The 288358-nt window shown below is 41.1% G+C and overlaps 11 protein-coding genes and 1 pseudogene across 14 annotated transcripts; 7 read left to right on the forward strand and 5 right to left on the reverse strand.

The window, feature by feature from the left end:
* Nucleotides 1-2702: 2702 nt before the first annotated feature.
* On the reverse strand, nucleotides 2703-12273 carry LOC308649835 (tripartite motif-containing protein 26-like; the record flags this gene model as incomplete). The annotated part of the gene is made up of 7 exons (XM_081295687.1): nucleotides 2703-3394; nucleotides 3831-3863; nucleotides 5619-5734; nucleotides 7539-7561; nucleotides 8289-8519; nucleotides 8725-8820; nucleotides 11833-12273. 7 exons carry the CDS (start codon nucleotides 12271-12273, stop codon nucleotides 2703-2705), a joined length of 1632 nt encoding a protein of 543 aa, XP_081151813.1.
* Nucleotides 12274-43748: 31475 nt separating this feature from the next.
* On the forward strand, nucleotides 43749-46713 carry LOC308649873 (uncharacterized protein). Its single transcript, XM_081295716.1, has 2 exons — nucleotides 43749-44032; nucleotides 46198-46713. Exons 1-2 carry the CDS (start codon nucleotides 43838-43840, stop codon nucleotides 46321-46323), a joined length of 321 nt encoding a protein of 106 aa, XP_081151842.1. The 5' UTR covers nucleotides 43749-43837; the 3' UTR covers nucleotides 46324-46713.
* Nucleotides 46714-53018: 6305 nt separating this feature from the next.
* Nucleotides 53019-84607, forward strand: LOC308649834 (tripartite motif-containing protein 26). 3 transcript variants are annotated; one of them, XM_081295685.1, is made up of 9 exons: nucleotides 54493-54609; nucleotides 71206-71247; nucleotides 72583-73069; nucleotides 73225-73320; nucleotides 74565-74795; nucleotides 78188-78210; nucleotides 78629-78744; nucleotides 78987-79019; nucleotides 79562-84607. In XM_081295685.1, the coding sequence occupies exons 3-9, from the start codon at nucleotides 72632-72634 to the stop codon at nucleotides 80239-80241; spliced, it is 1617 nt and encodes a 538-aa protein (XP_081151811.1). In that variant the 5' UTR covers nucleotides 54493-54609; nucleotides 71206-71247; nucleotides 72583-72631; the 3' UTR covers nucleotides 80242-84607. The 3 variants fall into 3 exon arrangements, with proteins under 3 accessions (XP_081151812.1, XP_081151810.1, XP_081151811.1); XM_081295686.1 differs by lacking the exons at nucleotides 54493-54609; nucleotides 71206-71247 and adding an exon at nucleotides 53019-53963; XM_081295684.1 differs by lacking the exon at nucleotides 71206-71247 and having other exon boundaries at nucleotides 54452-54609.
* Nucleotides 84608-97780: 13173 nt separating this feature from the next.
* On the reverse strand, nucleotides 97781-104984 carry TRIM15 (tripartite motif containing 15; the record flags this gene model as incomplete). Its single annotated transcript, XM_081295689.1, has 7 exons — nucleotides 97781-98602; nucleotides 99608-99640; nucleotides 99995-100110; nucleotides 101609-101631; nucleotides 102374-102604; nucleotides 104158-104253; nucleotides 104601-104984. The coding sequence occupies 7 exons, from the start codon at nucleotides 104982-104984 to the stop codon at nucleotides 98088-98090; spliced, it is 1398 nt and encodes a 465-aa protein (XP_081151815.1). The 3' UTR covers nucleotides 97781-98087.
* Nucleotides 104985-107224: 2240 nt separating this feature from the next.
* On the forward strand, nucleotides 107225-115483 carry TRIM10 (tripartite motif containing 10). The gene is made up of 7 exons (XM_081295688.1): nucleotides 107225-108216; nucleotides 109620-109715; nucleotides 110322-110552; nucleotides 111286-111308; nucleotides 111888-112003; nucleotides 113146-113178; nucleotides 114585-115483. Exons 1-7 carry the CDS (start codon nucleotides 107788-107790, stop codon nucleotides 115100-115102), a joined length of 1446 nt encoding a protein of 481 aa, XP_081151814.1. The 5' UTR covers nucleotides 107225-107787; the 3' UTR covers nucleotides 115103-115483.
* A 4669-nt stretch (nucleotides 115484-120152) lies between these two features.
* Nucleotides 120153-135964, reverse strand: TRIM40 (tripartite motif containing 40). The gene is made up of 4 exons (XM_081295711.1): nucleotides 135433-135964; nucleotides 123152-123247; nucleotides 122096-122118; nucleotides 120153-120995 (listed from the first exon to the last, which is right to left on the reverse strand). The coding sequence occupies exons 1-4, from the start codon at nucleotides 135775-135777 to the stop codon at nucleotides 120929-120931; spliced, it is 531 nt and encodes a 176-aa protein (XP_081151837.1). The 5' UTR covers nucleotides 135778-135964; the 3' UTR covers nucleotides 120153-120928.
* Nucleotides 135965-139388: 3424 nt separating this feature from the next.
* Nucleotides 139389-164601, forward strand: LOC308650357 (protein cornichon homolog 1-like; annotated as a pseudogene). Its single transcript has 2 exons — nucleotides 139389-139550; nucleotides 164150-164601. The product of its transcript is annotated as a protein cornichon homolog 1-like (transcript).
* Nucleotides 164602-166611: 2010 nt separating this feature from the next.
* Nucleotides 166612-178189, forward strand: TRIM31 (tripartite motif containing 31; the record flags this gene model as incomplete). The annotated part of the gene is made up of 8 exons (XM_081296413.1): nucleotides 166612-167025; nucleotides 167652-167747; nucleotides 168502-168732; nucleotides 170762-170784; nucleotides 171290-171405; nucleotides 173594-173668; nucleotides 175874-176074; nucleotides 177081-178189. 8 exons carry the CDS (start codon nucleotides 166612-166614, stop codon nucleotides 177605-177607), a joined length of 1683 nt encoding a protein of 560 aa, XP_081152539.1. The 3' UTR covers nucleotides 177608-178189.
* Nucleotides 178190-199788: 21599 nt separating this feature from the next.
* Nucleotides 199789-204920, forward strand: RNF39 (ring finger protein 39). Its single transcript, XM_081295690.1, has 4 exons — nucleotides 199789-200414; nucleotides 202004-202026; nucleotides 202256-202347; nucleotides 203712-204920. The coding sequence occupies exons 1-4, from the start codon at nucleotides 200052-200054 to the stop codon at nucleotides 204290-204292; spliced, it is 1059 nt and encodes a 352-aa protein (XP_081151816.1). The 5' UTR covers nucleotides 199789-200051; the 3' UTR covers nucleotides 204293-204920.
* Nucleotides 204921-206080: 1160 nt separating this feature from the next.
* PPP1R11 (protein phosphatase 1 regulatory inhibitor subunit 11) lies at nucleotides 206081-208363 on the reverse strand. Its single transcript, XM_081295710.1, has 3 exons — nucleotides 208100-208363; nucleotides 206908-207016; nucleotides 206081-206302 (listed from the first exon to the last, which is right to left on the reverse strand). The coding sequence occupies exons 1-3, from the start codon at nucleotides 208166-208168 to the stop codon at nucleotides 206100-206102; spliced, it is 381 nt and encodes a 126-aa protein (XP_081151836.1). The 5' UTR covers nucleotides 208169-208363; the 3' UTR covers nucleotides 206081-206099.
* Nucleotides 208364-211587: 3224 nt separating this feature from the next.
* POLR1H (RNA polymerase I subunit H) lies at nucleotides 211588-216114 on the reverse strand. The gene is made up of 5 exons (XM_081295714.1): nucleotides 216003-216114; nucleotides 215723-215878; nucleotides 215407-215507; nucleotides 214056-214165; nucleotides 211588-211809 (listed from the first exon to the last, which is right to left on the reverse strand). Exons 2-5 carry the CDS (start codon nucleotides 215856-215858, stop codon nucleotides 211785-211787), a joined length of 372 nt encoding a protein of 123 aa, XP_081151840.1. The 5' UTR covers nucleotides 215859-215878; nucleotides 216003-216114; the 3' UTR covers nucleotides 211588-211784.
* A 535-nt stretch (nucleotides 216115-216649) lies between these two features.
* On the forward strand, nucleotides 216650-222845 carry LOC308649856 (uncharacterized protein ZNRD1-AS1). Its single transcript, XM_081295704.1, has 3 exons — nucleotides 216650-216791; nucleotides 220673-220748; nucleotides 221099-222845. Exons 1-3 carry the CDS (start codon nucleotides 216694-216696, stop codon nucleotides 221852-221854), a joined length of 930 nt encoding a protein of 309 aa, XP_081151830.1. The 5' UTR covers nucleotides 216650-216693; the 3' UTR covers nucleotides 221855-222845.
* The last annotated feature ends 65513 nt before the right edge of the window (nucleotides 222846-288358 follow it).

A 288358-nucleotide genomic window follows, 5' to 3' on the forward strand; every position in this document is an offset into this window, starting at 1 on the left:
TTTGATTTTCTCCTCTATTCCTAGCCCTATTCCTTTCTGTAATTTTGAATATTCTAGAATATCATATAAGAGCAATTCCATAGTATGCAGTCTTGTATAGCATAATGATTTTAAAGTTCATCCAATGTGTTATACATATTAATATTTTGTTCATTTTTGTTGCTGAGTATTGATAAAATTCTAATTTACACATTGGTTTACCTATTGAGAAGTTGATAAACATGGATTATTTCCAGCTTGGGTAAATTATAAATAAAGTCACTATGAACATTTAAGTATAAGTCTGTCTGTATAGACATGTTTTCTCACCCTTTGGACAAATGCCCAAATGTGGATTATTAGGTTATTAGGTAAATATTTATGTCAGGAATTGAGATAATGTTTTACTGTTAACTGACTTGTGACATTTTTTCATTTCCAGCAGCAGCACATGACATTTCCAATGACTCCACGTCCTGTTAAGATGTGGTATTATCTCAGGTGTTTTTAATGTTCTCCATTCTAGTTGCTTCGTGGTGGTAAGTCATTGTGGTTTTTTTTTTTTTTTTTTTAAAGAGAGAGTGAGAGAGGGAGAGAAAGAAAGAGAGAGAGAGAATTTTAATATTTATTTTTTAGTTCTCGGCGGACACAACATCTTTGTTGGTATGTGGTGCTGAGGATCGAACCCGGGCCGCACGCATGCCAGGCGAGCGCGCTACCGCTTGAGCCACATCCCCAACCCAGTCATTGTGGTTTTAATTTGCATTTCTTTGATGATTACTGTTTGGTGAGCACCTTTCAGTGACTGGCATATCTTCTTTAGTGAACTGTTGTAATAATTAAAACCTGCATCTTTAACATTCCACAAATCTTAGGTAGTAACAATGCTTTTATAAAGCATTGTCTGTTTCATTATTTAGTTATAAGCATTCTTTATATATTCTGGGCATTTATATATATATAAATTTTTTCTTTCTATGGTTTGCATATTTTTCCATACCCATGTCTTAGTCTGTTTATGCAGCATTAAAAAAATAGACCAGGTAATTTATTTTTTTTAATTTTTTATTTATTACAGTTCTGGAGGTTGGAAAGTACAAGATCAAAATGCCAGCACTGGTGTCTATTTTTTGCTGCTCTCAGCTTCCACTGTCTGTTTCCATCTGTATTTCCCTGTTGTCTTGCTAAATTCTGACCCTGTTCATTTCTACTTATGCATATTTTGTTGCACATTTATCTCTAACCAAAATCATTGGAACATATTTTGCATCCTTAACTCATAAAATCTGTTCCCTTGGGTCCTGCAAATTAAATATGAACTGAAATGTAATAGAATATGCTAGTTAGAATTTGTGGCTATATGTTATATGAAAACCTCTGGTTGTAAATTGCTTTGTCCCTGCTATATCAAGAGTTTGACCATACAGTGTTGACAATCCACTTCTATTTGATTATATTGATGAATGTAGACATAGCATACAGTAATTTTTTTTATTTTTAAACAAAGCATTCTTATACAACTGAATTATCAGAGCTAATTTCTACATCCTGGTAGTAATGGCTTTATTAGAAGAGGAAGAAACACCCAAACGGTTGTTCTATCACTGGAACCATGCTCTTAGAATTCCAAGCCTCCAGAATCATAAGCCAAATAAACTTCTATTCTTTATAAATCACCTAGTCACCGTATTTTGTTACAGCAACAGGAAACAGACTAAGACACTCTCCATTTCTTGAAAGATGAAAAGTAGATTATACTCATATGTGTTGTGTTGTATTGACATTGTGATCATCCCAAGATCCTCTCAATTTCTGATGACTCCCACCTCCTCCTTCCTGTCACTGCAACTCCCTTCACTGACTAGTACTCAAGCTCTTGTGGAAGAACAGTAGCAACTCCAGAATTTATAAATGAGTGGACAAAGGTATCCCTCCCTCTTTGCACTCTACTTTCCCAATATGTTTAATTGGTTTCTCTTTTGCTAAAATTATCCAGATTTGTTTTCTGCTTTAAGCTATGACTATTAATTTATCTTTAAGCTAAATACTTATTTCTACCATCTCAAAACCCAGCTGACATAAGACATACTCCAAAGCAGTTATTTCCAAAAACTCAGGTATATTGAACTTCACATAATTCTCTCCCCCTTCTTATTATAAAATTTGAAAAAGACACTGTAAATAAATTAACAAATTTCCACTAATACATAATACACCTCACAATGTTTAATCATGAAATGCCTGATCAAGTATGATTTGCATCAAAATATTTACTGTTTTCCCAGCTGCTTAGGAAACTAGCATAAACAATAATGAGACAGGAAAGGCTCTTGAGAAATCCATATGGATGTTGTAAATAATTAGCATTAATAGTAAAGGTTGCAATTCCATGACCCAGGCATTTGTCCCATACATTTGTCTCGGTGGCAGACAAAGACAAGGACCAAATCAAAGACAATGGAAGAAATGATTAATAATAGCATACACTTTAATAAATACTTTAAAGCAATTATAATCTTTGCACTGCAGATCAAGTATTACCAGTTCCATTTTAGAAACAAAGTAGAGAGGGCAGAACACTCCTGAGGCTACCATACTGTTTCAGTCACCTAAGGGATTCAGAAATCCAGCAGGTCAGTCTAGCCAAAGTAGAAAATTGGGAATGATGTAGAGGAAAAAGAGATAAATGAAAAAACCAAGGACTGTGCCCAAGAGATTTCCTCTCAGGGTCTCAGTGTAAGTCTAGATCTCATGCAATTAAGCCACAGAAAAGGAAAAATTCTCCCAGTAAAGGAAGATGAGAATTCATAGATAAACTCTTGGGTTCTAGCATTTGTAAAGGTGACCTTCCCTCCATCATAATCCAAGGCAATGCCAATCTGCCTTGGACAGTAGGACAGTATCTGGAAAGGTTCAGAGTTTGTACATATAGAGACCCCTGCTGAAGATAGCTGTAGAGTCCAGAATCCCTCCTCAGGGGTGAATGCCAGGAACCCTCTTCTCACCACTGACTCTCTTGCCACCCCCAACAAGCAGAATTTTGGCCATATTCCATTTTCCTGAGACCATTCTTCCTCCAACTCTTCGCTCTCATTTCTGTATCCAGGAGAACTATATCCATCAGTGATTCCTATGAACCCACCAAGATAGCTACTGCCAAACACATCTCTGGCTCCACCTCTGTATTTCATTGCTTCTTCTTCCTCCTCTGCTCCCCACCAGATCCTATCCACTTTCACTTCCCAGTACACTTTGCCCCAGGTGAAGCCCTTACTGCCCAGCACACCAGGCTCAGGATCGAATCGCTGACCATGTTGGTATTTGTTCATCCACAAGCCAGTGAATATCATACTTTTCCCATTTGGAGACACTGAGAGGTAGCCATTGGCTGTCTGAGAATTCAGGACGATCCTCACTGTGGGAACAAGGGGAGACAGGTGTGGCATCCTAAAAGATATTGAAGGAGATCTTTCCCATGGGTTCAGGAGCCCTTCTGACATGGCCTCCTTTGGGGATCAGGGCCTCAGACCTTGTGCTCATACTTCCACTAGCTCCTCTATCTAGAAAGTGCAGGGAATGTGGGGAGAAAATTCAAGGGCACAGGCAGTGTGATAAAACCTCAGAAAAAGAGAGACTGTGATCATTATAGCTGGGGAAATCTTTCTTTAAATGTTTGTGAGTTTGAAATTTGGCAAGTCAGGTAAAGAATTTAGGTAGATTAGCCACCATGAAGTCCTATTTAAAGAGATGGGCCACAAGGAAAAGAGCTTCACAGGGAAACTGCAATTTGAGTTTGGAAAGTTCACTTTGAAGAAAAAAAAATCAGAAAATAATCCCTTCCAACTACTTACTTGTTTTATATTCCAGATCCCTCAACAATTTTCCTGGAAGGAACAAAAAGATAGTAAGAGATTCTGACACCACCTCTTTCTAAGTCAAATTCTGTTATTGTTGGTTAATACCACTTTAAAAGGTGAAAAGGAACCATGAAAACTCAAGTGAAATAGAGAAACCTTACCCAGAGTTGTACCTTCAAAAGTGGCTCACTCAAGTACCCATCCCAACATCTGCCTAAAGTACCTGGTGCTTCATTAAAGAGCACTTGGACCATATTCTCTATTGTTTAATGAGGTCCTCAACTGTGATACCTTAATCATTTTTTCTCTACTCTCAAATATAATTCTGAGATTCATTCTCCCAATATGTTTCTTTTAAATTTTTTATTAGTTTATTTTAATTATATGTAATATTAGGGTTCATTTTGGCATAATTACACAAGCATGGAATATAACTTGCTCTTGTTCAATCCCTAGGACTTCCCCTTTCCCTTGCCGCCTCTCCCTGTTCCCTTCCCTCTAGTCTTCTACTGATCTTTCTTCTACTTACTTAGTTCTTTTTCTTTCTTTCTTTCTTTCTTTTTTTTTTTTTAATGGTGCCTTGTGGATATATATGAAGGCCAATCTGTTTTTAAATTTTTTAAATTTCTAATTAAGGTAAAAGACACATGACATAAAATGTATCATCTTTACCATTTGTAAATTTTATGTTTCAGTAGTGTTAAGTATATTTACATTATCATGTAATCACTTTCTAGAACTTTTCCCATCTTGCAAAACTGACACTCTATAGCTATTAAATAACAACTTTTCATTTTCCTCTCCTCTGCATCTCCTGGCAATGACCATTTCACTTTCTGTTTCTATGAATTTGACTATGTTAGATATCTCATATAAGTGGAATTATATAGTATTTGTCCTTTATGTGACAGATTGTTCCACTTAACAAAATGGCCTCAAGTTTCATCCACATGTCTGAATTTCTTTCTGTTTGGCTTAATAATAGTCCAAGGTGTGTGTGTGTGTGTGTGTGTGTGTGTGTGTGTGTGTGTGTGTACACACACACACACACACACACACACACACACAGTTTTCTTATCCACCAATGGACCCTTGGGTTACTCCATTTCTTTGCTATTATGAATATGCACATAGATATGCAAATATCTATCTGTGATCCTGCTTTCAGTTCTTCTGGATATTTATCAAAATATGCAATGAATGTAGCATACAGAATTTTTTTTCTTTTGGGAAAAACAATCATACCATTTTCCTTGGCCTTCCAATGTTTTTCACGTTTTAGATAGTATTTTTTGAATCAACTCCAAGACCTATTAACTATCATTCTACCTTAGTCTAGGTATCATTTTTCAACTGTCATGGGAAAGATGTCCTGGTTTGGACTTAAATTCCCTCTCCAATATCCCTGCCTGGTATAAGTGACCTATACAAGAATAAGGAATGCTAAAAAGCTAAGGCCAAGTGGGGTGCAGTAGCGCATGCCTGTAATCCCAGTGACTTGGGAGGCTAAGGCATGAGGATTGTGAGTTCAAAGACAGCCTCAGCAGTTTAGCAAGGCACTTACCAACTCAATGAAACCCTATTTCTAAGTAAAATACAAAAAAGGGTTTAGGATGTGGCTCAGTGATTAAGCACCCCTGGGTTCAATCCTCAGTATCAAATAAATAAATAAATAAATAAATAAATAAATAAATAAATAGCTAAGGCCAGAATCAAAACCCAAGAAAACACTAAGAAAAAGTTTTCTAGGCTCAGAGCCCCTTTCTTCACCCATTCCATTACCATGGAATCCTCTCAGGCCTTTCTCTAAAGAAATAATTTTATCAGAAAATTCTTCTGCTCGCTTTTTGATTGCAGGACTGATGGGCTTTTCAATCCAGAACTTCTTCCGGGGATACCTAGAGAAAGTAGAATCATGGTGGAAACCACTGGAAGAAAGACATGTATGGCCACTGTCACCACATACAAGGCACACTAGTGACAGCACAATTAGTGAATGCTCCAAGGAGTCAATTCCAACATGAGAGTCAAAGGGTAAAATTTACAGAGTTCTGAAGAAGGGCCACAACCCAAGTGTTCTCTACCCATCAATATATCATTTATGTGTGATGTTAAGAAAAGAGAGCCATTTTCTACATTGGAGCTCTTTGAAACATGCTATTAATGTTACAACTTCTAAAGAAATTGCTTGAGGATATATACCAGATAAAGAAAATTAAAGTACCGATTTTAATTTCAGAAAATTTTAAAGCTTTTAATTGAAAACTAAGATAAATTGGCTGGACATGTAGCTCAGTGGTTGAGTGTCTGCATCTCATGCACAAGGCCCTGGGTTAGATCCTCAGGACCACCAAAACAAAAACAAAAAACAAAACCCCTAAATCATTAAAATTAAGATAAAGCTGGAAAGAGATACTTAAGTTAACTATAAATTGAAATAAATCTGAGGTTTTGATCTTACTATTATATAGGGTTGAATTCAAGGCAGAAAAATATTAAACAAGACAACAAAAGGTAGTTTACATTATCTAAGGATTATAATCCACAATTAAGATATAACTCTTCTTAAAGACCATACAGAAAAAAAATAGCAAAATATAAAATGAAGTGGGGTATGATGATGCACATCCAATCCCAATTACTCAAGAGGCTAAGGCAGGAGGTGAAAATTTTGAGGCCAGCATGGGCAACTTAGTCATACTTTCTTAAAATTTAAAAAAATAAAAAGTAATTCAGTGGTAGGTACAAGCGCCCTCTGGTGTCAGTTTCCAGTACTGAAAATTTTAAAAAGAAGAAAGAAAAGAAGCAAAACCAAAATTTACATTGCACATAAAAAAATCCAAAAAGTGGGAAAGTCTATTAATAGCAAATAACATATTTCAAAGCAAGAAGTATTACCCATTTTTGTCACCCTAGTTGCTTACATAATTACTTGTCTTTAATATGTTTAGTTTCCCCTGACAGGATCTGGTAACCTATCTCATTACCCTCCTTTCTAACCAATGTCTGGTCCACAGTATATGCTCAGTATATGTGAATAGTCCATTATGTCTCTGGAGATGAGCTGCGCATTAGCAAAATGCTCTACTCTGAATCTCTGCCTAAATCTTCTGTGTAAGTTTTGTTGTTGTTCTTGGCAGGGGATTGAACTCGGAGCCTCAAACTTACTAGGCAAACACTCTACCACCGAGCTACATCCCCAGCCTAGATGTTAAGTTTTTAACAGACATTTCCTCAGACTCAATGCCAGAGAGTCATCATCCTGTGACACATAGAAGTGTCCTCTTCCTACACTCAGAGCAAAGGAAGCCATCACGACCAAGCAAGGAGGATGATCTGATGGTGAAATGTGTTCTACAGAGTATGGAGGAAACTACAGCCAGAAGTTGCAGCTAAGAACTAGGGAGGAATTGAAAGGAAAAACAGAAACTGAGTTTTAGAAATGGACATAGATTCTAAATATTCTGTAATTCTCTTCTATAACCGCCTCCCATTTCATTTCTACCTCAGCCCACTCCCATCTTAACATGTTCTATGACAATAATTTTTCTATAACTGCCTCTCCAATTCCATGCAATGCATTTCAACTATGCTACCTGAAGAACTTTTCTCTAAGAAGTCCTCTTCTAGACCTTGTGAAATTTTAATAAATTAAAAGTAGAGAAGAGAAAACAAAGTGCTTTTTAAATAAGAAGCACTTACCTGTTTATTATGTCACTGGGGTCCTGGAAAAGAAGAGAACACAAACACTATCATGGAAAGAATGTCCTCAGGAGCCATCAGCAGTCCCTGTGGGACCCCTGGGGAGCAGGTTCACAACAGGACCATACAGGGAGTTAATGTGATGGGCTTGAAACTGCTCTACTCTCCACTGCAGAAGCAGTTTACAGGGATACATACTTCTCCCTCCTTTCCTCCCTTTTCAGTTCTACTTTCTTCCCACCAGGAAAACTTCCTTGATTAATAGATAATAGTCTATTAAGACTCTGTTATCTTCAGGTTAAGACTGAAATCTCAGCCTGTCTTGGTAGACCTCTATTCAGGTGGCCCCATCTTACCCACCTCTTCTTCCCTTCAATTTCTTTCTCACTTAAACTGACTCCTCTAGAAAAGTAGCTCCCTCACTCTGCCCCCTTCCTGTCTTCTTATCTATTTCCCTCTTCCTACCTTCCTCAGCACCTGCACCCACCTCCCACACAAGTTTATTATCACATTCATTTCTCTATGGCCAACCACTGCACCCACACCCCTTGCCAAGGGAGAGGGGACAGTACAGTTTCCTGCAATTTAGAGCTTATAATCCACTGGCTGGCTGATTAACTTGTTAAAGAACTCAATAAATCAGAATAAACCCTGTCTCTCCTCATTCCTCCTCCAAGTCTCTTACTAATGGAGAGGCAACACCATAGTTTGGGGCAAAATGATTTAGATACAATTTAGGTGGTCCCTCACCTGCAAAAGTTCCAGAGCTGGCTGCCGAACCTTCTTCTCTAATTCAGAAATCAGAGTCCCAAGCCGGACCACCTCCTCTGAGCCTTTAGTTATATGGCTGCTCCTCCCTTCTGTGAGCTCTTGCTCCATCCCCATCAGCAAGTCCAACAGGAACTGTTCCCTTTCTCTCAAGAACTGATGGCCCTGTTCAAACACTGTTACAATATCTTGCCTGTGGCCCTGGAATTTTGTCTACAGTAAATGTAGAAAGAGAATGATTTCTTCTGGGAGGTCGAAAACACTAGAACATGTGTAAGATCTTTAGGGATGAGTTCAGAACAGGAATCCCTTCAAACACCTCCCCGCTTCTTAATCCCCTCCAAAATCACACACACCCCTCTCCCACAGAACATTCTCCTTCTGTGTACACAGAACATTCCCTGGAGATTTCTCTTACAAGCAAGGCCTGAATCTCATCTTCTCCTGTAGACTGAAAATTCTGAATTCTATCCCTGTCTCCCTTCAGAATCTTCAGATGGTTTAGAATTTTACCCTATGGAAATAAACATGAATAATCTCACAATTAAGATGAAAATAACATATTGCAAGGCCCTGGGTTCAATCCCCAGTACCACCAAAAAAAAAAAAAAAAAAAGAAAAGAAAGAAGAAAATGACCTAAAAATAAAAGGGAGATGAAAAGTGATTCCATAGTAAAATCAGATAGCATTTGACCTTATATACTACAATCAAAAGCAATTTCTTAAAAGTAAAATAAAAGAATAATCTATTATTACAACTATTAAGACTTATGGTACAGTTTTTATTCATATTTACAGGGTTCTTTTCCACCAAAAAATGCAGAAAATTTAAATAAAAATCCATTAATAATATGAAAATAGAAGAAAATCAATATAAAAAGTGAAGGAAAGTATACATGCTGTTTTAGCCCATTTTCTATCACTATAACAAACTATCAAAGGCTGTGTTACTTTATAAAGAAAAGAGTTTCATTATCTCACAATTCTGAAGGTTCACGGGCAAAGCATTGGCATCATCCCAGCTCTGATAAAGACCTCATGGTGATGGCATCACAATGGCAGCAGCACATGTGAGAGATCAAATCACCACACAGAAAGCCAGAATTCAGTAAGAGGCTAGTTTAACAAGTTTAGCAAAATTAGGATCTATATCTTAAAAGTCCACCACCTCCCAATATTGCTACACTTGAGGACCAAGCTCCGAACACAAGAACCTTGGGGGACAAACTATATCATATCCTAACACCAAATTATGTAAAGAATGATTTAATTAGTTTTAAGTTTCCTGTGAGCCAGAGAGAAAAGGAAAATAATGAGTTGCATCATTTTTCTTTAATAGACAAGAGAAAATAGTCTGTCAGAGAAAATGATATTTTCCCTGAAATTAAATTCTGAATGAAAACTTATACTGAAGATTTACACTAGAAACACTATCTTCAAAAATATTTTTAAGATGATTACATGCTGAAGAACACACAATGTGAAGCTATATACTTAAGAGGGCTGATAATCTATATTGCTGATTGAGACCTGATACAAATGCCTCAAAAACCAACACATGCAGGTATTGGGATAGACTCATTAGCATAAAAGCTGTGGAAACTGGCAAGTGTGAATATGTCCCCCAAAGCTCATGTGTTGGAAACTTAACCCTGAAGGAGTGTGAAGAGATGGTACTTTTAAGAGGAAATTAGTCTTGAGGGCTCTGCTCTTGTGAATGAATTAATGCCATTTTTTACAGGAGCAGGTTTGCTGTCACTGGAATAAGTTCCTCATAAAAGGGTGAGTTTGGTCTTGCCCACCCTTTTTCCCCCTTGTGATGCTGATGCCTTTATTTTGTTTAATGCAGCAAGAAGACCCACACTAGACGCTGGTACCTTGATCTTGGCCCCCAGCTTCCAAAACCAATAGCCAATAAACTTCTGCTCATTATAAAATGCCTAGTTCATAGTATTTTGTTACAGCAGCACAAAGCAGACCAAGACAGAAACAATCAGTTTTATTATCCAAATTCAAGAATTGAGTCACCACCAGGTGTGGTGGTGCACACCTGTAATCACAGTGGCTCAGGAGGCTGAGGCAGGAGGATCACAAGTTCAAAGCCAGCCTCAGCAACTTAGTGAGGCCCTAAGTAACTTAAAAGACCCTGTCTCAAAATAAAAAGGATTTGGGATATAACTTAGTAGTTAAGCACCCTTTGGTTCAATCCCTGAGATATCTCTCTCTCTCTCTCTCTCTCTCTCTCTCTCTCTCTCTCTCTCTCTCTCTCTCTCTTTAGTACTGAGGATTGAACACAGGGGTCCTTAACCACTGAGTCAGATCCCCAACCCTTGTTTTTTAATTTTATTTTGAGACAGGATCTCGCCAAGTTGCTTAGGGCTTTGCTAAACTGCTGAGGCGCTTTGAACTCTGGAGCCTCCTGCCTCAACTTCCCAAGCTACTGGGATTACAGGTGTGTAATCTAGCCCAAGAACTCTCCATACTAAAATATTTGGACCATCATACCTGTTATAAGAGATGTTATTTAAAAAAAAAAGATAACAAGTATTGGCAAAAATGTAGAGAAAAGAGAATATTGATACATTGTTGGTCAGAATATAAATTGGTATAACCATTTCTTTAAAAAAAGTATAAAGGTTTCTCAAAAACTAAAAATAAAATTACTATATTATGTGGCCACCCACTTCTTCATATTTATCCAAAGGAAGTATAATCATAATCTCCAAGAGATATCTTCATTCCCATGTTCTCTGTGGCATTATTCACAAGAGCCAAGACATGGAATCAACCTAAGTGTCTACTTATGGATGAATGGATAAAGAAAATGTACCATATGCATACAATGAAATATTAATTAGCTTTAATAAAGAAGAAAATCCTGCCATTTATGATAACATGGATGGGCTTGAAGGACATTACACCCAGGGAAATAAGTCAGATCTGGAAAGCAAATATGATAATATTCCACTTGTACATGGAATCTAAAATAAATGGTCAAACTCTTAAGCAGAGAACAGAATGATAGTTACCAGAGGTAGGTGGAGGAAAAATGGGAAGTCAAAGGGAACAAAGAATTACAACAAGATATATAACTTCTGGAGATTTGTTAAATACCATAATGTCTAAAGCTAACAAAATTGTGTTGTCTACTTAAAATAACAAAATGGACAAATCACATGATAAGTGATCTTATCCAAACACATACACACACACACACACACACACACACACACACACACACAGAGACACACACACACACACATAAATAAATAAATAATCAATGATAATAAAGGGGACATAAATAACCTTTAGGAAGTGATCAAATATGTTTGTAGCCTTGATGTTGGTGATTTCTCAGATGTACACTTATCCCCAAACTTATTGATTTATGCACACTGAATATGTACAGCTTTCCACATGTCAATCATACCTCAATAAAGTGGTTTAAAAATTTGACCCTATCCTGAAGGAATGGTAGAACTTTCTTGGCTACAAGAACAGACCTGTGTTTCAACCAGATTCTTACCCGATAAGGCTGTGCAGCCTTCTCCAGAAGAACAGCAGCATGGTGCCTGTGCTCCCGAGACTCCCGACACATCACACACAGAATCTGCTGGTCATCTTTGCAGTAGTAATGCAGCTTCTCCAGATGTCGCCCACACAGCTTCTCTGCCCTTTGCTCAGGTGATCTTTCCTCTCTGGGTTGTCTCTCCTCATCTACTTTCATCCTCCAGATGTTCTCCACCAAACTGGCCATCTGCCATACATGGCGGATATTCTCTTTCTTAAAAGCTGTCTTGCAGAGAGAACAATATAATGGCTGCCTAGAAGATTCACAGACCTTAATGATGCAGTGATAGCAAAAGACATGACCACAGTCAATGGTCACTGGCTCTCTCAAGTAGTCAAGGCAGATGGAGCACAGCACCTCATCCTCCAGGTTTCTCAGAGGGGAGGCAGCAGCCATAATCACTATGCTCAGGACCTGCAGAGTTCCCTCTTGAGGTGGGGAATCACTTTCTAAGAAGACGAAGATAAAATGGAAGCTGTGGGTTTAATAAACATCAAAATGGAAATGTGAGAAAATGTTTTTTATTTTTTTATGTTCAGATTGTTCCCCACCTTTTTCTCAAAATCAAAAGCTCCTTCCAGAACACTAGTTAGGACAAGTTCTGGCCTGCAAACTTAGATGTTACACAGGCAGCTTGTTCTGGTGTAATATTTCAAAGGAGGCTCAGATACTAAGAAAGTCAAACTCTTACATGTAAAAGCTAAAAAAAAAGGAGTAAGAAGAGGGAGTGAATCTCATGAAAATACAAGGGAAACAAGCAGTATAGGAAGGGGAGATAATGAGAAACAAAATTGGCAGAATTATATTGTTTTTATTGTGTGCCTGTACAAATATGTAACAATGAATCCCACTATTATATATCATTCTAATAAGCCAGAAAACCCCATTTCTAAAAATAAAATAAAATTAATAAAACCTAGAAAATTACTGACCTATGAAATTCTATCAAGGTTCTAAAATCATGTCATTAGAACTCCAGAAGAGGAGAAAGAAATTGGTAAAGAAAAAAAATATTTAAAGAAGAATGGCTGAAATTTCCCAAATATGACATGACCTAAATTTATGTCAAGAAGTTTAGCAAATGCCAATTGACAATTTGGTCAATTGATAATTTCTAGGAAAAGCACCTGAGATACTTCAAAACCAAGCTGCTACAAACCAGAAACAAAACAAAAAAAATCTTGAAAGCAGACAGAAAAAAATGACATTACATCAAGGGGGAAATTATTCAAATGTTATTCTCTATTCAATCATATTTCTCATTAGACTCCACAGAGGTCAGAAAACATGGGAAAATTATAAACTACTGGGAGAGAAAAAAATGTAAATTCAGATTTGTGTACCAGCAAAAATATTCTTCAGGAATAAAAGCATTTTCAGGTGAAGAAAATATGTCACCAGCAAACCTGCCATAAAAGAACTGCTAATTGAAGTTCTTCAGGCTGTCAACAAATGATACCAAAAAGGGAAATCTGGAACTTGAGGAATGAAGGAAGAACAACAAAAGTGGTAAAAATTTGCATAAATTACCTATTTTATACCTAGGAAGTTCTTTAAAATATTAAGGACTATTGGAAGCAAAAAAAAATACAACATAAAATCATTGAGATGATGTTCACATATATAATATGAGATGTAATACAGAAGACAACTGTAGGAAAAGGGACCTATGTAGTTGTAGGGCTTCTACATTTTACTTAAAGTCATAAAGGCTGAAAGTATACTATGAAAAGTAACACAGAGACCATCTATTAAAAACCATCTATTATAAATACCAACAAGGAAATTAACTTGAAATACTAAAAAATTTTCAAATAAACCAAAAGAAAGCAGAAAAAGGGGAACAGAAAGAAAAAAAAAACAGGATGAAGAAGAAATAATAAAATGGTGGGTCTAAATTCAACAAGATCAATAGTTACATTTGAACTGGAGGTGTAGCTCAGTGATAACATGCTTAGTGTGGGAAGCCGTTCTCACATGTGATTGGGCACCTCCCTGATTGGGTGTGAGGCATTCTGGCTAAACTGTGTCGGAACTAATCCCCACCCTCTCTAGGTGCCAGAGCCCATCCATGTCGGGGTGTGACTAACCATTGACCCTGAAACCAATCACTGACCCTGACCTTGGAATGCTGTCCCCCTCGACCTTCATTGGATGGAATTTTCCCCTGAATTTCTTGTTCCCCAATAAAAGGCCACTCCCTGGCGTGCTCTCTCTGTCTCTCCTGCTAGTCTGTGTAAACCTTGGTGCCCCACCGGGTGGCTCTAGGCAGGAACCAGAGGGGAGAGCCGTCTCAGATCTGGTCAAAGAAAAAGTTAAATTGAGTTTTGTGTGTTTATTTTGATCTCACTTGTTAACTTCTATGCTGCCAACCTCTTGTATGAAGTTTGCGTGCTGGTCGCGAGGTGGAGCTTAGTATGTGCAAGACATGGATTCAATACCTAGCACTAATAATAATAACAATAATGATTATTGTTATCATTATGAATATCAACTATTAGAACATACCTATTAAAAGATGAAGGTTGTTAGATTAGTTTTTTTAAAAAAGACCAAACTATTTTCTATCTCCAGAAAATCCATATTAAACATAATGATATTATAAACTAAAAATTAAAATACTAGAAAATGATGTTACAATTTAGATTTATCCTTATAAATTGTACATCTAAAAAAAAGCTTAAAGCTGAAGTAGCTATATTTATAAAGTAAGCTTAGGACTGAGAAATCTTACCAAGGGTAAAAGTCTATTACCTTATGATAAAATGATCAATTTCCCACAGAAACATTGTTATCTCAAATGTGTATGCAATTAACAACAGAGCACCAAAACTCATGAAGCAAAAACTGATAGAACTGAACAGGGGATGTAGCCCAGTGACAGAATACTTGCCTCATATGCACAAGGTCAGACCAATAGTTCAATCACCAACACTGCAAACACACACACACAGAAAAAAAAAATCAGAATTGACTTAATCCAAAATAGATAAACCCAAAATTATCTTGGAGATTTCAACTCTTTTCCCTCAAAAATTGAGAAAAATCGGTAAAAAATCAATATAGATAAATTTATGAAGACCTAAACAACACTATCAGCTAACATAACCTAGACATTTACAAAATATTGTACCCAACAAAAGCAAAATACTTTTTCTTTTCAAAATCACCTGGAATAGTCACAGAAAAGGACCATATTCTGGACCATAAAATAAACCTTAAACAATCTTACAACAATTAAAATTATAGCAAGTATGTTCTTAAACCTTAATGGAATTAAACTAGAAATAAATAACAGAAAAATATTTAGAAAGTCCCCAAACATTTGTAAACAAGACACTTCTAAGTAAGTCATGAGTTGAAGAGAATCATGAAGGATGTTAGAAAGTGTTCTGAACTGAAGGAAATAAAAACACAACATATAAAAATTTGTGAGATGCAGCTAAATTACTATTAGCGGAAAACTTATAGTATTACAAACCACACTCAACAAAGAAAGGCCTTTAATCAATTAACTAAGCTTTCATTTGAGGAAAATGAAACAAGAAAAGCAAATTAAACCCCCAAAAGGTGAGAGGCAGAAAATAAATATAAAAGAATAAATTAATAAAAATCAAAAGCAGAAAAAAATAGAAAATTTCCAGGAAACTAAAAGGTTATTCTTTGAAAAGAGCAATAAAGTGACAAACCTCCAGCCAATATAACCAAGAAAAAATAAAAGCATAAAATTACAAAAGGAATGAAAAAGGAGACATTACTAAAGATCCTGTAGATATTAAAAGGATAATAATATTAAAAATAACATTTTGCCTGTATATTCAACAACTTAAATGAAATGAAAAAAAAATTCCTTTAAATATACAAACAACCAAGGATCAATCAAGAAAGAATAGCCTAAACAGTCCTATTATCCATTAAAGAAATCAGAAAGTATATTTAAAATTTTCCCACACAGAAAACTCCAGGCTCATATGAATTCACTAAGGAATTTTACCATGCAATTAAAGAAGAAATAACGTCAATTTTCCACAAACATTTCCCTACTTCTCTTGTGAGTCCATCCATACCCTGACACACAAAAATAGTACAAAGATAGTGCAAGAAAAGAAAACTACAGATGGCAATTCTTCATGAACATTTCTTAACAAAGTAATGGCAAATTGAATCCAAATATTTATCATGACCAAGTATAGTTTATCCAAAGAATGCAAGACTGGTTCAATCTTGTAAATGCAAAAATTGTAATTCACCACATCAACAACATAATTAAGAACAACAGTGTATGGTCATCCTAAGAAGTGCAGAAATAAGAAGTTTTTACACAGTTCCAATTCTATTTATGACTATGATTAAAAACTCATATAGTCAATTAAGAATAAAACACCCTCAAAATAATAAAAGGGAGAATCATCATCAAAAATAATGAAAAAATATATCTCACAGCATACTTAATAATGAAAGACTAAATGTTTTTTCCCCTAAAGTAAAGAAAAAGACAAGAGGGAGCTGGAGTTGTGGTTCAGTGGTGGAGCACCAGCCTAGCACATGTGAGACTCTGGGTTGGATCCTTAGCACCACATTTTAAAAAATAATAATAATAATAAAGTAAAGGCATTGTGTCCATATACAACTAAAAAAATTTTTTTTAAGAAAAAGACAAGAATGTTTATTTGTCCTTACCATTTCCTTTCAATCTCAAACTAAAAGTCCTAGTTATTGTGCTAAGGCAAGAAAAATAAAAGGCATACAGATTGGAAATATTCATTGGAAGTATTCATTTACAAATAATATAATTTAAAATTCTAAATATTCTACAAAAATAGTAATAAACAAGTTTAACAAAACCACTAAACACAGAATCAGTATTTTAAAAATTGTACTTTTCTATACAAAACAAGTGAAAGTTAGATATTGTAATTTTTAAAAACATCATCATTTACAATAGTAGCATAAAACATCAAATAGATAAATTTTATAAAATATGTAAAAAATTAATCAATAAAAATTTTAAAAATAAAAGTTTTAACATGTCTCAGTTGAAGTTCTGAAGAATGAGAATGTCCTCCCCTACCACCCCACACCTGGTCTCTAGATGTTTGCAAAACTGCCCTGAATAACCCTGGGAAGACATATACCTCCACATTCCTTATATAATAAGGCAATGGGGAAAAAAAATTATCTTAGTGATTGGTAATATATTCCCTTTGTAAACTGTCATCCTCCCAACATCCCTGAAAGTTAAAGCACCATCTCTATTTGTTACAAGATATAATCAAGTGAGATTGCAAAATTGTGAGAATTCAAAAGCCACTAGGGGTAGAAGCCAGAATCGATTCTCCAGTCTGGTCTGTTCCTTTCCACAATTTGCCTCTCAGCCCTGGAGAGGCAAAATAAGGGTGAGTTTGGGGGCTATTCTGTTCCTTAACTCTATCATTGCCACAATAAACTGGGAATTTTTGTTGTTGTTGTTGTTCTAATGGGCAGTTTTACTTGGCATGGTGAGTGCCTAAAAGTGGTTTGAAGGTGTCTTTTATATTTTTGTTTGGGTCTTTTGGAGCGAGTGACAACTGGCAATGGATCCTTCGGCTCTTTAGGTTAAACTATGGAAAAGGGCCCAGGAGGTACCGTAGTAGGGCTGTTCTTAGGACATGAGTTGGCCTAATCCAGCCCTGAAGCATGTCTCCCCCTCCACATCTCCCTAAAGGGGATAATATTAATAATCCCTGTTCTAAGAGGGCTGCAGAAAGGATTAAATGAGATCAGGTAAGTGAAGATCATTTTGCAAGGCAAAATGCCCTACAAAATGTTTTTTTTTACTTCCACCGCAATAAATCAGAGCAAATGTGTTGTTTTCAGCTGACATCCTGAGCCTCATGGGGATCCTTATTTTGCCCCCTGTATTTATTTCCCTTTGTCGGGGCCGCCACACTGCCCGCTCAGGCCTGGTCCGCCCTCCCTCGGCCAGCCTGAGACAGAGGGACAGCGTGCTCGGTACCAGGGCGATCAGGGACGGCCTGGGTCACTCACTCTGCAGAAGCCTCTGCGATCACTCCAGAGCCCTCCAGGACAGCCCGACCCTTCCTGCACCTCCGCGACCTCAAGCCCTTGGGTCCACCGTTTGGTCCCTCTATGAAGCCTCCACCCCATCATGCCAAGAACCGCAGCCGTTGCCCCGAGCCCCATGCCTCGGCCTTCCGGCCCCTCGCGCTCGGGTCGCCTCGGAGAAATGCAGGTTGGCTGCCTGCGCCAAGGGAATTAGTGGGTTAATATGTTTTCACAGTAATTGCGGTTTGTACCGTGTTGTGACGCTCAACAGTCCTGTGAAGGGGGACACAAAGGCGCTAGTAGTCCCGTTTTACAGATAAATTGAAGACAAGGCCAGTAACCCCGCCAACACCAACAAGCCAACATGGCGGAGCTCGAGAGGCCTCTGAGGGCTGTCAAGGGGAGCCCCACGGTTGCCCACGCCCCTGGCCAAGCCTGGGTTCCCGCACCAAGGGTCAATTGGAGTTAGATTCTGTGGCACAGGTTTTGTTTATCTGGTGTTAAGTGTTTCCTGCCTGTTGAGGGCCATGAACCTAGGTGGCAGCCGCTTCGCGGCTCCCCCGTCCTCCTCCGTGTCCCCGCCTTCCTTCGAAGTGCCCCGCCCCATCTCCACCTCCCTCGGCAGCCCTGGCGGCAGCCGGCTCGCCCAGTCCCAGGTGCCGCCTGCGAGCGGGATGGGGATCCACGCTGCCCAAGACGCCTCCTCCTGCACGGGCTGAGGCGAGAGAGGGCCTGGTTCCCGGCTGGCAGCCAGGACATGCACCTGAAGATGAGCAGGGCTGAGGTGAGGGGCGGGGCGAGGACGGAGGCTACCCTGTGCGCGCCAAACCAGCTCACCGAACAGGCTCACCGGCCCTCCTGGAGGGCGGGCCAGCCCTGTCCCAGGGTGAGCCCGGATCGCAGTCTGCAGTCACCACCTGAGCCGAGCTGCTTCTGACAGACTCTTGCCTCCTACAGCCAGCAGCCCTCTGCCAGGCACTGAGGGTCCCCCAAGCCTGCCACCACAGTAGCTGGTGCCCAGCAAACTTCCAGCTGATTGGCTCCTCTTCGGTGAACGCTCATTGGGCTGTTTCCCCGCCCTTTAAGACCACGGAGCTGCTCATTGGGGGACTCTTTTGGCTCCGCCCGTGCAACCCAGCCAATCTGCCTCAAGAGCGGGAAACTTGAAAATGACCTAAGCATTCTGGTTGAGTGTTCTGGCAGGAAGTGTGGAGGTGGCTGTTGGGCTCTAGAGGAATTCCTGGAGAGTTTGCCTGGTGCCAGGTGGGTGCAAAAAATAAAGTTCGTTCCTGCTTGACAAGTGGCTCTTGAATTGTGCCCAGCCAGACTACCGTATTTGGTGGCCTGTAGAGGGAACTACTGAGGGTAAGTGATAAGGTAAACTGCTCGCCTCTGAGGGTAGGGCGAGAGGATGGGTAGTCATTTTAAGATTCTTCTTTGGTTTTGTTTCGCTTTTAAGGTGCCTGTCCCTGGAGATGGGTGAGACGAAAAAAACAAACCGCTCACATCTGAGGATAAACTATTTGCGTCTGAGGAACAGATAGGGAGAAAGGACGGATGGACATTTCAGGAGGATAGAAAGGCTGATATAATGAATTTTTGTTCCATTTTTTGTTTCATTTGTCTCGGTTTTCATTTGCATTATCTTAGTGAGGGGTATCTTCGTTATGGAAATATGGAATTAAAAATTAGTAAAAAACAAACCGAAAAAATGTTAAGTAAATTGTTAGAGGAAGGAGGCACCCCAGTAAAATCAAGAACAGTTAGAGCATATGTTGAAGATTTAAAAAGGATAGAAAAGGAAAGCCCAGGAACTCTGCCAGTCGGCACATTACTGTTATGGACATTGGTACAATCTTGTTTACTCAGTCAAGGAGAAGACATTTTAGATCAAGTAAAAGAGGAGGCCTCTCGAGATAGTCAGAAAGGGGAAGAAAGTTTAGAGCAGAAAAAGCCATCAGGGGAGAATTTACAATAGGAGGCTGCTACTAACACCTTTCTATCACCAGAGGGTGTAAGTGTCCAACCAACAGCTCCGCCTATGGAGACAACATATGCTGGGAGGGCCCCAACCCCCATAGTTGATAGATGGGATCCTGAGACAGGACTTCAAAGATTTGCATGCCCTGTATTTGAGCAGGCAGGAGGGCAGCGAATTCACCATGCTTCAGATTTCAAAACAATGAAGCAGCTAAAAGAAGCTGTAACAAACTATGGTCCTCAAGCACCCTTCACTATAAGCATGGTCAAATCCATTACCAATTTGAACACAATGCCAGCAGATTGGACTAGTATGTGTAAAGCTGTGCTAAATGGAAGACAATACCTGTTATGGAAGGTTGCCAATGAGGAATTTTGCACGGAGACGGCTAACACGAAATGCAGCAGCCAGTTATCCTCAGAGAAATCTAGATATGTTGTTAGGAAAGGGACCTTATGAGGGTCAGCAACAACAAATTGCATATGATCCTGCCATATACTCACAAATTGCTGCAGATGCGGTTAGGGCATGGAAGACTTTACAAGGACATGGAGATTTACAAGGTCAGCTATCTAAGGTACTACAGAGAACTAATAAACCTTACGCTGAATTTGTAGATAGGCTTATTCAAACAGCTTCCAGAATTTGGGGGGATACAGAACAGGCAATGCCATTAATAAAACAACTGGCTTATGACCAAGCAAATCATTGCTGCAGAGAGGTCATTAGACCATGGAGACATGAAGATTTAAACACATATATTAAATTATGTAGAGACATTAATGAACAAGGGCAAGTCTTGGCAGCTGCAGTACAACAGGCTTTAGATGCCAGGCCAAAAACATGCTATAATTGTGAACAAACAGGACATTTTAAAAGGAATTGCCCCATAGGAGGAGGGTTTAACAAAACTAGGTATCAAAGGGGTAGAATACCAGGTATTTGCCCACGATGCCATAGAGGGAGACATTGGGCTAATGAATGCTGTTCTCAAACCACCATAGAGGGTACTCCGTTATCAAAAAACGGACAAGAACCAGGTGTTTACCCACGATATCATGGAGAAAGGCATCAGGCTCCATTGCCAAAAAACGGACTGGAGGGCCCAATGCTCCGGGGCCCAAAACCATAAATATACAGGGCAATGGAGGAACCCAGCAGCACCATCAAGGTAGTGCCCAGGACGCATTATCCATTAAATCCCTCACTAGACAAACCAGAGGGAGCGCAGGATTGGACATCTGTGCCTCCACCAGAGCAGTACTAACTCCAGAGATGTGAGTTCAAATCATTCCCACAGGGGTAAAAGGGCCTCTTCCCCAAGGAACAGTAGGCTTATTATTGGGACGCAGTTCTACTCTAAAAGGACTTGTGATAAGTCCTAGGGTAATTGATCCAAAAATCATGAAGGCGAAATAAAAATTATAGCCAGTTCTCCAAAGGGTATATCAGTAATTTCACTAGGAGATAGAATAGCACAGTTATTAATAATACCTAGCCTACATGATAAATTTTCCAGTCGTACTGTAGAAAGAGGTTCCAGGGGATTAGGCTCCACAGGTGTAGATTGGGCTATGCTTTCTTTAAATTTAGATTCTCGCCCCATGCTAAAACTAAATATTCAAGGACATGAATTTAATGGGCTACTGGATACAGGTGCAGACCTTAGCATCATATCTCGTCAAGAATGGCCAAAACATTGGCCGTTACAACAAGCCACTCAAACACTTCGAGGCCTAGGAGTGGCGACTAATCCCCATAGAAGTGCAATGGTATTAGATTGGAAGGATCCTGAAGGATGTAAGGGAACTATACAACCATATGTATTGGATAATCTTCCTATAAATTTATGGGGATGAGATGTCCTAGATCAATTAGGACTAGCATTAACAAATAACATCAATTCAAATGTGCCCACTATTATGTCTAGACAAGGTTTTAGGAAAGGGAAAAGATTGGAAGAAAAAGGACAAAGTATAGTGGCACCAATACAAATAGATCAAGAAATAGATAGACATGGATTGGGTTTTCAGGAGGGGTCACTGAGACAATAAAAATTACTTGGAAATCAGAAAGACCAGTATGAGTTCCTCAGTGGCCCCTGACTAAAGAAAAGATACAAGCAGCCCATGACCTGGTCAAACAACAATTAGTGGAGGGACATATACAAACTTCTGCATCTCCCCATAATACTCCCATTTTTATCATCAAAAAGAAATCTGGTAAATGGAGATTATTGCAAGATTTAAGAGCCATTAATAATGAGATGGTTATTATGGGACCTGCTCAATCGGGGATTCCCCAATTGTCTGCTTTTCCAAAAACCTGGTATGTTTTAGTTATAGATATTAAAGATTGGTTTTTTTTTTTCAATTCCAGTTCATCCTGAGGATAGTCCGCATTTTGCATTTACTATCCCTGCACTGAATCATGAAGGTCCTGATCAGAGATATGAGTGGAAAGTACTCCCTCAAGGGATGGCTAACAGCCCAACTATGTGTCAAATTTATGTTAACAAAGTAATCCAGCCACTTAGAAATCAAAATCCTGAACTACAAATATTTCACTATATGGATGATGTATTATTAGCACACAAAGATAAAAACACATTGCTAGAATGATATGCCACACTTACAAAATTATTAAAAAATTATAATCTAGAGATAGCAATAGATAAAGTACAATTAAATTTTCCAATTAATTATTTAGGAGTTCTATTATCCTCAACCATGGTCCATCCAGCAAAAATTCAAATACGAGTAGATAAACTCAAATCACTTAACGACTTTCAAAGTTATTAGGAGACATAAATTGCATAAGGCCTTATTTAGGCATACCAACAGGAGAGTTGGGACCTTTATTTGATATCCTAAAAGGTCCATCAGATCCAAATTCACCCCGAATGTTAACGCCTGAAGCAAGAAAGACATTAAAAATCATTGAAACATATATGGAAAATATGCATTTGGATAGAATTGATATAAGGTTGCTTTTATTATTTATTGTACTACCAACAAAAAATATTCCTACAGGAGTATTTTGGCAAGAAGGTCCATTATTGTGGATACATTTATCTTATTCTCCTAACACTATTCTTACTAGGTATCCTGAGGCTGTAGGGCAATTAATACTCAAAGGAATAAAAGCAGCAAAGGGAGTGTTTGGAATTTCTCCCAATAAAATTATTACTCCATATACTATGGATCTAATTGGGCAATAACCATGTGCAAATCTAATGTTTCATTTGGTAACCACTTACCATCTAATCCTTTGTTGTCTTTTTGGTCTTCGCATCCTGTGGTTTTTCCAAAAATGACAAGAAAAACCCCTATCATGAATGCTCCAAATATATTCACTGATGGGTCAAATAATGGTACAGCAGCAGTAGTTACCCCTGATCAAATTTTTACATTTTTAGTACCCAAACAATCAGCTCAAAAGATAGAGCTTAATGCAGTATTACAAGCTTTTGTGATGTTTAAAGATTCTGTATTTAATTTATTTTCTGATAGTCAGTATATAGTTAATGCTATAGTATCCCTTGAAGATGCTGGTAGGATTTCCCCTTCCTCTAGTGTTTTCTCCTTGCTTTCCACTATAAAAGTCTAATCTGGGACAGAAGAGATCCATTCTTTATGGGACATATCAGGGCACATACAGGATTGCCTGGAGTCCTTAGTTTGGGCAATGATTTAGCAGATAAAACTACACATGGCATACATATTTTCTCTACACTAGAAGAAGCTACAAATTTTCATAAAAGGTTCCATGTCAATGCTAATACTTTACAAAAGTGTTTTAAAATAACTAAGGAACAAGCTAGACAAATAATAAACAATGTCAAAATTGTGTGACCTTTTTACCACAAGTTAATCTTGGAGTCAATCTTAGAGGACTGATACTTAACCATATTTGGCAGATGGATGTCACACACTTCCCAGAATTTGGAAAATTAAAATATTTGCATGTTATAGTTGATACTTCTTCCGGATTTTTGATGGGCTCCCTTCATGCCGGAGAAAAAACTAAAAGTCAATTTGCTTTGGGAGGAAATGGACATATTAATGGATTCCTCTGCTTTGACCTGCTTGCATAACTTGCCTGGACTGTGTATCACTTGTATGCATTGTGAACTATCTGTTGATGCAGCAAATTGTGGTAGTGCTGGGGCATCTTTGCTGATGGTGTCATCGGTGGTACAATTTTTTCAAAAGGAGCCATCATTTGGCTTGGTGTAGTGGCATTTTGCAGCCCCCTCCCTTCTGCTTGTGATGGTCTAAAACTTGGGGGCCAACAGAGGTGAGGCAAAGAACCTCAGCCCCCCCACTGGCACCAAGGCCAAATTTGGGGGCCAACAGAGTTGAGGCAAAGAACCTCACCCCTCCAATGGCACCAAGGCCAAATTTGGGGGCCAATAGAGGTGAGGCAAAGATCCTCACCACCACCCCACACTGATGTAAAGGCCTATCCACAAGTATGGCTGTATGCTGGACTGGTAGTCAATGACGGGTAAGATCCAATTGCAATGGTACCAACCTAAGAAAGGAGGCTGATGCCTTGAGGTCAGCTCATCCGATGACGGGTAAGGACCATATGTAGATTTGGACAACCTAAGACAGGCACAGTCCCTAAGCTACATGCTCATTGTTTAATTACACAGAAGGGAGAGATGTTGAGAGCCAAGGCCAAGTCAGAATGACGCCTGGCATTTGCAGATACCTCCTCCGGGCGGGCTGAGGCAAGAGCGGGCCTGGTCCCCAGCCTGGCGGCCAGGACATGCACCTGAGGATGAGCAGGGAAATCACCCGGCTTGCTGAGGTGAGGGCCAGGACGGGGACAGAGGCGACCCTGTGCGCGCTGAGGCGGCTCACTGGCCCACCTGGAAGGCATCGAGCCCTGTCCTGGGGTGAGCCCAAGGGGGCTGCCAAGTGCAGTCTGCAGTCGCCACCTCAGCAGTGCTGCTCCCCAACAGACTCTTGCTGGCTGCAGCCTGCAGCCCTCTGCCAGGGCTTAGGGTCCAGCACGCCCACCTCCGCAGTAGCCAGTGGCCCCAGCAAACTTCCAGCTGATTGGCTCCTCTGCGGTGACGCTCATTGGGCTATTTTCCCACCCTTTCAGACCATGGAGCTGCTCATTGGGGGACTCTTTTGGCTCCGCCCATGCGACCCAGCCAATCTGCCTCAAGAGCGGGGAAAATTGAAAATGACCTAAGAGTTCAGGTTGAATGTTCTCACCAGAAGTGTGGGAGGTGGTGGTTGGGTTCTAGGGGAACTCCTGGAGAGCTCGCTGAGGTGTGGTGTGGGTGCTAAAAATGAAGGTCGTTCCTACTTGATAAGTGGCTCTTGAATTGTGCCCAGCCAGACTGCGGCATCTGCCATTCTCAACCATTATTTGCTTCTGCCTTTTTGAAAATTCCAAGTGCTTCTCTCCTACTCCCCTACCCACCAGCCCCCCCTCCACCAAACTTTTAGAGAGGTCATGAGACATTGGAGCCCCTCAGATTGGTGGAACTGCCCAAATCTAACACAAAGAAGGGAGAGCTATAGGGAAATGCAGTAAGAATAGAAAAGGAGACCTGTGCTCCAGCTTGTCATATTATAGAATGAGGTAGATATCTGGAAACAAGCCTCGTTTTCAAGCAGACATGAATCTAGAGAGCCTGGGATCTAATAGGGACACAAAAGCATAGTTGTCTGTCTCAAAGACAATTATATACATTGGTATCCTAGAATTTTTATTTATTTATTTATTCATTTTATTTTATTTTTTAGACAGGGTCTCTTGATAAGTTGCTAGGGCCTCACTAAATGCCTGAGGCTGTCTTTGAATCAATTCTCCTGCCTCAGCCTCCTGAGCCCCTGGTATTACAGGCATGAGCCACCAAGACCAGCTAATCCGAAAATTCTTGCCCCACATTTTCCTTAAGTACCAGTGGAATGGGATGAACCCTTCTGGGGCACACCGGAAGTGCCCTACCTCCTCCAGGTGCCACAGTCTGGCTGGGCACAAATAACTGGGAGGTCACAAGCCACTTGTAGATTCAAACAGGAACTAACGTTATTTCCGAATCATGCAAATGCCACCCACGCGACCCTCCAGGAACTCCAGGCGAGCTCAACTGGAACTCAATGGGATCTCCGCGAGAACTCAACCAGGAACTCAACCATCTGGCTCGCTGGCACCACCTCTCAACCACTCCCCCTGGCAAAACGCCAGGCACCATCCCAACTCGGCTGCAGCTCTCAACATCCAGGCATGCCTACAATTACCACCCAGTCAGTCCACTCACGCTAGGATGAATTTATTAGGTTACAGCTTTCTCAATCCAATTGTTTCACCTCCAAACATTCCTGCATTAACACATGGGTTTAGGGGAACACCTCATATCCAAAGCAAAACAGAAAACAATTCCATTTATATTAGCATCTAAATAAATCCTCAGAAATGAACCTAACCAAAGAGGTGAAGATATATACACTGAAAACTAAAATATATTGCTGAAATTAAGGAAGCTCTAAATATTTTTTTTAATCTTTTTATTTCATGGATAAGAAGACTTAACCTTGTTAAAATGTCAGTGATACCCAACATAATCTACAATTTCAATGCAATCTATCAAAATTTTCACAACCCTTTTCACAGAAATGAAAGAGCAGATCCTCAGATTTATATGGAATTGAAATGAACCCCAAATAGCAAAACAAACTTAAAAAACAAAACTAAAAATGTCACACTTCCCAACTTCAGATCTTATTTCAAAGCTACAGCTATAAAAATAATATGGTACTGGCATAAGGACAGACATTTAAATGAGTGAGGTAGAATACACAGCTGAGAATAAACTTGACACATATTGTCAAGTGATTTTCAACAAGAGTGACAAAGCCATTTACTGGGGGAAAGCACAAGTCTTTCCAAACAAATGATGCAGAGAGAACTGGATAAACACATATAAAAGAATTATATTGGATCTTAACTTTACATCAAAGCCCATTTGAGCTAAAATTATGAGCTAAAACTATAAAATACTTAAAATAAAACATTGGTGAAAATATATGGCATTGAATCTAACAACAATTTCTTGGGTATGACATCAAAGGCACAGGCAAAAAAAACGGGGAAAAAAACATAGATAAATTGAGCTTCATCAAAGTTAAGAACTTTTGTGTATCAAAGGACACTATTGAGAAATCAAAAAAGAAGTGTTAAAAAAAAGAAGTGTTTAGGTGGGAGAAAATATTTGTGGGTCATAAATCTGAGAAGAACTTAATATCCAGAATACATAAATAACTTCTATAACTCAACAACAAAAAGGCAGCACAGTCAAAAACAGGCAAAAGACTTTAATAGACATGTCTCTAAAGACATATAAATGGCCAATAATAATACGAAAGGATTTTCAACATAAAGGAATACAAATTAAAATCACAATGAAATACTTCTCTACACCTACTAAACTGATCAAAAATTTTTTTAAATGGGAAAATATCAAGTATTGGTAAGAATCTGGATAAATTAGAGCCCTCGTTCATTGTTGGTAGGAGCATAAAATTGGTGCAGCCACTTTTATACTCCTTAATCACTTTGCTAATTCCAATCGCTTTGGCAATTCTTTAAAAAGTTAATCATAGAACTTCCATGTAATCCAGCAATTGCCCCATAGGTCTATGTCCAAAAGACTCAAAAGCAGGGATTGAACACCAATGTTCATAGCAGTTTTATTCACAATAAGTAAAAAGTGTAAAGAACCCAAGTGTCCATCAACAAATGAATAAACAAACTCATTCATATGTATACATGAAATGGAAGGCTATTCAGACATACAAAGAATGGAATTTTAACACATGCTTCAACATGATAGACCTTACACCAAAGCCCATTTGAGCTAAAATAATGTCTCCTTGAAGAAATTATGCTCAGGGAAATAAGTCAGATGCAAAAGAACAAATATTGTAAAATTCCACTCACATGCATTCCCCAGAATAGGTATATTCACAGTCACAGGAAATAAAATAGAGATTGCCAGGCACTGGAAGCAGGAGAAAAAAGAGTTGTCATAAACAGAGTTATTGTTAGAGAAGATGAAAATATTTGGTGTATATATATATATATTGGTGATGGTTATGCAACATTGTGAATGTTAATGCCACTGAATTGTATGTATACTTACTCTTGGTTAATGATATACTTAATGATAAATCCAGTGTATTTTAACATTTAAAATGTAAAAAACAAAATGTATATGTATTTGGTCACTATATCACAATTTACTCCAAATCAAGAAATAAATAGAATTACTGAAACAAAATATGTTGGGTTCTATGTATGTTAGTACAAGCTCTAGCAAGCCCAAAGCACTCCGTAGTAATTTTTAAAGGAGCAAGGTTTTAGAATAAAGGTCAATAGTTAGAATTGAGGTTAATGCTGACTATGGTAGTCATTATTGTTCACAATTAATTTCTGGCTTTCCACTGTCCCTTTTGTGTGACCACGTGAGTTACTTTGGCCAACGAAATGTGAGCAAACCCTAGTGTATGTTGCTTCTGGACTGAAGCTTTAAGAGTCTCTCTCTCTCTCTCTCTGTATCTTTGTCTCTTTCTTTGCCATTACAGTCAACAAGATTCCAAATAATTAGCTGTTCTGTCATCCTAGATCCCAGTTTAACTACAAACTACAAAGTTGCAGCTGATCATGAATAAAGTATGAGTGAGAAATATACCTTTAGTCTTTCAGCTACTGATATTGGGGTGTTTCTACTGCAATAGGACCTAATTTATCCTGACCCTGAAATTACAGAAATCATAAAATCTACTTTTTTCTTCTTTCTTTTTCTTTTTTCTTTTTTTGTCTTTTTAGTTAACATGAAAATAGAATCGATTTTGATATAATTATAAAAGCATGGAATATATCTTGTTCTAATTCAGTCCCCAGTATCTCTAATTCCTTTCCTTTCCCCCACTCCCTTCTCCCTTCCCTCTATTGATCATTCTGTCATTTACCCATAGTTATTTTTTACAATAATTTCTTGTGGATGTACACAATGGTGAAATTCATTGTGATATATTCATATATGTTCATGGGAAAATTATGTCAGATTCATTCCACTGTCTTTTCTTTTCCTATCCCCTATCCCTTCCCTTCATTTCCCTTTGTCTACTCCACTGAACTTCTATTCTTTATGCCCCACCCCAATTGTAGGTTAGCTTCTACGTATCTGAGAAAACATTCAACCTTTGGTTTTTTGGGATTGGTTTATTTCACTTAGCAAGATAGTCTCCAGATCCATCCTTTATCAGCAAATGTCATAAAGTAATTCTTCTTAATGACTGAGTAATACTCCATTGTGGATCTATATCACATTTTCTTTATCCATTCATCTGTTGAAGGGTCTTTCTTTTACTTAAGAAAAGCTACTTTCTCATTGTTATAATCATTGTAGTGGCTTATTACAATGAAAAGATTAAAATTATCAGAAACAAAAGTTACATAGGGACGGGGGGATATAGCTCAGTTGATAGAGTACTTGCCTCGCATGCACTCTTCCTGAGTTTAATCCCTAGTACCACACACACAAAAAAAGGTACATAGGACAGAGTCTAGCACACCAGTTTACCACTTGTCCTCTCTGGATAGATTGATTGATAGATAATTGATTGATTGATTGATTGATTGATTGATCTAGCATTTTATTATCCCAACAATGATGTATGACAACACATAAGGAGTATTGCCAACCAAGAAGTCCACCTGAATCTTTGATTTCCGAGGTGTTTTGTTGTTGTAGTTTCATTGTTGTTGGTTTGTTTATTGTTGCTGTGACACTGGGAATTGAATCCAGGGGTGCTCTGCCAATTGACACAAATTTTGACCAGTGTCTAATCAAATGCATGGCTATCACACTCATTGGTAAAACTCTTAAATGGATTAGAGTCTTAGAGGAAGGTTTCAACTAAAAGATGATGCCTTGTAAATCCTTTCAATTCCATGAAATGCCTCAGGAAAAAGAGACTGGGAATGTAGCTCCTCCAGAGAAGCCTAATGGGCTCAGTCCCTGGAATTAAGCTTCACATTAGAGAAGGACATGAGATTGAGAAAGCAAAGAAATAGAGCAAATACTACGTATCTAGTAAAGAACTGTTGGTATGGTTATTGTCACATGGAAATTACGGAAATAAAATAGATTTAAAAAAAATTTACAAGTTTTTGAGAGTTACACATCAAAGGTCTACTAACCTAGATTTTAAAACAATAGTTTTGAGACTTACATTGACAGATGCAAAAGCTTCTAAGTCCCCAAGCGAGAAATATTCCCCCAAAGAACTGTGAACTTGCTAAAGGTCAGGTGTACCAAGCTAGTCAAAGAGCAGAACCAAGGCCTTGAAAAATAATGGACTAGGAAACCTCTCATAGAGATCAGAATTGGGACCTAACTGAGAAATATTCCCTATGCCCAGAGTAAGCCTAGAGGGATTTCAGATTGTGTAGCAATTGGTTCTTTATGGTACACTCTGGTCAGTTCTCCAGCTCTATATGTAGTCGTCAAGTTTTTTGTGCATTGACCCACATATTTCCCATCCCATGCCTCAGGATTCACATTTTTTCTCAAACAAGGACCCAATTTTACCATAACAGACATGGTAATATTGAGAATTCAACTGTCTCTATAGTTCAACTTATCTTGTCATTAAGCCCTGGACCTGGCCCTCAGTTTTATCTACCTTCCTGCTGCAAGAGATAAAGCCATGGGTTCAATCTCCAGCCCCTACTAATAAAAAAAAATATTTAGGTAACCTTAGAAAGAATAACTAACTATCTTGAGGAACTGTGGAGCTGGGATGGTGCTGCAGATGTTGCCAAGATGTCCTCTGACTTTTAAACTTAATCTTTGACCACTGATTTATTACCTTTAGTCTTATTACACTCTGTAGTACAATAATTGCTTACATATTCAGCCCTACAATTGTATTTTAAAAAATAATTCTATTTTGTCTTTATTTTCACATGATTTTTTACATTGTATCCACTGATATATTTCCTTCCTCTGGTACTTTATCCCAGTTTACTGATGCTGGAAAATTTAACAATTGCGTTCCTAACTATGGGGTGGCTATCATTGTTTCACCCATCACCAGGAATGAGGACAGCCAGCAAGTAATTCATATACTCCCAAATCCCATTTTACAGGTCATTTTTTTTTCTTGGCACTGGGGATTGAGCCCAGGGGCATTTTACCACTGAGCTACATCAATACATCAATAGCCATTTTATTTTATCATTTTATTTTATGTTTTATTTATTTTATTTTAGGCAGGGTTTCACTAAGTTATTTAGGGCCTAAATTGCTGAGACTGGCCTTGAAGTTGCAATCCTCCTCTCTCATCCTCCTAAATTGCTGGGATTACAGGCATACACCACCACACACAGGTTGAGATCACCTTCTGAGACCTCACTTTTGGTAGCCTGTTTCAAATTGAGTTCCCGGAGTAGCAGACTCTAAAGACAGGGATTAATGTGGAGGAAGTTGTTAGGGAGTACTTTCAGGATGTACATCTGGAAAAATTGGAAATTGGGCACAACAAAACTTCAACTATCTTGGACTGGGAATGTAGCTAAGTGGCAGAGCATTTGCCTAGTATACCCTAATGCTTAATTTGAATTGTCAATTTGATTGAATTAAGAAATGCTAAAGATTATCAGGATTATGAGTGTGTCAAGGAGGGTGGATCTAGGAATGACTGGCATGTGGGATAGCCAACTAAAATAGAGACCCTCCCTAAGTGTGTGCTGCACCATCCATTAGGATGATGGCTTGCATGTAATAAAAGTTTGAAGAACAGGGGCTGGGGTTGTGGCTCAGCAATCGAGGGCTCCCCTAGCACGTGCAAGGCGCTGGGTTCAATCTTCAGCACCACATAAAAATAAACAAATAAAATAAAGGTATTGTGTCCAACTACAACTAAAAAAAAAGTTTAAAAAAGTGGGAAGAACAAGAAAGCACCTTAAAAAAAACTAACTTGAGGAACTGTGGAGCTGGGATGGTGCTGCAGAGTCATCTTACACTGAGGCAAAGTCTAGGCCTTTAGAACTCAATACTGACCAATCATGACATGTAGGCTGCCCTTGGGAAGGGAACATAACAGAGCCAGGCAGCACTCTTTAGCAGAGGAAAATCTTTGGAGGGAGAGTATAAACTCTTGGTCACCAAGCCTAAGCAGCTAGACAAATAAATGCATAAATTTCATGGGGGAAAATTTTGAAAGAAATTCTCAACATAAAGTATAATGATCCAGCCTGTAGATATTAATCACCTTGGAATTGATCAATATATCTACATACAAAATGGCCACTGTGGCAAAGCTGGAGGTTATGCATAGCTCAATAAAAATGGACTTTGCCCCCAAAACTTCCAATACTGGTGAGCTCTCAACCTCTAAATCAACTCTTGGCTCCTGATACAGGATAACTCATGAGAGGGCCCAGCTAATTACCAGATGATAGGTTGATTCTATTAGATCTCTTCCTTTATGGAAGGATATCACTTAGACCATACAGAGATAGATGCTTTGAAGGGACAGGATTGATGGTTTGCTAAAGACTTACCAGAACCAAAGACTGCTATATTCACATGACATATATAACACAGCAAAAGTATACAAAATAAAATCAGCAAAGGAAATAGGTATACAAGGTGAAGTCCAAAGGAAACAAAAAGTTCAGGTTTTCAAGAGTCCTTTCCCAGTAAATTCACACAGAACATGCTTAATTCCTGAAGCAAAAATGTGTGACAATATATGTGAAGTGTTACCAATCAAGGAAACCTCATCTAAGCCTAGGAGGCTACATTTTTTATTTTCATTTATTTTTATTTTTATTCTCTCCAGAGAGAAAGCAGGTGTCCACACTAAAATACATGCATTGTTAGCCAGGCATGGTGGCACATGCCTGTAATCCCAGCTACTTAAAAGGCTGAGGCAGGAGGATCATAAATTTGAGGTCACCCTGGGCAAATTAGCAAGACTCTGTCTCGAATTTTTTATTAATTAATTTTTAAAGTTTAGGGATAGCCAGGCACAGTAGCACAAGCCTGTAATCCCAGTGGTTTAGGAGGCTGACACAGGAGGATTGTGATTTCAAAGCCAGCCTCATCAACTTCAAGGCACTAAGCAACTCAGTTAGACCCTGTCTCTAACAAAACTACAAAATAGGGTTGGGGATGTGGCTTAGTGGTTAAGCATCCCTGAGTTCAATCCCTGGTACCAAAAAAATAAATAAGTAAATAAATAAAAATAAAAGTTTAGGGATATAGCTCAGGGGTAGAACATTCATGGATTCAATCCGTAGTACCACCAAAAATAAATGAAGAAATAACAACAGCCAGAAAACATGCATTTGGAGTATAAACTGTCTAGAAAAAAAATGTGTGGCTCAAAATCCCACACATGTGTTTTAATCATCCCTCTATTCATTCTGTGGGTAAGTAAAGGATGCTCGCCTTAGGGTTTGGGATGGCCAAATATATGATGCTCAAAACTAGAGAGATTAATTCATTAGCAATTTATTAGCCATATATACTCATAACCCAGGGAAAAGGACACTGCACACCATTCAGGGACATTTTGGGGTTGCATTTGGTAACAGTAAATAACCAGTGGCTGTACAGGCAGACTTTATAGTATCAACATGGTAGGGTACTGTCAAGATACTCTCCTGAGGGAGTTTGTGATTTGCTTATTTAACTAATTTTTCAGGTTGTCAGGGAACTGAAGTCTACTACTCAGGGATAAAAAGGAACTGAGCCAGCCCCTTTTGATAACGAAGGTTGTTTAGTTAGAGGACTTTATTGCAAGATCAGGATGAGGAGGGAAACTTATGGTTAGGCCATTTGAGATCCTCCCAATTTTACCCGATGTGGAGTTTAATATTAAAAATAATATTAAACTTGCAATAATTTTATAAAATTAAGCACATAATTTTAGGCCTCATACTACAGCATACAAAATATTCTTATAAATCAGGACATTCAAAGAGCTCAATTCTCAGGAGCTGATCAAGGGCCAGTCATGAAAACAGGCTCTTTTTGGTAATAAGAAGGGTTTGGGCAACACAGATCTGCTCCAGGGTTGACACAGACCTGTAAACTTAAAGAATACTTTGTCGGTCACCATGGTGTTCCATAAAGAGTTACATTTTAAAGTGACATCTTTGGCAACCTAGGAAATGTGGAAATAGGTTTATGCCCATGGAATTCACTGATCTTAATGCAGGTCCCATCACCCAGAAGAAGTTGGGTTCATAAAATATTGTAGTGGTCTACTGAACTCTCTTAATAATAACTGGATGATAACTTGTGCTACAGTTTGAATGTGAGTCATGTCCCCCCAAGGCCCATGTGTTAATGAGTCTAATTCTGGTCTCATTAAACTAAAGTCAAGTTGTCAGCTGGGCTGTGTTCCTTCTGGAAGTTCAGGAATCTGTTCCGTTGCCTTTTCTAGTATCTAGAGGCTACCTGTATTTCTTGGCTCATGGCCCACTTCCTCCATCTTCAAAGTCAACAATATCGCATCTCTCAGATGCTTCTTCCATCCATCTCTCTCCCCGCCACCACCTCCCTCCCTCTAAAGTCAGGAAAGGTTCTCTGTTTCTAAAGACTCATGTGATTAAATTGGACATGCCAGAATAATCCACAATGATTTCACTATTTCAAGTTCCTTAATCTCAGTTATCTGCAAAGTCCCTTTTCACATGTAAAGTGACATATCCTGGAAAATCCTTTTGTTCCAGGCACTCTATACCACTCGTTTGTCACAACTGTGACCAAATAAATGATGAAAAATTATTTCACTGGAAAACATTGGAGACTCTTTGTAAAAGTAGTTGCATGGTAAATTGTAAAAATAGGAAATTTTTATTACATATTTGATTTTCTAAAACGTTTAGGATTATTGAAGTATTAAATACACATTTGGAGGCTCTTGAAGAGATAGAAGTAGGCTTAAAAGCAATGTTTTGTTATGTGTAAAAATGTCTTGCTTGTTCAAGTGTGAGGTCCCAGCAGCACTCCAAGAATGTGCATCAGGAAGATTGAGTGCTGCCCAGAAATCTGAAAGGTAAGAGAAGAGGGTAGCAATCAATAGTAGTTAAAATGAATTAAATGTCTACTTGACTTCTCTGTTTGGATGTCTAGTAAACATTTCAAAATTAACATTTTCAAAATCAGATTCTGAATCTTCTCCAGTCTGCACTCCACATACCCCACAGTGTTCTAAAAACCTGGGCATCTTTCTTGTTTCCCATCTTCTCTACATGACATCAAATAGTGTTGGTTTTATTTTTTCATTTTTTTCCAAAACCTGACCATGTCCCACAACTCCCATCATTATTTGCCTGGTTTGTTTCATAGGCCCCAACCCTGGTGTTATGGTTTAGATATGAGGGTGTCCCCAAAAAACTCATGTGTGAAACAATGCAAGAATTTTCAGAGTTGAAATGATTCGATTATGAGAGGCATGATCTAATCTGTGAATTGATCCACTGATGGATTAACTGGGAGGTAACTGTAGACAGGTAGAGTGTGACTGGAGTAAGTGGGTCACTGGGGTGTGTGATTCTGGGGTTTATATTTTGTCCTTGGTGAGCAGAACTCTTTTTCTCTCTGCTTTCTTGTTGGCATGTTCTGAGATGCTTTTTTCCCACCATACCCTTCCACCATGATATTCTGCCTCGTCTCAGACTTGGAGCTATGGAGTCAGCCAACAATGGACTGAATCTCTGAAACCATGAGCCAAATAAACTTTTCTTTCTTTATGTTGTTTTTATCAGGTCTTTTGGTCACAGCAATGCAAAAGCTGACTAAAATGCCCTGCTTCCCTGGTTCCATTTTCAATAGAGTAGCCATAGAAATTAAAACATAAATTAAAGTCAATAGTTGGAGCCTTTGTTCAAAATTTTCAATGACCTCCATCTTACAGCAGAACGAAGTCCTTAGAATGGCTGGCCTGGTCTTCCCCAATCTGATCCACTCATCTCTGACCTCATGAACTCACATCCTACACTCCACCTCTTCTTTTCTCTGATGCAGGCATACTGGCCTCCCTACAGTTCCTTATATATGCCAGGCATGTTCCTGCCTCAGAGCCTTTTTTGTAAGCCCTTCTCTTTGCCTAAAACACATTTCTCTCAGGTATTCTTAAAGCTGACCCCCTCATATCTTTCAGGTCTTTTCTCTGTGAGGCCTTCCCTAATCTCCCTACTAAAAATTGTGATATCTACTCCCTATCTTACTTCATTCAGGCTGCTATAATGAAAATACCATACTGGGAAGGTTAGACAGCAAATATTTATTTTTCACCATATTGGAGGCTGGGAAGTCTGAGACAAGGTGCTAGTGCATTTAAGTTACAGTGAAGGGTCTCTTTGAGGTTGTAAGTAGCCAACTTCTTACTGTGTCCTCAATGGCATAAGACAAGAGCACTCCCTGAGATCTCTTTTATAAGAACACTAATACCATTTATTAGTGTTTCACTATCATAAGATAATGACCTCTCAAGGGTCCCACCTCCAAAAGCCATCACACTGGGGGATAAGCTTCATTATTTTTTTTAGAAAGAGTGAGAGAGTGAGAGAGAGAATATTTTAATATTTATTTTTTAGTTCTCGGTGGACACAACATCTTTGTTTGTATGTGGTGCTGAGGATCGAACCTGGGCCGCACGCATGCCAGGCGAACGCGCTACCACTTGAGCCACATCCCCAGCCCAGATAAGCTTCAATATACAAGTTTTAGAAGAATATTAACAGTCAGTACATAGCAGCAAAACTTGAAAATACATAGAAAATACTGTAGGAAGTGGGCACAGTGGTGCATCCCTGTAATCCAGCTACTTGGGAGGTAAGGCAGGAAGATCCACAAGTTTGAGGCCGACCTGGGCAGTATAGCAAGAACTTTTCTCGAAATAAAAAATAAAAAGGTCTGGGGATGTGGCTCATCCCCCTGGGGTCAATCCCCAGTATCACCAAAAAAAGAATAAAAAAGGTTTATTTGTTTCTGTACTGCAAAACAGCAACAACAACAATTTTTAAATAATAATAATAATAATGTAAGATATTACCTTTGTGATTTCAGGACAGGATAGGACTTATCAAATTAAACTCATAGTCTAAAATATAAAGATTGATAAATTTAAATACTTCAGAATGAAAAACTTTTCTTCAAGAGATACCATAGGGAGAAAAGACAAGTCTGAAATGCTAAGAAGTTATTTGCAAAAAATATAAGCAATGAAACATTAGGTCCCAAATACATGAAAAACAAATACTTCCCATACATCTATAAGGAAAATAAAAATAGCCCAATGGGAAAAAGTATTTAAAACATAAAGAACAGTACAAAGAAAGAGGAAGACAGATGGCTAAAAGGAAAGGAAGTAAAGATAAATGTTCAACTTCACTAATAATCAGAAATAAGAAAAATAATCAGAAAAAAGCAAATTAAAACCAAAAGGAGACATTTCACACACATCAGAAAGGTAAAATGGCTAACATCAACAATACCAAGTAAAAGTGCTGCTATGATTTAGATGTTGTCTCCATGGGTTTGTGTGTTAAAGGTTTTGTTTTCGGTGTGGCAGTGTTGAGGTTCTGGGAACTCTAAGAGAGTAAGAGGTCATTGGAGGTACTATCTTCAGGAGAGATATAGTAGTTTTGGGGGGACCCCAATTAATTCTCATGATAATGAGTTGTTATAAAAAAAAACTAAGATCATGGCTGGGGATATGGCTCAGTTGGTAGAGTGCTTACCTCGAATGCACAAGGCCCTGGGTTCAATCCCAGCACCACAAAAACAATGAACAAACAACAACAACAAAAGAGTAATCCCAGCAGCTCTGGAGGCTGAGGCAGGAGGATCTTGAGTTCAAAGCCATCCTCAGCAACTTCAAGGGACTAAGCAACTCAGTGAGACCCTGTCTCTAAATAAAATACAAAATAGGGCTAGGGATGTGGCTCAGTGGTTGAGTGCCCCTGAGTTCAATCCGCAGTACCAAAAAAAAAAAAAAGAGTAGGATCAGTCCCTTGCTCTGGCCTCTTGTCTTATGTGATGTCTCCTCCTTCCACTTTTGTGGTGCCATCTACTGTGAGCCTTCATTAAAGCTGAGCAAAACCTGGCACCATGTCCTTGAACCTCCAGAACTGTGTGGGGAAAAAAAGCAAACACCTCTTTTCAATATGAAGTAATCAACCTCAGGTATTTCATTATAATAGCAGAAAACAAGCTAATATAGTTGCAGATGTGACTTAATGGAAACTTTGTCTTCCCCTAGAGGAAGTATAAATTATACAACTCCTGGAAAATAGTCTCCTCTTACCAAGTAATACTATATATATACATATATTGTAAAGCTTTAATTCCATACCTAGTTACATACTCTAAAATGTCTTATAGGTATGTGTCAGGGTACGTGTGTGAGAGTCTTTGTAGCATAATTGATCATAATAGGGAAAAGATGAAGACCAATCAAATTCCAGGAATAGTATTGAAAGAGTAAAAGAAATTGAAGTTAAAATGTAAAGGACCGGGTATTGTAAAGTTTCTAAGCTGCAAAGCCTGAGTTAAAATGTAAAGGACCAGGCATTGTTAAGTTTCTAAGCTACACTCAAAGCCTGAAATTCCTGTAGCTGTTAGGACAATTCCCGAGACTGCCCATTAGATATGTGTCGAAATCCCACCTGACCACTTAGTTGCTTAATAACTTGGACCCAGTGCAGCTCAGCAAGTAGGCACCTCAGGGCCTAAACCAATCAGTTTGAATGTCCACCCCGCTTTAGGACTGACCTATCACCCCCGCCCGACCTGTTCCCGCCAATGAATGTGCAAATTATGTTTGAGAGTTGTTGTTCGATTTTCCCGAGCCTCATGCTGATTTGCTCTGATGTATGCAAAGCCCCCACCCTCCCCAAAAAATGTACTTAAGCACTGCTCAACCCCTGCTCGGGGCTCTGGGCCGCTCTTCCTTCTTGAGTGAGCACAGAGCCCCAGTGCGCTGGATCTTCAATAAACCCCCTTTTGCTGTTGCATGAGTCGGTCTCTTGGTGGTCTCTTCCTCCGTCGTTCGCCGGTCCCTTACAGTATAAGAAGAAAAAATGTATGGGCTGGGGTTGTGGCTCAGCGGTGAAGTGCTCGCCTAGAACGCGTAAGGCACTGGGTTCGATACTCAGCACCACATAAAATAAAACAAAGATATTGTGTCCACCTATAACTAAAAAATAAATATTAAAAAATATTCAGGGCTGGGGATGTGGCTCAAGCAGTAGCGCTCTTGCCTGGCATGAGTGCAACCAGGGGTTTGATCCTCAGCACCACATACAAACAAAGATGTTGTGTCCGCCAAAAACTAACTAAATAAATATTTTTTAAAAAAATATTCATATTTGAAACACTACACAGCAGTAAAAATGAATGAGCCAGAGCCACGTGCATGAAAATGATGAATCTCAAAAACAAAGACAAGTCACAGAAGACGACGTACATACAGTATGGTGCTATGTGTATATAGTTCAGAAATAGGCAAACCCAGAAAATGTCCTGTTTAGGAATATATACATGTATAAAAGAAGTACAAAGAAAAGCTAGTGAATGATTGTTATAAAAAATGCAGACATCTACACATAAGATTTCCAAGTTTTGCTATAAACAGGGGGCAGAGAAATGGGGGAGCAGTTGGAACAAAAATCCTTTAAAAATTTATGATATCAAGGAGTTTATTTTATTTTGTTTTTAATGGGAGAAATTTATAACATGTTTGTATGTTCATGAGAATAATTCATGTGTAGTAAAATAAAACTGCTTACGCAGGATATGAAGTATTTATGTGTGACTATTTGGTCTGAGAAAACAAGAGGGGATAGAATCTTGCCTTGTTAGGTAGGATGCAACAGTGGCTCACTGGATGGTAGAGATGCCATGGTGATTCTGTGAAGGCAGAACTTGCTGGAAATCTACCCTCTTTGGTGCAGGCAAAAGCTGTTTGTACCGGGAACTCTCCAGCGTGAAACCTCTTCAGAAGTGGTACCTAATTAACAGCCACTGGCTGCTGGGTGTTGCTGATTATGCACTGCAGATGCTGGATGCTATGGAATTTTCGGGTGCTGCAGGAGCAAGTGCTAGAAGAGCTATGCACATGCTGCAGAAACCTGGCAAAGAGCTGACCACACCAAGAAAGCAAAATCTTTTTTTCTTTTCCCTTCAATGACTCTCCAGTGCCCTCTACTGGCAAAGCTTCAGGGCCAGCTGGCAAAGAAAACACTTAAAGGGCTCAGGACCATTTTTGTAGTCAAAGGCAGTAAATCCATACCGACACTATGGGATGTGGAGGAATCAGGCCAATAATACTTGCACCTTCTATCAAAATTAGCACCACTAAAAAAGGGATGGAGGCCATATGTCTCTACATGTGATTCAATGGGTACACTGCACTGTTTATGAACTATTCTTGTCTTAAAAAAAAATTGAGCCCAAATTTGAGAAAATCTCTTGATTTCCCAGTTACAAGATATACAGGGGTTAAGGGAATAAGTTAGTCAACACCATGAGGAAGTAACCAGCCAAATCCAGAATGTGGACCATTCTACAGGATAATGAACTGGTTTCTCCAACAAATCAACAACATGACAGTAAAGGAAGGATGAGGATTAAAAAAACATAAAAATACAATGCAATGTGTTTTCAAAATAAAATTTTTAAAAAGTTTAAAGCAGGATATCTCCAACTGTGGTTTGAAAATGATTTGTCCCTTCCCAAACTCCAAAACTCATATTGGCATTTAATCTCATTGTGAGGTATGAAGAGGATGGACACTCAAATCAATTGACTATTGTGTTTAGATGTGGAACCTTTGGGAAGTGCTTAGAATTAGATAAGGTCAGAAAGATTTTAGAAATATTGCTCAGTGCCGCAGTCTGGCTGGGCACAAAATCACGAGCCACTCAAGCAGGAACAAACTTTATTTCTGAAATTCCCGCCAATGCCACGCACACTCCCAGGTAATATGCCAAACCACACACGTGGCGTTCTCCCGGGCCACACTACACCAACCGGAAGGTCCCTTCTCCGTAAATCCCTCCTACCGCATTTCCCCAACCAATGGGAACTCTCTGGGAGTCCCGCTATAGCTCCAAAGTAGCAGGCAGAGGCGGACAGCAGGGTTCTAATATCCAATTGAATTCAAATCTTAACATAATCATATCATCTCAATGGCTTGCTGGCATCACCTTTCAACCAAAAATGCCATGCATCATTCCTACTTGGCTATGGCTCTTAGCAGCTCAGAGTAAGAGAAACTCTTCAATAAACTCTTATTGAAGGGATAGGAAAAGAGAAAGGGGACATTCTTCATCAACGTGTCTCTCTTGCACTCCAGTTTTATTGGGGATCCCAGTGAAATTTCTAGAGAGTCCTGCCCAGGTCCACCTCTTGACTATTGACTGACAGCAGAGTGTCATCAGACTTCCAAGACCCCACTGCTATGGCAACTCTAGGTCACCTTGGCCCTCGCTGACTTGTTCTAATTGGATTCTTAACCATACATTCTTACAGATTTTATGGTTAGGAGAAACTATATTCATCTTCCAGAATCTTGTCTGTAAAAAGGGTCACAAAAGTCACTACTTTCAAAGTAACTTGGTTCCCTCTTATCAACATTATTTTCTGCCTGCATTTTCTTACAGATAACAGGTAGTTTGCTAAGAAATGTGACATATCCTGTCCCCTTAGGCCAGGCAGGGCTATAGACAAATTACTTTTTGGTAAAGAAAGCATGTGGGGGTCAGCACAGTGGGCCCATTTTATACAATTATTCTCTTAATCTCGTTCCCACCATCTTCATTTGTCTATCCCGTAATATTAACAGGGGTACTGTAAAGGTAAAATTTCTAAGCTGATTCTAAGCTGCAAAAGTCTGAGTTAAAGTGTAAAAGACTAGGGCATTGTAGAGCTTCTAGATTACAAGGCCTGGGCTAAAAGGTAAAAGTCTATTGTTACAATTCCTCTGCTATCCCCGGAATCTGTAATCTCTGTAAAGTTGTTAGGACAATGCGGGAACTGCCCAGTAAATATCTCCATTGATTCCCTGGTTGTTTAATAGCTAAGGGCTCCAGGTAGCATGGCACGTAAGCATATAGGCCCCAGAACCAATCAGTTTAAATGTGTACCCCATTTCGAAGTGACCAATCACCCCTGCCCAAGCTGTTCCCGCCAATGAATGGACTAATCATGTCTCAGAATTGTTCAATTTTCCCGCGCCTCATGATGATTTGTTCTGATGTATGCAAAGCCCACCGCCCTCTCCAAAAAGTGTACTTAAGCTCTGCTTGACCTCTGCTCTGGGCTCTGGGCTGCTCTCCCTTCTTGAGTGAGCATGGAGCCCCAGCGCGCTGGAACGGATCCCTAATAAATCCCCCTTGCCATTGCATGGAGCTAGTCTCATGTGGTCTCTTTCTCCGACGCTTCGCTGGACCCTTACATTTGGTGCATTGGCCGGGAACTGCGCATCGCCGGACAGGGAGACCCAACGAACTGCTTCGGGGGTAAGTAAGGCGCCTTTCTCTCTCTTTCTCTCTCTCTCTCCCCTCCTTCTTCTCCTTTTCTCCCCCTTGTTCTTTCGCAATCGCTCAGGTGCGATCGCGCAGGTTCGGTCTCTGGCGGCTCAATGGTGGGCATAAGTCCCCAGAGGGCATAAGCTCTCAGAGCCTCGGGTGGGGTTGGCAGTGTGTGTGTGTGGCTGTCAGTGGAGAGCATAAGCTCCCCCTGGCGGTGGCAGGCAGACGTGTCTAGGAGCCACAGCCCACCCCTCCAAAGGACGCTTTGGAGGGTTCGGGGGGGGGGGGACAGGAGTGCCCCCCCCCATTGAAGCCAGATTTAAAGTTAGGTAGTCAGTGTAGTTAGGTAAATCGGGTCTAATACCGAGTAAAATCTAAAATGGAGGCCATGCTGGGAATGACTCAGGGAAAACACAGGACAACTCATGGAATGTTAATGAAGTCCCAAAAAGGCCCTAGGCCAAAGTCCACCTCAAAGAAGTGTTAATGAATAGCCCCCAGCAAACTTAAAGATAGCCCATCACAAAGAAGTGTCCCACCCCTCGGGCCTTTCAACCTACATTCCATCCCCAAAACTATAAGAAGGGGAAACAACCGCACTTCCACGGATTCCACCTCTTGGGTCCCCTTCTTCCTCCGGGAGAAGTCTTTTCTGCTGTCCTTTAATAAACTTCTAATTTCTACTCTGACCTTGCCTCGGTGTGCTTCTTTGGTGTTATTCTTCAACATCGGGGAAGCAAGGACTCGTCACCGGTCAACAGCGGTATCACCATCAGGTAGAGGGGCGGATGAACCCTTGTCAGTGTATTTTGCTGCCAACCCATCTGGTTTTGCCGGCAACTCTTTCTGTTGAATTCACTGTCTGTCTTTAATTTTTGCTTCTGAATTTGTGTTAAACGTTCGTTTACTGTGTGTCCGTGTTTGCGTCACGTTTGTGTTGTCTCCCTGCGCTTCAGAGTGGCCCACCCTCGGAGTTGAATGGCCCCCAGGAGAGTCCCTCCCGTTTCAGCCGGGCCGCATGGCCATCTAGATTATGGCTTCTAACCTTTCAGGACCTCTGGGAATCTCTTCCTGCATGGGTGAGGTCCGCGCAGTTCGCTGGGAGGATCCCACCCGGCGGTATGGCGGATCTGTCCTGTCCCTGTCCCACCTGTCCTCTCCGCCCCCTGGCCGTCTCCCCTCCCGGGAGGGGAGAGGGGTGCTCCAGCGGGCGCGGTGGACGGGCGGATGGAATCGGGGGTGAGGTCAGCGGGAGACCGCCCCTCCTCCCCCTCCTCTGCCGGCAACTGGCTGCCACCAGCCTCGCGGTGCATTTCCACCACAGTGGGGCAGGCGGGATCGGACATGGAGTCGGCGGGGCATTGCCCCCCACTTCCATCCTCCCGGCGAGCAGAAAAAGCGGCTCTGGAGTACCCGGCCCTCTCCCTCCTTCGTGGGGGTAGAAGGGACCGGGTCCCCAAACCCCCCGAGTGTTACAGCCCTCCCGGCCACAGTGATCGTGGGGCCGAAGAAGCGAACGGGTCTTCCTGGAGTTGGGCTGTAAGTAAGGGTAAATACTGAGACTAGGAAAGCAATGTTTTCTTTCCCTCCCGTAATCAGCTTGAATGCAAATAGAGATGCCTGCTGGGGATTTAACAACTTTGACATCTCGCTTTGACTTTTCTCAAAGCCCTGTCCTCATTATTAAATTGGTGTTAATTGGCTTTAGAGATGGGAACCAAATTTTCAGTCACAAATTTTAACACTCCCGAGGAGACTTCTAAGGAGTCTCCACTCTGCTTTCTTTGGGAAGCCTAGCACTCGAAACAACTGCAAGCAGAGGATGAGCATTTTGGGAGCTGGCTACTACAAAGTTAGGAAAAAAAAAAGCCTAGTGCCTAAGGTCAAACCAAACTGGAGGAGCTGATCCTGTGGGTGAAAGATAAGATTAAGGGACTCCCAGCAGCTGCCAGAGCCATTTAGCTCTGGGGAGTTCCCTGGGTCCTTATCTGCATCTTAAGGATTACGCCACCTTTGTTTACTTAAAAAGAAGGGACATTGAATGCAGTAGAGCCAGTCACACTGAGACCCTTGATTTTATACCTATAGTTGCCCCTACGTGAAAACATCTGGTCTACTCGTGGGAAAGTCTATGGTGCCACTGATGGGAGTCATAATTAAATGAAAGTTCAAAACTTGGAGGGATATATTCTTATCTGGTTGTCTGATTGTTTCTTAAAGATAAACTAGGTTACATGTGTGTCTAAAAAAAAAATAATTTTTTATTGTAACAATCTGGTATCTGAATGGGTTTCTAAAGCATTGCACTATCTTGCAGTTAAAAGTTGGGTTTAAGCAATTGTTTAGTTTGATTTCAGATAGTTCTAAAGAGTTTCAATTTTAAATTGGGTAGCCTGAGAAGATTTCACTAAGGTGTACCCGTACATCAACTGGGATAAAAATAATAAATTATGATATGATATCTGTTTCCCTCAGCGTGTAAGATTCAGGAAAAAAAAAACATGTTAAATTAAAACGTTGGTCTGGCTCATTAAAATAACCTTAAATAATTAAATAACAACAGTCTTGGAAATTCTCAAAGCTTAATTTCAGATATACATGGTAGTGTGTGGGCAAATTTAATGTAACTTAATGCTACTTTAGAAACTTCAGAACAAGCAAAGTGGCATAGAGGTCTTAAAGAAATTTCTTCTGATGGCAGAGATCCTATTTCCAGTTTTATGTGAGCAAGTTTTTCTAGTGTAAAAAGATATAAAATTTTGGGAATTGCTTTTTAAATTTGTATCATAATTTTCAACATCCAAATCTGGAAAATATAACTTAAGGTTAAAATGCCTTAGGCCTAAAGTGTCTGCTCAAAATAGCAGTTTTTCCCTCCTCCTTCCAGACCTTAGCCAGGGCTTAAGCTGATATGCAAACAGAAGCAGCTTGGAGCTCAGGCCCAAGGGGGAAAAAAAAAGGGTAAAGGTGTCTTTTTAAGGGAACTCAAACTAAATTAAAGGACTTTTGCCTTTTCTTGGATTCTATGTTTTTTTTTGAGCTCATGATTTTTATCCTACAGACAAGTTAATGTTTTTCTGATAAGTTCTATTTTTTGATCAACTGGAGTTTTTTTAAACATTGCAATGAGATTTCACCTGAGAAAGCTGGAAGGCCTTTTGTGTTATGTGTTACTCTTGTTATGTGTTGTATGTCGGTATGTCTGTATGTGTGTATGTCCATATATCCTGCAGTGATATGATAATTAACAGATGAGGAGCGCTCATAAAAAAATTAAAAATGGATCTAAATATCTTTGATTCACGTGATTCAAATGGCTCAATTTAAATTGGGTAAACAGATGTAAAAGAGGTCTTGGATTAAGCTTATAAGTTTTTCTAGGTGTTCAAAAAAGGCCCTAATAAAATGTTAACTCTGCTTTAATTTAAAAGTTTACAAGTATTGTTTCAAAATGTGAACAAAAGGAGGTTAGTAGATAAAAGAAGAAACTAAAAGGTTCTAGGTATGGAACTAATAGAGAGAAAAAAAATTGTGTTTCTAGATAGGAGAGTCTATGTGACTAAGTAATCAAGAGGGTTTAAGTAAGTGATGAAAGAGGTTTATGTCAATTAGTTATGTATATAAGTTTTTAAATACGTTACACAACTATGGTTAAACAACAACTGTTGTTTTTCAATACTTTCCTTGTGCTCTGCATAATGAAGTTCCTTCAAATCCGATTACAGAAAGTCCCAAATCAAACTTCCAACCAGCTTCTGCTTAGGCACCACCAGCCTCTGATGACCGATGGACCCCCAACATCTTCAAGAGAACAATTCACTCAGTGCTGAAGCTCACTACCAGGCACGATGGAATGCAGCGGACATGGGACAGCGGGAAACAACAAGTTCAGAGAACCTCTTAATCTGCCATCCTGGATTCATGAGTCTTTATGTCCTATTGAGCTTCCTCATGGCCCTTGGTCTCTTTTCTGTCAGCCCCCCAACATGGAACTTCTGCCAGAAATTGATCTTTGCTCTAATTTTTATCTTCATTCTGTTCTTATTCGCTCTGATCTTCTTCAGGTGCTGGTGATGATATCTGGAAAAACCTGCCAATAGACGGGTTGCCTGCCATTTATCTAAGCCCTGCCATCTCCCCCTTAGTCATTTCTTTAAAAGCTAAACTTGGTTAATATAAAAACATCAATGTAATTATGGTGTTATTAATGCATTCATATCTTTCAGGTATACAAGTCTGTAAGGTAGAAGCTTCAAAAGAACATTATATCAAGCTGGTGTTCTAAAGTTGTATGGTAATTTTAGGCTTAAAAAAAAACATGTTGGAAATTTATTTATCATTTGTGTTCTATAACTGGACCTGTTATCAGTAAGATATGTAAAGTTCCATGTTACTTTTTACACTAAGACACAATTTAAATGTATTTTTAAGTCAATGAGAGCCTAATCTGGGTGAAGGTTTTATTGTGAGACACAGAAATACTTTGCTACTTTCCAACAAGAAGCTTCCAGCCTTCCTTTAATTCATGTTTTAGATGTGATATTATGTTGTGTTAGCTAATATTCATGTGAACTTGAGCAACAATTTATGTAAACTTTGTAAAATGATGTCTAAAAAGCAAAGATCAGCTTTAGAACTAAAGTATTTAAGACTTATAAAGAGCCCCACCTTACTTGAGATAAGGCTCTATGTCCCATCTCACTGCATGTGAAAGTGACTATGAAAGAAGTAGGCCAGATTTCAGTGCATTTAAAGTTGTGCCCAAAAGTTGGTTTTTGTCACGATTGCCAGGATACCAAACAGGGGATGTACTCTGCCAAAAATTCTAGGTAGCTATCACATAGACTAAATATGTTTTTACCCTAGTTAGTTTTGTTTTGTAGTTTGCTTTTAGATGGACTAAGGATTGCCTGTTAATATTTTAAAGAGGTACTGCTTTAAGAACTCACAACCTGGGTTAATTTAAGATAATGTGTTACAAGGAGTTATCACTTACAGGATAGAGAGATAGGTACTAAAGCCCAATACCCTTAATATAAGGCTGTTGACTTATTTGCTAGATGTTTAAGATTAAGTCTTAAAATTAAAAATTTGGCTCTTGCCCTCTGAGTCAGTCTGAATCAGGGAATAGGGAACTGAGCAAAGGGCTCTGCAACTCTAGGCCACATAACTTCCCGAGTAGGGAGATTAATGAGACCAGTGGAGGGCAGAAGGCCAATCAGTGCATTTGCTGTAAAGAGGAGGGTCATCAGAGAAGGGAGACATCCCTGATGCTTCTGAGGGAAGCCATATGGTCAAGCCAGGCCTGGACCCATCCTAGCGCAAATGGCACTAGCAGAACTGAGAAACTGCTGTGAAGTTCCCGAGGACTCCCAGGAGACTCAGCTGACTGTTAACAATAGGTAGAACCGAAGTCAGTTTGACTTGCTTCATCTTAAACACTTAGCAAAGACGGTCAAAGCCAAAGCACAGCTGTTCCTGGACATCTTAGATGATAATAATAGTTAAATATAACCTCCAACAATAAGTAGACTAGAGGCTACAAAAGAAATTCTTAGACAAAAATGCCTGATAACTGTCAAAGGGACTGCTAAAGTAGTTTTAGTCTAAGGCCTTTATTTCTAACCAACGCAGGTAGGCTTGATGTTTGCTAGTATGGTTATTCAGCCCTAAGTAACAGAATTAAAGATTTCTCTATTAGACACAGAGGTCATACTAGCAAAGGATTTTGCAGGATCAGATGGCATTAGATTATTAGACTATATCTTAAGAAAAAGGACATCTGTAACCCTAAATGTTAGTTGTTGTGTTTACATCCCTGATATTTCTGACAATGTAACAAATATCCTTAAAGATTTACATGCTCAGATGGAAGCCATGTCCTCAGCAACTTTGTCATGGAAACAATATCTTAGCTCCTAGTTCCTGGTACTGCCTGATGGAAAACATTGTTAATCTTTGTCTTGGTTATTATACTCATTGGCATATTCTTGTGCTGTGGCATTTATTACTGCATCAATATGATTCCAGTACTAATGAGTTCTTGTTTCTCTTATAGACCACCTGTCATTCAAATGGCTCTCCAGCCTATTACTTCTCAATTGGACTTTTATCATGGACCACTTGATAGACCCGATATTTTTAAGGGGGACTCCAAACTGCTTGCCCCACGCTGTCCCTTTTCAGCCTGAAGAAGCCAGAAAGATTCTCTTCGTCCCCCTTCCTCACAGCAGTAAGGAGTTCCCAAATTAGAGGGGGGAATGAAGCCAGATTTAAAGTTAGGTAGTCAGTGTAGCTAGATAAATCGGGGTCTAATATCAAGTGAAATCTAAAATGGAGGCCATGCTGAAATCGATTCTAGGAAACGCAGGACAACTCATAGTGATCAGACAACAATATGCTCCACTGGCAGAAATGAAAAATGAGACCTTCCAATAATTATGATTCAGTACTTTTAAGATTAAAAGTAGTCAGAAAAAGGAGTGGGGAATGTAAAGGTAAAATTTCTAAGCTGATTCTAAGCTGCAAAAGTCTGAGTTAAAGTGTAAAAGACTAGGGCATTGTAAAGCTTCTAGATTACAAGGCCTGGGCTAAAAGGTAAAAGCCTATTGTTACAATTCCTCTGCTATCCCCGGAACCTGTAAGTTGTTAGGACAATGCGGGAGCTGCTGAGTAAATATCTCCATCGATTCCCTGGTTGTTTAATATCTAAGGGCTCCAGGTAACATGGCACATACGCATATAGGCCCCAGGACCAATCAGTTTGAATGTGTGCCCCACTTGGAAGTGACCAATCACCCCTGCCCAAACTGTTCCCTCCAATGAATGGACTAATCATGTATCAGAATTGTTGTTCAATTTCCCCGCGCCTCATGATGATTTGTTCTGATGTATGCAAAGCCCACCGCCCTCTCCAAAAAGTGTACTTAAGCTCTGCTTGACCTCTGCTCTGGGCTCTGGGCTGCTCTCCCTTCTTGAGTGAGCACAGAGTCCCAGCGCGTTGGAACGGATCCCCAATAAATCCCCCTTGCCATTGCATGGAGCTAGTCTCGTGTGGTCTCTCCTTCTCCGACGCTTCGCTGGACCCTTACAATTAGCATTTAAAATGTCTTTTTCTTTTTTAAAAGGGACAGTTAAACTGTTAATTTTTAGTCTATAGCCCATTCTTAGCATAAAAGCAGCCAGTTCTTAGTAGTACAAAAGTTGTTTATTAGTATCTCTGCTAGAAACAGACATTCAGATGTACAACTCATAGTTCATGTAACTTTCAGTTTTTCATAGCAAGATATCCTTCACATAAAAGATTCAGATTATTTGTATCTTTCTAATAAGAACCTCATAGTTTTAAGTATTTTTTGATTGTTGGAGACCTCTTCTAAATTCTTTAGCATTCTTCAAAACTTTAGTTTCTGAATACTATATTTTAACTCAATAAACTTATACTATGTATAGGAGATAAGAAGTAATATCCTCTCTCATAACAAGGTTTAAGACTGAGACTCCTGTAGGGAAAGATGTTAATAAGACAAAAAAAACCCTTTTTTTTTTAAACCCAAATTTTACATGACATGGGACTGTAAGGGTCCGGCGAAACGTCGGAGGAAGAGACCACAAGAGACTGGCTTCATGCAATTGGCAGAAGGGGATTTATTGATTCAGCATGCTGAGGCTCCAGGCTCACTCAGGAAGATAGAGCAGCCCACAGCCCCGGGCAGGGGTTGAGCAGTGCTTAAGTACACTTTTTGGGGAGGGCGGAAGCTTTGCATACATCAGGGCAAATCATCACGAGGCTCGGGAAAATCAAACAATAATTCTTAGACTTGATTAGTACATTCATTGGCGGGAACAGGCTGGGCAGGGGTGATTGGTCACTTCTAAGCGGGGTACACATTCAAACTGATTGGTTTTGGGGCCTGGATGCCTACGTGCTGGGCTACTCAGAGCCCTTAGTTATTAAACAGCCAGATGGCCGGTAGGGCATTGTCTTAACTGCCTCAGGAATTTAACCCAGGCTTTGCAGTTTAGAAGCAGGTTTACAATGCCTGGTCCTTTACATTTTAATTCAGGCTTTGCAGCTTAGAAACTTTACCCTTTCAGGACCACTCAAAAATGAATACCCAAAGAAACAGGGAGATCTGTGTGTTTTTATGGATGGCCATGAAATATGACTGAAGGACAAAAGGGTATTACCTAATCATAACAAACTGGGGCACAGGGGCAGTTAGCAAGGCCTGTTGGTTCAGTTCCTTCTTAGTGAAACTCCTCCGGAACTTCATGGTGAGGATGAAAACAGTAACTTTCTGTGGCCTCTGGCTAGCACCAAGGAAATTAAAATCGATAAGTTCTCTGGCTAGTACAGCCTAGCTAAATCTACATGGTTATCTCCTGGTTTTTCTTTCTATAAATTGTAACTGTTTCTGTAAGACCTGTTGAAAAATAACCTGACTGCTTCCTTCAAATTGCATTAAATTCATTTTTCCTTTTTACATTTGTCACTTTTTCATATGCAGGCACCTGACTCAATCTAGCCAGCAGGGATCTAGGCAGGTTCCCTGGATTAATAGCCAGTAATGTTGGCATCCCTTTGTGATACTCTTTTCTTTTTTATGTAACATAGAAAATTTTTCACATAAGGGTCTTCAGGGGATAAGAACAGAGAGAATCTCTAGGTTTTATGGTCTGTCAAGGGAGAAATGGAGAGAGAAATCCTAATTTCTATGGTCTATTTCAGGGGACAAAGAACAAGAGAAGATCAGAAGTATTTTCTGCTTCTGCTGTCTCCTTAATTTTCAAGGTGACATATTTTGGGGTAGCATTTCCTGTACCTCATTATATGCAAACTCATTTTTAGAGGGCAATTTCTAGTTCTTCCTCAGGTAAAACCTGAACTGCTCAAGAACATACTTACTAAATCTTTTTGCTTGAATTAAGATTCTCATTTCATATGTAAGCTATTTAACATACCATCCTCTCTGGCCTAGTCTACACTTACTGTTTCAAAGTTTTACATTTAATCCCCATGACAACTCTATGATGTAGATCTAATTTTCATTTCCCTTTTATGGAGGAAAATCTGTGACACATAGAAGTTGAACGACTTGTCCAGAAAGTGAAAGGAAGGAGGATTCAAGCCCATGTTGTCTAGCTCCCTTTAGGCAGCCCCATGTATTGCACTGGACTCCCCCTGATATAAGCACAGGACTGGAGAGACCAAGCAAAGAATTTTAATTCTGTTCCAGGAACCTAGAGGGCAGTGAGTCATCCCAGCCACTAGAGTGGCAAGTGTGACACCTGCTACTTACTGTAAAGGTGCTTTGACCATGAAGCAAGCACTGGAGCTGTCACCAAAAGATTTCCTTAACTTCGAGGTGAATGAGGCTCTTGACAAACCTCATAGAAAAAAAAAATTAAGGACCTTAACTCAGGATGAGTGGGACTCTTGACAAACATCACAGAAATTAATTTAAGGACACATCAGAGATTTATTAGGAGAGACACATTTAAGGAAGAATGCTGGCTATCTTGAGAGTGAGATGCTTTGGAGGTTCTAGGGAAAACCTGGTCAGGGACCAGTATGGGAAGGTATGTGAGAATGATATGTCTAATGACTAGTGGTCTGACAATTATCAGGATCCTTTAGGCTGATGTGGTCTCCAATATCTGAGCAGTAGATAATGTTGGAAAATGCCTGATATTATAGGTTTCTTAAAATATCGTATCTCTTTACTAAATCTATTTATTACGTTGGCTAATTAACAGTGTGCAATGTAATTCTCATAAATGGGTTAATTTATGTTAACTCTAATTTACAATTCTCTTAGAAATTTGAGAATGACAGGCTTGGGAGAGAGAACTGGCTTGGGGAGTGACAAGCCTAGGAGGAAAGATATGCAGAGCTTTAGCTTTTAGATTGAAGTTATATTTTCCTGATCCTTCCTATCTTTTTTATTTCTTTTAACCTACCTCAGAACCACCTGTGTTCCCAGTGTTCATTGCTAATGTCATTAGTTAGACTTGAGAAGCTGCATCAACCAACATGTAACATAATGAGAGAAGACAGTGCAAGAGTGATAGTGCTGCCAAACAAAGCCATACAGCTTTAGAAAGAATTTAGAAATACTCAAGATGAGCTCTTTCAACATCCATTTATTGAGTGAAGACCATGTGCATGAAAGACAAGCTATGTCTCAGCTCTCATGGGGCTTACATTGAGGGGGAGGAGGAGGATGCACAAAGAAATGAACAAGATATTTTCAAATGGTGACCAGTGCATAAAAAAAATCAACATAGAATAAATATAATTGGACACTGATTTAGACTGAGGGATGGAGAAAGGCCTTTCTGAAATGCCAATTAAGCAGAAACATGACTGATAAGAAGCGGGCAGCCATGCAAGGGGCTGGGGTGAGTGGTTAAAATGCAGGAAATGAGAAGGTGACAACAAGAGGTCATGCCAGCCCTCTTCCACCCCCAGGCCCTGCAGAGGTCTTCCATGCCCCCCCCCCCACCAAGTGTGCTGGAAAGGTATCAGAGAATTTAAGTCGGGGTGAAGAAAAAAAAAAGGGTGTGTGTGGAAAGACCACAAAGGGCTGGACCAGTGGACTGAGCAAGTTAAGTACCTCCTAGGATTCTGGGAGAGAACAGCTTAGTAGCATGATGTTATTTGAAGAGCATTTCAAACACACTTTCTTCCCACAACCCTGCAAGAGCAGGTAGCAGGTGGGTGTAGAATGTGTTGACACCATATCCAGAGCATAGGCCTGCCAGAGTTGTGTCCCATCCCCTCTTCCATTCATTCCAAATTTCCTCGCCCTCAGCAGCAGATGGGTGGAGGCTGGATGGGTTTTAGGGTTTAGGACCCTAGGATCACCGGGTCATGAAAATTCCCCACCCCAACACCTGCAACGCAGCGACTACGCCGCCTAGGTGGGCCCGTGCCTCTGTCTAGATCCCACCCTTGGGATCTGGGAACTGGCGGACAGCAGAACCTTCAACGCCTCTTCCCAGCTTCTCCCAGCTCCGTGCCAGTACTGAATGTAACAACCTCCCAGCTGCCGGGCAGTCTAGGGTATTTTCACGCAGCAGTGCCTGGGATATGGCGACGTCAGCACAGGGGATGGCCTTGCCGTGAGACCAGGTGCAGCGATTGCAGGCAGAGCAGGAAACCAGCATAGGCTGAGAAAACGGGATGCTTCGTGGTGGTTAGCTTCCTGGGCCATGGGCTGCTGGGACGCGCCGAAGCCTCTTGGAAACCTCGCCACCAAGGTCCCTGGGAACCCTGGGAACCCGAGTCCCCGTCCACTTTGCGGGTTTTGTAGTTTCTAAATTCAGCGCGCAAGAACGGAAACAGTCCCACTGAGCCGGGTTAGGCCCCTATGCTCACAGAACCTCAGCTTTCTTTCCTGTCGGATGGGGACAGTGCCTGCCTTGCAGGAGGATATTTTACATACAGCGACTCACTTCGGAAATGGTAGTTAATTTTTATAAATAGTCCCCTGAGAATATTTGCCTGTTAAGATTCTGTCTTGTCCTGGAAACAAATTTAGGTCACGTTGAGAAGAGGGAGTCGTTTAATGGTGAGCCTTGGCGAGCGCCACTTCGCATTAAAGCCGCCGGCGACCCTGAACCCGTGCAAGGAGATCGGGAAGTGGGGGCGTCTCAGGAAGACCAGGAAGGGATTATAGAACCCGAGTCCTACACGGATGCTTCACTGGGCCTCATAAGTTAACTCCCTTAAAGCTTGTAACTGTATCCGCAGGCACCAAACTTGGGCTGCGGATCTGACCAGTCTCTGCCCTTCCGTTTTCAGTTTCCTTTGCTCGGGCCCTGCTGCCCCACCCCCCGGCCCCTGCTGCCCCACCCCCCGGCCCCTGCCTGGGGATTTGCCCGGTGATCAGTGACGTCAAGTAGACTAAAGTTCCCATTGGAGGGCGGAGTTCAGCAGGGGCCAATCCCGGGGCTGGTCGGGGAGAAATCTCGGCGGAGGGCACCGAGTAGCCGGGAGATTATGGGGCGGGGACGCGCTGTCGCGCTGGTTGCTCGAGCCTGAGTCGGACCCGGAACAGACCGGTGCGGGAGAGAAGCGACCCGGGCCCTCGATTTGCGGCTCGGGACTGGTGAGTAAGGGGCATCCGAAGAGAAATGCCGTGAAACAGCAGTCTCACACACGCGCCCCAGGCTTGGGGTGACTGAATGCGGCCGCAGGGCCCTGGGACAGAACCCGGCCTGGCCGCTGGGCGGGCTGGGCAGGGGGTCGAGTTCGTTGCGTCTCTCTGCCAACCGAATCCCTCCTGCTTGCTTGACCCTTCATTCGCCCTTCCTCGTCAGTCTTTCAAGCTTTCCGAGTCCAGCTCAGACTCTAATCCCTTATAGTCCCCAGGGCTAGAAGTAAGCGGGACCCGGATGAAGGTCTGGTGGCTTGGAGCCGTGTAGATAGATAGCCATTCCGACTCCATGACCAAAGTTAGGTTTCCTTTCCTTTCTTCTTTGAGTCAGCGTAAACCAGTTTCACCTCATACACTTGGAGCTGTATATTTTCCCTGCTAATTTTTTCTCTGTTTAGCCTTAGGAAAAAAAGTATATTAATTTAACCTTAAGGAATAAATAGGAGAGAAACATTTCAGAATTCCCAGTAGATTCCAGATTTTGACACCACAACCATTTCTGTGTGCTTCAAAAGAGGGGAGAATGACATTCATTCGTTCATGCATGCCTGAACCTCCTGTTTAACTGTTAGCTGAAATCATAATCCCTAACATGTTTTTTCCCCAACTTTAAAAAAAATCACGTTTTATAAATATAGATTTTTTAAATGTTTCAAAATTACAGTTTTCTTTTTTTTCGTAGACATTGTTTTTTAGATTTAAGAAAAGAATTGAGAAGATAGTCTAGAGCTTCCATATACCCCAAACATTTTACCCCTTAACGTCTTACATCAGTCTGGTACATTTGCTGCAAATAATGAAGCAATATTGATACATTATTGTTGACCAAAGTCCATAGTGTATTCAGATTTGCTTTTTTGCCTGAATACTTTTCTGTTTGATGATCCCATCTGTGTTAACATATTTTATTGTTGTCATGACTCTTTGGTTGTGTCAGTTATTCAGACTTCGTTTTGATGACCTTTGATGCATTTTCCTTCACTGTAAGAAATACATGAGATAATTAACTTATAAAGAGAGAAAGATTATTTTGGCTCACAGTTTTGGAGATTTCAGTCATGATTTATTGATCTCTGTTCTCCTCACTTCATGGCCAGAGAACCAAAAAGAAGAGAAAGCGAGGAAGAAACTGGGGTCCCTTCTAAGGCATACCCTCCCCCCACTCATGAAGTGAAGACCTTCCACTGGGCCCCTACCTCTCAAAGTTTCTACCACCTCCTATGGTGCCAAGGGCAAGCCTTTAACACATGGACCTTTGGGGTATACCTATATATAGCCAAACTGTAGCAAATGGACATGTATATTTTAGGGTGACCCTCTGTTGGAATTTGCCTGTTGTTTTTCTCCTAAGACTGGTTTTATGGGTTATTTGAAGGAAAACCACAAAGTAGATTTCCATATTCATCAGATCATTTCAAGGGTTTTATGATGTCATCATGATTTATGACTTGATGCTGATCTTGATTACCTGACTGAGAGGTTTCTTCACTATAAAGTTACCGACTCTTATTTTCTCCCCTTTGTGTACTGTATTCTTGGAAGGAAGTCATTATGTACACTCCTCAGGTAGGGAGTGGGGGGGTGAATGATCCTCCTCCTTGAGGGCAAGTATCTCCATATATTATTTGTAATTCTGTACAAGGGAGATTGATCTCCTCTTCCCTACTTAGTGATTTATTCAATCATTTATTTATATCATTATGGGCTCAGATATTTATTTAATGCTTTGGGTTATAATCCAGTACTACTTTATTCTGTTGCATAATTATTAGAGCTTCGGCCATTGAAATCTCTTTCAAGTTGGCGTCTCTGCTTCTCCTGTTTTAATAATGCTCTTTTGCTATTGAAAACACTTTTACTTATGTGACCTCTCTTGAACCTCAGACAGCTGGTAAACTTAGCAAAACATTTCCCCATGTTAAGAGGTAAGGAAACTGAATCCTGGGGGCAGTAGGTGACTTCTCAGATGTCACTTCCTGCAAGGGAATAACAGGCTGAACTTAGACCAGGTTCAACCACCATAAAAGACACTATAGCCGGGTGGCACACACCTGTAATCCCAGCAGCTCTGGAGGCTGAGACAGGAGGATTTCAAGTTCAAAGCTAGCCTCAGCAATGTCAAGGCGCTAAGCAAGTCAGTGAGACCCTAACTCTAAGTAAAATATAAAATAGGGCTGGGGATGTTGCTCAGTGGTCAAGTGCCCCTGAGTTCAATCCTTGTACCCCCTCCCAAAAAAAAGAAACTGCAGACCTCAGATAGAGCATCCAGGGGCGATTTCAGACTTAGACCCCCAGGATCAAAATTAAAAAAAAAAAACAGAGAATGAGAAGTTGTTTTGGAAACAAAGGCTTAATTTGACTGTCATCCAAGATGAATTAAAATTTGCCAGCTTATTGACTCCCCCCATATACCCCAAAATGTGTGTGTGTGTGTGTGTGTGTGTGTGTGTGTGTGTAGGCCCAGGAGACCTGAGCGATATTTATGGCCAAGAATATCTCTTGGTCTGCTATGAAGCAAGTTTGTAAAGTGGAAAGGGAGAGTGTGATGAAAGCTGGGGAGAATGGAGAAGTAGTGGGGCTCTGAGTCTGGTGACACATTAATTTCACAAACATTTATAGACACTGCTTTCACTACTTTGTGCCATATACTGGAAATAAAAAGATCAGTGAGACATGACCCTTGGGTTCATATTCTTATTGGGTAAGAAGAGGGGTAAAAATACCAAGTATGAGGCAGTGTGATAGTATTATCATAGAAATACAGTGCGTCCAGAACTGCAGGAGGTAACTGAGGGAGGAGAACAGGAAGGAGCTCATAGATAAGGTAACCAATCCTGTTAAGCCTTCAAGGCTGAGCTCTACCTGAGAGAACTTGTAGGAGGGCAAGGAAGAAAGTGGGGAGTTGTAAAAGGGGCTTTCTTTCCTATACACGTAGTGGTCAGAGCATCAGGCAGGGTGAGGTAGGGTTGGGGGCTGGACTGGTAAGTTGGAACCAGATTGTGGAGTGCCTTGTGTGTCCCGATATACAGTTTTAACCTTAGCTATGAGTTTTGAAGCATGAGAATGACAAGATCCTTGTGTAAGAAGGATGATGCTCTCAGCATTTTGTAGGAGATAGACCATATTTCACCAAATATGAGATGCCATATTATTTTATATGCCCTTAACTGAAAAAACATTTTGCCAGTTAAGTTTATGATATATCATTGAACACAACTAACATGAAATGGATGGTATGGGTATCTCAACCTTGATGAAAAATAGTAACTCCTTTAACTGCTGGTTTAGATGTCTTTCTCCCCCTGGTTATGAATGGTTAAAATATCTCTATTTCATTAACCCATATATGTTGAGTTCATTGGCTTCATTTGTGATCTTGAAACACTAGATATGATAAACTGGTCTTTTTCTGTCTAATAGAGAGATAGAAAAGATAGAAAGATAGGTTGCCAAAATCAGCACAAAAATATTAGTGTTTCTGAACCAAAGATTTTAGCTATGTTTATTCTGCTTTGGTTGCTTTTGATAAGAGCAATTACTGTGCTTATGTTGCTATTAAATTTGTTGGTGTACCTGCCAAACCTTCATTTCAATTTGTTGTGTGCATGGCTTTTATATTCTCTGACCTCCCATTTTTTTTTCATGGGTTAGGGTTAGGATTAGTGAAGTCCAGAAAGATCAAGATTCTAGCCCTGGGCGACACAGCAGAGTTGCTGAGGCTGGGTAAAAATCCAGATGTTTTAGCTTTAGCCTAGGACTCTACTGCAGGCCTTGGTTAGAAGGGTTGGCAATGAGTGGAAGAAGATTCTCCCTGTTTCCTCATTCAGAATTCATGGGAGCTGTGGGGAGCGACCGTGATGGCCAAGAGCAGGTTGGTGATCTGTTATGTCCTAGCAGGTTTGTTCAACCCTTGAAAGCTAGCCAGAGAACTGCTCCTTGGTGGGTGTCTATGTTTGTTGCAGATATATCGACTGCACAAGCTATTTGTGTATTTCAACCTAATAACCTTTATAACTTCCTCTGTTGGATCAGACAGTATCCTGTTTTTGCAGAAGACAGACAAGTTGAAAGAAAGAAAAAATAGTTTGAGCATAGAATTAGCTTGAGGTACAGACTGACAGGATTTGGAAAGATGCCTTCAGGATCTGATATCCTTCAGTTCATCATCTTGGGTGCCGCAGTCTGGCTGGGCACAAAATAACCGAGCCGCCACGAGGCACTTGTAGGTTCAAACAGGAACTCCTTTATTGCCCGAACTCCTGCAACAGCCAGTGGGCCACCCATGCGGCCCTTCCAGGAACACCACACCACACCACAACCAGAACTTTCTCCACTGGGACTTCCTTCGTCCATCGGGCTCCGCTCAGCAGGAACTCAACCGGGAACTCAAGGGGCGCCCTATTGCCGGACCGCAGGGGTCCATATACAACTGAATACACAGCCTGTTTCAATCCAGCATCATCCAGTCACAGCAATTATACACAGCTTAACTTAATTATCATCATCTTAATGGCTCGCTGGCGGCACCTCTGTCACCTCTCAACCACTCCTTCTGGTAATATGCCAGGCACCATTCCGACTAGGCTGTGGCTCTCAACACTTAGGTTGGCTTTATTTTCAAAGATACTAACCTTCTGATTAACAAGATTGTTTTAGTATCTTCAAACCAAGCTATTTCTTGAATGTAAGAAACCACCAAAATCTCCCCTCCCCAACTGAGTCTCCTTATGACTGGCTATTGAGTAGTCTTGTTCTGCCCTAAAGCAACTAGGTGGTGTGTGTGTGTGTGTGTGTGTGTCTAACAGGCCTTAATTTTGTCACCTTTGAACTGAGGGAGAGCTTTATCCTAAGCACAGGATCTCCAGAAAGGAATTGAATGAAGTTACTTACCAAAGGAAGGAAGAATGGAATCTGAGTGGGTCCCTCCCCTCCCCTCAAAGATAAACATTTATAATGCTTACTAGTTGGGTCAATGAATTCAATATCTTTTGCTGCTATAGGATTCCTATTATTGGGCTTCTCTCATGTTGTTTCTTTTTATATTTTTACTGTTAAAAACACACACATACGATGAGATTCTATTTCTGACCACCAGATTAGCAAAAACTTTAAAGTTGACAGTAACAGGTGCTGGCATAGCTATGGAGCACCTCGAATACACCAGTACTATCACTTTGGTAACAGTTTGGTCTGTGCTGATCAAGCTGAGGATGTGTCCACTTGCAAGGGTGTTCTAGGACATGTGTGCACATATATTCATGGGACCAGTGTTTATAATTGTCCCAAACTGGAAATAAACTCAGATGGCTAGAAGTAGATGGTGTTAAAGTTTATACAGCAACACCAAAAGGTTTAAAAATCAGCTCATAGTCACATGATTGAGCCTCATCAAAATGATGTTGATTACCCCTCCCCCCAAAAAAATTACATGCTGTTAATATGATTCCATTCATTTGAGGCTCAAAACCAGGAAAAAGAAATTATACTGTTTATGAATGCATGTGTAGGTCTAAAACTAAAGAAAAGGGCAGGCACTATTATAATTTATTCCACCACAACTATTTTCTCACTTTCTTCTCTCCTGATTTCCACACCTTTTCGGAGCCAAACCTTGGATACTGTGACCCAGTGGTGCTATGCGACCCACTGTTCTCCCTTCTACAGGAAAAGAAGAAACCACCTTTCTCCCATCTTGCTGGAGAAAAAGGACAGAGACTAGGACTGCTTGCATTCCTTCAGCAGACACCTACCATCCGCCTTCTTTGCATCAGACATAATTGCATGGACTTTGTCTAGTGGCTTCTTTTGGGCAGGAGGGGTCAGGGTGTGTGTTGGGGATGGAACCCTGGCTAGGCAAATGTTCTACTGCTGAGCTACATCCCAAGCACCATTTTTCTTTTCTTTCTGATATTAGGGATTGAACCCAGGGACACTTTACCAAGAAACCACCAAAATCCCCCCTCCCCAACTAAGTCTCCTTGTGACTGGCAGTTATGAGTCATGTTCTGCCCTGAAGCAAACTAGGGGTGGGGTGTGTGTGTGTGTGTGTGTGTGTGTGTGATTAACAGGCCTTAAGATTTGTCACCTTTGAACTGAGGGAGAGCTTTGATCTGCATCCTCAGTCCCTTTTATTTACTTATTTATTTTGAGACAGAGTCTTGCTAAGTTGCTTAGAGTCTCACTGAGTTGCTGAGGCTGACCTCGAAATTATGATCCTCCCAAATTGCTGGGATTGTAGGCGTGTGCCAGCATGGCTGGCCTAAGCAAAGGAATAGTATTTTTTAAATATTGGGTTGGGACATGCAGTAGCACTTTAAGATATAGAGAGGGGTTTGTTTTAGCTGTGGGTCAAGATAAATTTGGAGGCAGGGAATGTCAAGAAATGATCTGGGGACAAGAGCTGGGCCTGGATTATCTGGGGCCTCCCAGAAGAATGGAAGGGAAGGAGAGGAGTTTGACTATCCCTGGAGCACCAGAAAGCCATTGAGGGGTTTCATCCAGGGGTGTTTACATAAGCATATTGACACTTTTTTTTTTTAATTATTTTATTGTTGGTTGTTCAAAACATTACATAGTTCTTAATATACCATATTTCACAGATGGATTCAAGTGGGTTATGAACTCCCATTTTTACCCCGTATACAGATTGCTGTGTCACATCAGTTACATTTCCGTTGATTTACAAATTGCCTTTCTAGTGACTGTTTTAACACGTGGCAGGGTATGCTTGAGGGACAGAAGGAAAGCCAAAATGGCTGGAGCATTGAAAGTAAAGGAGAGAGGAGGTTTAAGTAAATTGAGACACCACTGAGAGTTTGATAATCCCCACTATTGGATCCAATTTCAGCTTTTAAAGGATCGTTTAATTATATCACTAGTTATAAGCTCTGGAAGGGCAAGGACCTTGCCATTTTTGTTCTCTTCTGTAACCTCAGCGCCTGGCATATAGTAGGCACCCAGTAAATAACCTGTTAGCTGTTGAGTGAATCATGACATCCTCTTTTTTAAGTCTTCAGTGGCTTCCAGAGCTGTTAGGATTAAGTCCGGTCTTAATGTGGCTTGCATAATTTGTTCCTCCTTTTTCTCCACCTTCCCTCTGCTCAAATCCAGTGGCCTGCCCTGCCCCTGCCCTACCCACCCCTGGCTAGTTGTCAATTCCTTGTACTCATAGCCATCCTTTCCCTCCATTCTTCTGCCTGTGAGGCTGTCCTTCCACATCACTTCTAGTGGTGAGGGAGGTTTTATTCTCCACACCCCAGAGTGTGGTGTGGGGCAGTGGAAGGAGTTCTGGGCAGGGAGGTGCATCTCCCACAAGCTCTGCCACTGAGCAAGCCAAGCCAAGGCTCTGACCCTCACATTTCTCATCTTTAAATAAAGGGGTTCAGCTAGTGTCCCAGTCCTGACTAGACATTAGAATCACCTGGGAAGTTTTTGTTTTTTATTTTTAAATACCAAAGCCAGGCCCACCTCTGACATTCTGACTCATTTGGTCTAGGTATGTGTTGAAGCCTCCTCCCCAGGTGATTTTTGTGTCATCTGGGCTGCAAACCATCCCACTAGAGGATAAAGGATTCCTTCTTCTTTCATTTATTTATTTATTTTTTCTCCCCATGGTGCTAGTGATTGAACACAGGTCGTTAAGAATGCTAGGTAAGTGCCCCAAGATTACTTCTTATATTCTCGGGTGCACAGCACACAGATGACTTTTGGGAATATTGTAGGCAAAAGAGAGTTTGGTTCATGAGTCAACATAAGACAAATTTCTAGTCAACAAACACCTAGAACTTCCAATTTTCTCTTAGGCAGGATTGCCCAGTAGACTGGCTGCAAGACAAGGACACTTTAAAGCCTTGTCTCGTCTACCTCCCAGCTGGTGGCTGCCTCTAACCCCGTGGGAATTACTGCTGCTTGGAGCATTCTCAAAGCCTGGTCCTGGTGGTACACAGGGCCCACACTGCCTTAGGAGCACCACTATTGCTTGGCCTGTGGGAGAAAGTAAAACCCTCATGGGACCACAGAAATGCACTGTCCAGGCACCAGGATCTCCTGGGGATAGTCTGGTGCTCAGTACTCAGCCACAACCAAGGTTATAAAATTTGGGTGCTAGGGTACAGCCACTCCTCTAGTTTGCACATCTAGATCACACTTGCTTTTTGCCCTGAATTCTTTTTTTTTCTTTTTCTTTTTTAATATTTGTAGGCAGCCAAAGGAAAGCAAAAGTTTTTGCCCTGAATTCTGTTCTTTCTTGGGTTACTTGAGGTGTCTTTTGAAGCCTGCTTCTAGGAGAATTTACTTATTTTGCATTAAGAAATGGACCTTGATCCGGGGCCCCAAAAGCCCTTAAATGAGATTCCCACAGGGCATGGACTCTAAATGTTAAGATGACAGGAAGAAGAAGCTATTATTTGGAGGCCCTGAACCTGTGGTCTATATGCAAGGGTGCAAACCTAGGTCCTTCAGCTACAGATTACATATCTGGGATTAAGTGTTTTCTAGGGTACCTCTTGGTGGCTTCTAGGAACCCAAAGCAGCAGGATGCAGGGGGAAATGTGCTGGTATTAGGGTACAAGAAGCCATAGAGTCTTGAGTGAGTGTTTAGCACTTTCAGGAGCAGAAGCTGGCTTCTGTTAAGAAGCACAGGGCTAGAGTTTTGACCCCTTTCCTTTGGAACTGGGCCCAGGTACAGGTGGAGGCAAAGAGTGCCAGTATCTGCCCACAGGTGTGGACATTGACAGCAATGCTTTCCTCAGCTAGGTTTTAGTTCATAGTTTCCACATGCTGAAATGTACTGCCAGGAATTAATGTCAGCTCCTGCCAGTCTGTTGATATATGTAGATTAGAATATCTACTTGTAGGACAGAACTGGATTGTGGAGAAAGGGGAACTCAGCCAAAGGTAGCAAGTGTCCTCAGTTCTGCCCATGAAGAGGGTGCCAGGAAGTTGCAGACCTTAGTTTTTGAAGCATCATCTTCTTTTGGTAGAAGTGCATCTGGCTTGTAGCTTATTGAAGGGATACAAGAATGGTCCCACAGAAGTGATATGTGACCTCAGGTACAAAGTAATTCATGAAGTGACTTCCTTGGGATTTAAAATTGTTTTGTGAGTAAAGGGAATGGAGGGAGACCACATTAGCTCTGAGTTGTGTTGTTTTGTTTTTCTGGCTCTACTCTTTTTTATGGTCTGCCCAAGATCCAAGGTGTAAAAGGGAGAGTAAAGGTTTTTGCCTCTTCTTGTGGAATTTGTGGAGATAATCAGAGAGAATATGCTGAAGGCACAATGATAAAAAGGTCAAAACCATAGAGGAATGTGGTGGTTGAGGGAAGAGTTTTTGGAGAGGATGATTATACACTGGATCTGACAGAACTGGGCATGGGGAAAAAAAAGAAAAGCTTTTCTGGTTTGCCCATGTCTGTCATACCCAACCTCATTTCCCCTAGTTATGAAATATTGAGATCCTCCTTCCATCACTGAAAAGGAAAAACTGCTATCCAACAGGACTACCTTATGTAAAGCATGCAATAGTGATGGCTAGGGTACTTTCAGTCAGTATCAGCAGAATATGTGTCCCTTTTCTTCTGTCAGCACTACTCAGCTCACAAAGCCTTCAATGTAGATGACCTCATCAGAGCATCCTAACAAAGGAGCTGGCATTAGACCCCATTTTATAGTGTGCTTGGGTTGGGGAAAGAGTGTGATGAACTGGGCTGAGGTATTGGCAACAAACACTGCTTTCTAACCCTAATGTTCTTGGACAGGTTGCTAAATCCATTGAGCCTCAGTTTCCTCAGAAGAGGATCCTGAACATGAAATATTGTTCAGATGTATAATTGGCAGATACCATTGCCCAGAAGTTGTTGTCACCTGGTTATTTGGTCCCAGAGCCCAAACTTGAATCTGGATTGTTCAAACCTGGGGTCTTATTTGTAAGTATTTAACAGTACCACAGTCTTTCAGTATACATGCAGATAAGAGTCGGTACAACCAAGCAGTAAGATTTGTGTCGGTCCTCTTTTCAGTACTGTGATAAAATATCTGAGAAAATAAACTTAAAAGTAGGAAAGGTTTTTGTTTTTTTTTTTGTTTGTTTGTTTGTTTGTTTTTGTTTTCTTCACAGTTTCAGAGATTTCAATCCATGGTTGCTGTATTGGTCAGCTTGTTTGCCTCTGGGACCAAAAGATAATTTGTGGCTCTCAACAAATTTTAAAGAAGGAAAAGTTTATTTGGGGCTCACAGTTTCAGAGGTCTCTGTCTATAGATGACCAGCTCTATTGCTCTGTGCCTGAGGTAAGGCAGAACATCATAGCCGATGGCTGTGGTAGAGGAATGCAGCTCAGGACATGACAGTTAGGAAGCAGAGTGAGAAACTCCACTCACCAGAGACAAAATGTATACCCCAAAGTCATGCCCCCAATGACCCACATCTTCCAGCTATACCCTATCCTGCCTATGGTTACCTCCTAGTTAGTCCCTATCAGCAGATTAATGTACTGATTAGGCTACAACTCATAACCCAATAATTTCACCTCTAAATTTTCTTGCATTTTCTCTTCCATGAGCTTTTGGGGAATACTCATATCTAAATCATACCAGTTTGGCTGGCTCCATTTTTTTCTGGGCTTCCTAGGCAACACATTATGGTGGAAGGGGGAGTATGGTGGATCAGACCTGCTCACCTCATGGCAGAAGAGAGAAAGAGGGAGAGAGAGGGCTCAGGGACAGGATATAGTCCCCAAGGGCACATCCTCAAAAGACCAGCTCCCTTCAATTAGGGACATTAGCTCTGAGTTGTTTTGTTTTGTTTTCCTGGCTGTACCCTTTTCCTGGCTCAACTTCTACCTCCTACAGTTTCCGCTACCTCCCCATAGTGCCACCAGCTGAGAACCAAGCCTCTAATACATGAGCTTTGGGGGACATTCCAGATTTAAATGTAACAAGATTGAAAACGAGAGTGGATCTGTTTCATTTGTCTAGTTAGGGAAGACTCTGGAAGAAGAAAAAAAAAGTTCTATACAGTTAACATTGTCTTCAATTCCATTGAATCCATTTGTTTGTTCAGCACATGTGTGTTGAGCTTCTGCAATGTTTCAGGCAATTTTATCTCTATTGCAATCATTTAAATATTTTTGTTAGTTTCAGCTAGAGGCTGGGTGTGGTGGCTCATGCCTGTAATTCTAGCAACTTGGGAGTCTGAGGCAGGAGGATTGTAAATTCAAGGCCAGTCCAAGAGAGTGAAGCCCTAAGCAACACAGTAATACTCTTTCTCAAAATAAAAAGAGCTGGAAGTATGACTTAGTGGTAGAGTGTCCCTAGGTTCAATCCCCATTGCCAAAAAAAGAATGTGATTGAATCTATAGACCCTTTCCCCAGAATATTTTTCTTTTTACTTTGTTTTGTTGAACCATTTCAAATTGAGGGTTTTTTATGTTTGTTTGCTTGCTTGCTTTTTGTAATCTAGGCCATTAGATTACAAGTGTATGTGACTGCACCTGGCTCAAATTAAGTTTCAGTCATGCCACTCTGAATTCTGAAGAATCCATGGCCAAGAAATATAATATTCCTATTCATGATCTCAATAAATGCAATTAAGGAAATAATCACCCAAATTATTTTCAAATTAGTCCTCCCAAATTTTTATAACTTAAAAAATTACAAAAACAGGTTTTAGTCATGGTTTTTTTTTTTTTTTTTTTTTTGTTTTTGTTTTTTTTTTTTTTTGCATTTAGTTTTTACATCTCTTCTATGACATTGACTTTAATAGACCAGGCCATTTGTCTTGTGGAATGTCCCACATTCTGGATTTGTCTGTTTCCTCTTGGTGTGGTTTAACTTCACTATCAGCACTTTTTCTGTGGTGACATACTACAGTGTTCTTTTATCCTTCGTATTTTCTCTAAACTGGAAGTCAAATCTAAAATCTTGATTAGATTCATTCATGTTGAACATTTTTGGTGAGAAATCTCTATAGGTAATGCTGTATAGTCATATGATGCTTTATTAGGAAGCATATGCCAGTTTGCCTCATCTGTTAGTGATGCTGTATTTGGTTACTTGATTAAGAAGATCACTAGATTTCTCCCTTATTAAGAAACATTAGCTCCAGGTGTGGTGACACACACCTGTAATCCTAGCAACTCCAGAGGCTGAGATAGGAGGATCATAAATTTGAGGCCAGCCTCAGCAATATAGTAATACCTTGTCTCAAAAATATAAAAAATGCACAAGGCTGGTGATGGCAATGCAGTGGTAGAGTGCTCCTGGGTTCAATCCTCAGTACTGGGAGTGGAGGGGCACATTAAGAAATAATCTAGTCAGTGTACTTTGGCACCATGGGGGCTATTCTGTCCCCACAAATTTTTCATCTGTAGTTTTAGCATTTATTGATGATACTTGTGTTGTTATAATGGCAGATGTTCTTTCTTTTTCTATCCTTAACTTTCTTTTCTTTTTTGTGCTAGGAATTGAACCCATGGCCTCATGCATGCTATGCATGCTCTTACCACTAGACTATACTCCCAGCCCCAAATGGTGTCTAATTCTATTATGTTTCCTCTATTTATTAATGTTTTTCTATAATCCTTAGGCAGTTTTATTTATCTAGTACAATGATTTTTATAAGTTTCAAGACATTTGAAGATCCACTGAAGCCCAGTATGGAGCCTGGCTGAGTGACAGTACCTGTCCTGGTGGTGACAGTACCATATTTTATGTGGAGGGGAGCTATAGCTAAGCTCTTAATAGTCCTTTTTGTCTTCCAGTAAATTGCAAAGTAAATTCTCATCCCCAAAGATGAGAATTTCCCCAACATCAACCATCCAAAAAAATCTCAGCTTTAAAACTTCCAAGCCATTCAACAAAGTAGCATGAGAAAGGGCTCCAAAGCCCACAAGAATTACCCATACCACTTCCTTTTCTTCTTTCCAAGTTCTTTACAGTGTGTTCCCACTGGAAGAATGCCTGGCAGGCTATTTCCTCAAAAGTAAGAGCAGGCAACTCAGCATTTCTACCAGCCTTACTGACATCCTAGGGGGAACTTGATGACACCTTCATTTGCCAGTTGAATGCCTTGATCCCTTCATTTGAGCTGTGAACATGTTTTTTCACTTTTTACATCTCTTAAAGTCACACGTCTAAATCCATGAGTGCTTCCAGTTGGGATTTATTATCACAGTATAATCATCCCTTACATTTGTATAGTACTTTACAAAGCACTCGTTATGTATTACAGTCACTATATTATAATCCTGTTTTGTTTTCTCTTTAGTCTTATAGAATCAGGCCCTTATTTCTATGTATTTAGTGTCACTGTTGACAAAGGCCACTGGACTCTGTTGTGATAGACTTTGATTGCACATATCAATAATAGTATTGATTTGCCTGTGGTTCTAGTTGCTGCATTCCACTTGCTTACCTTTGTCTCCTGTTGGCTGGCTTCCTGGCCACTATCCTAGTTGCCATCCATGGATCTACAGCAGAGCTACTTCCCTACTCCTGCCCCACACCAGGAGGACTTTGTTTACTATAACTCTGGAGCACACTTGGCACCCTAGTTGGTTCTGCTCATTTATTCTCTTGCTGCTGCATTCAGTCTCAACTCTCTTTGTGGTTTGAATACTCTGGTTTTGGGAACCAGGGGTCTGGGTTCTTTCCTAGATTTCCTTTTGTGTAACAGGCTTATGCTTAGTACTTTGAACACAATTTTTTCATATTCTGTGTTTCATTTAACTAAGAATGAATGAAGTTACCCTAGAATGGTAGTAAGGAGGATAAAATGCTAGAGGTCACCTGGTCCAATCCCCTAGTTTTACTTCTGAGGAAATAAACATGCCCAGGCTTCTTTCAGTTGTATCATACCACAGAAGTTTTAAAAACCCTTGGAGGTAAGATTACTCTCCCCAGATAAACTGAGGCCTGGAGTACTTAGATGACTTCTGTGATGTTGTCACAGAGGCAGAAGGCAGCTGTTGAGTCAAATGTGCTGCATCTTGTCACCTCTGACAAGAACAACCAGGCCTGCTTGACCAGGAGAGTCACAGTTGAGAATGAATCCAATACAGCCAGGCTGTGCTGTGCTGACAGACTGAGTTTAGAGTCCAGCTGCCTCCAGGACTGAACCAAGGCCAAACCCTAGAATGGCCTGGGGAAACACACGCAGAGGAAGACATTACACTCAAACTTTTTGCTCTTTTGTTTTGTTTTGGTACTGGGAATTAAACCCAAGGAAACTCTACCAGTGAGCTATATCTGAGCTATATCCCCAAACTTTTTTTTTCCAGGTTACATTTTTTATTAGAATATTATAATTAAACATTGTATTTGTGCTCCTTTTGACAAAATTATGCATATAAGGAATTTTATTTCAATCCCCATTTCTCCCTCTCCCTTTATCCCTCCATCTCTACTTTTCTTCTTTTCACTCCTTTATTTATTTTTGATTGGTACTTTCTACATATACATGAAGGAGAAATTCCCTTTGGTGCATTTATATATCTATATATAATGTGATTCTGTTAGATTCTTAATATATTTTTTCCCTGCCCCTTCCTTTCTTCCTCCCTCTCATTCTTCTATTTCTGCTTCACTGATCTTCCCCAGATCTTTATGTTATCTGATTCCCTGCCCAACTCCTTTCTTTCCCTTGTTTTGTTTTAGCTTCCACATATGAGAGAAAACATTCAACCCATTCTCTTATTTCACTTAGCATGATTTTCTCCATTTCCATTCATTTACTGGCAAATACCATTATCATTCTCCTTTATGGCAGAGTGAAACTTCATTGGGTATATACCACATTCTCTTGATTCATTTATCTATTGACAGGCATCTGGATTTATTCCATAATTTGGCTATTGTGAATTGTGCTGCTATAAACACTGAAGTGATTGTGTTGCTATAGAATGTTGATTTTAGTTCTTTTGGATAAATACCAAGGAGGATAACAGCTGGGTAATGTAGTGGTTCCATTCCTAATTTTTTGAGGAATCTCCACACTGCTTTTCCAAAGTGACTATACTAATTTGCAGTCCAATCAACGATATATGAGTGTACTTTTCCCACATCCTTGCCAGTATTTATTATTTATTTTCTTGATAATTGCTTTTCTGATGAGTGAGATGAAATCTTAGTGTAGTTTTTATTTGCATTTCCCTGATTTTTGACAATTTTTTCATACATTTGATGGCCATTTATGTTTCTTCTTTTGAGAGATTTCTGTTTGGTTCTTTTGCCCATTTACTGATTTTTTTTTTTGCATTGATTTTTTTGAATTCTTTATATATTCTGGATATTGGTCCCCTGTCAGAGGAGTTGCTAGGAGAGATTTTTTTTTCCCATTTCATAGGCTCTCTCTTTACACTCTTAATTATTTTCTTTGCTGTGTAGAAGTTTTTTAAACTGATGACATCCCATTTATAGATTCTTAGTTTTATTTCTTGAGCTTTAATTGTCTTGAGGAAGTTGGTACCTGCACATATATGGTAGAGTGTTAACCCTGTGTTTTTTTTTTTTTGTTGTTTTTTTATTTATTTATTTATTTATTTTTTAGTTCTCGGCGGACACAACATCTTTGTTGGTATGTGGTGCTGAGGATCGAACCCGGGCCGCACGCATGCCAGGCGAGCGCGCCACCGCTTGAGCCACATCCCCAGCCCTAACCCTGTGTTTTCTTACAGCAGTTGCAAGGTTTCTGGTTTAATCCGTAAGTCTTTGGTCCATTTTGATTTGACTTTTGTGCAGGGTTAAAAATAGGGTTCTAATTTCATTCTTCTACATGTAAATATCCAGTTTTCTGAAAGAATTAACATTTTAATCCCTCAGAGGACAGTCTCCAACTTCCCAGACTCACTCAAAATTGGCCTTCTTGATCCGACCTGACTCGATTTATCTATCTACACTGATAGCCTGTCTAATTCTGGCTTCAATAGTTTGACTTCTTCTTTTCCTGTTTAAAACTCTTTAATTTCACTCTCTTGCCTGGTTGCTGTAGCTAGAGTTTGAAAACTGTATTGACTAGAAGTGGTGAGAGTGAACACCCTTGTCTTGTTCTTGATTTTAGAGGAAAATCTTTTAGTTTCTTTCCATTTGGTATGATGTTGGCTTTGAGTTTGTCATATATAGCCTCTATAATGTTGAGGTAAGTTCTTTCTGTCCCTAATTTCTTCAGTGTTTTTAACATGAATCATTGCTGTATTTTATCAAAAGGCCATTTTTACTTCTATTGAGGTGATCATATGGTTCTTGTTCTTCTATTTACATGGATAATTACATTTATTGACTAGTGTATGTTGAACCAGCCTTGCACCCCTGGGATGAAGCCCATTTGGTCATGGTGCATTATCTTCTTATAGTGTTTTTGAATGGAGTTTGATAATATTAAGGATTTTTGTATCTGTGTTCATCAGGAGATTGGGCTGTAGTTTTTGTTTTCCTAGATGTATCTTTGTCTGGTTTTGTTATAAAGGTTATATTGGCTTTATAGATTGTTTTTAGGAGTGTCCCTTCCCTTTAAATTTCATGGAATAATTTGAAACTGATGTTAATTCTTTTTTAAAGGTCCGTAAATCTCAGATGAGAATCCTGGACTTTTCTTTGTTGGTAGGTTTTTAATTGCTATTTTGATTTCATTACGTGATATTGTTCTGTTTATGTTTTCTATATCTACCTGATTCAACTTGGGCAGGCCATATATGTCTAGAAATTTGTCACTGTATTCCAGATTTTGCAGTTTTTTTTGAGTCTAAATTTTCAAAATAGTTTCCAGTGATCCTCTAGATTTCAGAAGTTTCTGTGGGCTTATTTGTTTGCAGAATCGACTCTTTGCTGATCCTATGTATTTTTTTTGTTCTCAGTTTTATTAATTTAGCTCTGATTTTTAAATTTCCTATCTTCTACTGATTTGGGAGTTTGGTTTGTTCTAACAAGTCTAGGCCTTGAGGTGGAACATAAGCTTATTTGAGATCTCTATTTTTTTTTTTAATTAGGCACTCGATGCAAAAAGTTTTCCTTTTAGTACTGCTTTGTTATTCCCAACCCTTTTTATTTTTTAATTTGAGACATGGTCTTGCTCCATCACTCAGGCTGGCCTCAAACTTGCCATCAGCCTTTTGAGTTGCTGGGATTATAGGTGTGCACCACTGTACCCAGCAGTGCTCAGACTCTTTTTTTTTTATTATTATTAGTTGTTCAAAACATTACAAAGCTCTTGACATATCATATTTGATATGCATATTGATTCCAGCGGATTATGAACTCCCATTTTTACCCCGTATATAGATTGCAGAATCACATCGGTTACACATCCACTTTTTTACATTCTGCTATAACTAGTGTATGTTGTATTCTGCTGCCCTTCCTATCCTCTACTATCCCCCCTCCCCTCCCCTCCCCTCCCCTCCCCAGTGCTCAGACTCTTGATGCTCCCTGATGCTTCCTGAGTTTAGTAGGGAACCTCAGTGTTCTTAATCCTTTTGAAACCTAGAGGAACAAAGAAAAGAATCTCTTTATTTGCTTAGGACCTTGTGGACAGATGTGCAGTCTGTGTACTGCCTAACATAGAAAATACCATGTACACGGTAGACATTATAGATTTATGTTCATTATGGCCATTTTCAGCAGGTAATGGTTGATTATTCTATTAGTTGATGCATTAGAGCACCTTTCCAACAGATGAAGAGAATACACACTAAGGCAGTACTATTTTCTCAGTAGCAAGGTTCAGGCTAGTGGCAGCCTGCTCTTCACTCTCTGAACCTCAGTTTTCTCATGTATAAAATGAGTTGGACTAGATTGATAAGATCCATTTTGCTCTGACACTGAATGAGTCGTATAAGGGCTGATGATATTAATTGAATGCTGTAGTCACAGCCCTTTGCAGGGTGCCACCCCTGCCCCTTTGCTCTGCCTACCCTTAACTCCTGTCTGTTTTTTAAGGAGGAGATACCCTACCAGTGAACTGAGACTACACTGAGCTAAGGGCACTATGGCCACATCAGCCCCTCTGCGGAGCCTAGAGGAGGAGGTAACCTGCTCTATCTGCCTCGATTACCTGCGGGACCCTGTGACCATTGACTGTGGCCACGTCTTCTGCCGCAGCTGTACCACAGATGTCCGGCCCATCTCTGGTGGACGTCCTGTCTGCCCGCTCTGTAAGAAGCCTTTTAAGAAGGAAAACATCCGACCTGTGTGGCAATTGGCTAGCCTGGTGGAGAACATTGAGCGGCTGAAAGTGGATAAGGGCAGGCAGCCTGGAGAAGTGGCCCGGGAACAGCAGGACACAAAGTTATGTGAGCGGCATCAGGAGAAGCTGCACTACTATTGTGAGGACGATGGGAAGCTGCTATGTGTGATGTGCAGGGAATCACGGGAGCACCGGCCACACACAGCTGTCCTGGTGGAGAAGGCCGCCCAGCCCCACAGGGTAAGCCCTCCTCACTCAGGAAGTACCCTCTGTCTTCCTTGGGATGCTTCACGATACACACCTCCAGAGGCAAGGCCTGGCTAAACCCCCCCTGGTGGGTTCTTACTGGCCCAGCCCAGAGCACCCATCTGTCTCCACTGCTTGTTTCTCCATAGGAAAAAATTCTGAACCACTTGAGTACCCTCAGGAGAGACAGAGACAAGATTCAGGGCTTTCAGGAGAAGGGAGAAGCTGATATTCTGGCTGCATTGGTGAGTGGGCCTTTAGGAAGCCATGAGCTAGTCATCTATGTGGGGCTGGATGGGGAGGACAAAGTTGATGGCATTGAGAGGGGTGGTTCTGGGAGTAGCTCAGGAGGGTGGGCGTTGTGTTGGCAGGGGCAGGCCTGGGCAGTAGCCCAAGCTCCATATGTATGCGCCAGTTGTGTGCTTCAGACTTTGGAATTGCTTCTCATCTCAAGGTGAGCAGTTTGTCTGGATATCAACCAGGGTCCCTGCCCTCCTCATGACTCTCACCTTAGCTGCAGGGCACATGTTGGCAGCTGTGGCCTTCTGCCAGGGAACTAAGGAAGACCTAACTTGCTTCATTCTCCTTTTCAAGGAACAGAGGAGAGATGTGATTCCTGAGAGTGAAAGGCAGCCAAGAGGGCTTGGGAGGAGAGAGCTGGCTGCAGGGTAGGAGCTGAGAAGGAAGGGGTGAAGAAGGCTGAAGCTGTCTAGGGAGGCCCAGTAGGTGGCTAGTGGATAGAAAACTGGTAGCACTTTAGAGGTGGGTCAGGAGGGAAAAAGCTGACAAGATAGTTCCAATTTTCTGGGGGGATTGTATGTACTGGGAAAGTAGACAGTAGAAGAATGTTGGGGCAGGACCAATAGCCAGTGACTAGGCCTTGGGAGATGGAGAAAGTAAACCTGAAGATAGCCTGGGTCCAAGGACCATCTGAGGGCCCCAGTATGCATGGATGCCTGTAGCCCAATCCATGTCAGCAGGGGGACTAAGGACTCCAACCAGACCCTAGCCCAGCCTCAGCAGGAAAGGACATGGTCCCTGAGCAAACATTCTGTTTTCACTGAGGAAACATGATACAGTCCTGCATGACAAGGAGGGGGTGCACGTAGACTTTTTATACGTTATGTTAAGATTCTGAAGGAAAGACTGAGCGGGCTTGATGATATTAATCAAGCAAAAGCAACACACAGAGATTTTGTCCAAGAAGGAGCAATGTGTTAGCTCATGAGTAGGACACACAGGAACAGATAGTGGAATCAGTTCTGATTGTGGTAGCAGAGTGAACTGGATTGATTTACTAGTCAGGTCTTTTGAGAATATTAGGGTAGACCAGAGCACTTAATAGCTACTCTCACCTCAAGGGTTGTAGAGTTCACAAAGGGGAGTAATGTGGGGGAAAAGCTAGCCAGTGCACCTCTAATGCTGAGTCCTGGAGGTATTCTACATCCCAAGATGGAGGTGTCAGCCTTCTCCCTTTCTTCCCCTGCAGAAGAAGCTGCAGGAGCAGAGGCAGTACATTGTTGCAGAGTTCAAGCAGGGCCACCAGTTCCTGAAGAAGCGGGAGCAGCATCTGTTGGACCAGCTGGCCACCCTAGAGCAGTTGCTCACAGAGGGTAGGGAAAAGTTCAAGACCCGGGGCGTCGGGGAGCTTGCCCGACTGGCTCTGGTCATATCTGAGCTGGAGGGCAAGGCACGGCAGCCAGCTGCAGAACTCATGCAGGTGAGTGACCTCACAGGGCAGGGAGCTGGGAGACTCAGGGTGTTTCCCGTCCTGCCTCTACAGCATAGGACCATGGGAGAATTGCTTTCTTATGGTGCCTCAGTTTTCTTACCTGAAAACTGCACCTCATCTGAAACTTGGAAATAGTAATCATATCCTCCCCTCTTATTCCAAGGGTTATGTGAACATAAAGTGAGATAACTGACATGGTGTCACTTCAAATAATAAATAGTTTACAAAGAATATCTAAATAGTTAAAGTGTGCTATAGGAGTGGAAGGTAAGGTTGTCAAGAGCATCATTACCATGCTCATCACTACCCCCTGGAGCCCTCCTTGTGATAAGTTATCAGTAGATACTTGTTTGGTAACAGCTTAATGTCGTTTTGGGATGAAGAATGGGTTCGTGGCTGGGGTAGCTGAGGTAGTACTGAACAGCAGCTCTTGTCATGGACCTATAGTGTCTGGGAGGGATAGGCAACTGGGGGAGGGATACATAGATGATGAATTATCCTCAGAAAATAAGGAGAAGAGCAGGTGAGGTGCCTAGGGATGCTTCCTGGAGGGGGTGGCTTTGATTCTGAGAGTAGGTTGTCAGATTAAAATGACTCCACATCGCCTTCCTCCTGGTACTTCTCAGAGAATTCACTATCCTGACTCAGTAGCCTTTGGAGGGAGAGAGGGCTCCATCTTTCCATCCTAATTAGCCAGGAAAGGAGCCATCTCGTGGTTTCCCCCCTTTTGCATGGTTTAGGATGACTGGGCCTGTCTGTCAGCAATGGAACCACCAGGAACTCTAGGATAATGGGATAGCCCAGTAGCAAAGCAAGTTCCCCCATGTGTGCCAGCCCAGGCAGCATAAAGAGATGGCCTCTTACTGCCTCTCCCTGCTGTGGATTTGGACATACAAAAGAGAACTGGCAAGGACTTCACTCTTCTAATTCAGCCTCTACTGGCAAAATCACTGAGCTCCAGTATATAGAAGGGATTTATGGCAGGCCATGGGGCAGGTCAGGATTAGGATTGAATTCAAGCCTGGGTGTTCTGACTTCCAGGTTCTCTGCTCTTGTTCTTTTCTCTCATTTTGTCCAAATGTGTGTCTGGCCCCCTCCTTTCCTCCAGATGTCATTCTGTTCCCTCAGATTTCTTTTTTGCAGGCTCTTTGGGTCACTTGTTTCCCCTCTTCTTCCCCTTCAGGGATGCACATCCTTTCTTCCCCTAGCCACCCACACCACATGTAGATACTTGGTTGCCAGTGTTGCAGAGAGAGACCCAGGGCTGAGGGCGCTAGTAGGGCTAAGGGTGCTAGTAGGGCTGAAACCTGATCCATCCCAGGAGTTGTCTCAAGGCAAAGGCACTGCTTTCACTGATTCAGAGCTTTCTGAAATTCTCCTTGCCATGGGTCAGGGGACCAGGAGAAAGGGGATGTCTACTTAAAACCAGCACATGAAATATTGGCACTGGTGGGATTTTTTTGTGTGTTCAGGTTTGGTTTGACTGTAAGGAAACTGAATAACTAATTCCTTAATTATTGTTAGTATTTTCCCAGAGATTATTTGACTATTAAGGGACAGCAAGAAAGAGAACCAAAGCAGGGTCCAGAAGTCTGATAGAGAAGCAGAGGTGAGAAGGATCAGTAGCAGGATAAAGTACATGAAACAGAGACCTTTGATAAAGGGAATGGAAGAGGAAAGAGTCCCTGGGCTGGGAGCATCAAAAAGATAGTAAAGGGTCAGGGGAATAGAACCCCAGTGTCCCAGAGGGACACTGACCTCCTCCCAGTCTGGCCCACAGTGGATCTTGCATAGAAAGTTTGCACCTCTGCTTCCCCTACTGTTGGTCACTGACTATACCCATGAAGACCCTTGCAAGTACTCTCTGGAAATAACCAGATAGTCTAAGGAAGCCAGCTTGTTCCCTCTCCATTCCCATTTACTACTCTCTTCTCCATAGCATATATCACTTACTAACATAATATGATATTTGTTGCTTCTTATCTGCTCCCCCTGCTAGGATGTCAGCTCTACACAGGTAGGGATTTGTGTCTCTTTCTCTTTTATTGCTGTCTCCTAAGCTTCTAGAACAGTGCCTGATATATAGGAAGCACTGAATAAAGATTTGTGGAATAGATGAAGGAAGGCAAAAATCAACTAATACAAAGTACTATGGAGGCTTTAAACTCACAGAAGAGGATCTAAACAGCGTTTCACAAGGACCCCACCCCTACTCACCCTATCCCACCACCAGTCTTTTCCTCATACAGACAGCACCACTTTCTTCCCTATTGCTCAAGCCATGGCTTCTCCTCAGTTATCCTTGCCTATTTTAATCCCTTGAGTCTATCTCCAGAACATTCCTGGAATGTGCACCTTCTGTCTCCACTGCCACCTCCCTAGTTCAGGCTGTCTTCCTCCCTCTCTGGTCTACAGCAGCACCTCCCAGCTGACCGTCCTGTATCACATTGCCACCCTTACTGCATTCTCCTCAGGGCAGCTAAGTGATTGGTCGCCTAGGGTTTGGGCCAGTTGCTGTACAGTAGCTCAAACAAAATAGAAGTTTATTTCTATGAGGGTCTGTAGAGGTATCCATGAGGTCATCCAGGAAGCTGGATTTCTTCCATCTGGTTGTTGCACCAGCTTCTAGTGATGTTGTCCTTAGCAATGTGGTGAAAGTTGGGTTCATCACCACCGTGTAGAAATTTAGTCAGGAAGAAAAGAGAAACTGAAAGAAATTTTCTTTCTTTCTTTCTTTTTTTTTAAAGGACGTGACCCAGAAATCATAGTCATTGCTTTCTTTCATATCCCGTTGGCTGGAACTTAGTCACATGACTAGACATGGTTATAGGAAATCTGGGAAATGTAGTTTTCAGGGTAGCTATATGCCCATCTGTAACTCAATGGGTTCTGTTGTTAAAATGAAGACGACACAGTGGGTCCTGAAAGACACTCTGCAGTCTCAGCTGCATGTAAAGCAGATCACATATGTCGTCCTTTTGCTTGAACCCCCTTCCACTGTATGTTGAAGAAATTCATACTCCTACCACCCATATCCATCCCTGCATGATCTGGCCCTGCCTCCTTTTCCAAGCCCTTTCCCATTTTTTTCTTACCAGTCATGTGGCTAACACTTTCTTGTTCTTCATACACTAGCTCTTGTGTTTCCTTGGAGAGGTTAGCCCTGCCATCCACTAGTCGCTTCTGTCATTGTGATTATTTTGTTTGTTATCTTGTTTTATCCAATGCTCCCACTACAGTATCAGTTCCATAAGGAAGGGGCCACATTGGTTTTGTTTACTGAAGTGCCCCCACCTCTAATGCAGTACTAATTACATGTGAATGCAGTCTTATTTGACTCACATTGGTGCTTATGTTTTTTTTTTTTTTTTTCCTTCCAGGATACCAGAGACTTTGTGAATAGGTAAGATTTTTCTTTCTGTATTGTACTTCATTCCCCTGTACCTGTGTCCCCTCCCTTCTTCTTTGTCCTGTTCCATGTGAACCAGTGAGGAGTGATCAACCTGATGTCTTGTGGGAAACAAGAGCATGACCTGGAGGACTAGAGATTCCTTTCCCCTGAGCATGTCTCTGAGTAATGCCAGCTTCTTGTAATCACTGTCCTTGTAGAAACCTAACTTAGACAGGAGCCCTCGTATGTGGAATCTGCTGATGGACTTAAGTCCTGACTCAGGTAGTATCTCTGGGCCTCTGTTTTTGTGTCTCTTGATTGGAGATACAAAATAATCTGACCTTTCCTGACCCTTTCATAATTGTCATGAAGATTAGGAGAAAAGTAAGAAGAGCCAAATCACAGGTTGTCATGCCTGTTATCTTCTCAGGTATCCACGGAAGAAATTCTGGATCGGGAAGCCCATCACTCACATGGTTAAAAGAAAGACTGGAGAATTCTCAGATAAACTTCTCTCTTTGCAGCGAGGCCTGAGGCAATTCCAAGGTAAGGGTTGAGGAGAACATCAGGGCAGGAATCAGGAGGGGCCACCACATAGAGAGAGAGCCCTTGGCTTCTCCCCATCATAATCTCAACCTCCCTCTTTTGAGGGCCTCCTGATTGTTTTCACTTTTATTCTTAGGGTCTCGGGGATGGAGCTGTATCACAAAATTAGTACCAGCCAAGTAAGAAATGGACCCATACATTTGCTAGGCTTGAAGGTCATCACTATTTTTTTTTCTCCCCAGGAAAGCTGCTGAGAGACTTGGAATATAAGACTGGTGAGTTGAGTGTACAAAGAGTTTTCCCAGATTCATCTCAGTTAAAGGAAACTCCCCCTACAGAAATTTTGGCTGCCACCTGTCAGCCCAGGTAGCCCCCCTAATTTCCCAGCTGCAGTCTTGAAGCCCCATTCTCCTTGCATTTTCTGGCCAATCTTCTACTCTTTAGTCTGCCTTAGGGCCTCTGCTTGGTGTTGGAATGCTCCTCTTCCCCATGTTATTCTGTCCTCACAGGTATTACCACCAGTCTTTTCCCCGTGGCTAAGTTTCTTCTTGTCTGCCTGACCACGTGGTCCTGTATTTGGAACAAATAGCAATGGTGGCTCAAGGTCAGAGGCCATCCCTGCCAAGGCCAATGCTATGCTCCCTCTCAGCCCTGCTGCCAGGTTGCGCACTGCATACTTCAGATGTCAGTAGCAGCCCTTGGATTATGTAGTGTGGCAGCCTTTCCATGGATACCATCAAGACCCCTTCAGTTATGCAGTGTGGTATCCCTTTTCACCTTGCCACTTACACTGTTACTTCTTCCCTTGTCCCAACAGTAAGTGTCACCCTGGACCCACAATCAGCCAGTGGGTACCTGCAGCCATCAGAGGACTGGAAGAGTGTGACCTACACCAGCCTGTACCAGAGTGTCTACCAGCACCCCCAGCAGTTTGACTGTGAGCCAGGAGTGCTAGGCAGTAAGGGTTTCACCTGGGGCAAGGTGTACTGGGAAGTGGAGATAGAGAGGGAGGGCTGGTCAGAGGATGAAGAGGAGGGGGATGAGGAGGAAGAGGGGGAAGAGGAAGAGGAGGAAGAAGAAGCTGGCTATGGTGATGGATATGATTGGGAGACAGATGAAGATGAAGAATCACTTGGGGATGAAGAAGAGGAGGAGGAGGAAGAAGAGGAGGAAGTTCTGGAAAGCTGCATGGTGGGGGTGGCCAGAGACTCTGTGAAGAGGAAGGGAGACCTCTCCCTGCGGCCAGAGGATGGGGTGTGGGCGCTGCGCCTCTCTTCCTCAAGCATCTGGGCCAACACCAGCCCTGAGACCGAGCTCTTCCCAGCTCTGCGGCCCCGGAGAGTGGGCATTGCCCTGGATTATGAAGGGGGCACCGTGACTTTCACCAATGCAGAGTCACAGGAACTCATTTATACCTTCTCTGCCACTTTCACTGGGCGCCTCGTCCCCTTCTTATGGCTCAAGTGGCCAGGAACACGCCTCTTGCTGAGACCCTGAGCCTAACACCTGTTCTCAGCCCCACACCCGTGGATGTGTCACTTCTCTGAGATCCCAGGACTCTGATAGGGGAGGTGCCTGGCCAGAGCACCTGGAGCATGGCAGAGGGGGAACCCCATGGCCACTGCCACGCACCTCCCCATCACGGTGGCCCTCAAGACTTCACTCAGTGCTGTCACTGTCTGTAATGCCCTCATCAGGCTCTTCTGCCTCTTGCTGGTTTCCTGTGGGACCTTCTGACCCTGAAGTCCTTGAGGGCTCCCTTTCTCCTTTTTAACTACCCTATGCTCTTATCTTTGTGCTCTTTGTTGAATAAGGGGCCAAGGAAGGATTTTCTGGTCCAATATGGCATCCTGCGCCAGCTAGTCTTGGGAGGGACCATCATTTACACCTGAGACCCATTTTGTTGCCCTCAAACCCTTTAGGTTTCCCTTGCCAAAATTCACTCAGCTGTCCACCTTCCCTGTCATTTTAAACAAACCTGCTCCCACCTCAGCTCAGATTTAAACATACATGAAAATGCTAGAAATAAACTAAAAAAACACAGAGACTTCCCAGGCCATTTAGGTTGGCTGCCTGGAATGCTGGTAGGAATTATGTTCTCACAGAAGGTTCAGGACAAAGTCCTCTAAAATCAAGCTGGGTGTATGAGGTTTCCATAGCTAATAGGTGGGACTCCCAGAGCCTTGGGGGAAGGCTTTGGGATAACAACTGTGATAACAAGAAATCAACTGTGTGGATTGGTCCTTATAAGGAGATTTTTTTTTTAAAGATCTAGAACATCTTGTTCTTGATTCCTATATCTAAGAACACCAGAGCAGATGCCCAAGACAGCAAATCCTCCCCTTGCTAAGGGGACTCTCAACATTTTTTCCAGGGGTGTTAGGCTTCTGTCATTGGCCACTCAAAGAGTTCAAGCTCAATTCTCTAGAGTGGAGGGGAAGATAAAAGCTTTGAGGAAAGGGAAGGAAAATAGGAGTCCACATCAAGCCTTTTAGATCCTCATGTCAGGGAAGAGATCAAGGTATCTCCTCACTGCCTTTGGATCCAACCCTTGGTCCAAATGCCCCTAGTTCCCACAAGCTCACTGCTCTAGCCAAAGTGTTGTCCCAGTTTTTGTCCTTACCAATTTAAGTGTTCCACCAGTCCCCTGCTTACCCAAGCATTGATTCCTCCCCTCTGGAGGATTGATTGCTCCCTTCCACTCTGGTTCTCAGTGGTCTCTTAGCTACCATATTGTCCCAGAGTGGCCCACTTTGTATGTATCACATGCTGCCTGAGTCACATGTACATCTTATTTCTGTATCTAGTTTGTAAGCTCCTCAAGGGTGGATATCATCCCTTAATACTTCTCTTATAGTCTCCATGGCACCTAGTGCCATGCTGGGCACAGAGTAGGTGCTCAATAAAGACTTGTTGAATGAACAACCTGGAGATAACGTATATATTTATTATGACATAGAGGTCACCATACTTATTTTGGCTTCAAAGAGCTTCTATTGATACTAATATCCCAGAGTTTTCCTTTGTTTCTAGAACTCTTGACTGCTTTCTATCTTCTCTTTGCACACATACTATCCTTTCTGTAAATCCCCAAAGAAGAGCCTTCCATAGACACAGATGGTTTCACCTTGTTCTTCCTCTCCTGTAGTTCCTTGAGCTAGGTCTAGTAGTAAGTGATCCACCTTGAGAAGGGTGGTAGCAGCTGATATACCCATATTCTTGGGAAATTGATGCCCCCAAGAAAATGCCATCTATAGGCAGTCTTGGCTGCATTCAGTATTTAGCCACTTCTAAATTTTTGAAATTGCCATTTTAAAGACAGAAACAGAAAGATTCTACAAAACTACCTCTGAGATGACACTAATGGCAAAGAACATATTTCCTCCCTGTACTCCCATTTGGGGACTCAAATTTTCCATTTTTATTTTTTAATGTGCATTAGTGTTTTATGAACTATGCCTACATAAATGATCAACTTTCTGTAGTGCTTCCAAAAAGAGCAATCCCCTGCTTCATTCCTCTCTCAATAAACCTCGTTCATCTTTTTCAGCGGACTATTAGTGTTTATTTTCAATTCTTAATAACTTGAGTTTAGGGACTTATCCCCTGATTTCCCATTGTAAGGGAGGAAGATTTAGTTTTCTGCCCTCAGTGTACACACTTTCCCACCTATCCCCAGCCCTTCAATGTGGTCCTAACATTGAATAAGTAACCAGTCTGTCTATTATTATGTCTGAGTTCCTGTACAAGTTTTTGTCTTCCCTGGAGTCAATAACTGCTCTCCCCACCACTTCTGCTTTATTTCCTGTGACTTTATTACTACTATAACCCCTCCCCAGTTGCTAAAGATCTCAAGATGCTCTTATAATTTTGTCTGATGCTTCTCTTCTGAAGCCTCCTGACCTTGAATCTGGAGCCATTGCTCCCTCACCTGTGCACAGCTTCCTGCATCTCCCTTCAACATCATATTGAGGATCCTGGGTTGGCTGCATTTCTTTGTCTTGTCTTCCTTCCTAATTTACTTCATTTTGATGAAGCATCATCTAGTAATTTCCTGAGAAAAGGTACCTGTAAGTTGAATCTTTTAAGTTGAATATCTGGAAATATCATCCCACTTTCACAATTAAGAGTTTTGCTAAGTAAAGGATTCTTGAGTGGAAATAATTAGGAATTTCAAAGGATGGCTCCACTGCCCTCTGGCTTCCATCTTTGCTGTTGAGAGTTCTTGTGGACCTTGGTTCCTGATCCTTTGATTGTGACATGCTGTTTACTGGAGGTTTGGGTGTTTTATCTATGTCCTCACTTAGATTTCTTTATGTACCTTTGTATGTTTTTTCCCTCTCCTTGTGCTGTATAACTCAATGAGCCTTTTGTGCAAGAGATTTATAGTCTTTTGGTTTTGGGAAATTGTATTGAACTATTTCTCGATGATTTTTCCCTCCATTTTTTACCTGTTTTCTCAAATTGATTATCTCCAGCCTTCACATACCTCCTGAGTGCATTTATAGAGTACCCATGATATGCCAGAACATTTCTAGGTTATAACAGTGATAAGGGTAACAAAGTTCTGCACTCGTGGAGTTTATATTCTACTGGAGGGAAATAGATGTGATAGAAAAAATGAATGTGAACATGTTTTGAATATGTTTTGAGGTTAAGGTCAACAGGACTTGCTTGGAAATAATCAGAAAAAAAAGAAATGAACTGGGGTTTTGAATAAGGAGACAGATGAAAGTTAAGAAGTAGGTTTAGGAGCAATAGTAATAAAAGTCAACAGTTCTGTTTTGCTTATGCTACATTTGAGATAATCCACTGGGCATCTAAGTGGAGAAGTCAAGCAGTTAATTGACTATAAGAAATCAGGGCTGGAACAACTGGATTGGGAGGATAGATAGACAGATGCCACTTAAATTCATGGAATGAGTGTGAAGATCATAACTAGAATGGGTCCAAACTGATTCTTGGCCTTTGATATATAGATTGGCCAGGCAAAAAAGCTGGCAAAAGGAATAGAAGCCACAGCCAGTTGGGCAGAAAGAGGCCAATAGCAGAGGAGAAGAGACGATGTTTAAAGGAAGGTATGGCCAGCTATGGTGCTCCTGAGAAGTCATGGAGGTGACAGCGGGGAAGTGATGGCTTTGGCCATGTGGAGAGGATGGAAGATGAAATGGAAAAAAACAATTGTAACGTTAAAAAAAATTAGCAGAAAATGGATGCTAATTGTTGGAACACCAGATGGAGGGCCTGTGGCCTGTGCCATATATGGTACCCTCTGCACCGTACCCTGTCACCTGAAAGGATGATCTCTGTGGGATGTATTAACCAGGGTCTTTTGCCCTCTGTCTTCTAACTGGGCTTAGCTAATGCATCATACCTGCAGAAGATCCAAGGGTGGGAGCAGAGAAGCTGGTGTTTGTTCCCCTTCTTGTCCTTTGCCAGGAGTTGGCTAATGCTATTCTCTTCTATCTTAGGCCACAGCTCCTGTTGGAGCCACAGGTCTCCAAGTTCCATTGCTGCTCCTCCCTTACCCTTTCAGAGCTGGGGTCAGTAACTGCACTTGCCAACCCAGGAATGCTTTGCTGTTCCTTGGTTTGCCTTAACCCTACATGCATCTTTTTAAATAGTTCCTCCATTAAATTCTCCGTAAGTACTCCTTTTGGGCAGTGGTCATGGTAACAAATTAACTTTCAGGTGGGGGCAATGGAGGAAAGAGGAGGAAGGTGGAAATGAGACACTGCTGGGTTGAGTGTTTGTGGAACTAAGGACACTGCTTGTGCTACACATTTTTTAGGAGGATGAGCAAAGAAGGTTCCTTAAAGCCTGGTTGTTATATTTACATTAAAGTCTGTGAGAATAAACATGATGAGATAAGATGTAATTATTCAAGTAATCTTCTTTGGGGTGTGATGAAGAGAATGGAGTGAAGAGAAGGAATGGAGAGCATGCTTGACTTATAGAAGTAATAGGCTGGTTCCCAATCTAGCTCATGAACTTGAGAGACAGTTCTTGAAGAATCTTCCTGAAGGAGTCAGGAACACTTTTGAATAAAAGAAGATTGAATGATGAAATGATGACAAAAGTGCGCTACCGCTTGAGCCACATCCCCAGCCCAAAAAAAATTGTCATAGACTTGTTCTTTCATCTCAATATTTATATCTCTTAGGTCTCTTAATTACCTAGGACCTCCAGTGCAAGGTTGAAAGAAGTCATGATGTCATTCTCATTTTGTTCTTGTTTTTTAATGGGATGCTTCTATTTTTTAGTTGGAATTATTAAGTATGTTCAATTTGATGTTTGATATATAAATATATTCTTTATAGAGTAAGAAAGTTTTAATTCCTAGTTGAAACATTTTCATTAGGAATGAGTATTAAATTATATCAAATGCCTTTCTATTTATATTCAAACAACCATCTTTTTTTCCTCTTATTAATGAATGACATTAATGAATATGTTAGATCAATTTTTCTATTTTGGGACAACAATCATTTAATTTCTGCTTGATTTCATTTATTAATTTTATTTAGAATTTTTATGTTTATATTTAAAATAAGGCCCAATTTTTTTCTCTACATAATTTTAATATCATTTATATTAGGTTCATAAAGTGATTTGGAAAGCAGAAATTATCTTATTTTTCCTCCCAAAGTTTTCATAAAATTTGCCCATAAATCAACATGGACATGATGTTTATTTTTGTTGCGGGGTGGGTTCAGGGGAGAAGGTATTCAATGTTTTATTTCTAATTTTACTTAATGAATGGTTATAGATCTATTTAGGTTTTCCATGTCATCAGGAGTGAATTTGAATAAGTCATTAATATAAGGTTCTGTTTTTTGTTTTTTGGTGGTGCTGGGGATTGAACCCAAGGACTTTGTGCCTACAAGGTGAGTTATATCCCCAGCACAATATAAGGTTCTTTTTAAATTTTTTTTAACATTTATTTTTTAGTTTTTGGTGGACACAACATTTTTATTTTATTTGTATGTGGTGCTGAGGTCATTGAACCCAGCGCCCTGCACATGCCAGGCGAGCGTGCCACTTGAGCCACATCCCCAGCCCAATATAAGGTTCTTAACAGTGTATTTGGTCCTGTTTTTTTTTTTTAATTTCTAATTTTTTTATACTTTTACTGTATCTTGGTCAATTTTGCTGAAGATTTGCTATATTGGTAATCTTTTAAAAAAAAAACAAGTTTTCATTGTTGTTGAATGTTTTGATTATCCTCTTTATTTCACTCATTTTTGTTCATCTCTCTCTTCCTTTTTTTAGGCTTTATTGTTTTTAACTTACTGAGCTAGACATAGTTTAATTTCACTATTTTTTCTCCAACATATATGTCTAAGACTGAATTTCTTATCTAAGTAATGCTGGGTGGACTGAAAGCTATGTCCACAAAATTCTTTGATACTCTTCTTCCTCTTTGATATTCCTTCCATCTGTACTCAAGAGGGAGAGGAGCTGGAGAATAAGAATTTTATATTCTTTCTTTCTCCTTCATGTACTTCACTCCTACCACTTTTATTTCTTCACTAATATATTTTTCCAATCTCCGATTCACCCAATATACCTATATTTTAATTTTCGTTTGTATCAATATCAGATGAATAGTATATAAATATTGAGAGATTCATGTACAAAATTTTCCTTTTTTGAATAATTTTCCCCTATCTTCTGCCCTCTAAATAACCTATTAGTCATTTTGTTCATCTGTGTACACAGTCAATTCAAATAAATATGTAAATGTTGTATAAAACAACAACAACAAAATAAAGAGGTAGAGGGGTTGAGGGTGTAGGTGAGTGGAAGAGCCTGCACTCAGCACACGCAAGGCCCTGGGCTCAAGCCTCAGCACCAAAATAACAAAGTGATAGAGCTTAATTCTGCCTTCCTTGAGTATTAGTTGGACTTAGTGACTTAATCCTGACACATGGAATGCTATAGCAGTGATGGCATGTGAACTTGAAATTGGAAATTCCAGCTTCAGATCACTTCAGATCCAGCTGGTATGTTGACTGCCGGGTTTCTGTTCTCGAGACCAAAAGGCTCAGGGGTCACTCTAATTAAACTGGGCTAACTGGGCTGCACGAAGTAACCACACAAGAGACACAAATACCTTTTTCTTTGGGGTTGCTGTGACGGCTCCTCTGACCTTAAGGGTCCGCAGGAAGAGAGAGAGAGAGAGAGCACGCACTGACCCCTTTTATCGAGGAGAAGCTATTCGAATGAGGCAAGGGGTCAGGTTTCAGGGGGCTGAGTCTATCTTCATGATGTCCACTATCAGCAGGTTGACTGACACCTGAGTTGGCCATACCCAAGGGCACAGTAAGAGGAGGGGACACACACAAGGCACTTCCATGGAAGATTCTATCCTAAACAGGGCAAGGGGTTATATTACAAAGTAACAGGTGAGCATAGCTTCACCCATGGGGCTGTAGCAAGACACACCCATTTCTGTGACTGAGTGCCTCAGCACCCAGCTGGGGAGTGTAACTCAGTCACCTGTAAGGTTGGCCTCCCACAGTTGACTGCAGCTGCATTTCAGAATCAGAACCTGAACCACCCAGCTAAGTTGTTCTCTGATTTCTGACCCACAAAAACTGTGAGATAATAAATTTTTATTTACATAGATGCTAAAATTGGGGGTAATATATTACTATGTAGTAATATGCAAATAATACAGCTGTTTTATCTACATCAAACTCTGCCAAGTGATATTGTCTTTCAGTTGTAATATTTTGAAATTTTCATTATGATTCTTTGGTCCATGAATAATTTAGAAGTGTTTTAAAGTTTTATGACTGTATAAGCATTCTAAATCATCTTTGACTTTTAATTTTATTACATTGTGATCAGAGATCATTGTCTGCATTATTGACAAAATGAAGATCATTTAGACAGACATTGTTTTATTTTTAAAAAGAGGCCTGTCAGTTACGGCTTTATTATGTCATTGTACATGGAAGGAGATAGATACTTTCCAAAACTATAAGCAAGAAGTTTTGCAAGCATTCATATTGTTAGAAAACATGTTTATTCAAATATTATGACCAGAGAAATTATCAAACAAGAAAGTTGTTTAATGAAATAGACACTTTCAATGAAATGTTTTATCTGATTCTACAGACCAATGTTGGTACCTGGAAAGAAACTTTTGTTACAAATTAACATTTTCAAGAAGAGATTTAAGATAATGGGAAACAGAATTGGGTGGATTATAGTTACAAATTGCCACACAACTCTATACCCAGAACTGTGATGCTTTCTGTTAATGTCCTTGGCAGGATACCTTACCAGAACATGCAGGAGGAAAGATCATCACTCTTTGTTTCCTTCTGATACTTCTTTCAGCAGCAGCTGCTACTTGGGAGAGCCAACATCCCCAACACTAAGCATAGAAATTCTACTGGCTAATGGCAGGAGAAAAGACAGGCTAGCAGCTTAAAAACTTAAAATAAGATAGAAGAAAGTGGGGGAAAATATTAAACAGAATATGGAGCATATGATGTTTTACTTTGACAGTGATGTTGATCTACATCTAGGCATTGGTCATTTTCCCAAAATGTTCCATGAGACTCAAAAAGACTATTTTCACCATGAAGTTCAAGGTTCTGTATATGCCCATTAGATAAATCTTTTTATACAAATATGCCACATCATTATTAGAATTAGAATTCCATGGTTCAAATATTTTAGGTCCTTAGTGATTTTTTTATCTTTAAGTATCAATTGTCAAGAAAGATGTGTTCAAAAATATGTTACTGTGATTGTTGGTGTATCCAGTTTCTTTTGTGGAATTCTCTTAATCGTTATATTCATTAGAGCTTAGAAGTGTTAGTTTCCAAATAAGTTGCTCCTTTTATTAAAATGTTGTATCCTTCTTTCTCCAACCTAATAATACTTCTTTCTTTTTTTCTCTGATACTGATTTATTTATATCAGCTTTTCTTTGGTTATTATTGGCTGATTCAGTGTCACTTTTTTTTGTTTTCTTGTAAATAGCATAACTGTGTTTTGTTTGTTTGTTTTGTTTCTTTGGTTTTATGTTTTGCCTCTGAAGATAGGAGTTGGTCTTCTGGCAGATATGAGTTTACTCTGTTTACATTTACTATGATTATTGATAGAACAATTTATTTCTTTCACATTGTCTTATGATTTCTATTTATTTTCTTCTCTCCACCTCTTTCTCCTGTTTGTTAGATTGATTGAGACTTCTTTATCCCATTCTTTCTCTTTTCCTGGTCTGGAACTTATTCTCTTTCCATTTATCCATAAATGGAAATTTAAATGCATACTTGAATTTAAAAAATAAAGTGTTTCTGTGTCACTTCCTCTGAAACAATACAAAACCTTGGAATGCATTAACTTGGACCACCTCCTCATCTGATGTGACATTATCATCATAGCAGCTTTGTTCCACCCTTGTGTTGCTTCCATTTTCTTAAAAACAGTGCTTCGAAGACAGGTTTGTCATTCCCTGAGTATGCATATGCCAGAGTTCCCTTAGGATGAAACTATGGATCACAGAGTGACAACTTTACCAGATAATGCCAAATTTTTGAGAGTAGTCACACCAATCCACACTTCCCCTGTGGGGTTGAACTGTCTTGTTGTTCGTTATTTTTGGTAATGTCTGCCTTGTGAACATCTATCTGCCTGTCTAGTTGATAAGTATGAGAACACTGTGGTTAAAATTTGCATTTCCTGGGCTGGGGTTGTAGCTCAGCAGTAGAGTACTTGCTTAGCACATGTGAAGCACTGGGTTTGATCCTCAACACCACATTAAAAAAAATAAATAAAGGTGCTATGTTCATCTACGCCTAAAAATCAATCAGTAAATGAATTTGCATTTTATGGCTGCTAAGGAGGGTTATGTAGGGTTACTTTTCAGGTTTCCTCTCCTGGTAATGCCACTCAAATGTTTTATCTTTTTCTCTCAGACTATCTTTTACATACTCATCTGCAGTCCTTGATGTGCTCTTTTGATTAAGCCTTTTGTCAATTGTGTTTATTATCAGTATCTTCTCCCATTTGCAATTTGTCTTTTCACTCTTTTTAGTGTCTTGGTTATCAGAATTTCTTAACTTTAATGCTGGAGACTTTATTAATCTATACCTTTGTGGGAAGTGCTTTTTTATCATACTTAAGAGATCCTTCTCTACTTAAAGATATCCTCCTGTATTATCTATTAGAAGATAATATTTTACAGGTTTACATTTTATGTTACAGCGTAAAATTTAAGCAAAGTTGCAGTTATTGCTTCACAGATAAAGTTTTATTGGTTTTCCTTCAAATGTTGATTTAACCTTTCTTAAGATGACCCTGAGCACACCATATTTTAGTATTAAGATTCCAGTTAGCTGCTGCTGCTGTTGTTCCATAGACTTAATACTTCTTCATATTTACTCACATATTTACCAGCTTTTTTGTTCAATAGTGAGGGTTTTTGGGGTTATACTCTTCAGTTTTTGTCTTCCAATGGGAAAAGGAGTCGTGTGTGTGTGTGTGTGTGTGTGTGTGTGTGTGTGTGTTTTCTATTGTTTGGTTGCATTTTGGAGGGAGGGAGCTAAGCAAGTACTAAGCAAATGCTCTGCCACAGAGCTACACCCCCAGTCCTGCTTCATGTGTTTTAAATTACATTGTGAGCTCATCTTCAGGGGGTGTCCCAAGGACATTCCAGTGGTGCTTCTGCCAATCAATCCATATGCAATTACAGTTAGTACCAATTTCATGTTTATTTTTTGGCTTTGGGGGATCCTGCATCACAAACCAAAAATTTGTCTGTGTACCAGGCCAGGGTTTCTGTTTCTCAGAAATTTTAGGAAAAGCTCCCCTGCTTTTCTCTCTTCTGCCATGGGGAGTCTTCCTTCAACCTGGCCTTTCTTTGAATGTGTGGTCTACACAGTGTCCAGGCCTGATGCCAGTCTCAGTTGTGACTGCTTGTTACTGAACCAACATTTCATATGCTGAGTTATCCAGGATAACCAAAGGCAGAGAGTCTGGTGCAAGGGAGGCATTACACCCCTGTCACTCATGCTGCCTGGATTTTCACAGTTACTTAGGACTTTAAGGCTGAAATTCCTCCAGTAAGGCAGTGGTGCTCACCTATGTTCTTGTAAAACTGAAAAATAATCAACCACTTAACTCACAGTGCCACTGACAGAAACATATTTTTTTGACATTGGCTGGCAATGTGGTAAAGTTCAGGGTGAATTATGTTCATCAACTGTAAAGTTGGTTCAAGACATATGTTTCAAAATCCCCCCTAACAAATCCAAAGTGACTCTGAACTTGACCAAAAAAGAACATAGCAAGGAAGATCATGTGATCCTGACACATGCCATGGTATGAGAGAATGAGACTTGTGTGGAACAAATAGCTCCTTCTTTAAAAAAAAAAAAAAAAATGAGATTGGGAACTGGAGTTGTGGCTCAGTGGTATAGCACTTGCCTGGCATGTGTGAGTCCTGGGTTTGATCCTCAGCACCACATATAAATAAAAGATCCACTGACAACTAAATTTGATCCTTGGCACCGCATATAAATAAGTAAAAGATCCATTGACAACTAAAGAATATATTTTTTAAAATGAGATTGCCATTTCTCCCTAGGTCTCATTTATTCAAGGAAAATAACCCATTTTCTCTACTACTTAAACTTTATGTTGATTGCCTTGTCCCTAAAAGAGTCATTGGGTGTCTGCCTAAAGGCAGAAGTGTGAATCTAAGCATTTGGGGGAGATTAAGTAAACATACTAAGGCTACATGACTAAAACATGAATTAGGATTAGAGCCAGGGTCTTCCTGCTTTCAGAGCCCATGATTTTCACCACTGACACTAAGGTATGAGACCATTGCTTTTCCAAGAGGCCTGAAAGAAAGTATGTGAAATTGACTCCCAATCCTATGAGAAACAAGGGAAGACTTAGAGGGTATGGGGTACAAGCAACACTCTTCCTCCTTTGCATGGACCACTCCTTCAGGGCAGTCAAGTCGCAGGTTCACAGAATTAAAAGGGATTCTAGATGCTCTTTAGGCGCTAGGGAGATTGGTTGATTTTTTTTTCCTAAAGCCAAAATCATTGGCAGAGCCAAGACTAAAAGAGGCCTACACTTCTCCAAGTGGGGCTCTTGACTTGTTTGCATTTACTGTTAATTCTACACAGTTCTTAGGGCCACTTGCCCAGTCTCAAGATCTCTATAAAGAGACCCCTGTGAAGGGATGATACTGGTGGCAATGATTTATTGTCATCATGAGAATAAATAGCTATTGTATCTTCTTTCTATTGAGTGTAGGAGGGAGGGAATTTACAAAGACTCGATGTAAAAAGCCCCATACTCCTAAATTACAGATAATTTCTCTAGCAATTCTTACTAGTTTAAACTTTTCTATGTATTTGATACTGCACTTCTCTTTGAATTCAGGTGACACCCAACACTAGAGGTGCAGAAAAAGCTGATGACCAGAGGCCATCCCTGGCTTCACCCCTTCTTTCATCTGTATAAGTTCTCCTTGGTTATTATTGTCCTAGAGTGCTGGACTGGGCTTAATCCCAGATTTAGACTTTGACTATACACTATTGATCACAAATGAGAAAAATAATGGATGAGTAAAGATTGTCCTTTTCCTAAATAATTTCTGTTGGATGCATGTTCTTGTGGCTCATACCACTTTCCTTCTGCATCTGCAGACCAGTCATGATAGACATTAATCATTCAGCCTCCTGCCGTGGTCTCATTTAAGGATATTTGCCTTGATTCCATTACCATGGCCAAACACCAACATTAACCACTTACTAAAGACCAAGCACAGTGGCAAAGCCCATCATGTGTATTAATCCATTTAAGTCTCACAATAATGCCACAGAACAGGTACTTTTTGTCTCTTTTTCACACGAGAAGACCAAGATTCAGGGGCATTAAGCAATTTGCCTGTGGCAAAGCAACAGGTGAGAATTTATTACTAAATAAATCAAAGGACTACCACCTGTGCCAAGTACCACTGACCTCACTGATTGGCCCTGCAGTAGATCTTATCAAGGGTCATCCAGACATCTGCCTCACTTGCCCAAAACTTGCAGTCTGGTACACACACACACACACACACACACACACACACACACACACACAAATCAGGACTGAGCCAATTGAAAGCCTTTCTCAGGAAATTGGACCTTGGAGATCTAGAGTAGAAGCAGTCGGTGAGAGCTGTGATACAGAGTCTTACTCAAAGTGTGGTCCAGTGTTAACAGCACCAACAAATCATCTGAGAGCTTTTTAGAAATGTTAAAACTCAGCCTCCTCCATATACCTTCTGAATCAGAAACTGCATTTTAATAACACTCCCAGATGACTTTTAAACACTTGAGAAGGGCTGATATAGAGACAGCATGGCCAAAAAGGTCCTGAGTAAGTGGAAAGATCTGTGTAGAATTACTAAGTGAATTACTAAGAAATACTACCTTATTGTGTAAAGCTTATCTCAGAAAAAAATAACAGTTTAATATCAAAAGATCTGTTAAGGGATGACCACATCCATGGACAAATAGAAAAAAATTACAGTGACTATCTTGAAACATTAAAAGAAGGCGGGAGGGTATTAGTCTAAAACCTAAGGATTATTTGAACTACCCTAAGAAAATTAGGAATAGAAAAATACTACTAGAGACTGAATGTGTCCCTGTAACTCATGTTGAAACCTATTCCCCAAAGTGATGGTATTTGTAGGTGGAGCTTTAAGTCATTAGTGCAGAGTCCTTTTGACTGGAATTATTACCCTTATAAAAGAGACCCACCAAAAGAACCCCTTCCACCATATAAGATTATAGTGAAAAGATAGTTATGAACCAATAAATGGGTCCTTACCATACATGGCATCTACCTTGATCTGGACTTCCCAGCCTCCAGAACTAAAATAAGCTTTTGTTGTTTATAAGCCACCCAGTCTATGGTATTCTATTATAGCAGCTCAAAAAACCTAAGATACACTTTCTAGTCCATTAAAGGCTCAAAAAATCCACAATTATTAACCCTACTGAACTTTCTTTCATGTTCATAAGAGACTAAGGGTGCCCTCTATCACAGCTACTGCTCAATAGAGTGTTGGAGGTCTTGGCCCACATGACAGGATGAGAAAAATCAGAATTATATGAATTAGAAGGAAAGAGTCAAAACTATCTTTCAGATGACAAAATAGTAAGTTTTCTGTATAAGTGACCTACAGAATGAACAAAATATCAGAATTAATAAGAGTATGGTAAAACTGATTGCTATAGATTAACTTATAAGAATCATTATTGCTTCTTTATATCAGCCTAATCAACAATAGGTTATAATTTTTAAAAATAATTTTGCACAGTGGCACTGTGTGCTTTTGAAATACTTTTAGATACATGCAGTTATGATTCATTCAAGTGTTGCAGAGTAGTGCATTTTATGAATATACTGTTATTTATTTAGTAATTGAAACTGTGCTACCCAGGGATGCTTTACTACTGAGCCACATGCCACATCCCCAGCCCTTTTTATTTTTTATTTTCAGGTTGTTTAGGGCCTTGCTAAGTTGTGAGGCTGGCCTTAAACTTGCCGTCCTCCTGCCTCAGCCTCCCCAGTCACTGAGATTACAGGCATATACCACCACACCAAGCCCAAACTGTTTTCACTGCATCTCATTGTACACGTGACTATTTCTCCAGAGGGAGAATTACTAGGTCAAAGGATATGCATATTATCAGATATTACTAAATTGTTACAGAAAGAAAATTTCAAATTCCCATATTTTCAAAATTTTAAGTTCTTCATAATCAAGTTTCAAAATTAAATGATATAAAGCAGATCTACACAGCCAGAGAAAGAACATTTTATGAATAGGATGATAATGTTAAAATTCTTTAAATTAATTTTCTCCAATCATTTCAAATTCAATAAAATTTTTATGTCAATGTTAACTTCAGTTAGAAGAGCAGCATAATTTCTAAAAAAAAAAGAAAAAAGAAAAAAAGAAAGAAACTGGATTTTTTATTGTAAATCCAAACTGTAAATTTAGATAAAGGTTCACAAGAATCCACAAAATCAACCCTAGTGAACTTTCTTTCTGTTCATAAGAGACTAAGGGTGCCCTCTATCACAACTACTGCTCAATATAGTGTTGGAGGTCTTGGCCCACATGACAGTTTGAGAAAAATCAGAATTATATGGATTAGAAGGGCAGAGTCAAAACTATTTTTCAGATGATAAAATAGTAAGTTGTAATCCAAACTGGGTTTACAATAAACTCTGTTAAGCAATTAGAAGCTATAATCTAACTATGCATAGCAATATGACTAGATCTTAAGTGGTAATGGGTTGTTAAAAAGCACAAGATACTGAACTAGTACTGTTATATATTCGAGGATTCCTATATATCCAAGGACATATGAAATGCATTAAAGAAGTAGCTATCTGTGGGGGTGAGAAAAATAGGAATGAAAAATGGAGAAAATATAACTAAAATTAGACCTCACATAGACTGATGATGACTATGTACCAAGAATGGAGTGTAATTGAGTCCATTCTCTACACTGAATGTCCAAGGAAAAAAAAGAACTGGAGAAAAAAAAGGACATGAGTAAAGTCAGTGAGTCTATTTTTAGACAGAATGGTCCCACATTCAGAGCTGAGGAACAACCCGTCTGCTGCAGCTGTAGTTCATTACATCCCTCCCATGGTAATCACTGTTCCTGGGCTCTGCAGAGGTTCCCTATGGACCCCACCTTACATTAACCTTTCTGGTTTTCTGAGGCAGCTCAAGCGTGTGACTGCTCCTCACATAATCCAGCATTCTGGCAGTTCTTTCAAAACTCAGGGTTCTCATGTTCCTCAGAAATCAGCTGCTCTTGTAAAAGTACTGGGAGCATCTTACATTATGCTGAGTATTCTGAAGAGGAGATAGAGGATTTTTTAAAAATTATGTATTTATATGAGGATGGTTTTATATCACAAATAGCAACACAGATATCCTGAGATTCTCTGGCTTAGGGGTAGGAAGGTGGGATATTAGTGCTCAATTTGAGAAATAGCTAGAACCAGAAAGGGTGTGGTGGTGAAGAAATTAGCAACCTTACCAGGGCCTTAACTTGCTGTTCTGGTTTAGATATGAGGTGTCCCCCAAAAGTTCATGTATGAGGCAATGCAAGAATTTTCAGAGGCAAATGACTGGGTGATGAGAGCCTTAACCTAATCAGTGAATTAATACACTGATATGGATTAACTGGATAGGCAGGTAGATTGTAGCTAGAGGAGACAGGTTACTGGAGGTATGACTTTGGGGTTTATATTTGGTCCCTGGTGAGCAGAGCCATCTTTCTGCTTCCACATTGACATGTCCTGAGTGTTTTCTTCCATCATGACCTTCTCCCATGATGTTCTGCCTCACCTTGGGCCCAGAGCTGTGGAGTCGGCCATTTGCAGTCTGAGACCTCTGAAACCATGAGCCCCCAATTTTTTTTAATTATTTTTATTTTTTGTATTGGTTGTTCAAAACATTACAAAGCTCATGACATATCATCTTTCATACATTTGATTCAAGTGAGTTATGAACTCCCATTTTTACCCCAAATACAAATTGCAGAATCACATCAGTTACACATTCACAATTTTTACATAATGCCATATTAGTGACTGTTGTATTCTGCTGCCTTTCCTATCCCCTACTATCCCCCCTCCCCTCCCCTCCCATCTTCCCTCTCTACCTCATCTGCTGTTGTTCAGTTCTCTCCCTTGTTTCCCCCCCCCTTTCTCCTCACAACCTCTTATATGTAATTTTGTGTAACATTGAGGGTCTCCTACCATTTCCATATGCTTTCCCTTCTCTCTCCCTTTCTCTCCCCCCACTCATCTCTGTTTAATGTTAATCTTTTCCTCATCATGAGCCCCAAAATTAACTTTTCCTCTTCTAAGGTTTTCTTGTCAGGTCTTTTGTTCATATCAACACAAAATATTGACTAAAACACTTGCTTTGCAAAGTTATTTTAATGTGTGATCTGTTTCAATGTCCACATAATAGTAAAAGGAATAATAAATATTTGGGAAGTTGGTTAGATCTGAACAAAAGTTTCATTTTATTAAACAACAGGGTCTGGTGATTGTCCCATTGTTAACACACAGGTTTTGAGTAGAAGAAGAGACAGGATCATGTCTTGATCACAGAATGATCAGACCCTCTGTACCTTTCCTCCCTCCCTTTACTTGTCAGCTTTCTATGACTGTAATAAGATCCTTGAGATAATTAACTTGGAGAAAAGGTTTATTCAGTTCATGATTCTGAAGGTTCAGTCCATGATTTAGTGACCCCATTGCTTTTGACTTCTGGCAAGGCAACACATCATGTGAGAGCCATTGGTGGAGCAAAACCATTCATCTCATGAGCCAAGAAACAAAATGGAAGAGGAGAGACCAGAGTCCCACAGTGCCCTCCCAGATTACCCCAGTGGCCTAAAGGCATTCCACTAGTTCTCACCTCCTAAAGGCTCCATCACCTCCCAACAGTGCCATACTGGGGATCAAGTCTTTAACACATAGGTCTTTGGGGAACACTCACTATCCAAACTTCGGCACCTCCACCTCAGCTCCAAGTCCCCATAGACAGATTAGACACATGAAATACAAAAGTCTGAAGGCCACATACTTTACTAGAACCTTCTCTACAAGTCTAAAGAAATGACCCAAAGGGTTGTTGAGAAGTCTCCATAGAGGTGGAGACATTGCCTAGTGTGTATCAAAATAAAGTCAATGGTAAAAGCAAGCCCAACAAAACCGTTCCCATGATGATTATTTTGAACCTTTTAAATTTTTATTTATGTCTGGCTGGATGCAGGGGTGCATGCCTGTAATCCCAGTGGCTGGGGAGGGTGAGTCAGGAGGACCCAAGTTTGAGGCCAACCTCAGCAACTTAGCAAAGCTTAAGCAACTTAGTGATACTCCGTCTCAAAATAAGACACAAAAATGTGGACTGGGGATGTAGCTCAGTGTTTAAGCACCCTTGGGTTCAATCCTTGGCGCGCGCGCGCGCGCTTGCGCGCGCGCGCGCACACACACACACACACAAAGTCTGTTCCCCCTCTCCTCCCAAAACCTACTGGCTCCCAGCTTTGCCACATATGCACCCCTGGTTCTCCACTCCCAGGAGTACTGTCGGGGTGTGGGGTATCAGGTGAGGACGGGAGGAAACTGAAAGGCATAAGATAAATAAAATAAAAACAACTACTGTTCTAGACTCCAAGATCTCATGTTCACCTGCCTCACTGGCCAGCCAGGGACAGAGACAGAGTTGGGTCCTAGGGCGCTGCTGTCTCTGCTATGTGGTGCTTCCTACTTCAAAGTCAAACAGGAACCTTTTTTCCAGACGGCAAAGAAAGGGTAGACTCTGCCTGAGAAAGAGGCAGTAAAGGTGAAGATGGGCACCTGGGTGTCTGCGTCTAGGAGAGTCACACGCCCCGCCTCATAGTCCAGGGTGACGTCTATGCAGTGAGGGATCTCGCTCAGCGGCAGGTCGGTTCCCGGGGAGGTGCTGGCCCAGCACTGCTGGTGCGAGATGATTACGGCCCAGACTCCCTCCTGGGTGCTCAGGCCCATCTCGCCCTTCCTCCTCACTTCCTCGGCAGCCACTCCCACCGTGCAGCCGCCTCCGTCGCTCAGCTGCACTTTCACTTGCCAGCGGTGGAGTCCGGAGCAGAAGCCTGGAGAGCCCAGCACCACCGGCAAACTATCGAAGCGTTGGGGGCTGTCGGCCAGGTTCCGCTTATTCCGCGTATACCTCACTGACTTTCTGTCTTCTGAGAGGACCAGGCTTGCATTGGCGGTCTGAGGATCCAGAGTGACGATCCCTAGAAGAAGGAGAGCGCAGACATCAATAGAACTGACAGCAACCAGGGCCCTGCTGCAACCTGACATTGGCCTGCTCCTCTGAATCTCAGTTTCTGCTTCTGTTCTGTAAAAACAGACAATGGCAACTTCTCTACCTAAATGCCAAGCAGTGCTTACTTCCCAAAGAGTAGCGGCTTTGCCCGCAGCAGCAGCATAACCTGGGATTTGTCAGACACATTATATTGGGCCCCATCCCAGACCAACTAAGACAGAATCTGTTTTAACAAGATCCTTAGATGTTGTTTTTTCCCCCTCACATTAGAAAAATCACTGATATATTTCAGAATGACACAATGCTTGTGGAAATAATTTCTAAATTAAGTACCAACTTAAAAGTAAATGCTATAGCCAGACATGGTGGCACATGCCTGTGATCCCAGTAACTTGGGAGGCTGGGCAGGAGGATCACAAGTTGGAGGCCAGCCTCAGCAATTTAGTGAGACCCTGTCTCACAATAAAAAAGCAGGGGGCTGAATATGTGGTTCAGTTGTAGATCACTCCTGGATTCAATCCCTAGTACTCTCCCCACCCACACACACACACACAAAAGGAAATGCTTTCTTTTGAAAATTGTACAATATTGTTCAAACCTATGGAGAATCTAGCACAATACCAGGCAAAAATCAAGGACTTGTTAGCAATTTTGAATGAATAATATCTTTACAAGTAACTAATGTTAATTGAACATTTATTATGTACCAGGGATTATATTAGCTCTTTGCGTGTATATCAGCTCTTTAATCCTCACAGCTCGTTATGGGGTAGGCACTATTATAATTTCCATTTTATAGAATAAGTGTGGGATGATGAGGCTTAATAATCTGCCCAGCACCCTAAAGCTAGCAAGAGCCAAAATAGAGAACCCAAGCAATCAGGCTCCAGAATGCATGCATATAATTGCTCTGTTTGCTGCCCAGGATGAAAGGATAAGTGAAGAATGGCTCCCCAAACCCTTAGTTGTTTACCTGAATCTGTTTCCAGATGACGCTCCAAGTTTTCTGAGGGAAGCAGAAATAGAAAGATCTGTAACTTAATGTTTCTTAAAGGCACTCCAAGGGCAAGTTGTCCTGAATATGAGGACAGGGACAATGTGAGGAAGGCTCTGCGTTTGCTGTGGTCTAATAGAAGAGAAGTGGCCTCACATTCCTTCACTTCCAGTCCAGTGCCTGTCCTCAGGGAAAGGAGGAAATACTCTGGGAGATGACTTCCATGAATAGAGTGGGGTCACTATGGGAAGCTTGGGGGGGAAGACACTTGAGCCAGGTTTTAAAGGTAGGAAAAAAATGTAGATGAATGGAAGGCAGAAGGGCACCTAATAGGAGTGGAGGAAGCTTCAACCCCTTCTGCTTTACCTGAAAATTTCTTCATCATCTCCGGGAGGGCAAGTATTTTCTTGTGAAGGTCACGAATCTTCTTGATAAGGTCAGAAGAAATGGTCTCTGGACTCACAAAAGTCTTCATCTCACACCTGCAGTTGGTAATTGGTTAGGTCCAATTCTCAAAAATTGGGTGATACTAACCAAACAGGACTACAATTAAACTAAAACTGGTCCTACTGGCTGTGGTGAATAATTAGATGGAGTATAATTTCTCTACCTTTGATAGAAAGATACAGTTACTAATGCAACAGGCCCTTCAGATAGACTTTACAGGAACTAATGGCTACCACTCCTTAAGAAGTGGAGGGTTGGTCCTCTAAAAGACTATTTGGAACTGTCAGCCTCTAGAGGGCAGTGCTGTACAATCTGAAAAACAGCCTTAAATTTTATTATTTATTAAATTATTATTATTATTATTATTATTTTGGTACCAGAGATTGAACCCAGGGGCACTTAACCCCTGATCCACATCCCCAGCCCTTTTATTTTTTTTTATTTGGAGACAGAGTCTCACTAAGTTGCTTAGGGCCTTGCGAAGTTGTTAAGGCTGGCTTTCAACTTGCAATCTTCCTGCCTTATCCTCCTAAGCCACTGGAATTACAGGTGTGCCCCACCATGCCTGACATGAATTATTCTTTCTAATTTGTGTGCTGATCTTTAAAAAGTGAAAGGGCCTAGGAAGGAAGAATAAAGGAGATGGGGACCAGGACTCAGTGGTAGAGCACTTGACTAGCATGAACTGAGGCCCTGGGATCAATCCCCAGTACCTTTATTTAAAAATAAATAAAGGACATGAAATAAAGTACATATTGACACATATTGCAGTAGAAAGTCCCTGATTCTGGTCCTAGTGCAGCCCTTATTTGTCACTGGCTGTGTGGCTTTGTTAGTCACTGGCTATATGACCTTGCACAAGCATTTTACCTCCTTGGGCCTCAGCTTCTGCATCAGACTGGAAGATCTCTAATGACCTTTGTGGTCTCAGACTCTGACACTCTTTGAAAGCATATTTGGAGACATTTCCTGGTTCATAGACATGTGGGATTATTCCTACCTCCACCCCCTCCACACAGCATATGACAAGTGTTCCCCAGTCTGAGTCTTAGTGAGGATTGCTAATGCACCCAGCAGAGAGGAAAGGAAGGAGCATGTATTTACAATGCCTTTCAGCACCTGGCAACTGTCCCATTTGGGTAGCATTGAAAAACTCTGCAGGAAGCAGGAGAAATGGATCTGGGGAAATCTGGCTAGTCTTCCCAGGTTCCATGCTTGTCATAGTCTATGACGATACTTTCCCTTTGAGTACTACTAATAGTGTGGATTACATATATTCCTAGATCAACTTAAAAACACAATTATTATTTATTACTCCATTTCTAGGAATAAAAATAGGTCCCCAATACTGGCCTATCAATTTAAAACTAAACCTTTAGAATATAAAACTTCAGGGAGTTTGGACTTGGTGTGTGAGGGAGTGGCTCTTTTGTCAGTGCTTTTGCCTTTCTGGGTGACTATCCACAGGGAGGAGGTAGTAGCAGTGTCACGGGGATTCATGTGAAGGAGCTGGTGCCGGGGAGTGTGCCCTACCTGTTCTGGTTGACTCTGACATCCTACAAAAGAGAGACAAGAACATGCACTTAGTTTCCATATATAATTCCTGTTAGGGATTCTGTACCTCCTTTCTTCCTTCAAATATCAGCTCAAAACTCTTTTCCCTCAGTGAGTTGTGTCTATTTATTACCTACTCATTAAACTGTCCTGTTACCTCATGTTTCCTTGCTAATGTGGACTCTGCAGCCAGTTCTTTTGTGATAATTTCTGTTTTAGTCTTAGAGGGTAAGTTCTACCTCCAAAGATTAAGAGCTGGTAGAGAGCCGGGACCAGCCTTGAGTTCTCAGCGGGACCTACAGAAGACAGCATCATAATAACCATGACAGACTCCATTTAAGGAATTCTCTTTGTGGTCACGGCCCATGTGGAGTGTTTTACACGGATTCTTTCTTATAATGTTTGCAAAAACCCTACAAAGGAGTTGCTATTATTATTCCTGTGCATAAAAGAGGTTAAAGAGACTCCTCTAGTGATACAACTAGAAGAACCAACATTCAAACCCAGAGCTCTCTGAACTCTTAACAAGAGCTCTTAACAAGCTCTTAACAAGACCACAGTGTATGCGTTGGGCAAGTTGCTGGACTCTCTGGGCTAGAGGAACTAGACAAGCATTGGTCCCTCCCATTAGAGATAATCTTCACTTCCCTTTCTGCCTCTCTCCAGCATATTCCAGCTCACAACATAGTGCCCCTTCCCATGGAATCCCTCTGCTCTCCCAAGAAGGGGTGGGGCGTCTCTCACTTGTAGAAGCTCACTTCCTGGCTGCTGACACTTTTCCTCCAGCTCTTTGATTTGGACTCCAAGCTGGGTGACCTCCTCAGAGACCTTAGTGATGTACTCATCCCTCTCCTTCCAGATCTGCTGCTCTAGCTCCCTCAGCCTGGCCAGCAGGAGATGCCGCTGGTCCTCCAGCTCCTGCTGCAGCCTCTCAAAAGTTGTTTCTACTTGTTGTTTTTTGTTTTCAATCTGAGTCTGTTAGGGAGAGAAAGATAGACATTGTCAGAAGGGGTTTACAGAGTTGACTTCCAGAAGAATTATTTTATTTTGGGTTCTCAGGGGCACTCAACCACTGAGACACATCCTTAGCCCTATTTTGTATTTTATTTAGAGACAGAGTCTCACTGAGTTGCTTAGCACTTCACAGTTGCTAAGGCTGACTTTGAACCCCAGATCCTCCTGTCTCAGCAGCTTGAGCTACTGGGATTATAGGCGTGTGTCACCATGCCTTTCCAGAAGGATTACTGATGTACTTATTAAGAGGAATAGGGACTAAGGAGCTTGAAGATTCAATCCTCCAAATAAAACTATGGTAAGTTGATAGGTCTCAGAGTAAATTTACCAGTGACAAGGGCTATGCTATCATTAGCTTGAGATTCAAATAATGATGCCACATTATGCTTTCAGAACCACATTAAGCTTTTCAAAGGGCCTTCCACATCTACAATACTATCTTAACTCCACTGTACTTTGTATAGAGTTAGGTGGAGATGATTATGGTAATTTCTTAGAGAGAAATTAAGGCAAAAGGAAGTTGTGATTAGAATCAACACAGGTTGGTGAACAAGTATGTGACCCTGGTTTTAGCCACTGAGGTCACCATCTACAGGGCATGCTTTGATGGGAGTCCAGATCTGGAGAGATCTTTCTGTCCTGATAGTCCATCTCCTTGGTCAAGGTACCAGCAATTCCACACTATGGATTTCCTCCTGGATAACTTTGTAGCATGGATAAAGAGGTGTGAGGGAGCCAGATAGAGCCCCCACCATTAGCCTACTGACCTCAGCGTCATTCTTGTGTCAGAACTAGAATCCAGACACTTACATACATCTTTGAACCCCAAGGCTCCCATCTGAAGGTAGTGTTTTCAAGCAGACACACTCCAGCCAAAGAGTAAAGGACTAGGAGTCAAAAGACTCAGGTTTTTGTCATTTCATCATGAACCTGGGCTTTGCCATGTAGCCTTGCGAGCATCACTTTTCTGGAACTGAGTTTTTCACTCTGTAAGAAATGGATAAAAATGGATCTTGGAGCCAGGTGCTGAGAGGTGCCTGGAATCCCAGCAATTCATGAGGCTGAGGCAGGAGGATTGCAAGTTCAAGACCAAAGGCAACTTAGTTCTCACTAAGTCAAAATAAAAAATATTCATATTTTTAAATATATGCTATATGTATATATATATATAATACATATTCAATACATATTTTATATGAATATATATTCACCTATCTCAAAAAATATAAAGGTCTGGGGATGTAGCTCAGTGGTAGAGCACCTCTGGGTTCAATTCCAGTACTACACATTTATATGTAAAAAGGATCTTAGGTTAGAGGACATCAGAACCACTTCTAGCTCTGATGTTCTGAGATGTTCTGAGATCCCAAGTGACTTTATGTGTGGCAGCAGAAAAGTGAATAAGAACAGTTTGCCAGGTTCTTTCCGGCCAGGCAACAGATACCAGACAACAGACTTCCCTAGTCAGTTAAGAAAATCCCAGAGAAAATGGTGGCAAGTGGCTTGGCCTTTACCAGAAGTGTGTGGAGCTTCTGATCTTCTCGACACTTTATGTCTTCAATCTTGTCCTTTTCTGTGCTCAGAGCTTCCAGACGACTTTTGAGACGATCCTGTGGGAAGAAAGGGCAGAGAAAAGTGGCTCCATTAATAATTCAACTCACAAATATAAATTTTCTCCCACATTCTGGGAACACTGCAGAGCGCCAAAGAATTTGAAGGTGACAAAGATCCAGTTCTTGTCCCTAAAAGGATCACTACTTAAGGCGGGAGTTTGTTGAGAGTGAGTAATATTAGATAGACAAATGCAGTAGTCAGGCATGCACACAGCGAGATGGGAACACAGAGGACAGACCTGCCTGTAGGGCAAAGGGAAGGCTTTAGAAAGCAGACCCCCCACCCCATTTCCTCAGCCACACCATCCTACCCAAACCGGCCAAGGGGAAGCCAAGCTTCTTACCCTATAGGGTTGAATGGCCTCCTCGAGGAGGCCCACAGTGTGGGCCTGGTGGGAGGGACCCTCCCGGCAGAACACACAGAGGAACTCTGAATCATTCTTGCAAAAGAAGTAGATCTTCTCACCGTGCTCCTCGCAGTTCATCTCCCCCACAGGACCCAAAGGCACAGGGGCCAAGAGGGTCTCTGTCTGCTCCTCTTCCTCTTGGCAGAGTGGGCAGAGCAGGACCCTACCGGAGGGCTGGGCCCCCATTTGGGCATGCGCAGGGAGGCAGAGGCTACAGAAGGTGTGTCCACAGGCGGCACTTACTGCATCCTGAAGGGGCCCTGCACAGGCAGGACAGGCAGCCCCCTGATGGACCAACTGCAGGGAGGAGGTGGAAGGCATCACGGTGCCTTCCCCAGCCTGTCCACACTGGCCTCAGCCACGTTCACGCAAATTTCCTTTACCTGAAATTGAGTCACTTTTAAATACGTCACCAAAGGAAAGGAACACAGAGCTGACAGAGGAAGGCAGGAATGTCCGCACGGAGAAGCCACCTGGCTCCACCTCTTGCACACCTAGGAACCCTTGGCCACCACCCATCAGCTAAATGGGTCCAAACTCCAGGGCATCTTGAACTACCTAGAGGTGGCCAGGTGAGCTAGATAGTTTTCCACTCCTCTGTTATCTTCTAGTTCCTGGATTGGGGAGAAGAGCTCCCCGTGAGGTCACGTCTGAAGTTTCCTGGAATCCCTTGACCATAGTTGGGTGGAGAGAATTGGGGAGGAGCCACTTCCTGTCAGATTGAGCAGGTGGGAGCCATAAACTCGCTGTGAAGTTTGCCTGTAGCGTCAAAGTCCAAGTTGGAATGGGAGGTGACCGACTTCCGGAGACTCTGGGGGACTCTGTTCAGACGGACAGGTCTTCTTGGAGGTTTCCCTCCTCTGCCTGTCTTTCTTCATCGTGCCTTATTTGCCATGCTGGTCTTCCCTATACTCCTAAATGCCCCACTTCTGTGGACCACCATCTCCAGTGGAGTTTGGTTAATCCTGGATTTCATTTTCATATTTTAACTGCAGGTGGGAAAAGACAAGAAACCATAATGCAAATTATGTGTTGATTAAAAAAAACATAGAAAACTCAATTAGTCAAAGAGATAAACAGATTCAACTATATTTATCTAGGGTTTACTATTTTCACATTATTAGGTCCATTCCTAATAACCACCCTTTGGGGCAGGTGTCATTACTTTCATTTTCAGAGAAGGAAATGTAAACAGAGAAGTAAAGTCACAGGCTGACATCCACAGGCTGGGGATAATCCTAATCTCCAGGCTTCAAGTCTTGTGTTCTTCCTGCACTCGCAGCCAAGACAAAGATCAAGAAGCCAGAAATTGGGGGAGGGGGGAGTCTTTCTTTGCTCACCTGCATCTGCAGATAAATCAGGGCCCCTTCCATTCATGATCAGCCCGGCACCTCCTTGTTGCCCCCTTTTCCCTCCAGCTACTTTGTATATCACCCCTACCCTCCACTCCTATCAAGAGCACAGTCTTGGAGCTATATTGTCAAATATGTGAACTACGGGCCACACATATGGCTACTGACTATTGAAATGTATATGTAAAATACATCTGAAATTCAAAGATTTAGCACAAAAAAAGCAATTAAAATATCTCATTAATAAAGTTTTATACAGCTGGGCATGGTGGTGTACACCTGTAATTCTAGTGCTCAGGAGGCTAAGGCAGGAGGATCAAAGACAGCTTTAGCAACTTAGTGAGGCCCTAAGCAACTTAGAGACACCCTGTCTAGAAAATAAAATATTTTTAAAAGTACTAGGGATGTGTCTCAGTGGTTAAGTGCCCTGGTTTCAATCCCTGGTACTACTATTACTAATACTACTACTAGTACTACAATTAATAATAATAATAATAATAATAATAATAATGTTTCATACAGATTTCATGCTGAACTCATAACATTTTGGAAATAGTGGGCCAAATAAAATATATTATTAAAATTATTTTTCTCTGTTTACCTTTGAAAGGCTACTAGAACATTTTAAATTGCATATGCAAACACCAAAAAATCATCTTTAGGGGCTGGGGTTGTGGCTCAGTGGTAGAGTGCTTGCGTAGCATGCACAAGGTACTGGGTTCGATTCTCAGGACCACATATATGTAAAATAAAGATATTGTGTCCACCTAAAACTTAAGAATAAATATTTTTAAAAAATCATCTTTAATTTTAGTAAATAAATAAATAAATTGCATATGTGGCTTGCACTGTATTTTTATTGGACAGTATTACTCGGAAGACACACAGCTCTACCTGCAAATCATGGTCACTTCCTACTTGTTGACCTAGGGCAAGCTGAGGGAACCTGGCTAAGCCTCAGCTTTCTGCTTTACAAAGCAGAAAGCCTAATAGCACCAGCGTTACAGAGCAGATAGGTGGAATAAATAAAACGATGTGTTTAAAGTGCTTTTATCAGTATAAGGTGTGTAGTCATCATAAAGAAATGCTAGCCATGACTATTTTTCTTTCTCCTCCCCCATGCAGGGTATATTTTGAACTCATCTTAAACCTCTGGAAGCCAGTTGGGACATCACCAAATACACCCCAGCACAGGACCTTATCTGAGTCCCCACACTCTCCTCCCTACTGACTGGCAGGCCCTGGGATGGCTGATACCTCCAATCTCCCTGGAGACAGCTGGTCACATTGCAGGGAGGCAGGGGTGGCATCATCACTCTGGGACCCAGTCTCCCTCTTGTCCCCCAAAGAAGACTGATCTCTTCCCATAGCTGACAGCTGAGATGCCAACACACTCCTCCACTGTGAGGGTCTCTGGATGGACAGAAAGCAACAGCAAGCCCCAGGCCAGGATCATTGGTCCAGACAGTAACTGAGGCCATCTCTGGAATGCTGTGAGCCCCTCTGCCTCTTCTCCTCCCCTCCTCTGCCTTTTCTCCATTTCTGCTATTGGCAGGTGTGTGTCTGTTCCCAAGAGAGCAGGAACACAGAACCCTGGCACCAGAGATGCAATTGGGTGCCTTGTCTGAGTGTGTGTGACTATGTTTGTGTCCGTGGTGTGCACATGTGAGTGTGTGAGTGTGTGTTCTGTGCCCTTGCTGCTCTCCCAATCCTTCCACCTAATCAAGCAGAGAGAGTGACCTTGAGGAGTCCACAGGGCCAGCAGAACCAGCATGGCCTCAGCTGCCTCTGTGACCAACCTGGTAGATGAGGTCAACTGCCCCATCTGCCAAGGCACTCTGAGGGAACCTGTCACCATCGACTGTGGCCACAACTTCTGCAGGGGCTGCCTCACTCGCTACTGTGAGATCCCAGGTTCAGAATCCGAGGAGTCCCTCACCTGCCCGCTCTGCAAAGAGCCTTTCCGGCCGGGGAGTTTCCGGCCTAACTGGCAGCTGGCCAATGTGGTGGAAAACATCGAGCGCCTCAAGCTGGTAGCCACCCTGGGCCCAGAGGAGGAGGAGGTCTGCCAGGAGCACGGCGAGAAGGTCTACTTCTTCTGCGAGAATGATGAGGCGCAGTTGTGTGTGGTGTGTCGCGAAGCCGGGGAGCACAGGGTCCACACTGTGCGCTTCTTGGAGGATGCTGCAGGTCCCTACCGGGTAGGAAGGGGGACCTGGGCTCCCCAGAGTGGGATCAAGTTGGACTGGACCAAGAGAAACAGAGCAGAGTTGTAGATTATTTGGACCATCCTGAATCCAAATTCTTTCTCTCTACTTATACGGTCACCCAGTCAGTAAAACTAGGCACAGAAAATCAGAGGTTTATCATTTAAAGGGTGTCTTATATTGTTTACTTGTGGCCCACAGACAACAGGACCTCAGTAAGTGCTTATTGAATGAATGAGTGACCAAAACATGTGTGTGTGTGTGTGTGTGTGTGTGTGTGTGTGTATTAGGCTTGTATTTGAGGAAACAATCACACACCTTGTAATTGTACCATTGTTTGCATGTTCACAAGGGGGAACAGTCTTTTGGGTGTGGATCTGAGTGAGTATTCAAGTGTGTAAGTGTAACATTTTATGTTTTTTGAATAACTTTATATATATATATAGATAGATAGATAGATAGATAGATAGATAGATAGATAGATAGTTTGGATAGAATATGTAGTAGATAATTTTATCTCTTAAATGGATATGTGCCAGTTTTCGTTGTTCATATATTGTTTTACTACAAGTGAGAGTATGTGTGGATGTCTTAATTAGTTAATTAGCTCTTGATGGTGAGAATGTATATGTATTTTTGAATATGCATATGTGGGCTTTTATATGTATGTACCTGTTCCTAATTCCATCCTAGAACAAACAGTTTTAAAACAATTCATCAATTATTTCTGCATTTCCAAGTTTTTTCTCCCTTATGGAATCATACCTAGATAATTGATTCTATTAAAGAGAGCATTGTTATTTGTACAAGTTCCTTCTGGATATGTCAGAAAGCTGGAACAATTTCAGTGACATTAAGCTTGAAGTATATCAGGACAGATTCTAGATACCATCTACTAAGCTAGGCATGGTGGCACATGCCTGTAACCCCAGTGACTGGGAGGCTGAGGCAGGAAGACTACAAGTTAAAGGCCAGTCTAGGCAACTTATCAAGAAACTCTGTCTCAAATAAAAAATAAAAAGAGCTGGGAGTGGCTGGGAGGGTATCTCAGTGGCAGACTGCCCCAGGATTCAATCCTCAGTACAGGGGAAGGAGGAGAGAGAGAGAGGGAGAGAGAAAGACCACTTACCAGATGCAAAAGAAAGTGGATGTTTAACCAGAAGAAAGGGCAAAAGCAAGTCACAGACTTTAATGGCACAGGAGGAAGGGGAAAGCCCAGATTAAAACTCTTGAAACACAGTGTAAGAGGGAAAAGACCCAAAGAGTGTGAGCTGTCAAGGTGCTGAAGACTCAGGGCTTGTCTACCATTCCCAGAGACAGAGGGTTGGATAAGATGACACCCCTTTAATAAATCTTTTTTTTTTTCATCTTAGCATTTTATGCTCCTTCTCCCTCAGGAACAAATACAGAAGTGTCTTAGAAATCTAAGAAAGGAGAGAGAGGAGATTCAAGAAATCCAATCAAGAGAAAATAAAAGGATACAAGTCCTCCTGGTAAGTGATTTCCCTTCCCCAGGTCCCTCCCATTCCTCAGTGTCCAGGGTCTCCCTGAAAACAAGCAACACAGCATAGGGCTTTAAAGTCATCCTGAGTCTGAAATCCTGGCAGTGACACTTCACTATATGAGCTCAAACAACTCTTTAACTTCAGTTTACTAATCTATTAAATAGAGATAAAAAAAAATCATTACCACCTCAATGAATTGCTGCAAGGATAAATGAGATCCTGCCTGTAAAGTAGCTTGGTAGTATGCACACAGTGTGTACTTCCTATATGACAGGAGGTCAGGTGTCCCCTCTACCTCCTCTGAGCCCTTCCCCTTTTAGAAGCTCCTGCAGATGGTGGCTGGGGCAGTGCTGTACTGTCCAGTTCCCAGAACAGGATGGCAGGTGGAAAGAAAACCATGCCACAACTCCAGATCTCTCTGGGGAGATGGCAGGGATGCTGAAGTCTATGATTTTACCACCAAACCTTGGAGGACATGGACCTGGGCTAAGAGGGAGATAGGACCAAGTAAGGAAAAAGAAGAAAACAGATGAGGACTAAGGAGAGGAGATGATGGGGGAGGTGTTCTCCTTGGCTCTTATCCTGCCTTCTCAGACTCAGGTGGCCACCAAGAGACAACAGGTGATTTCTGAGTTTGCACATCTGAGCCAGTTCCTGGAGGAACAGCAGAGTACACTCTTAGAGCAACTGGAGAGGCTAGATGGTGACATCTTGAAGCAACAGGAAGAGTTTGATTCCCTGGTTGCTGAGGAGATCTGCCGGTTTAGTGCCCTGATTGAAGAGCTGGAAGAGAAGAGCGAGAGGCCAGCAAAGGAGCTCCTGACGGTGAGGCCTGCCCCCCACTGTGCTCTCTGTGATCACCATCTTTACCTTGTCTACGTCAGGCTACCTTCACTCAGGCATCTCTACATCCCAGATGGGAAATGGGTCACAGGACTACAGGTCCTGATTTTAGGCTGTGCTTTCCCAAATGCTCCCTGGACACTATGCTTCCTGGTCTCCATCTCTCCACCCTATCATCTCTCAAATCTCACAGGGCTTCTGTGAGGTGAGGAAGTGGAAATGGCACTTCAAAAAGTGCCAAATATTATGCAAACAAGTGTCAGGTGTTACTTCCAATGCAAGTCAGTCTTTATAACCTGAATGCCTCTTCCATCTGCCAGAAAATTCTTACTGGTTTATTTATTTCACTTTCTCAAACTGGAGGAGGGATATTGGGGACCCAACAAGGAATCATAAAGGCAGCATGATTTAGGAGGGTGCATTAGGGACTAAGAAATAGGAGACCTGGGAATGAGATTCATTCCCCTTTGCCTCTAACTAGCAGGGACCAGTCACCTCACCACCTGAGTCTACACAATACAGAGGTTGGGCTCTGATCCTCAAAGCCTGTGAATCCTAATGTTCTGGAACACTGTGGATCTGGTGTCCTTTTTCTGTATAGGTCTAGAAAAGGGTATTTTGTCTTTTGTAGACCTAAGAAAAGTAGTAGAGAAAAACTGGAACTAAATCCTTCTCCCCCCCCTTCCCATCCCCTCTGCCTTTCTCTTTCCCCTAGGATATCAGAAGCACTCTAATAAGGTAAGCAATGCAATTTCTCTTTTCTTTTCCACATAAATACACATATATAGCTGGGTGTAGTGGTGCACCCTGTAAAGCCAGCAACTCAGGAGTCTGAGGCAGGAAGATTGAAAATCTGAGGTCAGCCTGGGCAACTTAGAAACACCCTGTCCCAAAATAAAAAAATAATAGAGCACTTGCCTAGCATGTGTGTGGCCCTCTGTTCAATACCCAGCACTGCAAATAAATAAATATTGAAAAGGACTGGAAATATAGCTCAGGGGTAGAGCACTCCTGGGTTAAGTCCTTGGTGCCATAAATAAATAATAAATACGTGCACCACATACCCAGTTATTGCCATACACAGATACAACTTCCTCACATTAAGGACACACATTCAAACGTAAGCTTCCACATGCCAAAATATATTCCCACTTACAGCTGTAGATGCACACCCTCAGATAGCAGTGTCGTCTGCCCTAAAGGAAGTATGTCTGTGAAAACTGGTGTCTCCAAGCCATGTTAGAAGATGCCCACCTGACTCTGGAGGTGTTCATTAAGGAATATAATTCCCAGACCCTGTCGTTTCTGTGCCCCTAGATGTGAAACCAGAAAGTGCCGGAAACCAGAGGCTGTGTCCCCTGAGCTGGGCCAGAGGATTCGGAACTTCCCCCAACAAGCCCTCCCATTGCAGAAGGAGATGAAGATGTTCCTGGGTAAGTGGACCCCAGGCCCCCACAGAGGTGGTCATGAAGACTGGGTTTGGAATTGGTCTCCATGCTCCATTGCCAAGTGGTTGTGAATTTTGGCGAGGTTTATTCCCTTTCAGTGCCTTTATTTTCTTGTTTGCAGATTTTTAATAAAATCTGCCTCTCAGAATGATGTGACAATGAAGAGAGGTAACAAAGGTAAAGATTTCTGGGGAAAAAATTCAACTGATTTGAAAAATAGACAAAACTAATCAGTTGGCATTAAATAATATAAAAGAGAATGATTGCCAAACATCTATCATTCTGTCATTTAAAAATCCACAGTGGCATTTGTAATAATTTTTAGATGATGGATGTTGTTAGTTTTCCATAACCTGTGACAGTAGTTATCTTTACCCTGTGAGAGCTGACTCATCCATCCCTCCCTTTCGCTTTCCTTCTGTTAGAGTGGCTCCCAGAGCTGGGCTGCCCCTGTGGCAACTGTGCTCCACCCTTTTCTGGAACAGGGAGTGTTGGTGGGAAAGAGTGAGGAGAGCTTGAGAGTCCAGAAGGAAATAAAACAGATAGCATCCCTGCAACTATGACATCATAATGATGACCCATCCACAAAAACATCATCCTGGAAGAATTTTCCCTATAAATCTACTTCCCACAAATATTCCCATTCGCCTGACAGTAAAGGAAATTTTACTCTAATCAAAGGCTGACCTTTCACTATTCCAAAAATTATTTCTAAGCAGGATAGAAAATAAATCTAGCTACTTATCTAGCAGATGTTTCTTGAGCATGTATTATGTGCTGGACTGTGGATACAGAGGTAAGCAAGGCAATATGGCTGCTGCCCACTCAGACCTAGGGCAGTGGTTCTCAAAGGGGGGCTCCTGGTCAACAGCAACAGTACTTGGGAACTTGTTAGAAATGCAATTTTGAAGCCCACACCAGAGCATAGGAATGTGAATCAGGTATGTGTTAGCAAGTACTCGAGGTAATTCCAATGCAAGCTTACGTTTAGAACCGCTGGCCTAGAGGATTCTAACTTCTATTCTTCTCCTTGTTCCTTCCCTCTTCTGGACCTGTTCCCTTATCACTGGGTGTTCTCTGGTTTCAAAAATAATGAAATCTCATCTTGTTTTATTTCCTCTTGACAGAAAAACTCTGCTTTGAGTTGGACTATGAGCCAGGTAAGCAGCCTACATCAGGATGGCGATCCTAAAAAGGAGAAACAATCTTGCAGGGCTCTACACTGAGCACTACAATAATCATATATATATATAATCACACACATCATATACACACACATGCATATGTATTCACATATATTTGTGTGTGTATACACACAGAGAGTCACCCCTGCATACCCATGGGTTCCATATCCATTGATTCAGCCAACCTCAGATAGAAATATTCAGAAAATCTGTTTGTACTAAATATGGCCAGACTTTTTTCTTGTCATTATTCCCTAAACAATACAGTATAACATATTTACATAGCATTTACGTCTTTGTATGTATCATAAGTAATCTAGAGATGATTTAAAGCATATAAGAAGATATGTGTATGTAAACACTACACCATTCTATATAAGGAATTTAAGCATCTGAAGATTTTGGTCTCCATGGGGTTCTTAGAACCAGTCCCCTACGGATACCAAGGGATGGTATATGTGTATATATATATATATATATATATATATATAAGAAAGGACAGGTGCACATACATTCCTCATGAAGCTCACATTCTGATCTGCACATGTTGAGTGGATAGAAAGATTAAATTGGAATGGGATAAGGCATATCAGAGAAGCCTTTTTGCACGAGAGGAACTTTGGTCTGGGTTTATAATCACATTCTCAAAGAGCTGCTCCCTCTCAGGTGTCATTTAATTAATGACAGTTTGAAAGAGGGCAGCGTTATTTCCCATCTATCAGCTAAAGACACTGTCCTTTGGAGGAGGAGTCATAGAGTTGTTGGGATAGCTCCCTAACCCATGGATAGATCTGAATTTATGGGTTTTCCTCAATGTATGGATACTAAAAGTAAAAATCTGAAGGGTTCTGCCAAAGTTTTTGCTGTTAAAAAGTGGTCATCAGAGTCTGGCAGTTTGGAGTGACTGAAGCAGGGTGAATAACCCAAGGCTGTCTGAGTCAAGGCTGACTCAGACAGCCTGCTGGTAGCACAAGTGTGCAAAGGAGTCACCATGCCCTGGAGAGCGAGCAAGGGAGAAATCCTGAAGTTGGGCCCCAGGGGAGAAAAGTCTCTGCCTCTGAGAAGGAGATGGGGGAGGGGCAGCTGTGTGTATCAGCAGGAGGGAGGTCCAGCTGGCAGGTACTTCTTGCAGCCCAGCAGGACAGAAACCGAATAAGGGCTGTAGCACCCTCTGAGGTTCCTTAGAGGAACCCCCTGGGCACCATGTTGAGATGCAGAGTCTGAGAGTCTGTATTTACAACAAGTTCCCAGGTGATGCGCATGCTGAGGGTTCTTGCAGGTGCCATAACATTAGAAAGCGGGTGCAAAGAAGAGTTTTAGGCTGTCCTTGAAGGTCATAGCATGTTTTCTGACATCTTTGTCTCTTTGGGTTTTTCCCATAGCTCACATCTCTCTAGACCCCCAGACTTCCCACCCCAAGCTCCTCTTGTCTGAGGACCACCAACGGGCTCAGTTCTCCTACAAATGGCAGAATTCACCAGAAAGCCCCCAGCGTTTTGACCGGGCCACCTGTGTCCTAGCCCACAGTGGCTTCACAGGCGGGAGACACACATGGGTGGTGAGCGTGGACTTGGCCCACGGGGGCAGCTGCACTGTGGGTGTGGTGAGTGAGGATGTTCGGCGTAAGGGGGAGCTGCGGCTGCGCCCAGAAGAGGGCGTGTGGGCTCTGAGGCTGGCCTGGGGCTTTGTCTCTGCTCTGGCCTCCTTCCCCGCAAGACTGGCCCTGGAGGAGCAGCTCCGGCAGGTGCGGGTATCTCTTGACTACGAGGTGGGCTGGGTGACCTTTGCCAATGCTGTCACTCATGAGCACATCTACACCTTCACTGCCTCCTTCACTGGGAAGGTCTTTCCCTTCTTTGGGCTCTGGGGCCGAGGGTCCAGTTTCTCTCTGAGCTATTGAGAGGGTGAAATTACCCTCCTCCAAATACAAGACTCAAATCAAGTATCATGTGAACTTGATCTCTGGCTGAGTCATTTGGAAGACTTGGAATAGAAATGGCTTCTTTAGACATGATGGTAAGGGACAAGATTAGATGAACTTTAATCCACTGATCAAGGTTTTCCCCAAGTGACCGTGGATGGTCAAGGTATCTGGGAACTCCATTGCTGCAAACTCTCCTCACCACCATCAGTCACAGAAGTAGCTATATACAGAAAGAGCACTGGATTTGGAGCCAGAAGACCTGAGTTCAAGATCAAGCTTAGGAACCAACCGATTGTATGAGTTCAAGCAGGACCCCCAGCTCTCTTCATCTTGTCTTCTTAACAAAAAATGTTAGAGTTCATTTATTCATATTCTCAAGGAACATTTATTGTGAGCTAACTATGAACCAAAAAGTGTAGACTTCCTCTGACAGTCTGTTTAACATTTGTTTACCCTGCCCTTACTGGCTATTTGAAATAAAAATTTTAAAAAAGGGCTGGGGATGTGGCTCAAGCGGTAGCGCGATCGCCTGGCATGCGTGCGGCCCAGGTTCGGTCCTCAGCACCTCATACAAAGAAAGATGTTGTGTCCACTGAAAAACTAAAAAATAAATATTAAAGAATTCTCTCTCTCTCTCTCTCTCAAAAAAAAAAAAAAAAAAAAAAAAAAACTCATCCTGTATCTGAAGGAGCTCTGGGAAGACACAGAGACGTAAAGAGTATATTTTGGCACACTATGGTGGCTTCTGTGACAGGGGTTCAACTTGGGTATTATGGAAACTCAGAGGAGAGGGTGAGTCAGCGACAGCTTTCTGAAAGAGGTGGGTCTGAAGGAGGCATGTGTTAAGTGAGGATGAAGGGGAGGAAGCACCTTAGGAAATGGGAACAGCAGAGAACTGGGTAGATGGGCTGTGACTCAGGGGGCACTAGGTCGTCTCCATAACCTCATGAACAGACAGACATGCATCATCCCAACCCAACACCACTCACTGCCCCTCCTCCTGGTGGTGTCACTTTGGCTGAGACAAAGGTATATGGCCTTAGGAAAAAGATGACATGGGAGGCTTAACCATAAACCATAACCCAAAGACCACATTCAACCTCTGGGGGGGAAACATCCTCCTGATCAAGGTGAGGTCAAGAAATAAGGTGATGGAAGAAAAGGTCGGGGGATGAATTGGAGGACTTTTGCCCCTTAGCCTAAAGAGTTGAGGCTGCTCTAGGAACAGACAAAAGGCTACATATGAAAAATGGAGTGAAAAAGGGGAGATTAGGGATATGGAGATGAGCAGATTTGGAGTAGAGAGGCCTGTTCCGGAAGCCTGGTGGTAATGGAGGGACTGTGGTCATGCTGGGACTGGGAAGTCTAGAATTGCCCCTGTACTGATTCCAGGACAGATATGGCTGCCTAGAATTTGGAAAATGATATGTCATCCCTATGCATTATGAAAATATTTTTTTAACTGTACTGAGTGATCGTCCTTTATTTTCTAATTCTTGGTGTTGTATTTTATTCTGCTTACACATACCCCTTCCTCTGACAGTCTGTTTAACATTTGTTTACCCTGCCCTTACATAAACTTCAATTCCTCATGTCTTCCTACTTGGTCCTCCATGAGAAGGTGCACCACTCAGGGTGCCACCTCAAAGGCAGAGGGCACCATAGAGTTAGGTCCAGGCTTAAAATTCCCCTGAGAATTCTGTTGTTCAACCTCGGAGAGTAGGTAGGAAAGTCATGGTGATCAGGAGCCAGGTATTCAAGGGGGGTTGAATGGCTTCTCCTGAGAGTGTGGTATATTCCCAAATGTTGTATATTCCCCAAATAATGACACACACAGTATCTATATAATGATAAAACATATCACACCCCCAAACCTGGGATTCCACTAGAATGTAGGATTATATTTTTTTTTGTTTGCTTCTATTGGTTATTCCTGGGTCTTTAAAAATGAATGAAATGTTAGATGAAGCCAGGTACAGTGGTGAACACCTGTAATCCCAAGGACTTGGGAGGCTGAGCCAGGAGGATCCCAAGTTGAAAGCCAGCCTCAGCAACTCAGTGAGACCCTGTCTCTAAATAAAATTTTAAAAAGGTCTGGGGAAGTGGCTCAGTGGTTAAGCACCCCTGGGTTCAATCCCTGGCACCAAAAAAAAAAAAAACAAAAAAAAAAAAACAAAAAAAACAGATGATGAGCCTACTTAAATATGTGTATGAAGGTCCAGGCCAGCCAGAGGGCTTCACAATTATGTTACTTAATCTTGGTAACTCTCTGAGTTACCCATTTTGAAGCTAAGAAACCAAGGCCTAGTGAATTGGTTATTTCACAGATGCCTGGGGAACCTGGTGAATATGTTAATACTGGCTATGCTCCACACAGGCAATTTGGATTCAGAAAAAAAAAAAAAAAAGCTTATATTTCTTAAACTGGGGAATAAAACTGCTGGTGAGTGAAAATACTCATACTGACCTGCTCCTCCTTTAAGGTAATTACTTACTTGAAATTTACTTACTTTTGGAGGAAGTAGATAAATCCCCAAATAGTGACCTTACAATAAAGCACCCCAATGAACTTCCATGCTCTGCTTGCAGAAATCAGACTCTGGGTTCTCTCCCCAGGAAGTAAGTGCTAAAGTCTAGAGACCCATACTCTAGTGTCACACACTTACTGTGACATCCGCAAGTTTACCCCTAATTTTTTTTCACAGTTTGCATTACAGCAGATCTTTCTCTTGCAAAGAAAGGAGGCCCACTCCAATCAGTTCAGATAACAGGAAAGTTTATTATAAGAATAGACATAAAAATAAGGAAAATGAGATTTTCCACCATTATTAAGGCCTCACAGAAGCTCTTGCAAGGGTTAGGGGATTGGAGAACAGTACCAGTTTCCATAGGAAGAACTAGAAATTTGAAAAATGCTGATAAATAAGAACAAACACAGCTCACTTTGACCAAACGCCATAATAAATATTTTAATATATTAACTCATTTAATCATCACATCAACTCTATGAGGTAGGTACTATTGGTAAGATCCCATTTTGCATGAGAGAGAACTGAGATGTGGAGGCTGAGTATGGTCCCACATCAGCTGAGAGTGAGCAGCTGCTCAAGCACTGGAAATCAGGTGGTTTGGTTCCCAGGCTTGTGTTCATGGTCATCATGCAATTACAAGCCCAAGAACTGGTAGGAAGGAGGGTTCAGGTCCAAGGAAGTGTAGAGACAGGACCATCCTGTAGTCACTCAGCAACAGGGTCATGAACACTTGCTCTCAATATCTGCTGTATGGCAGCTCAGCTGCTGTCTGCAGTAGTTTCCCTGCCAACTAATGATACTATTATCAAAGATCCCTTTTGAATTTCCAGGAGAACCTGATGGTTTCAGTGAATCACTATTGTCCCTCTTTGACAGGTTCTTTCTCAACAGGCAACCCATAGACTCAATTGGCCAACCATCTGCTGACTAGATACCCACCCCTGTTCCAATCATCTATGGCTCCACTGAAAGAGGTCTGAGGCCCTGGCAGGCAACTGCAGCATAAATGACCTCTAGTTTCAGTCTCCTCCCACTCCTCCCACTTCTGGACAGGTTCTCTCTGTGACATTAACCCATTAGAGGAGTCAGGGATTGTTATCTGTCACCTTCAGGGGTCTTCTTTCCTTGGCTGCTATCTTGTTTTTAGATGTGGGGTCTTAGGTTTCTTGAGATCTACACCTTCTTGCCAAGTTACTACACTCTTGTTTTCCTGAACATCTACACTAGGCTCTTTCTCCTCTAGCCTCTCTGGAATCCCCAACTCGCTGCCCAGTTCATCTTGCACAAAGGATCCAGACTAGTTACTGCAAACACCACTTTCCTTTTCACTCCCAATTCAATTTGATGGCCCCCTACATCTTGCTCTCATCCATCTCACCTGTTTGACGTCTGGTGTCCCTAGTTCCTGAACATTCCAGATGAGCAGTCAGTTTCCTCATGTGTCTACAGTTGTGTCATGGCTTTTTTCTACCTCTATACTTTCATTCAAGTGATAGTCTGACCTGGAATATTTTCACCTTTCTCTCCAACCTGTCCAGGCCCCACCTCCCCCATGAAACCTGCCCTGACTCATCCAGCTTCACTTGTTTCTCTCTTGCAATTCCCAAGCATTTAACATCCATGATATTTAACCCAGTTACACACTCTCTTGTAGCTTCTGGATGGGGAAGTGGAATTTTTTAAAAAGTAGTGGAAGTAACATACTTGATGTTTTACACTGTGGGAGACACTGCAGCAGACACTGAGCATGCACAATGGAGTTTAATTCTTACAACCACTGCAGGCCACAGGTACCATTACCCACACTTTAAAGGGGGTAGTACTGATGTTCAGAGAGGCTAAGTGACATGTCCATGGCCACAGAGGCATTAGGTTTCAGCACTGGGACTTAAACTCAACTCTGACACCCGAGTCTTCACTCTTGGCAGTACAACATGGCACCTCCTTGAGGCCATTTTTTTTTAATCCCTAAGTGCCTAGTACAGTATTGACTCACAAAGGCTTAAATAATACTGGTTAAAAGTCAATTGATGCCGGGTGTGGTGGTACACACCTGTAATGCCAGTGATTTGGGAGTGAGGCAAGAAGATGGCAAGTTTGAGGCCAGTCTCAGTAACTCAGACCCTGTATCTAAATAAAAAATTAAAAGGGCTGGGGGAGTAGCTCAGTGGTAGCACATCCCTGGGTTCAATCCCCAATACTAAAAATAAAAATAAAAAAAGCAATTGATGACTCCTTTCATACGTGGAGGATCAAGTTATGCTATTAATTCACTCATTGCCTCCATTTACAGTTTTATTATGCACCAACTATGAGCCAGGCACCAACAATTGAGGACATAGAGTAATATCTTTGCTCACCCAAAGAAGTGAGATACATGAATAAGTAATTAATATACAATTATATTAGTTATCCATTTTCCATTAATACTACCATAAGTTTACTACCTTAAACAATCCATATTTATTGTCTCAGTTTTTTGAGGGGGTCAAAAATTTGGGCATAACTTAACAGAATGTTCTGCTTAGGGTCTCATAAGACTGTCATCAAGGTGTCAGCTGAACCAGGTTCTTATCTGGGAGCTCAAGTGGAAAAGAATCTACTTCCAGTCTTACTCAGATGTTGGCAGAATTCATCTTCTTATAGTTGGGAGACTAAGGGTCCCTGTTCCTACTGGTTAGAAGGTAGATCCTCCCACTTCAACAGGTCAACAAGTAGAGCTTCTAGAGTTGAGTCTGCTAGGAAGGAGGAATCCTAAGCCAAGTAACATAGTACTAGAGTGACACTCCACCATATTTGCCATTTTTCAATGATGAGAAGCAAGTAATGATTCCTAGTCTACTCAGGGGAAGGAAATCACACAAGGGCATGAACACCAAGAAGTGAGAATCATGGGGATCCCCCTGGAGTCTGTCTACCGTGACAGTTGGATGGTACAAAGAACAGGTGCTACTGAAGCTCAGAAGAAATATTCCTCCCACAAACCTGCTGGGATCCATGTATTGACGTGGCATCATCATTGGTGAGCTCGTGCCACCCAGATACCTAGGTGCTTATTTTAATATCATTGGTTTACAGGCAAAATGGAGATCATGTAAGTGGTCCTGGAGATCATGGATCTGACTTCCACAGTGAGAGCCATAGCATGAACCTCATTCAGGAAGGAGATTGAGTCCAAGTGTCAGAGATCCAGGCATCAGATCACGGCTGTAGGGATGATGAAATAGGTATGTGTTCTGGAGATGGCAGACCTGATGATGCACCAGGAAGATTAATTGGCCACTGGACCAGCTGGAGCAAGCAGAGAGAGGAGTTCATCTAGATTCTTTGGAGTACTCCTAGAAACAAAGAAATCCTTGATAAATTCATATATTCTGTAGAATCTTCCACTGTTAGGTAGTCGCTAGCAATGAGCAGTGAAATGCAGGCAAGGTCACAGGTGTTTTTTTAAATTACTTTAAGGTTTTTTTCCCCACCTGGGACCAGGGATTGAACTCAGAGGCAGTCAACCATTGAGTCACATTTCTAGCCCTATTTTGTATTTTATTTAGAGACAGGGTCTCATTGAGTTGCTTAGCACCTCACTTTTTCTGAGGTTGGCTTTGGACTCCTGATCCTCCTATTTCAGCCTCCCGCGCCCACTGGGATTACAGGCATGTGCCAGTGCACCTGTCTTTAGGGTCCTTCTTTAAACTACTTCAAAGTAGAAGAGAAAGCAAAGAGTAGTAGTTGATTTGTAGAAAATAAACAAGCAAAAGGAGCTAATTGGGAAACATGGCAAGAGAAAAGGATTAACGGAACTAACTCTTATAGGGTCCATTGATGTTGACATAAAACTCAGAATTATGGCTTTAAGTGTCTCCAATTATCTGGGAAGGAAGATTCCTTTAGTGGGTGCACTAAGGTAACTTCTGACAAGCTAATGACCCCAATGCTCACATTAACATGGGATTGACTTGTAGATAAAACCTTCCCTAAAGAGGATGGCCACTATGGCAGTTTCGGAGAGGACCAACTAAGGTCAGTAACTCCACTGCCCAATGTGAAGGAAGAGTTGAACACTTGATTGACAAAGAGCACAGAACATGGTCCCCAGTTCTCCTGGTAAATAAAAAACAATAATAAAATTGGGGACAGCATTGTCTCCTTTGTTGTTCTCTGCTTGGAGACAGCCCACTCTCTCCCTTGAGAGTGCTTTTTGCTAAGCCTCACTTTTCTTTTACTTTATTTTCACCTCACTTTGACTTCTAATAAAGTTCTCTTGCATGACTTTTAAATCTTCTTTCATCTGAACACATCAGCTGACGTTTGGAGTTTCAACTCCCTGCTTTCCTTTGACACCACTGGCATGAAGCATGAAGGCAAAAATGATGAAGTCGATGTGCACCTCTATGTGATGAGTCTGTACATGCGGGAAGAGAAAAGGGATGACTCATACCTTTTCAGTAAGTCACTGGCAGTCTAAAAGAGAGAAAGAGAGTGAGAATCACAATCAGATCTCAGGTTCCTGACACCTCCAAATTCCCTTCCAAACTTGCTCTTGAAGGTCACTCTGGGGGCCACCTTGGAAGCTGCAGGGGATTGTACCCTCCTTCTTACACCTTACCAGGCTGAAGCAGCAGGGTGTGACCTTGGACAAACACCACCACTACTTGCCCCTATGTACAACGTGAGTACTTCCTTTATATCTCCTGGAGGGGTGCTGTAGGTGGGCTGCATACTATTCAGAGAGAATCCCAGTGTTGGGGAGGTGCCTCAGGTACACACCGTCAGTGTATTGGCACCCAACTCCTTGGCTGTACTCTCCAGATCAGTAACCAGAAGGCTGATATGTGCTATTGCCTTGGAGAGCTCAAGGATTCTGGCCTCCTCTGCTGATGTGTCCTCCAGCTGGTCCAACTGCTGTTGAGGGATAATATCCAGTTGTCCCTTGTTTTGGTGCTGACTCACCAGCTCAGCCTCCAACTTGTGGTTTCCACAGTCTACCTGAAACTCCAGAAAACGGACTCCCTAAGACTCAATGTCAGATGGCTCCCTCCTGGCCCTCCACAGTTGAATACCTGAGTAAGAATGCTGATTCCTCAGTCCTCTTCCCCTGGTGGGACAGCCTCCCTGTGTCACAGGCATCACAGAGGCAGCTGTGTTTCTCATAAAGAAAGACTATCCAAAAGAAAGGAAACTTCCCACCTAGGGCTCTTGGGACAGAGCCCTTGGTTGGTGTAATAATTTTCACTTGATGTCTCTTTTGATTGTCACCAGAGAGAGTAAGGTTGATTTTCAGTTAATATAAGTCACATGAAAGTCAGAGGGCTTATCATGCCCCCAGGTCACTCCACTAGCCAACCCTGAAGCCCAACCCAACACCCAGGTATTTAGCATCAGCAACCTTCCATCCCCTTCAGGCTGCTCAGGGGACAGACATCCAAGACAGGAAGAGAGGTGCCGGAGGACTCTCCAACACAATCCCTCCCTCCTAGGATTTGGAGAAACCCACCTGCAGAGCCTGCAGCTTCTCCTCCTCCTGAGCCTTGAGCCGCTGAAGTTCTCCAATGTCCTTTCTGAGCTTCTTGAACCGCTGGGTGAGTCGTTTCTAAAGAGAGGGGCACAACTGCTCATCAGACAAGTGGTAAGGGCGCACCCACTGGGGGAACCCCACACAGCAGGTAGGGTCCTGCCCAGCACGAGGCTAATGTAGCGTTCTGCCTGAAAATAGTAGGTACCTTTGAAACAAGGAACTTGAGAGTTTATTTAATAGAAAAATCATGGGAGAAAAGTAATGAGTAATTTTTTTAGTCTAGATCTACACAAAATAACAGATAGTGATAGAACCATTTTCACTTGAGTTTAGGGTGCTCTCCTCTCCAAATATAAAAGTCATATGACAATTTTATATATGTATATAGTATATGTATACATATACATGTATATATACATATATTCACTTTAAATTGATACATAAAATTGTACATATTTATGGGGTGCCATGCAATGTTTCAATAAATATTGTGTAATGTTCAAGTCTGGGTAAGCATACTATATACTCAAAGATTTATTTTTTGATGATAATAACATTTAAAAATCCTTTGTTCTAGCTTTTTTTTTTTTTTTTTTGAACCCACAGGCACTTAACCACTGAGCCATATCCCCCATCCTTTTTATATTTTATTTTGAGACAGGGTCTCTATAAGTTACTGAAGCTGGTATTCAACTTCAATCCTTCTGCTCAGCCTCCCAAGTTGCTGGGATTACAGGCATATGTCACTCCACTTGACTACTTGTAGCTTTTTTGGGAAACATACTGTACACTATCATCATCTACAGTCACCCTACAGTATAACAGAATTCCAGAACTTCTTTCTCCTATCTAACTATAACTTAGTAATCATGACCAACTTTTCCTCATAGTTAGTCTTCTGGTGCTTCGTACCATTTTACAGTAACAAGTGAAACCAGTCTGGAGAGAATTGCCTTAAAGAGAAAAAGGAAAGCTCTGGTACCATTTCTTATTCCTACCACATCCTGTCCCCAGGATGGATAGCAAAGCCACTTATTAAGTACAAACCCATATTCTAGGCAGGCATGTGCTCCCTCTTTCAATCTTAAATCAGAATCTAGATGGGTCACTGTATCCCTGAAACTATGGATATAATGAATGATTTGAGTTTTCTTTTTTTTTAATTTTTCAATATTGGGGATTGAACCCAGGGGTATACGACTGCTGAACTACATTCCCAGACCTTTTTATTTTTTATTTTGAGACAGTGTCTCTCTAAATTGCCCAGGCAGAACTCAAACTTGAGATCCTCCTGCCTCAACCTCCTGAGTTGCCAGGACTGCAGGCGTGTATCACCACACCCAGATATGATTTAAGTCTCTACAAAAAAAAAAAAATTGCTTTTATCCAGGAAGTAGTGGTGCACTCCTATAATCCCAGTAGCACAGAAGGCTGAGGCAGAAGGAGCACTAGTTCAAAGTCAGCCTCAGCAAAAGCAAGGTGCTAAGCAACTCAGTGAGACCCTGTCTCTAAATACAAAATTGGGCTGGTGATATGACTCAGTGACCAAGTGTCTCTGAGTTTAATCCCCAGTATCCCCTTCCCAAATTGCTTGTAGGTTTTTTATAACCCATGAGAAAAGCAAAAGTAAACAAAACCGGTATAGATATCAATAGAGGTGAGTATTGAACTGGAGGAAGGGGGGATTGTCAACTGAAGACTCTGAAAACATTCTTCTCATAATCCCTTGTTCAACTAGTACAGAATGCATTTGCCCTACCAAATTTAAAAAATAAAAATTATTTGCAACTATAGTAATAAAAACAGTACTGGTGCAAAAAGAAATTTTAAAAAATGAAAGAGAAGAGAGAGCTCAGGGACAGACCATATTCATACAGGAATTTTAAAAAGAAAGAACAGTGCATATATTAGCAGGAGGAGGAACAGAAGCTATAGAAGATGGTCCTGGGAAAACTGGCTTGTGATAATAAAGAAATAAAACCAAGTCCCTATCTAAAAAACTGCAGTATGAAAGGTGAAAGTGTAAAGTTAATAAAAAATAATATTCACATATAAAGTTGTGAACTGAGGGGTAGGGAAATAATGCCATAAACAAACACCCCAAAGCACAAACGATGGGGAAAATGTTTAATTTGATCACATCAAGATTAAACATTTCTGTTTAATAACAACACATGTATACAAAATTAATAGAGAAATGACAGATTAGATTGAGGTTTGGTGGCACACACCTGTAATCCCAGCTACTCAGGAGGCTGAAACAGGAGGATTGTAAATTCAAGGCCACCTTCAGCAATTTAGCAAGACCTGTCTCAAAAAGGCTAGGACTATATAGTTCAGTTATAAAGCACCCCTGGATCCAATCCCTAATACTGAGAAAATGAAATAAAATACAATACGATAAAAATAATTCAATACAATATAATACAATACAAAATGTCCTAGCAATATTTACAAGTGCTCACATGGGGCCCATTATAATTGTTAACTCGACCTAGACTGGCCTACTATCTCTTTCTGCCTGCTTCAAGACTAAAAGACATCTACCAGCCTCCATGACTGGAAACACCAAATAACGTGAAGAGTGAAATGAAGTGGCACTGAGAACCTGGAAGATCTTCACCTATTCCCAGAAAATACATGAATACTCCTCCTCTGTATTAGCCTATCCCTCTGCCTCATTATTCCTATCCTATATCTGTAACCCCTCAGCCTTCTGGAGTTGAGTAGCTGATTCATGAGCTAAGCTCCTTCTTCACTATTCTTTGGCCACTGAACAAAGCCTTCCTCTCTCCCCAACACTGTCTCTCAGACATGAGTTTTTCTACGGGATGAGTCTTGAACCTGGGTTCCTTAACCCAGGGACAGTGGGCAGGTAAGAAGTCAGCTAGAGCATTCTGGCAAATCTGTCACTGGGTACTTCCTGCAGGCATTTCCCAGAAGAGGCAAAATTTTAAAACTTAAGGCAATAACTGAGTGTCACTGTCACTCACTGGCCTTGCAGGGGAAGGTGACAGGCTGAGAAGGGCTGTGGAATTGCTTGTGTGAGTACAAATGTTCAGGTCTTAAAAATCACAAACAGCCTTTGCCCTTCAACCTGCTCACTTCTGCCCTCACAGTCAGATGTCTATGAGCAGTCAGTCTGTCCTCGCCATTGTTCATCCTGATGGCCCTACATTCCGTGGCCATCTGCCTTGGTTTTTCATCCTTCTCTTGAAGCTTCTCTCTCCAGGGTGACCTGTGATCTCCATGATGAAGTGAGAAGACTTCTCAGCTCTCTTTTTTTGTGGATGGCATTTCCCTCTCTTGTCCCACCCTGTCCTTCCCAGCCTTGTGCCTTCTGTTTCTGCATTTCAAAATCCTATAAAAAGAACCCTGATGGGAGGTTGGTTCCTTAACCCTTCCCATCTTAGATTATGTCCTTAACTTCAGATTATGTTGAGTCATAATTCTGAAACCAAATCTTTTTTTCTAACAGTTAATCTCATATTTCCAACTGAGCTAAGTATTTCCTGTCCTGCTAGTAACTCAAAAAATCATTTGGAGAATTCAGACTAGTCACCCCTTCACAGGCCTCTTCTACAACCCTTTCCCCTTGGCCTTCGTAATTCTGTCATTGTACCCACTTTTCTGTCTGCCCTTCTGTCACATTTTACTTACTTTTTAAAAAATATTTTTTAGTTATAGATAGATGCAATACCTTTATTTCATTTATTCACTTTTATGTGGTGCTGAGGATTGAACCCAGTGCCTCACATGTGCAAGGCAAGCACTCTGCCACTGAGCCATAAACCATCCTACATTTCACTTTTTATCTGTGCTTCTCTTTCCCTTCAAACTGCTCCTCTTTGACAAGATAAGCCCAAACTCCACCCAGCCTTCAAGGCTCTTCTCTTGGTGACACAACTCCAATTTACATTTCCAGTGCGCGCGTGCTCTCTCTCTCTCTCTCTCTCTCTCTCTCTCTCTCTCTCTCTCTATCTCTCTCTCTCTCTCAGCTTCCTGCACACCCTCTGCACTGGCCAACAGGATTGCTTGGGGCTTTCTGAACACACCCGTGAAGCCCCACCTCATTATGGTTTATCTCTTATTTCCTCTTGCCAGAAATACTGTCTTTTTCTGATGGTCAGAACCCATTTTCCAAGTTCAGTTTTAAAAGTCAGAGTCTTATCTTCTGGCAGTTTAAAATTTAATGAAGGGTTTAAAGTCAACTTACTGTCACTGTGTAAATGAGAAAAGAAAGCAGAGATAACAGCAATAAAGATAAATGCATGAAATGATGGAAGATTGCAGGTTATATAGATGTATCATTTACAATATTCAAAATGGGCAAGGTGGAGTTCTCTGTTTCAAAAAGTATGTTTTCATCCATTTTTACAGTAAAATAATATTCAATGAGAGTATGTCATATAAATTAGCCACTTGTTTGAGTTTAAAAAGCAAATTTCTACAAACATTTACCACCCCTCGGCAGCCAGCACCCTGCCAGGGATAGTTTCCTGCTCAGAAGGTGATGAACTACCTGAGAAAAATAAAGTCTGGAATAATTAGTAAAGAAATAAGAGCCAGAGCCAGAAAGGGGATTCAAAAAAGGGGAGCTCTGGAGAGGTCCTCCAGTCCCAGTTGGAGCTAATACTGAATGACTAGAAAATGGCTCAGGTTCTTTATTTAAGAGAGAGTACATCAAAGGCAGAGATAAGGTTTCAGCCTATGGAATCTTGCTTCGTGATGGCTTGCAGTCAACAGGTTGATTGGCCTCTTGGCAAGCCACACCCATCTCTGAGAGGTTGTGTGGCTATGTGGCTCCAGCAGGGTCACTCATCTCCGGTGCCATGCAGAACCTGTGACAGAGCTGAATAGAAAGTCACAAGTATCAGGCAATCTCAAACCAGTATCCGGGAGTTCCCAGATACCAGACTTTCTTATCCAATGGCTTCCATGCCAATTGGGTTCATGCACATTTCACTGGTGGCTTCTAGCAATTTACCTACCAAAAATACTCTTTAGTATTATCTTCTGGCAGTTTAAAATTTAATAAAGGACTTAAGGTCAACTTACTGGTACTGTGTAATGAGAAAAGAAAGCAGAGATAACAGCAAGAAAGATAAATGAATGAAATGATGAAGATTGGAGCTAAAGCTGAATGGCTAGAAAATGGCTCAGACATATTGGAATATAGTGAATAGTTTAATGCCTGTCTTTTCTTGAATGAATATTTTTTTAAGTTTGTGATCCTATAAGCTGTCAGATAAACTATGATTTCACAGTAAAAACCAGGGTGTTAAGCAGTAATGGAATATGAAAACCTAGCAACACTGAAATTTGTTCTCAAATAACTCAACTAATAACGTGTATAAAAGAAAATGCACTTGACAGACAAAAAGCACCCATCCCCAATATATTAAATAACAACAACAAAAAAACCCCACAACTAACTTTCAAAATGCATGCTTCTACAGAATAATATCAGCCACATCATCATGCTCTAGAAAAGGTCAGGAAATAGACATAAAGGGTTTATGAGTAAATATAGGAGCTCAGCAAAGACTCTCATTTGAATCTATAAGACCAAAAAAAAGCCAACATTATAAAATATAGATATAGCTAACTTCAATAGAATCAGGGCACCTCAAGTCAAAGACAATTTGATTTCCAATTCAGAACAGAGAAAAACACTTGGTGATACTTCCTGCTACTTGTCAAGAAAAGTAAATAAACCCTCAAAAGTCACGAGTCTTAAAGTAATCAAGAAATTTAATGCAATGACCATGAAAATCCCAGGGAGAACTCTAAAAAACAAAGAAACAGCCAGATATGGTGGCATACACCTGTAGTCTCAACTACTTGGGAGGTGAAGCAAAAAGAATGCTTGAGTGCCAAGTTTAAGACCAGCCTGGACAGCATAATGAGAACCCCATCTCAAACAAAACAAAAGCAAAAAACTTACAAAGGTGATATAAGAACATTCTTCTGAAAGGAGAGTCAACAAGATTATCAAGTCTCAAAAATTTTTTCAATAGCAAAGATACTTCTAGATTTAAAAGTAAACCATGAGACCAAACATATCAAAACTATGTAATAATAACATTAGTACAAAAATAATAATTAATGTAGAAGAGTGAAAATTTTCCATTACATTGTTATAAGAACTTACTTTATGTCAAATCAGAAATAACACATAAATGTGGAAAGGACTCACTATTATAGAAATGTTTGCAGATGACTGGATATAAGAATTTTAAAAATTAACATGGATTTATCCTTCATACTATATAGTATATTAAATAAGCTTAAAATTAATAAATCTTTAAAGATAAAAGAGCAGCATAATCATATTAGACAAATTTCTGAGTATTTAAGATAAGGAGATTTTATTTCTATAAAGAATAGAAGTGATTTTAAATATAAAATTTCTAAATTTTTGCCCCTAAAATACAAGAAAAAAGAAAAGAAAGGATAAAATAAAAAATGTAGGCTAAACATAACTAATACAGTTTATTTTTCAAAAGATTAAGTACTGTGAAGTAATGATACAGAATTTATGATCTGATTCTATGGGGAAATGTAGACAGTGACTCTTCATAGATAAAATAATCTCACCACCTTCCCCTCCTGCCCCCCGCATGTAGAAATCAAGTAAAACAACTGAAGTGAATGTTACACACTTATTAAACTAACAAAATACATGAAAGTGCTAGACACCATCATTGGTCAGTCAGTAAGGAAACAGGTATACAAAGAAGACTTAGTGGCATTACAAACTTTTCAGTCTTTCTGGAATACAGCATAATTCTTTTTCAAAGGATATAATTTATGTCAGGCATGGTGGTACACACCTGTAGTACTAGAGACTCTGGAGGCTGAGGCAGGAGGATGGCAAGTTTGAAGACAGCCTTAACAACTTAGTAAGAGCCTGTCTCAAAAATTAAAAATGGGCTGGGGATATAGCTTAGTGGTAAACCGCCCCAGAGTTCAATCCCTAGTACTGACAAAACCAAACCAAACCTGTTCTGTCAACATTAACAGGTGCACACACGGCCCACCATCATAACTTCTACAGAAATAGACTCAACTGCCTTGCTCTTCCTGTCTCTACTTTTCAGCCACCTCCTTATCCTTGGGTAAATTGTACATCACCTTTTCCTCAGCTGTCTGTCCTCAAGCAGCCTCTTGGAACATCTTAGATCACTTATTTCAAACTGCAGACGGGTGCTCCAGCCAGCCAGCCAACTCTGTGCAGGTTCTCTCATAGTTCACTTGCCTGAATTATATCACCCAAACTATTCTCTCTTTTCACACCTTTTGCATCCCCACCTCTGCCACACTGCTGATGTTCCTGCTTCTTATATTATTGAGGAAATAAAAACCAGAACACCCAAGCTGTCTCTAAAACTTAAAAACTGCTTATGTTTAGAGACAGCTTCTTTTGTCCCCTACGGGAGAAGTGGAAGAAGTCCCTTTCTCCCAGCCCAGGCTTCTCTTCTCTGCCACTATCTAAAGGGCCCCTCGGTCTCTTTCAATGCAATCTACCATCATATCTTAAAAAGCTCTTCTCTCAGCACTGGGACACAATTTTCTGTTTTTCTCCTGTCCTTCTGTGACTCACCCTGTCTCCTTTTCTGGGTCCTTCTCTATCCTACATCCTAGTGATCACCTTTCCCATGACCTTCCCTGAAACTGATTCTCTCAAGATTCCGTTCTAAGGATATTGCATCAATTCTCTTGGATGTAAATATCATATTCAAGCCAGGTGCCGTGGTACACACCTGTAATCCTAGCAATTTTCAAGCCTGAGATAAGTGGTTTGTAAGTTCAAAGCCAGCCTCAGCAACTTAGAAGACCCTCAGCAACTTAGTGAAACCCTGTCTCAAAATACAAAATAAAAGGAACTGGGGAGCCGGGCATGGTGGTGCATGCCTGTAATCCCAGTGGCTCAGGAGGCTAAGGCAGGAGGATTGTGAGTTCAAAGCCAGCCTCAGAAACTTAGCAAGGCACTTAGCACCTCAGCGAGACCCTGTCTCTAAATAAAATATTAAAAAGGGCTGGGAATGTGGCCCAGTTGTTGAGCGCACCCCTGGGTTCAAGCCTCAGTATCAAAAAAAAAAAAAAAAAAGAACCAGGATGTAACTCAGTGGTAGCATGCCCCTGGGTTCAAGTTCAAGTACCATAACAAATAAATAAATATCACCTTCATTCCTGCTCTAGATTCTGAGAATATAACCCCAGACGCTCTTTGGAGATACAGAGTTGATATCCAATTACATATTTAAGATCGTTACTATGGTGTGTCTCAACTTGGACTCAACTTGTCCCAAATGAAACTCTTGATATTTCATTCAAACCTGTTCTCCCCAGTCCTTATCTGTCACATCATCCCTTTGGTTTCTCAAAGCAGAAACTCATGAGGTCATCTTTGATTCTTTGATTTTTTTCCTCACCCCAATTCTAACCTATCAATAAATCCTAACAATTCAAACTCTGACTATAAATTTTTTAAATATAATGAGACCTTCCAGACTTGGGTCTCTGCATATATTCCCTTTCCCTCAGCTTTGCACTGGTCCATTTTTCTTCCTCTAGGTCTTAACTTCAATGTCATCTCCCCTAAGAGACCCCGTCAGACCACACTAACATAGTCATATGTTACTCTCCATCTCAGGGTCTTGTTTGTTTTCTTCCTAGATCACAAAATCATGTAGTTTGTTTCATTTCTTATTTGTCTGTTTTCCTAAGTGAAGACTTATACCTCATCATACATAAATTCAGAAAGAACTCACTGTGTTTTCCTTAAATGAATAAATATTGTTGGCATTTATTTGTTCTGCAATTCCTATTACTGTTTAAACATGAATTTGAAGACAACGATCATGAATCATCTGGTACTTCCTATAACAGCTAGCATGACATTCTATACAAGGTGTAGACCTGGGTAAATCATTTAGTAGATGAGTAGATTTCTCCCTCTCGTGCCTATGGCTCATTAGCCAGTGGGAAGCTCCTCCCCACACTCCTGAGGACACCATACCTGGAGAGTGCAGAGCTCTTTGCCTCTTCAACTTTCTGAGCTATTTCTCTCTTTTCTAGAGTCACTCCCAAGCTGGAATATCTTTTTTTCTCTCTCATTTTATATCATTACAATATTCTCCAAAAATCAAGAAGACTTAGAAAACTCAGTCTTCATCATTTCAATAGAAAGATATTCATGGTGTACCAATACTACCTGGATTGGGGTGAGGGAAAAGGTTGGTAAAAATAATTCTAGAGGAATTGACAAAATAAACATATGAATATCCACAAAAATTCTGAAAAATAAGAGTGTTGTGAGAAATTGAAGATCTATCCGACATTTAAATATATTACAAGGTGGAAAGTGGGAGGGAAAGGTTTTGATTCCCATGATGGCCATCATGCAGTTTCAATTATTTAAAGTTTATAACTTGCCTATAATCCCAGTGATTCCAGAGGCTGAGATAGGAGGATCTCAGGTTCCAGGCCAGCCTTAGCAATTTAGAGAGTCTTTACACAATTTTGCAAGACCTTATCTCAATAAAACATAAAAATGGTCTGAGGATGTGACCTGGTGGTTAAGCACCCCAGATTCAATCCCTAGTACCAACAATAAAAATATAGTTTGTATCTGCCTAGCAATAGTATACTTATTCTTGAAGAGGTTAATGCACAGATTAACAGAGGACAGAAATTAAATGGAGACCATTTAACTTTGCCAACCACATGAAGTAAATATACATTTATGGCATATTACAAAGTTGGCATTCAAATCAGTGGGAGAACTATATGGAATATTTTTTGGTTCCTAAGCAAACAGGAGTTGAAGGGTGGACTTCCTGGATTGAAGAAGTACCTTCGGTGTAAGGATTGAAGGAGAGAATGGGAATGTCTCAACAACAGAGTGCCCTGGAACAACAGGAACCTGTTTTAAGAACATGATGCCAACTATGAGCAAAACAGACAATCATTAAGAAGAGAGAATTGTTCAATTTTGGTATTCCAGATGGTAACACAGGTTTCTCTAGTAAATTAGCACCTACACAAAAATGCCTGTGCTTCATCAACATTCTAAATCAGGTGACTTAAATATCTGGCAAGTAAATACTAACACAGGGCTGTTGGTAAAAATCAGCAGTGGAATGCTTGTTTAGCATGCCCAAGGCCCTGGGTTCCATCCCTAGCAGTGAAAAAATGAGAAAGAGAGAGAAAGGAGGAAGGAAGGAAGGGAGGCAGGGACCAATGTATGGGAAGAAGATGGAGCCTGGCAAGAAGTTCTGAGACAGAAGAGAAAAGAGAGGAGCTGGACCACAAAGGGAGAAAATGGAAAAGGAAGCACAGTGTCTAACAAGGAAGGAACAAGACAAAATTGGTAGGAAATTTTATAACATGTGTTCTGATACCTGTAGGGGAAATCTAGCTCCACCAGTCAAGCAATGTTTTATGAATTTAAGAACATTTTCAGAATATAAACATATTGCTTGGTTTTAATTCACTCACCAAGCCCTCTAAGAAATCAGAGTTTTACCAAATACCTTGAACTCTTAGTGATTAAGACTCAAAAGAACAACAACAACAAAAAGATTTAGGAGAAAATTTTTTTTAATGTGCTCTAGATGAAAAACAATTATTTGCTGTAGAGAAATTATTAATGAAATGTCGTAGCACCTCTCAAGCTAGTTTTCTAGCTGAATAAGTGAGAGTAAGTAATTTTATGGTATAAAAGAACTCTGCTGCTTATTATTCTTTCCTTCATGGCCTAATTATAAAATAAATGATTTTAATATTATTTTGTTTCTACAAATACCTGTCCTGAATTGAACATATAGTAGGACTTAAGCCATTTTTATTATCAGAAACTGGTACTAGCATATATTTCTTTAATTTGAATTGGCATTACTTATGTTTGGTATGATATTAAAGTTGTCATTTTTGGTTTTCCAGAAAATGGCTTTAAAACCATAGTTTTATTTATCATAAAAATTTTCTATATCACTATTTATTTTGGATTATGTTGTAATGTTATACATATTTGTAATTTATAATGCATGCATAAACATTTAAAAGTAAAGAACAAATTTACAATATGTAAAATGGTTTGGCATACAAGCAGGAATATAGAGAATAATAAAACAGAATAGAATAAAAAACATATGTAAGTAAATATACATTTATGGCCTATTACAAAGTTGGCATTCAAATCAGTGGGAGAACTATATGGAATATTTAATAACTGGTGATAGGACAAATTGTAACTTAGAAAAAATAATTAGATTCCTATACACTTTCACCAAAGTATATCTTGGGTATTCTACGTTATCCAAAATATACATTGAAAAATATTCATTACAACATTGTATACAACCTCAAAACAAAATGATAACTTGAAAATAACACAATGTTTGTCTATTTATGTTACATTCAAAAAATGAATACCATACAATTGTTGAAAAAAATTCAGAAGATCTGGATGTACTGATGGAAAAAATGGGAAAATGTCCAAAATATTTTTTTGGATGATAAAGACATCCAAAAGACATTTTTTTCCTGTAGGAAAAAAAATCGTGTGTATGTGTGTGTGTGTTTTCAAGAGTGCATTTGCACATACAATTTTCTGGAAGTATACACAAATATATAACAATGATTACCTCTAGGACTGACAATGGGGGTAGGCAGGAAAAATGATTTTGAGTTTTGATGGTATACCTTTTGGTGTTGTCTGACTTTAATACCAAGAGGTTGAAATTTTTCTGATAAAACATTAAGTAAGATAAAAATAATCATGATGAGAAGGAGAGAGTGAAGAAAAGACAAAGAAAGAGGGAAGAAAAAGAGAGACTCAAATATTAATATCCAAGTTTCAGTATACTTGCAGGATAATTTCTAGCATAGGTAAAATTTGATTTCACTTCTAGCCAAGTTTCTAGTACTATCAACTAGGGAGTATATAATCTTAGTACTGAACAGGCTTTACATTATCTGGTACAACTTCATTCTACAGATGAGCACACTAAGAGTGGCTCAGGCTTCCTGGAAATCTGCCATTACAGGGACAGTATCACCTTTAAGACAGCCTCACATTAAAGCTTGAAAGTCCAACATCAGCAGCAAAATATACACGGAAAAGCAAAGAAAAGGATATAAAATAGAATGAAGCAGAGGGAACAAAGATGTCAGTTATTGATCCTCTCTGTAAGGTGCCACGCACAGAAGCAAATACTTCAGGGAGCCATGGCAGGGGTGCTCAGCCTTACCTTGTAGTGACTGATGGCATTTTCAATGGTCGGCTCAGAATGAGACTGGTGTTCAGGGGACTCCAGGCATTCCACGCACAGTAGACATTTGCTCTTCTCACAGAACCTCTGAAACCTCTTCTGGTGCTTGTGGCAGATGTAGCCTTCCCCCAGTACCCCCTCAGAATAGGGCTTCCGGCAGAGGGGACAGCAGAGAGCCCCAGAGGCCAAGGCCTTCTCCATGTGCTGGGCCAGGCACACACGACAGAAGAGGTGTTTGCAGTCCGTGCTCACAGCCTCCTTCAGGTGTTCTTGGCAGATGGGGCAGACAGCCTCCTCCTGTCTGTCCTCTTGTAAGGAGACCATGGTCTCCAACCTGTCCCACCAGCTTCCCACTGGTCTTCTGAAGAATCCTGCCACACTTGATACTCCTAGATGAGAGGGCTCAGGTGGATGGACCCAAAGGACACAGCTCAGGCTCCAACTTCAGGCAGTTGCCCCCTTTCCATCAAAGGAGACAGTTCTGGCCACCTAAACCATGATTCTGAATGAGTTTCAGAAATACCTCATTAGCTTTGCTATGCATCCTGTGGTTTCCCTATATCTGCTACACTTGAAATCACTATTTCCATACAACTCTAAGAAGCAGGTGATTCAAAAACTCTTTTATTTTTTCCCCCCTGTTTTCTCTTGAGAGCTTTCTGTGAATATTTATACAGTTCAAAATTAAATGGCCAGGATGTCATTGTCATGGCCAGAAACAGAACCACCATAAATTACAAGTTGAAAGTCTTCTCTGATTTGCTGTTGGTTGCCAGGATTCGGCAGGAGTTCAAACTGTTCTCGCCCACAGTAACGTACTGCCGTTGATACAGCCAACCATTTATAGCAGCATGTTGTCAGCAAGTCATTTTCCTAACTAGCATCTTTTCCTCGGTTATAGATGCCACAATGAAAGAAAAAGAGAAAGAAAACAGGACAGAAAGCAGAAGAGAGACTTGTGTAATGTTTGAAGCCATCTTTTTCTTTCTTTTCAAATCATCTCCAAAGATGACCCAAAGGAAGTCTCTGCCACACCACTTCCCTTAAATATGGTGTGTTCACTCTCATCTTGCCTAACTTCCTTTCCCCCAAAAGCTCTTTTAAAATCCTACCTCAATTTCTCCTTTTTGATTTCAGGTCATTTTCTCAGGCTCCAGATCTGGGGAGAAGGCTGGCCGGGTGAATGGTTCCTTCTTAAATCAGGTCAATTATATATGCTCATGGGTCCGTAAAACTGGGGGAGAGGTGGAGCAACTCACCCAATCTTAGAAACACTGAATTACCAGGGAAATGAAAGTCCCCGTGACCTAGGGTAACTGGAAGAACAGGTGGACTTTGGTTGTTGCAGGGTGTGGCTTGTTTGCTCATGGGAAAGAGGAAAGTCTTGGTGCTTTTAATGCAAATATTACAGAAACTGACAGTCAACTCAGAATGGAGGCCACCAGAATCCCAGTTTATGGAACTGTAGGATCCAGGTGTCATGAGACCTTGACACTTACTGCTGGATGATGCTGGAACATCAGTTGCCCACCCCACTGTCCTCCAGTAACCTTCCAGTCAGGCTGATCTCAGCATTGACATTGGGAGAGACATCAGCTGGTGCCAGTAATAAGGATTGCCGCTTGAGGCTTTTAATGATCTAAGAGTCTTATTTGAAAACCTCAATCCATAGCCCCTTCCTTCAATCCTACTTTGCCACCAATTGCTATGTGGAGTTGTGTGGTATTATAATAAGATAAGTATACTTTTGGTCTTCATCCCTGGTTCTGGAAGACAAATCCTCAAACCCTTGTAGTTTCCTGAGTGATAGAAGTGACTGGTGTATATTTTGCTATTCACAATAGGACCCTTTCAACCAAACCTGATTTTATGCCAAAGAGGTGGCTCTTAAAATATGGGGCCAGTTACTAGAAAAGCCAATTATGGTTAGAGAGTTGGAACTTATAGCTCTACCTCCTACCTCGAGAAAGAAGAGAGGGTCCTGGGAACTGAGTAATCACCAATGGCCAATAATTTGGTCAATTATACTTACATATTGGAATATTCATGAAAGTCTCAACAAAAGGGTTCAAAGAACTCCCAGGATGGTAAATGCATCACATGCTGGGAAAATGGTGCTCACCAAACTCAGCGGGGATACAACTCAGCTGGGACACAAGATCCTGTTCTCTTCCCTTCTGGAGCTTACCCTATGTACCTCTTCATCTGGCTGTTCGTGACTTCTTTGCACCAAATCAGTAATAACAATTAAAGTGTGTTTCTGAGTTCTGTGCATGATTATAGCAAATTGTTAAACTTAAGGATGGGGTCATGGAGAATTCCAATTTGTAGCCAAGTCAGCCATAAGTGTGGGTAACCTGGGGACCCACTACTTATGATGTGCATCTGAAGCAAGAGGCAGTCTTCTGGGACAAACCCTTAACCTGTGGTATCTGTATTAACCACCGATAGTGTCAGAATTAAGGACATTTAGTTATGTCAGAGAATTGTACAATTAGTTGGTGTGAGAAAAATAAATCCACATATTTGGTGCCCAAATGTTTAAACAGATTTTCTTTTAGGTTGATACCAAAAAGTCACTTTCTCAAGTCATAGTTCCTTGGCTTTCTTCTCAAAGGAGATGACTCCCTAAAATTTCAAGGTCACACGTGGGATGGGTACCTTCCTCACTCCATACCCCCACCTCCTGACCATTATTTCTCAGACTCAGAGTAAGAATATCTGTCTGAAAGATCTCTGGGTGTCTACTCTGGCTCTTCTTTGCTACCCTTCACAAACCTGTCTCCTTTAATTCATTGAGGACTTGGGTACAAGGATCACAGGTTTTTCCTTACCCCATGTCTTTCCATTATCCTAAGTACAAGACTATGTAAATGGACATCCAACACTGAAGTCCCTCAGTTCCTTGACCTGCCCACGTCTAATGACCTTCCCTTTTTCCACCTACCCTGTGACCACTCTCTGCACTTCGTTGGAATTCAGATTTCAGCACTTGAAATCACAAATCTAGGCATCAACCTTGTCCTGCTGCTCTCTGTAAGCTACTCACTGCCACACCTGTTCTTTAACCTCTAGTCCTTGACCCTCCTGCATTGGACATTTCTGCAAAATCTCATGGGATAATGTAGGAAACAAAATATAACACCAAGAGTGAGGTAAAGCCCTAGACAGGTGGGCTCACAGCTTTCCGGGTGGCCTGGGCCGCCTGGCTGACTAGTTTCTGAGCCCTACAAATCCTCAAATGTCTGAGGGCTGAATATGTCTGCAGCTGGACCCCTGGAGAGGAGCAAGCCCCACCCATCTGCCCACTGGGTGGGACCATGGGACAGGCCACTCTGATTTCTCAAGAGAAGTTAGAAGACCCAGATTTTTTTTTTTTTTTTTTTTTTTTTTTTTTTTTTTTGGTACTGGAGATTGAACTCAGGGGCACCACTGAGCCACATCCCCAGCCCTATTTTGTATTTTACTTAGAAACAGGGTCTCTTTGAGTTGCTTAGCACCTTGCTTTTGCTGAGGCTGGCTTTTTGAACTCTCAATCCTCCTGCCTCAGCCTCCCAAGCCACTCGGATTATAGGCATGTGCCACTGTGCCTGGCTGGAAGAACAGATTTTTAATATTAGAGTCCTGGGTCTCTGCCTGAGAGTGCCAAGCTGAGAGTGCCTAGTGGCTCAGCTGCAGCAAAGCAGGGAAGGCACACTGGGACCGTCTGCCGCCAGGTCTCCACCGGCTCCCCAAGCTGTCCCTGGGATGTCCTGCAGTTCCTCCCAGGATGGAAGCCACGGGCCATCGTGGGCAGCTGGATCCATGTCTGGTCTCAGTGCCCGGAGGACATGCAGGAGAGACAATGAGCCAGAGGGACAGGCTGGAACATCTGTTTGCAACCACAGCTGCAATCATCTCTGTGGCAATTTATCTCTGAAGATCAGCTGAACACCATGGCTGCAGCCAGTAGCAACCAAGTCATGTCCCCTGGACTTCTCCACTGCCTGAAGGGTCACCAGCTCATCTGCATCAAGCCCACGCTGCCCAGCTGCACACTCAGATACAGAGACTCTCAGTCTTCATTATGGAAGCTCAGTACCAAGCTGCCCATGAAGGCCTGAGTGTGCCAAGCAGCAGGCAGGACAGAGAGAGGCCATCCCATGGGGTGGCTGTGTTTTCACAGTGGGAGACAGTCATCAAGTGAGATAAATTAGTGAAGCAGTGATGAGTTAAAATAAGCCAGAGGGGACAATGGGACTGACTAAGTAACTGCCTTAGGGGACACTGGGTTTCCTTTTGGGTTGATGGGAAATTCTGGAACTCCATGTAGGTATGGCTGCACCACATTATAAATGGACTACTTTCTACTGAAGTGCATACTTACAATCGTTACTTTTTAAAATCTGTGGTAAAATACACATTACAGAAAGTGACCGTCATGCCAGGTATAGTGGCGCACGCCTGTAATCCCAGCAGATTGGGAGGCTGAGGCAGGAGGATCGCTAGTTCAAAGCCAGCCTCAGCAACAGTGAGGCGCTAAGGAACTCAGTGAGACCCTGTCTTTAACTAAAATACAAAATAGGGCTGGGGATGTGGCTCAGTGGCCAAGTGCCCCTGAGTTCAATCCCTGGTACCCACCCCCCCCCCAAAAAAAAAAGAAAAAAAGAAAAAGGATAAATTGGTGGTAGAGCCCCTGTATTTAATCCCCAGGATTTAAGAAAGAGAGAGAGGGGAAAAAAAGAAAAGTTACAGTCACTACTGTTTTTATTTATTTATTTTAGATACTGGGGATTGAACCCAGGGGTACTTAGCCATTGAGCCACATCCCAGCACTTTTTATTTTATATTTGATACAGAGTCTTGCTGAGTTGTTTAGGGCCTCACTGAGTTGCTGAGGCTGACCTCCAACTTTCAGTCCTCCTGCCTCAGCCTCCCAAGTCACTGGGGATCACAAGCATGTACCACCGTGCCTCCCTTCGCTCCCATTTTTAAGTGGACTGTTCAGTAGTGGGAAACACATTCTCCTTGCTGTGCAGCTGTCACCACCCTTGGTCTCTAGAACTTTTTCATCTGGCAAAACTGAAACTCTGTGCCCATTAAACAACACTCCATTTCAAAAAAAAAAAAAAAAAAAAAGAAAGAAAGAAAAAGGAATAGTTTTATACTGTTGGTGAGATTGTAAATTAAATTAGTACAACCACCGTGGAAATCAACATGGAGGTTCCTCAAAAGACTAAGAATTACCATATGACACAATATAATTAAAAGTCAGCACACTATAGTAACACATGCATACCCATGTGTATAGCTGCACAATTTATAATAGCCAAGTTATGGGACCAGCCCAGTTGTCCATCAACAGATGATGGGTAAAGAATGTGGAACATATACACAATGGAGTTTTACTCAGCCATAAAGAAAAATGAAATTATTGCATTTGCAGGAAAATAGGTAGAACTTGAAAGCATTATCTTAAGCAAAATTAGTCAAACTCAGAAAGTCAAGAGTCTTATGTTTTCTCTCATATGTGGAAGCTGGAGAAGAAAAAATGATGGGGGAATCTCAGAGAGACCAGTAGAGTAGGAGAAGGGGACAGGGGGAGGGAGAAGAAGAAGATAAGAGAGGCACTGGAAATGAAATTGACCAAATTATATTGTTATATTTTGTGCATATTCAAATATGTAACAACAGATTCCACTATTATGTATAACTGTAATGCACAAAAAAAAATAAAAGAAAAAGTAAAAATATCTGGCTGTGTAAAATTAGTCATAAAATATGTAGACAGGGCGGGGGTGGAAGTAGGAGAGAAAGAACATAAAATTGTATAAGAGGAAGAGGGAGCCAGGAGAAAGGCAGAACCTACAGGGCAGCAGAAGGCAAGGGGACTGGGGACAGTTTGCCAATGAGAAATGTCATGTGGGAGGAATGTCAAAGAATGGTGAAGAATGTAAATGCCTAATACAAAATCTTAAGTTATCTGCTCTGCAATTTTGTCCTTTGATGAAAGCCATCCTCTAACCTGGAACTCAACACCACCTCTCCCTTAAATCTCCAGGAAATTGTCAGTTGATATAATATACACAACTACTTGAGAAAGAAACAACATAAGTGTGGTGGACCACACCTATAATCCAGCGGCTTGGGAGTCTGAGGCAGGAGGATACAGAGTTCACAGCCAACTTCAGCAACAGCGAGGCCCTAAGCAACTCAGTAAGACTCTATCTCTAAATAAAATACAAAATAGGGCTGGGAGTGTGCTCAATGGTCGAGTGGCCCTGAGTTCAATCCCTGGTATCCCCCCCCCAAAAAAAAGTAACATACGAGAAATTACAGATTTCAAATATTTTCACCAAGAAACAAAAACAAGTAACGTTTGATGATGTGGATCCCAGAAAATGAAGTGACTCATGAAGTTCAGGAGATGTGGATGCCTCAGCAGAGACCTTAAGAATTGCTAGTAAAATCCCCGAATTCCACCCAATAGCATGGAGGAAACAGCCCCAAATAACTCATGATCACATTTACTTACAAAGAAGAAAAAATTGAATTCATAGAAGCAAAGAGTAAAATGCTGATCACCAGCTTCTAGGGAAAGGAGCAGGTCAGGGAGGTATTGATCAAAGGATACAAAATTTCATACAGAAGGAATAAGTTGAAGAGATCTATGTCATGTTGACTACAGTTAGCAAAAGTGCAGTTTATTCTTCGAAATTTCTGAATGTAGATTTCAAATATTTTCACCAAGAAACAAAAACAAGTAAACAAACCCCCAATTAACCTGAAATGTATTGAGGCAGTTCATCATCCACAGGTTGAGAAAGAATCTTACAAAACATCTGCTCCTAAGAACAGCCAGATGGACCAGTATGGACATTGTGCTTATAGAATTGTGGAGAGGGATGAATCTACCCTTAGTGGAATGTATACAAGTGGTTGACTTACTGTAGGCATTAAGTTAGACACACCTATTTCAACAAAATGAGGTTACACAATTAGACACTTCCTTATAATATGGGAATTTATGAGCTGCAAATTCCAAACTTACTGAGGCATTGAGAAAAATCAAAAGGAGTAAGCAAGTGCAGAGAGTGATGTTTGATAAGGCTATGAGAGTCAGCCTGAAGTAAGACTTCAGCAGAAGAAACTTCAAATACAATTCTGATTCAAGTAATTGGGTGTGCAGAGAAACAGTACCATGAAGTTAATCACTTGCACTGGCTATTTCCAAGGCCCCGGGATGGGCTGTAGCAATGTGTTCACATGGTCACACTATTTTGTAGATTTGCAAAAGTAATGTATATTTAACTGCAGTTAGCATTTCTCTTTTTCCATCCCAACTTTCCTCTGTCCTTGTATCAGTAGGCATTTGGGGATCCAGCAAAAGGGAAATTGAGTTAGGCTTACATGGTTTGAGTGTACTAAGACATGTGGCTTATAAATACCTCTGTGTTTCATCAGGTTATTGCTAAGTTTAGAAATGGCTTCCAGGAATACTTCTGCCACCTGCTGAGATTACTCACTTGACAGCAAAGACTAAAGTGCAAGGTCAGAGGAATTGTCACCATAAGAACGTGTCTTAAGACATGAAGCACCAGAAGTCTGTGGACAGCAGAGCCAATAAATCCTTCCAATACCAGAAAATTCTAAATGTAGGATCATCAATGTCTAGTCAAAATAAAAGCTCTCATCTTTAGGAGTATATTTACAATGCAACACATACAATTGTACATTTGTCATGAGATAAAATTGTTTGTTACATTTTTCTACATAAATATATATATTTTGGCAGTGCTGGGAATTGAGCCAGGTTCTTGAGCACACCAGGACAAATGCTGTGCCACTGAGCTATATCCCAGCCTTCTATATAAATGAACAGAAGTTATTCTGACATCAAAAAAGTGGATTGTAGATGGGCGCAGTGGCCCACACCTGTTATCCCAGTAGTTTGGGTGGCTAAGACAGGAGTATTGCAAGTGCCCAGCCAAGCTCAGCAAAAGCGAGGCACTAAGCAACTCAGTGAGACCCTGTCTCTAAATAAAATACAAAATTGAATTGGGGATGGCTCAGAGGTTGGATGCCCTTGAATTCAATCCCGGGCCCCCTACCACCACTCCACCTCCTACTCCCCCATCCCCCCACCCTACCCCACCAAAATAAAGGGAATTGTAAGAGCTGGGAACACTGGTGCATGCCTGTAATCCCAGCGATTTGGGATGCTGAGGAAGGAGGATGGTGGGCTCAAAGCCAACTTAGTGAGGTCTTAGCACCTTAGTGAGACCTTGTCTCAAAATGAAAAATAAAAAGGGCTGGGGATAATTGGTAAAACATCCCAGGTAGAATTCCCAGTACAAAGAAAGAAAGAAAAAGAAAGAAAGAAAGAAAGAAAGAAAGAAAGAAAGAAAGAAAGAAAGAAAGAAAGATGTAACAATTATTTTTCATTTCCAATCAAAACCAGTAATTTACTGGAGAGAAAAGATTAATTTGAAGTAGAATTGATGCATAGATATTTGTAATCTATTTATGAGGAATGAACTATATAAACACATAGAAACTTTAAATTTTGCTGATTTAACATAAAATATCTACATAGATATTTACCAGAAGGACTTAGCAATGAACAAGTCAATGACCATTAGCAATTTAAGGAGTATTTGAAGTGAGTCACTAACTACCCAAGGAAACTTGAAATGCCCTGACAAATCTTAGGATCATAAAAGAAACACTTAGCATTGGCAGCTTTCCAAATGAGTGCATTAAAATTGACACGCGATTACCAATGATTGTGAAATAAAAATCAACTTTTCTAAATTTTCAATAGTAACTTAAAAATTTTTAAATTAACCACGTTTAGAAGAAATACCAAATTATTCTGAACCAAGAAAACACATTCCAAGCTGTCATCAAATTAAAGAGTTAATCAAATAGTATAAAACTAAAAATATAGGAAAATATAGCAGTTATTAGAAATATTTATCTGGATTTCTTTTGGGTTGCGGTATTTGTCAGCTTTTTAAATTGTATAATTTATTGTCACTGCTTTTTGCATGCTAAATTAATATTTACTTTGGTTCCTAATTTAGTCTGATGTTGTATATTTTTTTCTTGAAGAGGTCCTCAAGCTGCGCGAACCTGGACTGAACCACGCCCTGAGTTTTCAAGCTGTAAGGTTGTGCTCCTGGAAGGCTTCCAGCCCTGGGGGTTTTCCATCAGGAAGTCCTTAAAAGAGTCTAAACGGAAAAAGATATCTTGGCAGATGAGGTCTTGAAGGTGAGAAGCAGAGTTGCCGCCCATGGATCTATCTATGAGTCCCTACTGAAAGCTCTAACCGTCGCCAGAGGCTGCCGCTTCCAGAGCTCAAGCAATTTTTAGTTTCTGTCTTTGCAGCGGCTTCCGAATTCCAGAGGCAAGGTCTGCACAATGCAGTTTGCAGAAAACCTCCACCAACACGCATCTCCAGGCCCGCAGCTTCGTAGCATTCATAAGCGAATATGTGCTTTAGGATTAAAAAACAAAAGCAGAACAAAAATGAGCCCCCTCAACTGGGGAAATATAATCAAGATTATTCCCAGATTGTTTATTTTTCAAATAGGCTTTTTAAAACACCTTCAGCCATTCGGGTGTGGGGGCGCGCGCCCAGTTCGTTCCGGAGCGCGCTCACCAACAGCTTTGCCCCAACCACCCTAACGTCCAGCAACTGCCACCAGAGCTGCCTCACTCCTTGTCCGGCCTTCAAAGGGAGAGACTTCCTGTGCCGCCTCTAGGCTCACAAAGCCTGGGTCGCGGCAGCCTAGCCCGCAGCCAGGATGCTGGACTGTCCTCTCACCGCCAGCCGGTTCTCTCTGGTCTCCTCGCTCCTTCTGGCTTCTCTAACCCTGCGGACTTCGGGTTGCCAGCGCCTCACCTGGGTCTGTGCGCCTTGAATCGCTCACAGAGTAGTGATCCCCAACCTACAAATGAGGAAACCGAAGGAAGCCCAGAACCCTGGAAAGCAATCCCCAGTGGCCACTGAGAGTAGTCACCAAAAACAAGTACTGTAAGTGACTCTGGGAAGATTTACATTTGATTTCCTACAACAGAGGCAGTCTCTGAAAACCAGCCTCCACAAATTCTTCCCTGCGGACCCAATCCGCCCCATACCGATCCATTTAGCAAAATCTCCGGGAACAGTTCACCCCAAACCAATGGAATGAAAAAGCTTTGTTTAAAAGTGAAGCCTGCCGAAGAGGAAATCTTCGTGGGGGGACTTACAGGTTTTTAATGCATCATTTAGCTTCTGTTTTCTGTTTGGCTCCTCTTTCTCCCTCTAGAGCTGGCTGCAGCTCCGATCTTCTTGTCGCGTCCTATTCTGCAAACTGAGACCTATCAGGGGCCTTTATACCCAGGGCTGCTCCTCATGCTAGTGTTGCACTGAAGAGAAAATTATCAAAGCCACGGCTGTGCACCTGCCTTCTCCAGGCCCCACCTGAATATTTGTACCAACAGGCTGTTTCTGAGTCTGGTAAGGAGGGCCACTCTGACCTCAGCTCTCCTGGGATATTTGGTGTGTAGGATGCAGGGTTCTCTTCCAGCCCAACCGCAGGTGAGGGAAGCAATGTGTGTGTGTGTGTGTGCACAAGTCAATGTAGACTTTACTGCTAAAGAAAAAAGAAATCAGAAAAAAAAAAATGTTTTCTAAGAAGCTCATGTCCAGAGAAAAGTAAACCACTAAAAAACTGAGGTCTGGATCAGAAGGATTTCTACTTTCATTAAGGACTGAGTAATTCAGACCAATCTTTCAGATGAAGACAACTAAAAAAGCTGGATAAAATATTTTAAAATTCAAAGGGCTAGTAAGGAATTGCTAGGCCAAAACTTGGGAAAGGAATCTGTGGACACAAGCCTGGAACTTGGGATTGCTTTTGTTCTGGGGGAAGGGGGCATTTGTTGATTCTGTAGGGGGTTTGAGAATCTAAACTGAATTTTGGCATCCTTTAAAGGCTTATGGCAACTGGAAGTCCCAAGGCCAAAAATGCTCAAGCATAGAACTTATTTAAGGTGACTCCAAACTGCTAGTATCAAAAACCAGAATTCTTTTGGGAGGAAGAGAATATCACCCTAGGCCTTGATTTCTTTCTACAGATACTTTCTTGAATATGTCTTCCAAATTATCAGAGGTAACCAGGCACCAGAAGGAGGACAGTACTAAGAAAAGAATAACACACAACAGGGTCTCCAGATGCTGGGATATTTGGACACAGACTGTACAACAACTATGTACATGCTATTTTCAAGAAGATAAAAAGCCATGCTTAGAAATTTGCCAGAGAACTCAAAATTCTAACAGGTGGCACAGGAGATTTTGGGGGGAGAAAAATATTCTAGACTAAATAATGGGCACTAGAGTTAAAATATAGTAGAAACTCAAGTGTGGTGGACTTGGTCCATCTCTGAGCCCAGGAAAAAGTAAAGATGAGCAAGTAACCTCAGAGAAATTGATATAGTAGTTTACTGTTTTCCATTTCAGCTTTTGGCCATCACAAAATGGATACCCCAAAAATAAATAATATAATTTTAACTATATTAATTTTTAAAGAGTTATGCATTCACTTGGCTCAATAATATATAAAAAAGGTGTGCCCAAGACGATTTGCAACAATACTGCCCGTATTTTGTCCCTTCCCCAAACCCTGCCCTACAGGTAAACAGTAGTTTCCTCTGTGTTCTTTCAATGTTCCTTGATGTGAGTGGAAGTAAATGAAGTATATGTGTGTATATAATTTTATGTCATATTTTATATACCTCTTTTTAAGCAAAATTTCACAGGCTAATTACTTTTTTTCATTTCACACAAAAAAAAGATTTTTGCTACATCAGTACATATTAAAATGACTCAGTTTATGATGGCAATGGAAAAATTAATTATTTTGTGCCAGGTCCTGCAGAAAGTGCAGAGGACATCATGAAGAAAAACAATGGTCATAGGTAAGAAGATTTATTTTCACAGTCTTAAATGGAAAATTCATCTAGACTTGGCTCTGGGAGGATTGCACAGCTATCCCTGAGGGCTCTCTCCCACTGTATCCCTGGCCACCTGTGATATGAGCTCATGGGAACCACTGGCCAATGTTGGACAGCTTTGTGCAATGGTGGTGCCAGATGTCATCCCCTGAGTTTGAGACAGCTTGGGCAGGGCAGCTGGGGCCCAGCAGCTCTCCTGTGCCAACTCGGGGCCAGTGCACATGTTGTCTACAGGAGACGGGAGCAATCAGTAGACTTAGCAGAAACTCAGTGTCAGATGTGAGTTGACATTGTGCTAGGACCACAAGTCTAACTCAGATATCAGCTTTAAGGTGCTTTTAGGTCTCTGTGGAATTAATGAATGGGGTAAGGACCATGGGAAGCCAAGGGGAGGCAGACTAATGGGGGAGCATCCTCATTTGAACAGACTGTCCAATTTTTACAACCCCCATAAATTATTCAATATTTTTAAAACATATTTTAGAAATCACTGGGTTAAAAAATGACATTTTACGTGAATTAAAATCGCTGAAAATTTTGAGTAAACATAACTAAAATAGTTTTATTTTCTGGGGAGAACTCTAGACATTGACCCATTTACCTGACTCCTACATCAGGATTCTTGGATCAAAGGTACATTCATTATCTACAGAAAAGTCTCAAGTCAAATTGTTGCCAAAAGCTCTGTCCTTGTCCCCGATGTTAATCCAATAACTGGACAAGGTTTTGAGAAAAAGGATAAAGTTTTTGTTTTGCTAGAAATGAGAAACACGGGGGACTCCTGTCCCAAAGGCTGTGATTCTGCCCATCAGCAGGAACAGGGGCTTTTATAGAGGTGATTCCAAGGCTGGAATTAGGCACAGTTCTGCAATACAAAAATATTACATAGAAAGATTTAAGGAATTGGCTCACCTGATGGCAAGGGCTAGCAAATTTTAATTCTGCAGGGCAGGCCTGTCTGCTGGAGAGCCAAGGAGGAACTGATGTTGCAACTCAAGTTCAAAGGCAGGATGTGATCCTGCGAACAAACCCCCCACTTCCTTGGGGAACCTGCTTGCTTTTTTTTTTTTTTTTTTTTTTTGGTGGCGGGGTTGCTAGGGATTGAACCCAGGACTTTGTTCATGCAAGGCAAGCACTCTACCAACTGAGCTATATTCCCCAACTCTAGGAACCTCCATCTTTTTTCCTTAAGGCCTTCAACTGTGTGGATAAGGCCTACCAACATTACAGAGTGTCATCTACCAACATTAGAGTGTCATCTACATAATAGTAACTGATTTAAATGCCAATTGCATCTAAAAAATACCTTTGCACAAACAAAACTGGTGTCAACAAATATCTGGGTATGGAGGCACAACCAAATTGACATACAAAATTAATCACCAAAGCTAATTCAAGAATTCGACAGTCTTAGGTACCTGAATAAAGAGAAGGCTAAGTTCCCCTGATCTTGCTCCATACTAAATTGGAGCTGGGGTTTTAGGAAGCCTGCATATTCTCCTGGCAAAAAGAGAGGGTTGAGACCACTATGGCACTTTTCTGTTGCATTGCAGCCTTTAAAACTGTAGATATCTTTTAATGGTTCTCTCCAAGGAAGAAAAGATATCTTGTATCTTCTTGGTTTTTCTAATCCCAAGACCAATTCTTTTGTTTAATAATTCAAAAAATTGAAAGTAATATCTTGTGTTCCTCACTACTAAAACACTCAGGGTTACTCGGGGTGAACTGGGCTGCACAAAATCACACAAGAGATACTTTTTTCTTTGGGTCCTGGACGGCTCCTCTGAACTTAAGGGTCTGCAGAAAGAGAGAGCAAGAGAGCACACGCTGAACCCCTTTTTTGAGAAGCCATTCAAATAAGGGAAGGGGTCAGGTTTCAGGGGGTTGAGTCTAGCTTCCTGATGTCTGCTGTCAGCAGGTTGATTGACATCTAGGAAGGTCACACCAAGAGCAAGAGAAGGGGACATACAAAGGGCATTTCTATGGAACATTCTATCCCAAACCAGGGCAAAGGGATAGTATTACAAAGGAATAAGTGAGTGTAGCTCCTGAAGACACGCCTTCTACTTCCTGGGCTGGGACAATGCCCAAGTCACCATGAAATGTAGAGCCTCTTGCTTCAGGAATGGAAGGCGTGGGTCATTCAGAATGGCTCCCCACAATATCTAATATTCTATTACTTATAAATTGACTTCTGTTTCCCCATACATTTATTTATTTATTTAGGTATTGGGGATTGAACCCAGGGGATCTTAACACTGACCCAGATCCCCAGCCCTTTTTATTTTTTATTTTAAGATAGGTTTGCTTAGGGCCTCACTAAATTTCTGAGGCTGGCTGTGAACCTGTGATCCTCCTGCCTTAGTCTCTGGAGCCGCTGAGATTACAGGAGTGCACCACCACACCCAACCACAGACATTAATTTTTATGGGTTTTTGTTTGTTTTGCTGCTTTCTGTTTGCAAGTGCAGTATACAATTTCTGTAAAGGATTTCAAATTCTATTCTTTTCAATTGGCATCCTATAATTTGATGACCTCATCAATTCTACATACTAAATTTGTTTTTTTTCCTTTCAGTACTGGGGATTGGACACAGGGTCACTCTGCATTGCCAAGACTGGCCTCAAATTTTGATGCCCCTGCCTCAGTTCTCAAGTCCTTGTGATTACAAATCACCACACGTGACAATTATTAAAGTATTTTAAACATAACTGTTTTTATTACTTTCTAATTTTTACTTTTTTAAAAAATATTTTTTAGTTGCTAATGGACCTTTATTTAATTTATTTATATGTGGTGCTGAGAATCAAACCCAGTGTCTCACACACCCTAGGTGAGCACCTTACCCCTGAGCCACAACCCCAGCCCCATAATTTTTACTTTTTTTAAATATTCTTTTTTTTTAATTTTTAAAATTTTTTGATAGACCTTTATTTTATTTTTTTATACATGGTGCTGAGAATCAAACCCAGTGCTTCACCCATGCCAGGCAAGTGCGCTACCATTGAGCCACAGCCGCAGCTCCCTAATTTTTACTTTTAATGAAATAAAATCTAGCTTTCTGCTAAGAAAACTGGTTACAGGTGTCTCTGCTCAGATTTTCCCATGACCTCATTCCTACCCCTCATCCTGAAGTCTAAAAAACTTATTGAAATTCTCTTTACATTTGACTCTCTTATAATATGCTTTCTAGTCACCCAATGATTGCGTTTTATATCATTTGCCTTGATGCTTTCCAAGAAGACAGTGACCAGCTATCACTTTCTCAGACTCCCACGGGCAATGTGTGAAGAATCCCATTTTCTCACATCTTTATCAGCTATGGACATTTTAAAATACTTGCTCATATGATGAATACAAATTTTATCTCATATTTGTATTTTGTTATTTGTATTTTCCTAAGTAATAGGAAGACTGAACTTCATTTTTTTTGAAACATTTTAGAATTCCTTTAAATTTCAAGTTCTATCCATTGTTCATTTTTAATATTTTTCTTATTTTAACAAAATTGTTTTATTTTGAAAAAAGTGAAATGGAAAAGAATATTAAAAATAACATAACCAGTACCCTTGTAACCAACAACCTAGAATTAACAAATGTAAGTATTGTATCATATTCAGCTCAAATTTTTTTAAATTAAATGTTACAAATAACTTCAAGATTTTTCTCTATCCATTTAGTCCTATTCTTCCATTTCTCTCCCTCTTTCTCCAGAAGCAAAAACTTATCAAAACTTCAATGTGTGTCCTTCCAGGCTATGTGTTTAAATCTCTAGCATGTATATATGGAACTGCAAATTATATACAGTGTTGGTTTATGTATTTTTCTTATTTTTTATTTGTTTTAATTAGTTATACATGACAGTCGAATGTATTTATGCACTTTGATATATCATACATAGATGGGATATAATTTCTCATTTTTCTGAGTGTACATGTTGTAGAATCACATTGGTCATGCAATCACATATATACATAAAATAATGATATCTGTTTTGTTCTACTATCCTTCCTATCCCTACATCTCCTCCCCCGCTTCACTTCCCTCTAACTCTATTATTTTCTAATGCCCCCCACCTTGTTATTGTGAATTACCATCTGCATATTAGAGAAAACATTCAGCCTTTGCTTTTGGGGGATTGGCTTATTTTGCTTAGCATGATACTTTCCAACTCCATTCATTTACTGGCAAATGACATAATTTCATTCTTCTTTAAAGCTGAGTAATATTCCATTGGATATATATACCACATTTTCTTTATCCATTTATCTATTGAAGGACACCTAGGTTGGTTCCATAGTTTAACTATTGTGAATTGAGCTGCTATAAACATTGACGTGACTGCATAACTGTAGTATGCTGATTTTAAGTCCTTTGGGTATAAACCGAGCAGTGGGTTAACTGAGTCAAATGGTGGTTCCATTCCAACGGTGGTTGCAACAATTTGCAGTCCCACCAGCAATGTATGAGTGTGCCTTTTTCCCCACATCCTTGCCAACATTTACTGTTACCTGTATTCTTGATGATTGCTATTCATACAGCAATAAGATGAAATCTTATTGTAGTTTTGATTTGCATTTCTCTAATTATAGAGATGTTGAACACTATTTCATATTTGTTATTGATTGTATTTCTTCTTCTGTGAAGTGTCTACTCAGTTCCTTATCCCATTTATTGATTGGGTTATTTGTTTTTTTTTTTTGGGGGGGTGGTAAGTTTTTGGAGTTCTTTATATATCCTAGAGATTAATGCTTTATTGAAGGTGCACGCAGTAAAGATTTTCTCCCAATCTGTAGGCTCTCTCCTCATATTATTGATTGTTTCCTTTGCTGAGAAAAAGCTTTTTAATTTGAATCCATCCCATTTATTGATTCTTGATTTTACTTCTTGCATTTTAGGAGTCTTGTTAAGGAAGTCAGATTCTAGGCCGACACAGTGAAGATCTGAGCCTACTTTTTCTTCTGTTAGATGTAGGGTCTCTGTTCTGGTGCCTAAGTCTTTGATCCATTTTGAGTTGATTTTTGTTCAGGGTGAGAGATAGAGGTTAAATTTCATTTTGCTACATATAGATTTCCAGTTTTTCCAGTACCAGTTGTTGAATAGGTTATCTTTTCTCCAGTAAATATTTTTAGCACCTTTGTCTATTATGAGATAACCGTATTTATGTGGTTTTCTCTCTATGTCTTTTATTCTGTACCATTGGTCTACAAGTCTGTTTTGGTGCCAATACCATGCCATTTTTGTTACTATAGCTCTGGAGTATAGTTCTGGTATTATGATGTCTCCTGCTTCCCTTTTCTTGCTAAGGATTGTTTTGGTTATTCTGGGTCTCTTGTTTTTTCCAAATAAATTTTATGATTGCCTTCTCTATCTCTATGAAGAATGTCATTGGGATTTTAATAGGAATTGCATTAAATCTGTATAATGCTTTTGGTAGTATGGCCATTGACAATATTAATTCTGCCTATCCAGAGCATGGGAGATCTTTTCATCTTCTGAGGTTTTATTAAATTTCTTTCTTTAGTGTTCTGTAGTTTTTATTGTTGAGGTCTTTCACCTCTTTTGTTAGATCGATTACCAAGGTGTTTTTTTTTTTTTGAGGCTATTGTGAATGGGGTTATTTTCCTAATTTCTCTTTCAGTGTATCATCACTAATGTATAGGAATGTGCTTGATTTATGGGTGTTGATTTTATATCTTGCAACTTTGCTGAATTCATTTATTAGTTCTAGAGGTTTTTCTGGCGGAATTTTTTGGATCTTCTAGATACAGAATCATGTCATCAGCAAATAGTGATAGTTTGAGTTCTTTGTTACCTATTTGTATCTTTTAATTTCTTTCTTCTATCTAATTGCTCTGGCTAGAGTTTCAAGGATGATGTTGAATAGAAGTGGTGAAAGAGGACATCCTTGTCTTGTTCCAGCTTTAGATGGAATGCTTTCAATTTTTCTCCAATTAGAATGATGCTGGCCTTGGGTTTAGCATATATATAGCTTTTACAATGTTGAGGTATGTTCCTACTATCCCTAGTTTTTCTAATGCTTTGAACATGAAGGTGTGCTTTATTTTGCCAAGTGCTTTTTCTGCATCTATTGAGATGATTGTATGATTCTTGCTTTTAAGTCTATTAATATGATGAGTTACATTTATTGATGTCTGTGTGTTGAACCAATCCTGCATCCCTGGGATGAACCCCACTTGATTATAGTGCACTATCTTTTTAATATGTTTTTGTATGCAATTTGCCAGAAGTTTATTGAGAATTTTTGCATCTATGTTCATCAGAGTTATTGATCTGAAGTTTCTTTCCTTGATGTGTCTTTGTCTGGTTTTTGTATCAGGGTGATAGTAGCCTCATAGAATGAATATGGAAGGGTTCCCTACTTTTCTATTTCATGGAATACTTTGAGGAGTATTGGTGTTAATTCTTCAAAAGTCTTGTAGAACTAGGTTTTTCTTGGTTGGTAGGTTTTTGATGGCATTTTCTATTGCATTTCTTGAAATTGATCTGTTTAAATTGTGTATGAACACCTCATTCAGTTTGGAAGGTCATATGTCTCTAGAAATTTGTCAATGTCTTCGATATTTTCTATTTTATTGTAGTATAAATTTTCAAAATTGTTTCTAATTATCTTCGTATTTCAGACATGTCTGTTGTGATATTTTCTTCTCCATCTTGTATTTTAGTAATCTATGTTTTCTCTCTTTTTCTCTTCCTTAGCATGGCCAGGGGTTTATCTGTTTTATTTATTTTTTCAAAGAACCAACTTTTGTTTTGTTAATTTTTTCAATTGTTTTGATTTCATTGATCTCAGCTCCTATTTTAATTGTTTCCCATCTTCTACTGCTTTTTTTGATTGTGTATTTTTAAGTGCATATAAATAATGCCATACTCATTGTTGCTTTGAGACCTAGACATGTGATACTTATAGATCAGTGGTTCTCAGCCAGAAGTGCTGTCTGGAGACATTTTTGTTGGTCACAACTGGGGAATGGGAGTAATACTGTAATCTAGTGGTGAAGGTCAGGGATTCTGGTAAATACCTTAAAATGCACAGGGCAAGCCCTACCCCAGCCTAAAATGTTTTAGTGCTATGGTTGAGAATCTCTGATGCAGGTCTTATTTAATATTTTACTTTCACAAACAATAGTGAAAATACTCTTAACACACTTCTCTGAGTGCACATGTAAAAGATTTTCTCCAGGGGGGCAGAATTGTAAGAAGGCTCTGGAGGTTACCAGGGTTCAAGTTCCCATTCCACTGGTACTTACCAAATGACCTCTGGCAAATTGTTTAATCTCTTTAAAGTTCAGGTAACTTGTCCTCAAACTTGGGATAATATAACTCCCTGCAAAATGTTTAAATTTGTGCTTGGCACATGATAAGCCCTCAATAAATGTTAGCTTTTATTATTAGCAGTACTGTTTCCATTATCATAATTATATAACCTTAAAATGAAGGTGCAATTTTATACTCTACTAAATATTAACAAATTGATATAATTTACAGCATCAACAACAAGATATAAGAGTACCCATTTCTCCATGTTATTGGTCATATTTTATATTCCCAGACTTAAATCTGAGTTATAAAATATATGTTTTCATTTTCAAGATTACTGTTTTCATACATGAATGGGTCAACAATATTTATTATTCTGTGAATTTCCAGTTCGTTCTCTGTCCGTTTTTTAATCATTTAATGTCATGAAGACATAAGGTATTTACATAAATAAAAATTCACAAAATTTAAGAGTAAACAATGAAAAATCTCTCAATTTCTCAGTCAGCTAAATCCATTCTCTTAGAAGAAACAAATGTAGGGCTGGGTATATAGCTCAGTTGGTAGAGTGCCTTCCTTGCATATACAGGCCCTGAGTTCAATCCCCAGCACCACACACACACAAAAGAAGCAACAAATGTTATATAGAAAGCTTATATGCATGTTCTAGAATTTTTTTATCCAAATGGTGGCATGGGAGTATATACATTATATTGCATCATTTTTTCACATAACAACATATCTTAGTGATATTTTCTATCTGTAAATACAGAAATTTTATTTCTACTCAGTTATAGAGCTAGAATATGATTTTTTTCAGCATTTCTCTACTGATAAACATTTAGATTGTTTTCAATCTTTTGCTAATGCAAACATTACTACAAAGTCCAAAGTAAGTTTAGGCATGTGAGTGTGGCTGTAGGATAAATTCCTAGAAGTGGAATTTCTGAGATAAAGAAGAATGAGCATTTGTAATTTTGAAACATTGTGACATTGGGTTCCATCTGTATCAATTTATATGGGCCTGGCAATTTGAGCCCTGTTTTTCCTGACATTGGCTGTCACTTCTGGATTTTACTTCTGAAATATAAACCATTGCATTTCAGTGCCATTTTAATATGCATTTCTTTAATATTCTTCTCATAGAGGCTGAGAGTTCTTTATTTGCACAAAAGTTGTTTGTATTCCCTTTCCTGTGAATTGTCTATTCATATCCTTTGCCTATTTTTCTAAGAGATTGTTGGTCTTATTGATGTGTAGCAACTCTTTTATATCCTGAAGAAAGTGATCTTTAACCTTTGAATATTATGTGATATAAATTTCCAATATTTTCCCCAGTTTTGTATCTGTTTATTTTTAAAATTTGCTTTTGTGAATTTTTGTCATGCAGAATTACTTTTCTATTTGTAAAGTCACCAATATTAATGGTTTGTGTTATATTTATAAAGACATTCCCCACTCTTAAGTCATAAAGTAATTTTTGGATTATTTTTTCTAGTATTTTTACATTTTCATATTTTCTTTTGAATATGTTTTGGTTTTCAAAGTAATTTCTAATTGTCTTATGTATTTCTGTAGCATCTGTTGTGATATTGCCTTTTTCATCCCGTATGTTAGTAATTTGAGTTCTCTCTCTTCTTCGTTAGCATGGCTAAAGGTCTGTCGATCTTATTTATTTTTTCGAAGAACCAACTTTTAGTTTTGTTAATTTTTTCAATAGTTTCTTTTGTTTCAATTTCATTGATTTGCGCTCTAATTTTAATTATTTCTTGCCTTTTGCTACATTTGCTGTTGTTTTGCTCTTCCTTTTCTAGGGCTTTGAGATGAAGTGTGAGCTCATTTATTTGTTGGTTTTTTTCTTTTTTTGAGAAATGACCACCAGGCGATGAATTTCCCTCTTAAAACTGCTTTCATTGTGTCCCATAGATTCCAATATGTTGTGTCTGTATTTTCATTTATCTCTAAGAATTTTTTGATTTCCTCCTTTATGTCTTCTGTAACCCATTGATCATTCAGTAACATATTGTTCATTTTCCATGTGATGTAGGATTTTTCCTTCCTTCTTTTATCATTGATTTCCAGTTTCATTCCATTATGATCAGATAAAATGCATGGTATTATCTCCACTCCTTTATGTTTACTGAGGGTTGCCCTATGGCATAATATATGGTCTATTTTTGAGAAGGATCCATGTGCTGCTGAGAAAAAAGTATATCCATTTGATGATGGTTGATATATTCTATATATGTCAGTTAAGTCTAGGTTATTGATTGTGGTATTGACTTCTATAGTTTCTTTATTCAACTTTTGTTTGGAGGATCTGTCCAATGGTGAGAGAGGTGTGTTGAAGTCACCCATAATTATTGTGTTGTGGTCTATTTGATTCTTGAACTTGAGGAGAATTTGTTCTATGAATGTCGCAGCACCATTATTTGGTGCATAAATATTGATAATTGTTATGTCTTGTTGGTGAATGGTTCCTTTTAACAGTATATAATGTCCTTCCTTATCCCTTTTGATTAACTTAGTCTTGAAGTTGATTTTATTCGATATGAGGATGGCCACCCCTGCTTGCTTACGAGGACCATGTGCGTGGTATATTTTTTCCCATCCTTTCACCTTCAGCCTATGTATGTCTTTTCCAATCAGATGTGTCTCCTGGAGGCAGCATATTGTTGGATTTGTTTTTTTAATCCATGATACCAGCCTATGTTGCTTTATTGGAGAGTTTAAGCCATTAACATTCAGAGTTACTATTGATATATGGTTTGTACTTCCAGTCATGTTTGATTATTTATCCTTTTTTAAAAAAATTTAGTTTGTTTCTCCATGATTATCTTTCCCCTCGCCCTCTGTCTTTACCAAGGCACTTCCCACTGATGGTTTTGGTTATTGTTTTTCATTTCTTCCTCATGTAGTGTTTTGCTCAAAATGCTTTGCAATGCTGGTTTTCTGGCTGCAAATTCTTTTAACTTTTGTTTATCATGAAAGATTTTTATTTCGTTGTCATACCTGAAGCTTAATTTTGCTGGATACAGAATTCTTGGTTGGCATCCATTGTCTTTCAGTGTTTGAAATACATTGTTCCATGACCTTCTTGCTTTCAGCGTCTATGATGAAAAATCCGTTGTTAACCTTATTGGTTTACCCCTGAATGTAATCTGTCTCCTTTCTCTTGTAGCTTTTAATATTTTCTCTTTGCTCTGTATATTGGATATCTTCATAACAATGTGTCTTGGCGTTGGTCTACTGTGATTTTGTGTGCTCGGTGTCCTGTATGCATCTTCAATTTGTATATCTGTTTCCTTTTTATTTCTGGAAAGTTTTCTGTAATTATTTAATTCAGCAGGTTACTCATTCCCTTGGTTTGAATCTCTGTACCTTCTTCTATCCCGATGACTTGTAAGTTTGGTTTTTTTATGTTATCCCATAACTCTTGGATGTTTTTCTCGTGATTTTTTACCAGCCTTTCTGAGTTGGCTAGACTCTTTTCAAGATGATATATTTTGTCTTCATTATCTGACGTTCTGGCTTCTACTTGCTCCACTCTGTTAGTGATACTCTCCATTGAGTTTTTAATTTGGTTTATCATTTCCTTCATTTCTAAAATTATTGTTTGATTATTTTTTATAATCTCTATCTCCTGATAAAGATGCTTAACTTCTTCTTTTATCTGTTTATGTAATTCATTCTCATTGTGTTCTTTCGCTGCTTGAATTTGCTGTCTTGTATCCTCTTTAAGGTTCCATTCCATCTGTCTAAGGTGTTCCTTGAGTTCTTTATATGACCATTTTTCTGATGACTCTAGGTCCTCCTGAATATTTAGGCTGTCCTGCATTGTTTGTACTCCTTTTCTTCCTTGCTTTTTGAAGCTGCTCATGTTACTTCTTGTTCTGTTTGACTGCTGAGTTACTGTTTACTCCTATAAATTTATTTGATGCTTGGGAGGAAAGGTATTAGAAGGGAAGGGAAGAAGTCACTAAGGAGAATGAGAGTAAGCAGGTAGAATTCAAGGAAGGGGGAATAAGAAAATTGAAAAGAAATGTAAAGACAAAAGAAGAAAAAAATAGGAAATAAAAAAGAAAAAAAAATTTAAAATAATAATAATAATAAAATTAAAATTAAAATTAGAAAAGAAAAAAATTTTTAAAAAATTGTAAAAAAAATTAAAAAACAACAAGAAAGAAAAATGAAAATGAAAGAAAAAACCCAAATCAAAAAAAAAAAGAGAAAAAAAACCTAATAAATGCAGTCTTAGAGTTTGATTAACTTCTCTTCCAGTAGGTGGCGCTGTGCCCACCAGGCCAAGTTTCTCCTGTCAATATGCGGGAACCAATCACTGTGCAGCAGCTCCTCCTCCCAGACTGGGCGAGTCTCCAATCCTGAGTGCCTAGGGCCTCCTCTTGTGTCTAGTCACTTCCCCACTTTTTCTCTAGCCAGGCCCCTCTCACGGGTGCTGCTCATCACAATACTGGCTACACGCCAGGTCTGCTGCTCCCGGGAGCCCTGTTTTCATGAACGACTGGGCACACTCTTCCAGTTTGCCATTCCCTCAGACTCTAAGTTTGTAGAGCTTGGGGCTGAGAATCCTCAGCGAATTTTACTTGTCCTCCGGTAGCCACGCCCCTGGTAGCTGGTGCAAGAGACCTCAGTTGTCAGCACTGGTGGGAGCGGTAGTCAGGAGTTCCGCGCCGCGGGTCCCGTGCCACCTCCGATTCCCTTGGTCTGGCTATCGCGCTCACGGGAGAGCTGGGAGAGGCCCTTATGGGAGAGCTGGGAGGGGCCCTTAAGGTTTCCCTGATGTGTGGAGAGGGAAGGCTAGGGAATTACACACCGCAGGTTTCAATGAAGTTATCTCCTCCGCCGCAGTCTGGTGACGTCAGTTCTCTGCCATGGTGGTATCTCTTGCAAATGGTGACAGTTTGTTTCCCTTTGCCAGGTGACCAATGCAACGGGTGGGTCCTTACTGTCTCTCCCAAGCCCCATTTCAAACCTGTGGCCACTACCTATGAAGGCTCAGTTGGCATTTACCTCCATAGGATCAGAAGGGCTGACCAGTTGTTTCAGTCGGATGGATTAGTGCTGAGTCACAGCTGTTTGTCTGCGGGAAGCAGGCGAACGGGAGCTTGAATTCAGCCGATCCGGGCTCAGTGTGTGTTCTGAGAGGCCCAGACTGTTCGCCCCAGATCCATGTCAGCTCAGCATTGCCTAGTGATCCTGAGCAAACAGAATTTAGGTTGTTTACGACTCCCTATGCTCGCACAGCTGAAGAGGTCAGAGACTTGATCTCTCCGCGCCCGCCGCCATGTTGGAATCCTTGAATGTGTTTTGAGGCCTCTTCCTGCTCATCCTATTAAAGCTGGTGATTTCAATATAGATTTTTTTTCCTTCTTGATTGCTACCTTTTTGTCCCAATATCACTTATTCAATCATTAATATGACATTTCACCTTTAACAAATACTAAATTTCACCCTGTGTACAGTATATCTGGCTCTGTTTCTAGACTTTCTGTTCTTCTTCATGACTTGTCTCTCTTGTTCATTCCACATGGTTGAGGTTTTATATAATGTGTTAATAATAAAATGAGGTCACTTTTCCCAACATTCACCATATCATTATTTTTTTCTTTGCTTGTACCTTATTTATTTTTCCCCCATGATCTTTAAAATATGCTTTTCCAATTCTTAAAAATGCCCTGTAGACATTTTTATTGGATTCACTTTAAATTTACATACTAACTTATAGGTGACTTGAATTTCATTATCAATTTATAGGAGTTCATTATAAATTCTAGGTTTTAGTCATTTCTTTGATGATGAGATAGATAACAAATATCTACTTCCAGCCTATAATTTTTTTCTCTCCCGTTGAATTAGTCTGTAAGCCATCTGGAATTATTTTTGTATGTGGTGTGAGGTATGGATCAAACACAAGCCCCCACCAAACAGGGAAAGCCCTTAGACCTGGCATCATAAATTAAGTAGCTTATATATTCCCCACAGATTGTGATGCCACTCTATCTTAGACCAAGTTACTGTGTAAGAATTGCTGGGCTCCTGGCTGTATATTTAGTTCCATTGATCAGTTTGTCTATTTTTGTAACAACACCACACTGTCCTAATTATAGGTTTATAATAGGCCATTCTAGGTGGTAAGACAATTCCTCTTTCCCTTGTTTTCTTTTTCATAATTGCCTTGGTTCTTTTGGGACCTTGGCCTTTTTACATTAATTTTAGAATCTGCCAAGTTTTACATACACACCTCAAAATAATCTCTATTAGATTCCAATTGGAATTACACAGAATTTATAAATTAATGGTTAATTACTATATTACTATGTTTAAATTTACTGTCTGCTAACATGTCACTTTTTATCTTTTCTTTTTTCTTTTCTTTTTTTTTGACAGATTCATTCCTAGGTTCTTTAGGTTTGTCTGGAGTTTTTAATAATATAAAAGAATGTGTTACCACTACAGTTTCCAATTTCTATTTGTATTATAGATCTTTATCCAGTAACTCTTTTATTAGTTCTTATGACCTGTCCTTTGATTTTATTGAATTGTCTATAAGAAAAATCTATCATACTTTTAAATAGTAACAAATATATCTTTCACTTTCCAATTCTTAAGCTCTTACTTACATAAGAGCTTACTTAATTTTCTTATTGTGTTAAGTAATACCACTAGTTAAGTAATACCACTAGAGTGATCATTACTATCTTGTTCCTGAACTTAATTTTAAGATGTTTACCAATAGCTGTGCTTTTAGTAGCAGGCGTTCAGTAGCAACCCCTTAGAGATAGTTTCAAATCTAAAGCTTAAAAACAGCCAGGCAAAGTAAAGAGCACCTATAATCCCTGCTACTGGAGAAGTGAGTACAATTCTGAGGCCAGCCCAAGCAACAAAAAAAAAAAAAAAAAAAAAAAAAAAAAAAAAAGAAAGAAAAGAAAAAGAAAGAAAGAGAGAGAGAGAGAGATTAAAAACATGTCTGTCTGATTCTTTGCCCATCTTTAATCTCTGTAGTTTAGTTCCCTGTTATGGACACTGTCAACATCCCACTTCCAACTTCCAGCTCCCGTAACTTTTCATGCAAGGGCTTCTTGTGGTCATCAGTCTGCTCTGCCTGTGCAGTACAGGCTGAAAGTGCCCAGAATTAACACAACCTAGAAGCAGCACCCAACCAATGACTAGAGGGAGCCCGGGTTCCCATCCCCTAGCTCCCACTCTGCCCCTGAGCTACATCAGCTTCTTCCATCCTTATCTTCATCTCTAAGCTGGAGCTCTGATACAGGGGAGGCTGATGTAACATTGTAGGACAGAACAGGAGATATCTAGTCACAGAACTACCTCTGGCCCTCACTGACTTCTGAGAAGGTTATCATTAGTCTTAACAGGACCCCAATGAATCCATGCATCCGCTGCTGTATGACTTCTTGTCTGTTTTTTTGATAGCTATCTTGGCAGCAGCACTACATCACTTCTCTTCTAGGACTAGTTTTTATAAACTCTATGCTTGGATGTCTTATCCCTCTGGAACTAACATGCAATAGCATCTCTTTCAAGTCCTCAATCCTAAGCCAGGCATGGCAGTGCAGACCTGTAAACCCAACAACTTGGGAGACTGAGGAAAGAGGATCACAAGCTTGAGGCCATGTCACAAAAAAATGAAAAGAGCTGGACATATAGCTCAGTGGAAAAGCACCTTTTGAGTTTGATCCCCAGTACTGAAAAAAGAAGACCTCATCCTTTGTAAATTGGAGGCAGTTTGGTTGCAAACTGCTGAATCTGCTAAGAGTTTTAAATTTCCATTCCATTGAGTCCCGTGGATGAATAGCCCAAGAATAACAATAATAATTCTAGGAGAGTGAAAGCACTTTTGGACCACTACATAATGTGTGTGTGTGTGTGGGGGGGGGGTGTTTGTTTTGTTTTTGTTGTTTGTTGGTTGGATGGTACTAGGGATTGAGCCCAGGGGTGTTCTACCACATTCCCAGCCCTTTTTATTTTTTGTTTCGAGAGTATCTCACCACATAGTGAAGCCTCAGACTTAAGATCCTCCTACCTCAGCCTCCTGGTTGCTGTATTACAGGCATGTGCCTCCACACTGATCACAGTCTCCTCTTTTATGTCTGTTTCCCCTTCATGAAGTTATCATGCCTGTTTAGTGATAATTGTCTGAAATCGATGATGGTGTTCATATGTGCATTTTCCTTTTCTCTCTCTCTGCTGGCTTCTCCAAACTAGAAAAGATTTGCTTGTCACTTTGGAAGATTGCCATGTGTTTTTATTAATGCTGTGAGAAAGAAAGAACATTTAATATGGAGCTCCATCATTTGTTATCTGGAGTAGCTTGAGCAACTTATGGTGTCTCTAAACCAATAGTTCTCAGTGGGACAGCGCTGCACTTCCGGGGAATTTGTTTAAAATGTAAACTCAGTTCTTCCCTGGACCTATTGAAACAGAAAGTCTGCTCTGGGGCTAAGGAAATCCGTGTTTCAACAAGTCCTATTGTTTTGTCCTATTGTTTAATAAGTCCTAACTTTTGATTTTGAAGCATACTTGGTTTCCTAGAGAATGGATACTGACATTTTTTTTTGCAAGTGAGATTTAAATATGATAATATATGCAAAATAAATTGCTAAATTAGGAAATGCCTACAGGGGCTGGGGAGACATGAGGTTAAAGGGAGTGGTGGAGGAAATAGCCACCTTGTAGAGAGACATTCAAATTATCACTACTTTTTAAATCATCATACAAAATAAAACCTGTCTAAAAGTTAAATTCTACAAGGGGTAAGAGGCAGGGAGGGAGGGGGAAAACGCTGGAGAGTGATACTGGCCAAGTTATATTGTTATAGTGTGTGCCTGTATGTATATGTAACAACAAATCCCAATAGGTACAACTATTATTCACCAATCTTAAAAATGTGGGGAAATAAATAAATAAGAATTTTTTAAAGTTAAATTCTGCCTCCAGAGGCCATTAGTTTAGGATGAATATACCCTATAAAATCTTAAACAAAATTTTCAGCTGCTTTAATTTGATCTTAAAACAAATGGAAAAGCCTGTAGGTATATTATTCCTGAAAGTCCTTGGTTTCCAACAATTGCTATAATTAGCATAACCACATAATTTATTATCCAAACTGGAAAACTGTGAGAATGAAAGGAAGTACTAGTAATCTTTACACCAGGTTGGGGTGTAGCTCAATGGTAGAGCACTTGCCTACCATGCACAAGGCCCTCAGCTCAATCCCTAACACCTGGAGAGGGAGAAAAAAAAAGTTGTGTACCAGGACAAAGGTGAAACCCAGCACTATTCCAGGCAAAGAAGAATGTATAATTGCTCTGGCTATATAATCATAAAATCATCCACCATCTCCGCTTGACTTAAGATTTAGACAAGATAAAAATGAACTGTCTTTCTCCGCTAGCACCCGCGACGCTGCCCCTCCTCCTTCTCAGCCTTGGCATTTACGTTCATGGCCTTCTGCTACATGCTGGCACTGCTGCTCACCGCCGGGCTCATCTTCTTGGCCATCTGATTATAGCATTTAATGAGCTGAAGATTGATTACAAGAATCCTATAGACCAGTGTAATACCCTGAATCCTCTTGTACTTCCAAAGTACCTCATCCATGCTTTGGTCTGTGTCACGTTTCTTTGTGCAGCAGAGTGGCTTACACTGGGTCTTGGCATATCATATTTGGAGGTACATGAATAGACCAATGATGAGTGGACGGGGACTCTAGGATCCTTCAAACATCATGAATGCAGATATTTTAGCATACTGTCAGAAAGAAGGACGGTGCAAGTTAGCTTTTTACTTTCTAGCATTTTTTTAAACTACCTCTATGGCATGACCTATGTTTTGGTGAGCTCTTAGAACAACACAAAGAAGAATTGGTGCGGTTAAGTGCATGCAACAGCCACCAAATGATGGCAAGATCCTGTTTCCAAGAGTAGTCTATGGAATCTGATCAGTTACTTTAAAAAAATGACTCCTTATTTTTTAAATGTTTCCACATTTTTTGCTTGTGAGAAGACTGTTTTCATATGTTATACTTGGACAAAGAATTTAAATGGAATTATGTATAAATTAATATAAAATGATTACCTTTGGTGTTGACAGGTTTGAACTCCTTAAGGAACAGCCATGATCCTCCAAATGAGTGCATTAATTACTGACTGTCCTTATTTCATTGGAAACTTTTGTTTATAGAAACTTGTAGGCCCCATTTTGGTTTTATTGAAATGTCATTTAATCATAAATTAGCTGTAGCTATCAGGTGCTTCTGATGAATTGAAAATATGTATCTGACTTGTGGGAAACTTTATAGGTTTCCTCATTTATCAGGTAGATGATTATATATGGATACATTTACAAAAATAAAAAGAGTGGGATTTTTTTCCTTCAACTTGAATATTATCCCTATATGTTGCATGAATGAAAGACTTCCCATGTTTCCATCAGAGTAATGTACTTGCTTTAATTCTTAAGCATAAGTGAACGTGATATAAAATATATATACTGGATTACTTGTGAATGACGCATTTAAAGCTATTTTAAATGTGTTTTTATTTGTAAGACACTACTTATTAAGAAATTGGTTATATTATGTTTACTGTTTTAATCTGGTGGTAAAGGTATTCTTAAGAATTTGCAAGTACTTTAGATTTTCAAAACTGAATGAGAGAGAAAATTGTATAACCATCCTACTGTTCCCTTAGTGCAATACAATAAAACTCTGAAATTTAAAAAAAATGAATTATGTCCTTCTTGATGGGAATAGATGCCAGACACTGGAGAGAAGAGGAGGTAAAGGTAGAAACCAGTACCCAGAGATGGGAAGGGAGGAAGCACTCTTTTTCCTTGAGACATATGGAAGGAGGAAAGATTAAGACACAAATGTATTGAGATAAAGGAGGGAACACAGGTGACACTGCTTGATATTTTCCTCATCAGAACAAAAGTCATAGGGCAGGGTAAGCCAGGGATCAGAGAAGCACCAACAAGGAAGAAGAAACAGACATAGACCAAAATAAGATTGGGTAAAGAATGGGCACAGAGACATCAGAGTGTTGAAGAACTGCAGGAAAAAAAAAAAAAAAAACAGTAGAGGACAGGTGGCTACTGGTACCATGGGAAAGTAAAAGATTCACCAGGGTCAAGAATAATATACAAAAAGTAAGAATGACCCTGTAGAAAGAAAGTTTCTTGCTTCTCCCACTGGACTAAGAGTTCCCCCCCTCAAGAGAAATAGTTGTTTCTCTTTGTGACTAAAAATTCCCCAAGGTGGGTGATAATGTCTTCCATATTTTCACAGAATTCTTCAAACCCAAAATAGAGGATTATCTTATCCCCCTTCCTTCCTTCCTGCCTCCCTCCCTTCCTACTTCCTTCTTTTCCATGTGTTCTCCCCAAGTTTGGGCTTGGCTTACAAGGAATGCCCAAAGCATTGCCGGCTTCACTCAGTCCCTCCTCAGGTCCCTTCACAGCTGATGGGAAGTACTTCCTGTGTGGACTTTGGTGCCCTAGTCCTTCTGGTCTCAATTAACTGCCTTTGAAACATATCCTTAATTAGTTCAAAGTTCAGGACAACTTATCTCATTTCAAAAGCAGCCTAGATACATTCACAATATCCATTTGTTCTTAAGAGGTAGCCAGGTTGGATAGTTCTATTTTCCTCTCTTTATAATATTCCCGACATTTGAATTTTTACTCTTTTCTATCATTCATTTACTTTTCTCTCCCTCTTTGTTTCCTCCTTCCCCATCCTTTGAATTGATAGACTCTTCGACCTGCACCTTCTCTCTTTCCTTCTCCTTTACTAAGAGCCAGTGTCCATAGCAGACTTCCAGACTTTCAACACCTGAAGCAGCCTTCTATTCACTCATGGCCAGCCAACAGTTTTCCAGCCAACTGCAGGAGGAAGTAATCTGCCCCATCTGCACAGACTTTCTGCAGGACCCAGTCACCATCGACTGTGGACACAATTTCTGCAACAGATGCATCACACGGATTGGGGAAGCATCAGGCAGTTTTTTCAAATGTCCCCTCTGCAACAGTTCTGTGAACAAAACATTCAGGCCCAACTGGCTGCTGGTAAATCTGGTGAAGAAAATCCAAGCTATGAGTGCTTCTGAGGAGCAACCAGAAAGGGACAAGCTGAAATGTCAGAGGCATGGAGAGAAGCTCTATTACTTCTGTGAGCACAGTGGGAATTTCCTCTGTGTGATGTGTTGTGAATCCGAGGACCACCGAACGCATAATGACAGTTTGATAGAAGAAGCTGCCCAGAAATATCAGGTAGGCATCTGGGGGCCCTTCTCTGCTCCCTACATCAGAAGAGGACTTTAGTGGGGATCTGTAAACTGTTACCTCTTCCAGGTGGTTTGTATCACCCTTTGCTCTTAAATGGGCAATTCAGTCAGCCATGGTGGGGGGAGGGATGCTGCCCAATGCAATGCACCATGAAGACTGGACAGGACTTGAATTCTGGCTCAGAAGGTTTGGGCTCAAGTTCTGACTCCTGTGTATCCTTATAACCTTCAAGGAAACTCTTTACCTCTCCCAACCTCAGGTGCCTCAAGTTTCAAATGATCCAAACAAAACCTATGTCTTAAAATTGTTGATAGGGCAAATCAGGGCAAGTTTGTGGGAGTTCTTTGATGATGCCAAAGCACCCTGCAAATATTAATTCTAATTAGTCATAAATAACATTTTTCTCTCTTAGGTCATTCACTAAGGCTCCATCTTTTCCCATTATCCCACTCCTCCCCCCAGCTTGAGAAAGAAAGTGGGGGGGGTGCTTTTAATAATTATATTAGGACTCCCTGGAGAGTCAATCATACCTGCTCCTCTGAGAGACTCAGAGGGATTTAATGAGAAGAGAACTCAGGCACAACCTACAAAAAGGACCCCCCTCCCCACAGGTGAAGATTCAATCTCAGGTTGAGATCTTGCAGCAAACAGAGAAGGAGATAGTACAAAAGAAGGAGCAAGGCGAATGGAAGATCAATGATTTTATGGTAAGGAAAAACTCCATCCCATGGTCCCTGGAAACAGAAACATCTCTGTAGAAGATCCTAAACTCTTTATTATTCTCACCCTCCAAAAAAGGTTCTGTGACAAAAACTGGGGCAGAAAGAGACAGTGTATAGGAGGAGCAGCCCTGGGTGGGGACAGAGAATGTGACCTGCGGGCTAAGTGTGTTCACGCCCTCTCCTCTAAGAACTTGACCTGCCAGGGTGCAGCAGCTGGGTGATCCACCTTGCTTTCACAGAGCAGGTAGGCAGCTTGCCTCTGACACCGGCCCCACAGTTGGTAAAAGGAAAACCTGCACTGGTCTTAAAATCAGAAATACTGGCTTTTAACTAAGCTCTGCCTAAGGAGGCCATGACTAACAAGAGACGGATTCTCAAGTTCGAAATGAGAGACTGTGGTATCACCCAACACTTTTAGGTGTCTTGTTTTGTTGGCATGTCCAAGGAAAAATTATGTGACAGCAGATTATAACCTGACAGCCTTCTGAAAATGTGAGTTTTAGACACTGAGGTCCTTAAAGGTGAAAATGATGAAACATAACTTAGCCTAAAACAAAGAACATAGGAAGTGCTTTTAAAGTTCATTCTTCTCACCTCTCCTTTCCTACAGGTCTGTCACAGCACACGGTTCTGCTCTGGCACTCAGTATAAACTTAATACACTTAAAATTGAATACAGTGGCCTGGGCAGATATTGGAGGCTACCCTCTCATCTCTGTGTCCCTTTCTCTTGCCACCAGAACCATGCAAATTTTGAGAGGATAAAGATCCTTGGGGAATTCAGGCACCTGCAGCAGGTCCTTGAGGAGGAGAAGAATTTCCTCCTGTCCCGGCTCCATTGGCTGGAGCAGGAGGGGACAGAGCACAGGAAACTCTTCATGGCTTCAATGGAGTTGCAGCTGACCACCCTCAAGAAGCTCATTGATTCCTTGAAGGTCAAGCAGCAAATGCTTCCTAGTCAGCTGCTGGAGGTGAGAGTCCTTTGGGGGCAGAACTGTGGACAGGTAGCAGTCTATCCCTAGTCAGAGCATGGACCACCTGGCAGAATACTGGAGATTGCCCCAATCATCTTTTTTTTTTTCTTTTTTGGTAAATTATAGTTGTACATAATGGTGGGATTCATTGTACATATTCATGCATGCACACAATATAACAATATAATTTGGCCAATATTATTCTCCAGTATTTCTCTTTCCTTCCCCTCTTCCCTTATTCTGATCTCTTTTCTTAATTCTACTGATCTCCTTTCAGTTTTCATGAGATCCTCCCCACACAACATTTCTTTTCCTTTTCCCTCTCTTGCTTGCACATGTGAGAGAAAACATATGAACCTTGACTTTCCAAGTTTGGCTTATTTTGCTTAACATGATGTTCTCAAGTTCCATCTATTTCCTTCAAATGAAACAATTTCATTTTTTATGGTTGAATAATACTCCATCGTGCATATATATACCTTATTTTCTTCATCCATTCATTCATTGATGACCACCTACTCTGTTTTCATAGTTAGGTGAACATGATTATACTGCTATAAATATGACAATGCATATATGATTATAATATGAAGTCTTTTATGCTTTAGGATAGACATCAATCAGTGAGATAGCTGGGTAATGTTGTCGTTCTATTCCTAGTCTTTTGAGGAACCTCCATACTGATTTCTATACTGGTTGTATTTATTTACAGTCTTACCAATAATGTAAAAGTGTTCTTTTTTCTCCACATACTTGCCATAATTTATTATTGTTTATATTCTTGATGGCTGACATTCTAAGTTGGGTAAGATAAAAACTCAGTGTAGTTTTTATTTGGATTTACCCCAATCTTATTACCTCTAGCACAGACATGTAAGCCACATACATAATTTAGCAGTATAATGTGGGTCACATGTGTAATTTAAAATATAATGTGAACTATATAATGTGATTTAAAAATGCACTGCAAGACATGTATCTAACTTAAATTTTTCTAGTAACCACATTAAAAAGGTAAAAAAGAAACTAATGAAATAAATTTTAAGAAAATATTTAGTTAACTCAATGTCTAAAAGTTATTTCATCCTGTTCTCCATATTTTTTTAAATTTTTGTAGTTTAGATGGACAGAATGCCTTTATTTTATTTGTTTATTTTTATGTGGTGCTGAGGATTGAACCCAGTACCTCATGCATACTAGGCAAGCACTCTGCCACTGAGCTATAGCACCATCCCCTTTCTCCATATTTTTGAGGTATTACATTCTGAGAATTTTTTTTTGGGGGGGGGGTACTGAGTTTTTGACTTCTAATATATATTTTGCACCTTTAGTACATCTCAGTTCAGAGGCTAAATTGTCAGTTGTTGAAATAAAATGTAATCCTACCAAATCAATAAAGTTGTGTTCCATGGAAAAAGAATTTTACTCCTGCTTCAGTTTTTAATTTAAATTTTAATTAGTGAAAATTCAATTAAGTTAAAAATGTGGTTTATTGTCACACTAGCCTTGTTTCAAGTGTTAATAGCCATAAGTGGCTGTGCAGTGGCTACCATATTGGACAGCGTAGGTCTAGGTGATGCACAAAATTAGATGAGATGATCACACCTGAATTCATCTCCTTTGCCTATAAGTTTTTCTTTCTTTCTTTCAAGAAATCTCTCTCTCTCTCTCTCTCTCTCTCTCTCTCTCTCATTCTCTCTTCCCCATCCCCCACCCCACCCCCAACCCACACACAGAGAAAGGAAAAGATTATGCAAAGCCATTCCAGCCTCTCTCCTGTCCTTGGTTTAGTATCAGAGACAAAATTAATTCTCAGAATCTCAGTGTTTCTTCTCCTCATCTTCACTCAGTCTAACCACTTTCTTGTCTACTGGTATATGAGGTGTTTCTTGGAGTAGCTCTCCAGGGCAGATGGGAAGAGTGAGGGAATTGGAAGGTTTCTCACTCCATCTCTAGCAGGGTGGGAAGCTTCACTTTGGCCCTGTGGTCAGCTACACACTAAAGCTGTGCTCTCTTTCTCTTCTAGGACATCAGAGTTATCCTGCACAGGTACGATGGGCCAACCCACATGCATCATGCATACAGTACTCAACATATATTCAAACACACTCAACATTTTTCCCTCCCAAATATCTCCACTCTAATTTTGCAGTCAACTATTTAGATTGAAGATGGGGAATGCCTGAGCCTTAGCATAGGGTTGGTTGGTTTAAAAAAAAAAAAGAAAGAAAAAGAAGCTTTTTGTCAACTTCCTAGTTCTTCAGCACAGATTCTCCTATTTTCTGGCACCTTCTGTATGCCCCCTTGCTCAACTAGGTGGCTCCTGAGTCCCCTACTAGATTTCCCTGCCCCTGTTCTGGTCTCTCCTCTGTCTCCAACTCCCACCTTCGTTTTCATATTTCCTCAAGCCCCACCTCTGTCCAGCTCTGTAGCTCTAGCCCTGGCCCCTGACTCACACCAGCCAGGCCTCCATCTCCTCTTATGCATGTCACTAGGTCCTCCCTCCCCCACATCCCATCCCCTGATCTCACCATCACCTGCCACGACTTCATAGGAGTGAAGAATTTCAATTTCTCAATCCAACCCTGATTCCTCCACACCTGGAGAAAAAACTCAGTGAAGCAAAATCAAGACATGACTCCATCATAGAGAACATGAAGAAATTTGAAGGTATGGAACTGGCTGTCACCTCCTTCAGTCACCTGCCTCTGGGGATTCTCTCCCCATCACCCTGCCCCCCCAGAAGCTGAACTGTAACTCTTACATGCCAGTAATAATTAGTGGGACCTTCAAATGCTAGGATCTCTGTTGGGCAGTTTCCAAGTATTGCTATGCTTCCTTTCAGGCAATTCTAACTCTATCTTCATACTATGTTATTTATTTGCCTCCCTGACTCATGACAGCCACTAGAAGGGGCTTTGACTTAAACCGTAAGTGACTATTTCTGGGGGACCAGAGAGGAGACAGGATACTACTTTCCCAAGACTTCAAGCAGGGACTGTGAGATCTACAACCAGTGGTTCTTCCTGAGTACAGAAGTGAATCTCAATTAAAAGTCAATGACATTTTGGGAAAATCCTTTTTCCTCCCTCCTGAGGAAACAGAAATCATCCAGAACACCAAGTGAACAACTTGGACTTTAGATAGTTGGTCAAATATTCTTCAAAACCTTATCTAGGGCTAGAATTGTGGCTCAGTAGTAGAGTGCTTTCCTCACGTGCGTAGGGCTCTGGGTTTGATCCTCAGCACCACATAAATAAATAATATAAAAGTATTATGTCCATCTACAACTAAAATTTTTTAAATTTTTTTTAAACTTGCCCGGGCAGGGCATGGTGGTACATGTCTTTAATTTCAGAACTCAGGGGACTGAGGCAGGAAGATCATAAGCCCAAGGCCAGCCTCAACAACCTAGTGAGGCCCTAAGCAACTTATCAGGACTCTGTCTCAAAATAAAAAAATAAAAAGGGTTGGGGATGTGGCTCACTGGTTAAGAGTCCCTGGTTCAATCCCTGGTATGAAAGAGAGAGAGAGAGAGAGAGAGAGAGAGAGAGAGAGAGAGAGAGAGAGAGAGGGAGGGAGGGAGGGAGGGAATGAGGAAAGGAGGGAGAAAGGAAGGAAAGAAGAAAGGAAAAAATCTTATCTGGGTTTGCAACAGGGAAGCAGGTTTGGCGTCAGTAAAGACTCCCTTCCTTGCAAAACTGTGTTGTCTAAGTTGGGAGTAAAGATAGTTTTAATATAAGAGTCCTCTACTTAGAACTATCACAAAAGTCCACATTCCATCCACATTTACTTCAGGATGTGTTGTCAGCTCTGAAATGTAGTTTGTCCAAATGCGCTACAGGTTTAGAATGCATACCAATTTCTGAAGACTTGGTATGAAAATAAACTGTAAGCTGGTGCAATGGCACATGCCTGTAATCCTAGCTTCCTAGGAAATGGAGACAGGAAGATCCAAGTTTGAGGTCAGCCTCAGCAACTAAGCAAGACTCTGTCTCAAAAAAAAAAAAAAAAAAAGAATCTAGAATGTAGAATATATGTGTGTGTGTGTGTGTGTGTGTGTGTATAAAATTTATGGTGTTGGGGATTGAACCCGAGGTCTTGTACATGCTTGGCAGGCACTCAACCAACTGAGATATATCCCTAGCTCTACAATACTTTTTTTAATTGAGACAGAGTCTCACTTTGTTGCCCAGGCTGGTTTCAAATTTGTGAACTCAAGTGATCCACCTACCTTGGCTTCCTGAATAGCTGAGACTAAAGGTATTCAGCTAGCAATACATTTTTATTCTATATGTTAAAATGACAGCATTTTGAAAATACTGAGTTAAATAAAACATACTTTAAAATTAATTTCACCAATTTCATTTACTTTTTTAATATGACTACTAGAAAATTTAAAATTAAGTGGTTCATATTTGTGGCTTCTACTGTGTTTCTACTGGATAGTGCTGGGCTAAAGAATCACTGCACGGAAGCACAAAGGACACTTCTATATTTTAGTATCTTCTTGGTTCACTAAGAATTTGAGAGACAAGCTGGGTGTGGTTACACATGACGATAATCCTAGCAACTGGGGAGGGTGAGGCAGGAGGATCAAAGGCTAACCCCAGCAATTTAGGGAAAACCTGTCTCAAAATAAAAATAAATAAATAAAAGGTCTGAGGATGTAACTCAGCCCCTAACTTCAATTTTCAGTCCAAAAATAAAATTTAAAATTTAAAAACCAGAATATGAGAGAGAAATCCATCTCCCACTTGTCCCAAGCATCTCAAATTTCAAGTCAGTGCCAAGCTGTGTAGTCCTGCTTCCTGTTTCACCTCCCTCAACTCCATTTCTTTGCATTTTCTACCCCTAGATAACCTCCAGGCTAATGGGAAGAAAGATAAAAACAGATTCCTCAAAGGCATGAATGAAAAAGACAAGCAGAACTGTAAGTGATGGCTGCTTCCTGTCATTTGGGGCAAGTGAGAAATGTAAAGGGGAAGAACTCTCTCTTTGGGTTCAAAAAGGCTCCCTGGGTGAATGCTAATTGAACCAATTGAGAAGAACAGACTCACATGTTTTATTTATTTAAACTTAGGTAATTCACAACATAGTGACAATCCTAAATTTTAGAAGTATTCAAAAGTAATGGATTTCTATTACTTTTGAATACTTCTAAAATTTAGGATTCTTCATTGCTTAGAGGCAGAGGAAAAAAAAAAGTGAGACAAGGAAGCAGAGGAGGCGACTCTTTGTAGTATTAGCTGACCTGCTGGGCCTAGGTTTCTGGGCAAACTACTATGGATGTGATGTTAGAATAATTCAGAGATGGAGAATAATTGTCATAACAGCTTGTACTGAAATCAGTAGAAATGGTTCTGCCAACCTGATGGTAACACTAGAATTATCATTTCTTAAAGACCCACTATGTTCTGAGCATCCCATTTCCAAGATTGCAAACCCTACAACTATCCCCCAAGGTAGATGTTATTACCTGCAATTTACAATGAAGCTCCCTGGAATTCCAGAGAAGAGCTAGGTTTCTTGGGCCATGTGATTTTAAGTGAAATAGAATAAGAATTCATGGACTGGGGTTGTGGCTCAGAGGTAGAGCACTTGCCTAGCAAGTGTGAGGCCTGGGTTTGTTCCTCAACACTACATAAAAGTAAATAAAATAAAGGTATTGTGTCCAACTACAACTTAAAAAATAAATAAATATATATATATATATATATATATATATATATATATATATATATATATATATATATAGAATTCACTTCTCCAAAGCCAGAAATGACACTGTTCATTCCAAAGTCAGCAGGATTTAGAGATTCTATTCTACTAGCATTCCACAAGAGGAGATACTGACCTTTGAAGAGGGTAAGTGTTTGCTGTGTTCCCTGACTTGTACCCTGTTGAGTGTTCAACATCCCAAGTTCTAGCATTATGGACCAGTAGGAAAGTCTCCTTCTGTCTGTCATCCCCTTGGGTCAGGGATGGTGTTCACTGAGAACCACTGACTGTTGTTGTGGTACTGAGGATTGAAGCCTGGGGTGCTCAACCACTGAGCTACATCCCCATCCCTGTTTATCTTTTGTTTTGAGATGGGGTCTCACTGAGTTGCCAGTCCTCAAACTTACAATTCTCCTGCCTCACCTTCCTTGGTTGCTGGGACTACTACAGATTTGCACCACTACTCCTAGCTGACTATTTGAATTTGTTTTTAATATGCAGTTCCTGGTTATTAAAACTAAATTTGGGTCTGGGTACATGGCTCAGTGGTAGAGTGCTTGGCTGGCATGGCATGTGCCTCAAAAAACTTTTTTGTTTTCTCTCCCTAATTCCTAGGGTGTCTTTTAGAGAAAAATAATCCAGAGTCATCTTTTTCAACTAGGAGTCTACTCCAAACCCTGGGATTTTCCTGTGGAGTAGTGAGAGGACCTCCAAGTCTACTGGAGGAATGCTCTTTCCACCCACCGTCGGGAATACACTGAACTGACCCAGAATACACTGAAATTTCCTAACATGCAGGCCACCCTCTCCTGTCAGAACTAGGTGGAATGAATCAATGCTCTCAGTACCTACCTGAGATTGAGATTACAAATCAGCAGAAACTCCCCACTACTCAAATAGGAGAATAGGAAAACAACAGAAAGAGGGGTTTAGAGACACCTTAAAAAGAGATTGGGGGATGGGGTGCTGTGGAATCTATAGTTCTTGAATATACCAGGTGCCACATATTGCATGGGCAGATATGGGTGGCAGACAGGCATCTCATGAGTCTTCTCTACTTTCCAAATTACAGGAAATACTGGGCCCCCGGATCCGTTTGCCCATGATTTACAGTAGAGGGGGTAGAGAGAGTAGAGGGGAGGGGAGGGGAGGGGAGGGGGGATAGTAGAGGATAGGAAAGGCAGCAGAATACAACAGACACTAGAATGGCAATGTGTAAATCAATGGAAGTGTAAATGATGTGATTCAGCAATCTGTATACGGGGTAAAAATGGGAGTTCATAACCTAACCTGTTTCTTGAATTTAGCCTAGGTCCCTCCTGCTGTAGGTAGAACTCAGCCGCACATTTGGCGATGGAGATTCATTGCTGACGCTTACTGACATCTTTTCTACTTTCCTTCTCCTTCTTCCTCAAAGGGGACGAAACAATTAAGCCGGGGCCATCGAATCCCTTCCCCGCAACTCCAACCCACGCCTTATTTGGGGCTCCCTTTGCTGGGGAAGCCGCCCCTTCAGCATCACTTCTGGCCGGAAGCAGGGAGACTTATGTTGAAGTTCCTGGAAACGGAGCGGGGAGCTTTGGCGCTGAGATTACTGAGCGGTTCAAAGTGGTGCTGAGTGAGTGGCTGAAGGCGATCATGGTCCCTGGTTGAGCAGAGTCGCGTCGAGGGAGTGGAAAGTCGGGGAGAGGCCTGGGCTACTGATAGGGAAGATGCGGGTGGTGGTGAAGGCTGGAGAAGGATGAACGCGTTCTTTAGTGAAACGAAAGGAAAAGGCAACCTTGGACCCTCGGAGCTCTGGCCTCATTCTTGGCTTCTCCTATCACTTTGGCTATGGTGCCCCCTAGAGGATAAACGTAGTCCCTACCACTGTCTCCCTCTGATTCCCTCCCTGACTACACCGCCGCTCCTCTTTTTAAACTATTTGAGTGACAGTAGTTCAGGCACAAGGCCAAAGATGAGTAAGGCCTGCTTGGGTCAAGATCCTAACCCTCCCCATGAGCCTGACCGCTGTCGCTCTTACCTGCATTCCCACATCCTCCATCTCACCCAAATGCCCACATGTAGCAATGGAAAATTAATATTGCATCAAAGATTAAGATTACAAATCATCAGAAAGTCCCCACTACTCAAACCGTTGTGGAGGGTGGATGGGGAGCCTTCTAGCCTTGGTAAACTGTGCCTGAATGTTTGAATCCTCAATGTGGGACTGATGTCAGGAGATTCTGAATATTCCTTCTGTGTTCCAAACTTCCTCTTCATTCTTGTGTTTGAGGGACTTCACTTTGGAAAAATTACTTAAGCTCATAAAGTCTGAGCCTCAACATCTCATACTAGCCTCAATCAGGGACCATGGGAAATGAGGAAGGAAGAGATGATCTCTCATCTTTGATTGTTGAAATGATCCCACCACCATCAGCAGCAGGGAGCTCCCCTCTGCACCCACAGAACAGCACATGATGAAATTAGGGATGGACTTTAAGGGGGGGATAGGCCTAGGACTTCTCCTATGGCTAGGGTTGTGCCTGGGGAGAGGAAATCTGTTTCCAGCTGCATCTGGGGAAGCTCAGAATTTGGGGTTGAACAACTTGACTCTCTCCCTCTTTCTCCTCATTTTCCCACAGCCCCTGTGACACTGGATGCGGCCTCGGCCCACCCAGACCTCATCCTTTCCCAGGATCTAAAGACAGTAACTCTGGCCCTCCACTTCCCGCGCAGGTCGGAGGAGCCCGCCAACCCCGAGTGCTTCTACCCTTTTCGTTGTGTACTGGGCTCTCCAGGCATTTCTTCTGGCTGCCAGGCCTGGGAGGCGGAGCTTCAAGGGAGGGAACGCGGAGGCTGTCTGGTGGGCGTGGCCTCGGAGCTAGTGTCAAGACGCGGTTGTCTGCTTGTGGAGCCCTTGGCAGGCCTCTGGACGCTGCGTATCACAAGCATTGGGTGCGAGGCGCTCACCGATGGTGGTACCCGGGAGAACCTCCCCATCCGTCCGAACAAAGTGGGCATCTTCGTGGACCACGCACGCGGGAAGATCGTCTTCTTTGACAGCACCACAAGCAAGCACATCTATACCTTTCACGCCTCCTTCGCTGGGCAGATCTTCCCCTTTTTCCAGCTCCTGTACCCTGGCACCCAAATCTCCCTGAATCCCTAGAGTTGTTCCCTTTCCTTTCTCTCCGTCTCTTCCCTTCTAACTCCCCATTTTGGGATGCGCTGCAGCTAGTCCCATTGAAGCTAGGCTTCCTGGAGCCCTTTCCAAACATTCTGATATTCTGACCCCATTTAAAATTTTCCATTTTTCTCTCAGGTTCCCCTTCCCCTTTCTATGTCTGAATCAAGAAGAAAGACTCAAATACACCAAAAGACTATACATAAGGCTATCCATTGCAGCACTTTTTGTAATAGAACAAGATTGGAAGCAACTCAAATGCCCCTCAACAAGTGATGGTTAAAAAAAGCTGAGGTGAGAAAGCATTTGAACCCTAGTTGAGACTAAGGTGCAGAAGCTGACCTGAGCTGCTCCCTTCTTTTCCTCCACCTCATTTTTCCTGCTGCACATACCTGCACAAGTAACTCTGAATGCAGCCTTTGCTGGTCCGGACCTCATCCTTTCCTGAGGTCTGAAAACCATCATGTTGGGCTTTGTCTCAGCCAGATCCTCTTTAACACCAATTTGCAAATGAGGACTATTTATGTTGTAATATGGGATGACCTCCAAGATATATTGTTAAGTGAAAAAATTAAGTGGGTAACCATACACATAGTATGTTAAATGTCACATAAGGAGGGGTATTAATATACATTTTCCTTATATTTATTTTCTTTTTAAATAGAAGGATAAATCAAAACCTAATTCAAATTACCTATGAGGGAGGGTAAAATTAGGTGGAAATTAGTCTTTTCTAAATATTTCAAACCCAGGGCCTTATGCTTGCCAGCCTTTACTGAACTCACTGAGCCACATCCTCAGCACAAGTGTGTGTCATTTTGTATATTTGACATAATGTAAATATTTTACATCATTATAAAAAATTAAATGAGATTAAATGAATCTAACTGTCTACATAGTTAGTAGTATTTCTTAGCTGTCTCCATAAAGAAGAACTAAAACTAATTTGAAACTCATCAGATTTAGATCTGAGTAACAAGAGATTCAGAAGATACAGTCAGAAACTTCCAATTTGGAAAATTTGCAGGAGAAATAACAAGTTTTCTTCATTAAATAAATTGCTGAGAGGTAGGCACAGCAGCACATGTCTATAATCCCAGCAATTTGGGAAGCTAAAACAGGAAGAATAAGAGGTGGAGGTCAGTCATAGCCATGTAGTGAGACTGTGAATATGAAAAATAAAAAAGACTGGAGATGTAGCTCAGTGTTAGAGCACCCTTGGGTTCAATCCTCAATACCACAAAAAAAGAAAAATAAAAAGTAACAAAAAATTGCTGGGAAAGGAGGAGAAACACACAGACTAAAAGAGACTAAAGGACATATCTACCACATGCATTGTAGACTTATTTGCATCTTGGTTTGAATAAGTTAATTATAATTAATTTTTTTAAATTATGAGACAAAATTTTGAACATCAGTTGTACATTTACATTAAAGAATTGTTCATCTTTAAGGTATGATCATTATATTTTTATAAGCTATTTGCATACTGAAGTTTTTACAAAAGAAAAGATGTGTTGTCTGGTATTTGCTTAAAAACAGTGGGAAAAAAGAGGCAAGATGAGTTGCTAATTGTTGAAGGAGAAGATAAGTGCCCAAGAGTTCATCATACTATTTTCTCTACTTTTATATAGGTTTAAAACTTTTCCATAATAGAAAGGGAGTGCGCGCGCGCGCACACACACACACACACACACACACACACACACACACGAGGGTGGGGGAGTGAGGCCCTCTAAGTAAGGTCTCTACCAGAATCAATATTTGGGAGTGAATTTGACTCAGGAGCCAGACATCTATCCCTTCAGAAATGCTGAAAAGTTTCTGATTATGGCAAAAGATTTCTTTTCAAAGACAAATCCATCCGACTTTTCCAGGTCCTCATACTGAGAAAGCAAAGTTAAACCAGTACTATGTGTATCTTCCTCTCAAACTCTCACCATCACAACAAAAATCTGTATCATTTCTAGTTTTGCCAGGAATCGAAGTTAAACTCAAAGGACTGCCTGTGTTTCCTGGGTGATACTGAATAAGTAAAAAGGACGAAGAGACGGACCCACGATTTGCGCCAGAGTTCAAAATTTTCAAGGGTTTCTTCCTCTTCGACTCTCTTCAGCTGGCCGGCGGGCAGGGTTGGCAGATGGGGCGGGCATTCCGAGGTTTTTACAGCAGCCCAGTTGGGATTAGGAAGCGGCAGGATTGCAGCCGACGTGCCGAGTCGCCTGCCGACCGCCAGGCTGCTGGGCGCGTGTCCCCGCGAAGGGAGGGCGGGCCCAGGTGTCGGGGCCGGAGCAAGCCAACGCCCAGAGCGCGGATTCCAAGAGCGCGCTGTCAGCCCTGGCTGGGCTCCTCCATCCAGTTCCCCCGGTTGCCCGCGAGGCGCCGCTGATTACATAAACAGCCTTGGCTCTTCTGCCAAGGAAAGGACCTGGGACCTGGGACTGGTGACAAGGCGGCCAAGACCGGCCAGCAACTCCCGTCCGTTCAGAATCACCCCGGGGTAGTTCAAATTCCCATATTCAAAAGTCCTAGCCATGAACTTCACACACTTTACCCTCTTTAGTTATATGCATATTTAGCTTCTTTGCTAGAAAGAGAGATCTCTGACTGTGTTACATTAATTACCTACTTCTTCCCCTTTACCAACCCCTGACACAGCACAGACACTAGAATGGGGTAGTCGATTAATATTTACTAAATAGAAACCATCTCCTAATTATTCTTTCCTGCAAAGGGCCAATGTCTTGGAAATTCAATTTTTTTAAAACATTCAGCCTTTTTTTTTAAAGAGAGAGAGATAATTTTTTATATATTTACTTTTTAGGTGTAGATGGACACAACACGATGCCTTTATTTTTATGTGGTGCTGGGGATTGAACCCGGTCCCGCCCGTGCTAGGGGAGCGCTCTACCGCTGAGCCACAATCCCAGCCCCCAGAGAGAATTTTTTAATATTTATTTATTTTATTTTTTTTTAGTTTTCGGTGGACACAGCATCTTTAGTTTTTAATGTTTCTTTTTTTTATGTGGTGCTGAGGATAGAACCCAGCGCCCACCCGCTGCATGCCAGGCAAGCGAGCTACGGCTTGAGCCACATCCCCAGCTCTGGAAATTCAATTTTTATGGACCAGTTCCACCTCACTTCCTCCAAGAAGTCTTCCCCAGCCAGGGTGCCTGACTCTTGCTGTAGGAAGTGTGCATACTCTCAAAGCCACCAAAGGACCAGTTAGTAGATGGAAACTCCTTGAAGACAGAAGCAGCCTCTCACTCATTTTTTACTCCCCTATTCCAGTGGCAGTTCAGGGTATGGTTCAGAGTGAATGGAAGAATATTTTACCACCAGGTTTAAATTTGGGGAGGTCTTCCAACCTGAATCTTAATCTTGGGCAATGACCATCCCCTCCCTTATCCCTGAGGAAAGAGGGACTTCTCTTTCAGAGCCTTTTGGAATCCTATATCCCTGAGGAGTGTTCCGGGTAGGTACTGAGTCCATATCAAGAGCTGAAATTTCCATTCCCTAACTTTTTTTTTCCTGTTCCTCCACATGTTAATAGTACCAACAATAACTTGTTCAGCAGTTTTTTAAATGGTTTCAGAGATGTTATTCCATTTACTCCTCACAATCTCTTGAAGAATTATATATCATGGCACTCCCACATTCCAGATAGGTCATGGATGCTGAAACTTAAGTCTAAAGCACATGCAAAAAGTGTTTTGAAAAGACGAAATCCCATAAACAAATGACAGAATGATTATGACAAATAATAATCTTTCCATGGTATTGTTCCCTCCTAGACACCCTATTAGTTTCCTAGGACTGTCATAACACATTCACACAGACTGAGTGGCTTGAAACAACAGAAACTTATTCTTTCACAGTTTTGGAAGGTAGAAGTCTGAAATCAAGATGTCGGCAGAGCCCTGCTCCCTCTGAAGGGTCTAGGGAAGACTCCTTCCTTATCTCTGCTAGCTTCTGTAATACTGAAATCCTGGGCATTCTTTGGCTTGAAGATGCATCACTCTGATCTCTTCATCTGTCCTCTCCCCTATGTGTCTTTTTCTTCTCTTCTCTTCTCTTCTCTTCTTTTTTCTCTTTCTCTCTCTCTCTCTCTCTCTCTCTCTCTCTCTCTCTCTCTCTCTCTCTCTTCTCTCTCTTCCCACCCCCAGGGATTAAACACCCAGGGGTGCTTAACCACTGAGTCACATCCCCAGCACTTTTTACTCTTTGAGACTGGTTCTTACTAAATTGCTGGCTTTGAACTTGTGGTCCCCCTGCCTCAGCCTCCTGAGCTGCTGGGTTTATAGGCATGCACCACTGTGCCCAGTTTTTCCCTGCATTTCTGTATCCAGATTTCCCTTTTCTTGTAAGGACACCAGTCATACTGGACCAAGGCCCATTGTAATCCAATTGACTTCATTTGAACTTGATTTCATTTGAAAAGATCCTATTTTTAAACAAAGTTACCTTCATAGGTATCTGGAGCTAGGACTAGCTTTCTGGCAGACACAGTTCAACCTATAATTCCTTCTATCACATACTGGAAAATGAGGTTATGAAAAAGAGAAATGATGGCAGGAAAAATGGTTCTTTAGAGTCATGACAGCTTTTGAAAGGCTCTGAAAGAAGAACTCCTCTTCCTTCAGGAGCTGAGAAGGGGATGGTCATTGTTCTATTACTGAAAAAGCCAAGGCCAACACCTGAAGGAAGTCAAAACAAGAAGAAAGGAAGACAAGGTAGTGGGTCAGAGGATGCATTCTCCAGGGAGAGTCAAGTTTGAGCAACTAGGCTGGAGGACCAAAGAAGTGGCAAGGTAGAAGAGAAAACTGTGTAGTGGGGGCTGGGGATGTGGCTCAAGCGGTAGCGCGCTCGCCTGGCATGCGTGCGGCCCGTGTTCGATCCTCGGCACCACATACCAACAAGGATGTTGTGACCGCTGAGAACTAAAAAATAAATATTAAAAAAAAACCTGTGTAGTGGGAGTGCAGAAAGCATGAGGGGGTGCAAAAGAACTGCTCCCTAGCAAGGGAGAGTAAGCAAGAGCCACCCACTCTTGGGGAAGTCCAGTGACAACTAAGGTCAGTGTCAAAAGGAGGAGGCCCACAGTGCTGAGACCCTTCCACCCACCCCTTGAGAAGCATGGAGTCTGCTAACTCCTGAAGCATAGTCCAGATACTTCTGGATCATCAAATCATCTTGTCCTCCTTCCTGTGGCCTTATTCTCTACTCATTTTTTTGCCACCATCCTCCACTTTCTCACCTTCACCTAGGTGTTTTTCTCATCCTCTTTTTCCTCACTCTCATGGTCCTTCAGGGCCCAACTCTATGCTTCTTCTTCAGAACTCCACCCTCTTTCCTCTGCTCCCCTTGCCACTGCCTAGATCAGGCCATCAGCCCCCATCTGAATTACCATGACCACTGCCTCCCTCATCTTCCTGACTCCAGACCTATTCTGCCCAATCCATCCTCTCTGACTCAGGCCAAAAGAATTGTTTCCCTGTTTTGTTTTGTTTTGTTTTCAGGACTGGAGATTGAATGTAGGGGAGCTCTACCATTTAACTACAACCCTAATACTTTTTATTTTGAGACAAAATCTTACTAAATTGCCAAGTCTATCCTCAAACTTGCTTGTGTTCCTTCTGTCTCAGTCTCCTGTGTTGCTGAGACTACAAGTATATTTCACTGTGCTTAGCTGTTTCCCAAAATTTTATCACAAGCATTCAACAAGCAGAAGAGGGGCTTGGGATGTGACTCCATTGTAAAATACTTGTCTGGCATGCATGAGGTCTTGGATTTGATCCCCAGCACCACCAAAGGAAACACCCCCCCCCACCCACCCACACACACAGAGAGAAGTTGAAAAGGGTTTTGCAATGAATACCCAAATACCCACCACCTAGATTCTGTCATTAGCATTTGACTATAGTTGCTTTATCCAATGTTTCTATCTACTCATCCCTTTATCATCAGTCCATCTTGTAATTTTATGAATTTTAAAGTACATAGCAGACATTCAACTGAATTTTTAAAACTGAATCTAACCATATCAGGTTTAGCTGGACTTTCAATGATTCACTTTCTCTAAAGGAGAAGGACTGAAATCCACATTGTGATCTGTAAGAGCCTCCAGTCTAATCCCTCCTCTTGCCTGCTTCCCACTTTTTCACTCTAGTAAAACCAAACTGCATAAAACTCACCACCCATCACACTATCTATCATCTCCCTGACCTGCTTTTGTTTCTTTTTATGAGCTTTTCCTCAGCTTCCAGGCCTCAAATACCCATTCCCAGAAGCCTTTTTTTTATGTCCCCCCTTCTCTCCTATACTGGTTTGGATGAATCTCCTCTATGAGCATAGAACAGCCCCAGGGCCATATCTAAATTATTGGACTTATTTCCACAAATCAATGATCTGCTCGCATCTCTCCCACCCTCACCTCAACTGAGTGCTTCCTGAAGTCAGGGATCTTGTTCTATTTGCCTATTGTCCTTGGCATCTAGAACAATCTGTGGCATATGTGGGTTCTCCACAAATACTTGCTGAGTGAATACATGACTATCTGTCCCTTCTGACAGCACCTCCTGCCTTTGTCCCAGCTTCTTTCCCACAGCATGGATCCAGTTCTTCAGTGTGCATCCAGAGGATAAGAATGAAGCAGGATGTGGTGGCCATGCCTATAATCCCAGCTACTTGGGACACTGAAGTAGGAGGATCACAGGTTTGAGTCCAGTTGGGCAAATGAGTGAGACCCTGTCTCAAAATAAAAATGAAAAGAACTGGGGATGTAGTTCAGTAGTAGAGGGCCCCTGGTTCAACCCTCTGATCCACATCAAACAGAAAAAAAAGGGAAGAAGAAGAAGGAGAAGGAGAAGGAGAAGGAGAAGAAGAAGAAGAAGAAGGGGGAGGGGGAGGAAAATTTTTAAAAGGAAAAGAAAGAATGAGAAAAAAAAGAGAGAACACTGAATGGTTCTCCATCCAAAGACCCTGGGAACACACTTGCAATTGAACAAGTTGAATTTATTATTCCTTGCAGAGAGGGAGAATGCACTCCATAGGAAATCATAGGCCATTTCAATAAGTGTGTTAGGAAAAAAAAAGAACACCTACTATAGGATTTGTGGGAGAGGAGACTAGAATGAGGATAAAACTGTAATTGGTTATTTTTTTTTTTTAAGAGCCAAACACAGTGAAGCTCGTCTGTCATCCTGGCCACTCAGGAGGTTGAAGCTAGAGAACCACAAGCTTGAGGCCAGCCTCAACAACTCAACTTAGTGAGATCCTATCTCAAAATAAAAATAAGAGAAGGTTGGAGCTTTAGCTTTGTGGTAAAGTGCTCTGTGTTAAATCTCCAATAAAACACACACACACACACACACACACACACACATACACACACACATAGCAGTCATCTCACAAATTGGTCAAAAATGCATCTTCCCTTTTAGCAGAGGTGTTTGGTATTTTGTGAATGTACAGTTACCATGATTTTTTTGGTCTGTGCTCTGACAAAATTATCTTGCTTTTTCTCACTGTATCACAGTTTGGGGTAAATTTGTCTGAGGTTGGTATTTTCTAGGGCAGTTTATGCCTAGGAGGAGAATAAAAGTGTTTGGGGTGTCAGGCCACCTTCTGAATAGCAGAGGCTGCTCTGTTTTCCTGTCTGCGTGCTTAGGTGGGGAATTGGGGCATAGATGAATTTGTGTGGTTGGGGAATGTGTGTTTAGAGTCCAGTTCAATGCAAAAGCTCTTCAAACAGGACAATTCTTGAGTTTAATCTCCAAGGTATTCAATCTCCAACCTAGCCATAAAACCCCACCTTTCATGGCCACGGGTGAAGACAACTAGTCATTAGGGAACAGCCTTGGGTGGCCTTGACTGGGGCCTCATGCAGGCCTCTCCTATCTGGAGGTTCCTTGTTCTCCCAGGGCAGAGACTCTGAAGCTTGTTGTCTTGGCTGGGCTGTTTTTGTTTGTCATCCTGCCTTGTATCACAGTCTCACAGTGACTCCCATACCCACTCATTTGAGCCCTGAGGAAAACCTATTAGATATGAATTCTTTGTTGATAGTGGCCTCTGACCAGATGGATTCAGCTCCCTGGACCCCAAGGGCCTTCTTGTCTCTGCTCTTTGCCTTTTGGGGTGGTGATCTCACCCAGCCTGTCAGTTTCAGGGATCCAGTGAGTCATTGTGGGATAAATCAACAGCCTGCCAGATGCCTGGCTCCTGAGCTGTCTTGGGACATCCTCTAAGGATGTGGGGCCATGACCTTTAATCCTCCAGTGCTTCTGTGTATTAATGATTCCCTTTTCCTAGTAAGGCCCTTAATGTTTCTTCAAATCAGATATTTCTGATGTTAATGCCTCCTGCTTTCATTTCCCCTTTCTGACAAAGGCAGACTCTCTTGTTCTTATAGGTTCTTTATTATTCTCCCACCCCACCACACACACACACACACACACACACACACACACACACACACACACAATGCCTGACTTTCTTTAACACATCCTATGTCCTGCCTTCTCTTCCTTTAGGTTCAAATCTTCTTACCAGAGGTGTTTGATTGCTGTAAGACCTGGAACAAATTACTTAACTCTCTGGGCTTTAGTTTTTGCATCTGTCAACTGTGGATAATGATAATTGCCTTTTTATTGTTGTATGGATTATTTTTGTTGTATGGATTATTTTGTATTGTTGTATGGATTATTTTTAAAAACTATACAAGTAATTAATGTATACATTCATTTGCAAAGAATTTAAATGAGATAGGCAGAATGAAAATCTCATTTAACTACTGTCTCCCTAAATCCTAACTTAATGTAGTCCTTCAGGACATTTTTCTGAGTATTTATGTACATACTCATGTACACATAGAAATATATATATATATATATATATATATATATATATATATATATATGTGAATGTGCATGTATGTATGTTTGTGTTTTTGAAATAGCTATTAAGTAAGGGTAATGAAGATGGGAGGATATTTGCTTGAGGACCAAGTGAGGTTATGGTTTAAATAAAAAGTTATATCTTGCATAAATCAATAGATAATGCCTAAAATTGAAGGAGCATATAATTACTAATATAATCCTGGCATATAGAAACAAACACCAAAAACAAATGAGCTAAGAGTTGAAAGTAGAGAGATAGGGGTGAGGGCTAATATTTTTTTTCTAACTAACTCATCTAATTATTTGACTTTTTATTTACACATAATAACTTCAATTAAAATTCTGGAAATAATCTTATTATGTTGTGTTCTTTTTCTTTTTTTCCCCCACATCAAGCTGTGCTGCCCACACACTCCCTCACATTTCCTCCCCCTCTCTATTCCCGAAGTCCAGCCTTCTGCAATCTTCCTGATCTTTCACACTTTTGACAATCCACTCTCTACCTGCTGCCAGAATGATCTCTGGAACATGTTCAGAATATATTCCTACCCGACTTAAGAACTCTCTGAGACTTGCCCAGGATAAAGGATTGATGCTAAGTGCTTGGCAAGGCAAGCTCTAGGTCCTTCTCAGCTCCAGCCCCAGGCAGGATGTGATGCTCACCACACACTGTAATCCTCAGCTGTGAGCTGCACCTGCCCCTCTCCAGGCCTGGCTCTGTTCTCTCTATCCCCCCCACCAAAATCCTTCCCTTGTGGGTGTTTATTGAATATGAATCATAACTCATAGTACTCAATATTCTGAACTTTTTCTTTTTAACCACGTTCCTAGAGATTGTCTCATGTCAACCCAAATAGGGTTCTTTTCCTTGTTCTTTGTTTTGTTTTGGTGCTGGGGATTGAACCCAGGGCTTCATACATGCTAAGCACGCTCTACCACTGAGCCAGTCCTTCCTTATTCTTATTAAATACTGCTACATGGATTAAATTACCTAATATACATGAAAGCACTTTGGATGTCATCTGGCATACAGGTATGCTATGAATATTTCTATTGTCCCAACAAAGGGAGAAGCACTTTAACCCATAGCCCTATAGTTGTAAGATCCCTCCTAACCCTCACGAGAGCCATGCGATGATTTTAAATGGATCATGAGTTTAATGCCACTGTCCTTCCCCATCATTTCTTTAGCTTCTCCATTGAGTTCCCTTCACATCCCTCTTTGTTCTTTCACACACCTACTCTCCCATGCACTGTGCAAACTGGCTTTTACCTAAAAGGCCCTCTCTCACCCTCTCCCACCATCCACTGGAGAAAGGTTTTCCCTCTTCCCAGACATCCCCTGCGAAAGCTTCCCCAAGCTGCCCTCCCCCAGAGGAGCCCTCAGGCCTGGGGCCACACCCTTGTCTTGTTTATACAGCTCACATCTCTGCTGGACTGGAAGCTCAGTCTTTTGAAACAGACTCTTTTAATACCTTCAGTGCTTAACATATCACCTGGCACAGAAAAAGTGGCCCATAAATATTTGTAGGATGAAAATCCTTAACCTCCTAAGAGTCTAATCTCTCTCTTCTATTTAACGTGTCACCTACAGACACAAAGCTATGGTATAAAAGAGAAAGTAGAGATTTTCTGTTCTTACTAGTGATGTGAATTGGGGCAATTCATTTCACTTCTTGAGCCTCAGTTTCTTGATCTGTAAAATGGGAGTAATGATATTTATGATAAACAAATGCTGAAATAAAATATATAATGGTGCTCCAAAATGCAAAAATTATTATCTCTTCTCCAATTTCATGTCCAACTTTATGTGGTTCTGATGAAATCCTCTCATCACATCCAGCTTCTTCTGCCAGATTCCCTCCTCCCTGTGTTTGCTCCTCTTTCATTTCAGATGCTGTTGTTCACCACCCCATCCCCTCTATCTAACCCAAAGGGCCCTACTTTTCCCTAATTCCTCCTTGGTGTCACTTCACTAGGCTTCACCTTTCTCCTCCTATGAATAGATCTGTCTTCACAGCCTCCTCAGAGCCATCCCAAGGGCTTCCTTGAAGCCCCCCCCCCTTCCTGCCCCACATGCCACCCTGAAGGCAGGGGAGCCAGGCATGGGTGTGGGTACCTCTACCAAGCCCTGGTTTCAAGGACGCTCACAAAGGTGCTCAGAGATGGCAGATAAAAGGGTGCGAGAGGCCACACTCTGCTCAGGGAGCGGCTTGATGAAGGGAGCCCCAGAGTCCAAGGCGGGTCCCCAGGCCAGTTTTCCTCTCAAAGATGCAGGGTGGGGCAGGGCAGGGCTGGAGGAGTGAGTTGGGGGGCACCTCTGAGGCTCTGGAGGAAGTCAGAGGGAAGGGCTGCTGCATTAATTGGCAGGCTGGATGCCAGCAGCATGCCTGTGATATTTTGGCAACAGGTCACCGGGGAAGAGGAAGGAAGGGAGGGAGGGAGAATGTCATGTGGGCCAAGTCCCAGAGGCACATGGGGCTGGCTCTCAGCTCTTGAGGCTTTTCTAGGTCACTCTGTGTAGCTGTCTCCCTGACTGAGTCTCTTTGCTCTGCCTCACGCTTCCTTTCATGTTTCTGACTTGGTTTCTCTGACTCATAGTCCATGTCTCTGACCCTCTTTGTGTCTCTGTGTCCCTGGGAGTCAAGAGTCAGGGTTCCAACACTGCTGGAGGAAGATTAACTCAAGCCCTGATTCTGCCCCCAGGCCGATTTTGATCTTGAGAAAAAAGGCCACTTATTCTGCCTGGCCCCCAGTTTCCTTCCAGTAACTGGAATGTGACATATTCTCCTTGAGTAGGTAAGAGAATGGTAAAAAAAAAAAAAAAAAAAAAATTAACTTGAAAATTATTATTTGCTAATATTAATACTATTCTTTCTTTTTGGTTCTGCCACTACTCATAATGTCATGTGCTGACCAAGGACTGCACAGTTTACAACAGGCAGCTGAGCTACAATGTCCAGTGTGAAATTCCTAATCTTCCCATCCCAGCCACTGACAGTTCTATCCTCTCAGTGCTGGGGCCAAATCCCTCAAGTTCCCTAACTCCTTGTTTGCTGTTATGACTTACATCCAACCCAGCAGCAAACTGTCAGCTCCTGTTGACACATGTCCAGAATCAGTCCCTTCCTAGCACCTCCATCCCCTGCCAGGCTCACCTTACTCTGAACTAAATGAAGTGCACAACCTGGTCACCTCTCTCACTTCCTACTCCTCCCTCGCTTCAGCCACATGGTCTTCATGCTAAATCATTTTCTTTTCTTTTCTTCCTTTCTTTTTTTCTTTTTAAAGTACTAGGGATTCAGCCCAGGGACACTTTACCACTGAGTCACAATCCCAGTCCCCACAACCTCCTGCTTTTTTTGGACAGAGTCTCGCTAAATTGCCTTGAACTTGAGATCCTCCTGCCTCAGCCTTCTGAGTGGCTGGGATTACAGGCATGCACCACTGTGCCCAGGCATTCTAAATCTTCAACACACCAGCAGCTTCTGCTTCAGAGCCTTTCCCTTCATCTGGAATAACTTCCTCCAGATAAGGACTTGAATAATTCTTTCACCTTCCTTGAAGCTTTGCTCAAATATAACCTATTAAAATTGTAAACCTGCCCATTCCATCCAGCATTCCCTATTGTCTTTCCTGACTTTAAATAGCTTATGGTGCAGCTTGAATATCCCTAACCCAAAAATCTATAATTGGAAATGTCCCCAAATTTGAAATTTTTGAGCGTCCAAATAACTTCATAAGTGGAAAATTCCACACCTGACTTCCTATAACAGACCACAGTCAAAATTCAGACACATTCAAAATATTGTATTGCTGGGCGTGGTGGCATACACACCTGTACTCCCAATGACTAGGGAGGTTGAGACAAGAGGAGCACAAGTTTGAAGCCAGCCTCAGCAAGTTAGTGAGGCCCTAAGCAATTTAACAAGATCCTGTCTCAAAACAAATATTAAAAGGGCAGGGGGCTGGGGTTATAACTTAGTTGGCCTTGCATGCACAAGACCCCAATACCACAAAAAAATAAATAAATAAATGAAAGAGCCAGGGGTATAGCTCAGTGGTGGAGTACCCTAAGTTCAATTCCCATTAGCACTAAGTAAATATATGTATATTTTAAAAACAAAAATAAAATTAAAATATTGTATAAAATTACTTTAGTTTCAGTTTATGTTTGTAAGGCAAATATGAATAATAACTGAATTTTGTGTTTAGACTTGGATCCTATCGCCAAGATACCTTGTATATGCAAATATTCCAAAATCTGAAAAATTCCCAAATCATTTCAGGTCCCAAGCATTTTGGATAAGAGCCACTAATTGCTACCAATCACATGTCCCTTATATATTTGTTAATGATCTGTTTTCCTTAGGAGGGCAGGTTCCTATGTGCTTTGGTCTCTGCTGAATCCCCAGCTCCCAACACTGTTTCTGGCACATAGTAGGTACTTAATAAATATTTGTTGAATGAGTGAATATAAATTATTTCCTTAGATCCTTAAAACAATTCTTTGATGTAATATATGTAATATTTTTATTCTATAGTCACAAAGCTAGCTAGTTGAGTTGAATCTTGAGATGTTACTATTTCCAAGCTGTGTGTATATACTTTCACACTGTGCGGTTTCTTACTTAATTTAGCTAGGAAGCTGAAAACATGAGTTATTTCAGTGTAGTTGTTTATTTTGTTGTTGTTATTGTTGTTGTTGTTTGTTTTTGATACTGAAGCCTGAACCCAGGGATGCTTTACCATTTAAACTACATCCCAGGCCCTTTTTACTCTTTAGACAGGGTTTCTCTAAGTTTATGAGGCTGGTCATGAGCTGGAAATCTTCCTGCATCAGCCTATTTGAGTTGCTGGGATTATAGGTAGGTAGCACTGTACTCAGTAATTAGTTCAACTTTTAAATGAGAGGGTTTGAGCCTGGTATAATAGCATACACCCAAATCTCAGCACCTAGGGAGGTGGAGGCAGGAGGATCCCAAATTCAATGTTAGCTTCAGCAAGTTAGCGAGGCCCTATCTCCAATATATACATAAAGGACTGGCAATGTAGACCAATGGGTAAAGCCTTCCCCAACCAACCACCTGGTGTCCAATTCCCAGTACCCACACACACACCCAAATTTAAATAACAAAATAAATGAAGGGGTTTGGACTGGTGGATTTCCCATCTGCTAGAAGATGAGGCCTGCTCCTTCCTCCAGAGCCTTCTCAACTGCTTTAGTCAAGTTCTTCTCCCTCCTCCCCACTTCAACATTTCCTGAGGCCCAGGGAAGAGAGATTAAGTGGTTTACCAGGTCTAATGGAAGACTATGAATCACAGAACCATGGGAAATTTTTCTGGTTTTGGCTATCTACATTCTACCCTTCCTGATGGCTTAGCCTCTGATTCTGTCCAGGAAATAGGATGACAATAAATCAAAAAGAAAGAAGAGAGAAGGAAAAAATGTGGTGGAGAGAGCAGGGAGATAGGTAAGAGGAAGAGAACAGAGAGGTAAGTACATGGCTGGGAATATTCTGCAGAGAGGAGAGGCAGTCCTTGTGCAGGGCTGTTCATCTGAACCAGGAAGACTCAACACTCTGTCTGTATCTCCTCTCTTGTGATCCCATTCCCGTTTCAGTAATTGCATCTTGCTTGACCCAGTTGTTCACTCCAGGAATTAGAAACTCATCCTTAATTTTCCTGGCTCTCATCCCACAAAGACCTCTTCAATACTTCTGTCAGTTCTATCTACAAAATGTATTTCAAATTGGCCTGCTCACTCCAGCTCCACTGAATTCCACAAACTCAAGCCAACAACATCTCTTGCCTAAACAACTGGAATGTTTTTCTCTCTTCAGAATGATCACCTTGTATAGATCTGGGGAATGTTATTAGTATGTACTAGCCCTAGGTCTTCCCCATTATACTCTTGTCTTATTTCACTACTCAGAACTGAAGACTTCTTGATTTAATACCTTCTTATGTCTTCATCACTACCTGTTCTCTAGCCCTCAAATGCTTTTCCTTTCTCTCTGTGTATGATGAACTCCTCATCTATCAGGTTTACCCTTAAATATTACCTCCTTAGAGAGGCCTTCCTCAAGCCTTCATCAAACTTAGAACTCAGGCTATTAGTATCTGTGCTGGATACTAAGTTATCAGATTTCACAAATAAAAATATTTTATTTTTATAAACATTTTTATATTTATAATATATATATATATATATATATATATATATATATATATATATATATATATATAAAAACAGGCTCATGCCTGTTATCCCAGAGGCTCAGGAGGCTGAGACAGGAGGATCTTGAGTTCAAAGCCAGCCTCAGCAATGGCAAGGCACTAAGCAACTCAGTGAGATCCTGTCTTTAAATAAAATACAAAATAGGGCTGGAGATATGGCTCAGTGGTTGAGTGCCACTGAGTTTAATCCCCAGTACCTAATAATAATAAATAAATAAAAATAAAGGATGCCCACTTATATATGCATTTAGATAAATAATGAATAATTATTTAGTATAAATATGCCTCCATTCAATATTTGGGGATACTTTACACTAAAAAATTAATTGTTCAGGAAATTCACTCACATGTGGAAGCTAGAGAGGAAAAAGAAAGAGAAATAGATGAGGGGATCATTAGAATAGAGGAAAGGGACTAAAATCCTGAACAGGACAAGGAGGGGGAAAGGAGACATACAAGGGAATGATACTGGTCAAGTTATATGTTATATTATGCACATGTATGAATATGTATAATAAATCCCATCACTATGCACAACTATAATGCACCAAAAAGTGGAAAAATTAAAATAAAATGAATGTTAAAATATATACAAATTGGACCATATAAACCCCAATTTAAAGCTTAGAAGAAAGCCCAGCTCCTTATCCTGGTCCTTAAAGTCCTGCACAGCCTGGCTCTTGGTATGGCTCTAATCCCAAGTCAAACCATTTTCATAGCACTTCACTTTTCAACAACATTGTTCCCACTTCAAGGCCTTTGCACCTGCCATTGCCTAGAGGGCTCTCCTCCAATTCTTTTCACTACTGGATCCCTCTCATCCATCATGGCTCAGCTCAAATGTCACTCCTCAGAGAAGTTTTCCTACTAAGAGTAGTGCATGCCTCCTCCAGTTAACTCTTCTTACATTACCCACTTTATATTCCTTAAAGCATTTATCATAATCTATAATTAGTTTCTTAAATTGTTTGCTTGCTTATTGTTGATGTCTCCTAATAGAATTTAAATTGCCAGAGGACAAGGGACTGTGTCTGGCTTGTTTTCTACAGTTCCCTTAACTCCTAGAACAGTGCTGGGCACATAGAGGTGCTCAGTAAATAGTCATTGAATTATTAAATGCAATAGTTGGATGAATGCACAGCTCTTACAGGAATGCTGAAAACAGGTTGAGGAACAAAAAAACCTGGGGAGCATTGGGAAGAGAAGTGATAGTGGATATTTAAAGGGGAATAATAAAGAGTGAATAATAATAAAGAGTGAATAATAATAAAGAGTGAATAAAGAGTGAATAAAGAAACGTCACTTAATGAGATCCTAACTCAAAACTTAAAAAAAAAATGTGGTAGCACATGCTTGTAATCCCAGTGGCTCAAGAAGCCAAGGTAGGAAGATGGTAAGTTCAAAGCCAGTCTCATCAATTTAGCAAGACCCTAAGCAATTTAGTGAGACCCTGTGTCAAAATAAAAATAAATAAATAAGGAATGAGGATATGGTTCAGAGGTTAAGCGCCTCTGGGTTTAATCCCTGGTAGGAAGGAAGGAAGGAAGGAAGGAAGGAAGGAAGGAAGGAAGGAAGGAAGGAAGGAAAGATAGATAGATTAGTGTCATTGACAAGGGGGTTGTTAGGAGAGAGAACAAAATGAGCATACAGGATGAACTTGAAGAAGGCACAACATCTCAGAGAAAGGTTATCTCTAAATAGGTGAGAAGAGAGAGGAAAGAATTTCTCATTAGGGGTAGAAAATACAAAGTAAAGTCTCAGAAAAAAAGAAAGTAGTGCTTAAGAGAACAAGCACAGAATTTGAAACTAATTCAATAAATTTGAATTTCAGCCCTGGATCCCCCTCCTACCAGCTCTTTGAGCCTAGTCAAATCTTGGATGATGCCCAAGGCTCAGTGACCTCTCTAAAATGACTGGATGTGGCCCACAGCTCTTACTGGGTTAAATAAGAGGATAACCTGTGAGGGTGACATTCCTGTAACAACACAGGTCATGTTGTTGAGCATCAGGACTGATGGGATTGATCTGTGAATCTTCTACCTTAGTTCCACCCCATTCTTGTTCTTGCATCAGGGATGTTTTACCCAGAATCCTTGGAGCAGTTATTTAGAAAAATTGCCCTGCGGTAAGAGAACTTTCAGTTATGTTAAAGCACATTGTAAACTGTGGAGTCTAAAAAAAAACAAACAAAAAAACAGGTAAATATAGAAACAATCAAAATTTAATAAAATCTTTGCAAATGACTTAACAAGTGAGAACTGAAAAAGAATTGTGGTCTCCTTCACTTGTGCTTATTACCTGCTGGGTCTTCTTTCCCACTTGAAGCTTTCTCCCTCCCAAATCCTTCCCATTCTTTGCTCAGGCTTCTTTCATTTCTCTGTCACTCAGCTCAACCAACTCTCCTTTCCTTTTATAGGTTACCTCCTCCAGGATGCCTTTCTGAAATCATTCCCACTCATCCTCCATCCTGTCAACAGAATTCTCCATCTTCGCCTCTCAGTGCACTCAATGATGAATGCACCTTATCTGCTTTATTCCACTCCCTAATTTAGTAATGACAGATTTTAGTTGATGATGGATACACTTTACCTGTCTTATCACACTTTCTTAAGGGCAGGGACCATGACTGTTCTGACATCTGTCTCCCAAAACCTTCCTCATACCCCTCTCCACTTTTTTCTACCTCTCCCACTTGAAGGCTTAAAGACTTGGGAACTACTTAAAAGGACAGCATGTTACTGATGGTGGAGCAGAGATATACAGGAGAGAAGGAAATGAAAGGAGAAAGAAGGAAATGAAAGGAGAGAAGAGAACAAAAAAAAAGAGAATGGGGGAAAAAAAGAAAGGGAGGGGCTAAGGCCTGTCCCACCTCTGATGTTCCCCAGTGTCAAGTGTGGGTATGAAGAAGGTGGAAAGGGGTGAGAACGGTTATGTGGGAGGAACCTACATTAAGGAAGGAGATGTGTATGTTAACAGAGAGGCAGGATCCATTCTCAATCAGCCAGAGCAAGCCAAGCCAAGCCAGCATACATGAAATCACCATCACCCTTCCTGCTCTCTGCAGAAAGAATGAACTCAAATGGGTATTGGAGGATCAAGTGTAGAGTTGTTAGGGAGTCTGGAGAGGGAGGGAGAAGGTTTTGAGAAGTGAGATATTTCCTGGCAGAGTCTGTCTCCAAATGCCTTTTCCCTTACCAGTGTCCTAGAACCATTAGGTATGAACTCATGATAACCAGGGTGTAGAATCTTCATCATCTAGTTATAGAAGGGAAATGACAACTAGTCATGAGCTTCTTCAGTCAGACTGAGCACCATGTCTCATATCACATGAGCATTCTATAAGCACCATGCCTAGCACTGGCTAGTAAGAAAAGATGATGATGATGATGATTATTATTATTATTATTATTATTATTATTTTGGTACTGGGGATTGAATCCAGGGGTACTTCACTGCTGAGCCACATCCCCAGCTCTTTTTATTTTGAGACAGGTTCTTGCTAAGTTTCTTTGAGACTTGCTAAGTTGCTGAATCTGGCCTCCAATTTGCGATCCTTCTGCCTCAGCCTCCAGAGTCACTGGTATTATAGGCTTGTGCAACCATGCTCAATGAGGAAAGACTATTGATTGAAAAGGATAAGAATGTCCTTGTCTGGAATTTAGAGGGTGTCAGCAGAGTCAAAGGATCCTCTCACTTTGCTCAATCAGTGATGAATAATTAAAAAACTGAGACTAGGTTTACCAGGACACCATGCCAGGCACTGTTCCCTGTGCATGTCAAGCAGCAGTGAAGGTGAATGTTAGGTTCCTATTCCTATACTGCTTACTGTCTGTTGGATGGAAATAATAAATAGACCATTGTAGGCACTCAGAAATGTTGTGAAGACAATAAGTCTGAGTAAAGAGATAGTGAATGCCTTTGAGCAAAACTACTTGAGATGTAAGTGGTAAAGAAGTCCTCTTGGGGGACTGAGGGTAAGGGTTAATGGTAGAGGGCTCACTTAGCATGCACAAAGCCCTGGTTCAATACTCTAGTACTGAAAGAAAAGAAAAAATTCTCTCAAGAATATGTTACCTTTGGATTGAGACTACAATGAGAAGATAAAGAGCCATGTGAAGCTCTGGAGGAGGAGGGCCCAGGCAGAAAGAAAGCAAAGGCTGTGCTATGAGATCAGCCTTGGCATGCTCAAGGAACAGAAAATACAAGGCACTGCAGCTAGAGCACAAAGAATGAAATGGGAGGAGCAGGTCCACCTACACATCCCATCGTGCAATACAATGGTTTCCCCTTGGCTAAACACTGGAACCACTGGAGAGCTTTTAAACTATGGATACTTGGGGCCCATCACAGGAGGTTCTGTTTAATTGGTTTGGGTTATCACCTGGACATTAGAAGTTTAAAAGTTTCTCAGATGATTCTAAGGTGCCACCAACGTGTTGAACCATTGGCAAGACTTTGAGGGCCATGGCAAGTCACTTGGATTGGTGATAGTAGATACAAGTTTCCCAAAGAGGCATTTTCCCAGTGTCTAGGCCCAGATCCAGAAAGAACTCATTGTCTAAGAGGCTTTGAAGGTGGGGATGGAGCCAGGAAAATGAAGTAATCTAAAGGAAAAGAGACTAAAGGGGATTGACAAAAAGGCCAAGAGAGACAGCAGAATCAAGAAATGGGACAAGTACAGACAGGCCCAGAAAGGTCAGAGGCTGAGGGAGAAATGTCAAACATGAATTAGTTTCCTAATGCTGCTGTAACATATTACCACAAACACTGGCTTGACACAACATACATTAATTATCTCATAATTCTGTAATTCACAAGTCTGGAAAGGGTCTTATTGGGGTAAAATCAAGGTGTCAGCAGGACTCCATTCCTTTGGAATGCTCTATTGGAGAAGCGATTCCCTTGGCTTTTGCAAATTCTAAAAGCCACCCACTTTTTTAGCTCCTGGATCCCTTCCTCAATCTTAAAAGCTAGCAACATCAGGCCAGGGACTTTTTTTATTATTTTATTTGTAGTTGTTGATGGGCAGCATGACTTTATTTTATTTATTTATTTTCATGTGGTGCTGAGGATAAAACCCAGTGCCTCACATGTGCTAGGCAAGCACTCTACCACTGAGCTACAGCCCCAGCCCTGGCCAAGTATTTCTCATGCTGCTATCTTCCTGGTCCTTCTTTCTGATTCCACCTTCTACTTTTAAGGACCTTTATGATTACCGTAGACCCACCTGGATATTCTCGAATAGCCTCCCTACTTTAACTTCAACTGTTTATCAAACACAGTCCCATCTGAAAATTAATTCTCCTTTGCCATATAAGGTAGCATTCACAGTTTCCAGGAATTAAGACATGGCATCTTTGGAGGGCCATTATTCTACCTATTGTAGCATAGCAGTATATCTTTCACAAATGAATTTCAATCATATCTATAGTCTTTTGGTCAAGTTTTATCTATGTCTTATATGAGCATTGAGCTAGGAGAATTATTCCAAAATGAATGTGCATGTGTTTGTTTGTGTAGGTTTGTTTATCATGGTGTCATATTTGAGTATCTCCCTAATAGGTATGGGGGAGGAGGAAGAAGGGTGCCTGGAGGGGGTGCCTAATAAAGCGCTGCTGCTCCACAAAGACTTGCTGCTGTTGTATTGTTGCTATTATTGACAATAAAACTAATAACAGAGTGTCTCTTTGCATGTTTTGTTTCAGTATGCCCCTCTGTCTCTAAATAATCCTGGGTGTTCACCAGGGTGCTATTTAATGTATATCTGTGATGTTTGGACTATACATATATCTATGTCAATAAGTTTGTGCACATTTGGGCATTTGAACATCAGTGAATGCAAACACATGTTGTATAACAGTGCATGATCACAGATGTATATATCACAGATATTTACTCATTCACAACCTCCAAGGGTATCCAGGAAGAAAGGTCTTGCATGAGAGAGCCATAGAAGCTAGGAAGAGGAGAGAGCAGGAAGAAAAAGAGAAGAGGGAGGAAGAAAAGGAAGGAAGAAGAGAGAGAGCGCTAAAGGTGAGGGAAGAAGACACAAGAAAAGATCAAGGGGGAAAAAATCAGAAATCAGGAGGGAGTTCCAGGGATCTGCAGTTGAAGAAGATGAAAGGTAAAATAAGAAGGAAGAAAAAGAAAAAGAAAAAAGGAGGAAGAGGAGGAGGAGAAGGAGGAGGGGAGGAGGAGGGGAAGGAGGAAGAGGAGGAGGAGAAGGAGGAGGAGGAGAAGGAGGAGGAGGAGGGGGAGGAGGAGGAGGAGGGGGAGGAGGAGGAGGAGGGGGAGGAGGAGGAGGAGGAGGAGGGGGAGGAGGAGGAGGAGGGGGAGGAGGAGGAGGAGGGGGAGGAGGAGGAGCCCCTGCCTCAGCCTGGGTGGCTCCACTTCTGATCTTCCTGCTGTGTAAATTTGGCTATCCCAACTCTCTGGGCTTCAGTAAAATAGATAATCCTTGGGTCAGTTCCAAAGGAGGGAAAGAAATAAATGGAAATAAAAACTCACACAGGGAAAAGTAGAGAAAGAACCAGGAGATAGAAGGAGAGAACTGAGAGTAGAACTGAGAGCGCATTATACAGACTCCTAGAGGCGGGAGTGTGGGCTTCAGAGTGTTCTTTAGTCCTTAATAGGCAAGGCAGGAAGATAAGGGAATGACTGTCATACATCAATACTCAGAGGCTTCCTAAAGCCACACAAACCAGGATCCCAGCTTCCGGCCCCCAACCCCCAGATGTAGGTGTGCCAGCCACCTGCAATGACTCACACCCTGGCGATGTGGGCACACATGCCAAGAGCGAGCCTGGGCACCCTGCCCACCCTCACACCATAGGCCTGGGAAGGGAGAGGGAATATTCGGGCTCTTCAGTGGGGGACAGGGGGTTACTCTCCCCACACAAGGCTACCTTGCCCCCAGAGCGCCCCCTAGTGACTACCTCGTAGGCTCTAGGAGCCAGGTGTCCTATCCTCCCTAACCTCCTCCCCCAAAACCTCCCAGGGGAAGCGGGAGAACCTGATGAGGTGTTACGCAAGGCCTGCTGTTTACCTCCCGCAGGAGCCTCCTCCCTCCCTATAAAACCTGACGTGGTGTGGTGGGGAGACTCGCCAAGACTGAGACTCTGGTTGAAGTGAGAGGCAATCCCAGGAGACAGGCAGAAAAGCGGCATAAAGTTAATGCGGGAGACAGAGAGAAGGACATCGAGTCAGCAAGCAGCAGGGGCGGTCCACCATCTGCGCGCACGTAGGCGGTCGCGGTGGTCGCGCAGGGGGTGGCTCCCAGACCCCAGCTTCCCATGGAGGCGCCTGAGCTGGGCCCGGGGCTGGTGGAGCGTCTGGAGCAGCTGGCGACGTGTCCGCTGTGTGGGGGCCCCTTCGAGGACCCAGTGCTTCTGGCGTGTGAGCACAGCTTCTGTCGCGCGTGCCTGGCCCGCTGCTGGGGGAACCCGCCGCCCACCGGCACTGAGGGGTCCCCCACCGCCTGCCCCTGCTGCGGCCTGCCGTGTCCCCGCCGCAGCCTGAGGTCTAATGTGCGGCTGGCCGTGGAGGTACGGATCAGCCGCGGGCTGCGGGAGAAGCTGGCCCAGCCCGGCGCCCGCTTAGGAAGGCGCCGAGGAGGCCGTATCCCAACCATGGGCTGCCTGGACCCGCACGGAGAGGTAGGTGCCTTCGAGGGTCACCAGCTATTAATGGGGTGGGAGAGGGCTCATAAGTTCCCTGGGAAAGGCGGGAACGGTACTTGGCACCCCAAAGTCCTTGTGGAAGTTTAGGTAAGGGTGAAGTTGGAGAGAGAATTGCAAAGAATAAGGAGGCGGGGTCTGACCCGGTCCTCAAGGTGAGAGGTGCCGGGAACAACGATGGTAAGGAATTGACACTGTTCGGAGGAGGAGGATGGATAGATTCTGTGAAAGGAGCAGGAGAGAAGAGGTTGGACAGGAAGAGACAGGCGGGTAGTATACAGAGCACGGGACCCCTCGAGACCATGCAAAGAGTACGGGAATTACGGGGACTCCAAAGCGTCCAGGAGGAGCAGAGCTGGCCGAGGGGAGAGATCCTGCTTGCAGAAGGTCAAGTGACCTCGGCTAGCGCGAATAGGAGGCCCGGGAGGATGGTAAGAGATATCAGAACGAGCGTCGAGAGTGGAAGAAGGCAGAGAAAACGCGGAGTGGAGGGAAGGGAAAGGGGGAGACTGACAAAAAGGACGGAGAAAGGAGGGGGAGCAGATCCAACAGTCCCTTTAGTGTTGGGCCCCTTCCTCAGACCTTAGATGTGTGTTGTTGTTATTGTTGTTTTCAGCTCCTCCCAGATCCCCAGGCAGGGGTGGCTACAGGTGGAGGCAAGGTCCGGGAGAACAGCCGTTGGGGCTTCTGGCTTCTCTCCACGCACCAGCTTTATTTATCGCCTCCACACCCCCTCCTAGCCCCCGTACTCCTTGGCCACCAACCAACCCCATTCCCTTGCTCGACCCCCAGGCGTCTGAGGCTGGCTTCTTCCCAGCAGCCCAGCCGGTCTTGGGTCTTGCTTCCGCCCTTTGAAGTCTTCCTAGACCTAATTAGTCTTGGTGTAATTGGCATACTTAGGCAAATTGCCTTTCCTCTTCTCTTCCCCCCTTGCCACCACACCAGCCTGCTCCAGCCATCCTCACTGGGCAGTGAAGAGGGGGAGGGGAATGTCCCACTATTTGGAGGGGATCCAGCGCCCTCTTCTGGCTCCCATGATTCTCTGCAAGATCTATTGGGCCTCTTGGGACAGGTCCTCCAAGTCCAGTTGCCTCCCTGGCACAGTGGAGACACAAAGCGAAGGGCCCAATAAACGCCACTGGGCTTTTATAGCAAGATGGGAAGCAGCGTTATTGTAAGGCTTTTATATACCAACTCTTAGCTCAAGGGCTCTGGGTGTGTATTTGGTCATGTGATGGCGGGTGGGGGTGGACATTTGTCTGGGATATACTCTGGAAGGTGATAAGGATAGCACTAGTGAAAGAGAGAATGGAACTGAGAAGGCAAATGAGGAAAGTAAGGTCTCTTGGGACAAGAAATAGTCTGGAGAAGGGGAATTGAGAACCTTTGTGGAATAGAGAGGGGAAAGTCAATAGTGGGGGCACAGGAGGAAAAGAAGGTGATCACTCTGAGAGGTAGGGAGGAATATTACCCACTTAGAGTTCCCCTGAGAAGCAGGGAGGAGGGAGAGGACTCCCCACAGTATGAAACTCAGAGCTCACATCCATGTTTTCTTTTGCCCATCCCAGGATATTAGGAAGACGTGGAGGCGGTAAGTTTCACTTTTACTCTTTCTTCCTTTCTACTATCAGCAGTCATAGCCATCACTTACCACTGGGCCCATATCTTTATCCCCACTAATAGGCAGTGTTTCTGGAGTGCTGGCCTCATCTATTTCTGCTCCAGAGAACTGAGTGGGTTAAGAGTAAGGACTTCAGAATCAGCATCAGAAAGCAGAGGAGTGTCTAATGATTTGCTGACTCTTTGTCTTATCTGTCCAGATTTGATGCCCCAGCACCCAAGCTGTCTAACTCAGAGGAAGATCTCCCTGATGATTATCCAGTGGTCAAAAACATGCTTCACAGACTGACAGGTAAGGAAGAATGTAGGGAGGGAACTGAATAAGAGTCTGTGTTAACTTTGTACCCTTTTAGTTCTCAAAAATGGTTATTTCTTAGGACTGCTATAACAATGTACCATAATCTTTGTGGCTTACACAACAGACATTTATCCTAAATTCTAGAGGTAGAAATCTGAAATCAAGGTGTCAGAAGTATTGGTTTCTTCTAAGGACTGAGGAAGAATCTGTTCCTCATGTCTGTGCTAGCTTCTCATGGCCTTACTAATTCCTTGGCTCAGAGATGGTCAGCACATTATCTTCCTCCTGTTTGCATTTGTCTGTGACCAGATTCCTTCCCTTTTTATAAAGCAGCAGTCATATTAAATTAGGGCCTACCCTAACTGCCTCATTTTAACTTTATTACCTCTGTAAAAACCCTATTTTCATATAAGGTCAATTCCAAGATATTGGGGTCTTCAGCATACCTTTGGGGGGGGGGTACAATTTAACCCAGAAGAGTATCTGTCCTCAATTCTTCGTATTCCAGCCATTTTCTTCTTCCTTTTTCATACAAACAGACCCAGGAAGTCAGCTGCCTCCCAGGAATCTCTCCTTCTACCACTTCATATCATTTTTCTCTACAGAGCCTCTTCCTTGCTCTCCACCCTTCTTTCAATTGCTTAGAGAAGATATTCCATCCTTTTAGTCACCCATCATCTCACCTAATCCAATTACTTCTAGTACCCCAATCCAGAAATCTTCCCTCAAAGCACCCCATACATACAAGACAATGTGTGTGTGTTTTCCTGATCCCTTTGGCTATCACCTCCTTCTCTCTCCTCTGCAACACACCTCCCAAAGAAATGGGCCTGTCCACCCCCACCTATGCTTGAGGGTGGGTGGCCTGGTTTTGCAGGATACCTTGGATTCTTCGTTTTGCCCCTCCCCTTTGTCTCTCGGGTTCTATCAGGTATCAGTCTTTCTCTTTAGATCCACCTTCCCTATCCTGCTGACCCAGCTCCCATGCCCCACCCCAGATGCTGCATATTGAAGTATTAGTCTTCATTCCTTCCCACGTAGTCGGGTCAGTCTCATCCTTCCTTTCTCTAACACTACAAATCAGAGGGAAACCTTTGCTCTTTGAGCTGTGCCTCCTTCCCTGGACTAACATGTTCCTTCCTTACGACCAATTCCACAGAAGTTGTGCATAGCCCCTATCCTGTCCAGGCCTGCTCTTCATAAGCCTTTATCCTTTTTGGTCCTGCAGCCTCCTTTTGACCTCATTTGTAGGGTCTTCAACAGTCTCTTGTGTACCGGCCACTGCCTATTCTCTGCGCTACCCCGCCGGATTTAGAAACCCCTTTCACATAGTCCTCTCCTTGCCTCCTCCTTTCCAGCCGACTTGACGCTGGACCCTGGCACCGCACACCGCCGCCTGCTCATCTCCACCGACCGCCGCAGCGTCCGACTGGCCCCACCAGGCACCCCTGTACCCCTGGACGGCCCTGCGCGCTTCGATCAGCTCCCAGCAGTACTAGGTGCACAGGGCTTCGGGGCCGGCCGCCATTGCTGGGAAGTGGAGACCGCGGATGCTGCCTCTTACGGAGACTCTTCCGGAGAGGATGAGGACGACGGGGAGAGCTGCTATGCGGTGGGCGCTGCCGGGGAATCGGTGCAACGCAAAGGCCGCATCAGGCTGTGCCCAGCGGAGGCCGTGTGGGCAGTGGAAGGCCGCGGCGGCCGCCTGTGGGCCCTCACCGCACCAGAGCCCACCCTGCTGGGTGGCGCTGGACCACCGCCGAAGCGCATTCGTGTGGACTTGGATTGGGAGCGGGGCCGCGTGGCCTTCTACGACGGCCGCTCATTGGACTTGCTCTTCGCCTTCCAGACGCCCGGACCCCTGGGGGAGCGCGTATTCCCTCTGCTTTGCACTTGTGATCCCCGGGCCCCGCTCCGCATTGTGCCCGGAGAAGGCTGAGAGCCTCCCTCCTGGCCCCTATCTGAGTTTCGACCAGCTACTTTGAGGCTGTTTCCTCTAGTTGCTGAAACGGGTTCATAAGCCTATGCAATAGTATTAATAAGCACTCATCACCAATTCTCATTATCCCCATCCCCACAAACCTTACCAGGCCTCTAGGCTTTCACATCCTGGCCCCAAATCCAATAGCTCCTGCCCCCTTTCTCTTGGGGAATATCCCCTACCCCACTACTCCAGTACTTTCTGTTAGTTCTCCCTTTCTACACTATTCTAGGCCTCAATTGTGGAATTGGTTCAGCTTGTTAAGTACTGGTGAGCCATCCACATTTACTACACAGAGGTCCTGGCTTTCTTAACTTCAAAGGGTTCAGAGCCTTCTCTACTGTTGGAAGGCTTGTGCTTCCTGTTCCTGTCCATTTTGAGGTTTCTCCTCAAGAGAGAAAAAGCCTTTTCCTAAAACAAGAAGCTTGAGGCTGGTTAGGCCCTAGGGACCTCTAGGAAGCTTAATAGCACACCCACTTTTTTTCAGGATGGGTGGGGGAGTGTAAACCAGTTCTATTCTACCTTCCTATTGTGACTGCTTTCTGTGCTCACAAATTTTGCCTATTAAAACCCTTTGTAAAATATTCCCCTGCACATACTCACAAAAAAGAATGAATGGTGCTACCCCTCTTTTCCTCAACCTGGGAGACACCCAGACATCTCCAAATGCATCCTTATACATAGTCTCACATCATACCACCCCATGTATAAATGGGCCCGTATTTAACACATTTTGTGATGTTGGGTTATTTATTTTGTGCATCTGTGGCAATAAATGAGATCTCAGTGCTGATATGGATTTGACTGGTCTCTGCAACTGTGCATGGCAAGAGACCTGGAAAATGATAACCAGGTCCCAGTGAAGGGTGGGGAGGGCTGAGAGAGCTGGATATCTGGGTTGGCAGACGCATCAAAGCCTAGGAAGGAAGGGGTAGGAGTGTAATACATCTGTTTGCTCTCTCCCTTTTCCTTCCTCTCCCAGGGTCCTAGGCCCCTGGAATACGTTGGATGGCTCTGAAGCTAAAGGATGAAAGGCTGAAAAGATAGTTGGCCCTAAGTGACCAATATCAAATTATCTCTGTCAAAAATCCTATATCAAATTAAAAGGGTGGGGACAGAGGACATGACTTTCTTGTTCCACTTTCCCTTAGAAGTGAGAATGACAAAGACCTCTTTCTCTAACTCCGTTTGAGGGCATGAAGGGGTAGGAAGGAGGGGAAAATTTGGGAGCCCTGCAGTGTCCCATAAGACCTCATATCCTATAGGCAAGGACTAAGTTTAGGGATTATATAAATGCATAAGTGGAAAAGCTCTAAGCCAAGATTAACAAGCACAGCTGGGGTGAGATGCCTGGAATCTGACTGGGACCCTGGCAGTGAAAGCTGGGACTACTGAAAACCCAGTTTAAGTGTTTGGGACTCAAATTGAGGGTGCGAGGGGCCAAGATAACTGGATCCCAGGACAGGCAGTTTGGCAGTAAGAACAAAGGAAAGAGACTGGGTCCAAGATGCCTAGATCCCTGGTAAGGATGGGACTGGAAAGAGAAATGAGGGCTGGAAGAACCCAGAAGACTGGGTTCTGGAATAGCAGCAAGTCAGAATTCCAGGATCTCTGTCCACCCTCCTCTACTTCTTCCCTCTATGAGGCAAAGAAAAGGGAAGGAGGGGGGCTGAAGAAGAAATCAAACCATGGATTTAGCCCCCAGGTAGCCACATGGATACATTCAGGGCCAGACAGACACAGGAATGATGGGGGAAAAAGGAATTTAGTGCTGCATTGGCCCTGGAGGGGGCTGGGAGGGGTCTGGAGGCTGAGGAGGGGTAGTAGGGATCGGTCCTGGGGTTGCATGACTCCGTCCTTTGCGGTGGCCCCGAACACAGTGTGTATGACCACAGCCTTCCTCGTCCTCGTCCTCACTCTCGGTGGAGCTCTCACCAAAGGCCCGAGGTTTCTCATAAATACAGCAGCCTGGATTTGGAGGGAGGGGCTCAGTTAAAAAGAAGAATAAGATGTTCAATCAGTGCCATTCTTACTGGATCTCTGAAAATTACTACTTCCACCTCTGTTTCCTCCTACCTTCTAGGATACAGTTTTCCCAGGCCCATTCCCTGGGACTCAGGCACTAACCCCTTTTATTTTGGGGGTACTGGGGACCGAACCCAGGGAGACTATCACTGAACTGCATCCCCAGTCCTTTTTTTTTTTTTGAAACAGGGTTTTACTTAAAGTTATAGAGATTGTCCTCAAACTTATAACCCTCCTGCCTCTCAATCTCCTGAGTTGCTAGGATAACAGGTGCACCCCACTGCCCCTGGCCCCTTTAGACAGACAAGAATCTGAAACCCTACTGCTCCTACTTCTTATACCTCTTGTCATCAGACCTTGATATATCACTGTTCTAGCCCCTTCCTACCTTTTTGCTTCTAATTTTAACCTCTTTTCCCTGAGAACTACCAAAAGAATCACCAAGAAAGTGACAGAATTGTGAGCATCTGGGGCCAGTGGATGTTAGAAGGTAGATATACAGGAAGAAATCTAAACTCTAGGGTTCCTCTGAGCCCATAATAACTCACATTTTGATGAACGGCGTCCCATGTGTTCATTGTCTACTGTGTCACTCGTCCATTCCACTTTTTTTTCTGGCTTCCTTTTCCGAAGTTTGATAGTTAGACTCCGGTTCTCCTAAGGTTGAGAGGCATGAGCATACATATTAGTCTCCTACTGACTTCCTATTCCCTCCCAGAGGATCTCCTTTCTTTTCTTCCCTAGCTCAATCAGTTCCACAGATATAGCACCAGAGGAGCCAAGTACTGGAAGAAAATAAAATAGAACAGGTCTTTGCCCTCAGGGCGTCCTTAATGGATATACTTTCCTGTTCTCAATAACCATCAGTATACAAAAAAGGCACAATTTCTAACCCAGGGAAGATCCCAGCAAATCTTCAAAGGAAAATACAATCCTTGTTGCTTCTCTGTCTTTCTGCCCATATCATCCTTGGTGGTATTAGTACATACAAATTACTTTCAGTCCCCAGTGACTAATCTTTGGTCTTTTTTTCTCCAGATTCCCCTATTCCTTTTCCCATTGAAGGAGGAAATTCATTCATTCTTACCTCACTCATTCCCAAGCCCACCTTCCCCATCTCTTATCCACCTATTCCCTCTCATCCTTAATAACAATTATTACTAACTCCCTTAATTTGAAGATTAAACCCAGTGCAATTATCTTCCTTTGAAAGCAACTTAACTTGTTCTTGCAAATATACTACTTGTTTTCCCACTCACATCCTCCCCTCTGATTTCTGAAAATACTACCTTCATCTTCTTCATTTCCTCTATTTCCTTTTATACTCATGCACTTAATAGCTATGTATTAATAAACATGCTTCTGGTTAAATACCCCTACAGCTGGCTTTCAACCATACTTTCTTACATTGACCTTTCATTTCCTCCCAGCACTTTTCTTGTTCCTTAATTCACAATTTCCTTTTTATTATTTATACGCTTTATTACAAACCACTACCCCAAGCAGCAACACCTATATCCCAACTATGACGTCCTACTGCATGTCTCTGCAACAGCCTCCTGCACCATCTCTGTCACTCCAAATATCCCCAATCCCTTGCGATTCTCTCAACCTCAGATATTCAATCCCAGACCTCCCAGATTCCCATGCCCAGTCGCTCCTTCACCTTTAGAAAGCCCTGTGCCCTCCCTCCCGGTATCTCCCAGACCCCTAAAGAGCACCGCCCCCCGCCTTTCTCACGGGCTCGGTTGTCACGGTAACCGTTGTCTCAGTGACGGTCTCACTCAGCCCGGCCCCTGCCTCGGCCATGGCTAAGGCTGAGGAAAAGGAGGAGAGGAGGAAGGGGAATGATACACCCTTCCCTTTTTCTGTGTCTCTGGGTTCTAAGAGAATCGGTATCCGATTCAGGTTAGTAGCAAGGATCCTCGGCCTCCTTTTTTCCCCCTCCTCCAGGGCCTCCGTTTCCCCACCCGTGGGGATAACCTGTCCAACCCCACTTCCGGCTCTCCACTTCCGGGTGTGACGCATTCTGCAGTCCCGCATTTCCCTTCCCCAGCACCAAATGCGTCAAAGCGCAGGCGTCGCCAGCTTAGTTCCGCCTTAATGTGACAGCGCGCAGGCGCGCAAGAAGGCGAAACAAATTCAGCGGAAGGTGCAGTCACTGCGGGTGTGGGAAGAGGGCAGTCAGGGGTTAAAGCAGAAAGGGGAGCCTGGAGGGGTAGGGTTGAGTCAGACGCAACGGACCAGGTGCGGCGAGACGGGTCGCTTGGGGCTGTTGCACGGAATTGAGATGCTAGTGGGTGACCCCACCCCGCCCCCTCCCTAAACTTGAGTGAGTGGGTGAGAGACCCGGGGAATAGGTGCAATAGTGAATCTTGGCTAGTTTTCGTTTCATTATTGGTCCCTCTCGGTTTCTTTAACGAAAAATGGAACCTGGGAGCGGTTGGAAACCCACGATTAAGAATCAAGCAATCGAGCTGAGCGGGGTGGGGGCATGCCTGTAATCCCAGCGGCTAGGGAAGCTGAGACAGGAGAATTGCTAGTTCAAAGCCAGCCTGAGCAACAGCCAGGCGCTAAGCAACTCAGTGAGACCCTGTCTCTAAATAAAACACAAAATAGGGTTGGGGATATGGCCCAGTGGTCGAGTGCCCTGAGTTCAATCCCTGGTACCTGGATTCGACACCCCGCCAAAAAAAAAAAAAAAGAATCAAGTAATCCAGGGGCTGGGGATGTAGCTTAGTGGTAGAGCGCTCCCCTAGCATATGTGAGGCACTGGTTCAAGCCTCAGCACCACATAAAAATAAAGAAAGAAAAGAAAAATATCGTGTCCATCTACAACTAAAAAATTGGAAAAAGCAATCAGGATTCTAGTTGTTGCCCTGCCTGTAGGTGTTTGAGCAGAGGGCACTTAATGCACCTTCAAACTGGATTTTTCCAGTCATTCTACTAGGCCTTGGAGATGGCCTAGTAGATGCTTTTTCACTCCCAGTCTGGTGAAAAAGACAGGCATGCTCAAAACTAACCGAAGTATAAAATACTGAGGAGGCATTAACATATTAGTGAATATTAATATATTAGTGAATCTGATGAATGACGTGAATTTAGCTACATACTGCTTAATATTCTCTGGGGTGGAAAAGAGTACATTAACCTGTTGCAGTAATTCACTTGCAGGTCAGCATGAGAAAGAAAGAAATAAGAAGCAGAGCAAACAAAGCAGCAGCAGAAAAAAAAAGTCCTTTATTGTGTACAAGCAATCTTTTTATAGTGTTGTGAACAAAGAAGGCAGCCTTCCAACATCAATGAATCAGGTCTTTCAGCTAATTAAACATAGCACACAGAAGTTTTACTTTCTAATCAGAAGTGGCCCGCTTCTCATGGCTGATCTACTCTGGGCCTGGAGCATGTCGAACTTTGCTCATTAAGAACAGATAATAAAATTTTTCTTAGCGCCCTCCTAGCCCACTTGGCAGAACATCCCGTTTGCAGGCAAGTCCTCCCAAGGACAGCAGACACCTCTTTTTCAAGCATGTCCGCTGTTACCTTATCTAAACCTTGAGGGAGCCTCTCGTTTTCGAGCAGGCCCTCCCAAGGACAGCCGACACCTCGTTTTCAAGCATGTCTGCTGTTACCTATCTATACCTTGACAGAATATCCCGTTTGCAGGCAGACTCCATCAAGGACAGTAATAGTAATGCAGTCACATCTGATTCTCTACATTAACCAGAGAAAGTTATATCATTTTATACAAATATGTGCACGTTTTTCAAGGAGCAAAAGAAAGTGGTAAAAGAAAAACCGGAGGGCAGACATATTTTGTTTGTTTTTAGGTTGAGAGCTTATAAAGTAGTAGGTGTGTACATTGATTTATACTATACATTATGGTTTAATACTACTGGGAGTAGGGGGAGTGCCATATTAGGCTTGACAGTTAAGCAGTGGTTTCATGGAAAGCCCTGCATGCTTTGCTAAGAGAACTTTATCCAGCCTGTTGTTACTAGCCATAGAAAGGATTAAAGTAGGGTAGAAACATATTTGTGTGAAATTTCCAGAGAGGTCAGGGGGGTCCACTGCCAGAACAGTCAAATGTATAGTGGGGAAGAATGCCCTGCCCATCTGCACCTTGTGAGGATCAATCAAACAAGATAGTGTGATGTTTAAGAGCTATGAATATATGAAGGACCATAGAACTAAAAGAAATCATTGTTACTCTTGTCCCTTGATCATAGTTTATATTGAAGAATGCAGAGATGCTGTTTCCCAGAATCAAAATTTGAATGTTTTGTATTGTGCATTCGTTTCTCTGGAAAGTTTTTTGGGAAAAGAAAAATTCAGCATGTATACTACATAGCCCATTTTTAAAAATGTGATCTCCACACATACCTATATAAGCACATATATATTTATTATCTCTGGGAAGTGGGATTCCTTTGAATTTGACTTTTTGTTTCATTTTATATGAGTCTATTTACAATGAATGTATATTAATCTCAAGAGTCAATGAAATAAAACTTTCCAAAATGCCCATGCATCCCTTGGTATCTTTTGTATTGGGCGGGGGGGGGGGGGCAGTAATTTGGAATTGAACCCCGGAGAGTTCTCCAACCGGGCCACATTCCTTGCCCTTTCATTTTTAATTCTAAGGGAGGGTCTTGCTGAGTTGCTTAGGGCCTAGGTTGTTAAGGCTGGTCCCAAACTTGCAATCCTCCTGCCTCAGCCTCCTCCCTGAGATTAATATGCACCACTGTGCCCAACCCCTGGGTATCTTAATTTTTTTGTTGTATGTTAAATTTATATGTCAAATAGATCTGGTTAAATCTTATGTTGAATCTCTCATTATCCAAACCCCCAGTTTTTGTTTCCTTATAATCGGGAACCAAACAGATTTAGACATAGGGAATACTTAAAATTGCTTTTTTCTCTTTTACAATACTGGAGAATGAACCCAGGGGCACTCTACCACTGAGCTACATCCCATTCCTTTTTATTTTTTGAGACAGGGTCTTTCTAAGTTACCCAGGCTGACCTCAAACTTGCAATACTTCTGTGTCAGCCTTCCAAGTTCCTGGGATTACAGGCATGTGCCACTATGCTGGGCTTATAATTGCTTTTTTGCATTAGCCTCACTCCTGCAGTTTCATTATTTTGCCCTTGTATTTTTCTCCTTAATAAGCTAATTTAAGTTCCTTTTGAAATAAGACACATTAAAAATTACACATATATTCAGGTTTTATAGAAAAATGTAACTTTAATAAATTCAACTGGGATAGTAGTAGGTGGGAGACCAATGGTAGTCCCCATGTAAGATCTGATTATTCTCTGGGAGCAAAACACTGCAGAGGAGATAGACAAGACATCTAAGAACCAATATCCTTCACCTTCCAAGGAAGAAGAGGATGTACTGTAGAGTTGCCCAGAAAAAAGATCAAGAATCTTCCTTTTCCTGAAACCTATGAAGAAAGAAAGGACTTGTAATATTCAACCAAAGGAAGAGTTTCTAGTTATGTGAGATGATATAATCAATAAAATAATCAGGAAAAGACTTTTTATTTGTGCATTGTAGAGAACTAGCTCCCTTAAACAATCTTCCAATTCCAACTTTAAAACAACTGAAAATGCTAGCATTAATACTAATATCTAATTATTAATTAATTAATATCTATTATTAATCAAAAAATGTGAAGATTTTCTTAGCACTCTTCATAGAAGAAAAAAATAAATAAACCGGGCCTCATAAAAAAATTAAAAACTTCATATTGGGGTTTAGGCCTGTGCTAGGGAGTATGTTTAATATGTGCAAGGCCCTGGGTTTCATCCCTATTAAATACTTCTGCTCATAAGAAAGGAATTTCACCGCCTCAACAGATAGAGGAGAGAAAATATTGTGAGAATTTCTTCTATAAGCTGGCCTTTACATGAATACACAGCTAAAATTGATATTACTTGCATGTTCCTAAAAATATGAAGCCAAGAAGTTATCATAGTGATTCTAGGCTTTGGGCACATGTAGCTCAGTGGTACAGCACTTGCCTAACATGGGCAAGGCCTTGAGTTTGATTCCCAGCACTGCCACAGAAATGAAAGTAGAGCGATCCCCGCTTGGTAATGCCTCAAGGCACTTGAAAAAGAAATGTGGGCTGGGGTTATAGCTCAGTGATAGAGCATTTGCCTAGCATGTGTGCGCCACTGGGTTCGATCCTTAGCATCACATTAAATAAATAAATAAAAGCTTTAAAAATGAAATAAAAAAAAAAAAGAAGAAAGAAAGAAATGCTGAGAATACAGCGTCACCACCCCCCCCCCGGGGGGGTGGGGAACAGGTGGGACGGATTTGAGCTTGTATTCCAAAATTACAAAACAAAAAAGCACTGAGAGCGCCAGCAGAAATAGCAGATAGCAGCATCAGACCCACAAGAACTGTGGTTATCAGACTCAGAAAAAACAAGTGTAATGTTATTTAACATACATTTAAAGAATGGCTGGGCATGATAGCTCACACCTGTAATCCCAGTGGCTCAGGAGGCTGAGGCAGGAGGATCATGAGTTCAAAGTCAGCCTCAGCAAAGCAACTCAGTGAAATCTTGTCTCAAAAATACAAAATACTGCTGGGGATGTGGCTCAGTGCTTGAGTGCTCCTGAGTTCAATCCCTGAACCCAAAAAGAAAAAGAAAAAAAGTAGCAAAGGTTGTTAACAGGCAGGATCAAAAAAATGAAAGAAAGGCAAGAATAAAAGGAGAAGTTTAGAATATGATTAAGGAGTGAAAATTTTTTAAAATGAGGATATTTGAAAAAATAATTAAATAGAAATCAATAATAGTAACTAACAATAACTGAAATAAATTGAAGATAGAATTAGTGACCTAGAAGGACCTGAAGAAATTATCCAGAAGGCAACATAAAAAGAAATGAGATAAAATATGAAAGATAATAAAAATGGATGATACAAGAGAAAATTTAATAACAAATTATACCTTCAGGAAGTGAGAATTGAAAACATGGGAGAAAAGCAATGTTAAATGAGATAACAGCTGTTAATTTTCCAAGGTTGATGAAAAATTCTCAGCTTCAGAAAGTCTAATAAATCCCAAACTATACAGGATAAATAAAAGAAAGCCATATCTGATATACTGTATTGAAACTGCAGAACAGCAAAGACAAAGAGGACTTCTTAAAACTATTTAGAAAGCCCATGTTTTTTTCCTCGTTATTATTGTTATTATTTTTTTTAAGTACTGGGGATTGAACCCAGAGGCTCTACCAGAGCTACATTACCAGTCCCTTTTTTATTCTGAGTTAGGGTCTTGTTAAGTTGCCAAGGCTGGCCTAGAACTTCAATTCCTGTCTTAGTCTCTAGACCTCCAGAGTAGCAGGGATTACAGGAGACTGCCAATGCACCAGGCCCATGTTCTTTACTTCATGCATGTCTCTCACCAAAAGAAAACTACTTTGATTGCATTTGAAGATTCCAGCATAACATTGATCACCAAGCAATACCTGCCTGTGTTTTAAAATTTCCTTTTAAATAACTTACAAGATTCAGTTCACTTAGTATAAAAAGGGGTAAAAGTATCATTTAAAAAAAATTAAAAGGCCACAAATCTCCCTATCAGGGATGGAGCCAAATATAAAACAATTGTTTAGTACTACAAGTCTCACTTGAGTTTGAACGGGCAGAGGGAGAGGAAAGGATACCTACTTGCAGTTGGTACATGTGTAGAAGACAGTCTGTCCTTCATCAGCTGAGCGCATCTGTCTGGTGTGGTATGCCATTCCCTCATGACCACACTGAGAGCAGCGCCTGTCAACCTAGAGAGAAACTGGTGGATTAGGAAGGCCTAGTCATACCTCCCTACCTTTCACAGAAGTCAAGCTATCATATTCCTCAGATATCCTCATCTAACCCCCCCCACACCTGCTCTCTCTTAGAATTGGGTACAAAACTCCCTAAAGCTCAGGAAATAATACCAAGAAATAATAAGTGGGATGGCATCAAATTAAAAAACTTCTGCACAGGAAAGGAAACAAGAATGTGAAGAGTGAACCTACATGAGAAAAATGTTTGCCAGCTATTCTTCTGAAAGAGGATTAATACCCAAAATACATAAAGAACTAAAAAAGCCCACTTAATATTTAAAAAAACAACTAGGGGCTGGGGATGTGGCTCAAGTGGTAGCGTGCTCCCCTGGCATGGGTGCAGCCCGGGTTCGATCCTCAGCACCACATACAAACAAAGATGTTGTGTCTGCTGAAAACTAAAATGTAAACAAAATATTAAAAAATAAAATAAAATAAACAAACAACTAAATAACAAATTAATAAATGGGCAAATGAACCAAAATAGACACTTTCCAAAAGAAGAAACACATGACCAACAAATATATGAAAAAATGTTCAACACTGTTAGTAAGTAAGGAAATGCAAATCAAAACTACACTGAGATTTCATCTCACTCCAGTTAGAAAGGCAGCCATCAAGAATACAAAAAATAGGCTGATGAGAATATTGGGGAAAAGGAACATTTTACACTGTTGGTGGGGTTGTAAATTAGTTCAACCACTATGGAAATCAATGTGCAGGTTCCTCAAAAGACTAGAAATTGGAAACACCATGTGACCCAGCTATCCTACTCCTTAGTGTCTATCCTAAAGAATTAAAGACATCATATTATAGCTATATATGCATACCTGTTTTTAGCAGCATAACTCACAATAACCAAATTATGGAACTAGCCTAGGTGGTGCTCAATATAGGAAAAAAATGAAGAAAATGTGGTGTATGTAGTCAATGGAGTTTTATTCATTCAAGTCATAAAGAAGATGAAATTATGTCATTTGTAGGAAAATGAATGGAATTTCAGGGCATTCTGTTAAAATAAGTCAAACTCAAAAAATTAAAAATGATTACATTTCCTCTCATAGGTGGAAGCTAGAGAGGAAAAAGGAAAGAAGGGGGGGGGGGAGGATCTCATGGAATTGAGTACAAAAACTCCAGATCTCTGCAATCACACCTCCATAACTTTCCCAGTCCTTGATCTTGGAATAACTTACCACAGGTCCCTGGATCTCAGGTCCTTCCTCCACCGACATAGGCAAGGCTGTCCCCAGTTTGTTAAATACAACTGAGGTCTTCACGATTTTCCCTTCAAAGTCTGTACAGGCAGTAAAAACTAATTGTAGAACCGGGCTGAGGGACGGAATTACCCTCCCAATTAGTCCCGGAGGCCTCTTTCCGTTTGCTTCCTGGACTAAATGTACAAGCGCCTGACTTCTGCTCTTGGGTCCCCCTCCCCAGTCTCGAGATCCCCAGCCTCCAACCCTTCCAAGTTGGGCCCTCGGCTGGAACAAACGCCTAGGATCTTCTCACCCCGCACATTGATGGAAAAGCCACAGCGAATACAGGTGACCGCATCCTGAGCCCCAGGCAGAGGCAGGACCGAGCCGCAATCCGGACAGAAATCCAAGTCCGACTGAAAGCTAGAGCAGGTACTGGCGTGGTCCATGATGGACAATAGGTCAAGAGCTAGGAAGGGAACGCAAAGTTTATTAATAAACCAACAATAAAGCGGAAACTCCTTCCAATTTAGGGATCATTCTTCTTCGGTCCCAGAACGCAGATATGGAGAACCCTTACCCTTCCCTCCTGCCTCGGTGACTAAGGAGCCAATACGCCCAGACTTCCCCGGCTGTTAAGGACTGAGGGAATTGGGACCTTTCTTGGGACAGGCAAAGGGACGCTCTAACTCCGTAGGCTAGAGCGCCGGTTTTGCGCCGACTGCGGAGCAGCGAGCGCGTGGTGTGCTAGAGCGTCAACACGTCAGCGTTTCGCTTGGCCCGTGACGTCATAATCAGTCGCGGATGTCATAATTAATCGCGAACCTTTTCCTGAATTAGGGAAGAAGCAGAACTTCTCCGACAGGTAGCTGTCTCACTCCACGTTCGGTCCGAAACTGTGACGTCAAGTAAGAAACACGAGGAACCAGTGCTGGACCTCTAGGACTCAGTCCTGGGATTTTTTTTTTCCTGCTTTGTCTCCTAAAGAGACCTAGTCACGGGGTGGGGGGTGGTCCCCCTAAAAACGTACTTTTTTCTTTTTTTTAACCGAATACCTACTCGATTGGGTTAGCGAACTACAACTCCTATCGTTCCTCAGTGGGCACGTCTCTTTTGAGACTGCGCAGTGGTTAAAAACAAAGCTAAGCGTTCTGGGATTTGTAGTGTTGCCTGGGCCCTCCTAGCCTAGCCTAGCCTAGGCTGCAGTCAGCGTGCGTCGTGTGTTCTTTTGGGGGCAATTCAGGGCACTTGGAAGGGGTGAGTCCATTTTTTAAGGGTGAGGGAATGGTGAGAGTGAAGAAAGAGGAAGATGCCTGGTCCCCGTGGAATGAAAGGAATAAGAAATGGAATGGGTCGCTTGGGAAGGAGCTCAGGATTTGGAGGTAATGAACAGATGAGATGGGGCACCTTTCTCCTAGGGTCCTGCCAGCTGAGGGAGGCTAGCATTAGTCAAGAGCGCCCCTTTGGTAGGATTTCATAAGACTTTTTTTTTTTTTTTTTTTTTTTTTTTTTTTTTTTGCTTTGTGACTATCTTCCATCCTCCCCTACTTTCTTTTTGTCCAACTCTGAATCATCCTTTTCATTCCTTGGGTGGCAGCTGACATTCCTCTTCCCTTTTATAAAACAATAAGTCTATGTAGAAAATTTTTAGCCTATAGTGTAAATAGAAACTTGTCCCGAAGGGGCAGCTTCTAGATGAGTTTCCTAGTTCCATTTCAGCCCTCCCAGCACTATCCAATCTCATAGCAGTGTTAAGCTCCTTCATATAAAAGTTCTGAAGTCATTACTGTTTTCTCTTTTGAAGGACACAAGCTGTGGTCTTTCCTTAGGAAAGACATCTGTCTACATATCTCTGCAATATGACTTCATGGTGAAGGAGCTAAGACTCTTGGCAAGCTACTGTAGAATGACAAGCCCATATTCACTTAACTCTGGAAGTGTTATTTTGTTTTAAAAAGGAGGTATGTTGCCCATGATGATAAGCAAGTGTTTTTGTTTTCTTTCTGTCTTTTTTGATGACACTAGGGATTGAACCTAAGAACGTCTATCACTGAACTATAGTAACCAGTCTTTTTTATTTTTTATTTTGAGACAGGGTCTTGCTAAATTGCCCAGATTGACCTTGAACTTGGAATTCTTCCACCTCAGCCCCCAGAATAGATGGGATTACAGGTGTGCGACCACCACATTCAGTGGTAGGCAGTCTTTATTTTTGCTTTTCTGTGTGTCTTTTTCCTTTCAAAGTGGAAATTGAAATTAGTCATCCTTGTTCACCATCTTGCCCTTTATAGTTTGATATCCAGCAAACACCCACTATTTTAATACTTGCCTAATGCAATAAAAGAATACAAGCATTATAAGATATGGCTTTTTCTGAACAAAAGCTTACAATCTGTGCATTATTTGTTAAACACCTATGCCAGGCTTTGAGCTGAGGTTGGGGCTGCAAAGTTGAAATCTGAGAACTTAGAACACAGTTGAAGCCTGGTGCTGTTGCATGTACCTAGTCCCAGCAACTTGGGAGACTGAGGCAAGAGAATTGCAAGTTTAAGGCCAGCCTGGGCAACTTAGTGAGACCCTGTCTCAAAATAAAAAATACAAAGGACTGAGGATGTGACTCAGTGGTAAAGTGCCCCTGGGTTCAATCATAAATATATATGAACAATACAATGAAAGTGCATTAATAAGTATAATATATGAGAGCCTGGATCAGACAGATAAAATAAACACTCATCAACTTTAGGGAAGATTGCTAAATGCTCTCATAAAAAGATGTAGACAATGTTATAGTGAATATTGAAAACCTGTGTCAGGTTTTCAGGGAGGCTGGGACTACAAAGTTGAAACATGTTTTTACTAACACAAAAGAATAATTAGAGCACAATGAAAGTGCATTAGTAAGTACAAAATGGTAGACCCTGAGTCAGACATATAAACAAACATGTCTATAAACCTCAAGGAAGACTGGTAAATGCTTTAATAAAAAGATAGGTAAATACAATATTATGGTGAATATAAGAAAAAGATTCTTAGATATTACGTGATGAGGTAATCAGCAACCAAATCAAGAGTTTTGAGAATTTGAAATTATAGACTAAGTACTGTATTAGATATGTACTGTATGAGTATGTACAAAAAAATGAAAGATGCCATTTTTATTAAATCTCAAGCTAGGTACACATAGACAAAAAAGAATGTGCTTTCAAAGTCATCGAGACCACTGGTTGCAGTGGCACATGTCTGTAATCCCAGCAGATTGGGAGGCTAAGGCAGGAGGATGGGAAGTTCAAAGCCAGCCTCAGCAACTTAGCGAGGCCCTAAGCAACTCAATGGGACCCTAACTCTAAATGAAATATAAAAAATGGCTGGTATGTGGCTCAGTGGTAAGCACCCCTGGGTTCAATCCCCAGTACCAAAAAAAATCAATGAGACCAAATATTAGATATCTCCTCCAATAATATAGGTAAGTCATTATATTTTTAGATATAAATTATAGCTCCCATCTTTTATAAGCCTAAATTTCAAAATCAAAATATTAAAAGTCATATCACATCATAATGGAAATCATGGTTGATTTTCAAATGAGCTGTAGAAATAGTGTTTAGAGGAGGGAAATCACTGACAGAGTAGACGGGAAAGACTTCATAAAGAATGGAAGGGGGGGCTGGGGATGTGGCTCAAGCGGTAGCGCACTTGCCTGGCATGTGTGCGGCCCGGGTTCCATCCTCAGCACCACATACAAACAAAGATGTTGTGTCCGCCAAGAAGTAAAAAATAAATATTGAAATTCTCTCTCTTAAAAAAAAATTAAAAAAAAAGAATTGGGGGTTTGGGGGTAAGGTTGTGGCTCAGTGGTAGAGTGATTGCCTAGCACACGTGAGGCACTGGGTTTTGATCCTCAGCATCACATAAAAAATGAAATAAAGATATTGTGTCCATCAACAACTAAAAAAATAAATATTAAAAGAATCAGAGGCTTGACTTGTGAAGGACAGATAGCTACCATTTACCATTTACTGAGAACTTCCTATACATCAAGCATCATGTCAGTCTCTTTACATCTAATTTACATTTGTTTTTTTATCACCCGAGAGGTAGTTTTTGGTCTTATATCTTTTATAAATGAGGAAACTGACCTAGGGAGAAGTTAAATGAATTGTCCTGAGTCACATAACTAGGAAGTAATGGAATTAAGATTCACTTTTAGCCTTGTCAGCCTCTAATGTCCATGCCTTTAACCATCAGTGCTATAAAGGGCACAGAGATATATCAGGCATCCTCAATGGCTTAAGTATGACCTCACAGTAAACTCAAGCTAGACACATAAACTCAGGGACAACACATAAAAAGTTGGTAGTCTTCACTTGTGTTGCTGTCAGCCTGCCCTATAAGTAAACCAGAGTAACCGTAAATTCCCATCCTGCAGGCTTCAACAGGGAGTGGTCTCGTAATGCATATAGGGTGAAGGATGATTGCCAACATAAGGAGGACAAGCAGAGGGGTGGACCATCAAATAAAAACAGAATTTCAGTACAAAACTTTAGAGAGCAGAGATGCTGTATGTACTGATAGAGGCACAGAGGGACCGGCTCAAGAAACTGCAGAAAGACAATGAACTGATAAAACCAGAGTCTAGAATTATATCAAAAGACAAAAGAGGCCAGGGGACTGAGCCATCTGAAATAAGTATAATTGGACAACACGTCACCAAGGAGCCTATTTCTTCCCTCTTGAAACCCCTGATACAAGATTCAGAATGGTTCACATTGAGTCCAGAAGAGAAGTATGCTTTTAATTCATATGAAAGGAAAGATTCTCTTCTCATTAAAAGAGCATTCATTGGGCTGGGAATGTGGCTCAAGTGGTAGCGCGCTCGCCTGGCATGCGTGCGGCCCGGGTTCGATCCTCAGCACCACGTACAAACAAAGATGTTGTGTCCGCTGAAAACTAAAAAATAAATATTAAAATTCTCTCTCTCTCTCTCTCTCTCTCTCTCTCTCTCTCTCTCTCTCTCTCTCTCTCTCTCTCTCTTTCTCTCTCTCTCTCTTAAAAAAAAAAAAAAGAGCATTCATTATTCTCCACTATAGGAATGCATTGGCTCCCCACTGCCTGTATAGTCCTGCCTATTAGCAGGTTTTCTCTTTGTGGGAGAAATGTTCCTAGTCTTGGCCAAAATATTTAGGGTCTTTGACCCAGACAATATGTAAGTAGATATGTTAACATCTCCCACATTCTAATCTATCTTTGCTTTTTAATCTTCCAGATTGGCTTGGGCTAAAGCATCTAAAGACCCTAGGATTGCTGCAGATCAACATTCTCCACTGGAGAAAAAGATATTGGTAAATAAGCTATATTCATATCAAACATTTAGGAACTACTCAGAGAAGGAACTTTAGGTGCCCAGTGACACTTCAGGTAGAAACATTACACACTTGTAATGTTTCCCAGATATTTTCATAGTTGCAAAGTGAAATATCATTTTGAAGATTCCCAACATTATATATTTTTAAAGCTAGTTATTGATCATTGGTGGGTACTTAATATTTTATACTTTTGATAGTAATATTGAACTTATTACATTAAAGTAAATTTAAAAAGCAAGTATTAATAAGGAAGGTAAGCTCCTATTTAAATATGTTCAAAGGAAAAATATGATCACATTATAAAATTCTGAACCTCACTTTGACAGAATCTAGGTGGCGTGCATACAACAGCAGCAAGACACTTGATGAGTAGAAAATGTCAAGAAGAGTATGAAACACTCTGTAGGGAACAAGCTGTTTCTCTTGACTACTGGCTTGCCAAAGCAGAGTCTTATTATAATAAAAGATTAGTGGAAATGTTGAAAGAAGAGAAGACTGGCAATGAAATGAATACAGAAATGGAGGAGAAAACAACCCAAAGCATAGAGGGACGAAAACAGTACTATTGGGTACCTGAGAGAGAGAGGAAACAGATACAAAGTCACATACATCGAACAGGCCAGGCCAGAGAATTTAAAAGCAAAACATTTAGACAACCAAGACCCCTCAGTGCAACAATATTACCAAAAATTAAGCCAGAAAAGCATAGCATCCCAACAGCACAGAGAAGAAAGCACGTAAATGAGAGAGAACAGATGCAAATTAAAGATCATCAAGAACGCATGATTCGAGGGAGAGAACTTATAGAGCAAAAACTCAAGGAAAGGATTTTGAGGAAAAGTCAGAGTCAGCTACCTACATATGAGAAGCAAGAGAGAATACAGAAAGAGGTAAAAGAGTTTGAAAGAGTTATTGCATATCCACTTTTCCAGCCTCGAAATAGAAGTCGGATTAAGGTGAATATTCTTATGGAAAAGCATCAGAATACAGAGGAAGTGAATACAAGTATAAAGCCACATCAAAGAAGATTCTTGGTTGTGCCACCCTTTTTGAAAAGCCAAATAAGGAAAATAAAAGATTAATAAAGTTTCAATGCTTTTGTGATGAAATCATACCTCTTAAATGAACCTTAATTTCTTAAGAGTTGTCTCTGCTAAGGGTGTAGTCATTGTTCCCATTTGTATCACATGCGTAAGTATTAAGAAAGTTCTGAACTTGAAAACTTGCTTAGCTATTTTTGGTTGCTTTGTAATCAAGTTGCTTATGCTTTTCAGTGTTCAATTTCCTTATTTATAAAGTTTGCTTATCCTTTTCAATGTTCAATTTCCTTGTTTGTAAAGTGAGGATAATATTTCATAGAATTTATGGGAGGATTGTGATTTTTATAGAGCATTAATATGTATTAGTTTCCCTCCATGAGGAAGATCTAGCTTGAGTGATGGTGATAAATAAGGAACTTATAAGGAACTTTTTTCATCTGCCTCTCTGATTCCTCCTGATCCCACCCTCAAGATTATCTTGATATTACTATGATTCAAAATACCCCCTTTTATTTAGGTGGATACTTTCATACCTTCATCAGAGAACTACTACTAACTGGGCCCTAAAAAATATAAATTGTGCCATATAACTTATTGCATGATAAATTTGATTTTAAGAATCTCCTATTTGTAATGCATCATGTTAATTACTGGGGATGAATAAAGAGAAATCCCTGCCATTGAGTAGTTTACAATTAATAGCAAAAATCACTCAGTAAACAGATAACATATATGGTGAGGGTTATGACAGAGGTGTGTACAGAATACTGTAAAAGAAAGGACAGTAACCCACCTAGATGAGCAGGGTGAAGAAGATGGAAGTCAGAGAAGGTAGTGTAGTAGTCTCATATTTCTTCCAGTTCCACATTTTATCATTTTCTATCATCCACTTAAGTAAGGCTTTCCCTATTTGTGGATTCACTCAGGGTTAAGCAAACTCAGCCTCTCTCAAACACATGCCACTAGTACTTATTTTAAACCAGAAAGCAAATTTATGAATTTAGTGGAATTTTAATTACCAAGCACGATTAAATTTATTGTTTTCGAGACAGTCATTTTCTTTCTAGATACCAGAAATTTGTGGAAGCAGTATTCATCATTGGTGAATAGAGAACCACAGAAATGGAAACTAGTTGCCCTAAAGAATATTTTACTTAAGTTGTAGTAATCCTGATGCTCACCCTCTTGTACTACTAGTACTCTCCTGACCATGAATATTTCTAGATCTGTATTGTACAATAGAACTTTCAGCAGCCATAGAAATGTTCTACATCTGGGTTCCTCAGTAGATTAGCCACTGACAAATGTGTCTAGTGCAGCCAAAGGAACCAGATTTTTAAATTTTAATTAATTTAAATTTAAATTGCCGCATGTGGCAAGTGACTGCCCTATTACACAGTGTAGCACTGGATAGGATAATCCTGGGTTCCAGATTCCAGTACCACCATCAGTTTTCTGTCTTTGATAGTATTTGCTTCTTTTATTTTCTTTTAGCCTCAAAGGATTGTGAGAACTTACATTATTTTGTAAGCCCAAAAATAATGGGCTTAGAGTGAGTACATAGTAGTTCTTTAAAATTTAAAAAAAATCCAAATGGGGGCTGGGGATGTGGCTCAAGCGGTAGCACGCTCACCTGGCATGTGGGCAGCCCGGGTTCGATCCTCAGCACCACATACAAAGATGTTGTGTCTGCCGAAAACTAAAAAATAAATAAATAAATATTAAAATTCTCTCTCTCTCCTCTCTCTCTCTAAAAAAAAATCCAAATGACCACATGGTAATTGTACATATTTATGGGGTTAGAGAATGATATTTCATTATATGTGTACATTGTATAATAAACAGATCAGGGTAATTAGTATACTTACCACCTGAAATATTTATTGTTTCTTTGTGTTAGGAACATTCAAAAAATTTTTCTAATAGCCATTTAGAAATACCGTTGTCAATGTATTACCCTCTTGTGCTGTAGAATATTAGAAGTTATTTCTCCTACTAAACTGCCCATCTGTACCCATTCATTATCCTTTCTCTCCGTATCTTTTCTCCTCTCTATCCTTTCTAGCCTCTGGCAACCATTATTCTATTCTCTGTTCCTATGAGATAAACTTTTTAGACTTCACATACAAGTCGAGAGCATGCAGTATTTATCTTTCTGTGTGTGACTTATATAACTTAATTTAATGTTCCATCCATGTTGCCACAAATTATATAATTTCATCCTTTTTATGACCAAATAATATTCTGTTCAGTATATATACCATATCTATTATTTTTATTCGCCTTTTAATGGGCACCTAAGTTGATTCTGTATGTTAGCAATTGTGAATAGTATCATAATAAACAGAAGTGCAAATGTCTTTTCAACATACTAATTTTATTTACTTTAGATATATATCCAGTAGTGGGATTGCTGGATGATGCATAGTTCTATTTTCAATTTTTAAGGAACCTCCATATTGTATCTTAATGACTATACCAATTTACATTCCCACCAACAGTGTATGAGAGGTCCTCTTTCTCTGGATCCTTATGAGCATTTGTTATTTTTTTCCTGATAGAAGCTATTCTAATTGGGGTGAGATGATATTTTTTTTTTTTTTTGGTTTCGATTTGCATTGCCATGATGATTAGTGATTCACATAGTTCCTGAGAAGATTTGTATATCTTCTTTTTTTTTTCCTATTCAGAACTCATTTTAATATCCAGATCTTTTTTGTTGTTGTTGTGAGTTGTTTGAGTTTTTTTATATATTCTGAATATTAGTTATAATGAGTTATAATAATTAGGTATAATGAACTCCTATAAATTGATAAGTAAATTCAAGTCACCTATAAGTTTGTGTGATATTAGTCTCTTGTCTGATAAATAGTTTGCAAATATTTTCTCCCTTTCTATGTGTTGTCTCTTAACTCTATTGTTTTGTGTGTGTGTGTGTGTGTGTGTGTGTGTGCAGAAGAATTTTAGTTGAATGTAATCTCGTTTGTCAAGTTTTGTTTTTAATGCCTGTGTTTTTGGGGTCTTATCCAAAAAATATTTGTGCACACCAGTGTCCTAGGCATTTCCTCAGTTTCTCTGTAGTAGCTTTGAGTTTTACATCTTTGATCCATTTCAAGATTTTTTTTTCTACTACATATTGAATTCAGGGGTGCTTAACCACTGAGCCACATCACAGTCCATTTTATTTTATTTATTTTATGTTATTTTATTTTATTTTATTTAAATTTATGACAGGATCTCACTAAGTTGCTTAGTGCCTCACTAAGTGGCTGCGACTGGCTTAGAACTTGAGATCCTCCTGCCTCAGTCTTCCAAGCCACTGGGATTATAGGTCTGCACCACTTCACCCAGCTCAAGTTCATTTTTGTATGTGATATTTGTGCCTAGTTTTATTCTTTTGCAAATGAATATTCAGTTTTCCTAGTACCATTTGTTTAAAATATCATCCTTTCTCAAACGTGTATTTTTGGTACCTTTGTTAAAAATCTGTTGTGGATTTATTTCTGAGTTCTCTACTCTGAAGCATTGGTGTACATGTCTCTTTTTATGCCAGTATCACACTATTATGATGGCAGTAAAATAGTATGTTTTGAAGTCAAAATTTGCTCATTATTACTTTGGCAATTCTGGGGGTTTTGTGGTTCCATAAAAATTTAAGGAGTACCAGGCACAGTTTCATACACCTGTAATCCCAGTGGCTCTGGAGGCTGAGGCAGGAGGATCCAAAGTTCAAAGCTAGCCTCAGAAATTTAGGAAGCCCAATGCAACTGATATTGGCTGATAACGCCAAGGTCGATGCCGCGGTCTGGCTGGGCACAATTCAGGAGCCACTTGTCAAAAGAAACTAACTTTATTTTTAGAACTACAAACACCAAACAAAACAGCTCCTCAGGAAAAAATCCTCAGAGCCCAACTGCCACCACCAGCTTCCCCAAGCCTCTCACCCCCACACAAACCTCACCACCTCCCACAATCCTCCTGCTCTTGAGGATCATTGGCTGGGTCGCGTGGGTGGAGCCAAAGAAGTCCCCTAATGAGCAGCTCCGTGGAGGAGCCAATCAGCTAGATGTTGCTGGGGCCGCTGTGAGCCAATCATCAGCTGGCAGTCTGAAGGGCAGGGAAACAGCCCAATGAACATCACCGCAGAGGAGCCAATCAGCTAGATGTTGCTGGGGCTGCTGTGAGCCAATCATCAGCCAGCAGCTGGAAGTTTGCTGGCAGCTGGTAGTTTGCTGGGGCCCCTTTGGCTGTGGCTCTCAACATCTCCCCCTCTCTGTTTAAACAACAAGCATGTGGCTTAGGGACCGTGCCTGCCTTAGGTTGTCCAATACTACATATGGTCCTTACCCGTCTTCGGATGAGCTGACCTCAGGGCATCAGCCTCCTGTCTTAGGTTGGTACCATTGTAATTGGATCTTACCCGTCATTGACTACCGGTCCAGTATACAGCCACACCTGTGGAGAGGTCTTTGTCATGACAAGCAGAAGGGAGGAAGATACACCAAGCCAATAGACGGCTCTTGCTGGAAAAATTGTACAACCGATGACATCATCAGTAAAAATACTCCAACACTACCACAAGTCGCTGCACCAACAGATAGTTCACAATGCATACAAGTGAGTTCACAATGCATACAAGTGACACATAGTTTAGGCAAGTTCTGCAAGCAGTTCAGTGATGGCTATTGCAGAAACTGTAGATTAGTTTTATCTTTGTCTTCACCGGCACTGGGATGAAGATAGGAATTCTGGCAATAATGGCTAAAGAAAACATTATGTGGGGCTGGGGATGTGGCTCAAGCGGTAGCGCGCTCGCCTGGCATGGGTGCGACCCGGGTTCGATCCTCAGCACCACATACCAACAAAGATGTTGTGTCCGCCGAGAACTAAAAAAAAAATAAATATTAAAATTCTCTCTCTCTCTCTCTCTCTCTCTCTCTCTCTCTCTCTCCTCTTTCACTCTCTCTTAAAAAAAAAAGAAAAAATTATGTAACATTCCAGAAGGCACTAAAAGAAAACAATTTTCTTAACAACTTACATTATCTTGAAGAGAAAAGAAAACAATTTTCTTAACAATTTACATTGTCTTGAAGAGAATTAATAAATATAATAAAAATGAAAGGTGAAAGTAAACAGATCTGTTAACCTTCTTTTTTGTTTACATATTAAAACAATTCTTAACAGTTATTTACCCAATTTAAATTAAACCATTTAAATCACGTGAATAAAAAAAAATATTTGGATCCATTTTTTCATGAGCGCTCATCATATATGATATATGGACATACGTACATTCAAACATATAACACAAAACACAAGTGTGCACACATAATACATACAACACATAACATAATAGTAAAGGCCTTATAACTTTTTACAGGTGAAATCTCCATTGCAATGTTTAAAAACTCTATAGTCAAAAAAAAAAAAAAATAGAACTGATCAGCAAAACATTAACCTAGGTCTGTATGAGCTCAAAAAACAAAATAGAACTTCATGATATGGGAAAGGGCAATAATAAAATAGATATTGAAAAAAGCATCCTGGTTCTGTCGCAGATGTAAGGATAGCCAAATTGGAGTTTTGGATATCAGCTGTTATGGATTTGAGCCAAATCATCTTCTTTTTGGTCTGTAGAAATCGCTTTATTTAATCTATCTGGAATCCAAATCTGTAGAAAAATACAGACCAATATCTCTAATGAACCTAGATTCAAAAATCCTCAATAAAATTCTGGTGAATCGGATACAAAGGCACATCAAAAAAATTGTGCACCATGATCAAGTAGGATTCATCCCTGGGATGCAAGGATGGTTCAATATACGGAAATCAATAAATGTTATTCACCACATCAATAGACTTAAAGATAAGAACCATATGATCATCTCGATAGACGCAGAGAAAGCATTTGACAAAGTACAGCATCCCTTTATGTTCAAAACATTAGAAAAACTAGGGATAACAGAAACTTACCTCGACATTGTAAAAGCTATCTATGCTAAGCCTCAGGCTAGCATCATTCTGAATGGAGAAAAAATGAAGGCATTCCCTCTAAAATCTGGAACAAGACAGGGATGCCCCCTATCACCACTTCTATTCAATATAGTTCTCGAAACACTGGCCAGAGCAATTAGACGAAAGAAATTAAAGGCATAAAAATTGGAAAAGAAGAACTTAAATTATCACTATTTGCAGATGACATGATTCTATACCTAGAAGACCCAAAAGGGTCTACAAAGAAACTACTAGAACTAATAAATGAATTCAGCAAAGTGGCAGGATATAAAATCAACACGCATAAATCAAAGGCATTTCTGTATATCAGCGACAAAACTTCTGAAACAGAAATGAGGAAAAACACTCCATTCACAATATCCTCAAAAAAAAAATAAAATACTTGGGAATCAACCTAACAAAAGAGGTGAAAGACCTATACAATGAAAACTACAGAACCCTAAAGAAAGAAATAGAAGTGGATCTTAGAAGATGGAAAAATATACCTTGTTCATGGATAGGCAGAACTAACATCATCAAAATGGCGATATTACCAAAAGTTCTCTATAGGTTCAATGCAATGCCAATCAAAATCCCAATGGCATTTCTTGTAGAAATAGATAAAGCAATCCTGAAATTCATATGGAAAAATAAAAGACCCAGAATAGCAAAAACAATTCTAAGCAGGAAGTGTGAATCAGGTGGTATAGCGATACCAGATTTCGAACTATATTACAGAGCAATAGTAATAAAAGCAGCATGGTACTGGTACCAGAACAGGCGGGTGGACCAATGGTACAGAATAGAGGACACAGAGATTTGGGTTTTTCTTTCATCTTCATTTTTCTATCTCGTTGTTTTTTTTTGTTTGTTTGTTTGTTTTGTATTGTTTTCTTTCTTTTTCTTTTTTCTCTTCTAATTTTAATTTTAATTTTTTTAATTATTATTATTTTTTTAAATTTTTTTCTTTTTTAGTTCCTATTTCTTTCTTCTTTTGTCTTTTCATTTTTTTATCCCCCCTTCCTTGAATTCTACCTGCCTACTCTCATTCTCTTTAGTGACTTCTTCCCTTCCCTTCTAATACCTTTCCTCCCAAGCATCAAATAAATTTATAGGAGTAAACAGTAACTCAGCAGTCAAACAGAACGAGAAGCAACATGAGCAGCTTCAAGAAGCAAGGAAGAAAAGGAGTACAAACAATACAGTACAGCCTAAATATTCAGGAGGACCTAGAGTCATCAGAAAAATGGTCATATAAAGACCTCAAGGAACACCTTAGACAGATGGAATGGAACCTTAAAGAGGATACAAGATAGCAAATTCAAGCAGCGAAAGAACACATTGAGAATGAATTACATAAACAGCTAAAAGAAGAAGTTAAGCATCTTTATCAGGAGATAGAGATTATAAAGAATAATCAAACAATAATTCTAGAAATGAAGGAAACGATAAACCAAATTAAAAACTCAATTGAGAGTATCACTAACAGAGTGGAGCAAGTAGAAGCCAGAACATCAATAATGAAGACAAAATATACCATCTTGAAAAGAGTCTAGCCAACTCAGAAAGGCTGGTAAAAAATCACGAGAAAAACATCCAAGAGTTATGGGATAACATAAAAAAACCAAACTTATGAGTCATCGGGGTAGAAGAAGGTACAGAGATTCAAACCAAGGGAATGAGAAACCTGCTGAATGAAATAATTACAGAAAACTTTCCAGAGATAAAAAAGGAAACAGATATAGAAATTGAAGATGCATACAGGACACCGAGCACACAAAAGCACAGTAGACCAACGCCAAGACACATTGTTATGAAGATATCCAATATACAGAGCAAAGAGAAAATATTAAAAGCTACAAGAGAAAGGAGACAGATTACATTCAGGGGTAAACCAATAAGGTTAACAACGGATTTTTCATCACAGACACTGAAAGCAAGAAGGTCATGGAACAACGTATTTCAAACACTGAAAGACAATGGATGCCAACCAAGAATTCTGTATCCAGCAAAATTAAGCTTCAGGTATGACAACTAAATAAAGATCTTTCATGATAAACAAAAGTTAAAAGAATTTGCAGCCAGAAAACCAGCATTGCAAACCATTTTGAGCAAAACACTACACGAGGAAGAAATGAAAAACAATAACCAAAACCATCAGTGGGAAGTGCCTCAGTAAAGACAGAGGGTGAGGGGAAAGATAATCACGGAGAAACAAACTAAATTTTTTTTTAAAAAAAAGGATAAACAATCAAACATGGATGGAAGTACAAACCATATATCAATAGTAACTCTGAATGTTAATGGCTTAAACTCTCCAATAAAGCGACATAGGCTGGTATCATGGATTAAAAAAACAAATCCAACAATATGCTGCCTCCAGGAGACACATCTGATTGGAAAAGACATACACAGGCTGAAGGTGAAAGGATGGGATAAAATATACCACGCAAACAGTCCTCGTAGGCAAACAGGGGTGGCCATACTCATATTGAATAAAATCAACTTCAAGACGAAGTTAATCAAAAGGGATAAGGAAGGACATTATATACTGTTAAAAGGAACCATTCACCAACAAGACATAACAATTATCAATATTTATGCACCAAATAATGGTGCTGCGACATTCACAAAACAAATTCTCCTCAAGTTCAAGAATCAAATAGACCACAACCCAATAATTATGGGTGACTTCAACACACCTCTCTCACCATTGGACAGATCTTCCAAACAAAAGTTGAATAAAGAAACTATAGAACTCAATATCACAATCAATAACCTAGACTTAACTGACATATATAGAATATATCAACCATCATCAAATGGTTATACTTTTTTCTCAGCAGCACATGGATCCTTCTCAAAAATAGACCATATATTATGCCATAGGGCAACCCTCAGTAAATATAAAGGGGTGGACATAATACCATGCATTTTATCTGATCATAATGGAATGAAACTGGAAATCAATGATAAAAGAAGGAAGGAAAAATCCTACATCACATGGAAAATGAACAATATGTTACTGAATGATCAATAGATGAATGGATAAAAAAATGTGGCATCTATACACAATGGTGTACTATGCAGCAATAAAAAATGACAAAATCATAGAATTTGCAGGGAAATGGACGGCACTAGAGCAGATTATGCTTAGTGAAGCTAGCCAATCCCTAAAAAACAAATACCAAATGTCTTCTTTAATATAATGAGAGCAAATATGAACAGAGCAGGGAGGAAGAGTAGGAAGAAAAGAGTAACATTAATCAGTGACATGAGATGGGAGGGAAAGGGAGAGAAGAGGAAAATTGCATGGAAATGAAGGGAGACCCTCATTGCTATACAAAATCACATATAAGAGGTTGGGAGGGGAATGAGAAAATAAACAAGGAGATAAATGAATTACAGTAGATGGGGTAGGGAGAGAAGAAGGGAGGGGAGGGGAGGGGGGATAGTAGGGGATAGGAAAGGTAGCAGAATACAACAATTACTAATAGGGCATTATGTAAAATTGTGGATGTGTAACCGACGTGATTCTGCAATCTGCATTTGGGGTAAAATTGGGAGTTCATAACCCACTTTAATCTAATGTATGAAGTATGATATGTCAAGAGCTTTGTAATGTTGTGAACAACCAATAAAAAAAAATAAAAATAAAACTGATCAGAAAAACATTAATTTATGTCTGTATGAGTTCAAAAATAAAATGGAACTTTATGATGTGGGAAAAAGCAATAATAAAATAGATATTGAAAAAAGCATCCTGGTTGATCACTGTCGCAGATGTAAGAATGGCCAAGCTGGAGTTCTGAGTATCAGCTGTGATGGATTTGAGTCAAATCATCTTCTTTTTCTGTAGAAATTGTTTTGGTTAATCTCTCTGGAATCCAAATCGGCTGCTGTTCCTCCTGTGGAAAAACACAGACAGAGCCTCGACTCCAGACTATCACTGGATCCGGACCTTTCCATTGTCCTGTTAGAATATCTTTCCAAAGTACCTTAGGCTTATGTACATTTTTTGGATACAAATGTCTTTCTGCAGCACTAAGTCCCCATGAATCCAAATTTTAAAAGTTTAGAGTAAAAAGGGTTATTTTAAGTTTATCTTTGGGGGATATATACCCCTTTCCAATTCCCTCCTTTTGTTTTAATAAGTACATTTTAATAGTTTGATGAGCTCTTTCAACTATGCCTTGTCCTTGTGGATTGTATGGAATTCCTGTTATGTGAGTAATGCCAAATGATGAGCAAAATTGTTTAAAAGAGGTAGAAGTATAACCAGGACCATTGTCCGTTTTTAACTGTTTTGGAATGCCCACAGTGGCAAAATTTTGTAAGCAATGAGCTATAACATCTTTAGTTTTTTCTCCGGCATGAAGGGAGCCCATCAAAAATCCGGAAGAAGTATCAACTGTAACATGTAAATATTTTAATTTTCCAAATTCTGGCAAGTGTGTGACATCCATCTGCCAAATATGGTTAGGTATCAGTCCTCTAGGATTGACTCCAAGATTAACTTGTGGTAAAAATGTCACACAATTTTGACATTGTTTTATTATATGTCTGGCTTGTTCTTTAGTTATTTTAAAATGCTTTTGTAAAGTATTAGCATTGACATGGAACCTTTTATGAAAATTTATAGCTTCTTCTATTGTGGAGAAAATATGTATGTCATGTGTAGATTTATCTGCTAATTCATTGCCCATACTAAGGGCTCTAGGCAATCCTGTATGTGCCCTGATATGTCCTATAAAGAATGGATCTTTTCTGTCCCAGATTAGACTTTGTATAGCAGAAAACAAAGAGAAAACAGTAGAAGAAGGTAAAATCCTACCAGCATCTTCAAGGGATACTATAGCATTAACTACATACTGACTATCAGAAAATAAATTAAATACAGAATCTTTAAACATCACAAAAGCTTGTAATACTGCATTAAGCTCTACCTTTTGAGCTGATTGTTTGGGTACTAAAAATGTAAAAGTTTGATCAGGAGTAACTACTGCTGCCGTACCATTGTTTGACCCATCAGTGAATATATTTGGAGCATTTATGATAGGGGTTTTTCTTGTCATTTTCGGAAAAACTATAGGATGCTTAGACCAAAAAGACAACAAAGGATTAGATTGTAAGTGATTATCAAATGAAACACTAGTTTTACACATGATTATTGCCCAAGTATTTAACTCATTAGTTAACTCATCAATTTGATCCATAGTATATGGAGTAATAATTTTATTGGGAGAAATCCCAAACACTCCCTTTGCTGCTTTTATTCCTTTGAGTATTAATTGTCCTACAGCCTCAGGATATCTAGTAAGAATAGTGTTAGGAGAATAAGATAAATGTATCCACAATAATGGACCTTCTTGCCAAAATACTCCTGTAGGAATATTTTTTGTTGCTGGTACAATAAATAATAAAGGCAAACTTATATCAATTCTATCCAAATGCATATTTTCCATATATGTCTCAATGATTTTTAATGCTTTTCTTGCTTCAGGCGTTAACATGCGGGGTGAATTTGGATCTGATGGACCTTTTAGAATATCAAATAAAGGTCCCAACTCTCCTGTTGGTATGCCTAGATAAGGCCTTATCCAATTTATGTCTCCCAATAACTTTTGAAAGTCATTAAGTGATTTGAGTTGATCTACTCGTATTTGAATTTTTGGTGAACGGACCATGGTTGAGGATAATAGAACTCCTAAATAATTAATTGGAAGATTTAATTGTACTTTATCTATTGCTATCTCTAGATTATAATTTTTTAATAAATTTGTAAGTGTGGCATAACATTCTAGCCATGTGTTTTTATCTTTATGTGCCAATAACATATCATCCATATAGTGAAATATTTGTAGTTCAGGATTTTGATTTCTAAGAGGCTGGATTGCTTTATTAACATAAATTTGACACATAGTTGGGCTGTTAGCCATCCCTTGAAGGAGTACTTTCCATTCATATCTCTGATCAGGACCTTCATGATTCAGTGCAGGGATAGTAAATGCAAAATGTGGACTATCCTCGGGATGAACTGGAATTGAAAAGAAACAATCTTTAATATCTATAGCTAAAACATGCCAGGTTTTTGGTAAAGCAGACAATTGGGGAATCCCTGATTGAGCAGGTCCCATAATAACCATCTCATTATTAATGGCTCTTAAATCTTGTAATAATCTCCATTTACCAGATTTCTTTTTAATGACAAAAATGGGAGTATTATGGGGGGATACTGAAGGTTGTATGTGTCCTTCTGCTAATTGTTGTCTGACCAAGTCATGGGCTACTTGTATCTTTTCTTTAGTCAGGGGCCACTGAGGAACCCACACTGGTCTTTCTGATTTCCAAGTAATTTTGATTGTCTCAGTGGCCCTTTCTGAAAACCCAATCCATGTCTATTTATTTCTTGATCTATTTGAATAGGTGCTGTCATACCTTGTTCTTGTTCTTTTAATCATTTTTCTTTCCTAAAGCCTTGTCTAGCCCTAGTAGTGGGCACGTTAGGATTGATGTTATTTGTTAATGTCAATCCTAATTGATCTAGGACATCTCGTCCCCATAAATTTACGGGAAGATCATCCAATACATAGGGCTGTATAGTTCCTTCACATCCTTCAGGATCCCTCCAATCTAATACCATAGCACTTCTATGGGGATTTGTTGCCACTCCTAGGCCTCGAAGCATTTGAGTGGCTTGTTGTAATGGCCAATGTTTTGGCCATTCTTGACGAGATATGATGCTGAGGTCAGCACCTGTGTCCAGCAGCCCATTAAAGTCATGTCCTTGAATATTTAATTTTAGCATTGGGCGAGAATATAAATTTAAAGACAGCATAGCCCAATCTACACCTGTGGAGCCTAATCCCTTGGAACCTCTTTCTACATTACAACTGGAAAATTTATCATGCAGGCTGGGTATTATTAATAACTGTGCTATTTTATCTCCTGGTGAAATTACTGATATACGTCTTGGAGAACTAGCTATAATTTTTATTTCACCCTCATAATCGGGATCAATTACCCCAGGACTTATCATAAGTCCTTTTAGTGTAGAAGAACTGCGTCCCAATAATAAGCCTACTGTTCCCTGGGGAAGAGGTCCTTTTACTCCTGTGGGAATGATTTGAACTCCCATCTCTGGAGTTAGTACTGCTCTGGCAGAGGCGCAGATGTCCAACCCTCCGCTCCCTCTAGTTTGTCTGATGAGGGATTTAATGGATAATGCATCCTGGGCACTACCTTGATGGTGCTGCTGGGTTCCTCCATTGCCCCGTATATTTGTGGTTTTGGGCCCCGGGGCATTGGGCCCTCTAGTCCTTTTTTTGGCAATGGAGCCTGATACCTTTCTCCACGATATCGTGGGTAAACACTTGGTCCTTGTCCATTTTTTGATAACGGAATACCCTCTATGGTGGTTTGAGAACGGCATTCATTAGCCCAATGTTTCCCTCTATGGCATCGTGGGCAAATACCCGGTATTCTATTCCTTTGATACCTAGTTTTGTTAAACCCTCCTCTTATGGGGCAACTCCTTTTAAAATGTCCTATTTGATTACAATTATAGCATGTTTTTGGCCTGGCATCTAAAGCCTGTTGTACTGCTGCTAAGACTTGCCCTTGTTCATTAATGTCTCTACATAATTTAATATATGTGTTTAAATCTTCATGTCTCCATGGTCTAATGACCTCTCTGCAGCAACGATTTACTTGGTCATAAACCAGTTGTTTTATAAATGCCATTGCCTGTTCTGTATTTCCAAATATTCTACAGGCTGTCTGAATAAGCCTATCTACAAATTCAGCGTAAGGTTCATTAGTTCCTTGTATTACCTTAGATAATGGACCTTGTAAATCTCCATGCCCATGTAAAGTTTTCCATGCCCTAACTGCATCTACAGCAATTTGTGCGTATACGCCAGGATCATATTCAATTTGTTGTCTTTGACCCTCATAAGGTCCCTTTCCTAATAACATATCTAGATTTCTTTGAGGGTAACCGGCTTCTGCATTTTGCCTAGCTGTCTCCATGCAAAATTTCTCATTGGCAACCTTCCATAACAAATATTGTCCTCCATTTAGCACAGATCGACACATGTTAGCCCAATCTGCTGGTGTCGTAACAGATTCGACCATACTTATGGTAAAGGGTGCCTGAGGACCATAGGTTGTTACAGCCTTCTTTAATTGCTTTACTGTTTTGAAATCTAAAGCACAGTGAATTTGTTGCCCTCCTGCCTGCTCAAGTACAGGGCATGCTAATCTTTGGGGTCCTGCCTCAGAATTCCGTCCATCAACTACGGGAGTTGAGGGCCGCTCAGCTGTAGATGGAGCTGTTGGTTGAATTATGCCCTCTGGTGATAGAACGGAGTCAGTAGCAGCCTCCTGTTGTAATTCTTCACCTGATGGCTGTTTTTCCTCTAAGCTTTCTTTCTTTAAATTTTTCTCTGTCTGACTAGCTTGAGAGACCTTCTCTTTTGCTGGACCTAGCATTTTTTCTACCATAGTTTGGACCTCTAACAATTTACTTAACAGTTTTTCGGTTTGTTTTTTACTAGATTCTAATCTACTATAATGGTAACGTAACCCAATAAGATAGGATAAAACAAAGCTGAAGCAGAATGAAACAAAAACGGAGCAGAGAATGGTTGTATCAATTTTCTCTTTCTCAGGGCCAAATAACTTCAAACCTTGAGCCAACCATTTTTCCCAGTTCACCTGAGAAAATTCTAGGGCTAGGGAGCTTGAAATAAAAACAAAATAAATCAAAACAAGAACACATTGTTTTTTGAAGTGGTCACCCATTCTGTTGCCTTCCCTCAGGGGCGAGCAATTTTACTCACCTCTAAGCTTCAGGCATTCCCCGTCCGGGCCACCAATTGCCGTGGTCTGGCTGGGCACAGAATCACGAGCCACTCAAGCAGGAACAAAACTTTATTTTTGAAAATGCCGCCAATATCCCCGTATGCGCCCAGCAAGCAAACCAGTCCACCCATGCAGATAGCGTCTACCGGATCCGGAGCCCCGGACCTCCCCCGGAATTCCCTCCTACTATCCTTCCCCAACCAATGGGAACTCTCCAGGAGTCCTGTAACACGAGTCCCGTAGCAGGCCAAGGTGAACAGCAGGAGTCCAATTTCCATATGAATGTAAATCTTAACATAATCATATCATCTAAATGGCTAGCTGGTGTCACCTTAAAACCAAAAAGTGCCATGCATCATATTATTTGGTTGTGGCTCCTAGCATAAGTCACCGCCACCAACCTGACATATACCACAGTTTCTTTATCTATTTGTCTATTGAAGGGTCTCTAGGTTGGTTCCACAGTTTACCTACTGGGAATTGTGCTAATATAAACATTGATGTGGCTGCGTCACTGTAGTATGCTGTTTTTAAGTCCTTTGGGTATAGACTGAGGAGTGGGATAGCTGGGTCAAATGTTGGTTCCATTCCAAGTATTATAAAACATTTTGGTAACTTGAACCCAAATATCTAAAATTGGTGGTTACATGCAAAAATGATATAATTTCCTTCCAATTTTTGACTCACTATCAATCTAGGAGAATTATAAACTAAAACCATGGCTTCAGGTTATTATGACCTACCATGGTAAAGCTATTTTGAACAATAAATATTATTTTGAACAAAAAAATCTATATAGCACAGCTGACTGGTGGTTACTAAGAATGGTCATCTATTCCCTTTTTGCTGGCTCAAAGACAAATTTCCTTAGAATACTTTTGTATTAGGAGATGAAACAGATTTTTTTTTCACTTCACCTTTACTCTGAAGAAATGAATCTTTGGGCTTCTCAGCTTTCTAGGATGAGGGACATACCCTATTATACTCCACATGTGAAGAAGCTCTAGGTACTACCTCCTGTCTCTTACAGCTTGTGAGCCCAAAAATAACAAATTTTTTTCCAAATTTGGCAAATTCATTCAGGAAAAAACATAATTTTCTCTCTAAATTCCTATCCACATTTATATTTTGGCCTAAGTGATTATCTTCTTGCCATTTTTCTATAATTTTAGATACTTTTAATGTGTTACCTAGTATTTTTAGTTGTTTTCAGCAGAAGAGGCAATCTTAAAATCTAACTTACTATATTACTAGAAATGGAATCGGTGTTAACTAATGATTAATTCCTGCTATTTACCTGACACCAAGGTGAGTGCTGGAATATAAATCTATATAGAACAATGCTAGTCAAATTATAGTCTGTGGGCCAGCCCCCAAGAAGATACAAATAAAAATTGAGAGTGAGATTGATGTGATTTGGAACTACAATGTCCTCAGAAACTTATGTGTTTTTTAGAAGCATGGTCCCCAATGCAACAAAGTTCAGAGGTGGGGCTTTTAAGCAATGACTAGGGTTCCGATATCAGTGGAATACATTAAAAAATTGGATTAATCCTTTATTTTATTTCTTTATTTTTATGTGGTGCTGAGGATTGAATGCAGTACCTCATACATACTAGGCGAGCTCTTAACCACTGTGCTACAACCCCAGCCCCAGGATTAATTCTTTAATAGATAAATCAAGTACTGGGATATGGGGACCTAGTTGAAGGAAGTAGGTCCCTGGGAGTGTGCCCTGGAAGGGTTTTTCTACTCCCTAGTCATCATTGTTGTTCTCTTCTTTCTCCATTCTTCCTTCTCCTTCTCCTTCTTCCTTCTTCTTCCTCTTCCTTTTTCTTCATCTCCTCCTCCTTCTTATTCCTTCCTTCCCACCTTCCTTTCTTATTAATTCCTTCTTCTTTTTCCTCTCCCTCCCCGCTTCCTCTTTTCCCTCTACCCCTTCACCACCTCTTCCCCTTCTCTCACTTCTTCTTTCTGCTACTATGAGCTGAGCTTTGACCATGCCCTTCCACTTCTCCTTGGGCTCAGAGCAATGGAGTCAGCTGACCATCGACTGAGACCTCTGAAATTGTGAGCCCAAACTAAACTTTTCCTCCTCTAAGTTGTTCTTGTCAGGTATTTTGATCACATAGTGACAAAAAGCTGACTAGCACAGAAAGTAATCAAGTAAGCCTCTACCTTACCTTGTCCCAGGCTGGTAACAGGTAAACAATGAGCATTTACATCCTGGCCTTTGGTGTACTTAAAACAGATTATTATCTGTTCATGGACCAGAGTTTGAGTATCAGTTCTAAATTTTTTAGACTTTGGTATGGTGGGGGGTGGGGGGTATGACAAAAAAGCTGATAAATGTTATAGATATTGTCCCCAGAAATATGTTCATGTAAAAAGAAATATAAAGGGCTGGGGTTGTAGCTTGCATGTGGAAGGCACTGGGTTCGATCCTCAGCACCACATAAAAATAAAGGTATTGTGTCCATCTACAACTAAAAAAAATATTTAAAAAAATATAAAAATTCATATTAGGTACAATGGTGCACACCTTTAATCTCAGCTATGCAGGAGGTTGAGTCAGAAGAATAAAAATTTAGGGCTGGAGAATGTGGCTCAAGCAGTAGCGCGCTTGCCTGGCATGCGCGGGGCGCTGGGTTGGAGCCTCAGCACCACATAAAAAAAAAATTTTAAAAATAAAGATGTTGTGTCCATCGAAAACCAAAAAAATAAATAAATATTAAAAATATCTCTCTCTCTCTCTCTCTCTAAAAAAAAAAAGTTTGAGGCCAACCTTGGAAATTTAGCGAAACTCTGTCTCAAAGTAAGATTTTTAAAAATACCTGGGGGGTCAGTCCCTGCAGCCTCCGCAGCCGGCCGCCCTCAGCCAGCAGCTCGGCGCCACCTCGGTCGGCCTCTCCGGCAGGCGGGAGCGAGGCGGCTGACAGCGCGGCGGGGGCGGCCGAGCACTCCTCCGGCTCCGGCTCCGGCGCTGCACAGCTCCTGCGGCGGCATCTCCATGGGACCCGCCCGCGGCGCTCGGGCGCTCTGAGAATATTTCCACTGCTGGACCGAGGACACGGACACGGGGTTTGGAATTCCTGGAGAATTACCTTTGAGAGAAGCTGGAAATAACTTCTTTAAATTTCATCTCTTTGATTTATGCGTGTTGATTTTATATCCTGCCACTTTGCTGAATTCGTTTATTAGTTATAGTAGTTTCTTTGTAGACCCTTTTGGGTCTTCTAGGTATAGAATCATGTCATCTGCAAATAGTGAAATTAAAGGCATAAAAATAGGAAGAGAAGAACTTAAATTATCTCTATTTGCAGATGACATGATTCTATACCTACTAGACCCAAAAGGGTCTACAAAGAAACTACTAGAACTAATAAATGAATTCAGCAAAGTGGCAGGATATAAAATCAACACGCATAAATCAAAGGCATTTCTGTATATCAGCAACAAAACTTCTGAAACGGAAATGAGGAAAAACACTCCATTCACGATATCCTCAAAAAAAATAAAATACTTGGGAATTAACCTAACAAAAGAGGTGAAAGATTTATATAATGAAAACTACAGAACCCTAAAGAGAGAAGTTGATGAAGATCTTAGAAGATGGAAAAACATACCCTGTTCATGGATAGGCAGAACTAACATCATCAAAATGGCGATATTACCAAAAGTTCTCTATAGGTTTAATGCAATGCCAATCAAAATCCCAACAGCATATCTTGTAGAAATTGACAAAGCAATCATGAAATTCATATGGAAAAATAAAAGACCCAGAATAGCAAAAGCAATTCTAAACAGGAAGTGTGAATCAGGTGGTATAGCGATACCAGATTTCAAACTATATTACAGAGCAATAGTGACAAAAACAGCATGGTACTGGTACCAAAACAGGCGGGTGGACCAATGGTATAGAATAGAGGACACAGAGACTAATCCACAAAGTTACAACTATCTTATATTTGATAAAGGGGTTAAAAGCATGCAATGGAGGAAGGATAGCATCTTCAACAAATGGTGTGGTGAGCCGTTTCTGCGGACTGTGATCGCCATTGCAAGATGGCGCTGGCTCCGCTGTGGTCTGTGATAAACAACTCCTTATTTGGGAGAGTTGGCACGTGATCTTTTAACACCCTATGAGAAAGCTCCACGTAGCAGCTTCGCATTGGGGCTTGGGATGCTTTATTAAGGCTGGGAGGGGCATCCGGAAGGTAGAAGAAGAAACATCAGGGGCCTGAATAAACGGCTGAAAGAAGATTCCTGTTGTTGCGTCTTCCTTGCGGGCAAGGGGTCGCGACAAGTGGTGCCGAAACCCGGGAACCAGAACTTTCAGCCGTCAGGGGTGGTGCACCGGTTAGTCCCAGGTAAGTGGGATCCGCGACCAAAGCGGGGATAGTCCCAGTATGTGGGATCCGCGACCAAAGCGGGGTCAGCTCCTCTACAAAGAAAGAGAGAGCTTTATATTTTATTGCAGCTGCACTGTGTACTTTCACTTTTGTTTTCTGTGTTTCTTTTGTTGCTGTGTCATGGGTGCCGCATCTTCAAGTCCGCTTCTTCTGTCCCTAGACGGCCTGTTACGTTCCAAGGGCCTGGAAGTGAAACATAGAACTTTACAAAGATTTTTACAGAAGTTGGATATTGCTGCACCGTGGTTTGCATTTTCGGGCAGTCTTACTATACCTAGTTGGGATAAATTAGGCAAAGATCTTGACTTTGCTTCTGAGCAGGGCATATTAGAGGGCGGGGTGATACCCCTTTGGAAAATGGTCCGTAGTTGCCTCACAGATGGCAGATGTCAGGAAGCACTTACTAAAGGACAGGAAGTTCTAGAACAATTACATGAGGAGAAATCGGAGACGGCAGGAAGTGAGGTATCTCGGGAGGATGGAAGTGTGCGGAGCGTGAAACAGGGGAGGAGACGATTGTATCCAGATCTCAGTGCGCTGCGCACACCCCCATGTGAAAGTGGGTCAGAGGAAGAGGAGGATGAGGAGGAGGAGCTTGGGAGGCTGTCTCGCCAGCTAGGGAGTGTAGCTATAGGAGAAGGGAACAAAAATAAACAGGAGCTCAAGAAATGTGATCCTCCGGATCCACCGCCGTATGGCGGGGGTGTTTCGGGGAGAGCTTTCCATGCTCAAACATGGAGGGCTGTTAACGCTGAGATGGGTCTTGCTTATCCAATTTTTCAGGATGATAATAGGGGAAGATTCCATGAGCCTTTAGATTTCAAAATTGTGAAGACTCTGGCGGAGTCTGTGCGCACTTATGGGGTGGATGCCGCCTTCACACTAACTCATGTGGAGAGTCTGTCTAGATACTGTATGACTCCCTCTGATTGGGCTAGCCTTGTTCGGGCTTGTGTCTCCCCAGGCAAATATTTGGACTGGAGAGCATTTATGCTAGAGGGCGTAATAGAGCAGGCCGCCCAAAACCATGCGGCGGGACACCCTCATTGGGATAAGGACATGCTTTTGGGGCAAGGTAGATTTGCTAATCAACAGACGGGATTCCCTCTTGAGGTATATGATCAAATTAATAACATTTGCATTCGGGCATGGAAGTCACTTCCAAACAGAGGAGAGGTATCTGGTAATTTGACTAAGATTTTACAAGGCCCTACAGAACCCTTTTCAGACTTTGTAGCAAGGCTGGTGGACGCCGCTGGAAAGATTTTTGGGGATCCTGATAGAGCCATGCCCCTTATCAAGCAATTGGTCTTTGAGCAATGCACCAAGGAATGTAAAGCAGCAATCGCTCCTTATAAGAACAAAGGCATAGAAGCATGGATGAAGGTGTGTAGAGAGATTGGAGGACCTTTAACTAATGCAGGTCTTGCAGCTGCTGTCCTTCGGATTGCAAAAGGGGGCGGTCCTGCCGCCGGAACATGCTTCCATTGTGGTCAACCCGGTCATTTTAGACGTGAATGTCCCAAAAAAGACAATTCCAAAAAAGACAATTTTACTGGACCTTCTCACGGTGGCCTTTCCAATGGCCTTCGTCTACCGGGGTTGTGTCCAAGATGCAAAAAGGGGAAGCATTGGGCAAGAGAGTGTAGATCAGTGAGGGACATCCATGGACAGCCTATTTCAGCTGGGCCAAAAAACGGCCAACGGGGCCCTCGACCCCAGGGCCCACAAATATATGGGGCAGTGGAGAATGTCACACCCGAACCCGAGACATGGCCATCTCTACGCCATCCCATGAAACGCGGAGAGCCACTACAGGTGCCGCGGGATTGGACCTCTGTTCCACCTCCAGACTCGTATTAACACCTAAGATGGGAGTCCAATTGGTGGAAACTGAGTTTACAGGGCCTCTACCACCTGGCACTGTAGGTTTGCTAATTGGACGTGCATCCTCTATTTTACAAGGTCTTCATGTTTTCCCCGGAGTCATAAGTCCTGATACTGTAGGGATAATAAAGGTTATGGTGGAAGCTCCAAGGGGCATTGTGTCCATCTCCCCAGGGGATCGGATTGCTCAATTGCTAATTTTGCCTAGCTTGCATAATCACTTCCCTGCTGATTCAAGGTCACGGACAGGGAATGAGATTGGTACCACCGGAGGAAATTGTGCCTATTTGTCACTAGATATGAGCAATCGCCCCACTTTGGAATTAAGCATAGAAGGTAAATCTATTGTGGGGTTACTGGATACCGGAGCAGACCGTAGTATTATAGCACTTAGGGACTGGTCTAAGGGATGGCCAGTGCAGACTTCTGATCAATCCTTGAGAGGACTTGGATATGCCCAGGCCCCTCAGATCAGCTGTAGACATTTAGTCTGGAAGGATCCAGAAGGACATAATGGTACCTTTCAGCCTTATGTACTTGATTTACCTATCTCTCTATGGGGCCGTGATCTGATGAAAGACATGGGGTTCACTCTTAGTAATGACTATTCCCCAGTGTCTCAACAGATTATGCAAAATATGGGGTATAGGCCAGGTCTAGGACTAGGAAAACATTTACAGGGACGTAAGCATCCTGTACAAGGTCATCAAAAGCTTGACAGATTTGGTCTGGGTTTTTCCTAGGGGCCGCTGGGGCTCAAATACCCATAACATGGCTCACCGAGGAGCCTGTTTGGGTGCCTCAGTGGCCTCTTCCCTCGGTTAAATTGGCAGCAGCTCATGCTCTAGTTAAAGAACAACTTGACTTGGGTCACATCCAGCCTTCTACTTCTCCATGGAATACTCCCATATTTGTCATTAAGAAAAAATCAGGGAAGTGGCGCCTACTGCATGATCTACGAGCAGTTAATGCTCAAATGCAACTTATGGGGCCCATTCAAAGAGGGCTGCCTCTGCTCTCCTCGGTTCCTCAGGGTTGGCACATTATTGTTATTGACATTAAAGACTGTTTCTTTTCTATTCCTTTGCATCCTAAAGACTCGCAGCGTTTTGCCTTCACCCTTCCCTCGTGTAACCACGAGGAACCAGATCAAAGGTTTGAGTGGGTAGTGTTGCCGCAGGGAATGGCTAATAGTCCCACGATGTGTCAGATGTATGTGGGGAAGACACTCGCACCTCTCAGACAAAAGTATTCCTCCATCAAGATCATTCATTATATGGATGATGTATTATTGGCTGCTAAATCAGAGCAGACAGTTCATGAGGCCTATAAAGACCTAGTGAAGTTGTTAGCTCAATATGGACTGCATATCGCACCTGAAAAGATTCAAACAGGGGATTCTATTAAGTATTTGGGAGCAACAATTGGGTGTGACAAATTACGACCACAGAAAATCACCATACGAGCTCAGGATCTCCAAACTCTAAATGATTTTCAAAAACTGCTGGGAGATATTAATTGGATACGAGGATATTTACATATTTCTAATGTCATGCTACAGCCTTTGTATGCTACTCTTAGGGGTGATCCAGATCTTACTTCCCCTCGTAGCCTCACCAAAGAGGCCAGAGCGGCCCTTATGACAGTAGAAGAAGCTATACAACATGCTACTTTATGCAGGCTCCAGAGTGATAAACCTTTCCAGTTATGTGTGCTTGCCACTATGCGGCAGCCTACTGGAGTACTGTGGCAAGATGGACCTTTGCTATGGATTCACCCACATGTATCCCCAGGAAAATCCTTAGAATATTATCCTGATGCTGTTGCAGCATTAGCACTTAAAGGGATTCAACAAAGCATTCAATTTTTCGGACAATCACCTTTTTCTCTTATTATACCCTACACTAAAGCTCAACTTAGTGTCTTGTGTGCTACTCTAGATAACTGGGCTATTCTATGTTGCTCGTTTCAAGGGGATATTGATAATCATTACCCTTCTCATCCGTTACTCCATTTTGTTAAAGAACATCCTATCATTTTCCCTAAAGTAACTTCATCCAGTCCCATTCCGGGGGCTGTTAACATTTTTACTGATGGTTCCAAGTCTGGAATGGGAGCTTATGTAATTAATGATTCTCCCCCTGTCCAGCATCAATTTGCTCCTGGAAATCCACAATGGGTAGAACTACAAATTGTTATTGAGGTGTTTAAACAGTGTTCTTTTCCTTTTAATCTCATTTCGGACTCCATCTATGTGGTGCAAGCACTACAAATCCTGGAGGCTGTGGGAGCTATTAGTGATGCCCGTAATGTATCTGTTTACTTTAATCAGCTTCAACAGCTTATCCGTGGCCGCACTGCTCCTTTTTATCCAGTGCACATCTGGGCTCACACCTCTCTTCCTGGTCCGTTGTCGCAGGGTAATGCCTGTGCGGACTCAGCCACTAGAGGTCAGTTGATCTGTTTGGCTTCCTCCTTAGAGGAGGCTAAATTGTTTCACCAAAATTTTCATGTTAATGCTTTAACACTGCGCAGGCGTTTTTCTATTTCAAGAGCAGATGCTCGGCAGATAGTATTACACTGTCCCCATTGTGTCACATTTCTTCATCCCCCTACTTATGGAGTGAACCCACGGGGATTGAAGCCATTGGTTGTCTGGCAAATGGATGTGACACACATACCTGACTTTGGTAACCTCAAGTATGTCCATGTTTCTGTTGATACGTACTCTGGAATTATTCATGCTTCTGCTTTATCGGGAGAAAAGGCACGTAATGTCATTACTCATTGCCTGGAGGCCTGGGCGGCGTGGGGTGCACCTACGTCCCTTAAGACTGATAATGGACCTGCTTATACTGGAAGACAATTTACATCTTTTTGTTCTACTATGGGAGTGCAACTTACTCATGGTTTGCCTTACAATCCTCAAGGGCAAGGCATTGTTGAGCGTGCTCATCGCACCTTAAAGGAAACTTTACAAAAACAAAAAGGGGGAATAGGTGCTGAACATACTCCTAAAGAACGCCTGTCCTTAGCTCTCTTTACCATTAATTTTTTGAATTTGGATATTCATGATCGCTCTGCGGCCGATAGACATGTGTCCCCTCAGCCCTCTGTGATTGGCTATGTTAAGTGGAAAGATGTTCTTACGGGCCAATGGAACGGCCCCGACCCCGTGCTGACATGGGCACGAGGATCTGTATGTGTTTTTCCCCAGGATCGCACGGAGCCGTTGTGGGTCCCTGAACGCCTGACAAGAAGAGTCTTGACGTCGGCTAACCAGCAACAGGAAGTACCACAGCAATCCCGTGATGAGGATCTTCATTCTGCTAAGTGCTCTGGCTCCGATGCTGATGCCGATGACACAGATGACACCAATGCAGTGGTGGGCAGTGGCACGGGCTTGGCCAATGCCAATGCCGGTTCATGGTAATTCTAGTGTCCTCCCCACTCTTTTCTCTACCTCATGTGAGATGTCTGCTCCCTGTGCCTCTCCTAGAGGGGACGTGGATAGCATTTTTAATCAATCTCGAGTTAATCTCACAGGAGTTTTTTGTTTCAGCCTTGGGAACACTCATTGTATTAGTCTTAAGACCAAGAATTTGACTAACTGGGAGGACCCATTGTGGTCCAGTCAGGTTTCAGGGAGCATTCTCAGTGCTGTGTTGAGCCAAGTAGTCTCAGGGGAACAATCAGGCTCAGGAACCCCCGCAAATAGCTCTGCTTTAAACACAACTACCTTGGCTATTATCTCCGAGGTACTAATCCCAGTGCCTCCTTCTTCTAATAGTCTTTATAATGCCACCCATTTTAAGGCCTCTCCTTACTGTACCCCTAATCTTGGTTTCCCCCCAACATTTACGCCTTGTCAGGATCATTCTTGGGAGCAACGTCAAGTTGCTAAAGGTTTCTCCCTTTCCCCCTCTCTTAAGAGGTATGTTTATAACTTTAACAACAGTGTCAACTCCTCTACAGGAGTGGGTTGGTCCTGGTTTCAATGGCTGATCTCCAATGAAAAGGGGGCTTCAGCTGATATTTCTGCACTGGCTCAATTGCTGGGAGCCAAAAGTTGGCTGGCTAATGTTTCTGGCACTGTTAGGGAGAGTGAACGAGGTAAAAGACTCACATCTGTTTCGTTCAACTCTCTGTTACATAATGCCACATTGCCCCCTGCAATGGTTTGTGTCCAATCCCCGTTCTTACTCCTTTTGGCTAATGACACCTCGTCAGGGGTGCTGGATTGTTCTAGTGTTACCTGTCTCTTATCTGAATGTTGGAATGGTTCTTGGACTGTAGCGGTGGTTATGAAAATTCCAACTTTTGTCCCAATCCCAGTCACTGCGGACCCTGACAAATTCCCCATTGTTGAGCTACTTAGAGTCCGCAGGGATTTTGGAATCACAGCTGCTATAGTGACAGCTGTGGCGGTATCTGCTGCTGCAGCGGTCACGGCCGGAGTGGCCATGGCCAATCAAGTGCAGACTGCTGCCACTATTAATCAGGTTGTTCAACAAACTTCCACCATACTTGAATCCCAGAATACAATTAATCAACATATTTTGTCAGGGATTTTAGCTGCCAACCAAAGAATAGATTTACTCCAAGCTCAGGTAGAAGAATTGGCTGATTTGGTGCTTTTGGGCTGTGTTGACCAACGTGCACATTTATGTATAACCTCTGTCAGATTTAATGATTCCAGGAATGCCTCCCGTATCATTGGCGAATACTTGGCCGGAAATTGGTCCATGGCAGCGGAAGACATGATCCAGTCTCAACTAACCCAGATAGCTGTCTTGAACAGTACCCATGTCGATCCCGTAACTTTGGGTCAATTCACCGATTGGATATCCTCTGCCTTTTCCTTTTTTAAAGAGTGGGTGGGGGTAGGCATTTTTGGTGCAATGTGTTGCTTCGGTATGGTTCTCTGCTTGTGGTTTCTCTGTCGCCTCAAGGCCCGCAATGCTCACGATAAAGCTATGATCATACAAGCTCTTGCAGCTTTAGAAAATGGCAACTCACCTCAAGTTTGGCTTGCGCAAATTAAACAGTAAATCTTTGACATGGTCGTCGCACCCCAAGTCTTACGGACATTGCACTGGGATCGACATGTCTTTCCTTGCTATTCTCTTAGTGTTGGAAAGCCCTTGCACTCTGCCGGCTTTCCTGCCATTGCACGCAGATGGGTTTCCACACTAGTGCTTTTCTATCGCCTTAAGACCCGTGCCTTTCTTTTAGGGTGTTGCCAACTTGTTTGTCGTCGTATTTCTATACAGCCACAGTTCAGCCTCAGCCATCCCCCTTCGTCCACCATCATCACGATACAGGATGCGAGGCAAGGCACTGCACTTGAGTGATCCTTGAAGTGGACCTCAAGGAGAGCATGTCCTATTGCATGCGGGTTAGACGCGTCCACGCCCCGTCCCACGAAAAAAGGCGTCGGCTGATATGGCCTCAGATCTGGGGAAGGGCCCTCCTTGGGGCTGAGCCATACTATGCAGCCACTTCTGCACAGTGGGATAGGACCTCTACTCTCTCCTGTGTTGTTCTTAGAAAACAAAAGGGGGAACTGTGGTGAGCCGTTTCTGCGGACTGTGATCGCCATTGCAAGATGGCGCTGGCTCCGCTGTGGTCTGTGATAAACAACTCCTTATTTGGGAGAGTTGGCACGTGATCTTTTAACACCCTATGAGAAAGCTCCACGTAGCAGCTTCGCATTGGGGCTTGGGATGCTTTATTAAGGCTGGGAGGGGCATCCGGAAGGTAGAAGAAGAAACATCAGGGGCCTGAATAAACGGCTGAAAGAAGATTCCTGTTGTTGCGTCTTCCTTGCGGGCAAGGGGTCACGACAAAATGGTGTTGGGAAAACTGGAAATCCATATGCAACAAAATGAAACTGAATCTCTTTCTCTCGCCATGCACAAAAGTTAACTCAAAATGGATCAGGGAACTTGATATCAAACCAGAGACTCTGCGTCTGATAGAAGAAAAAGTTGGATCTGATCTACAGATTGTGGGGTCGGGCTCCAAATTCCTTAATAGGACACCCATAGCACAAGAGTTAACAACAAGAATCAACAAATGGGACTTAATTAAACTTAAAAGTTTTTTCTCAGCAAGAGAAACAATAAGAGAGGTAAACAGGGAGCCTACATCCTGGGAACAAATCTTTACTCCTCACACTTCAGATAGAGCCCTAATATCCAGAGTATACAAAGAATTCAAAAAATTAGACAATAAGATAACAAATAACCCAATCAACAAATGGGCAAAGGACCTGAACAGACACCTCTCAGAGGAGGATATACAATCAATCAATAAGTACATGAAAAAATGCTCACCATCTCTAGCAGTCAAAGAAATGCAAATCAAAACCACCCTAAGATACCATTTCACTCCAGTAAGATTGGCAGCCACTATGAAGTCAAACAACAACAAGTGCTGGAGAGGTTGTGGAGAAAAGGGTACACTTGTACATTGCTGGTGGGACTGCAAATTGGTGCGGCCAATTTGGAAAGCAGTTTGGAGATTCCTGAGAAAGATGGGAATGGAACCACCATTTGACCCTGCTATTGCCCTTCTCGGACTATTCCCTGAAGACCTTAAAAGAGCATGCTACAGGGATACTGCCACATCGATGTTTATAGCAGCACAATTCACAATTGCTAGACTGTGGAACCAACCCAGATGCCCCTCAGTAGATGAATGGATAAAAAAAATGTGGCATCTATACACAATGGAGTACTATGCAGCAATAAAAAAAGACAAAATCATAGAATTTGCAGGGAAATGGACAGCACTAGAGCAGATTATGCTTAGTGAAGCTAGCCAATCCCTAAAAAACAAGTGCCAAATGTCTTCTTTGATATAATGAGAGCAAATATGAACAGAGCAGGGAGGAAGAGTAGGAAGAAAAGAGTAACATTAATCAGTGACATGAGATGGGAGGGAAAGGGAGAGATGAGGAAAATTGCATGGAAATGAAGGGAGACCCTCATTGCTATACAAAATTACATATAAGAGGCTGGGTGGGGAATGGGAAAATAAATAAGGAGGGAGATGGATTACAGTAGATGGGGTAGAGAGAGTAAAAGGGAGGGGAGGGGAGGGGGGATAGTGGGGGATAGGAAAGGGAGCAGAGTACAACAATTACCAATAGGGCATTATGTAAAATTGTGGATGTGTAACCGATGTGACTCTGCAATCTGCATTTGGGGTAAAATTGGGAGTTCATAACCCACTTCAGTCTAATGTATGAAGTATGATATGTCAAGTGCTTTGTAACGTTGTGAACAACCAATAAAAAAAAAAATTCATCTCTTAGTTTCCATCTTGTTGCATTTCTGAGGCATATCCAGGAGCCATGAACAACTTTAGTAATGAAGAGTTTGACTGCCACTTCCTTGATGAAGGCTTTACTGCCAAGGACATTTTGGACCAAAAAATTAATGAAGTGTCTTCTTCTGACGATAAGGATGCCTTTTATGTCGCAGACCTTGGAGACATTCTAAAGAAACATCTAAGATGGTTAAAAGCTCTTCCTCGTGTTATCCCCTTTTATGCAGTCAAATGCAATGATAGCAGAGCCATAGTGAAGACCTTAGCTGCCATTGGGACAGGATTTGATTGTGCTAGCAAGACTGAAATACAGTTGGTGCCTCCAGAGAGGATTATCTATGCAAATCCTTGTAAGCAGGTGTCTCAAATTAAATATGCTGCCAGTATTGGAGTCACTGAGAGGACTAACAGAAGCAGATCCTAGGAGGAAAGAGCGGCTATACATAAGTTTAAAAGGGCTAATAAAAGAAGGGGAATATGGAGTAGCTCTCTAGCACATTAGGGCCAAAGGTAGAAGGATGGTCCAGGGTTGCTTTGACTCTAGGGACAGTTTAGTGAGTTGGGATTTAAGGAGAAATTTAGCTCTTTGTACTATTGCTGAGGACGGAGGATGATAGGAATGTGTAGCTTCCAGGAAATATTAAGGGCGGATGCCACCTGATGGGATTTCTGAGAAATGAAGGAGGGACCATAGTCAGTCTGAAGTGAGCCGGGGTGGGGGGGCAAATCTGGGAATAATTTCTTCCAGAAGAACTTCAGTGATGGTGGCTGAATTTTCAGTAGTTGTTAGGAAAGCCTCTATCCATCAGAAAAAGTGAGGAGGTATTTGGTCTTTTTTTGTCGGGGGGCATGTGAGTAAAATCGAGTTGCCAGTCCTCTCCAGGAGTATGGCTTTGAGCATGATGGGTAGGAAAGATGGGAGGCCAGGAGCCACCTTGTGCTGAGGTGATGGTATATAGGGAGCATTTTTCAGTGACCTCACAGAGATTTGGGAGTGGCTGGGGGTGAAAGAAAAGGGGCCAGAGGAGGTAGAGGTTTTGAAACCAGTGTGAAAGGAGATAAGGCATGCTTTGAATTGGTATAATGTTAAAGGATTTCCTTTTGATAATTTTATGGCTTGGGTAATGGCTATAAGTTCAGCCTTTTGGGAGGATGTGCCCAGAGGAAAGATTGTGCTTCTATGATATCAGTGCAGGAGACAATGGCATAGCCTGCATGTCACTGCATTTGATGGATGAAGAAACTCCCATCAATGAACCATGAGAGGTCAGAGTCGAATTGTGGTCCTTCCTGTATATGGGAGGGATGAGGGAGAAATTCATCCAGGACTTCTCAACATGAGTTTGTAACTGGTAGTTGAGGATTAGGAACAAATGTAGCAGGGTTGAAAGATGGACAAGAGTGTAAAGACAGTGTAGGGTCTTCAGTGAAAGAGACTTGGAGAAGTAGAATGTGAGAGAGGGCCATACTCTAAAGAGCCTTGTGGGTCAGGAGGTCAGAAAGGTGAAGGGGGGAGAAAATGTGTGGTGTGTTATCTGAAGGTGAGTTTCTTGCTCTCCTGGGCTAACAGAGCAGTGATCCCAAGAGCATAGAGACAGAGAGTCCAAGCCCTGGTGGTAGGGTCAAATTGTTTGAAGACATGTGCCACAGAGGCAAAGGAGGGTTCCTTCTGTTGTCCCAGAACACCTGGGCAGGGCTAAGCCCTGTCTTTCCATAACATAGAGAAGAAAAGGTTGGGAGAGATTGGGGAGACTAAGTGCAGGTATAATAATGAGGGCCTTCTTTAGGGATTCGAATGGAATAGAGATGGGTTTAGAAGGATCAGGGGCTCTTTAGAATCTCCCTTTGCTGCCTCATATAAAGATTTGGCCAGCAGGCCAAAATTGGGAACCCAAAGGTAGAAAAACCGGCTATACCCAGGAAGGAGAATATGTCTGCCTTTGTGATGGGGGTGGTAGATGGGAAATAGCTGACTTGTAATCAGTGTGAGGGAGTGAGATGGACAGAGTTTTTAGATATTTGTGCTTTTGATGGAGAAACACGGTACCCTTTCTTCACCAGGAAATTGAGGAGGGTAATGGTGTGATTTTGAGAGTTCTAAAAGGTGGGACTGCAGAGAAGGAGATCATGCACATATTGTAGGAGAAGAATAGGTGACAGGGAAAGAGAGGAAAGATTCTCAGCAAGTGCTTGGTCAAAGAAATGGGGATTGTCTCAAAATCCCTCCAAGAGGACTGTCCAAGTGAGCTCTTGGAAATGATGAGTATCTGGGTCAGTCTATGTAAAGGCAAAGATATCTTATGAGTCAGAATGTATGAGATAGAAAAAGGAGTCTAAGACTGTAGACTGTAAAGTAAGAGATGTCATTAGGGATGAGAGACAATAGAGTATAAGGGTTGCGAACTACTAGATGAAAAGGACTGCCTCATAGATGATGTGGAGTTCTTGGACTAAATGATAAGATATATTGGGGTTTTTAATGGGTAAGATGGTGGTGTTAAAAGGAGAGTGTATAGGGTGAAAGAGACCTTTTAAAACATCTGTTATGATGGGGTTTTAGCTCTTTAAAGTGATTCAGGGAGATCGGATATTGAGGCTGACATGGGAAGAGAGGTCCTTCAGGGATATGTGGGTGGGCATATGGTGAGATGCGATAACTGGATGGGTCAGATCCCAAGTTTGAGGGTGGACTAGGTGTGGAGACAATGGGTGGAGGAGCTGGGTTACTCAGGGCCAAATAAAGAAGTAATGTAGTGTGTGTGGAAGGGAAAAAGGGAATTGGCAAGAAGAGGAGGGAGAAAGATCTGTAGCCCCCAGCGTGGGTTGTTCTATATCGGGACTTATGAAAGGGAAATGAAGTGTAAGGGAGGCTTGAAATTTGGAGAGGAGATCTCGTCCCTTTAAGAGAGTGGGACAATAAAGTATAAATAAAAAGGAATGGGTAAAAAGAGTTTCCTCAGTGTTGCATCGTAGAGGGTTTATCTCCTGGCAGGTCTCAAAAAAGGTGGTTATTTTTGACAAGCTTAGAGAAACTACCCAAGAACTTAATAAGAATCAAGCCCAATTTCTCTATCATCTTACAGAGCCTCTTCAATGCTATACTAAAGTAGGCTGGAAGTTATTCCCTCTACCATGACTGTAGAGGTTTTGGAGGGCTGAGTTGGTCACCAGAATTTTGGACAAAGCTGAAGAAGTTGCTCCCGTATCAGTGAGGAAAGAGATTAGCCTAACTTAAACAGTGGAGGTAACCCTGGGCTCCATGTGGGTAATGGTCACGGGGCAGAGAGTCCTGGGCACATTTACTCTCAGAGGCTAGTCCTATAAAGTTAGTTAGGGAGGATGAAAAGGGAAGGTTTGGCTCCTTACCTTGTTGGGTAAAGGGACAATCGACTCCCCAGTGTCCATCCCTTTTGCATTTAGGGCAAGGGCCGGGTGGCAGTCTGGGATTAGGGCATGCATGGGCCCAGTATTCTTCCTGTTCTTCTTGGTTTTTTGAAACAAGGTCCAAGAGGTGCCTTATATTGCCCTTTGTTGGAAGTTGTACCCTTCGATATGCCTTGCACAACCTGTGATAAAACTTGAAATTTGGTTTTATCACTTTTCTCTTTATCTGTTTTTTGTTGTTCTTTTCAATAATTAAAAACCTTAGGGCTGGGGATGTGGCTCAAGTGGTAGTGCGCTCGCCTGGCATTCGTGCAGCCCGGGTTCGATCCTCAGCACCACATACAAACAAAGATGTTGTGTCTGCCAATAACTAAAAAATAAACATTAAAAAAAATTCTCTCTCTCTCTCTCTTTAAAAAAAAACAAACTTAAAGGCAGTATTAAGAATGGCTGGTTAGGGGGATTGCGGGGCCTTCCTCTAACCTCTTGAGTTTTTTCTGAATGTCTGGGGAAGATTGGGAAATGAGTCATTAGAATGATAGTGCCATCTGGGGATTGTGGGTCTACTTTAGTATAGCATTGAAGAGCCTCTGTAAGATGAGAGAGAAATTGGGCTGGATTCTTATTAGGTTCTTGGGTAGTTTCCCTAAGATTGTCAAAAATAACCACCTTTTTTGAGACCTGCCAGGAGACAAATAACCATCTAGCCTTTTAGTGTATGGCCGTTGATTTGATAATCCCAGTTAGGCTCTTCTGAGGGAACTGTGGTAGTTCCAATAGGATGGGCAGGATTGGTTCTATGTTTCTTATCTGCATGTGCTTGGGTGCAGCCCAAATCCTCTGTATTCCACAGGAGGGTAGAATAGAGAATGATATAGACGTGGTGCCATGTAAGATCATAGGACTGGGTAAGGTATTGGAATACTTTAGTATAGGAATCTGTGGAATAAGAACCCAAACACTTCTCGATTTGGGGGAGGTCAGTGAATAAGATGGGAACTCAAACACAGACGATGCCTTCAGCTCCAGCCACCTCCCACAATGATAAGAGGGGGCCTGTTGAAGCCGCCCGGTGGGGCCCCCAAGAATGGGTATGAAGAAGGGAAAAGAAGGAAGAGAGGCAGGTGCAGGAGATGTGGTGTTGAGGTCAAGAGAAGGGAAATGGGGATGAAGGACAGGATTGGACAGGGAAGACGGGTCCCTATTTAGTGAAGGTGTATCTGAGTGAGGTGATGAAGGTGTGGCTGGGTGAGGCCATGAAGAAGCATATATGAAGGTCGAAGAAGTGAAGAGTGATCTTGTGGGTTGAAAGTGGGAAAATCACTAGGATTGGGAGGTGAAAGGGTTAAGAGAGAGTGAGCGAGGAGGACCTGTACAGGGAAGCAGGACTGACACAAAGAGGTACTAGAAGAAAGAAAAGAGAAGGCTTGAACATAGGGAATTCAGCCCACTTGCCACTGTGGTGACAGAAGTTATATAAGTCCTGTATAATGGTGGGATTGAAAGTACCATTCTCTGGCCAAGAAGAATCATTATCTAATTTATATTGGGGCCAGGCTGTGTTACAATAGAAAATAAGCTTGTGAGGCTTGAGATCTGGAGTAAAATGGAGAAGCCAAAGGTTTTTGAGGAGACAGCTGGGGGGGGGGGTGTTGTAGGGAATCTTCGTTTGGACAGAGCCCATAGCAAAGGGTTCTAAGGAGCCAAGAGGAGGGAAGTAGGAGAGGAAGGAGTGTCCCCACAACCTCTCTGACTCCCCATATAGGAGCAGACTGTCAATGAGTGTTGTCACCATCCCTGACAAGTCCTAAGCAAAAACAGAAGGAGGCTCTGACCCAGCGCCCAGATTTTGAGGGAGAGAGAGAACTCAGGGCCACCATAAAGGGGTTCTGAGAACTCACCACTGGTAGAGAGGGAAGACTGTCAAGAGTCATTCCGTGGTGGGCGAGATCAGCAACTATAAGAGGTAGAAACGTTCTATCATGGATATTGACCTGGAAGGATGGGCATGGTCAATTTAAGATAATAAATTATCACCTATAGGATAAAGAGATAGACATTAAAGCCCAGTATTCTTAATATAAGGCTGTTGAAATTGATTTTCAGGATGTTTAAGATTAAGATTTAAAATTAAAATTAAATTAAAAGGGCCAAGAAAACCAATATTTGGCTCTTACCATCTGAGTCAGTCTGAATCCAGGGAACAGGGGACTTCTCTAAAGAGCTTTGCAACTCTGGGCCACATAACCTCCTGATCAGGGAGATTAATGAGACCACTGGAGAACAGAAAGCCAATCAGTGCATTTGCTATGAAGAGGAGGGTCATCAGAGAAGGGAAACATCCCTGATGCTTCCAAGGAAAGCCACATGGTCAAGCAAGACCTGAACCCATCCTAGCTCAAATGGCACTAGCCAAACTGAGAAGCTGCTCTCAAGTTCCCCCAGGACTCCCATGGAAACTCAACTGACTGTTAACAATAGATAGAAACAAAACTCAGTTTGACTGCTTCATCTTAAACACTTAGCAAAGACAGTTAAAACCAAAACACAGTTATTCCTGGGCATTTTAAATAATAATAATAATTAAATGTAACTTAAGGTATACACCTTGTGTTAGCCCCCAAGAATAAGTAAACTGGAGGCTACGAAAGAGATTCTTAGGCAGGAATGCCTGATAACTTTCAAAAGAAACTATCAAGAGGAACTGCCAGAGTAGTTTTTAGTTTAAGGCCTACAGATATTCCTAACCTACATAGGTAGGCTTGATGTTTGCTAGTATGATCATGCAGCCCTAAGTATCAGAATTAAAGGTTTCTCTAATAGACACAGAGGTCATACTAGTAAAAGAATTTTTCAAGATCAGATGACATTAAATTATTAAACTGTCTTATGGGGAAGGATATATGTAACACTAAAAGTTAAATGTTATGTTTACAGTCCTGATAACTGGGGATGTATAAGCCTGGTGAGGAAACTTCTATTATACAGTAACAGGTTCCAGCTACTGCAACATTTATTCAGTACTCATGGTTTTTGTTTCTCATAGAAGCACCCATCCCCATATGACTTTACAACCTGTTATTCCCCAACCAGATTTAAAACTGAACTGACTTCTAAAAGGGAACTCATGTCCCCATGTTGTTGAGCCCCCTCACGTTCAACGCCCCCTCTCAGCTTTGAAACAGCCAGAACGAGCCATCGCCCCTTCTCCTTACAGCAATAAGGAGTTCCTAAAATTAGAGGGGGGAATGAAACCAGAAATAGATAGACAGTATAGCTAGGTAAATTGAGTCAGGTTGGATCTAGGAGGCCAATTTTGAGTGAATCTGGGAAGTTGAAGACTGTCCCCTGAGGGTTACTGTTTACGCTACCAAGAAGTAGGGCCTGCCCAAATAGACCCCAAGCTGAGGGGACCATGATGGGTTCCCAAGTTTCCAGACAAAGGGGGGAATGAGAAACCAGCCTCTACCTCAGAGCAAAGCCTGACAAAGGAAGGGGGTGTGACTCTTGTCCTTGGAAAGACCCACAGAGCACTCCTAGGCACATACCCATCCTGCTGAGTTGTTTATATACAAATAATAGGAGAGATCTGTGGTGCCAGGTGTCCCTGACTCAGTCAGGCTAGGTGAGGACCCATAGCAGGGTCCTCTAGCAACCACCACTCAGCATGAGACAGGGAAAATACCTGGGATGCCAGATGACCCTCCAGTAGTTTATGGTGATTAATAACATGTTGGGAAACCATGTAGTTCAGCATGTACACCCCTCTTGGCTTAAACCAATCAGTTCAAATGAATCCTCCTCTTGTACTAACCAATCACCCTTACCAACTTGTTCCTGCCAGTGAATGTGCTAATCAATGTTAAGAGTTGTTTGATTTTCCCCACAGTGTGTGATGATTTGCTAAGAGATGCTATGATGTATATGAAGTCCCTGCCTTCCTCAAAGAGTGTATAAAACTGCTGCAAACCCTGGGCTCGGGGCCTCTCAGCATCACCAGTTGCTGTGTGCATGCAGAGGACCGAGCTAGCTTGCAATAAATGCCTCTTTGCTGCTTACATCAATCTTGGTCTCTGGTGGTCTTTTGGGGGTCTGGAACTCAAGCATAACACCTAGCAGCTCAAGGCCAATTTTTTTTTAATTAAATTATTTATGTATTCTAATTTATTATGTAGGATAGAAGAGGCCAATTTATTTCCTGGTTCTTTTATTGCAAATTTGAAGAATGAAATACATGGACAACAATGGAAGGCAAGAGTGAAAGAGGCAAGATTTATTTAAATGAAAAAGAAAAGAGATAAAACTCCTGGAAGTGAGAGAGGATCTGATCACAAGTTCACTTAAGTGAACTAATCTTGGGGCTTATAGAACTTCTGGTTAGGGGCATGGGTCAAAATCTATGCTAAACAGGCATTAGAAAAGTGTTAAGACTATTGGTTAGCCCTTTAATCCATAGCCTTCAGGTCTGTCCCACCTCCCTATTCCCATCAACCCAGGATAAGGAGTTGGCTGGAATGTTTGGAATGTTTCTACAGGTAATCTCTTAGAGTGGCCTTTACATTTTAAAAAAGCTTACTTGGGATACCTGAATTCTCCTATCTCATTCATTATTCAGTAGATTCTGACCTTGTGGAAGAGCACAAACATGTTCATTCTGTTAATGGCAGAGTTTACCCACAACCCTGGGTCCAGATTTTGGCAGATTAGGGGACTTTAGAGTAGAGCTTCTGTCAGCATTTGCTGCTAAATTCCTTTAATTTAAAATGACTAGCTGGGCATGGTGGTGCACCTCTGTAATCCCAGTGACTTAAGAGGCTGAAGCAAGAGGATCACAAATTGGAGGCCAGCCTGGGTAATCTAGTGAGACCCTGTCTCAAAATGAAAAAAAGGGGTGGAAATATAACTCAGTGATAGAAGTGCTCCTGAGTTCTATCCCCAGCTAGGAGTGGGGGAGATTTGAGATTCCATAATGAGGAATTGTGATGGAAAACCAACCTGATTATAAAATGAAATTATAAGTACATAATGATAAAGAATCAATGCCTGAGGAAGAGTAAACTCCCCTTCTCTACTGTCAGCCTAATTAACCAAGATTTCCTACCTATTGGATTATAAATAACTATCTCTAGGAATCTGACTACTCCCTCTTGAAATGTAAATACCCCTGTGTCAGGCTTTCAAGGCCAGAGATTCAATAGAAGCCTGTAAAAGAGTCATTTCTTCTCATACTTTGTAACTTTCTGAAATGTAGCTACATGTCTTAACTGCTAGGCCAATTAACTGCTGTCTAAACTATAATCTTTTTTTATAAAGAGAGAAAGAGAGAGAGAGAGAGAATTTTAATATTTATTTTTTAGTTTTCGGCGGACACAACATCTTTGTTTGTATGTGGTGCTGAGGATCGAACCCGGGCCGCACGCATGCCAGGCGAGCGCGCTACCGCTTGAGCCACATCCCCAGCCCTAAACTATAATCTTATAGGCTTAGTTATTAGGAATATAGTTCTTAGGGAAGTAAACTCAAGTTATCTTCAGTTACTGCCGCCTGTGATGAAGGCCACTTGCAAGTGTTTTTACTGTCTTTGTTCCACACCTATGAACTACTTAACACAAATTCCCTGTCTATGGTCTTTGGTCATAGTAGGCCAAGAATTCAAACTCACCAATAATGGTTATAATGGTTAAGAAATAATGTCAAGTTTCCTATAAAAGCCACATGTAACCTCCGCTTGGGCCCCAGAATTTTAGAGAACTAGCTTGTCTTGATCCACCCAGCATAAATAAACCTGAGTTCTCCAATCCTCCAGGGGTGCTTGGTCTCTTGCTGTGTGTGATTTCCTTAACACTTCCTGGAGGCCCCAGGATGTTTGCCCACTGAAGCTGCTGCTTCAGTAGCTTTGTGGAACCCCAACACAAAGAAAAGACCACCAACTCCAATTTTAAACAAATTAAAGCAAGCTTGTATTTGCATACACAAAGAGAGCTGATTAGCAGCTGTCTCTCCTAATATGGGCTAGAGACCAACCCCCCAGCTCTCCAAGAAAGAAAGATGTTTTATAGTGCAAAAAGTTGCAAAGGGGGGGGGGTATCTTGAGAGCTTACAATCAACAGGATTTTGTCAAGCATAATACAAAAGCAGATAGTAGGTTAATGATCTACATGGCTCAACATTTCAAGTTAGGGAGTAAATTCAAACCCCAACATCAGAATTTATGAGGTGCTGCTGAGGTTTCAGAGAGGGTTGTTATCTGGTCAGGGAAATCCAGGTATGGGTGAGTTCAAGGCATGGGCAGGCATTCCAAGTGAGTTTAAAACATCAAAATATGGTCAGGCCAAATAGAAATCCTAGTATTTTACAGAAAACAGAAATGAACTTTTTTAACTTTTTAAGATTGGGAGATGGCTCCAAATCTTAAGAGGGAATTAGGCTGGGTTTATCAGCTTGGCCCAACTGGAGGGAGTGAGCACCAAGACAGACTGGAGAGTACACTACCTGATGGATCCCTTTGAGAAACTGATGTGACTCCATTTTTGAAAATAGATAAATAACAGCAGCTTCTACCTCGGGGCCTGTCCTAAGGAAGGGGGCATTGTTATGCTCAAATTCGGGACCCCAAAAGACCACCAGAGACCAAAATTGATGTAAGCAGCAAGGAGGTGTTTATTGCAAGCTAATGCGCACACAGCAACTGGTGATGCTGAGAGGCCCTGAGCCCAGGGTTTGCAGCAGTTTTATACACTCTTTGGGGAAGGCGGGACTTCACATACATCGTAGCATCTCTTAGCAAATCATCACACACCACAGGAAAATCAAACAACAACTCTAAAACATGACTAGCGTATCAAGTGGTGGGAAAGAATCTGGAAAGGATTATTGGTTAGTTCAAGGGGTTGACACATTTAAAAATGATTGGTTTAAACTGTGAGGGTGTCATAAGGGGGGTACATGCCAAGCTGCAGGGCTTCTAGTTTAGATATTGGTCACCACACCTAGGTGGGGGGCCATCTGGAATTTCAGATATTTTGATATCTTGGCCTATCTTAGGCGATCACCATTTTCCAAGAACTGTTTCCACAGAGCTTTTCTGTGGTATTTTCCTGACTTTAGGACTGCAGTAGGTCAGGGGTTAAGTTTCAGAGCAAAATGAGGTCCCAAGTAGAATGAGGTTGCTTAGGTCTTTCAGATGTAATCCTTATCCTTGGGAAAAAAAACCCCACAGAGCCTTTCTAGGCACATACCCACTCTGCTGAGTTGTTTGTCTGCAAATGACAGGAGAGATCTGCGGTGCCAGGTGTCCCTGACTCAGTCAGGCTAAGTGGGGACCCATAGCAATCCCCTAGCAACCACCAATCAGCATGAGACAGGGAAAATACTTGGGATGCCAGATGACCCCCCAGCAGTTTATGGTGGTTGATAACATTTTGGGAAACCATGTAGTTTAACATGTACACTCCTCATGGCTTAAACCAATCAGTTCAAATGAATCCCCCTCTTGTACTAACCAATCACCCCTACCCAACTTTTCCTGCCAGTTAATGTGCTAATCAATGTTAAGAGTTGTGGTATGAAATATGATATGTCAAGAGCACTGTAATGTTTTGAGCAAGCAATTTAAAAAAAAAAGTTCAATAAAGCACTGAGCGGGGGAAAAAAAAAAGAGTTGTTAGATTTTTCTGCGGTATGGAATGATTTGCTGTGTGGTGTTGTGACACATAGAATATCCCCCCAAAATCTATAAAATCTCACTGAACAAAGGACAGAGACTCACTCCCTGGGACTGCTGTGTTGGAAATGGCTGTGAGTCCAGGCTCAAGCTTGCAATAAAGACTCTTGTGTGATTGCATCGGATTCAGCTCCTGGAGGTCTATTGGTGTCCCACAAATCTGGCATTACACATTCAGCTGACACTTCACTCCCCCAGGACTGCTGAGCTTGTTGTGGTGTGAACTGATCAATATAATCAATAAGTCATAGACATAGGTTAAATATTATAGGAATAAGGTAAGATAACAAGGATAAGCAATAGTAATGAAGTGGCACCCCCTTTCTCCACTGAAAAGTCTTAACTGAGCCTCTCCAGAAATCTTCACCCAGACTTATTTTAGGACTGTCAGTAAAAAAGTCTCTGCAAGAGTTCAATGTAGGTAAACTTCCTATTTTCATGTTACCCTGTTTACTTGGCCACTGGCCAAGAAGATACCAGCACTCCAGGTGCTGGACACCCCCTTACTAGTTTTTCATAAACATATCCAGTATAGTACTTTGAAGAAATGTGCAAACAAGGCCTCTGGCCTTGAGCTGGGCTTCACAGAGATATCTACGTTTTTAATATAAGAGAAGTTACCAATTGGGCTCCATGGTAACAGCTGGCAGGGGGAAGAGAGGGGAGAAGCAGCTCTCCCCTTCTCAGGTTCCGTCCTTAAAGAGTTAACTTGCCCAAAATATTGAAAGAAAAGGCTGCTTTTATATGAACTTCTGAGACCCTCCCCTTACATGCTGGGTATAAAATTCTGAAACTCCCTAAACTCAGGGTTCAGGGGATTGATTGATTACAGCAAAAGCTGTGCCCTCTGAACCCAGCTGCAGCCAAATAAAACTGTTTCCTACTATCTTCAGTGCCTTGCCTCATTTGTCCCTACAACAGTAAGACATAAGTTTATAGATAAGTTCATCAGGAATAAGCCTAAGTAATATTAACAATAACATGTAACTGTAAGACATAAGATTTAAGCCACAGGAAAAAGATACAGAACAGTGAAAGATGATAAGTCAGCATGCCAGTATATTTATAGATAAATATAGGCTGATAGGTTAGTATGAGTATAGATAAGGTTAAATCAATATAGTTGAAAACAATTGTATTAGCTTGATCATATAGACATAGGCTTATAGATATCAGTAGTAAAATGATGAGTAAATGAGACAACTGCAAGCATCAAATAATTTACTAATACTGGGATAGCGGGAATGGAGTCACTGTGGCTATATGAACAAAAACTGTGCTGTAGGGACCCTGTCTTAGCTGTTCTAGACTCCATCTTAGTTTTTCTATTACTACTCCTGTGAAGAGGGAACTGCATGACCCATTTCTGAGAAACAGAAACGAAAGCTCTCTTCTTTAAAAAAAACAAAAAAAAAAAATGTTTTTCTGTACTTTGTATCCCACAGAATGTACCCCACTTAGGATATGGTGGTGGTTGTGGTGAGCTACATCCTGGGTTTGAGTACATTTTTGGGTCTACATGACTTTAAAATAGATTATTACCCCTGCTCAGCTGAAATTCAGGATACGGTTGTCTAACACTTGTTCTGACTGGAGATGCGATTAACCAACTGCCTCTTTTTTTTACCTTCTGTAACTTGTTTGCATGCGTCATGCTGAGAAAAGCCCCTGAATTTTGTGTGTGTGTGTGTGTGTGTGTTTCATCCTTAAATTCCTGAGACCCAGGCCAGGAAATTGCTGTTCTCCCACAGAGCATCAGTCTCTACCGTGGGAGATAGTCCTTGGCCAGGTAAATCTCTCTTTTGTTTGAATTCTTCTGAGGTGACTCCCCATAACAAGCCCTAAGCAGACTCAGAGGAGGAACAGACCAACTCAACCAGGAACCATTAGCCACAGGATAAGGTATGTCCCAGGACCAGAGTCTGGCCTGTCCCTATGAACAGAAGGAGAGAGTGATCAACTCTTGGAGCAGCATAAGTACACTCTAGGATGGTTTGGAGTGGAAATGTAGCTGTAAAGGAGAGGGTGGAAGAAAAACAGCTTGAGTACAGGCTGAGCTTCCAGGAAAGAGGGGAGACAAGGAAAGCAATGTCAAAATTCTTAGAAGTAATATATAAATTTCTGAATGCATGTGATAGTGAGCATGAAACTATATGTGGCTCCAAGGTATGTGCTAAGGAGTCCAAGTGAGGCCTAAACTGTGGTCCCATGATGACTTTGTATGATATAATGGCAATTCACATCCTGTAATAGGACCTCTGACCAGGCCCAGGGTTTATATGGGTATGGTTTGCCTTCAACCAAGAAGCACCTAATTTCCTTTTGGATTGCGTATTTTGTATGACTGACCCTTGTCTGTCTTGTAACACTGACACTGGGCAGAATAGGGGGAGGGGAGTGTCACTTTAAATCCAAGCTATGGAACATACAAGATTGTTTTCTCCTTTCTTGCATTCTAGGATTCTGTTCTTTCAATAAGTTCCTCCCTAAATGGTTTTCTCCTCTCTCCAGATGGACACAGGGAAGAAAAATGGAAGGATCTCAAATGTGCAAATTTTCTTTTTCTTAAAAAACTTTTATTCTGAGGATTTCACAGGCTCTCGCATTCTTTAGATATCTGAGCTGACTCTAATCTGATCCAAAAGTACATTCTGGTCTGATAAAGTTGTTCTATGTGCACCCTTTCAAGAGTAGTTATGGTCATGTCATTTTTGTTTTAAGTCTTTGTCTTCTTCTGAGCTCAAGTTTGTTTTTTGTTTTTAATTATGAATTCACCCTTTCTTCTGAACCAATTAGTCTTGTTTTGTCTAACTGAAATTTATTGTCCTCTGTTTTTCTTTCTGCTATCTTTATTCAGAGGCCAGTTGCTCAAATATTCTAGAAAAAGAAAAAGATCTTCTCCTTTGAAGAGTCCTAAGCAGAAAAATAAATGGTAGTAAATCTGCCTCCACAAAGGACAAAAGGCCAGCTGAACCTTTGACTTCAGCATCAACCATGACTAACAAGACTTTATTCCTAGTATTCCAACTTCCACAGGCACTATTTTAATTCCCAAGGGTGTTGCAATGGGCAAATGGTGCAACTTATGCAGTCGAGGGGGAGAAATAAAGAATGTCCATGTACTTCTGCCCTTTTCAATGCTTTATTCACTCAAATCACAATACAATTTCACTCTGTAGGTTCTTAATCAAGAAAATTACAATCCTTAATGCTAGGCACTGCAATAGACATAATCAATTCACAGCAAACAATTCTAGATTAATTCTAAGTACTGCAAACACACTTAATCATGACAGGCTCATGACAGACATTCCCTCTGCAAGCTAAGCACAAGTGTCAGATTAAAAGTCTCAAGACTTAGGCTCTAAGTCCAGCAGATACACACTCACTCAGACCATGGTGATCAGATCAGGAACCAAGGCAGGCTTCTCTTTGGGTGGAGCTGACAGCTGGCTGAGGAAGTCATCTTAGGGAGAAGTCCTTTTCTCACTAGTGTCAAGAGGCTGCTGTAGAGTTTGAGAGTGGTGAGGAAAATGCAGAGTATCAACCAGATGAGAAGAGTTAGGATGTCAGTCCAGGTCCTCACCAGGCTCTCAGGTTTGTGTGCATCAGTGTTGGCTGGCTGAATGTCTGTTCATTTGCTCCATCATTTATACTGAATTTTGGGACTTCTGACCACCCTTTCAATTCCTATCAGCTGTTACCAGATTTCTCAGTGACGTCATTCATCCTGAGGTTACAGCATCTGGTCTGCTGGTCCCCACCCTGATTTTCTTGCTTTTCACTCTTATCAGGGCCAGGACAACAGGCCAGAGACTTCACTGAGTTTGTCAGGATGGGGAAAACTGACTTGTTTGTGCATGAAGGCCACACTAGAGGGTTCAGTAGGTGTGCCTGGTGAGACTGAAGGTTTCAAACTGTAGTTTTAAAATGGAGTTGCTTAGGCTAAGGCCTAAGGCCCATCCTTACAAAGGGCTAAATCTGACAATCTATTATAATAAATCCTTATAGCTCTTGTATCCTACCTATGGAAGTCATATCTAGCAAAAAGCTATAAAGTCTTTGTTTTCTGCTGATTTTCATATATATGGGTGCACAGCTGTGTATTGTATGCTGTATCTACATGTAGGCTTGTTTCTATATATTATGTACATGGTACCAAAAATTGGCATATAAAGAGCCCTCATAAAATTAAAAGAATGGATCCAAGGGGGCTGGGGATGTGGCTCAAGTGGTAGCACGTTCGCCTGGCATGCGTGCGGCCCGGGTTCGATCCTCATCACCACATACCAACAAAGATGTTGTGTCTGCCGAGAACTAAAAAATAAATATTAAAAAAAAAGAAAGAAAAACTTAAAAAAAAAAAAGAATGGATCCAAATACCTTTCTGTACATATGACTTAAAATACTTAAAAAGATAAAGATTTTAAAACATCTTTGAAATTACTAACCCACACATTTTTTTCCTAGGTGATTAGCCAATAAAGGGTGTTGTTTTCTATAAAATATTTAAAGTGTAATGTTCATTGCTTCTGGGATTTTTTCTTCAACAGAAAAAGATGGCTTAAAATGTTAACTAAAAACTTGGTTTTTATAAGTTAAAAATGGATAAATCAGATTTAATATAAATGGGATAAACATTTATAAATTTTTAAAAATTGTTGGTCAGTGGAAAGACAGTTTAAGATTGCTTTGTTTATGGATCTTCACTAAATGCAAGGTGATTAAGGTTTAAAATTCTACTTTCACATATTGGATTTAAGAAGATGATTTAATGCTGTTGTTTTATTTGGACACAGTAAGCCTTCCGTATTCTGACTCAAACTTTAGGCTTCCTAAAGGCCAATGCTCAAAGACTTCTGACTCCAAGAATAATGCCAACAATGAAAGAGAAGGAGAATCTGAGACAGCTGCAGTGGCTCCCACTTCTCCACATGCCCTGTGTCCATCACTGTCCATATTAAGGAAAAATTTGTATGTGCTAGTTTGTCTATTTTAAAGGTTCCTGATAGACCCAGCCTGATTTTCTCTTTAAATTGGGAGCCATCTTGCCACAAAGCCATGAAAAGATAATTTTGGCTTTACTATAAATTACTGCAAATTCTGAACTAGCTTGGAATGCCTGCCCTGTGGCTCTCTGACCAGAGAGCAGCCCTCTCTGAAACTTTAGTGATGCCTCATAAATCTTGGCCTTCCCTGGCCAGATAACAACCCTCTCTGAGGCTCTAATGACCTTCATAAATTCTGATGCCGAGGCCAGCAAAAATGTTATGCTCATCAGAATTTTGTTATCTGTAACCCCCCTTTGTGTAACTTTCTGGGTTATAAAACTGGGCTGCAGGAAAGCTGCGGCTGCTGTCTTGTTCCTGCGGTTTTGGGTGGGAAAGGCAGCCCGGCTGGTTGAAATAATAAGCTTGCTTTAATTTGATTTTATTTGGAGTCAGTGGTCTTTTCTTGCATCCTGGTCTAACAGTTCCCATCTGTCAGCCCTGGTTTTGGTGATCCACTCTTGTCTATTTTTCCTATCTTTTACCGGCCCTTTAAGACATAGGCCATACTACATTAATCTTACCAGTAGTGTCTTGGAAACATTTTTGACTGAATGGGCCATCTATAGTATGGACCTGTTTAAGAGAAAGATGTTTCACTATAACAAATCTGACCTTTAAATGGTTTTCTGGATAATTATACAGTCTTATAGTTGAAGTTTGTCATGAGTAAGTATATAGAAGATTCCGTACAGATATTTATCCAGTTATATGATAAGGAGTCTGAACAGTCAGGAACTAAGTTGAAGGTGCCAAAGGCAGTGTCTATTATGCAAGGATAGCAGAACACCAAAAGAAGGGGTTACAAAAGAGTTGAATCCTTTCAATAGAGTGTTGGCAGTCCCAGCACTGTTTCTCAGCCTGGCCCAGGCAGCTGCAGATCACCTCACTGGGGCCTCTTTCACTAGAAAGCAATATGACTGGTATAAGGAAAAAGGGCCCAAAAAAGGAGACTGGGTACAATTGATGGTGAAAAACTCATTAAAGTTGATGACATTATGATAATGATAAGGGAGACAGGTCAGGACCAAATATCCTGTGCTCCAATCCTTGAATGAAACCTCTGAAAAAGATTAAGGCACAATTTTTGTATATGCTAGATTGTCTGATCCCTCTCCCAGGGTGAATTTTTTTGTGTAAATTAGGCATAGAAAACATTCATAAAGATTGTTTCAGAATATAAGTTTTAAAAAGTGGTCTGAAACTGAAAAAGATAAAGGAAAGTTATAGGTATGGAAATATATTTTTGGTATGGAAAATGAGAAGGTAAAAGAAACATTTTTGGATCAGAGGGTGTTTTGTCTGGTAAAGTAATATTCTTGTGAAAAAGTGGAAAAACTAAGGATGTAAACAAGTTGTAGAACATCTAAATAAGTCACACAAGGTTTGTGAAAGGTAAATGTCAAAAAGTTTGTGTGTGACTAAGTTGGATATAATTAGCACAATCAGTTATTTAATGTTTTTAGTGTACTGATATGAACCAGAATTTCATCCTCTGTGTATTAGAGTAACAAGGGTTTCCTAAAACATTGGCCTGGTCTTTCTGGGTGGATGGTGCACACCTGTAATCCCAGCAGCTAGGGAGGCTGAGACAATTACATTTTCAAATAGATGCTATGTCCTCACCTGTTTCATCCTGGGATCAACTTGTTAGCTCATGGTTTTCTGACACTTCCTGCTGGAAGAAACTGTTAATATCTATAGTCATTATCATATCATTGGTGTATGACTATTGTTGTATCAATCTTTGTCCAATACCTATGTCTTCTTGTTTTATTCATAGAGCATCTGCCTCCCAGATGCCTTTAATCTGTTTCTACTAAACCAGAGAATTACTCATGGTCTCCTGGACAAAATTTACTTATAATCTGAAGCATTTGACTGAGCGATAACAAGGATGGGAGATACATATCCTATAGGCCTATGCACTTAATCAGCAGGAAATAGCTGTTGATTATAATTGCCCTTTATTCCCTATGATTCAGGGTCTCTAATTCATGAGGGGCAGGAAATAGCTGTTGATTATAATTGCCCTTTATTCCCTATGATTCAGGGTCTCTAATTCATGAGGGGCAAATGTCCTTAACCCATAGCAAGATGATCTAGAACCAGGTTGAGAAACTGTGCTGGGACTGTCATCACTGCATTTAAAGACTTTAAATCTTTTTTTTTAACCCTTTCTTCTGGTGTCTTGCTATCCTTGCACATGAGAGACAGTAACTACTTGCACCCTCAGCTTAGTTTATGACTCCTTATCATGCAACTGCATAAATGCCTGTATATATAGAATCTCTTCCATATGTTTTACCTTTGACAGACCAACTCCCACTGCAAGATTGTATGATAATCCAGAAAAATCATTCAAAGTCCTCATCTTTCTCTTATACATGCTAATACCTGTAGGTGGCACATTCAGCCAAGATCTTTTTTCCCAAGAGATCACCAATTAGATCAACATAGCATGGTCCATTTCTCAAAGGGCCAGTAACACATTTAAAAAAAGAAAAGAAAAAGATACACAGAGGCAGACAAACTAAAGAGAATCCATGAAACCATGGCTGACAGATGGGATCCTTTAAAACAGAGAGAGCTGCACATACAGAATTCCTTCCACTTATATTACATCTGACAGATCAATTCCAACTGCAAATTTCTACAATAATTCAGAAAACAATTCAAAGTCCAAAATTTTTTTTTATAGTAAAACATCTTTTTCTTGGGCTTATATTTATAGATGGCCCATTCAGCCAAGATCTCTCTTCTCAAGAGACCAAAGAGACTAGCAGTGGGCCAGCCACGGTGGTGCACACCTGTAGTCCCAGAGGCTGAGGAGGTTGAGGCAGGAGGATCTTGAGTACAAAACCAGCCTCAGCAATGGCAACTCAGTGAGATTCTGTTTCTAAATAAGATACAAAATAAGACTGGGGATGTGGCCCAGTGGTTGAGTGCTCCTGAGTTCAGTCCCCAGTACCAAAATAAAAACAACACAGAGACAAACAAGAGGGAATTTCTAAACCCAAGGAGACCACCAGTAAGATCAACATAGCATGGTCCATTTCTTAAAGTTCCAGTAACTCATTTTAAAAAGGAAAAGAAAAAGAAACACAGAGACAGACAAACCAGAGAGGATCCATGAAACCAATAAACATATAAGAATCTAAAATAGACCAGATAGGAGCAAGTATCCCTAGATTATAAAGTCCCACTTAACTATGACTCCTATACCACTTGTACCACAGAAGTCCCTGCAAAGAGGAACCACATATGTGGAATCAAGGATCTTGGTGTGCACACTGAGGTCTTACCAGATGGCCAAGATTGTCTCAACTTTACTGAATTCAGTTTCCTGTTTTTTCAAAGTGGACAAAATGGAGCAACATGTACCATTCAGGGAGAGGAGGTGGGAGTTCCCCAAAGCAAAAGGAGCTTAAGTAACTGCTGGGATGCTTTAATCTGAGGCAAACTCACCCATATCCTAACTCTCCTACAGTTAGGCTCTCAAGTTTACCAGCCACCTTGCATCCTCAGCATGTAAGTGGGGTTTCTTGGAGAGCCAAGCCTGCCCCCCAAAATGCCAGAGCAGGGCCTGCTCTTGGGTGCCACTGGGGTACCAAATTTGTTACCAAAAACTGGGTACTTATCCCCACTACCAATCCAATAATGAAGACATCTTTTTGAGAAAAAGGAGAAATTTTATTGTTTTGCTAGCAAAGGAGAAACATAGGGAATGCCTGTCCTAGAAGCTGTGATTCTTCCCATCTCGGGGAACAGGGAGTTTAGTTTTATTTTGTTTTTTAATTGTTATTTATTTATTTATTTAGTTGTAGATGGACACAATACATTTATTTATTTATTTATTTGTTTATTTATTTATTTATTTTTATGTAGTGCTGAGGATTGAACCCAATGCCTCATATGTGATAGGCAACTGTTCTACCAGTAAGCTACAACCCCAGCCCAGAACAGAGAGTTTTTTGTTGTTGTTTGGTTGGTTTGTTTTTGGTACTGGGAATTGAATCCAGAGGCACTCAACCAGTAAGCCACATCTCCAGCCCTATTTTTGTATTTTTATTTAGAGACAGGGTCTCACAGAGTTGCTAAGCACTTCACTATTGTCATTGCTGAGGCTGGCTTTGAATTCTGGATCCTCTAGCCTTAGCCTCCAGAGTCACTGGGATTACAAGCTTGAGCCTGGCAGAATAGGGAGTTTTTAAAGAGGTGATTCAAAGGCTACATTCAATGTGTTCTCAGTTCTAAGTTGCAATTCACTTGTTAATTCAGGAAATGGTAATTTCTGATATCTTCTGGTGTCACCCCTAAAATCTGAATTACTTTGTACCTGTGGTTGGTGTGTGCTCAAGGACAGATAAATCTGCCAAGGATGGGGAATAAAGGTAATCCTGTTTCCCCCGGAGATTAGGGAGGGGAAGATATTAGGAAGGAGTAGGAAAATAGGAGAAACAAACATGTCCATTTTAAAAATGTCACAGTGGCACAGCAGTAAGGGCTATATTCAAAGCAGAAAGTGGACTACTGTTACATGTTGGTAATTGGAGTACCAGCCTAAAGTAAATTTGCAGGATTTCCAAATTGTCAACTGCTTGGCAGGCTCCAAAGGCAGATTTGGTGCTAATGTTAAGTAGTGACAGTTTTTCCTTTTGCCAGAGTGCAAGCTCTAGTAAGAGCAATAACCTCCACAACATGAATTGATTTTATAGTGGGCAGAGTATGCCTCAAGGGTTTCATGTAGGGAATTATTGTCTTTTTCTCTAAAAATTCTCTTCAAGAGCCATTGCACAATAGAAATTATCTGAGTTATCTATAGAGATATCATGAGAGATCCTCTTCCTTCAAAACCATTTCTGTAACTATGAGTCAATCCTATGGAGTGTATAAGGTCCTTGCTAATCATCTGGATGGGCATCTTAAGTGACAGCTGCCAGTTTAAGGAAAAATTTTTGCTTTCCCACCCAAGGTCTTTTCTGAGAAAGGCTCACCACTCCCTCATACCAACCCAAACCTTAACCAGCCTCATTAGGACCCACCCAGCTCTGATTCCTGAGCCTCCCCCATTAAAGTTCCAGAACTCAAGCCTACTTTGCCTCTCTCTCCTATAGAGAAATGGCCTTCATTTGTCAGCTCTGAGAAATAAACTGTCATGTATATCTCTGCCTGGTCTCCATCTGTTATGCTTGAATTCGGGACCCCCAAAAGACCATCAGAGACCAAGATTGATATAAGCAGCAAAGAGGTGTTTATTGTGAGCTAGTTGGGTCCTCCACACACACAGTAACTGGTGATGCTGAGAGGCCCCAGCTCAGGGTTTGCAGCAGTTTTATACACTATTTAGGGAAGGCAGGGACTTCACATAGCATCTCTTAGCAAATCATTACACACCGTGGGAAAATCATAAAACAACTCTAAAACATGATTAACACATTCATTGGTGGGAACAAGTTGGGTAGGGGTGAAAAACCAGCCTCTACCTCAGAGCAAAGCCTGTCCAAGGAAGGGACATCACCTTTGTCTTTGGAAAGACCCACAGAGCACTCCTAGGCACATTCCCACCCTGCTAAGTTGTTTATCTACAAATAATAGGAGAGACCTGCTGCCAGGTGTCCCTGACTCAGTCAGGCTAGGTGGGGATCCATAGCAACCCCCTAGTAGCCACCAATCAGCATGAGACAGGGAAATACCTGGGATGCCAGATGACCCTCCAGTAGTTTATGGTGGTTGATAACGTGTTGGGAAACCATGTAGTTCAGCACGAACACCCCTTTTGGCTTAAACCAATCAGTTCAAATGAATCCCCCTCTTGTAGTAACCAATCACCCCTACCCAACTTGTTCCCGCCAGTGAATGTGCTAATCATGTTTTAGAGTTGTTATTTGATTTTCCCGCAGTGTGTGATGATTTGCTAAGAGATGCTATGATGTATGTGGGGGTCCCTGCCTTCTCCAAAGAATGTATAAAACTGCTGTAAACCCTGGGCTCCGGGCCTCTCAGCATCACCAGTTGCTGTGTGTGCGCACAGAGGACCGCGCTAGCTCGCAATAAACACCTCTTTGCTGTTTACATCGATCTTGGTCTCTGGTGGTCTTTTGGGGGTCCCAAATTCAAGCATAACAGGGGTGATTGGCTAGTACAAGAAGGACATTTGTTTGAACTAATTGGTTTAGGCCATGAGGGGAGTACATGCTGAACTACATGGTTTCCCAACATATTATCAACCACTATAAACTATTGGGAGGGTCATCTGGCATCCCAGGTATTTTCCCTGTCTCTTGCTGATTGGTGGCTGCTAGGGGGTTGCTATGGGTCTGCACCTACCCTGACTGAGTCAGGGACACCTGGCACAGCAAATCTCTCCTGTTATTTGTAGACAAACAACTCAGCAGGGTGGGTATGTGCCCAGGAGTGCTCTGTGGGTCTTTCCAAGGACAAGGGTCACACCCCCTTCCTTGGACAGGCTTTGCTTTGAGATAGATGCTGGTTTTTCACATCTTTCATTTCTCACTTACCCATTTCTCTTCCTTGCATTCCCTTCAGAGTGGAATAGGTGTCTCCATCATCAGGGAGGGATAGCAATATAGCTAAAGTGTTACAATGATAATTTAAAGAGTTAAAGATGCAGGCCTCTAATCCCAGCCACTTGGGAGGCTGAGGCAAGAGGATTCTGAGTTCAAAGCCAGCCTCAGCAAGAGTGAGGTGCACAAAGCAACTCAGTGAGACCCTGTCTCTAAATAAAATACAAAACAGGACTGAGGATGTGGCTCAGTGGTAGAGTGCCCCTGAGTTCAATCCCCAGTACTGAAAAAAAAAAAAAAATACTGAGCAGAGTTTAATCACTGTCATAGGTCAGTTATGAGGTGTTCCCCAAAAGCTCATGTAGAAGACAATGCAAGAAAGTTTAGAAGTGAAATGATTGGGTTATGAGAACCTAATCAGTGATCTGCTTGAATGAATTAACTTGGTAGTAACTGGCAAGTAGGGTGTGGCTATAGGAGGTGGATCACTGGGGGTATGCCTTTTAGAGCTTATATTTTGTCCTTGATGAGTGAGAAGTCTCTCTGCTTCCTGGTGGCCATGTCCTGAGCTGCTTTCCTCCATCACAGTCTTCTGCCCTGATGTTCTGCCTCACCTTAGGCCCAGAACAATGAAGCCGGCCATCTATGGAATAAAACCTCTGAACCCATGAACTCTAAAATTGTTCTTGTCAGGTCTTATGGTCACCATGATGAAAAGGCTGACCTTCATTATAAACCAGGGTACTGTATATCAGCATGAATTGAGGTGAGAATGGAGACTGTACTTGGTACCACAAGGAAGGGAGGGAATACAAAAGAATTCATGGCACTTAGCACTTAGGTCTTTTTTTTTTTTTTTTTTTTTAACCAGGGATTGAATGCAGGGGAGCTTCACCACTTACCCACATCCCCAGCCCTTTTTGAAGGATATGAAAAATAATAACCCCCAGGAAGAAAGAAGAATAGTATAACTGGGATGTTCATTTACCCTTTCCCAGGGACAACTTTTTTTTTTTTTTTTTTTTTTGAAGTGCTGGGAATGGAACCCAGGGTCTTGTGCACTTGAGGCAAACACTCCACCAACTGAACTATGTCTCCAGCCAAACAATGGGTTTTAAATTTTGCATCTGTTCCTGATTTGGGCTTTGAACTTACACAACTGTTCCCCATGACTTCCCAACTGACACATTTTACAATTGATTCAAATCTCATTTGTTATGAATCAAATCTCACTTAAACTCCATAAAAATCAGACTTCTATAATCAATTGCCATTTTCTCTCCTGGAAATGTGCCATTCTTCTGCTTAATAAAGAAAACTTGCTGATCCATTGAGGTCTGTTCCCCATTTCAGTTATTTTTGCCTTCACTTTTTATATTTTATTTAGAAACAGGATGTGGATATATTGATTAGGCCTAGCTAAATTGCTGAGGCTGGCTTTGGACTCGCGATCCTACCACCTCAGCCTCCTGAGCCATTGGGACTATAGGCATGGACCACTACACTTGGTACCACTTAAGTCTTGAATAAATTGATGGATTTGATTTCTGTCCAAATCAAATTTTTCTTCTTTACTAGCAAGATTTGAATTATGAGGTGAAGAAGTAAAAATGAAAACATGCTGTTGAAAAAGGGAATCCAAGGGTAGGGGTTGAAACTCCATGGTAGTGCACTTGCCCAGCACATGAGGCTCCAGGTTTAATGCCCTGTAACACACACATACAACAGAGAGAAAAAAAGAGAAGAGAGAATGAATCTGGTTTAGGTACCTTATCTTGTTCTACATCTTAGGAGAGGGGATGCTGGACTAAGATAGGATAAAAAAAATTAAGGATGGGCTGGGGATGTGGCTCAAGCGGTAGCGCACTCGCCTGGCATGCGTGCGGCCCAGGTTCGATCCTCAGCACCACATACCAACAAAGATGTTGTGTCCGCCGAGAACTAAAAAAAAATAAATATTAAAAATTCTCTCTCTCTCTCTCTCTCTCTCTCCTCTCTCACTCTCTCTTTAAAAAAAAATTAAGGATGAGCATAAAGGACACCAACAGGGAAGGAAAAAAGAAATTAGTTTTAACTCTTTTTTTTTTTTTTTTTTCTGGTGTTGGGGATTGAACCCAGGGGCAGTCTACCACTGAGCTCCAATTCTCAGCCCTTTTTATTTTTTCAGAGAAGATCTCACTATGTTGCCCAGGTTGGCCTGAAATTTTTAATCCTTCTGCCTCAACCTCCAGAGTAGCTGGGATTGCAGGCATGTGCCAACATTTTAAAGCTAAGAAACTCCATTAACACCCTTTCCTTTAGTCCCCATTCCTATTTTCCTCCAGACATAAATTCTTTAAAAACCCATTAATCTCTTTGTAGCAGCACAATTCACAATTCACCAATAGACAAGTTAGGGATCAGCCTGAGTGTCTCTCAATATTGATAAATGGATAAGGAAAGGTGGTATATATACACAGTGGAGTTTTATTCAGTCATAAAGAAAAATGAAATTATATCATTTGCAGGAAAATGGATGGAACTGGGGAGCATAATGTTGAACAAGATAAACCATACTCAGAATGTCAAGGGTTGTATGTGAAGGCTAGAGAGAAAAAAAAAAATTTAAAGTGGCATCATAAAAATAGAAGGGAGACCAGTAAAGTGGAGAATGGGGATCAGGGGAAGGGAGGAGAGGAAAAGGTGAGATAGTGAGGAATGAGAATGATCAAATTATGTCAAGTGCATGTACAAATATGTTCACAATGAATCCCACTATTGCACTACAATCCCACTATTGCACTACATTATAATGTGCCAAGAAAAAAGAAAAAAAAATTTAGAGTATTGTGAGTCTAGTAGATTAGTGCCTAAATATGCTGCTAGCTTACATGACATATTTTTTCAGACTAAATAAAGCCAAAAAAAAAAAACTGTTAGAGATTTAAGATTATGGATGTATTCCAGACATTTTCTGTTGACTGGATGATGCTAACATAAAGACCCTGAAGAGAGCTAGACTATTAAGAACCACCCTATGCTCCATGATTAAAAAAAAAAAAAAAAAAAAGAATTGAACTCACCATGCTGACATCATAGTCACATACTTCCCATATAAGATTTCCTTTAAAAGGAAGAGTCTATAACTCCCAAAGCACATCTTACTCTCAAGCATCCCTATTCCTTCTCCCTTTGGATATCTTGCTGTATTGCTTGCTTTCCTAAATAAATCTTTGCTTATGCCTTTCTTGATGCATGCTAAAATTCTGTGTCATAAACCATAAAATTGTTACGGTGGTGCACACCTGTAATCTCAGAGGCTCAGAAGGCTAAGGCAGGAGGATTATGAGTTCAAAGCCAGCCTCAGCAACTTAGCAAGGCCCTAAACAACTCAGTGAGACAAATAGCTAGAATCTCTCCCTGACCCCCCTGCAATGACCAGGAAATACCTCAACTAAATGCTGATATTCAAGGCCAGATGGGAGCAATTTTAAAAGCTTTCTCTCTTATGATAAACTGGCCTAAGGTTGAATTAAGTACTCAGAAGGAGGGAGACAACTCAAGGCCTTTGTTGCAAGATTTATAGGAGTTTTTCATAATACACTGCATTATATCCTGATGCACCTGAGCACAAAAATCTAATTTCTGCCCTGGTCAGGAATTTACTTCCTGATATAAAGAGGCAAATTCAGAAAAATATAGGTGTCTAAGATGTTCTGTCTCGGGCTGGGGATGTGGCTCAAGCGGTAGCGCGCTCGCCTGGCATACATGCGGCCCGGGTTCGATCCTCAGCACCACATACCAACAAAGATGTTGTGTCCACCGAGAACTAAAAAATAAATATTAAAAATTCTCTCTCTCTCTCTCTCTCTCTCTCTCTCTCTCTCTCTCTCTCTCTCCTCTCTCACTCTCTCTTTAAACAAAAATAAGATGTTCTGTCTCTTTAAAGTCATGATAGAAGGAAGTACACAACTCTTTGAAAATGAATGGCTTACAAGAAAACAAGAGGAAGGGGGGAAAGGAATGAAAATCTACAATTCTTACTTTGCAAATAGAATCTTAATAGAGGCAAAGGAATAACTCTAAAAAGGAATCAAAGGGAGCTGGGCACAGTGGTGCATGCCTGTAATCCCAGGGGCTCTGGAGGCTGAGAAATGAGCATTGGGAGTTCAAAGCCAGCCTCAGCAACAGTGAAGCACTAAGCAACTCAGTGAGACCTTTAAATAAAATACAAAAATAGGGCTGAGGATGTGGCTCAGTGGTTGAGTGCCCTGAGTTCCATCCTCAGTACCAAAAAAAAAAAAAAAAAAAAAAAGAAAAGAATCAAAGGTAGATGTGGTGACACACACCTGTAATTCCAGTTATTCACAGGGCTGAGGCAGGAAGATTGCTAGTTCAAGGCTAGTTTGGGTGACTTAGCAAGAACCCATCTCAAAAAAAAAAAAAAAAAAGAAAAAGAAAAAAGAAAAAAAAGAAAGGAATCTTTCTTAGTGGGTTTACTTTCAAATATTTGCAGATATTACAAAAAAAACAGGGCTTTTATGAAGATATTTTTGTATTTTTTATGCCATTTTTAGCTATTTTCAATCAGAAGTCTTGTCCATATAGTATATTTTTTTTCCAGAAATGGAGATTCTAATTCAAGATAGTTCAATGAAAAGATCATGGCCCTAGAGGAGATGATCAGAACTGGAGTCTTAAGATATGATCAGGTTACTATTCTAAAAAAAAAATTATATATATATATATATATATATATATATACACACACACACACACACACACACACACACACACATACTATATACACACACACATACACTATATATATATATATAGTATTTTTTTAAAAAAAGAGGGATTCATGCCAAAAAAGAATTCAAAAGATACTCAAGGATAGATACACAGATAAGTATGTTGTATCTATTAGATATGGAAAAAGATAACCTCCGCCCCCCCCGCCCCCCCAAAAAAAAAGAGGCCCAAGAAAAAGAAGTAAAAAGGAAAGCCACACATCATAGCTTTCATCTTTCTCAAGGTCAATCCCTTTCAGATTCTGGCTGCAGGTGGGAAAAAGTGTTTCATCAAACCTAGAGTGACAGTCTATGAAACACTAATCTCTCCCAAGATAACTCCTTTTCAGGTGCTGGCCACGGAACCCCAACCAACCCAACAACTCAACTTCCTGAGTGCCCAAACTGACATGCTCACTAAATCACCTCTCAGTATAGCCTGTTGGAGGGACAGCAACAGGAAATAGGAAGCTTAACTACATTGAACCCTTTTGCAGAGATCCTTTTGCTGATAGTCCTAAGATCAATTACGGTGAAGATTTCTGGAGATGCTTAATTATTTTTTTTTAAAGAGAGAATGAGAGAGAGTGAGAGAGAGAGAGAGAATTTTAATATTTATTTTTTTAGTATTTGGCGGACACAACATCTTTGTTTTGTATGTGGTGCTGAGGATCGATCGAACCTGGGCTGCATGCATGCCAGGCGAGCGCGCTACCGCTTGAGCCACATCCCCAGCCCTGGAGATGCTTAATTAAGATTTTCTGTGGAGAAAGGGGTGCCACTAAAAGCCTAGTCCCTTTCTCTGTCCAGTGGCTCACTTTCCACCAGGAAAGTGGATCCAACAGCATCACCGTGTCCCTGTACCTCATTCCTGTGTGATACTGAATAAAAGAGCTAAGCTGATTTGTAAAGTTTGTGTCCATCCTGGTCTCTTTGTGATAACAGTATCCTCCTCCTTTGTTCCCCAATTCCCCCTAGTCATCTATTGCAGAAACCATCACATATAGCAATTGCTCATTTCTCTTCCCATAAAAAAATATATCTTTGCATTAATGTGTGTTGTTGTATTAGCAAAAAAATGCAGGCCACAGAATAGGATAAAGTATTTTCATATTATATATCTGATAAAGAATTATATTTAGCCAAGTGTGATGATGCAGGTCTGTAACCCAGTGAATTGGGAGGCTGAGGCAGGAAGATCTCAAATTTGAAGCCAGCCTCAGCATCTTAGGGAGGCCTTAAGCAACTTAGTGAGATCCTGTCTCCAAATAAAAATTTAAAAGGATTAGGGACATGGCTCAGTGTTTAAGAGCCCCTGGGTCCAATCTCCAATACCCTCCCCCCAAAAAAGTATTGTGTTTAGAATAAATAAAAAATCTTTAAAATTCAGCAATTAGAAAACAAATAATACAATTTAAAAATGATCAAAAGTCTGGGCACCTCTCCAAAGAAGATATACGGATGACAAATAAGTGCATGAAGATACTCAACATAAGGAAATGCAAATGAAGACAATGAAGGGAAAGATAGGAACAAGAGACCGGTAAGCAAGAAATGAAAGAGGAGACCAGGCAGAGATACATATTAGAGTTTATTTGTCAGAGCTGACAAATGAAGGCCATCTCTCTATAGGAGAGAGAGGCAGACAGGCTTGAGTTCTGGGACTTTCATGGGGAAGGCTCAGGAATCAGAGCTGGTTAGGTCCTAATGAGGGCAGTTAAGGGTTTGGTAAATATGAGGGGGTGGGGTACCTTTCTCGGAAACACCCTTGGGCGGGAAAGTAGAACTTTTTCCTTAAAATGGCCCCTGTCACTTAAGATGGCCATCCAGATGCTAAGCAAGAACAATAATGATATACTGTTTGTACCTGCTATGATAGTTACAAACTCAAAAAATTGTCAGATGCTGCAACATATGCCTGTAATACTAGCAGCTTGGGAGCTGAGGCAGGAGGATTGCAAGTTCAAGCCCAGCCCAGCCTCAGCAATTTAGTGAGACCCTAAGCAACTTAGTCAAGACCTAGTCTCAAAAAAAAAAAAAAAAAAAAAAAGAAAGAAAGAAAAAGTTGGGGATGTGGCTCAGTAGTTAAGAACCCCTAGGTTCAATCCCTAGTACTAAAAAATTAAAGATTAAAAATAAAAAAAGAACTGGTAATAATAAGTGCTAATGAAGAAGCCAGGCCTGGTGCTGTGGCACATACCTGTAATCCCAGGGGCTTGGAAGGCTAAGGCAGGAGGATTGCAAGTTCAAAGCCAGCCTCAGCCAAAGTGAGGTGCTAAGCAATTTAGTGAGACCCTGTATCTAAACAGAATACAAAATAGGGCTGAGGATATGGCTCAGTGGTTGAGTGCCCCTGAGTTCAGTTCCTGGTACTAAAAAAAAAAAAAAAAAGTAAGAAAAAAAACTAATGAAATATGGAGTTAGTAACAATGTATCAATATTATTTCAGGAGATGTGATAAATGTATAATAATAAAGTAAGATGTTTACCATAGGAGAAACAGAATAGGCTATACAAGATCTATGTCATACCTTTGCAACATTTCTGTAAACCTAAAAGTAGTCTAAATTTAAGATGGTTATTATTTTGTTAAATAGTCCTCAATTTTTTTTTAAGTAACCCTCAGGCATTAGAGGTGCAGCTTAGTGGTAGAGTACTTGCCTAGCATGAGAGAGGCCCTGAGTTTGCTCCATAACACCATAATATATAATAACTGTCCACATGAAAATGAATACAGTAGCATATGTATGTATACCCTTTTATATGTATATACATATATACACGACTGTGAGTGTATGTGTGTATCTATCTACACTTTTCAGTTTTCTGGGTTATTGTCATCAAGAGGCTAGGTATTGTTGAGAGAAGAGATGGAATCCTCAGAGGTAGGATAGGATTCCTTTCAGAAGATCTTCTTTCCTGTGTAGTACAGGGCTGCTCAGAAGGTTCTTTTCCCCACAATGATGCCCTACCTTCACATCAGCCATCTCTACCTGATTCAGACCACAGCCCAATCCTCTGGCTGGCTGCTCAATCAGAATCCCAGAGGGCAAAGCGCCCTCGTGTGGCCATGGGATTTAGTACATAAGAATGGAACTCTCCTGCCTACTCCTTAAGTAGGGACCTTCCCAGGGTCACACTGGGCTTTCAGCAACTGGCAGGGCCATGTACACAAAGTGGGGCCCAAGTCCTGCATCAGGTTCAGAGACTGAAGCATTTCTAAATCTACACTCACATATATGTTTCCTCTCCACTGGGTGACGATGGACTCTGGCCTCAAAGCAGAGAGGAGTCTCCAGGTTGTAATGGCTGATTCCTAGGTTGGGAGTTTCACCCAAGAAATACTGCCATTTGTTTCTGCTGCTGCTTCCAGGGATGAAGGCGCCTCCTTCTGGGAACCAACCCCGAATTCCCCATTCCTAGGAAGAGGGGTGGATGAGGACATCCCCAGGGTATTGACCTAGAAAGATGGGTAATCAACCTGGAGAAGTCAAAATAGAGAAGAAATAGGACCTGCTAGGAAGACCAAAAGATATAGAGGGGGAAAAACATAAGAATAAGAGACAGAGTAAGGGCCGTTTAGTGGACACCCTTTCGGGAAAGGTGGATTCTGCTGAGGAGAGTCCCAGGGACTTCTGGCTGAGATGCTGTTTTCTTGTGACTAGTAATTATAGAAGTATCAGTTTTACAGTTGATTGGTAAACTAAAGTTTTAGGTACTTAAAGGAACAGTATAATTTACACATAGAGAGATAAAGGGACAAAGAGAAGATGAGGGGAGATTTAGGAAGTTCTTTTCCCGTTTCTTGATTCAGATTCCCCCAATTTTATCGTGCTGGGGCTGCAGGGAAATTGAAGGGCCCTATAGGGGAATTGAAAGTAAGACCTATGCTTCCCATAAATAGGCCAACCCTGATGAAGGTATTCCTGCACCCACTGTCTGATAGGGTCACAGCGTGGGGGATGCTGTGGCAAGGCCGCACAATCTGGAAACTGGAACCATTGGGAATGTTAAGTGTTTTGTTTATGATACTCATGATATGGATAACAGGGCATATGTCAATCAATAATAAAAGTACGTATTACCTGAGATTGCAGGAAAATTCCCAGAATGAGACTAAGGATACAATTGAGACATGCCATGAGGTGAATTTCAATGTCTCTTAGGATACAAACAATGGTGTTATTCCTCAAGCTTAAACAACAAGAAATATTTACCCTATGGTTAACAATTTACACTAGCCCCCCAACCCCATCCGGAAGCCACAACCTATACAATATCCTAGCTACAGAAAAACAATTGCTGTGCCAACAGTACAAGGACCACAGTATGTAGCTTATGGTATCTCCTCGAGGACAAGAGGCTAATAAAAATACATTCTCCAACCAATAGACCCTCCTTTGCTTTACGCAGAAACTTATGATGAAAATGGAAAACACACAGTTAATATAAATGACAAATGAGTTGAGGTGTAAAGCCTGCCCTTTAATTAGAGATTAAAAAGACATAAGAATTGGTGTGCTTTGACCAAGGATCAAGGAAGTTCTTTAAGAAAGCAGTTGAATAGGTCATATGAAAAAAAATTACCTTGGAAATTAAAAATAGAATAATGTAAAATTAATATAGATATATTTTAGAGGCACTTCAGAGTAGTAGACTTTTAAATAATAGACTTTCACTACTTTAAGTGTGTTTTACTGGGATTTTAGTTTAGAAGTAAAAAAGCTTACCAATAATCATAAGTATGCTTTAAAGTTAAAGGTTAATGAAATAATTATAGGTATGCTTGAAAGTTAGAAGTGAATAATAGGTCAGGAGTCATGTAGTCTAGTTGCTGTCACCTAGCACCTAGTGATTGACGTGAAAACATAAAAGCTTAATCATGATTGTCTAAGGTTACAGAAAAATATTTTGAACAATGTACTCAATATCTTAGGGTAATCAATGTATGTCAGAAAAGATTGTAACTCCTGAAAACTATGTAAATCAAAAAAGTTTCAGGCTTTGAAGCTATCCATCAACTACCTGAAAAAAAAAAACCTGTAAAAAAGGTATAAAAATAAAGGTCTCTCCAGGGGCAGAGATGTCTTCTGGAGATTGCTTGTAACTTACAACCTGTCATCCGACTCTTCTTCTTTTGCCCACGCAACTCCTCCTTCAGGACCACCCTGGACCCTCATTCCCCGCCCTGGGGCTGGACCTCGGCACAACTCTAGTCCCTCATTTTGGGGTTTTCAGGTCCAGTTTTTGAGTGTTCAGTTCACTCTTGGCTCACTCTCAGGACGTCAGGTGCACATCCTTCAACTCAATTCAATTCTGACACTAACTGGAATTACTACAGACCCCACAGGTAAAGGCTCATTCCCACAAGACTGCCCCCTACTTGAGATGCCAGTCACAAATCCCAGGCTATTTTACCTGTGCTTCTACCATAAGTTGGAAGTTTCCAAGATCACTTCCTCAGGTTCATTCATTTGCTAGAATGGCTAAGAGAACTCAGGGCAACTCTTTCTTATAGTTACTTATTTATTAGAAAAGCGTGCAAATGAATGACCAGATAACAAAGACCTAGCAGGAGATTCAGAAGAATCTGGAGCTCCAGAGCTCTATTTTCGATGGAGATGGGGTAAGTCACCCTTCCCGCCCATGGATGTGTTCTTGTTCACCATGCAGAAATCTCTCTAAACCCCATACTGCGGGGATTTTTATGGAGGCTTCATCACATAGGCATAATGAATTAACATCAATTTGCAATTCCTCTGCCCTTTTCAGAGAATGGAAGGTAGGAATAAAAGTTCCAAGTTTTAATTATTGCTTCATCATCCTGGAACCAGCTCCAATCCAATAATCACCTCACTAAAGGAAAAGATACCCTGATCACTCAGGAAATTCCCAGGGACATATGACCTCCATGTCAGATGCTCCTACTGCTTAAGAAGTTACAAAGTGATAGAGCACTAGTTTAGCATGCATGAGGTCCTGGGTTCAAACCCCAGCACTGGAAAGGAAGGAATAAGTTACAAAGTAGGAGCTGTGTCAGGAACTGGGGTCAAACATCAACTATTAGAACAAAAAATTGTCCTAGCACACTTATTACTTATTACTTATTACTAGAGTTTCCTACTGGGTGCTGTGGTGCACACCTGTAATCCTGGCAACTTGGGAGCCTGAGGCAAGCCTTAGCCACTTAGTGAGGCCCTAAACAATTTAATGTCTCAAAAATTTTAAAAATAAATAAATAAATAAATAAAAAGGGCTGGGGATGCAGCTCAGTGGCTAAGCACCCTGTGTTCAATCCCTGATATAAAAACAAACAAACCACACACATCAAAAAATTACTAGAGGGGATGTAGTTCAGTTGCATGCATAAGGTCCTGGGTTCAATCTACACCACCACCAAAAACAAAACAAAACAAAAATTCTAGAGTTTTAGGAGGTCTGTGCCTGAATTGGTAACAGAGAGCAATATATATATATATATATATATATATTTTTTTTTTTTTTTCATATTCCACAGGTGAATATTGGTATATTTTTTTCAGTACTGGGGATTAAAGGGAGGTATGCATTATTGCTGAGCCACATCCCAGGATTTTTTTTTTTTTTTTGAGATGGCCTCCCTAAGTTGCTGAGGCTAGCCTCGAACTTGAGATCTTCCTGCCTCAGCCTCCATAGTCACTGGGATTATAGGTATGCACCACTGTACCTAGCTGAATATTAGTATTTTTCTTAGAATCATGCTACTACCACCACAAGGAAAATGGAGAAATTAGTTTCTTTACTTTATTCTTAATTTTATTTATCTGATGCATCTTTGAATTTTATTTCCCCCCACTTGAGGCAACCAATGAGATACATCACTAGCCACCTTTTTTTTTTTTTTTTTTGAGACAAAGTCTCACTAAGTGTCTTGAGTCCTTGCTCAATAGCTGAAGCTGATCTGGAACTTGAGATTCTTCTGCCTCAGCCACCCAAGTCACTGAAATTACAGGCATGTGTCACCCCAATCAGCTAAAATATAAAGTTTGTAATTTCCAAATCCTGTCAATATTTAATATTGTTATAAGTCTTATTAGTGTTATTCACTCTAGATGTATGTATACATTGTGGCTTTAATTTGCATTTGTTTGATAACTAGTGGTAATGATTATCTTTTCAGGTACTTAGTGACCTGCATATCTTCTTTTGTGTTTTTCGAACATTTTGTACATGAACACAAGAATTGCTTTTCCCTTTTTATTGAGTTGTAAGCATTATTTATATCTTCTGGAAAATATATGTCTGCAAACTCTTCTCCCTTTTGTGAATTGCATTTTTTATTTCCTTAATTATATTTATCAAAATTTAGTTTCTGCTGGGGTTGGTGGTGCATGCCTGTAATCCCAGCAACTCTGGAGGCTGAGGCAGGAGGATGGAAAGTTTAAAGCTAGCCTCAGCAACTTAGCCAGGCCTTAAGCAACTTAGTGAGACCCTATCTCTAAATAATATATTAAAAGGAATGGGGATGTGGCTCAGTGATTAAGGGCCCTTGGGTTCAATCCCCAATACCATTTTTTTTAAAGTTCATTTTTAATCTTGATTAAATCTATTCCATCATTTTTTTGTTTTATATTTTATTTTATTTTGGCACTAGATATTGAACCCAGGTACCCCCCGCCCCCAACCCACTTTTTTTTTAAAGAATTTTTTTAATATTTATTTTTTAGTTTTCAGCCGACACAACATCTTTGTTTGTATGTGGTGCTGAGGATCCAACCCAGGCCGCACGCATGCCAGGTGAGCATGCTACCGCTTGAGCCACATCCCCAGCCCCCTTTTTTTTTTTTTTTTTTTGGTATTGAGAGTTGACCCCACAGGCACTTAAACTCAGAGCCACATTCTCCATCCCTTTTTTATTTATTTTTTTTTTATTTTGAGACAGGGTCTCACTAAATTGCTTAGGGCCTCACTAAATTGCTGAGACTGGCTTTGAATTTTTTTTTTTTAATATTTATTTTTTAGTTATTAGCGGACACAACATCTTTGTTTGTATGTGGTGCTGAGGATCGAACCCGGGCCGCACGCATGCCAGGCGAACATGCTACCGCTTGAGCCACATCCCCAGCCCGGCTTTGAATTTTTGATCCTCCTGCCTCAGCATGCTGAGCCACTGGAAACATAGGCATGTGCCATCACACTGGGTCTCTTTTTATATTTTAAAATTTTGAGACAGGGTCTCCTAAGTTGCCTAGACCCACCTCGAATTTGCAATCTTCCTGCCTCAGCTTCCTGAGTCTCTGGGATTATAGAGATGTTCCACTATACCTGATTTAGACAAAAAAAGAAAAAAAAAATTATCCCCCCAGTACTGTTGACTGAATCCAAGGTTACTTTACCACTGTGCTATATCTCCAGCCCTTTTTATTTTGTTTTTGAAAATTTTGAGACAGGGTCTTATAAAGTGTCCAGTCTGGTGCCATTATGCCCGTCTTAGGAAAAAAATCTGGTAAGAGCACAAAATAAAAAGTTTAAAATGTAAAAAAAGAGCTGGGTGCAATGATCCACACCTGAAATCCCAGCAACTTAGGAGACTGAGGCAGGAGGATTGCAAGTGAGAAGTCAGGGTGGACAATTTAGTGAGACACTGTCTCAGAATTTTTAAAAATGAAAATGGCAGGCTGGAATTGTGGCTTAGCAGTAGAGTGCTCACCTAGCATGTGTGAGGCCCTGGGTTCAATCCTCAGCACCACAAAATAATAAATAAAATGAAGGTATTGTGTCCAACTACAACTAAAAAAAAAAGAAAAGAAAAGAAAAAAGAAAATGGCTTGGGATGTAATTCAATAGTAGATTGCCCCCTTGGGTTCAGTCTCCAGTACTGCAAAAATATTCTTCTTCTTCTTCTTCTTCATCATCATCATCATCATCATCATCATAAATATGTATATATTTTAATCTAATCTAATTATACAAAAAATTTTCTGTGTTTTTTAGAAAAAGATTCTTAGTAGTTTTAACTTTTTTTTTTCTATTTTTTGTACCAGGGATTGAACCCAAGGGCACTTAATCACTGAGCCATATCCTGTCCCTTTTTATATTTTATTTTCAGACAAAGCCACTAGGTTGCTTAGAGTGTCACTAAATTGCTGAGATTGGCTTTGAACCTGCAATCTTGCTACCTCAGCCTCTAGAGCTGCTTGGATTACAGGTGTGAACCACTATGCCTGGTGTGAATTATTCTAATTTGTGTGCTGATCTTTAAAAAAAAAAAAAGAAAGAAAGAAAAAGGAAAGGGACTAGGAAGGAAGAATAAAGGAAATGAGACTGAGGATGTAGCTCAGTGGTACAGCACTGAGACACTGGAATCAATCCCTAGTACCTAAAAAGAGAAGAAAAAAAAAAAGGACATGAAAGAAAGTATACATTGATACACATTGCAGTAGAAAGCCCCTGATTCTGGTTCTAGTAGAGCCCTTATTAGCTACTGGCTGTGTGACCTTGTTAGTCACTTGTTAGTCAGTCACTGGGTCTCAGCTTCTGCATCAGACTAGAAGATCTGAGATCTCAGATTCAGACACTCTTTGAAAACATGTTGGAGACACTTCCTGATACATGGACATTTGGGCTTATCCCTGCTTCCCCCCACCCCCATGAATGGGCACACAGGATATAACAAGTGTTCCCCATTCTGAGTCTTAGTGAGGATTGCTAATGCACCCAGCAGAGAGGAAAGGAAGGAGCATGCATTTACAAAGCCTTTCAGCACCCAGCTGCTTTCCCATTTGGGTAGCATTGAAAAACTCTGCAGGAAGCCGGAGAAATGGATCTGGGGGAATCTGGCTAGTCTTCCCAGGTTCCATGCCTGTCATAGTCTATGACCATACTTTCCCTTTGAGTACTACTAATAGTGTGGATTACATATGTTCCTAGATCAACCTAAAAACACAATTATTATTTATTATTCCATTTCTAGGAATAAAAATAGGTTCCCAATACTGGCCTATCAATTTAAAACTAAACCTTTAGAATACAAAACTTCAGGGAGTTTGGACTTGGTGTGTGAGGGAGTGGCTCTTTTGTCAGTGCTTTTGCCTTTCTGGGTGGCTATCCAGAGGGAGGAGGTGGGTAGCTGTGTCTCAGGAATGCTTAAGGAGGGGCTGGGGAGTGTACCCTACCTGCTCTGGTTGACTATGACATCCTATAAAATAAAGACCAAAACATGCACTTAGTTTCCACATATCCTTCCTATCAGGAATTCTGTACCTCCTTTCTTCCTTCAAATGTCAGCTGAAAACTCTTTTCCCCCAGTAAGTTGTATACTCATTACCTACTCATTAAACTGTCCTGTTACCTCATGTTTCCTTGCTAATGTGGACTCTGCAGCCAGTTCTTTTGTGATAATTTCTCTGTTTCAGTCTTAAAGGGTAAGTTCTGCCTCCAAAGATTAGGAGCTGGTGGAGAGCTGGGACCAACCTTGAGTTCTTAGCTGGACCTGACAGGAGACCATGACAGGCTCCATTTATGGAATTCTCCCTGTCACAGCCCACGTGGAGTGTTTTATGTGAATTCTTTTTATAATGTTTGCAACAACCCTACAAAGGAGGTGCTATTATTATTCCT

The sequence above is a fragment of the Spermophilus citellus genome (assembly GCF_964194105.1).
Source record: "Spermophilus citellus genome assembly, chromosome: 5".
NCBI classification, from domain to species: domain Eukaryota; kingdom Metazoa; phylum Chordata; class Mammalia; order Rodentia; family Sciuridae; genus Spermophilus; species Spermophilus citellus.

Excerpts from the sequence above, each read along its gene's own strand:
- PPP1R11 (XM_081295710.1), bottom strand. The coding sequence starts at position 208,168 with ATGGCCGAGGCAGGGGCCGGGCTGAGTGAGACCGTCACTGAGACAACG. Across the intron at positions 207,017-208,099 it reads TTACCGTGACAACCGAGCCC|GAGAACCGGAGTCTAACTAT; the intron begins GTGAGAAAGGCG and ends TCTCAACCTTAG. Across the intron at positions 206,303-206,907 it reads GGGACGCCGTTCATCAAAAT|GCTGCTGTATTTATGAGAAA; the intron begins GTGAGTTATTAT and ends CTCCAAATCCAG.
- RNF39 (XM_081295690.1), top strand. The coding sequence starts at position 200,052 with ATGGAGGCGCCTGAGCTGGGCCCGGGGCTGGTGGAGCGTCTGGAGCAG. Across the intron at positions 200,415-202,003 it reads GCCTGGACCCGCACGGAGAG|GATATTAGGAAGACGTGGAG; the intron begins GTAGGTGCCTTC and ends TGCCCATCCCAG. Across the intron at positions 202,027-202,255 it reads ATTAGGAAGACGTGGAGGCG|ATTTGATGCCCCAGCACCCA; the intron begins GTAAGTTTCACT and ends TTATCTGTCCAG.
- LOC308649873 (XM_081295716.1), top strand. The coding sequence starts at position 43,838 with ATGGAGTCGGCGGGGCATTGCCCCCCACTTCCATCCTCCCGGCGAGCA. Across the intron at positions 44,033-46,197 it reads GGTCTTCCTGGAGTTGGGCT|TTCCTTCAAATCCGATTACA; the intron begins GTAAGTAAGGGT and ends TGCATAATGAAG.
- TRIM40 (XM_081295711.1), bottom strand. The coding sequence starts at position 135,777 with ATGGTCTCCTTACAAGAGGACAGACAGGAGGAGGCTGTCTGCCCCATC. Across the intron at positions 123,248-135,432 it reads ATGCCATCAGTCACTACAAG|AAACGACTCACCCAGCGGTT; the intron begins GTAAGGCTGAGC and ends CCCTCTCTTTAG. Across the intron at positions 122,119-123,151 it reads AGAAGCTGCAGGCTCTGCAG|ACTGCCAGTGACTTACTGAA; the intron begins GTGGGTTTCTCC and ends TCTCTCTTTTAG.
- TRIM10 (XM_081295688.1), top strand. The coding sequence starts at position 107,788 with ATGGCCTCAGCTGCCTCTGTGACCAACCTGGTAGATGAGGTCAACTGC. Across the intron at positions 109,716-110,321 it reads AAAGGATACAAGTCCTCCTG|ACTCAGGTGGCCACCAAGAG; the intron begins GTAAGTGATTTC and ends CTGCCTTCTCAG. Across the intron at positions 110,553-111,285 it reads CAGCAAAGGAGCTCCTGACG|GATATCAGAAGCACTCTAAT; the intron begins GTGAGGCCTGCC and ends TCTTTCCCCTAG.
- POLR1H (XM_081295714.1), bottom strand. The coding sequence starts at position 215,858 with ATGGACCACGCCAGTACCTGCTCTAGCTTTCAGTCGGACTTGGATTTC. Across the intron at positions 215,508-215,722 it reads CTTTTCCATCAATGTGCGGG|ACTTTGAAGGGAAAATCGTG; the intron begins GTGAGAAGATCC and ends CTGCCTGTACAG. Across the intron at positions 214,166-215,406 it reads CTGAGATCCAGGGACCTGTG|GTTGACAGGCGCTGCTCTCA; the intron begins GTAAGTTATTCC and ends GTTTCTCTCTAG.
- LOC308649834 (XM_081295686.1), top strand. The coding sequence starts at position 72,632 with ATGGCCACATCAGCCCCTCTGCGGAGCCTAGAGGAGGAGGTAACCTGC. Across the intron at positions 74,796-78,187 it reads CAGCTGCAGAACTCATGCAG|GATACCAGAGACTTTGTGAA; the intron begins GTGAGTGACCTC and ends TTTTCCTTCCAG. Across the intron at positions 79,020-79,561 it reads AGACTTGGAATATAAGACTG|TAAGTGTCACCCTGGACCCA; the intron begins GTGAGTTGAGTG and ends TTGTCCCAACAG.
- LOC308649856 (XM_081295704.1), top strand. The coding sequence starts at position 216,694 with ATGGTGAGAGTGAAGAAAGAGGAAGATGCCTGGTCCCCGTGGAATGAA. Across the intron at positions 216,792-220,672 it reads AAGGAGCTCAGGATTTGGAG|ATTGGCTTGGGCTAAAGCAT; the intron begins GTAATGAACAGA and ends TTAATCTTCCAG. Across the intron at positions 220,749-221,098 it reads CACTGGAGAAAAAGATATTG|AATCTAGGTGGCGTGCATAC; the intron begins GTAAATAAGCTA and ends TCACTTTGACAG.